The 288358-nt window shown below is 38.7% G+C and overlaps 2 protein-coding genes across 3 annotated transcripts; one reads left to right on the top strand and one right to left on the bottom strand.

Annotated features, from left to right (window-relative positions):
- The first annotated feature begins 426 nt into the window (after positions 1-426).
- MUSK (muscle associated receptor tyrosine kinase) lies at positions 427-208912 on the top strand. Of its 2 annotated transcripts, XM_036739041.1 has the most exons (15): positions 427-505; positions 30729-30855; positions 75126-75277; positions 80524-80651; positions 91027-91168; positions 135667-135696; positions 140013-140137; positions 158209-158368; positions 168924-168930; positions 178822-178997; positions 185598-185600; positions 195874-196066; positions 197404-197595; positions 200470-200618; positions 208230-208912. In XM_036739041.1, the coding sequence occupies exons 1-15, from the start codon at positions 427-429 to the stop codon at positions 208910-208912; spliced, it is 2346 nt and encodes a 781-aa protein (XP_036594936.1). The 2 variants fall into 2 exon arrangements, with proteins under 2 accessions (XP_036594936.1, XP_036594937.1); XM_036739042.1 differs by lacking the exon at positions 135667-135696.
- A 74873-nt stretch (positions 208913-283785) lies between these two features.
- LOC118832090 (60S acidic ribosomal protein P1-like) lies at positions 283786-284127 on the bottom strand. Its single transcript, XM_036739536.1, has one exon. The coding sequence runs from the start codon at positions 284125-284127 to the stop codon at positions 283786-283788; it is 342 nt and encodes a 113-aa protein (XP_036595431.1).
- Between the last annotated feature and the right edge of the window lie 4231 nt (positions 284128-288358).

Below are 288358 nucleotides of genomic sequence, written 5' to 3' on the forward strand. Positions count from 1 at the left end.
CAAACTCCTCAGATAAAGAGTATTGCAATGTAGATATATTTGCATAAGCTAATTTGAAAGATCAGTTAAAAAAATGTACCACTCAGGTTAAGTTATTGTTTGGGAAAGGCATCTGGCATTGTATCCCCTGCCATTTCTTAAAAGGGATTCTGAAGGGATTTGCATTCTCTTGTTTCTCCAGACCCACGTTTGCATACTGACCTAAGTGGATGCCCACCAGCTGGCCGTGTCCATCATGCAGCCAAGTCTGAGAATTCCTGATTATACTTAGCCCCTGCGGAGCTTGGAGCACAGACAGTCCGTAGGAGGAGACCTTTGGTAACAAACCAAGCTTTAAAATGTAACCTGGGGGGGGGGGCATTTTCCTATCTTTGCTTGAACAGAGATTTCTTCTCCCCCCCTCCCCTTCCATATTGGATTATAATCATGAGAGAGCCAGTCAACATTCCACTTGTACACATCCTTGCCCTGGCTGCCTTCAGCTTGGCCGAAAAACTTCCAAAAGGTTGGTTTGAACAAACTCATCTTCTTGCATAGTCACTGTGTGTGTGTGTGTGTGTGTGTGTGTGTGTGTGTGTGTGTGTGTGTGTCACAGCTGCAGCTCACTCTGTGGGTGTTCAGTCATTCTTGGGGGTTGTGTAGGTGGGAGGGCAGGAGTAAAGGGAAGGGAGGGAAACTGTATAAATAAGCACACCTGGTCTCTTTGCATTTGGCTGGCTTGGTGCCTTTGTCCCCCCCACCAAAAAGTCTGCTCACAGAAAACCCACCTCTAGATTGCCAGGGAAAGCTGAAGCAGGTAGACAGACCCCCTGTTGTTGAAATCATTTTCCTGATTGTGTGAGCCAAACTTCAATGTGGTTGAAAATGGTAAAAGAAGAATTTTTGTGTGGTTAGTTGGTGTTTTTTTAATATATGGTTAACCACTGAATATGGATACAGTGCTGGCTGGGCTTAAAAGCCAGGAAGACCCTGGCTTGAATCCACCCACCCTTAAACACTTACTAGCTGTGAGACCCTAGACAAGTCATGTAATCCCTCTAAACTTCAGTTTGTTCATCTGTAAAAACAAGTGGTTGGATTCTTTTACTTCTAAGGCCCCTTCCAGGGAAGGGAACAAGCATTTATTATGTGCCTATCATGTACCAGGTACCATGTTAAGCGCTCTACAAATACCATCTTTGTCTTCTAAATCCTAAAAATCTGATGAGCCCTTTCCTTAAGCACTCATCTTTTGTAGTTTCTAATTAGACAATTATCTTCCCCCCCCCTCCAATTTGGTTGTGTTTTCACATAGGGCTGCAGTTTGTGAAACAGAAATAAGCCCTAATTAATATAAAACATTAAGAGCTTAAAAAAAAAAAACTTAGTTGAGAATACCTTTTGAGACAGGATTCGGCTGAGTGGGAGATGGCCCAAGTTTTTTCTGGGCCATTCATATACACCGGAAATAACACCACCTCGGGGGAGAGGAAAGCAACTTAAGAAACTGATGAGCACCTGTTACCCTAGCAGGAATGTCCACAGCCTGATCATTCCTGGCCAGAGATTTGTCAGGCTGGGGAAAGGGCTGGTTAGTATGCTGTGAAGTGCCAGAGGACCCTGGTAATAGCCTCTGGTTTACAAAAAAAAAAAAACCAGGGCATGCTAAAACCACTTAATTTAGTGACAGAAACACAGATTGGGCAGGAGTGAATGAATACTAGAAACCAGATGAAAGAGAAAATCACATAGTTACGGAGTTTGTGAGAAACACAAAGTAAAAGGAATCTGTTCTTTAGAAGATAGGCTTTCTCTATTTTTTTCTTTCTTAAAACCAAGAAAAAGATTGTATTTCTGATCTGGAATAGCCTATTTTATAGTACCCAAGTAACATGGAAAGTAAATTAGAAGTCAGAGGACCTCAGCTCAGATCCTGACTCTGCCACTTACTACCTTTGTGACCTTTGGGTAAGTCACTCATTGTCTCTGTGACTTGGTTTCCTCATCTAAAAAAGTGGTGTGGTTGCTTTGGATGACCACTGATGCAGGGGTTCTTAGCCTTTTTGTGTGTTGTCGACCCCTACAGCAGTCTCAGAATAGTTTTAAGTTTATAAAATGAATAAAATTGTAAAGGAAACTAATTATATTGAAATTCAGATACAATATCTTCCCCCCCCCATTCAAGTTCAGGAACTGTTTCAAATCTATCTACAATCCCACAGACCCCAAGTTAAGAACCCCTTCTCTGAGGCCTCTTCTGGCCATTAAACTATCGTTCTCTTGATCCTAATATCTCTATAGAAAAGGCAGAGCAGCCTGAGAAAATGTCTTTATTCTAGTGGCTGTGCAGAAATGTGGGAGCTTCAAGGTTAGGAATGTAAACTGGACATAATAGAGAAGCAACACTTAGAATTAGGTCCCTCTTCTCAACATAAGTCATATGTTCATCATACTACCTTTTAGAAAATCCCAAATTTTAAAATGCAAACTCCTCAGGTAGATACAAATTCAAATATGCTTCTGCTGTGGATAATAATAGGTAGAAAAAATTTGTATTGGCCTTGGTTCATTTTAACACTTCCTGAATGCACCACAGATGTCCAATACCCATGTGTATAGTTTGAAGATAGGCCTATGTCTTATTTGTGCTATTTTAAATCATGGAGTTATCTAAAAAACTTCCTGATTATATCTTAGTTTACATGTCACACACAGGATGTCCAGTTATAACATAGGTCAGGAGAGGCCATGTTCATTTCTTTTGACTTCATAGACCAGGATTTAGTTAAAGCTTTTTATGTGGACAATCAATAATTTTAGATTCCAGAAAGTTTGGATTTATGGTTTATGAATTTTAAAGATTGGCATCTTCCTATAAAAACAAATCACATTCCTTTGGGGACTTTCTAGAAGGATGGGAAGAAAATGGCGGCACAGCTGAATTGCTGATTGTGCCATTGTACATTATTCTGACTTAAATAATCAAAATATCTAAAGGATATCCTGTTTCTTTTGTTTTACTTAAATGACATTTTGAGATGAATTTTGGAAAGAGATTTCCAAAATATAATTACAAAAGTCTTTGTAAACCATAAAATACTATATAAATGTGTATAGATATTTTAAATCTAAATTTATCTGTATTTTTCATACTTTTCACATCAAGTTGTCCCTCTACTCAAAGCATAGATCTAATAAAAAAACAAACCAAATATCTATTTTCTACATGAATACAACATACAATTCTAAGCATACATATGGTGCAAACATTACCTCAATAGAGGTCCTTGAAAAATGTTTTATAGCTAGGCAAGATAAAAAGTTAGTACTGTTTTGCTATAATTGATAAAAATTCTAATGTATGACCCAAAACTTTCATAATTATTTTCTCTATCTGAAATGAAAACAAGGAGTGTTAAATTACTAGAAACAATACTTCTGGTGTGATTTTTGTCCTTTATCTAACACTATATAATTTAATGAGATTGGTAATAATGATTGAAAACATGGAGAAGAACATATTCAAATTGATCAAATTAAAATTCTGCAGTTATTAGAAGATTCTTTCCCAGTAATCTACTCATTTATCCAGTTGTCAACATGCACTTTTCACAATGGAATCATGACCTTATTTTGCAAAGGGAATCAATTATTACAATAAATAGCTCTTAATGTTTACTGATTTGGGGAGATATGTTCCATCCAAAATATTCAAAAGTATAAATCAATGCTAATTTCACTATGTACTTGATCCCAAATATCCAAGTGAAACTTTTTTTTACAAATGATATTAGTCGATCTTAATCACATTTGCCAGCATAGCATGTTTTTTTTAAATACAAGAATTTTGAAAAAATAGTAATCTAATTCATTTTCTAATACAGGATTCTTAATATGATGTCCATAAGCCTCCAAATCTGTCAATAGATTTCAGCAGTTTTAAGAACTTGGATGTGTTAAAAAAAAATCACAACATTTCAACATAAATGATTTCCTTTGTAATCTTATGAATTTTATGACATATATTTAAGGAAGTCTAAGAAGTGGTTCATACTCTTTACCAGATGGCTAAAAAGTTTTGTTCATGATATATACACACAAAAATTAAGACTTCTTGCTCTAATGCTTTAGAACGAATATATTAAATATATATTGAGCTCATGAATGGTCTAGGAAAAATGTAATCCAATATATAAGAGCAGGGATAATGACAACAAATGAATCTTGTGATCAATCTCGCACTTTAAAAAATTACCTCATTTACTCATAAAACTTGAATTTTGGATTCTTTTTATCTTGAATAAGCATTTTAGCACAAATTCTCATATAATTCATTCATGTACATCCCACTCCAGTTACTCAACATAAGACATCTGACTAAGTCTGTGTGGGCCCAGCTGTCGATGAAACCCAGTACACCAAGCACTTAATGGATGCTTTAAATCTGTGTCCATTGAAAGAGTTACTCATTGTGTGTTTGTGGAAACCCAGTTGCTATGAGCACCACAGACCTGAGGGAGACAGGAGAAAATAGATGAAGTGTGTCTTGATTTCTTTAAGTTACATCAGGTAGGCAGAAAATAGACTTAAAAACTGGAAAGTATGAGGATATGTAGTGCCAGAGATTGGAAAACAGGATCATGACAGGCCTAATAGAGACAAAATGGGGTCACTTTAGGAGATCACTCCATTTGTTATATGTTGGTGACTTGTTATCTGCAAACATAACACAAATTATTTAGTGAACTAAAAAATAAAAAGTAAAAGATATGTTGTCAAGGCCTATTCATTCACCCTCCCCAATAGCTCTCAAATTAATTTCTTCTTTACTATTCCACTGGCATGACCTTAGTTCACCCCTTATGACTTCCCTCTAGTCTACCCCAAACTTCCCACTTACCTCTAACTTTGCTTTCTCTCCAATCCATCCTTCACTCTAATGCCTGCATACACTTTAGGTCATCTGTTAATTGATATTTAAAATAATAATGACAGAGAACCAGTGCAAGGATTCTGTCAAAGTTTTGTTTAAACTGAAGTTTGAGAACTACTCCTTAGTGGAATGCCTCTGCCTTCTGAATACCAGATGGGTCATCTTTCCACCCCTCCCCTATTATCCTCTGCTATACTTAGGGTCTCAGGAGGTCTAAAGCCCCCGTGGATAGTGTTCCCAATTTTGCTAGCGGGCCTAGTGTTGTGGTTTCAACTCCGCCCACCCAGGGACGCCAAAAACTGTTGTGGTTTCAGATGCCTTGTCTCAAAGAATTCAGTCAGACCACCTCTAATCCAAGCATAGGCATTTAATGAGATTCGATGCCTCTCATGAAGCAGGCTAAATTCCAAGAGGAACCAGCAATGTCGGAGAAAGCAAGATGGATTTTTATAAGGCAAAGATGCAATTACATAACAGAAATTATGAATATTAAAAAAGCAGGAGGGGTTTGGTAAGGGATTGGGTAATAGGGGAGGGGTCCCAGCCACTATGGAACTGTGCATGTGATTACTCACCATGCATACAGGAAAACCCATTTGGGAGCATGTGTCTATGATAATGATAGTATAACAAGCCTCTTTACATCCTAAGTTCACCTCAAGTACAGCTTTTGTTATTATTGAGCAGGTGCCTACTTAGGGAAAGTTTTGGGGTCCACATCCTGCTCGGGCATCCTGGTGGTGCTGCTTTCTGATCGGCTGAGTATTGTGGTCCTGTCTGAGACTAGATGGACATGGTTGCAATTGAGTGCATGGCCATACCTGCTGTTTCTGTGGGAAATATGAGGAATGGGTCTGGGGCCAGTGGCTAGCTAGAGGCAGTGGCTGGGATCCCATCACATGGACATGCCTGCTGTTCTGTGAGAAATATGAGTTCATGGACATACCTGTTGTTTTAGTGAGCAGTGAGGCATAAATGAAGAAGTTAGGATATTGAGGGGCGGGGTGAATGGCTAGGTAGGTGCAATGGGCCTGCTGTTCAGTGGGGCCTATAAAGAAGTTAGAATATTGGGGCTGCGGACAGCTTTGTTATGATTCCATCACTAGCACTGCAATTCCATTTAACCATTCAACAGTCAGATTAGGTTTTACAAGACAGCGTTTACTTCAAAAGTGTAGCAAGAACAAATGTCCACCAATTTTCTGCCCCCTCTCGAATCTGGGTGACATTATGCCCCTTTTATACCTTGGTTCCTGGGGAGGGGAGGAGAACTAGGTTCACAGTCTAGTTCCATCCCTACATAGTCTTGGTACCTTAATCACACCACATTCTGAATCCAGTGCCCTCCTCGGGCTTGTGTCTTATCCCCCTACTCTCTTCTCAGGGGTTCCCTCTTGGACTGGTTTAATCATCAGACCCAGAATCCTGGGCTCCAGTGTCCCTATGGCTTGAGCTCTCAGGTTTGGGGACTCCATTCCCTCTAATGAAAAGGACAAACCAAATAAGACCAACATCCCAACCCATTTCTTGGGACCACGGGCTCTAAAGGAAAATGGCCCTCTGGGCCTTCCTTCCATTCCCATCAAGCTTACTGCATGTCTCCCTTGCTATGAGTGAATGAGTCCTTCACCCCTGAATGCCACCAGAAGGAGATCTCAACTGCGCCTTAGTCAGGTAGATTTAAAGATGAAGGAAGTCCTGGCTCTAATAAAGATGCTTCCAACCACATTAAGCCAATGCCCAATGTATTCTCCCAAAAGCAGATCCCTGAGTGGATGCTTCTATCTTGGGTAATCTGGGCATGCATCAAAACCCATTACATTAGTTTGACTGGTGTACAGCCCCAAGCAAATTACTCAGCTGAAGTTATCACCTGAATTAATGGATGAAGAATCCACTATTTGAGGAACTCTCCTTCTCAGTGATAGGAAGAACAAAGAATCAATTAAAACAAACAACAACAACAATAACAAAAAACAAGGTCTTAGCTGAATACTTGGTGACCACTAGCCAATTATTCCTATGGCGACTTTTCTGATGCCCTTACTTAAAACCCCAAAGGCCAGGTAAATGAGGATCAACACAGAATGAGGGTGGATTGCTATAATAACAGTGTCAGGAATGCTAATGCTCAAAATATGCAACTATGGAGAATTGTAAAAGGCTTTTTCATTATGTTGGGCAAGAGAAAGAGCAAAGAAGGTGTAGACTACAGGCTCAAGTTGAGTGAGATAAACATAGCTGATAGAATGGAGGCAGACACAGCAAAAGTGGTCATCGTAGACATTTTCAAATATTTGAAAGACTGTCATATGAAAGTATAATCAGACTGTCCTCTCATCCATATAATGACTGCTTGAATGACTAAATGATTTCTTGGATTTCTTGATCTCTGATTAAGAACCCTTAGTTTAAATGGATTCTAAGTTTCCTTCCAATTCCAAGATTCTGTGACTGAGTGGTCTCAAATCAATCAATCCTGTATAGAAAAGCTCACCAGATACTGTGATACAAGAAACCCTTTTGTCACTATTTCAGTATTTTCATAGTAAGAAGTCAACCTTTGATCTAGGACTTCTGTGCGGTTGTTTTAGGACTCCTCTTGGTTTAGTCTGTAACGAATATGGACAAAAATTGAGCAAATATTAAATTTAAGATAATGTTTTAGACTCTTAAGGGAATATAAGTATTTCAATATTTTCAAGTGTAGCTGAGGGGAGGGGTACTACTTTCCAGCTATGGTAGCTGAGTGAGTCCCCACAGTGATGGGAGTGAGCCCTACTAAAAAAGGGGAGAAGGAGCTCAATAACCATGCTTGTCCTAAGTTAACAAAATGCTCTAAAACTATTAAATGACCAAAGAAACACAATAGTTCACCCTTGTGCTACATGTGTATTTAATGTAATTGGTGTTAAAAGTTTTTCCTGAAGTCCTTCAACTTTAGGGTGTATAATTATAGAGTTTTCTTGTCAGCTAGATTGTATAGAAGACAGGGCCCTGGATCTGGTATAAGGAAGATGAGTTCAAATCTGGCCTCAGACACTTACTGTGTGACCATGGGCAAATTACTTAACCTCTGCCTCAGTTTTCTCATCTGTAAAACTGGTGTTAATAAGAGTGCCTACCTCCCAGGGTTGTTTTGAGAATAACGTGAGGTAACATTAGCAAAGTGCTTTGTAAACCTTCAAGTGACATATAAATACTGTAATCATTGATAATCGTGATAATGGCCTGCTATACCATTAACTGATTTACCAACAGATTGTATCCAGGTTGTCTAAATGTAGGTGGCAAAGTACTAGTACCTCCTCCACAGTAATTTTTAATTGGGAGAAATTCAACAAATATTTATTAAGTGCCTACTTAGTAGAAGGCATTGTGCCATGGATGTAAAGACAAAAACAGAAACAGTTCCTGCCCTCAAAGCACTTAAACTCTCCTTAAAACATATTGTCGTTGAGTCATTTCAGTAGTGTCAGACTCTTCGTGACCCCATTTGGGGTTTTCTTAGCAAAGATACTGGAGCAGTTTGCCATTTCCTTCTTTAATTCACTTTACAGGCATGGAAACTGAGGCAGGCAGGATTAAGGGACTTGCTAGTAAGTGTCTGAGGTCAGATTTGAACTCAGGAAGAGGAATCTTCCTGACCTCAGGACCGGCACTCTATCCACTCTCTCCTGGCTGCAAGCATAAAGCGCACATAAAAAAAATATAAAGTAATTTCCAAAAGGAAAGTACCGGGGGGCACCTGAACTTCTTCTTGGAAGGAAGGTGGGGATTAGAAGACTCAGAGATAATTCTAATAGTTCACATTTAGACCCGATTAGAGCTGGACCTGTGATTACATTATTATAAGCAATTCCCTTCGGTGAGGGAAACACTCTTTACCTCTCCTTACCTTAGGTTAGCACCTTCTAAACTGTTTATAATTCTAGTCCCCCAGAGTATTAGAAGGGTAAGTGGCTTATTTAGAGTCACACAGACAGCATGGGTCAGGCAAGATTTAGATTCCGGTCTTTCTGGCTTTGAGGTTCTCCCTCCATGAATACCATGACTATTTATTCACAAAATTTTTCAAAATAATTATATAGATATAGATATAGATATAGATATAGATATCTTGCTCATGAGGTAAGGAAGGAGAACTCGCCTAGGGCCTAGACAGATGTATGGTGATAGAATGGAACATGTCAAGTGTGAAAGCAAGTTATTAGTTAATTTGACTAGAATTTAGCATGTGGGAAGAAGAACAATGTGCCATAAGATTAAATATTATTAGGTGCTTTAAAAGTTAACTTTTATATAACTTTTAAATACAATAGAATATTATGCTATAGGATAGTATGTATGCTAGACTATTTAGTATATATCCTATGGACGTGCCCAGCATGTAAGGAATTCATTTCAATTGCAACATGATAATTATCATTAGTTTTTCTGAGATGAACTGAGATAGGCAGAGGTAAAGGATCAAATTTAAAAAAAGACTTAATTCCAACAAACATTTATTAAGCTATTACTCAATTCTTCAGAAAGATGTAATGTGATATAATTGATAGAATGCTAGACTTGGAGTCAGGAAGACCTAGGTGCAAATCTTTCCTCAGAAAAGAGAGCACAATGATTAGAATGCTGGATTTGGAGCTGGGAAATCCTGAGTTCAAATCCTGTCTAGTCCCTTAATCATCATCTGACAGTCTCCTCAGCTGTAAAGTGGGGATATTAATAGCACCTACCTCCCAGGGTTGCTGTGAGGATCAAATGAGATAATATTTGTAGAATACTTTACAAACCTTAAAACTCTATTAATTCTTATCATCATCATCATCATCAGTGTGACCATGGGCAAGTCACTTAACTTTTCTGAGGCTCAGCAAATCCCTAAGACTTATCTACTAAAGTAGAGATAGGTCATGATCTATCTGACTAGACAGAGAGAGTTCCCATATTGAGCAAGTCATATATCCCCAAACCAGGGTCAACCTTGGCAGTATTATGAGAATGGCAAAGATTATTGTTGGCACCCTTCTCCTTTATCTTTGCGTACTCTAGCACTGCTAGTCCCTCTCTGCTAGCTAGCTAGCTCTCTCCACTTCCCCAAACCCTACTCTTCACAATGCCTTCTCTGGTCCTTCCCTACTTACTAAGCAGCCCATGTTATAGACCTTTTCCACACTACAAGAGCCCATCAAAATTTGTCTCACTTTCTTTTCCTTCACAATCCTGCTGAGTAATCGATCTAAAAATGAGTCCTCACTAATACATTAATAGATGCTAAATATGTTACCCATTAATGGAATTCATTTGAACAATTATCAGTTGGATACCTACTATAAGCGGTGTATGCAAAGGTGATCTGGAGGCTCTATGGGAAGGTAACCTGCACTGATTGTTTATCGACTGATGACTACAAAGTCAGTCAACAATCAACAAACATTTATTAAGCACCTACTATGTGCCAGGCACTTTGCTAAGGGCTAAGGATGCAAAGAAAGGCAAAAGACTCTCGCCTTTTTCCCCCTGCTCTCAAGAAACACAAGATTCTTACCTTTAAAGAGCTATTGTATAGAAGAGACAAGTACATAAATAACCATGGTCCAAGACAGGATATAAACACCACAATCAAAGTACAAGGGAAGTACTTTAGATGAAAATTCCATTTGAGCTTGGACCTTACAGAAATAGCATCTTGACCTTGAAAGAGTGACTTTAATGGTAGAAATTCCAGTCATCACAGCCAGCTGGTAGATGAGGTATTCTAGGGCTTACCTATCTTATAATGTATTCACTTGGAAAACCACCTATTGTTTCCCTTTTGTGTCCTGGTTTTAATTACATCTCAGATGTCAGCAGCATTAGAATCTATAGGAAAGAATTGGGCACAATTGTTAAGGAAAATTGCTCAGTTTTTAATGCAATAATCATACAACATTCTTGGCATGAAAGAGGCTTCAGATAATAAGAAAAGACCAAAAGTGAATAAGAACTTTTCTTATAATATTAAAACCATTGTCCCATGCCACTGCTCTTAATTTACAAAATACTTGAGCCAAACTGTCATTTGTCATCCTGTGTCCATATCCAGTACTTTCCATCTCTATGTCTTTGGTCATGCTGTTCCCTATGTCTGGAATGTCCTCTCCCTCATTTCTGCCTTTTGAAACCCTACCCATCTCAGCTCAGACGCCACCTCCTTTATCGTACCTTCATTGATTCCCCCAACAAGAAATTTTAGCTTCTTTCCAACCTTCCCTAATATTCTAGAGTGCTAATGTTTATTTTTGATCATATTCAGCACTTCAGCTGTGATATGGTTGTCATATAATTGTAACACAGTATTGCATATTTTTTGTATCAAATCTTCCCCCCTAAATTGTAAACTCCGTAAGTGTGAGTGTCCTACTTTAATTAGCTTTGTGTTGCCCTATGCACCTATCACAGCACATAGTAGGGATAGAGATTGGACTTGTGATTCTTTTTGTATAGGAACTCCCAGGTGAGAAAACTCCCTCTACCAATGCACATTGGTACTTTGTCTATAATTTATCACCTTAGAAAATTGTACAAAGCAGAGATGTCAAACACTTGGCACACTCTGAAGTAGGCTAAAACCAGAGTAAAATGTAATTGGTCAATATTTAAATAAAATAAATAAATATAAATAAAATAAAAATAATTAAAATAGAAAATATATAGAATAAAAATAGATAAAAACAAACAAAAATTAAATAAAACATAGATAATGTTAATATGTGGCTATCTAAGTCAACATGGGACCACAGGGATCTTTACTTACACAGGATTTAGTGGCTCCTGTTTCTTTTGGAGTTTGACACCCCTGGCCCCAAGCACCTGGAAGTTAAATGACTTGCTCTTGGTCACTCAGCCAGAGGCAGGCCTTCAATTCTGGTCTTCCTTATTTCAAGATCAGTTCTCTATTGACTGTGCCACAACTACTTGTCCTTGTACACAGCGTCACCGAACTGACTGTCAAATGATAATAGTCATAACAATAAAAGCTAGCATCATCATCATAGTATATAATCATATATAATATTAATATGATAAAAATAATAGCTAGCCTATAGTTCCTATTCTGTGCCAGTCGTTGTGCTAAGCACTTCACAAATAAACCCAAGAGATAGATGCTCTTATCATCCTGATTTTGCAGTTAGATGCAAAAGGTTAAGTTGGAGGCAAAGGGTTAAATGACTTGCCTAAAGTCACACAGTTATTAAATATCTGAAGTCAAATTTGAACTCATGTCTTCTTGACTCCAGGCCCAATGATTTATTCATTGTACTACCTAGTTGCCTTATGAATGAATGAATGAATGGTTGTTATAATATAAACTGGATCATAGGCAATACTGAAAATTCCCTTGAGCATTTAAAAATTTTTAAGAATGCTTAAGGCATCTCCCACTGTAGGGGACTATATCAATTATTCAAGCTCTCTTATGTTCAAGCCCTGGGATTACTGAATGAAAGAAGTATTCTTGGTTATGTAATATGTAATTAATCAAGAAAATTTAGAAGGAATTTGGTGCATGCTAAGCACTATGGTGATACAAAACTGGAACTTACTTTTCTTTGCATCTCTTTTAGCATCCAACAGTTAATGCAGATGGTAGGCCCTCTATTACAAGGATCTGTTATGTTAGCATGAGTACTCCCTCTCCTGAGAGACAGACTGTAATCCCTGCTATTTCAATAGACAGTCTTCTTGATTTGCTGCAGCCAAAAAAATGATTATCTCTAGCCAACTTTGTGTTGAGCTTCTCTGAACTTAGCATTTCCTCATCTCTAAAATGAGCTGGAGAAGGAAAGAGCAAACCATTCCAGTGTCTTTGCCAAGAAAACCCCAAATGGGGTCATGAAGAGTCAGATGTGACTGAAACAACTGAACAACGACAAAATAATAATACTTAGAGATGTCCAAAAATGATTACCTTGGGAAATGCTGAGCTCCCTTTATTTTGAGGTCTTCAGGCAGTGTCTATGGATTAACCCCTTGAGTATATTATGATGGAGATTCTTTTCATGTATCATTCGGACTACATGTCTGCCACAGAATCCCTTTTAAAACCTTAGATTCTGTGATTCTCTAATATTATAAATATTATCACTCACAAGTTTCATAGATGAACAAGGGTAGGCTTTGTGGTGTTAATGTGATTAAAGAACTTCTGCTCCCATTCAATAGGGCCTTTACTTACACCCTTTACTTACTAGGCATGAAGCTCCAGACCCACACCTTTTCACTAACTAGGCATAAGGCCCTAGGCCTTTTGCTAATTAGGTCATGAGAGGTGTTAAGACCAGAGCCAATTGTATGTGCACTGAGTTCTAGCCAATCAGATGTGCATGAATTCAGCCAATCAGGGACCTGAGTTCTAGCCAATCAAATGCCGGCTAGAACTATATATAAGGAGAGCCCAGAGTGTGAGAGAAGTAGAATTGAGAAGCAGACATTAAGAGGGCATTGAAGAGCAGACATTGAGAGAGAGCCAGCGTCAAGAGAGACTGCAGAGTGGAGAGTGCCGACCAGAGAGTTGCAGAGATCAAAGAGCTGAGAATCTACAGTATCGAGAGATTTGGAGAACTGAGAATCCAGAGAATCCAGAGGATCCAGGACACTGCAAGGACTCTGAGAACTGCAAGGGCTTTCAGAACTGCAAGAGAGCGTGAAGGCAAGCAGAGAGTTAGGATTAGCGAGTGATTGTTTATGGGAAGGCCCTAGTCAGGGGAAGGTTACAGGATGACTTGATTCCTTGCTATAATGCTGTGTTATAATTTCCTTGTTGCTACATTGAGGTGGGCTTATTGGTGTTGGAATATAATTACTGCTATATCGAATTGGAGTTATTGGTCCTGAGATTTGATACTTCGGTGTCTAAATAAATGTCATACTTCTGCCTTCTATGTAGAGAGTTTTTCATACTTTGCAATTCTGAACCATACAGGCATGTTCATGGTCATCCTCAAGGTCATGAATCTTGCCTTACTGATACAGGCTTAGAAAGGCTAAGTGACTTATTTACATGGCTAGAGTGGGGACTGAATTTAGGTCTTCTAAGACTAAGTCTGATATCTGTTCTGCTGTACCACTCTCTATAATATATTTATTGAATTAATGAATGACTCATAACCCAATTTCAAACAATTTGTGTTAGTCCGTGAAAAATGAAATATTCAAGATTTTTAAAAGATATTGAATAGTTCAAAATGTAGAGCACAGTCTATTTTATTTTCAAAATTCATAGAAAAAATTTAGAATTGGTTATGACACACATAGTATTTTGGATGACAGGTTGGCCATCCTTTTGCATGACTTATCATGAAGCATTGAAGCAAGTGGCACAGTGCATCAAGTATGGAACTTGGAGTCAGGAAGACCAGAATCCTGTCTCAGCCATCATAGCCCCTTCCTCCCAGGATTGTTGTAAGCATCAAATAAGATAACATATATAAAGTGTTCTGCAAACTTTAAAACACTCTATAAATGTTAACAATTTATCATTATGTTGTACATGATAGCCACATGAGCATTGTTCAATCATTCAGTCGTATCCAACTCTTCGTGACCCCATGGAGCATCACACACTAGGCCCTTCTATCCTCCACCATCTCTTGAAGTCTGTCCAAGTTCATGTTCGTTGTTTCCATGACGCTATCCATCCATCTCATCTGCTGCCATCTCCCTTTCCTTTTGCTTTCAATTTTTCTCAACATCGGAGTCTTTCCTAATGAGTCCCATCTTCTTATTATGTTGCCAAAGTATTTAAGCTCCAGATTCAGTATTTGACTTTCCAGTAAATAGTCGACTGATAAATAAATGAATAAAGTGTCGACTGATTTGATCTCCTTACTGCTCAAGGTATTCTGAAAAGTCTCTTCTAGCACTACAGTTTGGTAGCATTGATTCTGTAGTGCTCAACTTTCCTTATAATCCAACTCTCACAGCCAGACATTACTACTGGAAAAACCATAGCCTTGACTATATGGACCTTTGTTGGCAAGGTAATGTCTCTGCTTTTTAGTATGTCTGTCCAGATTTGCCATGGCTTTCTTTCCAAAGAACAAGCATCTTTTAATTTCATGGCTGTAAGCACTTTCTGTAGTGATCCTTAAGCCCAAGAATATAAAATCTCACACTGCTTCCATTTCTTCCCCATTTGCCAGGAAGTGATGGGACCATTTGCCAAGATCTTAGTTTGTTTTTTTTCTTTGATGTTAAGCTTCAGGCCAGCTTTTACACTCTCCTCTTTTACCCTCATCAAGAGGTTTGTTTATTCCTTTTCACTTTCCGCCATCAGAATGGTATCAACTGCATATCTGAGATTGTTGATACTTCTCCTGGCAACCTTAATTCCAGCTTTGGATTCATCCAGCCTGGCATTTCACATGATGTACTCTGCATATAAGTTAAATAAAGTGGCAATATACAGCCTTGTATTCCAGTCACTTGTTCCATATTTGGTTCTAACTGTTGCATCTTGGCCTGCATACAGGTAAGATGATCTCATCCTCCTGATGCTCCCTTCTCTTTGAGGACTTGCCACATTTTGTTGTGATCCAGCCAATCGAAGGCTTTAGTATAATCAATGAAGCATCATATTTTCTAGTTTAATCACTGAGATACAGTTTTAATGGGCTAGATAACTTTTTCCCATTTCGATGTTTAAAATATAAAGAAATATAAACAAGTTATATAATTATGAATCCAGATGTTGGCTTCTCCTATAATCTAATTGTCCATTTCTATGATATATTATCCATTTAGAGCAATCATCTATAACCTTGTGTCAGAGGCTCTTTCCTAACATGAAGGTATCTGAGTACTCTTTGGGAGATTCTCAGTTTTCTGGCCCATTGCTCCCACCAATGCATCTAGGAACTTCCATATGTAATACATATACTCAATATGTAATTAATAATTCTCCCTTATAAACACACAGATTCACAAGGTTCTGTGCACAAAAGCAAGTTTATTTCTAGGTTGAGGGAAACAAATAGACCTTATCTCAGAGCCCATGGAAATAACAATTCCTGTGAGTAAGCATCTCCTCCCAAGAGGTTTGTATGTGCCTGATCAATTACAGTATTGCCTTGGGTAGGTTTTCAGCAGGAGACTCTTGGAGAGTTGTTTCCTCAGATTGGTGTTTCTCTACCGTGGCTTCATGTCTAGCTTGCACCTCCAGTAGCCTTGCAAGATGGCATCTGTAGCTGCCTCCTCCTGCAGTTTTCTCTACTACTTACCAGCATACCATTGCAAGAGGAAAGAGACTAGATCTCTTATTTGATTGGAATAGGGAATACCTTCCCTCTTTCTACCACTGAAGGTCAGCACCACAAATAAGGAATAGATAGTATGCTCTTCCAAGACTCCAGATTTATGGTAGGCTTTAAGAGCATGCCAATCTCTTCTTTATTGTTACTTAGTCTATCATGATTTCCTCTGGGACAGCCAGTGGAACTAGGAGGGTGTAATGGCAAGCAAAATGGGATGTGTTGTGAATGTTATGCTTTAGTTCTGAGATGGGATCACAAAGTGTAATGCCTCTGTGGTTCCAAGATCCATGGCTATTTAGATTATTAGTTAAAGCCAAGGATCCTGGAGGGGTGAAAATGTTAAGGCAATCAGACTTTTCCCTGTTCTTCCCTTTTGGGATGCTAAGACTATCAAGTCTCCCCTTTGAATTGGTGAGAAACCTTGTGCTGTTTTTGTTCTGGAGTATTTCTCAGCACTGAGGCAATCAGGAGTCATTGACTTGTATATGATGTGATGCAAGGGGTGGGGAACTTCCACACACCCAGCCTGGGTGAGGTCAGAGCCCTCAGGGCTCCAAACTGGATATAATTGAGGGAAGATTGGTGTTTGACTTTTGGGGCTCACTAATGGAAGGAGTGTTGAGACTCTGGGCAAGCCGTTGTAACTGCCCCCCAGCTTTGCTAACGCAGAAGCATTAGTTCTTCTCTGGTAACTATGTATTGTGATTTGATCAGACAAGGTTTGTCTGTTGTTGCTTGTAATTTCTGTTTGTATTTGCCTTTAAGTTCAGGGGGGCTGATCTTTTCCCTCTGAACTAAGTGAATGATATATGTATGTTTGATTAAACTGACATTGTTAATCCCTTAAAGTTGCTTTCCTTAGAAAAGCGGATCAAAGAACCTGTGTTCGCAACCCTCTGTGTCCTGGTGGTTGTTGGTCTTACACAGCCACAGTAGCTGCTAGCAAGATTGTTGCTACAGAGGGGAGGAGTGTGATTTTTTAATTCCCCATCACTGTTTTCTGAAGCATGTAGGGTAGAGTGTCAAACTATATATACTTTCCCAGCCTTACTGTTTTCTGGGGAAAGAAATACGTGTAGTTCTTGTACTTGAAAAAACCTTTCCTCTACTAGAGGCAGTTTAGAGTAGTAGATAGCCAACCTAAAAGCTGTGAAGACCTCAGTTCAAATCATGCCTCTGACGCATCTGGAGTGGGTAACCCTGGTCAAGTCCCTTAGCTTCTCGGAGCCTTAGCTCCCTAAGAAGGTGTGCTGGTAAATATTTAACAACCAGGTACTTAGATGACGTACTTGTAAGTTTATTCTGCATATTAGCATTTTCTCCATCACTTTTTAAAAGCTAAATCAAGAAAACAATGATTTATAGTTTGCTGATTTCCAAGGTATGAATGTTCACACTGAAATTTAACAATTGGGCTGGTGGTGCTGACTCCAGCACACTCCTCCTTGAGTACTGCCACATGGTTTAGTAATATTGACAAGATGAATAGAAAGGAATGCTGAAAAGAATTATTTTACTACATATTTATTGGTACGATGCAAGTTCCGTGAGAACCAACTTTCATTTTTGTCTTTGTAGTCCTAGTGTTTAGTATAGTGCCTAGAATATAGTAGGTGCTCAATAATGTGTTAAATAAATGTAAGTAAGAAACGATGATCAAAATAAAATCTTTTTGCTTGGTAAATTTTTGACATTTACTAGGTTGACTTAAGGAGTACAATAGTTCCTTAAATAAGGACAAAATGGCTTGCCGTGGAGTTTTAGTATTTAGCAGGTATTCTCAGGTAGGACCTTTAGAGCAGTGGTTCTTAAATTTTTGGGTCTCAGGATCCTTTTACATTCTTTAAACTTAAGTTTTTATTACTATTTTCTATTTTTATATCATCATAGTATTCCCTCTACCCTTCTCCTTCCCTTCCCAGAAAGCCATATGATATGACAAATAGATTTTTTTAGAGAGAGGGAAAAAGTCAGCACAACTTATTGATACACTGAGAAAGTCTGAACACATGTGCAAAGTGTAGAATCTCCCCCCTCCACGAAGTGGTAGGTTTGGGGTGTCTTCTCATAGCTCTTCATTTGAGTCCCCTTTGAGCTTTATAATTCCGTTACATTTACTTTTGATTTTTTGGTGTGTCATTGTTCTTTCCATTTGCATTGTTGTAGTTACTGTGTATAATATTTTTGTGGCTTTGCTTCACTCCACATCAGTTCATGCAGATTTTTCCATGCTTCTCTGTATTCATTATACACATAATTTATTACAGCACAGTAGTGTTTCATTACATTCATGTACCACAATTTGTTTAGCCATTCTCCAATTGGCCATTTACTTTGTTTCCAATGCTTAGGTTTCATGAAAAGGTATTGCTACAAATATTTTGGTGTATATGGGGACTTTTTTCTTATGAATGGCTTCCTTGGAATGTAAGCCCAGCAATGGCATCTCTGGTTCAAAGGTTCTTCAATCATCTTTTCTTAATCGGTTGTCCAAGACAGTTGTTTTTCCAATTAGATATTTCACATTTTCTTCTATTTTTTAATTCTTCTGATTTTTGTTTTATTGTTTCTTGATGTCTCACAGAGTCATTGTATTCCACTTGCCCAATTCTAATTTTTAAGAAATTGTTTTCCTCAGTAAGCTTTTGTACCTTCTTTTCCATTTGGCCAATTCTGCTTTTTAAGTTCTCTTCAGTGAATTTTTGTACATCTCTTTTTTTCCATTGGCCAATTCTGCTTTTTAGGGAGTTCTTCTCTTCAGTGGATTTTTGTGCCTCTTCTACTGTTTGAACTATTCTGTTGTGTAAAGTGTTTTCTTCAATTTTTTTGTGTCTCCTTCAGCAAGCTCCTGACTCTTTGTTTTTCTTGCACCACTCTCATTTCTTTTCTCAATTTTTCTTCTACCTTTCTTATTTGATTTTTTAAATCCTTTTAAAGATCTTCTAAAAATTCTTTTGGGGCCTGAGACCAAGTCGCATTTTTCTTTGAGGCCTTTCATATGGTATTTTGATTTCATTGTCTTCTTCTGAGTTCGTGTTTTGACCTTCCCTGTCTCCATAGTAACTTTCTGTGGTCAAGTTGTTTTTTGTTGTTTGCTCATTTTCTAGTCTTTTTCTTGACTTTTAACTTCATGTTAAAGTTATGCTCCACTCCCAGGGTTGAAGGGGCTCTGTCTTAAGCTTTAGGTTTTTTATGCTGTTGCTTTCAGAGCTAGTGCTAGAGAATCTGTATATTTTTAGTTCTTCCATGGTGGCATGATCTAAGGACAGTTGTGGTCACCACTCTCTTGGACTGTTTTCTTGTCTGTAAGTGACCAAAAGCCTCTTTTCCATAGTTCCTAGAACTATCCATATCCATATCCATACGTATATACATATATATATATATACATATATATATATGCCATTCTATACACACTCCTATTTATCATTTCTTTCTCTGGATACAGATACCATCTTCTTTCCTATGTCCTTTGTAGTTAATATGAGTATTTATAATAGTTAAAATGGTTTATTTGCTCAAAGTTCTTAAAATGATATCACTATGTATATGTATATAAGATAATGTATACGACACTTTCTTAGTTCTGCTCATATCACTCTTTATTATTTCACGCAAGTCTATCCATGTTGTTCTAAGATCATCAAGCTCATTATTTCTTACAGCACAATAGTATTTATTTATCACAATCATTTTAACTTCTGAGTATTTGCATACCCAAACTAATGTTCTCTTTTGTTTCTTTGGTGAGTCTTGCCATTGCAAATTTAAGTTTTTCTGTTCTGCTCCTTATTTTGCCTTGCAGGACATAAGTTTTGGCTCATAATTCTCATTTCTCTTTTAAACCACTGAGGAACAGCATGTTTTGGTTCAACGTTCTCCTTAAATTCCACAGGGTCCTTTGTCTTATCAAATGTTAAACCATTTCCCTTGGTTTTGTAGTATTTTTTCATAGATGTGTTTTGATATAAGCTTGTGACATGTCCCTGGGTCTCTTAACACAGCTTTGCTGCTGGTAGCAAGGGAGGTAGGTAGGAGTGCAGAGTTAAGCCAGGGACAGTGAGCTCCAGTTTTTGATATTTTTTTTTTAACCCTCTATAGTATCCTATACCAGAGCTGTCCAAAATATGGGCCTCGGTCCACGTGCCACCTGCAGTGAGATTTATGTGGCTGCCTACAAGCATAGAAAATTACATAAATGCTTTAGTAACTGCAGCCCAGCTACCAAGAGCTCTTACTGAAATGGCAAATCAAAATACATTGTGTATTGTTCCAATAAAAATCTACGGTTGGACAGCCCTATCCTATACCATGGAGACAGCTAAAGTTGCTTCATCTTTGGCATATAATTTCTGTTTAGGAGAGGTTCTGTGGATCAGAGAAAAATGTTTAGTCCATGACCTTGTTGCTCAAATTACCCAGAAGTCCCTCCTCCCTTTACATTCTCAAAAATGATTGAGGAACCCACATAAGGTTTTGTTTTATGTGAGTGAGTTACACGTATCTATATTTACTTTTTTGGAAGTTAAAACATTTTAGTATTATAAAAATAGTTTTTACCTTGCAGACTTTCCCTAAAAGGATCTCAGGAACCTTCAAATGTCCCCAGACTAGTGGACAGCAACTGATATAGAGGATAGCTTCATTCTGCTGGGCTTATACCAATATCTTTCTAGAATAAATTGCTGTGTAGTCTGGCTTTCCATTCTGTTCTCTGCTCAGAACTCCTCCCAAATGCAGATGGCATGATCTAATAAATTAGGGAAAAGCAACAACTTAAGAATAAGGCACTATAAGCGAATTTATTTTTGTCGTATATGATTTCATATCTCCTCTGGGTAGAGGAGACAAATTAAATATTTAGGTTTAAAAGGCCTTCTGTTGAGGAGAAAACTGGGATGTAAGAGAAAAATAAAAGTAGGGGAAAAAAAAAGTAATCCAGTGTTTCAACAAATGATATAAATTTGGTCAGCCAGAACTTGTAAGCAGATTTCTGAATGCTCTTGAGAAGGCAAGGAAAAGTAATGAAAAGGGAAAAAATCACTGGATTTGGAATCAGGAAGCCTGAGTTCAAACCCCACCTCTGTCATTTTCTATCTATGTGACTATATCACTTCATCTCTCTGAGCCTCAGTTTCCTCATTTGTAAAATGAGGGAGTTGGATTAGAAATTTCTAATGTGCCTTTAAACTCTAAATATGATAATCCAATAAATAGGATAGAGTCAATTGTGTTAACTGCCTTCTCTTCTTCAGAGACCTTGGCTTCAATTATCACTCTATGCCTCTGTCTTCCAAATCTACATCTTTAGCCCCACATTTTCTCTTAAATTCTAGTTTTGAATTTCCAATTAATTGAATTACCAATGTTTGGTAGCTCTACCTAGATCCCTTCCTATAAGCTTGTAAAACCAATCAGTAAGTGAAAAGATCTTTCCCTTAACCATTGAATAGGCTTCGGGTGGGGCCAACAAAGGGAAGTCTGATTAGAGACAGGCCCACACCCTTTCACTAAATAGATGTAAGGCCCCAGGCTAGTTAGCAAACTAGTTTGCTAATTTGAGAGAGGTGTGATGCCCTCAGGGCCCTAAGGGGAGTTGCTAAGACCAGAACCAATGATATGTGCCTGAGTTCTAGTCGATCAAGTCAATCAGATGACTAAGGACTATATAAAAAGAGAGAACAGAAAGCAGAAATAGCATTAATTGAAAACTGAGAACTAGGAGGAGGAGAAACTGAGGACTGAGAGTGGAACTGGACACAGTGGAGCAGAAGCAGGATTCAGAAGCCAAGGACCAGCTTCCGGAGTGTGCAGAGGAGAGAGTGCTGAACACAAGAGGGAGTTGTGTAACTTGGAGTCAGCGGAGCTGCAGGAGAATGTTAAGCAGAGAGTTAGGATTCATGAGTGATCTTCTTATAGCAGGGCCCTAGCATTGAGGGGAAGCACAAGTAAGGTTTGGTTTGGTGCTATAATATTTTGTTATAGTCTCCTTGTTACTATAGTGAGGTGAGTTTATCCGTTTTGGAATGTTATTGCCACAATATCGAATTAGGGGCATTGATCCTTGAGTCTGATCCTTTGGAGTCTACATAGATGTTATACTTCCTCTGCCTTCTACCTAGAGAATTCATTATGCTTTGTGATTCCAAACCATTCAGGCATGCCCATTGTCCCCTCCAAGATCATGAATTTTGCCTTACTGATATTATATAGGTCAAGCTCAACACCCCCCAAAATGAACTCCTCTCTTCCTTTCCCCTCCTTAAGATGTCCTACCACCACTATCATCTTAACCATTTCTGTGAACTTTAGTCATCTAGGCAATTGAAACCTTAAAGACATCTTTGGCCCCTTTCCTTTTATCCAGTCTCTCTCCAAATTCTGTTAATTGTTCCTTCACAAAATCTCTTAAAACACATGGTCAGTCATCTAGCTTGAGGGTTCTTCAATGAGAGAGAACCTACAATTTCCTTATATAACCCATGTCAGGGGTAGCTAGGTTGCACAGTGGATAGAGCACCAGGCCTTGACTCAGGAAGACCTGAGTTCAAATCCAGACAGCTATGTGTCCCCGGGCAAATCATTTAACCCTGTTTGCCTCAGTTTCATCATCTATAAAATAAGCTGGAGAAGGAAATGACAAACCCCTTCAGTATCTTTGCTAAGAAAACCCCAAACGGGGTGATGAAGAGTTGGACATAACTGAAATGACTGAACAACAAAAACCCATGTTATTTTGGAATAGCTTTTATTGTTAGGAAATTTTTCCTGACACCAAACAAATTTACATTCTCGTAACTTCCGCTCATTTTATCTAGTTCTACTCTTTGGGATAAAACAGAACAAGGCTAATCTTCCACATGACAGGTCTTCAAATACTTACAGACATCTATCATGACATTTTCCCAAGCTAAGCATCCCTAGTTCTGTATTATGGAATCAAGGACCTTCATCATCCTGGTTGTCTTCCTCTGGACACACTGCATCTTATCTTTGACTTTCCTCAATTGTGGTGACTAGAACTAGACACAGTATGCCAGATGTCTGGTCAGGGCAGATTGCAGAGGTATTATCACCTTATTCTTGGAGCCTATGCATCTTTAATAAGGCCCAAGACGGCATTAAAGTTTTTGGCTGCTACACCACACTGATGACTCAGTATGGAGCTGAGAATCTACTTAAGCCTCAACCTTTTTCAGGCACACCCTTGTTCTTTTCTCCATTCCCGTTACTTTTCCCCTAACATGTGACACTACAAGTACATATCTGAATTACTAAAATAATCTCTTAACTGTTCTTATAGCCTACAGGGCATTTCTTCTCTAATCCTACTCACATATTGAGATTGCCAGATACAATCCTTTGCACCTAACAAACTGCACAGTTTTTAGCTTCCTAATACTTTGAGAATAAAATTCAGACTCTTCTTTGGCCTTGAGCTAATTTTCCTTTATTAAACATCCTTTCCCCCGCCCCATTTAATAGTATTTTATTTTTCCCAATTATACGTGAAGATAGATTTCAACATTCACGTTTTTAGATTTTGAGTTCCAAATTTTTTTCTCCCTCCCCCAGAGAGCAAGCAATCTGACATAGGCTATTTAAACATATAGGCTATATTAAACATATTTCCACATTAGTTATGTTGTGAAAGAAGAATCAGAACAACATTGCTGGTGGAGTTGTGAGATGATCCAGCCATTTTGGAGAGTAATTTGGAACTACGCCCAAAGGGCCATAAAAATGTTCATACCCTTTGACCCAGCAATACCACTTCTAGGGTTGTATCCCAAAGAAATCACACAAGCGGGAAAAGGACCCATATGTACAAAAATATTTATAGCGGCTCTTTTTGTGGTAGCCAAGAATTAGAAATCAAAGGGATGCCCATCAATTGGGGAATGGCTGAACAAGCTGTGGTATATGAAAGTATTGTGCCATAAGAAATGGGGATGATACAGACTTCATAACAACCTGGAAAAACCTACACGACATAATGCTGAGTGAGCGGAGCAGAGCCAGGAGAACATTATACACAACCACAGATATACGGATTCCGTGAGGACCAACCCTGACAGACTTCGCTCTTCTCAGCAACACAAGGTACAAAGACAACTCCAAAGGACTCACGATGGAGAATGCTATCTACATTCAGAGAAAGAACTATGAAGTTTGAATGCAGATTGAGGCACACTTCATGCTCGCCTTTTTTCCCCCTTTTTTCTTCTCTTTTGTTTTTGTTTTTGGGTTGTTTTTTTTTTTTTTTGGTTCTGCTTCTTCTTTCTCATGATTCATTCCATTGGTCATAATTCTTCTCCACAGCTGGACTAGTGTATAAATTAATTCAATGCGAAGTTATACGTGGTAGTTATATGAGATTCCATGCCATCTTGGGGAGGGAGAGGGTAGGGAGGGAAGAAAATCTGGAACTCAAAATTATGTAGAACCATGTGTTGCAAACTAAAAATAAAAATTTAAAAAAAAAAACAGAAATGAAAAAAAAAAAAAGAATCAGACCAAAAGGGAAAAACCAGAAAAAAAGAGAAAGTAGTAAGCTTCAATCTGCATTTAAATTCCATGATTCTTTCTCTGGGTGTGGTTAGCATTTTCCATCATGAGTCCTTTGGAATTGTCTTAGATCATTGCATTGCTGAGAAGAGCTAATTCTATCATGGTTGATCATCGCAAATTTTGCTATCGCTGTGTACAATGCTCTCCTGGTTCTGCTCATTTCACTCAGCATCAGTTCATGTAAGTCTTCACAGGTTTTTCTTAAATCCACCTGCTCATCATCTCTTCTAGCACAATAGTATTCCATTACATTCATATACCACAACTTGTTCAGCTATTCTCTAATTGATGGGAAACCCCTCAATTTCCAATTCTTGGTCACCACAAAAATTGCTGTCAAGCTGATTTTCTAACTTCAACTTCTCCTAATGCACTAATAAGAAAGAACCCTGGACCCTCATATATGTGCCCTTTTCTCTCAATGTACCCTAGGCCTACTTCTAGGGGTGGCCCATGTCCTACTTCAACTATAATAACCAACCCTAACAATTCCAATTTTTAAAAAATGATTTTACTGCTGCGCAGCTCACCATGACGTCTCCTGCCAGTGACTAGCCTTAATGTTTCTTGGTGGTACAATTCATTTACCACTTAGTTGTATGACACCCTTTATTTCACAGCTATATTGTGTTTTCCCCATTCAACTGTAAATTTGATGAAGGCAAGGACTCTGCCTTACACTTCTTTGTTATCACTAGATCTTGGCACACAGTTGAAATGTCTGTTGATAATAAATATTTTATTTTTTAACTGTTTTATTTTCATATAGACTTAGACCAAACATACCTATAAACAAATCATCTGCAAAGTATAATCCCCACCCCAGACAGCTAAATAAAGTAACATAAAAGAGAGGTTGCTGTTAAGAGTTGGCAACATTATATTTGGTAGTGTGATACTTTTTATTTTTTTATAAGAAAGGATTATGTACTTTGATTTTGATAATTACTTCAGTACCAACATTGGTCATTGTCTTTTAACTGAGATTTGTTGCTGTTTGGTGCTGAGATGCAGTGTGGCATAGTGGAGGTATCTCAAAAGTCTTAATGAATTTCACACTTTAATAGCTTAAAAATGAACTAAGACTTTTAGGATACCGTGCATGGATGTGTTTGGAGTCAGAAAGGTCTGATTCAAGTCCTTTTTCTAACTCATTTGTTGAGTGAACCTGGATGTTACATAGCTTTCCAGTGCTGTAGGCCAGAGCTTCTTAAACTTTTCCCACTGGCAACCCCTTTTTTTGGTTTTGGCAGCATTTGTGGTGCTGTGTGCGAGTGACAGTATGGGAGGTGCAAAATATGCGTGTTTTGTGTTCAGAACCCAGGCTACAGAGAAGTTGCTCATAGACACGTACCACCAGAAACACCTCGGATTCATTACGTGTTTGATTTTTAATTGATTTTTGGTCGTTATGTGTTCAGAAACCTCTCACTGTTGCCAAATTTTTCTCAACCCTATCGGGGGGTCATGATTCACAGTTTAAGAAGTGCTGCATTCTAGGCAATTTGTAATGACTCTAAAATTGAGGTAGTTTGGTGGTTCCATGGATAAAGTTCTGGGCCTAGAGCAAGGAAGACTGGAGTTCAAATATGGGCTCAGATATTTACTAGCTTTGTGACCTTGGTCAAGTCACTTAACTGCTATTTGCCTCAGTTTCCTCATTTGTAAAATGGGAATAATCATGGCATCTACTTCCCAGGATCATTGCAAGGCTCAAGCCAGATAATAATTGTAAAGCACTTAGCAAAATGTCTGGCACATAGTAAGTGCCATATAAATATTCTTATTATTAGTGTTATTATTAAATTGCAAAACAGTTGTTGACTTCTATTTGGTAGAAGAAATTTCTTCACTAAGGTAGAGGGAGTTATCTTCATATCATAACTACTGTCAATGCTGCTCTCTCATTTAAATAGCTTTAAATCATGTCATACAATGTTTTCCATGTTTCTTTAAATTTTTCATATTTGTTATTCTTTATGACACAGTTATTGACTTAATTAACACAATTTGTTCAGCCATTTCCAGTGAGGCACAGAGTTCTCCCTACCCCCTACTTTTTTATTTGTTATTGCAAATAATGCTCCTGTGAATATTTTTGAATGAATAGGTATTTTCTTACTACCCCTTATTACTCTGACAATGGGGATTATTGCCTACTTCCATCAGTCATAAACTCAATAGTGGGACTATTTCAAGGGTTAGAAAAATGTTACTAACTTTTCTTGCATAATTCCAAATTGTTCTTCAAAATAGTTGTCCTAACTATGCCCAAAGGGCCTTAAAACTTTGCATGTTTTTTAACCCAGCAACACCAGTATTGGATCTACATCCCAAAGAGATCAAAGGAAAGGGGCCTATACATACGAAAATATTTATAGCAGGGGCGGAGCCAAGATGGCGGCTGGTAAGCAGGGAATAGTGTGAGCTCCTTACGGAGACCCTCCAAAAACTTATAAAAAATGGCTCTGAACCAATTCTAGAATGGCAGAACCCACAAAACAGCAGAGGGAAGCAGGGCTCCAGCCCAGGACAGCCTGGATGGTCTCTGGGTGAGGTCTATCCCACACGGAGCTGGGAGCTGGGAGCTGGGAGCTGGGAGCTGGGATTGGAGTGGAGCAGAGCCCAGCCTGAGCGGCGTGGACCATCCAGACCAGAAGCCGGGCGGAGAGGGCCCTAGCGCCCTGATTCAGTGAGCTGTGGCAGTTACGAGACTTCTCAACCCACAAACACCAAAGACTGCTGAGAAGGTTAGTGGGAAAAGCTGCGGGAGTGGAAGGAGTTCGAGGTTCGGCTTCCAGCCCCGGGGGCAGCGGAGGTGGGGCAGCTACAGCTGTTGTTACTTCTGGCTCCAGGCCCACCTGGTGGGAGGAATTAAGTGGCGGATCAGAGCAGGGGAGCACAGCCTGCCGAAGATCTAAGCCCAGTTCGGGCTGGGGGTTCTTGGGGAAGGAGCAGTGCTGGGGTGGCAGACCTGGCACCTCCCCCCCAAACGTGGAACATAGAACTCGTTAGTCTACAAGCAGTCATACCCCACTGAAAAACTCAAGGGTCAAGTTAGTTGGTTGGGAATATGGCCAGGCAGTGAAAACACACCCAGATTCAGTCTCAGACTTTGCATTCTTTCTTTGCTGACAAAGAAGACCAAAACATACAGACAGAAGAAATTAATAAAGTCAAAGAGCCTACAATAGAAACCTCCAAGAAAAACAGGAATTGGTCCCAGGCCATGGAAGAGCTCAAAAAGGAGTTGGAAAAGCAAGTTAGAGAAGTAGAGGAAAAATTGGGAAGAGAAATGAGAAGGATGCGAGAAAACCATGAAAAACAAGTCAATGACTTGCTAAAGGAGACCCAAAAAAATACTGAAAAATACACTGAAGAAAACAACACCTTAAAAAACAGACTAACTCAAATGGCAAAAGAGCTCCAAAAAGCCAATGAGGAGAAGAATGCCTTGAAAGGCAGAATTAGTCAAATGGAAAAGGAGGTCCAAAAGACCACTGAAGAAAATACTACTTTAAAAATTAGATTGGAGCAAGTGGAAGCTAGTGACTTTATGAGAAATCAGGATATTATAAAACAGAACCAAAGGAATGAAAAAATGGAAGAAAATCTCCTTGGAAAAACCACGGACCTGGAAAATAGATCCAGGAGAGATAATTTAAAAATTATTGGACTACCTGAAAGCCATGATCAAAAAAAGAGCCTAGATACCATCTTTCAAGAAATTATCAAGGAGAACTGCCCTGATATTCTAGAGCCACAGGGCAAAACAGAAATTGAAAGAATCCATCGATCACCTCCTCAAATAGATCCCAAAAAGAAATCTCCTAGGAATATTGTCGCCAAATTCCAGAGCTCCCAGATCAAGGAGAAAATACTGCAAGCAGCCAGAAAGAAACAGTTTGAGTATTGTGGAAACCCAATCAGAATAATACAAGATCTGGCAGCTTCTACACTGAGAGATCAAAGGGCTTGGAATGCGATATTCCGGAGGTCAATGGAGCTAGGATTAAAACCTAGAATCACCTACCCAGCAAAACTGAGTATCATGCTCCAAGGCAAAATATGGATTTTCAATAAAATAGAGGACTTTCAAGCTTTCTGAGTGAAAAGACCAGAACTGAATAGAAAATTTGACTTTCAAACACAAGAATCAAGAGAAGCATGAAAAGGTAATCAAGAAACGGAAATTGCAAGGGACTTACTAAAGTTGAACTGTTTTGTTTACATTCCTACATGGAAAGATGATGTGTGTGAATCATGAGACGTCAGTGTTGGGGTGGTTGAAGGGAATATGCACATATATATGTTTATGTGTATATATATATATATATATATATATATATATGTGAATGTGTATGTATGTATGTATCTATGTGTATATGCATGCATGTGTATGTATGTATATATATGTGTGTGTGTTCATATATATATATATACATATATATATATATACAAACATATATATATATATGTAAAAGAGAGAGAGCAGACACAGGGTGAGTTGAAGATGATGGGAAGATATCTAAAAGAAATGAAATTAAGGGATGAGAGAGCAACATACTGAGAGAGGGAGATAGGGAGAGATAGAATGGGGTGGATTATCTCACATAAAGGTGGGAAGAGGAAGCAGTTCTGTGGGAGGAGGGGAGAGGGCAGGTGAGGGGGGAATGAGTGAACCTTGCTCTCATCAGATTTGGCCTGAGGAGGGAATACCATACATACTCAGTTGGGTATCTTACCCCACAGGAAAGAAGAGGGAGGAAGATAAAAAAAAAATAAAAGGGGGGGACGGTGATGGAGGAGAGGGCAGATGGGGGTGGAGGTAATCAAAACAAACACTTTGGAAAGGGGACAGGGTCAAGGGAGAAAATTCTATAAAGCGGGATGGTTTGGGAAGGAGCAAAATGTAGTTAGCCTTTCACAACATGAGTATTGTGGAAGGGGTATACATAATGATACATGCGTGGCCTAGGTTGAAGTGCTCGACTTCTTAGGGAGGGTGGGTGGGAAGGGAAGAGGGGAGAGAATTTGGAACTCAAAGTTTTAAAAACAGATGTTCAAAAACAAAAAAAAAAAGTTTTTACATGCAACTAAAAAATAAGATACACAGGCAATGGGGCGTAGAAATTTATCTTGCCCTACGGGAAAGGAAGGGAAAAGGGGATGAGAGGGGAGGGGGGTGATAGAGGGGAGGGCTGACTGGGGAACAGGGCAACCAGAATATATGCCATCTTGGAGTGGGGGGGAGGGTAGAAATGGGGAGAAAATTTGTAATTCAAACTGTTGTGAAAATCAATGCTGAAAACCAAATATGTTAAATAAATAAATTTAAATTAAAAAAAATATTTATAGCAGCTCTTTTTGTGGTGGCAAAGAATTGGAAACTGAGGGGATGCCCATCAATTGAGGGATGACTAAACAAGTGGTATATGTTTGTGATGGAATACTATTGTGCTATAAGAAATGACAAGCAGGATGTTTTCAGAAAAACCTGGAAAGACTTACATGAACTGATGCGAAGTGAAGTGAGCAGAACCAGGAAAACATTGTACACAGTAGTAACAATATTGTAAGGATGATCAACTGTGAAAGACTTAGCTACTCTGATCAAGACAATGATCCAAGACACAAAGGACCCATGATAAAAAATGCTATCCACCTCCAGAGAAAGAACTAATGAACTCTGAGGAGCAGATTGAAGAATACTTTTTTAAACTTTATTTTCCCTAGAGATTTTTGTATTTTTTTTTCCTTTCACAGCATGGCTAAATATGAAACTATGTGTTGCATGATTTCACGTGAATTATTGGAAATGTTTGTTGACTGAAAAAAAAAAATGTTGTCCTAGTTCATAGCTCTACCAGTAGTGAATTTTCACAGAATAGGATTTCAAATGTGGAATATAATTTAAATTTTTTCATTTTTGTTTTCTTTACTTTCTATAGCTCCTATCATCACCACTCCTCTTGAAACAGTAGATGCATTAGTTGAAGAGGTGGCCACCTTCATGTGCGCAGTAGAGTCTTATCCTCAGCCTGAGATTGCCTGGACTCGTAATAAAATTCTCATTAAGTAAGTATGTCAACTCAAAATATGGTTCTCTAATGAGAATGCAGTTCACTGTTGTATACTGTCTCTATGAGGAAGTTAGCAAAGTGGGCTAGCCTTAGGCAAAATTGTGGTGTAGGTAAAATTTGGTTTTGATGACCACACCTCAAGAATATAATTTTTGATAAGAAAGAGACCTAATGGAGTGTTTAGATTAAAGGATCTCAGGTTTTAGAGCTGGGAGTGACCTTAGAGACCATCTGCTATAATAACCACTTTAGTGATAAGAAATCTGACTCCCAGCAAAGTGAAGTAATTGATCAAAAGTCCTAGAGATTTGAACCTAGATCTTCTGACTCCAAATAAAGTCCTCTTCCCGTTAGTCACAGAATCACAGGTTTAGAGTGGTACTCTAGCCCCTTCATTTGCTGATTGTAACTAATTTCATTTGCTAATAGTAGCCCATACGTATGCTCTTTATAGTGTAGAGAGTACCTTTGAGATAATTAGGGTAAGCCTTATTACCCTACTTGTAAAAATGAGAAAACTGAGGCTCATAGAGATTAAATGACTTACACTTGGTCTCAAACTTTGGTTTTCAGTTTCAAGTCCAGCGTTCTTTTCGCTGAACCCTAATCTCTCTCATTAAATATTTTTACTCTAACAAAAGTGAGGCCCAGAGACTAAATGATTTATCCAAAGTAAAACAGCCAGTTAGTGGCAGACTTAGTCTAATATTCAGGTTGTCTGACTCCTGGCCTAGTAACGCTTCTAAAACACTGTGTGCCTTCGCATTCCATAATGCCACCCTCTTTCTTATGAAATACCAGTTGTCCTCACCTTCAAGTTAGATGGCTGTAAAGATGAGAACTGATAGCATTCTTAGGCTTTAGAGTTAGGTCTATGTGAATCCCTTTGTCCGAGGTATTTGCATTTTAAGTGTTATGGTCAGTTGTGGAAGGAAAAGTTTATTCCCAGTTGTTTTTTTTTTTTTAAGCATCAGGGAGCAGTGAGATAGATGCTTTTTTGTATAGGAGATGGGGTATCTAGACTGAGAAAAGATCTTTAAGGCTTCCCATGCCTCTAAAATTGCACCTTATAAGTCAATATCCGTCCTATCTACATGTAAAATCAGCATTATAAATATGACACACTTTATAGGTAATAGTTAATTTATCTTTCCTATAAAACCGTGGCCCACAAAAATATGTTGAAAAATTTGAATGTAGCATAAAATGATATTAAAACAGATATCTCGCACCACATACTACAATAATTCCCAACTATATCAGGAACCTATTTTACAAATCAACATAAAACTTTTTTTTAAAAAATGGAATTACTTATTTATAGCATTTATCTAGTCACTAAATAGAAGAAATTATAAGTGAGAAAATAGATGAGCAGCATTCTGGTACTATGCAAAAAGCATTAGTTTCAGAGTCAGACCTGGGTTTAATTTCCAGCTCTCCTCCTTACTACATGCGTTGTTACCATGGGCCAGTTGTTTTGTCCTCTGGGCCTCATTTTTTTCATTTACAAAATGAGGGGATTGGACTAGATGATCTCTGATATTTTTTCCAACTGAAAAATCTCTGGTGTTACCATTATGTAAAAATAGAGAGCTTTTTTACAACCAAAAGCAACAATCCTGAATAATTTTTGAAAAGGGAATACAACAGTTGGGAAGAAATCTGACATAAAATTTAGAAGGAATAAGGACAAATTTAAGAATAAGTTCCATTCTAAACCAATAAACATTTAGTAGGTAGCTACTACCTGCTAGGAATAGTTACTTCTTTAAAAAAGGAACAAAAATGGTCAATAACCAACTGGTGAAAATGGGTTAAACTTTCTACCAAACAGAAAAATGAAATTAAAACAACTCTGTGATACTACCTTACACTTATTAAATTGACAAAGAAAGTTACACGTGATTAAATTCAACATTTTCTCAGGCTATTAAGAAGCCAGCACTTTATTGCATTTCTGAAGGAACTGTGAGTTGATGAAATCTTTCTGGAAAGGTATTTAGTAAATGCCATTTAAACCCACCATGGATTAGAAAATATAAAAGACAGATTTGCTGAGAGAGACTGTAAAACACCTAATTGAAATTCAGGGTATATGATCCCTAGATTGACTTACTGAGAAATATTTTGAACCTCTTTGAATCTCAGTTTACTTAAGTAAGTACTTAAGTAAAGGACTTAAAATACTTGCTCCCTTTTGTGGTTTCTAATCATTTCTGCTATCTGCTTCTGTTTTATGCGTGAGTTCATCTCATCCACAGTTATGATTTAACTTTGAATTTCTCTCCATTCTATTTTTTCCCTGTGTTTCCTTCTCTTTCTCGTTCATTCTATTTTTTCCCTGTGTTTCCTTCTTTTTCTCATTTTACCCTTTCCTTCCTCAAAACTCCATTTTGTTTCTGACCACTGCCACCCTTAATCCATCATCCCTGTTATCCCTCCCCCAATCTTCTCCCCTTCTTTTCCTGCTTCCCCATTTGTTAAGATAGATTATACCCAACTAAGTGTGTATGTTATTCTCTCTCAACAAATTCCAGTGAGAGTAAGGTTCAAGCATTGCCTGCCACCCTGTCTATTTTCTTCTCCACTGTAAAAACTCTTCCTTGTATGCCCTTTTTTTTTGGCAGGGCAATTGGGGTTAAGTGACTTGCCCAAGGTCACACAGCTAGTACATGTGTCAAGTGTCTGAGGCCGGATTTGAACTCAGGTCCTCCTGACTCCAGGGCTGGTGCTCTACTCACTGCGCCACCTAGCTGCCCCCTTGCATGCCTCTTCTACGTGATATGATTTTCCCCATTCTTTCTCTCCCATCCCTCCTTCTCCCACTGCATCCCTCTTACCCATGCCTTAATTTTTTTTGAGATCATCCTATCATATTCAACTCACACCAGCTCCCTATATCTATGTATACTCCTAATTGCCATAATAATGACAAAGTTCTTAGGAGTTGCAAGTCTCATCTTCCTATATTGGAATGCAAGCAGTTTAACCATCTTAAGTCCCTTATGATTTCTCTTTCATGTTTACCTTTTTTGCTTCTCTTGACTCTTGTGTTTTCTATTCATTTCAGGTTTTTCATCAGGAATTCTTGAAAGTCTTCTATTTTATTAAATATTCATTTTTCACTTGAAGTTGTAATCCTAACTCCTTGGCTTTCCAAATATTATATTCTAAGCCCACCACTCCTTTATTGTGGAAGCCGCTAAATTTTCTGTGATCCTGACTGTGGCACTATGATATTTGAATTGTTTTTTTTTTTTCCCTGACTGCTTGTAATATTTTCTCCTTTACCTGGTGGCAATTCTGGAATTTTGTTTTGATATTCCTGGGAGTTTTAATTTTGGGATCTCTTTCAGGAAGTTATTGGTGGATTCTTTCTAATTCTATTTTACCCTCTGGTTCTAAGATATCAAGGCAGTTTTCTTTGTTAATTTCTTGAAATAGGATGTCTAGGTTATTTTTTTTTAATCATGGCTTTTAGGTAGTCCAATAAGTCTTCAATTATCTCTTCTCAATTATTTTCTAGGTCAATTGCCGCATTCACTTTGTTTTTCATTCTTTTAACTTTGTTTTATTGCTTTTCAATGTTTTATGAAGTCATTAGCTTCCACTTGCCCAAATCTAATTTTTAAGGAATTACTTTCTTCAGTGAGCTATGTACCCCTTTTCCCATTTGGCCAATTTTGTTTTTTAAGGAGTTTTTCTCTTCATTGAATTTTTGTACCTCTTTTAACATTTGGAAAATTCTGGTTTTTATGATTTTACTTTCTTTAGTATTTTTTGTACCTCTTTTCCTGAGCTGTTAACTTTTTTTTTTTACAATTTTCTTACATCACTATCATCCCCCCCCCCATTTTTTCCTCTGTCTTATTTTAGTTTTAAAATCCTTTTTAAGCTCCTCTAGGAATTCTTGTCGGGCTTTTGTCCAAGTTACATATTTCTTTGAGGCTTTGCTTGTAGCTGTTGTTTTCATCTGAGTTTATGTCTTGGTTTTCCCTGCCACTGTAATCACTTTTTATGGTCAAGCTCTTTTTTTGTTGTTGTTATTTGCTTATTTTCCTACACTATTTCTTGAACTTTCTGTTAACAATGGAATCTGCTCACCTTGGGGTGAAGAGGCAGCGTCCCAAGCTTCAGACTTCTAAGTGCCATTTTTTTCAGAGCTAGTTCTGGGAGACTGTAAATGTTCAGTACTTCCAAGGTAGTGTGATGTGGGGAACAATGTGGTCATTGCTCTCCTGGTTTGCCCTCTAGTCTTTACCCAGGAAAGAAACTTGTTTCCCTGAAGTCACAAATGCTAGTGTTCCACTTGATCCTAGAATTGTGAGTAGGCTCCTTGCTCTCCTGCAGCTGTAATTTCTATTGTTGTTTTATGTCATGGGATTGAGATGAGGGCCTCAGCTTCCTTATGAGTAACCACCTGCATTCTTCACCATGGAACTGTGACTAGGATCCCTGCTTTCCTATGGCTGCAGGCACTAGTTGTTCTCTCTGCCTTGGAACTGGGACTTGGAACTCATTGCTATAGAACCCTACTCCCCTGCATCTACAAGCACTAGTTAGCAAGTGCTCCTCTTTGCCCTGTACTCAGAACTGTGTATGGGCAATGCACCAGGGTCCTGTACCCAATGCCAGCAAAACGTCCCCTATAATCTCTTTCTGACCAGTTCTCTGACACCCTTCCCATCACCACAGATAGTTCTATACTATGGAATTGCATTATCATATTGTCCTGAGAATACTTACTTATATAGTTTCCTCTTTATTTCATCTCACGATACTTTTGCTGATTTCATTAATTCCTTTGATGTTTTTATTAACAATTTTCTTGTGTTTTAAGAAAATTCTAGCTTTATTTTTGATGTTTCTGTTAGTATTGTTTCAGTATATTTTACTCTTGAATTTTGGTTTAGACTTTTCTAAAAGTAACTATTTAATTTAATTTAATATTTTTAACTATTTAAGAGAATATACATTTATTTTGAAACTATTGCTTGCTCAGTTCTTTCAAAAGTATTTTATTTTGGAGGGTTCCTGATAGTTTTAACTCTTTTCAATGCCAATTTTGGTATTTTCTTTTCTTCTTTTTTTTTTCCGAGGCAAACAGGGTTAAGTGACTTGCCTAGGGTCACACAGCTAATAAGTGTCAAGTGTCTGAGGTCACGTTTGAACTCAGGTCCTCTTGGTGGCAGGACCGGTGCTCTCTCCATTGTACCACCTAGCTGCCTCCAATTTTGATATTTTCAAAAGAGAATCTTGAGGAGGTAGGCTTTGTTCTGATTCAGTCTAATGCTTCCACCTTTCTGGAAGTCCCCAAACTTTATTTTCTAAAATAGAGTGAACTCAGGAATCAAAATAGAGAGAAAGAGGGAGGAATGACTAGAAAATTCATGAAAAGTGTGGGACTATTAACAATACTAAGCCTAAAAATTATTCAATACACATGTGATAGATGTGCATACCTACTAACAGCATGCATCAGAATAAAACAAAACATTTCAGTTGAAATCTCCAGAGGTTTCCATGGTTTTAAAAAAATCCCCCAAGGGGAAAGAAACAAGCATTTGTAGGGTGCCTACTATGTGCTAGGCACTGTGCTAAGTACTTTTACAAATATTCTCTCATTTGATCTTCCAAACAACCCTGCAAGGTACAAGCTATTGTCATGTCCATTTTATCATTGAGGAAACTGAGGCAAACAGTAATTAACTGACTTCTCCAGGATCACTCAGTATGTTTCTGAGGCCAGACTTGAACTTATGTCTTCCTCATAGTATCAGCTGCCTGTAGTTTCCTCGAGGGAAGTAAGAGAGATGATTAAATATAGAGTCTGTGGAATTAGATAGGGAGTAGCAGAATTTAGCACCCTATCTTTGTAGTGGTTGGGTTAGGGAGGGGTTTGATTTGGGAAGTGGGGGTGGACGAAGGAGAAATATTCATTTCATGCACAAAAAAAAGTCATTCATTTTATTGGAATCATACTCAGAAAACAGCCCCCTATTGTAAATTTAAATGGGATTCAATACAAAAATATTTTTATATGAAATCATCTTTGCCTAAGCCGAACTACAAATAAGGCAAACTTTAAAGGTTCTGCCAACTCTCAAATTCTACTATTCTGACATTTAGGAAGAGGAAATTTCCAAAAGGACTGGGTGGTCAATCTTGTGAAATACTATAGAGATACTATATTATTTTTAACATTCTTGGGAAATACTCAAAGCCAATAATGCCTAAATTCAGAGGGAAGAAAATTAAAGCTTCCAGAATGGGTTAAAACATGGCCCCAAAACAAGTTAGGAAATCCCCTGGATGTGAGGCCATTAAGCAAGGCTGTCAATGTTCCTCCCTGGTCCCTACAGAAAAGTTAAGATTAGAATTGCCTGAAACATTCAAATCTAGCTTTCAGACTAAGATCTCTGTTTATTCTTGTGCAAAATTTTTCCAATTTCATTCATCCAAATGTGTACGCTACATATTTTACCACAGGGGTGTGGTGCTACCAAACACTTGGCCATAGTCAGTGGTAAGTTCTAGGTGCTGTCAGGTATCTTTTCAACCCAACAGTTAAGTGATCCACTAAACACCAAAGGCCTTTTGGGGGGAGCTCTCCATGGCACTCAGAGAGCTAGCTACCTCTATCTTTGAGCTTTACCCCTTTGTGGGCATGGTGCTCACTTTGTTAGTCTAAGGGGTTGGTGTATCTGTGTAGTTCCCTCATTAAATCCTTGGCTTGGCATTCACCCACCAGAAAACTCTGCCCTCTTTCCTTTGCTTCAGTTTTTCAATGCAATCAATCCTACAAGCACGGCATAACTATAGTCAGTATTTTATTCTTATGCATAAGAGAATGAAATAAAATACATTAAATGACCACTGTTGGGGCTAGGAATCCATACCTCCTTCCATACAAACCAGCTCAAACCTTGTTTAGTCTATAGACAAACCCAAACCCCGAAGGGAGGGTGTCAAAGTATACAGTTTAGGGGTTCACATTCAAACCTCCCAACTCTGCTGTGGTACAAAAGGAAAAGAATTAGCCACTCACGACACTGAGCTGTCCCTGCCAGTTCCTGATATTTCTGATTTTCATTCACAGATCTCTTCTATACCGGGGAGTTCAGGGGTTGTGAGTCTCTACAGAGTATGATTGGTTAAATTCTCTCAGTGACTGGAGGGGAAAACCCCAAGGGTCTCAGTGTCATGACCCATTGCCTCTCCACTTTCTATCTCTGTCATTTCTCCTTGGAAAGTTTTAAACCCCATTCTGGTTTATATCCTACTTAATTTCTGCCTCCAACTGATCTTCAACCCCCACCCCCCACCACCTTGCCTTTTTCTATATTGTGTTATAGAAACTTTGTGGGCACCCTCCACAGACTCTCAATCCTTGACAGGTATTTCTTTAGATATAAATTTTAATATGGTAAAACATGATTCTAAGTGTAATGAAGATTATGGAAGTCATGTAAATAATTTATGACTTATAAAAAATTTTCGAATGGAGGAAAACAGCACAAATCCATAGAGAATGTATTAGGTCACTACTTGTGGGTAGTCCAACATCTAGGAATGAAAAAATGCCTTCCATGGAGTTGGGGTTATTTCAGGACTGGCTTAGATTAAGGATTAGGTCAATTATATTGCTCTCCCAACCAAAATGACTCACTGTCAAACAAACTCAGATCTCAAGAACTAACCCCTAAACCAATTAGTTGCTCCAGGATCATCTTTATTGGGCTATTTGAAACAGTGTGATAGTCAGTTTGAACCAGCTGGAAAGAACCAATAGCTAAATTTTCAATGTACATATTTATACAACTTTGGAAATCAACAATCACAAATCAGGTCTTGATTTATTAATTTAGTTTCTTATTATTTGACTTAAGAAAATGATAGAAAATATGTTGATAATTTAGATTAAACTTTAAATGTGCCAAGTATGCTTTTTTTCTTTTTTTGAGAAATGATTATTAAAGGTTTACCAGCACAGCCTTGACCACTCTTTAAAAGTCTTTCAGTGCCTTCCTTCTCCCAAACCTATTTACATATCCTGAATTCATCAATAAACAACCTATGCAGTCACATTCACCTCTTTCGACATCTTTGAATTCTCATCAAGGTCATTTGTTCCAAATAACATTAAATTTTTGAAAACATACCACCCTCCTTGAGCTGATATTCCTTTTAAGGTCTCAGATCCTGAGAGTCCACTTTTGATTTCTCTGAGGTCTTTAAAATTTGCTCCCAATATCTATGGAATATGCCCACTGTTCTCCTTATCTGTCAAGAACTGCCGCAGGATATGGTCATTTCCTTCCAAGGTTACCTTCATTTCTATTTCAGCAACACTTCCTCCTTATTGTTAGAACCTGGATGAGGTTCTACTCACTACCCCCTCGTTTACCTTCTGAGACAAGAAATTATCGACAGGACAAGGTAAAAATTTATTATCAGACACAATTTTAGCTACAGAACACATCAGACTGATTTTTAAAGAGCTGGAATTCCCCCTCACTATTTCTTTTCTCTCTTTTGGTGTTCAGTTCTGCATTAAGAATCTATCCTCTTTTTCCTCCATTTGGTCTAGTGACTGGAAATGCCTTCTATGTTCTTGATGTTCACTGACCATATTTGAGAGACATATAGAAACACCTTCTTGGTGTAATTGTTCATTTATATCCATATTTGCAGTTAGAGATCATGTGTCCCATAAATCACTTTAGACCATTCCTACCTTAGCTTTGTTTTTGTTTCTCCCTTAAATCCTCTCACCCGTGCTTTCTGCCTCCTTTGTATGGATATTCATATAGCTATCCTTTCCCCCTTCCCTCTTTCCCCTTACCCCTTCATTTGTCTAACTCCACATAGGGTATAATACCCTTACCTGGGGAGCTCTGCTCAGAGGAATGTAAATTTTGATTTCTGAAACCAATCAAGATATCTTGAGGTTTACTGGAGAGAATTCTTTCCTAAGGACAAGGCCTTAAATCTAAATCACTCTGGCTCTTGTTGATTGGCCAACAATAAGTCCCAGCTCAAGCCTACCTGGCTCTGATGGCTCAGAATGAATGTAAATAGTAACTATTTCTGTTTTGTCCAGAAACTTTGAGAGTCTTCCCCTCTCAGATTGATTGATTTTTTTTTTTTGGACTAGGTAGAAGAGGCCATTCTTTTTCTCATTTCTTACCTAGCCTTAATCACTGAATGGGTGTTGCCTCAATCAAACTGAGACTGGGGAAAGTCCTTAGCTCAAAAAGGCCAAGGTCTCCCACTGCATCCAGTCATCCTTAATCTATATCTTGCCACTGGACCCAGATGGCTCCAGAGGAGAAAGTGAGGCTGGTGACTTTATAGAGCCCTGCTTCACTTAAATCTAATTCATTTTCAAGTTTGGCATCACCTTCCTTATGTCATGGTTCTCTTTGAGAATGAAAGATAAATGACAACCTGTGAGTTGTACTAGCTATCCCCCTGGGGACCCAACTGGCCATTTCTAGTTGGGCAGCACAACTCCCTCTGCCCCCTCTCCTCTCCCTTCTCCTCTCTCTCCTCTTCCTTCTTTCTTCTCCCCTTTCTTTTCTTTGGGTGCTATATCTAGCTATATATTTTCTTGATATTCAAATATGCTAATATACCACAACTATTTAGGTCACTTCTTTTCCACTGACTTCAAATAATCGAACATGATTCAGCTTCTGTTGTTTGTGTGACACTTATGAGGTATTTGTTTTTTCAGACTATATCTGTCACCATTCTAGGAAAATATTTTGGTTAAACAGTTAAATTATGATTTGTTATCATACATTACTGTTGTATCTAAAGTATCCATGTATTTAATAGAGTTCTTATGCTTGCATTGAGAAAAACTATATGATAAAATCAGTCATGATTATTTTATAGGATCATGCCTAGAATGTATTCTCTTCCCTCCTCTGCCTTCAAGAATCCCCAGTTTCCTTTAAGACTTAGCTCAAGTACTGTCTTCTTCGTGAAAGATTTCCCAGTCCCCCCTCTGCTAGGGCCTTTCTTTCAAAAAAAAAAAACCCTACCTTATCTACTGTGTGTATATACACAAATTGTCTCCTTCATTTAGATTGTAAACCCTTTGAGGGCAGGGACTTTTTCACTTTTGTCTTCATTTCCTGGTCACCTAGGATAATGCCTGACATGGTAAGTATTTAACAAATATTTGTTGAATGATTGAACTCTGGCTTCACTAATAAGGATTTTAAACATGAGATATTAAACATTGAGGAATTTCACAGAAGTTTAGGAATAACCCTTCTCTCTGAAATGCCCAAGAATATTATGTCCCTTGTGTTGTCAAGAAGGGATTAATACATGGGAGACAACTACTAGATTAGATAGGAGATATAGGCTTCTTGATAGATGCCTCCAGATCTTTAAGTGGCTTTAATCATCTTAGTTCAGTAACATTAGTTTTACCCAAACCCTTGCGTTAATTATAAGCTTGCTATTCCTTGTTGTAATCTATGGTGCCTATAACAACTCTTAAGCATATGTTAATGTCTGAAAAATACCTTAAAAAGCTGAATAATCAGAGCTAGTAATTGACTTTCCAACTCACGTTGAAATATTATGTCTTCCGCAAATGAGTTACCAAAAATACACTGGAATCTACCCCCTAGAAAGCAAAGTGAGGATAAAGTGGGCCTACGTTGGATATCATCCAAGGGGTTTATTACTGGCAGTACCAGAGGGACCTCATTATAACAATTTCACCTCTAACACCATCCTGGGGCATGAACTCTGAGAACAATGACAGAATTGGGCCTATCTTTATTTCTCAAAAGCCACCATAAGTTCAAATACTCTTGTTTCATTTGTAGATCTTGAGTTCTAAGATATCAGTACACAGGGAGGTCCATTATGATGAGATGATGTTTGGAGAAATTGATTCTAACTGGTCCAAACTGGTAACTAAACTCTTATTTATGTTGGTGAATTACTCTGCTGCGGAGCCTGAGCCAAATTATATGCAATTAATCCCAAACCCAAATGGAACAGAAATGCTTATCTGGCTCCACTCTCTTGGCAACAATACAGCTCATAACAACATTTGCAGATACTTAACATTCTCTCACTGTCCAGAGATCCAGTCAGAGGGAACAATGCCGCTTTCTGTTGCCCAGAGTCAGTCTCCTGACTTTCAGAATGTCAGATAGCCCTCCTTACTGGTGGTTTTCTGGGTATCTAATGAGTATTAGGGTATGTTTCTGCTGATGTAAAAATGAAAATAAATAACTTTTTTTTTTTTTGGTGAGGAGGAAGGACAGAAATTGTGTATGTGGGCAGGGGGTTGGGTTGGGGAGGGAATCTGCTTACCTTATTATATGGTTGGTTCAGGACAGAGATCATAGGACTTAAAGTTCAATAATTTGGGTTCAAGGTATATTCTTTCAGAGACTAGTTGCCTGAATCTGGGCAAGTCTCTTTACCTCTTTGCCTTCAGTTTCCTCATCTGTCTAATGAGAATGAGGTATATTTACCTCCATTTGCTTTGCATGGTTATTGTGAGGACCAAATGTTATAAAGTGTATGGCAGTTCTTTGTAAGGTGTGAAACATTATGCATTGATAAGGTTTTATGATGTTTATGAACAAGTTTGTGATTCTTTTTTTACGTCTTTTTTTTTCCAGTCAAGTCTGACACTTTGTGACCCTATTCAGAGTTTTCTTGGCAAAGATAATGGAGTGGTTTGCTATTTCCTTCTCTAACTCATTTTACAGATAAGGAAACTGAGGCAAACAGGGTAAAGTGACTTACCCAGGGAGACACGGATAGTAAGTATCTGAGGCCAGATTCGAACTCATAAAAATGAATCTTCCTTCAGACATGGCACTCTAACCACTGTACCACCTAGCTGTCCTATTAAGTTACAAAAATGTAAATATTATGGTCTTCCATCAGAATCACCTAAGTAAGACTGAATTTGAATTACTCTGCCATGGTTTGGTTGAGTCAAGAAGAGGTAGCATATAGCATAACTTATAACCCTATATTCCAATAAATTTGTTTACTAAAGGATGTCAAAGGTGACAAAGGCACCATTTAGGAAGAAATCATATGGATTTAGATATTGCTGTGGGTCTGAGTAGAGGATTTTCATTGGTGTGTTTGAACACACACAAAGTGATCATTTATTTCTCTTAAAACCAATTTAGATTTATTTTTTCTTAAACTAATTTTTTAACCTGCTTTAGAGCAAGGGTTCATAACTTGGGATTCATGAAGCTGTTTTTAAAAAATATTTTGAGAAGTTCTCTTTAATATAATTGATTTCATTTGTAATTCTATGTATCTTATACATTTAAAAATATTATTCTGAGATGGAGTCCAAGGGCTTCACCAGACTGCCAGTGGGTTCTAGGACAAAAAAAAGGTTATGAACTTATCATTTAAAGTCTCTCAATTCTTCCTAGTAAAACTGTTGACCTCAAAGCTATTGCCATTACAGTGAATGTAATTAGGAATCTGGAAATGATGAGGAGGAAATATTTAGGCTGAATGTCAAGAAGGATTTCCCAATGATGGGGAATGTTAGTTTGACAAGTTTTTGACTTGGAAAATAGTATATGGACCATGACTACCATAACTTACATGAGTAACAATTCAAAGAGACAATAGAAGAAATGACACAAACAGTATCTGGTTAATTTCTTAAAAAAAAAAAGTTCTGTTAATGCATTGTCCTTAAGGCATTGTAAGCTCCCCAATATCTTCCCTCCTTCAGTTAGAACCCTACCTTGTAACAAAGATTTATAGTTAAGCAAAACAAATATACTGACTGTCTAATAATGCATGCCTCAGTCTACATCAACAATCCACTAAATGCAAAAAAGCAGAAATATTAAATGCATCCTTTTCAGATCATAATGAAATTATATTTACATTTAACAAAGGCCTATGGGAGCACAGATTAAAAATTAATTGGATGCTAAATAACAATATTAAAGAAGTAGTGGGTTAAATGGCAAGTCATAAAAACAATAAATTTATTAAAGAGAATGATAATAAGGCAATATAAAACATATGGGATTCAGCAAAAGCAGTAATCAGAGGAAAATTTCTATCTCTAAATGCTTACATCAATAAAATAGAGAAAGAGCAGATCAATGAATTGGGTATACAATTTTTTAAAATAGGAAAAGAACAAATTAAAAATCCCCAATTGAATACCAAATTGGAAATCCTGAAAATTAAAGGTAAGCTTAATAAAATTGATTAAATTAATAAATAAAACTAGGAGTTGTTTTTATGAAAAAATAGATAAACCATTGTTTAATATGATTTTTTTAAACAAAAGAAAACCAAATCACTAGTATCAAAAATGAAAATGGTGAATATAAAACTAATGAAGATGAAAACTAATGAAGATAAAGCAATTTTAGGAGTTATTTTATCTGATCATTTGCCAATAAATTAAAAAATTTAAGTGAAATGGAAGAATACTTGCAAAAATATAAACTGCCCAGATGAACAGAAGAGAAAATAGAATGTCTAAATAAACTTGAACAGGCCATAAATGAGCTTCCTAAGAAAAAAGCATCAAGATCAATTTACAAATGAATTCTAATAAACATTTAAAGATCAACCAATTCCAATATTAAATAAATTATTTGGAGTAATAGGCAAAGAAGGAGTTTTACCAAATTCTGTTTATGAAACAAATATGGTACCAAAGTCTAAACCAGGAAGAGCAGAAACAGAAAAAAATTATAGTTCAATTTCACTAATGAATATTGATGCATAAATCATAAATAAAATACTAGCTAGGAGACTACAACAATACATCACAAAGATTGTGATTTATAGTCACATTGTCACCAAGCGGGATTTATACCAAGAATACGGGACTGTTTCAATATAAGGAAAATTGTTAACATAACTGATTATATCATAACAAAAGTAACAAAAATCAAATGATTATATCAATAGATGCAGAAAATGCTTTTGACAAAACATAACATTTATTCCTATTAAAAACACTTGAAAGCATAGGTATAAATGCATTTTTCCCTTAAAAGCATAAGAAGCATCTACCCAAAACCATCAGCAAGCTGTTATTTGTAACAGGGATAAGCTAGAAGCCTTCTCAATAAGATCAGGAATGAAACAAGGATGTCTTTTTATCACCACTATTATTCAATATTGTACTAGAAATGCTAACAGTAGCAATAAGAGAAGAAAAAGAAATTGAAGGAATCAGAATGGGCACTAAGGTAATAAAACTGTTTTTATAGATGATATGATGGTGTACTTAGAAAATCCTAGAGAGTCAACTAAGAAGTTATTGAAACAATAATTTTAGCAAAGTATTAGGATATTAAATAAACCCACATAAATGATTGGCATTTCTATATATCACCAACAAATTCCTGCAAGAAGGCATAGTAAGAGATATTTTATTTAAAATAACCATGGACATTATAAAATGCCTGAGAATACTCCTACCAGGAAAAACTCAGGAATAATAAGATAATTAAAGATATATTGTATTAATATTATGTAATAAAATATTATGAATATAAAATAAAAAATAAAATTTAAACAAATGAAGTTAGATTAATAATTCTAGAAATATTAGTTGTTAATGGATGGACTGAGCCAACATAATAAATGTCACAATTCTACCTAAATTAATCTACTTATTCAGTGCTATCCTAATCAAATTATCCCCAAAAAGACTTTATTGAGCTGGAAGAAAATAATAACAGAATTCATTTGATCAAGAATATCAAAGGAATTAATAGAAAAAAAATGTAGAGAAAGGAGGTCTAGGAGTACCAGATCTTAAACTGTATTATAAGGTGTTAATTATTAAAACTTTCTGGTACTGGCTAAGAAATAGAAAGTCGGATCAGTAGAATAGAGTAGATATACAATACACAGTAGTAAATGATTACAGTAACCTTGAGTTTGATAAATGTAAAGATATAAGCTTTGGGGTTAAGAATCCCTGTTACAAATAACAGCTTGCTGATAGTTTTTGGGTAGATGCTTCTTATGCTTTTAAGGGGAAAATGCATTTATACCTATGCTTTCAAGTGTTTTTAATAGGAATAAATATTTTGGGAAAAGTGGAAAACAATCTGGCAGAAACTAGGTATAGACCAATCTCTAACACTATTTACCAAGATTATGTCAACATGGATATATGGCCTAGACATAAAGGGACATATCATAAGTAAGTTAAAAGAACATGAAACATGTTACCTATCAGCTTATGGATAGGAGAAGAATTTATGAATAAACAAGAGATAGAGGGTATTTTAAGAGGTAAAATGGATAATTTTGATTACATTAAATTTTAAAAGTTTTATACAATAAAACCAATATAGTCAAATTAAAAGGAAAGCAGAAAATTGGAAAAATGTTTACAGACAGTTTCTTAGATAAAGGCTTCATATCTCCAATATATACAGGATTTTATGAAATTTATCAGAATGAGTCATTCCCCAATTGATAAATGCAAAGGAAATGAAGAGGTGGTTTTTGGAAGAAGAAATCAAAGCTATCTCTAGTCACATTCATTATTGATTAGTAAAATGCAAATTAAAACAACTCTGAGATGCCATATCACACCTATCAGATTGGCTAAAATGATAGAAAGGGAAAATGACAAATGTTGGAGGGGATATGGAAAAATTGGGACACTGATACACTGTTAGTGGAACTGTGAACTGATCCAAGCACTTTGGGGAGAAATCTGGAATTATTCCTGAAGAGTTATAAAACTGTATATGCCATTTGACTCAGCAATACCAGTATTAGATCTGATTCCCAGATCAGGGAAAAAGGAAAATAACCTATATATTCTAAAATATTTATGGCAGCTCTCTTTATGGTGGCAAAGAACTAGAAAGTGAGAGGATGCCCATCAATTGGGGAATGGCTGAAGAAGTTGTGATACATAGCTGTGATGGAATACTACTGTGCTGTAAGAAATGACAAGCAGGTTGATTTTAGAAAAACATGGAAAGACTTTCATGAAATATTGAAGAGTGAAATGAGCAGAACCAAAAGAATGTTGTATACAGTAACAGCAATATTGTTTGAAGAGTAACTGAATGACTGAGCTGTTTTGAGTAATATGAATATTCAAATCAATCTCAAAAAACCTATGAAGGAAGATGCTATCCACCTCCAAAAAAATGAACTTATATATGGAAGTATGTAGTGTGTGTGTGTGTGTCTGTGTATCGTGTGTCAAATGTTGGCCTTCTCTAGTGTGGGGTTGGAAGGGAGGGAGGAAGAGAGCTCAGAACTCAAAATGTAAGGGAAAAAAAGATGGTACCTTTTCTTTTATTTCTGGAATCCTAAAGGTATGTACCCTTGGTTGATTTCCAAATGAATGTTACAGAAAATAATTCATATAGAAACTCTAAGGATAGAGCAATGACGTCAGTCTGGGGTGATCAAAGAAGACTCTTTGTTCGAAGGTGTGCTGAGCATAAAATGACTTAACTGAAAATGTCCATGCTGGCCAATTTTTCATTGCTTTAAGCTTCTAGAATCCCAAAAATAGTATGCCAAAACGACCAGTGCAGAAAGAATGAATGAAAGCAGGAAAAGGGAGGGGAGCATAGAAAGAACAAAAAAGAAATAAAATTATTCTCTCTCTTTCTTTTGCTATCAGATTTTCTAACTTTATTTCCTGCCTCTCATTGAGCATAATCTCAAATTCAGTCTTTGATGCTAATTCTTTCTGTGTCTTCTAGGACTTTTGCTCCATTTACCATAGCTGTTTCTGCAATCTCAGAATTGCCCTCTTCTTAGTGTTTCTTTTCCACCTGCCTCAATGATACTCATTTCTCAAGAATTCTTTTTAAAAAGGCTTCCCCTGACACTCTTCTACTTTAGTTAGCTATAATTATCAATTTTCCACTCCTTCACTGCTAACCCCCTTGAAAAGTATAAATTTGGTGTCTCCAGTTAGCCATCCCTTATTCTTTCCTTTTGTTCCATCATTTTCAATCATGTCCAACTCTTCATGACTCCATTTGGGGTTTTCTTGGCAAAGATACTGGAGTGGCTTACCATTTCCTTCTTTAACTCATTTTACAGATGAGGAAACTGAGGCAAACAGGGTTAAGTGACTTGCCCAGGGTCACACAGCTAATAAGTATCTGAGGCCAGATTTGAACTCAGATAGATGAGTCTTTTTGACTCCAGGTCCAGCACTCTATCTACTGAACTACCTAGCTGCCTTTAACTCTCTCTATTCCTTGTAATTTGGAATTTTTGCCCTTCAATGTGACTGAAAATTCTCTCTCAAATTTTAGTGATGGTATAGTTGCTAAGGACCTTTTTCATGCTTTTTCTTTAATCATCTTGCATCAGTGCGCATTTTTGCCCCTCTTTTTTAGCAGAGACTTGACTTTCCTTTACCTTGGTGGGAAAAAATAATCCTTTCTGGTTTTCCACCTATCTCTCTAATTGTTCCATCTCTGTTTCCTTTAATGGCTTTTCATAGGATTGCCAAGTTTAGAGATGGGGGTAGAGGGGCATTAGAAATCATCTAGTCCAGCCCCCTCATTTTATAGGTGTACAGTAAGATCTTTTCCTAGAAATTCGTGCTCTTGTTACTTCCTTGGTTTGTTGGTTTGTTTTTGTCTAATGACGCATGTCAATCATTTATTGACTCCACCCCTACCTACCAGCCACTCCCATTCCTTCCAGATCCAGTATTGCTTCTGTCATTCATACTTCTTTCATCGTGGTTAACAATTTAATTAATTCTTCACTCCTCTAGGTTGCAAGAGAAAGATCATGATGAAATTCATTTGCTTAGGAAAACTGTCTTTTCCACATACCAGAAGAATAGGAGAGTATAACAGTGAGTCATTCCACTTAGCTTGCAGTTATTTCAGTGTCCATTTTCTTTTACTGCACAGGGTAGTGCGTGCTGGTTGCCACCAATATGCCTTCAAGTTGCTCTCTTTTTCTCTGAACCAAGCCTTCCAGTTGTACTCTAGTTGCAGTTCACTCCAAAGTCTAGCTCACTCTGGAAATTAGTATACTGGGTGTTTCTCCAAATCATCACCACAGGTACATGGGTGGGGAGGAAAAGCTCTTTTGTTGCCATGGTTGTATCTCTGTTTCTGTCACTCCTTTTCAAGCTCCAAGCTCTCAGTGACATTTTATATTATCAAACATTTATTTTCTTTACCAATTACCAAATTAGCATATTGGCTATGTCCAAAAATGTGTGTCTCATTCTGCATCTTGAGTCTATCACTCTCTGTCAAAATATCTGTAGCTTTCTTCATAATCAGTCCTCTGAAATCATTGCATTGATCAGAGTTCTTGAGTCTTTCAAAATTGTTTATTTTTATGTAATTATATTATTTAATTTTAAATTATTCTCCAGGTTCTGCTGATTTCATTCTGTATCAGTTCATACAAGTCTTCCCAGGCTTCAAGGAAACACTCTCTTTCATCATTTCTTATAGCACAATAGTTTTCCATGACATTCATAGACCATAATTTCTTCAGTGATTCCCCAGCTTATGGGCTTCCCTTAGTTTCTAGATCTTTGCCTCTATAAAAACTTCTCCCATAAAAATGCTCTCTTTGGAGTATAGATTTGATAGTAATATTGGGTCAAAGGATATGTACAGTTTAATAACTTTAGAGGCATAGTTTCAAATTGTTTTCCAGCATGACTACATCAATTCACAGCTCCAACAACACACTAGTATACCTGTTTTCCCACAATCCCGCCAACGTTTGTCATTTTTGGTCAACTTTGCCAATCTGGTAGGTATGAAGTAGAACCTCATAATTATTTTAATTTATAGTTCTCTAATTATTAGGGATTGAGAGCATTCCTCACCCCCATGGCTATAGACAGCTTAGATTTCTTTCCTGTCTGTTTATATCCTTTGAGCGTTTATCAATTACTGAATGACTCTTTTTCTTATAAATATGAATTGGTCCTTACACAACTTGGAAATGAAACAAAGTCACTTTCAGTACTCACTGTTTGCTCACAACCATTTGGGAATGTAATCCGTGGGAATAGTGCTTGTGGTTTCCTACACTAGTAATGAAACCATGATCGATAGATGTTAAAAGACTTAGTCTAGATCATATAGGTAGTGATAGAGCAATGATTTGAACCCTAGCCCTTTAAAGCTCAATAATTTTACTTTTGCTCTAACCAGATTTATGAACTTTTCTGGCCTCACTCATCGCCTCTACCCATGTTGCCTACTGCTTCTGATCTCTTATTCTGACCTCTCAGCTCAGCTCCAAATCCACACCTCTAATTTTCTACAAGATATCTCTCCTTAGTTGACTTACTATCACCTAAAATTCAACATTCCCCAAGCCAAGTTTATAATCCTTCCTCCTAAATCTGTTTCTGGCTTATTATTTCTACCAGTGGCACCACTATTCTCCATGTTGAAACTGTTAGTGTTATAATAATTATTATAACTGACATTCATATAGTTATGATCTATAAAACCCTTTACCTACATTATCGCTTCAATAGGAGATAGTGCTGGATGCAGAGCTAAAGGTGAATTTAGTGACAACTGTGACTAGCCCAGGCTCCTTTTCTTGTTCTCTGCTATTTCAGAGGGAGCAGATTTTCATCTGATGTATCAATTACTTAAACAGTTTATGGGAGGGGACAGTTGGGTGTATGGTTGGGGGGGAGGGCATAGTATATTGTTTGACCACCAGATGGCAGACCAGCTACTCACTATTTGCATGCTCTCCCTTACACATTGTAGTTTAGGGGGTATGGCCTGGGAAATATTGTCAAAACATACACAAACTTTCTTGTCACCTAGCTTAAGTTTCCTTTTCAATGGTCTTATCTTATCCCCTCAATCATGCCACCGTCCAAACTAATAAGATCTGACAGTTCACTGTTAATGGCCATGTATTTATTAATAGTATCTGATAGTGTATGACTGCACTAATAAAAACAATACTTCAAATAGCAGATGAAAATAATGCTACAGACACAGTGGATTCTTTTTTCTGGTTATCTCATTCTTCCCCTAAGCTGGTTTGAGGGGTGCAGAAGGCAAAGGACTTGGGGCAGTTGTTTTTTTTTTTTTTTAATAGTGGGAATTTCCTTAGAAGAGGTCTAAGGAGAAGCAGGAAGATAAAGTAACTGTGGACTGAAAATCTGCTTTATCTCACCCTGATCTTATCTGTATTCTCCCCTTCCTCTGGTTGCTTCCAGTTTGTGCTGATTTGGTCTGCCCTTCATCCGCTTGAAGTCTGCCCACCTCCCTGAATGATTCCACAAAGAGATTTCAGTTCATGCTTTTCATCCTGTGCTTGGGATAACAGGGACTACACTCTGATCTTTCATTCCCTGCAAAGCAGCAGGAAAATTCTAGAGATCTGGGAGAGCTTCTATTCCTTCTTTTGAGCCCACAGTAAGATCCTGGGCAGAAGATTCTCCAAGAGCAAAGAAAATGGAAACCCAAGAACTCTGAGAAATGTATGGCAGAACACTTTTACCAGTTCAACAAGGTTTCTGTGATCCTATTTCACTCTGGGAAGTCTTTCAAGGAGGTCCTAGAACTGGACTCTAGCAAGAAGGTACCACAGGTATTGTTAATTGCATTTTACTAAGACTTAGAGTGGTTAAGTGGACTCCTTATAGTCATAGCTAATCAATTTCAGGATGAGGTTCAAATCCAGGTCTCTCTTGATTCCAAATCTAGTACCGTTAGCATCACTACATATTCCTCTTTCGAAAAGTTATCTTCGACTTTTCCCACTCCTTTGCCTCTCATTTCCAAAGTTTCAACAAATCATGTCTTTTTATCCCTCCATAATGTCTTTCACATCTATCCATTCCTTTCCATTACCCCAGCTTCTAACCCGAGGATAGGTTCTTATTGCCAGGGACTTGGACTATTTAAATTCCCTCTTAACAAGTCTCCCTCTCTTTATTCTTTTGCCTTCCTAATTCAGTCTTTATAGTATTGCCAGACTAATCTACTTTATGTGTGGATCTAACCATGGTCACTGCTCACTTCTTCAATGACTCACTAGTCTACACCAAGTTCAAAATTTTTCGCCTTGAATTCAAAGCCCTCTATGGTATGATGTGCCACTATATTTTTCTCAGTCTTATTTCATATTATTCACTTTGCTAAGATTAAGAAGCAGCTAGATGGCTTAGTGGATGACCTTGGGCAAGTTTGATTTTTTTTTTTTATTAAAGAAGCCATCCCTTGACTCACTTTTTAAAGAGACCTATTCAATGAATGGGTGTTGCCTCACTCAAAATGAGAACCTGAAAATACCTTAGCTTAAAAGGGCCAAAGTCTCCTATTGTGTCCTGTGCCACCTCCAGTTGTCCTGATGGATATCTGGCCACTGGACCCAGATGGCTCTGGAGTAGAAAATGAGGCTGGTGACTTTGCACAGCCCTCCCTCACTCAATTCAAAGTCAATTGAAAGTCATGTTATCATCTCCCTGATGTCATGGTTCTCCTCCAGAATAAAGGACAAAGCACAGCCTAGGAGGCAGCTAGGTGGCAAAGTGGATAGGATGCTGGGCCTAGATTCAGGAAGACCTGAGTTCAAATCCAGCCTCAGATGCTTAATAGCTATGTGACCCTGGGCAAGTCACTTAACCTTTGTTTGCCTCAATCCTATGTAGAAGGAAATGGCAAACCATTCTAGTATCTTTGCCAAGAAAACCCCATAGGCAATAGGATCTCTGGGGTTGTGTTGTGGTCTAGGGGTGCTGGGAACCCCAAAATTCTAAGGCAAAAGGCATAGGCCCTGCCGCAAAAGAATGCCTTCTTTCAGTCAGCAACAAGGTTTATTGTTTTGCCAGTAAAAGCTGGTGGGACTTTTAAAAGTAAATGAGACTGACCTCTTTTATAAAGGAAAAAGATTTTGTGGAAAGATCTGAATGGGATCTAGGAGTGGCCAATAGGCGGGGTGACTTGGAGGTAACAGAGAAGGGGTCTAGATGGAATTAAGGGATTGGGAGGTAACAGACAATGAAGGGCTGGGCTAGGATAGAGGTAACAGAGAATTGGAGATTGGGGCTGGGGCAGAGCCACAGTGAAAGAACACCAGGGCCATATGGGAGAAAGTTCTGGGGAAGTCGGGGTTTCTAGGAACTAAACAACAAGGTTGTCAAAGCACCTTATTACTTAATTAATCACCTTATTAATTAAATACTTTGTTAATTTAATAAACACTTTGTTAATCAGTGGGTGTATATCTAAACCCATTAACTCCATCAAAACTCAATGAGGATTGGAAGTTGTAAATATCATTGTTTTTACATGCAAATGTGAAATAAGATATACAGGCAATGGGGTATAGAAATCTATCTTGCCCTACAGGAAAATAGAAGGGAAGTGGATGGGGGTGGGGGTGATAGATGGGAGGGCAGACTGGGGAAAGGGGCAATCAGAATATATGCCATGTTAGGGTGGGGGAGAGGGTAGAAATGGGGAGAAAATTTGTAACTCAAAATCTCGTGGAAGTTGTAAATATCTGTGTTTCACATGCAAAGAAAATGAATGAATGTTAAAGGAAACATTAATCATTTGTTCAAAATCATATAGTAGGCAGGGTGTAAATTCCATCTTCAAAACATCTCTTGTTGCACTCCCTCCCTGTACAGGCCCCTATCACCTCATGCCTGGACTCTTGCAATAACCTCCTGGTTGGCCTCCCTGCCTCAAGTGTCTTCTCATTCTGGTCCATCCTCCATTCAGCTATCAAAGTGATCTTCCTAAAGTACAAATCTGACTGTGTTACTACCCCTTGCCATTTAACAACCTTCAGAAGCTTCTTATTGCCATCAGGATTAAATATAAAATGTAACCTGTCTGTATGCAGTTGTTTGCATGTTGTATTTCCCATCAGACTGAGCTCCTTGAGATCAGGGACTGTTACTTTACCTTTCTTTGTATTACCAGCACTTACCATGGTTCCTGGCACTGAGTAAGCACTGAATAAGAAGCTTCTTGACTTGATTTGATTTCTCTATGTAATCCTCACTGCAATCAAACTGGAATTACTCACTATTCCTTGGATAGATGCCCCTATGCCTTTACTTACTCTGTTCCATATGGTTGGAATGTCCTCATTTTCCCCTTACTGAGAATTAGCACTTTTTTAGAACTGTTATGAGACTAATATGAAGGTTTCTTGGCCATTTGTGTACTAGGAAAAATAACCTTACTCTTGTTTGGATTGAACATTTGCTAGGAGGTCATTCAAATGGAAAGTTTTATACCCAGCTGATCTATGTAAGCATAACTTGGCTAAACCTACCCAGTCATTGATGTAATAACAGCGACCAAAAATAAAAAAAGGTGGAATAATGTCAATCTCTTGCCTTACTTGTTCTCTTGGAGAAAAGTGGGAGTTTATGAAATTAAACAAATGGAAATTTTGAATATTGGCTTGACTCAGTGCTGTTGGATTTTTTTTTTTCACAGTGTTGTAGCTTTGTATTAAAACAGCTTGTCAACCCAAAGGTACTCATCTAGCAGGGTGTGAAAGGAAGAGTATAAACAAATTGGGATTAGTGGACACAGACTAGAACTAGACATATCTTTAGAGTCTAAAGATAATAAGAGACCATTTAGTTCAACCTTCTATTATTTTACAAAGAGGAAAATAGTCCCAAGGGAGATCAAGTGAATGGCCAGCTTCATGCAGCTTATATAGGATTAGAGTTCAGATCTTCTGGATTCCCAATTAGAGCTCTTTAGCTACTAGATGGTCCAAGTTAATGTAACTGAAACCCAAGGTGTAGACAGGGACCTGCTTCCATTCTAGGAAATCCACAAAGTATCCAGGTCAGCTTTGACATTCCAGAGGATCATAGAAAGAAATAAGTAAAGGGAAGGTTCATAATATAAAAAATCAAATAGAGAAAGCAAGTGTGTGTGTGTGTGTGTGTGTGTGTGTGTGCTCGCACGCGCACACGCATGGGGGTGGGGGGGGAGTGTATGTATTTATGTTTCTATCTCACTGTGTATGTAAAATACTTTAGATGAAAACTTAATATTGAGCATCAATGCAACCATATAAACCCTGCTTTGTAATTATTATATTTAAATTAATCAATTGAAATGTATAAAGTATCACCAAAAGTGTTCAGTCACTGCCTTTAAGTCCCTAATAGGATCCTTTGTACATTCATTTTCATTCACTTTTCATTTCATATAGTCATAGTTAAAGTGAACTCCATTCTTTTGGTTCTACTTTTTTTGTTTCGCATTTTTCCATGATAGTCTCTCCAAATGCCTTGATATTCCTCTGTATACTTGCTGATTCTAATTGCACATATACACAAAATTCTATCATGTTCCTGTATGAAATTTAAAAAAAAATTTATTTCCCTGTTGTTGGACATATAGGTTGATTCCTCTCAGTTTTGCTTATTCAATCCAGATGTTCTATAAATATCTCAAAATCAACACATACAAAAGAGAACTCACATCATCTCTCCCCCCAAACTTGCCTTATTTCTAAACTTCCCTATTATTATTGAGGGAATTACCATCCTAATCATCCATCCACCATTGCAATATCAGTGTCATCATCCCTGACTTCTCACTTTGACTAATCTTTCCAATAAGTCAGATGCCAATCTTGTCAGTTCTATCTTAGTAACATCTTTAATCTGTCTCCTCTTCTTCAACGAAACAGATACCATCCAAATGTGGGTGTTTCTCACCTCTTATCCACTATTTTTTGTTTTAGTTTTTTTAATTGAATAGTATTTTATTTTTTCTAATTACATGTAAAGACAATTTTAAACATTCATTTTTATAGGATTTGGGGCTTCAAATTTTTATCCTTCTCTCCTTTCCTTTCTGTCTCCCCAAGCCAGCAAGTAATCTGATATAGGTTAGACATGTGCAATCATGTAAAACATATCCCCACTTTAGTCATGTTGTGAAAGAAGAAACAGAACAAAAGGAAAAAAAACCATAAAAAAAAAAGAAAGTGAAAATAGTGTGACTTAATCTGCATTCAGACTCCCTCAGTTCTTTCTCTGGTCTCATCCGCTATTACAAGAGCCTTCTAATTCATCTTCTTGCCTTAAGTCGTTCAGCCCTTGGTAATCCTTCTATAGCTAGCAGAGTGATTGTCCTTAAACCTCAGTCTAATTATATCACTTTCCTACTCAATAAAATCCAATAAAATCCCTATTGCCTCTAGGCTCAAATATAAACTCATCCCTTTGGCATTTAAATCCAATCTTTCACAACCTGGACCAAATCTAAGTATCTTATTACTTATTAAATGCACTTATTATACAACATTCTCTTCCATGTACGTCTTGGTGTAGCCAAATTGGACTTTTTTACTATTCCTCATAAACAACATATATGTTACCTTTTCTACACAGATAAACTCCTTGTGAACAAGAAATATTTCACATTTGTTTTTAAATTCTCAGTAACTAATGAAGTATCTGGCACATAGAAGATAGGGCCCACAGACCTGTGATTTTTTGATAAGGGGAATTTCCAGATAAGGAAACTCCATCTACTAATTCAGATCAGCACCTTCTTTGCCACTTATAGTCTTAGAGGATTATTTTGAGAAGTTAAATGACTTGTTCAGGTTCATATTGCCAGTATGTTTCAGAGGTGAGACTGGAATCCAGGTTTTTTTTTCCCCCAGATCCAAGGCCAACTCTCTATCCACTTACCATACCAAGTGCCTATCATAATCTGGCGCAAAGTGGTGCTTAATAAATGTTCATTTGTCAGTTGGTTGATTCCCCTTGTTGTGAGTCATATCCCATTCTCAATAAGTTCTGAATTTTTAAAACTAATTGTTAGGAGACCTTTATTGAGATTCAGAATCAATTTATCTGCTCCATGATTTCTGGCTTCTTAGTAAAATCTTCTATAATGGTATCTTTGAGGACAACATTTTCAGAAGAAATGGAAAGACCTAAAGCATCAATGTAGAAAAAAAGGAAAACACTTCTGTAAGGTAAACCATGCTGGTGAAAGTTCTGTAGTCATGAGTTAATATCAGGAAGTCCATATGGTTTGTTCCTTAAAGGGGGCCTTTGGCATGATAATAGTTTTCTCCAAGTAAATTATCTTGGAATATATTGGTGTTATAAATTGGGGCCTAAGAACATGAAGCATGATTTCTCCCTCATTTAATGCAACTATGGCAGAGTAATTCACATTCTATTTTCATCCACCAACTCCTGAAGGCAACTGTTAGTAGAAGATAAAACATTTTCCATTTTTATAAAATCTTATAATTTACAAACTCCTTTCATATGCATACTAATAATTCCTTATATATGTAGAGTGATTCAGAGTTCACAAAGAACTTCCAATTACTTAATAATATTTGGTCCTTGCAATAACCATGTAAAGTACATAGTATTCTCATTTTTATAGATAGACAAGGACACCAAAGTCAGAGAGGTCAGTTGAGTTGCCCAGACTCACACGACTAGTAAGTAGAGGAATAAGATTTGAACTCAGGCTTGTCGCTGTTCAGTTATTGTTTTATCTCTTTTTTTCTTTTTTTAAGTCAACATGTCCAACTTCATGACCCCATTTGTGGGTTTTCTTGGCAAAGATATTGGAGTGGTTTGCCATTTCCTTCTCTAGCTCATTTTACAGGTGAGGAAATTGAGGTAAACAGGGTTAAGTGATTTGCCCAGGGTCGCATAGCTAGTAAGTATCTGAGGCCAGATTTGAACTCCGGAAGAGTAGTCTTCCTGACTCCAAGCCTTGTAGGACCACTGACTGCAAGTCCTATGATATCTTCATTAAATCACACAAGGTAAGGGTGTTTCCCTGTCTCAGCCACTGCACACATACAACTATTGATCTTCCACCTCACCGAAAAGAAAAGGGCTACTTAATTATTTTTATTTTATCAGTAAAAGAAGCTTCTCCCAACACTATTTAGACATTCACAAAACTACAGTAAATGAGCTTTACTCCAAGGCTGTCTCTGATATTCTGAAAGGCAGGAGATTCACTCCAGGTAACAGAAAGTAGCATTGTTCACTTTGACTAGATCTCTGGACAGTGAGAGAATGTTAAGCATCTGCAAATATTGTTATATTGTTATATATTGTTATATTGCATATAATTTGGCTCAGATTCTGAACCAGAACAAGCCACCAAAACAAATAAAAATCTGGTTACCACTTTGGACCAGTTAGAATCAATTCCTCTAAACACTAGCTAATCATGTGGGCCTCCATGTTCTATAACTCAAAATCAGCAAATAAAAACATATGGGTATTAAAGCTAATGGTGCCTTCTGAGAAACGATTTTAAGACAAGCCTGATTCTAATGTTATCCTCAGAGTTCATGCCCCAGGATGGAATAAGAGGTAAAACTGTTATAATGAGGTCCCTCTGGTACTTCCAATAATGAACCCATTGGATGATATCCAAAGTAGGCTCACCTTGTCCTCAATCATCTTTTCAAAAGGTGGTTTCCGGTAGAAAAAAGGACTTAACACGTGATCGACAGTAATCAGGCCGTGTTACAGGCAACAAGGGGTATCACAAGGAATAGCAGATTGTTAATTTAAGGATTTGTTTATCTGAACTTGTGATTTTATTTGGCAGGGTAGGGAACTCCCAGTGAGGAAACTCTCTCTGTTTAGGCAGTCCTACAGCTGTTCTGCAATTTCTAATTTTAGGGAGTTTTGGGGGAGGGGTGTATGGTAAGAGGCAATGTTAAGTGATTTGACTGGGATCACAGTGAGCACATGTTAGAGCAGAACTTGAACCCAGATCCTGACTCTGAGGATGTCTCCTTCCCCACTTTAGCTGAGCTAAATGGTTATATATAATAAAATGGTTAACCTCACTTATGTGGCTGAAGCATCAGTTAAGAAGAGATTAGCTAGCTTCTCTAGATAGCAATTAATTCCCTCTTCTATTTATTAATTTGCTTTAGGCAAGATAAGGCCAATCAGTATGTGAAAGATCTTTGAATAAGCCTCAGGTGGGGCTAACAAAGGGAAGCCTTATTAGAGGCAGGCCCATACCCTTTCACTAACCAGGGCCCTCACACCCTTTTGCTAGTTAAGCTGATATGGGTGTGAAGTGCTCAGGGTCCTAAGGAGAGCTGCTAATACCAGAGCCCATGGTATGTGCGCTGAGTTCTAGCCAGTCAGATGCCAGGTAGGACTGTATAAAAAGAGAGCCCAGAACTGAGAACAGCACAGCAGCAGAACTGAGAGTGGCAGGATTCAGAAGCAGACATCAAGAAGACATTGAGGCAGCGAGAATCAGGAATTCAGCCCAAGGAGGAGGAGCAGGAATTCAGAGTCTACAGAGCTGCAGAAGAGAGTGCTAAGTGGAGAGTTAGGATTACTGAGTGATTATTTACAGAAAGGCCCTAGCAGAGGGGAAGGTTCCAGGATGACTTGGCCCCTTGCTAAAATATTGTGTTATATTTTCCTTGTTGCTACATTGAGGTGGACTTACTGGCTTTGGAATATTATTGCTACTATATGGAATTGGAATTACTGGTCCTGGGATTGGATTCTCTCGTTACTTGGCCTTCCACCTAGAGAATTTCTGAACCATTCTGAACCATTCAGGCATGTTCATGGTCATCCTTGAGGTCATGAATCTTGCCTTATTGATATAGGCAACAAATGGAAAAATCATCCTCAAGAAACTCTATTCACGTAGCTGGTACTTATATTTTCAAAAGTTGAATTCTCTAGGAAATCTATGATTTTCCGTATTTCATTAGTCCTTCCAGCAAGGCGCATTGCAGCCCCTCTCCACTTTATTAGATGGTCTTTAAGAGTCGCTAAAAAAACAAAAACAAAATAGTCACTCAAGGTCCACAGATTTTTGAACGTCTCAAAGTCTTAGTTTTTCTGTTCCTCGTATAACAGGCACAGAGTCTGTCACTAGGCCTGTACTTGGCTCCTTTTCCACTTTTATATTTGTATATTAGCATCTAGCACAGAACCTGGCACATAGTAGGTGCTTCAAAAATGTTTGTTGATTCATACTGCTTGGTCCTACTAGAGAATCCATTCCTTTGGCTAAGTCTCCAAAAACCCAAGGTGTCCTTTATACCACAATAAGGAATTACCAAATATAACTAATAGGCAAAGAAATAATCTCTTTTTGGAAAGATTTGGCCAAGATGATTGTGTCCTTTAATAATATTATGATTTATGTGAGGCTATAAGTTTTCTCTACACATGCATATACAAACTATTCCAGAGGTAAAGATACGATAATAATACGTTATAGTAAGGTGTAATTTGAATTTAGACTTTTAACCAAAAAGGTTCTTTATGTGTTTTTGTTTCTTGCTTTGGTAACAGAATGACTTTGACAAAGCAGGTGCTTCATCGATGTCCCTGAGCCTTGGTGAGATGGGTATCATGACCAGAATTATAGGATGTAAGGGGAGATTCAAAAGGAATAACAAATAAAAGGAGAAAGAAAGCCCTCAACTTTCACTATTGAGTCTAGTGTGCCCCAAATCCATTGTGATACTTGCACTCACTCTTGTGATGATTAGGTCTAAGTCGCCAGAGATCTACTGAGATGAACGCTAATGAAAGTTTTGAGAGAATGTGAATGCATCAGTGGGAAATCAACCGACATCAAATGTCTAGTTCAGTGATAAACATGCCAGCCTATCAAAAGTAATTTCTGTTGTATATGATGAAAAATGGATCCTTAGCAGTCATCCTAAACATATAGCATACGTCTAGAGGCAACTCTGTGGCACAGAGGAGAGAATGCTGTGCCTGGAGTCAGCAAGAACTGAGTTGAAATTCTGCCTCAGACACTGTGTCCCTTCAACACTTTCAGCCTTGGTTTCCTCATCTGTAAAACAGGGATCAAAATAGTTCCTACTTCACAAGATTGTTGTGAAGATTAAATGAAATGATATGTAAAGTCCTTTTCAAACCTTAAAGTTCTACTGAACTATTTATTGTTGTTTTAAAATGCACAGCTATTAATAGATAATTACCTTTCCTTAGCCTAGCAAGGCCTACCCTATTTTGTCATGAAAGAGAAAGATAGATAGAAAGACAGATGCCTAGCAGAAAGAGAAAAGGGAAAATGGGAAGAACAAGAGGAAGTTTCTAGTTCTTGTTTAGCTCTAAGACTGCTATTACTCTGTGGTCAACTGGAAAGGCAACAGTCTGCCTAAAGGGATGCTACTCTCTTAGGCCCCCAGAAGGGAAGGGGAAGGGCAGCAGCAGGATGAGGCAGCTGTTTGCATAGCCGTTTGAGACCCAGTAAGGAAGGTAGGAGTGAAGCTGCCAAGATCCTATGCCTTCACAGTTGAGAGAGATCAGTAGGGCTAGGTCCTATTTTCTTCTTCCTCCATACTTCTAGTCAAGTGTTCTTCTGTGAGGTCTTCTGATCATATATCAACTCCACCTCAAAGCATAATATAATCAATTGTAGGTTTGGCCAATAGGCTTCAATTTATAATGAAGAGAGGCTGGCCCCCATTAAATCAACAGAAAATCACTTCTCTCACAGCCCAGTCAAGAGAATCCTACTCCACTTGATAATGGAAAATCTCTCTCTTGATCCTGGGACCCACTGGAAAACACTGCTGCATTAGAGTGAGATTGGAGAATAAAGTACTGTTCTATACCTTATTCAAACAACTATGAAATATCAGGTGTTCACTATGGCATTTCACGGGATAGCAGAGCTGGGGATACAGTTATAAGTTATCAGTTATAATATCAACAAAGGAAGGGGTACTGAGGATATCCCCTAACAAACACACAAATAGTAAAACGCAATTGTCCTTGTAAAAATATGTTTAATTGTTAACTCTTTTAAGTAGAACTATATATAACATATATTACATATGTATGTGTGTGTGAAAATCTATGCCACTTAAAAGGAAACATGATGGATGAATATAAAGCGAAGCTAGAAATAAGCATTGCTATGCTGGGAATATTTCAGGCAAGTTATTTGTAGAAGACATAACGACAGAGTGAATATAAATTGGTAAATTATGTGCCTCTCAAACACAGTCAGCAAACATTGAAAACACTACAGATATCAAACATACAACTGTAGTCTGTATAGAACAGGAGGAAGAATGCTGGACTGAGTATCAGTAGTTTTCTGGTTTCAAATCCTGCCTCAGACATTGTGAGAAAATCACTTAAGTCCTCTGATTTCCTGCTTCCTTCTCTGTTGCATGGGGATCATATAATCTGTAGTACCTATATCACAGGAAAGTTGTCAGGATCAAATGACATGCTATGCCTAAAGTGCATTGCAAATATGTCTATGCAATATAAATTTCAGGTATTATTATTACTAACCACCAGACCAGATGGAGGAAATGGATGATGAATTCCTGATGCAGAATTCAAAGCTGACAAAGAGGAAGGATATAGTTGAGTTGAGGAACTTTAACTATTTTGACATCTGCTAGAGTTTGGTCTCATAAAACAGAGCAGTCACTATTTTTAAAGGTTTTGTTGTTGCCTTTTGTTTTTATGCCAGTAATTTCCTCTTGACCCCTCTTGCCCCCTTTCATTGAACTCTTCCTGGTAACAAAGGAAAACATTTAAGTGAAACCAGCCATTAGAGTGGCCACATCTGATGGTGTATATTGCATTCCCCTTATATGATTTCTGTCTCTATACTGAAAGATAATTTCCTTATCAGTTCTCTAACGACTGAGTGCATTATAGGCAATGAGAGAAATTCACACAATGAGAGAGAAGTTCCACTATCTCTTACTGTTATGGCTAATAAATCCTTTAAAAAATTTATTTCAATTAAGAAGTATTTCTTTTCTCTCCTTTCCCCCCTACTGAGAAAAAAATGGAAACCCAAAACCTTGTAGTAGTCAAGCAAAATAAATTCCTATTTTGGCTATGTCCAAAACTGTATGTCTCATTCTCTATCTTGAGTCTATACTCTCTCTCTCTCAGGAGAGAGTATAGCATGCTGCCTCATCCGTCCTCTGGATCATGGTTAGTCATTCCATCAATCACAGTTTTTAGGTATTTGAAAGTTGTTTACCTTAGCAGTGTTTTTCTTATAAAAATATTCTGGCTTGGCTTGCTTGACTCTGCATATAAGTTCATGAAGTCTTGCAAGATTTTTCTGAAACTTTCCCTTTCCTATGGAATTTCCTATGGAATAATAGTATCTCATTGCATTTATTATCTGTTCAGGCATCTCCCAATCAATAGGTACCCTTTTAATTTCTAGTATTTTGCCACTACGAGAAGAACATAGCCGGATACATTCTTGACTCACTATGCTGAAAATTTCATCTTTCCAAAGGTAGAAAAATAAATGAGGGAAATTATTATTTTGACCCTTATTCTGACCAATGAGAAGGAACTGTTGAAAGTAACAAGACCTAAAAAAATTAAATGAAATGGATTAATATTTATAGAAATTCAAAAATATCCAGGTAAACAATAAAAGAAATAGAGAATCTAAACACAATCTGAGAAGCAGAAACTGTGTAAGCCATAAATAAACTCTCAAAGAAAAGATAGTGGACCCTGGTAAATATTAGAAGTGAATCCTATCAAGCACAAACAGGATCAAGTCCTCTTACCATATAAATCATTTGCAAAAATAGAGATACAGAGCACAATATTAAATTCCCTCTGTGAGTTAAGTATAGTTCTGTTATCTAAACTAAAAAGAGATAAAACAGAAAGAAAACTATGATAGGCTTTTTAGGCTTTTTTTCAAGTTTAATCATTGTCACTATTCTTATCCTGGGTCTACTAGCTTTACATCATTGTATTCATATCTTCTCTAATTCCTTAATATTCATCATTTCTTGCCACATAATATTACATTACACTCATATATCACCTTTTATTCAGCTACTCCCCACTTTATGGGCACCCACTTTGCTTTCAGAATTTTGATGCCACAGAAATGCTTCAATTAATATCCTCATTCTATGAGACATATCTCTCTGTCTTTGCCCTGCTTAGTCAAATGCCAGGCAGTGAGATCACTGGGCTAAAGATTATAAATCTCTGTATAGTGACTTTTGTCACATGATTCCAAATTGTTTTCTGGAGTTATTGAGTTAATTCACAACTCTGGTATTGTGTTTGTCTGCCTGGCCTCCTTTCTAGCATCAACACCCCTTCTAACATCATTTATTTCCTTTTTTTAAACATCTTTGTCAATTTCAAAGGTAGAAGGTGAACTGTGTCATTTTCATTTTTATCTCTCTTATCACTGATTTCAAGCAATCTTTTTATATTAGTTGATAGTTTGGAAACATTATTTTGAAAACTGTTCACATTAATAGACAACTTATCTACATAGACATGAATCTTACTCATATATTTGAGTAAGTCCCTAAATATGTCTTGGATATTAGACTCTTATCAAGAAATTAAAATATTTTCCCCCCTCATCAATAGTTTCCTTTCTTACTGGCACTGATTCTATTCTGGAAAAAAGCTTTATTAATGTGACATGACCCTTTATATTTAGATTATGTCTACATTGGCAGTTTATTGTGGCATATGGTTGTAGGTTACTGTCTAAATCTATTTGCTGTCAAACTACCATCTAATTTTCCAAGTAATTATTGTCATATTAAAAGTTCCTCGTTGAGTAATTTATGTTCTTTTGTTCTACTATATTCTGTATTCTCACTTACCTAGTCTAGTCTAGTCATTGTGGTTGTTTTTAGGAATAGGGACCACACTGTGATTTCATTGATATAGGGAACTATTGGATGAGAAAACTTGATCTACCAATTCAGATCAGCACCTTCTCTTCAACTTAATAGTCTTATAGAGTTACTTAGAACATGGAGACATCAAGTAATTTGTACATCATAGAACTATTATGTGTCAGAGATGGGATATGAGCCCAGTTCTTCTTGACTCTGAAGCCAGTTCTTTTTCCTTATGCTAGGGTTAGATCCCTTCTACTTTTTTTAAATAGCACCAAATAGTTTTGATGAGAGCCATATTATAATTTATTTGAGATCTGGTAATTCTATGCTGCCACCACTCCTACTTTTTTTTTCATTATTTTCCTTGGCATACCAAACTTTTTGTTCCTCCAAAGGACTCTTATTACTTTTGTCTTTAAAGCAGACATTTGACATTTATTGTGTATAACCCCTTGGCTAATTTTTATACCTTTTCTGGGATGTATGCATTCAGGTTGCTTCCATATTCCTGTTTACTATAGGAGAAGGGGGGGGGAGGTTGGTGGGGGAGAGGAGGGGCGGGGGCGGAGAAGAAGATCTTTACTTGAATGACAGTGAGAAGTCACTGAAGGTTTTTTGTTTTCCTTTTTTTTTTTTTGTGGTGGTGGTTGTTGTTTCAGGTTTTTTTGTAAAGAAGTGCCATGGTTATAAAAATCCAGTGAGATTAGTCAAACAGCAAGCAATATGAGGGATGGATAAGAAAGGGGACAGAATGAAAAGAGGAAAACTATTTAGGAAACCATTACAATAATGTACATGAGAAGAGATAAGGATCTGAATGAATGAAGTTGCAGTGGGAATGGAGAGGATGGGCATGGATAAGAAACATTACAAAGCTAGAAGCAATAGGATTTCACAGCTGATTTAGTATGTTGTGTATGGGAGAATTGGAATCAAAGATGACTAAAGATACTAACATGAGTTATAGGAAGCTCAATGATGCCAGCAACAGAAACAGAGAAGACAGCCTTGGTTTAGGACAGGTTTGGGAAGGGGGCAATGCAATCAATTCAATTTTGGACATATTGATTGAGGCAACATTAGGACATTCAGGTGGAGGCATTCAATGAGTAGTATCTAGAAATATGAAGCTGTGGGAAGTGAAGGATAAAGATATGGTTTGGGAGATACCCGCTCAGGTGAAAATTAATTTTGGAGAGTCAATGAGACCATATAATGGTTTAGAGGAAGGGAAGAAGAGGGCCATGGACAAAACTTTAGAGAACACCCACATTTAAGGGAAGAGAAGCCAGGAAAAGAAATAGAAAAGTTGTGGTCAGAGACAGGAGAAATTTGAGGGTTCATATCAGAGAAATAAAAGTACCAACAAGAAAGGGACTTTCTATTGCCTCTTCTACAGGTAGGTAGGTAGCACAATGGTTAGAGTGATGGGCCTACACTCAGGAAGACCTGAGTTCAAATCTCACCTCGGGTATCTTCTAACTGTGTAATGCTGGGCAAGTCATTTAACCTCTGTATGTCTGTCTCCTCAACTGAGAAATGGAGAAATAGCACCTACCTGCCAAGGTTGTAGTAAGATCTCAGATACGATGATAATTAAAAAATGCTTAGCCCAGTGTACCTGGTACATAGTAGATGCTAAATAAATGCTTATTTCCTTTTTCCTTTTTCCTACAGTGTCAAATGTCAAGAGATTCATACAGGATAAATCCAGGGGAAAAGTGATAGTATTTAAGGAGAGGACATAAGGGCCCACAGAGAGAGGAGTTTCAGTAGAGTGGTTGGAATGGAAACTATATTACAAGAATTTGAGCAGGAAGAAGGTTGTGAGAACCTACTCTTTTGAGAAGTTTGAAAGTGAAATGAAAGGGAGAGATAGGAGGGCAGTTGGAGAGAATCGTGAATTGAAGGCAAGAAGTTTTATTTGGTTTTAAGTATAACAGAAATGAGAAGCCCCATGGTTTGTGGATAAAGTGGTAGACGCAGAGTCAGGAATACCTGGGTTTGAATCCTGCCCACCATATTTACTAGCTGTGTGACCCTAGATTTAAACTTCTTGGGCCTCAGTTTCCTCATCTATAAAAGGAAGAAAACTTGATTGCTTCAAGGATCCCCCCATGCTTATGGTTCCTTAATGAGGATTTTTTGTAACCTGAGGTTCAGCTGCAGGTAGAGGGAGATATTTAAAATACATGAGAGGGGATGAGAACATGGCATCGAAGGTACAAGTGGATGAGTCACTTCACATTATACTCCGAGACAGGAGGGAATGATGTGAATATGGCTTAAGACATTGAGATGTTTTGGGAAAAGGAGGGAAAGGGGGTTATTCAGGTTACATATGCCCTTTTGAAAACTGTTAGCTTCATTTTTTGTGCCAAACTGGCAGACTAAACTGTAAATAGACCATATTGGCATTCTTCTAGATCACTTTAGGGTTTACCTATTTGAATTCCTTTGAAAGTGATCATAAAGCAGATATGTGAAATTTCAATTGATCAATTTAAAACAATGACTTCATTTCATATGGCTAAATATTCTTGAGAATTATCGCTCCAGAATCCTACTTAATGCCATTGGGAAGAGTCAATATATTAATTAACCCAAAGGGCAATAGGAAGATAAACATGTTGGATATAGCTGGCAACATTGGATTACCTATGATGACTTGAGCGCTTGCTTACAACTTGCAACTCATAACTGCCCTCTTTGACTTTGTGATCCTTTGTGATACTTCATGATCGTCTGGCCTCTTTCCTGTTCCCACATAACACACTTCATCTCTTGACTCTGGGTATTTTCACCAGCTAGCTCCCATGCCTGAACTCTTTCCTTCCTCTTCTCAGCCTTCTGGTTTCCTTTAAGTCTCAGCTAAAGTCTCACCTTCTACAAGAAGCTTTTTCCAGTCTTCCTCAATCTTCAATCTTCCTCAGGCTATGAGGTTCATCTCCAACTTATCATGTACACACCGTGTTTGTACGCAGTCGTTTGCATTTTATCTTTCCCATTAGAATGTGAGCTCCTTGAGAGCAGGGACTCTTCTTTGCATTTTTTTTTGTATCCTCAGTGCTTAGCACAGTGCCTGGAACATAGTAGGTGCTTAATAAAAGCTAGATAGGTGGAGGATAAAGTGCTGGACTTGGGGTTAGGAAGAAATGAATTCAAATATGGCCTTAGACACTTACCAGCAGTGTGACCCTGGGCAAGTCATTTAACCTCTATATACCTCAGTTTCCTGTAATAACATCAAGGAGGATAACACGAGAGACAATAAGAGCACTGCCCTTCCAGGGTTCTTGTGAGGAACAAATGAGATATTATTTGTAAAGTGTCTTTCAGACCTTAAAGCACAATATTCTATAAGTACTAGGTATTATAGTAAAAGAATAAAAAGAAGACCCTAAAGGGCATTGGGTGGAATATTTATGGAAGGACATAGACAAGGATTGTAGAGGATGAGATGATATCATGGAGTTGAGATCTATATTTTGCATAGGAAATATATATACACTGATAAAAATTGTAGCTCTGTGATAGCACTAGAAAAACTGGGATATATGGAGAAAGAAATGTTTCATTCAAATTTACACAAGGATTACCACAATTCCTGTTTTTCTATCATGCTTTAGGAGACTATCTACTTAAAAAGACCCATGCCTTGGGTTTGGAAGCCTATCCCTAAAATCCTTACCAATGAATTCAGACTTAACTCTTTACATGTCAGATATTTCAAAAGCCAGTGAGAAATAGGAAGCTTGTTTTGTGGGTTTGAAATGTGATAGGGTGTCAGTAAAAGGGGAAGAAAAGGAATAGAAAAGCCTACTTTGGCTACTATAATTCTGCGTCTGCCACAATCCCAAAGCAATTTTTACTAATATGGCAGCAACGATGCAAATGATTGTAAATTTCCAAACTTGTGTGAATTGTTCAATGAATGAGGAGAAAACCTCATACCACAAAGACATCTGCAAAATATTCAAATCCTTTGTATTTGGCCATGAAAACTGTATATGCAAACCACCATGAATTACATAAGCTCAGATAAATCTGCAACCAGCCTGTCTTCTCCTCCAACAATACATTCTTTGCCATTTTGTGGTGGTCATAGAATGTCAGTGTTAACAGAAAGGAGAAAACTTTACCCTTTTTTAAACACAACCCCCAGCACTCTCCCCTCCCCCCAAAAAATCTTTAAGAAAGTATGTTTTAGGCTTTTGCCCATGGAATATTTGAGAACAAAGTTTATTTTATCCAGGGAATAATAATTTAATACAATTATACAGATACATTTTATACATATATAAAGTATATGGTTATATTTTTATATCTCATACATAACGTGTGCAACATGTTATACATACATATTTATACTCACATATATATATACATACATATATATTCTCTGATACTGTCCTGTCTATGTATCCAGCCAAAGTACAATCATGATGAGAAAAGGAAATATATATTTTTCCTTATCTAAAATGACATTTCTGTATATTTCAAATGGTGCACAGTGTAATTTGACTAATTTGTCTCAATGGACACCCAGATGGAGTATCCAGTATTCTGTTACAGATATTAGTTGTTGGCCTCTCTCCACATTTATATTTCTAATTCATATATCCTTGCGGAGTTTATTCAGTATCCATATGACAGCTTCATACAACGATAAGAATTTTTTTTCCCTATTTTACACAATGCACTTACTGATGGTTTGGTTTCTTTTTTGTTTTTGTTTTACTATGGATAAGCCATTTAATTGCTCTGGGTTTTAGTTTACTTATATATAAAATCAGGATATTAATACACTTTGTATCCCACAGGATTATAATGAGAAAAGCACCTGGTAAACCACATGAGGTTGTAGAAGAGTGCTTTGCAAATAGTATCTCAGTTGATTCTCTCCACAACCCTGAGAAAAAGATGCTATTATTATCTCTAAGTTACAGTTAAAGAAGCCAAGGCAAAAAGAGGTTAAGTGATTTGCCCGGGGTCACACAGCTAGTAAGTATCTCAGCTGGATTTGAACTCAGGTCTTCCTGACTCCAGATCCAAAGCTCTATTTACTGTACCCCTTAATTGCTTTATGGGGTAGAGAAACTATGAATTCAAGTCAATACCTTCTCTGGAACTTTTAGTTTCAAAGAATTGCCTAAGGCACTGAGAGGTTATGTGATTAGCCCGGGGTCACACAGCCAGTATGTCTCAGAGGTCAAACTTGAACACAGGTCTTCTTGATTCCAAGACTGGCTCACTACTATATCACATTACCTCTCAAGATTTTATAGTCTTAAGGTTTACAAGGTATTTTCCTCATAACAACCTTGTGAGATTGGATTTTGATTAGAGCTAGAAAGAAACAGTATGAATTAATTAAAAAAGCATTGGGAAGGGGAAAGGGAGAAGGGGGGAAGCACAAGAGAGAATAGGAGTAGGAGAGCAAAAAAAAGGGGGGGGGGAGAGAAAATAAAAATAAAAGAGGGTCATTGAGACATCCTTTCTAATGTAGACAAAAAAAGCAGAAAAAAAGTAAGAAACAAACACAGACCATCAGGACAGTTTTGAAAGCTACAGGATGAACTCATAGAGTATTTAAAAAAAAAGCAAACTGAACATAACATAGATCTGCAGTTTCATGGACAATACTGTGTTTCTGTTCTACTACGTATGTGCAAATGTCAATTTTATTTAATTTTTGTTAAATTTAAAAGAAAAATAAAGTTTAAAAATATGTGGGTGCATTATACATACATACTATCCGGTGAGTTTCTGCAGTGAAACCTCTTTGTACCAAGGAAGTGACAGACCTAAACCACAGATATCTGTAGCTACACGTCTCTAGCTAGCTGGCTGTCTTTTCCTTTAGAGTTTTGCTCCCATGCTTCATCATGACCTGGATTCTTATGACCTAGGTTCTTATAGAGTCACTCAGGGAGTGTCAGCTCATACTCCGCCTCCTACTCAATTGAATAGGCCCTGAATGCAGACCCATTGCTAGATTGGCGGTGTGTCTTCTATCCAAGGACCAGCCTTACAAAGTTTGGAAAACTAACCAAAAGGTGGGTCCTCTTAGAAGTGATGGAGGTGAGGGGCAGTTAACACCAGGGACAAGGAATAGCAATTCACTAAACTGTACTAATGTGTGGAACAGTTGCAGTCCACATCAATAGGGGGAGAAACAACATGGGTGAAACCATTGATACCTGATGTATGCTATGTGTGTGTATATATTTATTAAATTATGGAATAAACAAACTTTGAAAAATTATTTAAATCAGCATTTTTAAAAATTCTATCCTGAACTTAAGAAATAAAACAAGCATTTTTAAAACATAGTATAACAAAAGGAAAAAAAAAGATTGCATGCAAAACTGAAAATCTATTATTTACAACTTGCTATTCCTCTTAAATACATAATAAAGTTATATAGCTTTCTTTTTTCCCTTTTTTTCTTCCCCCCACTCTAGAGATGGCTACCAATAGATAGAAATATGTATGTGTATGTACATATGTATATGTGTACATATATATATATAATATATATGTAAACCATTATCGTGGAAATAAACATAAACATAAAAATAGTATATTTAAGGACAGATATTTGAATATCATGCAAAATAAGCATATTACTTTGTGAGGAGTAGGGTGTCTAGAGCTGTGACCTCCATGATACAGAAAACTCCATGTAAGGAAATTCCTTCTACTCATGAAAATCAGCAACTGGTCTGTATATTATAATCTTGCAGGTTTCTAAGACTTAGAGAATTGCCTGGGGGCAGAGAGTAATTGAATGACTTGTCCAAGGTCATGAAGCCAATATATGTGTCAGTGGCAGGACTTGAACCCCTCCTCTTGACTCAAAGGCTCACACTGTTTACTAAGACATGCTATCTCTAATTTAAAATATCTATATCTATATCTATATCTATATCTATATCTATATATAGATATATATCATACAAATGGAGGGTAATCAGTATTATTAGTTTTGTTTCTTCCTCAAAGTGAGAAGAGAAGGAGGAATGGAGCTAGAAATGTGATTATGGCAGGGCCAGGTACTAAATGATACTTTTTTCCCCATTTTATTATTGTCAATTCTGAATGTATTGGTTCAGATAATTGTTGAAAATGTTTTAAGAAATGCTCTTTTATTTTTACCTATTTGGAGGGATCTGCGAAATCTGTCTTTCCTTTTGTCTTCAAGCTGGATAAATACTCAGGGGTGTGTTGGAGTAAGCTTGACACGGGCTCCAAAAGCCAATTGCTAAGTTTTCAGGATGAGCATACATACCTCAGAAATAGACAGTGTTACAGATCAGATTTTGCCTTATAGTTTCATTGATTGTCTAAACAAGAAAATAGTGGAGAAAATGTTAATAATGCAGATTAAATTTATAAGTGTGTTTTGCACACAATTTTTTCTCCCTGGAAATGCAATTGCTAAACATTTACCACCATATCTAGTAATATTCATTGAATTAAATATTTCTGGGGGCAGCTAGGTGGCACAGTGAGTAGATCACTGGCCCTGGAGTCAGGAGGACCTGAGTTCAAATCCAACCTCAGACACTTGACACATGTACTAGCTGTGTGACCTTGGGCAAGTCACTTAACCCCAATTGCCCTGCCAAAAAAAGAAAAAGAATTAAATATTTCTTGTGATCTAGAATCTGAACATAATTCTATCACTTTTCTTCTCCAATATCAATGATTTGAAGATTTATAGGTTATAATCCACAAATGTCCTCATTCAATAAAGTGTTTCCAAAGATTTGCAGTAATTCATGCATAGTTTTTCATATTTAACTCTGATGATTCAGCAAATTTAGGAAATAGAGGGAACATTTTATGATTTTATAAAAATCTCAACCAAATTGTTAAACTTTTTCCTATATGAGTTGAGTTTATTAGAAGTACTGAAGATAGTATACAGTTCATGTGTAGGTAAAAATGTATCAAAAAATTAATAAACTTTGCTATAAATCTTGATCTTTAAAAATTGTCAAATTCGATGTTTTTAACTTTAAAATATTTCAGGTTTATGTTATAAACTAAATAATTTTATAAAGTCTTCCCCTTTACAATCAATGAATGAGGAAGGTAGAAAAAAAGCATGGTACAGTAGAAAGGGTCTGGGATTTGGAGTTAGACAGTCTGAGTTCAAGTATGAGTGTGGGTGAGCCATTTCCTCTATTTGAGCCTCAGTTTCCTCAAGTGGCTGTAAAATGAGGAGGTTGGAATATATGGCCCTGAAGGCTCCTTTCATCTCCAAGTCTATCATTCTAAATTGTACCATCTGATAATGTCTCTTCACACAGAATTGCAAATATTTCTGAATTCAATCTTTATTATTAAAATACTTTTAATTAACAATTGTAATTGAATTTCATTTAAGCCCAGAGACAATTTTTTGGCTGCTCTGGGCTCCTGGCAAATACAGAAGTGGCTGTGTGCTCTATTTCCTGTGGTCACTTCTATAATTTTCTCTCTTACATCAGGGTCATAGAACATGATTAGTCATGGTGAGTCATCTCTCCCTCTGTGGTATGTGGTCACCATGACCTCTCAACCCTCTCTAATTAATTGAAAGTTAGGGTATGTTCATATTGACCTCAGTGAATGAGGGTGTAGTTTAGCCTATTTGTCAAAAACAAGGGTTTTTCATTTGTTTGCTTTTTTGCTTACTTTTATTTTTAATGGTTGTAAGAAATAACTTTTGAAAGTAAAAGTTCATGGACTAGTAAAAATTTGCCAGAGACCATATTGACAATTGGAAAATGGTTTCCCAGATGACAGTTTTCTCAATGAGGTTTCTTTAAAAGCAGGCAAAGGAAGAATCCCCTTCTTTAAAGTTTTAGTGAGGCCTTACCATAAGTCTTTTGGACTTCTTCCAGTCTTGCAGTAAACTTATTAGGTTCTGGTTAGAACCTTAGAATTTCAGAGCTGGAAGAGACCTCAGAAGTCACTGAGTCCAATCCCTTCCTACAATATCAATCCCACATAACATCCCTCACAGAAAATGGTCATCCAGCTTCTTTGCTCTCCAGTGATGATGAAACGGCTACCTAGTAAGGCAGTTTATTCTACTTTTAAGCAGCTCTCACTATTAGGAATTTATATATTTTTTCTTTTTTTCATAATCCAAGATTTTGAAAATTTTTTAGCAGTCATTTATGCCATGAATTCGCAGGGGATTGGTTCCAACAGCTCAGGTTCCTTGCCATTGGTTTTCACAAAGTGTCTTCTCTGGGTGGAGCGGGCTGGCGTTTCAGTTGAACCCAAGTGCCTTTTTCTTTGGCTTCCTTCTTCTTCTGATCATTTTCCTTTACATGCTTCAGGAAGCTATCTCTGCTCTTAGAAGCCTAATATGCTCAATACGCACATTAATTCTCTTGGCTAGAATCTTGCCCTTAACCTGTTTGTTTACAACAATGCCTACCACATGTTGAGTAACATTATAGAGTTGTCCAGTATTGCCATGGTAATATTTGTGGGGCATTCCTTGCTGAACTGTGGCCATACCCTTGATACCTACAATATCACCTTTCTTGTATATTTGCATATATGTAGCCAAAGGGACAACACCATGTTTTCGAAAGGGCCTAGAAAACATGTAGCATGTCCCTCTCCTTTTTCCTTTTGTGTTCGCCATTTTGGCAACTCACTGGAATATGGCAGAGCCAGTGGAAAGGACATATTATTTCTTTATATTTAAATTTTACTTCCTGAAATTTCAACCCATTATTCCTAGCTCTGTCATTTAGGATCAATTGAAATGAATCCGATCTTTCCTATACCATGATCTCAGCCCCTGAATCTTCTGTCAAGTATAAGTTATAGTTTATTCTGTATTATTTATGTATATGTCACAGCCTTTCTGTTGTCCGTCAGTTGTTTCAGTCCTGTCCATCTCTTTGTGTGACCCCATTTGGGGTTTTCTTGGCAAAGATACTGGAGTGGTTTGCCATTTCCTTCTCCAGCTCATTTTATGGATGAGGAAACTGAGGCACACAGGATGATGTAACATGTCCAGGATCACACAGCTTAGTAGGTATCTCAGTCTGGATTTAAACTAGGTCTTCCTGATTCCAGGCCCAGCACTCAACCCACTGGCCCATCTAGTTGCCCTAAGCCTTTCTATAAGATCATAAGCTGTGAGAGCAGGATTAATTTTGGATTTCTCTAAGCACCAAAATACAGTGTTCTTGCACACAATACTTAGGGACAGCATATTGGTACAAGGGATGAAGCACCAGTCCTGGAGTCAGGAACACCAGAGTTCAAATTTGGCCTCAGACGCTTACTAGCTCCATGATCCTGGCCAAGTCACAACCTCTGCCTCAGTTTCCTTATCTGTAAAATGTGTATAATAACAACACCTACCTCCAAAGGAGAATCAAATAAGACAGTAATATAAGCTTGGCACACAGTAAGCACTATGTAAGTGTTAGCCATTATCATTACCATCATTATTATTTTTATTATTATTATAGCAGGCACTTAATAACCTTGGTTGAGTTTAGTTGAATACAAAAGAATATAGTCTTCTTAACCAACCTGCCTGTTTTTCAGACTCTTTGATACTCGATACAGTATTCGAGAGAATGGGCAGCTTCTAACCATTCTGAGTGTGGAAGACAGTGATGATGGTGTGTACTGCTGCACTGCCAACAATGGAGTAGGAGTTGCAGCTGAGAGTTGTGGGGCCTTGCAAGTGAAAATGAGTAAGTACCATTAATTAAAATATTGATAAATTAATCAATTTGATTAATTAATGAAAATTAATTAATTAATGAAATTAAGTAATAGGAAGACCATTAGACCAAAATAGTTCTAACCTTCCTTGATTTTTTTTTAAAAAGGTCTACTATACTGTTAACTATTCAGCTTCAAAAACTTTTCTAATCTATGCTTGCCTGGTAATTTAGTCTCCATAGTACTTTTAATAGAAAATCGACCCATTGTAAAACATTCTCATAAAGGTATCTTACAGTGACAACTAGAAGTAGATGAACTAAGTGTGATTCATGCTTTAAAATGATGGTGATCTCTAAGCTCCCTTCCAGCCCAAACAGTCTAAGATTCCGTGATAAGTAAAATCACAACCTCTGGAATCCAGGAAGTTTCCAAGTTATTTTGGGTTTTGCTCACCAGACAAAACCTTAAAATATAATTTGGCACACTTGTGACAAACGATATTCATTCCTGTTCAAAGCTGATGCTTTCATTTGCCCACAGCTTTGGAGTTCCTTTATTTCACTAAACAAGTTAATAGTAGTATATATTTGTATAGTTCGTTTCCTAAAATACATACACATAGTATGTCTGATTTGATCATTGTAGTAACTCTGAGGAGTCAATGCTGGCAAATACTATCTTCATTTTATAGATGATGAAGCTGAGATAGAGGTAGGTAAAAATGACTTAAAAGCTCTTGATGCCAAATCTAATTCCTTTAGGGCAGCTAGGTGGCACAGTGGATAAAGTGCCCAGCCCAGGGTCAGGAAGACTCATCTTCATAAGTTCAAATCTGGCCTCAATTTCCTCTTTTGTAAAATGAGCTGGAGAAGGAAGTGACAAACTACGCCAACATCTTTGCCAAGTAACCCCAAAAGGGGTCACGGAGAGTCAGACACGACAACAACAATTAATTATTTTTTCATTACACAACACCATATGTTTTACTGTACAGCACTGAATCATGGGACATGGGTGAAAGGAAAATACTAGTCCAAGTTGAATGGTATAGCCCCAAAAGAAGTTGTCCTTGGAGATAGAATTTAGTTTTGATAGATACAATCCACTGATGAAAATCCACTAGGCTATGCTGCATGTTCAAACATAAAAGCACCTCATTCAGTCATCTTTGAGTGAAAGAAAAAGTCCTTAGTTTTGTCCCATTTCTGTGATAATAGCAGGTAGATAAGGGTGTAGTCTATGAAAGAAACGACATGCATCCCCCATCACAATAGCCCACTTTCAAAGACAGTCTTTCATTATGTTTTAGTAATGTAAGATAGTCCAGAGTGAAATAAAAGAATTACAACGCAGTTCCCACAAAGATTTTCTTGTGAATGTTATTGTAACCAGCATTCGTAACTGGGCAATCTCTTTATCATTCTACAGCTCTGGTTACATGATCATTGCTAGAAAATTTCCTTTGAGAGGTTGATAGCCAGTGTATTTTGTTTTCATGCGGCTATCTTGGCTCTACCCCCATAGCCAGTGTATTTTGGAGCCACTTCTTAATACAGTGCCTGTGCCAAATTAATTTCATTAATTAACTAGTTAATTGATTTCTCCAAATGGTTTCATTGGCAACTATGTGGCACAATGGATGGAGCACTGGGCTTGGAGTCAGGAAGTTGTTTTTCAGTCTTTTTCAGTCATGTCCAACTCTTTGTGACCCCATCTGGGGTTTTCTTGGCAAAGATACTGGAGTGCTTTACCATTTCCTTCTCCGCCTCATTTTATAGATGAGCAAACTGAGGCAGACAGGGTTAAGTGACTTGCCCAGGGTCACACAGTGTATGAGGCCCCATTTGAACTTAAGATGAGTCCTCCTGACACCAGGCCCAGCACTCTACCCTCTGCGCCACCTCACTGCCCCTTCCTGGAGTCAGTAAGACCTGAGTTTAAATTCAGCCAGAGAGCTTACTAGCTGTGTGACCCTGGGCAAGTCACTTAAGCTCCATTTGCCCGTTTCCAAGTTTCCTCGACTGTAAGATGGAGACAATGGTGGTATTTGCCTCCAAGGGTTATTGTGAGAATCAGATGATACAATAATTTGTAAAAGACATAGCACAGTGACTGGCACATCATAGGCACCTCGTATAGTTATTTTTCAGTCATGTTCAACTCTTCAGCAAACCATTTGGAGTTTTCTTGGCAGGGATACTGGAGTGCTTTGCCATTTCCTTCTCCAGTTCATTTTACAGATGAGAAAACTGAGGCAAACAGGGTTAAGTGACTTGTCCAGGATCACATAGCTAATAAGTTTCTGAGGCCAGATTTGAACTTGGGTCTTCCTGAATCCAAGCCCAGTGCTCTATTCATTGTACCATGTAGCTGCCGCATTAGGTAGGTACTTAATAACTGCTTTTTCCTCCCCTCCCGCCATTTAAAGAAAAACATGAATTGAATCCATAGAACTAAGAATCATGTTGCACAACCTCCCCCTTCCTATATGAAATTTTATTCTAATTATATTATACTTGAAAAGACTCTGGATAAGATATCAGAAGAAATGGGTTGACGTACAGATGCTGTCAATAGCTAAAGTTGAACAAATTCTTTAACTTTACTGAGTTTTGCCTTGAGAAGCTATATACCTGGGTACACTGCCTGCCCAACCTCACAAGAATATGTTAAAAGATCAGATGAGCTTCTGTGGCATCCTGGAGCATGCTCTGGGGTATGTGTCAGGAGACCTGGCTTCTCATCCTAGTTCTACTACTAATAACCATATAATTTAGGGCAAATCCCTTCTCTCTGGGTCTCAGGTTGTTTATCTATAAAATAGGATGCTAGGAGTGGTATGATGTGATGAACAATGACAAATTTGGGCTCAAAGGGTCCAGCTCTGTGCCTCATGAGTTGTCTAGTTGTAGTTTGAACAAGTTGCTTTATTTTACTAAGCTTCAGATTCTTCATCATGTTAAAATTATTTTAAAAGGAAGGGATTAGACTGCATAACCTCTAATAATAATAAGCATAGTAATAGGGACTGGATCTATGATTTCCACGTGGAAACTTTCATAGGAAACCTCCATGTGAAGAAATCCCCTGTATCAAAACATATTTACAGTGTTTTAAGGCTTTTGAAGTGCTTTCTTGATGTCAGTCTTGTGTTATAATTCATATACAGTTATCCTTTCCACATCATGGGGGTTAGGGGTTTGGTGCCTGCCAATCTGGAAAATCCACATAAAAAAATTAGCCCTCCCTTCATACCAGAGAAGAAGTCTAAATTATTATGGTATTAAAAGATAAAAGATGTTCTGAGTTTCTAAATGTTTTCTGTGTCATCTGCTGGCCTTTGCGTGTTGTCTGCAGCTTCCACAAAACTCTCCAAAAAATTCTCATTTGATTTCTAATGCTGACCCCTGATACATCAAAATTGCAATTGGAAAGTTGTGATGTGGAAGGAATAACTGTAAATATTATCCATACTTGACAGATTAAGGTTAATTTGCTTACCCATGACCACACAGCTAATAACTTTTTGTTGGTGGTGGTCAGTTGTTTCAGTTGTGTCTGACTCTTCATGACCCCATTTGGGGTTTTCTTGGCAAAGATGCTGGAGTGGTTTGCCATTTCCTTTTCCAGCTCATTTTGTAGATGAGGAAACTGAGGCAAACTGGGTTAAGTGACTTGCCCAGGGTCACAAAGTTAGTAAGTGTCTGAGACCAGATTTGAACTCAAGTCCTCCAGATTCCAGGCCAGTATCTACTACTCTTCCACCATTAATAACTTTGTGCAATATGATTGGAACCTGTCTCCTGCCTTCAAGTCCAGTATTCATTACACTAGACCATGCTGCCTCTAAGGTACATTCTAACTCCAAGTTTATGATCCTATGTGTATATGACATGCAGCTGCCAAATATTCTAAAACTCTATGATAATATTTGTGAAAATGAAAAGTACAAAATGCTGTCCAAAAAGTGTTATTAGCCAGTCAGCTAGCATTTATTAAGTGCCAACTCAGTGCCAAGAACTGTGTTAAGCACTGTCCCCAGAGCGGAAAAAATTCTTACTCTCAAGCAGCTCACAGTCTAGTTTATCATCCAACATAAAATCATATCAGTATTTTTTAAGTAAATTAGTTTTATTGTGATTTTTAAAAATCATCCCACTATATACCTAATGTTCTTATTTGGCTCTACGGGAGTAAATAATACTTTACACTGTAAGTGTATCCTGGTGCAAATTGTATGTAGATTGTGTATTTCAAAATTAATAATTTAGCATACATTAGGACAAAGATATTGACAAGCCATGAAATTCAACGCTTGCACAGTTGTGGGGAAATGCTCTTTCATTGCTGATTTGAACGCAAACTCTCAGAATTTTGCTGGAGAACAAGCTGATCGTACAGAGTAAAGGTTCCAAAAGTAATCTTCAATTCAGTAATTCCATTGTTTCAAATGTATCCTGAAGTGTCATAGGATGTAAAAGAGGGATGAGAAGAGAGAGGGAGGAGAAAGAGAGATAGCTATTTACAGATTTTTACAACATTATAAAATATAATTTTAGAAACCCAGAAATAATCTAAACACCCAACAATGGGAGATAGTTAAATAAAATGAGGCTTATATAATTGAATGCTGTAAAGCTATTAAGTCCAACAAGTGTGAAAAAGAAAAGAGGATTATTTGGCCATGAAAAAAGAAAAGTGAATGGGAATAAGTAAACAAACAAAAATCCCTAATGGATGCCCAGGGAGAGTGACTAAAAAATTTCATTGTGATATTTATTGAAGTTTATTAAGCTAAAGCTATATACTTGTTAAAGCAATTTTAATTGTATTTATGTTCAACATTAATTTCAATCAATAATTTAGATAAAAATAAAACACATAAGGAAGCTGCTTTCTCAGTGAGTCCTTTGACAAAGTAAAAAAAATTGCAAAGTATCTAATCACTAATTTATAATTAAATTTTTTGCTCAGTTTTGCTTAGCCCAACAACCACTTAATAACATTTTAAAATAATTTACTACTCTAATAACACTAACTTCTTAGGTTAAATTAACATTTAACTTTGGAAATTTACTACCTCCAGAGTGTCTCAGAATTACTTGTGAAAGTGTGATTATGTGACCACTAATAAAAGCATTTAGACCTTTTAAATTATCCCACCTGCACTGTAAATGTAAATGAACTCTAAATTTAATGTTTTGTCAACATTTATCCTATTTTGATATCTATAAAATATTCAACTCTTGTTTTGGGCTTTTTTTCCTTTTAGAGCCTAAAATAACACGTCCTCCTATCAATGTAAAAATAATAGAGGGATTAAAGGCAGTCTTGCCATGTACTACAATGGGCAATCCCAAGCCTTCAGTATCATGGATCAAAGGAGACACCATACTCAGGGTAAGTTTCTGAAACAGTGTATTTAACATAAAATATTCATTTTCAAAGACTTATTATAATTTTATTAGTTATTCATATCAGTCATATAATTCCATGTTTATATCTTCTGGACTGCTGCCATAGCTTCCTAATTGGTCTCTCGGTGTCTAGTCTTTTCTTGTCATCCAAGTATTGGTGCTAACTTCTTTTACCAACCTGTCTCTCATAGTGAGAGACATAGAAAAATTAATATTTTTCTTGTTAAAATTATTTATTTTTAACATTCCTTTTGTTTAAAACTTTTGAGTTCTAAATTCTTTTTCTCCCTCCCACTTCCTCCCCATCTACTGAGAAGGCAAGCAATACAATGTCAATTACACATGTGAAACCCTGCAAAACATATTTCCATATTAGCCACGGTTTTTTTTTAAAAAGGAAAAAAAATATGAAAGTGAGAAAGTTATACTTAGTTTGCACTCTGAGTTCATCGATTCTCTCTCTAGAGGTGGATAATAATTTTTTCATCATGATTCCTTTGGAATTGTCTTGGATCATTGTCTTGTTCAGAGTAGCCAAATCTTTGACAATTGATCATTATTAAAATATTTCTGTTAGCATGCACAATGATCTCCTGGTTCTTCTCACTTGGCTTTGCATCAGTTCATATAGGCCTTGACATGTTTTTTTCTGAAACCACCCCCACCTCATCATTTCTCATAGCACAATAGTGTTCAATCATACTCATGCCACAACTTGTTCAGCCATTGCCCAACTGATGAGCATCTCCTCAATTCCCAATTCTTTGCCACCCCAAAAAGAGCTGAAATAAACTTTTTTGTACATATAGGTCTTTTATCTTTTTCTTTGATCTCTTCGGGATACACACCTAGTACTGCTATTGCTGGGTCAAAAGATATGCACAGTTTTATAGGCTCCTGGACATAGTTCTAAATTGCTCTCCAGAATGGTTGAGTTCACTACTCCACCAAGCATTCATTAGTGTACCTCACATGAAGTTATCCATGGTATGTGGTAGATTGATCAAAGTGTTTTGAGATCATTATAGATTGAGAACTGGAAAAAGAACTTCAGGGTTATCTCATCCAACCGTCTCATGTCTCTGATGAGGAAACTTGGGCTGAGGAAAAGGGAAGTGATTTGTCTGTGATTGTATAAATAGTAAATAGTAGAGTTTGGACTCGAACTTAGGTCCTTTGACTCCAGACCCATGTTTCCTCTTCTATTATTAAGAGGGAAGGGGCAATGAGCAGAGCAGTAGTACCTAGAAAGAAAAGGAAGACTTGAGATTTTGCCCTCATATTGCACAGAGGAAATCATATTGAAAGACTGGTAAATCTTAAAAGAATTTCTTTGCTCGAGAGGAAGTGAAGTATAGTAGGAAAAGCACTGCAACTGGGTCCAAATTTTTGCCTTGTTATTTACTTTGTGTTCTTGCATAAATTTTTTATCCAGCCTGTGTTTTAGACCACTAATTTGTAAAATCAGGATGTTGGACTAGGCAAGGTTTCAGATCTCCCCTGGCATTAAATCCTATGATATAAGCCAGTGAGAAATCTAATGAATTACTGAGCTTGAAGTAGTTTTAAGGAAGGGCACAAAGTCACGTAGGGAGAGAGAAAAATAATGCCACCTCCCTTTCTATTGCTAGAGATCAGAAGATTGATAAAGAAAAGGGTGTGTGTGTGTGTGTGTGTGTGTGTTGTCTGTGTAGGTTCCAACAGAAGATATCATTAATATGGGGCCTTACATTTGTGACTTTTGGATTAATTGCTCATTTAAGGGCTTCTGTTTGGTTTTCTCTGACTTTCAATAAAATTTTCTCCTACATTATGTTAAATCATATACCTGGAAGTAGGGAGGTAGCTGCCTCTTAATGGGCAATACCATGCATATGTTTGTTTAGCTACAAGCCAAGATAAATAAGGAAATCCTTCCAAGGAGAATTTGGTTCTTCATGGCATGAGAGGCTCTGTCAAAATGATTCCATTTTAGAGAAAAAGGACTCATCTGAGACTATCCATGTAAGCACATGTAGGAAGGTACACTCTCCTTCCTCCTCTCTGCCTACTAACCTCCCTAGCTTCCTTTAGGTCCCAACCAAAATCCTTCTTTAACTGGAAGATTTCACCAACTCCTCTTAATTCTAATGCCTCCCCTCTTATTTTTTATCTATTTATTCCATATATCTTGCTTTGTATGTATTTGTTTGCATGTTATTTCTCCCATTCAATTATGAGCCTTTTCATGGCAGGGTCTGTCTTTTCCTTCTTCTTATATCCCCAGTACTTAGCATAGTGCCTGGCACACAGTAGTCACTTAATAAATGTTTATTGATTGATTCAGGGGACTCCATGATAAAAATGGGGAATTTAAGAATTTCTTAAACAATCTGATAACATAATAGAGTATCAGGCATTGAATAAATCCAGTTGATGGTACTCAGTGAACTCAAATTCTATGTCTGAAGATCAGTCACACCTTTTGGCATTATAAAAAGCAAGACAATGGAGTCTGAATGCAGATTGAGGCAAACTATTTTCTGTCTTCTTTTTTCTTTTTTTTCTCTTTTTTTTTTGGTTTTGCTTCTTCTTTCTCATGATTCCTTCCATTGGTCATGATTCTTCTTTACAACTTGACTATTGTATAAATAATTTAATGCCAAGGTATATGTAGAAGATATATCAGATTCCATGCCATCTTGTGGAGGAGAGGGAAGGGGAGGGAGGGGAAGAAAATCTGGAACTCAAAAACATGCAGAGCTGAGTGTTGTAAACTAAAAATAAAAAATTTTAATTAAAAAAAAGAGCAAGACAGCCTGACTGTGGAAAGCAACCTTGAGTCTGCTCTAGAGGAAAGACTGAGCCCTTGAGGACTCCCTCTTCATCTCTCTACCTGTATCTCTAGCAATGTGGAACAAAGAAAGAAAGTATTTTTCCTTCTCCCTCTGTCCCCCACCAGCAGTAACATCCTGTATTAGAAACACAAGACAGTAAGAGGAACATGCTTCCACAAACCCTGAGAGGAGAAATTAGGACATAGCTTCCTGAACCCCAGCCCTTTGTGACAAGAGAGGCAAGAAGAGGGAGGCTTGGTACCTGGAGATAGAATCCTGATACGTGGGAGAAAGCAAGGTTCAGAGCCAAGATTCCGAGAGAACAGAATTGGGGGAACTTCCTGATGGTCCCAGGATAAAGATCCCTACAGAACCTAACTGAGAGTTTCAGCTGAACCAGAAGATGGAGGAGGTGAAGGTTACATGTATGAAGTGTCCAGAAATGTCCAGTGGAACAGCATCTGGCAGTGTTTAAAGGCCAAGGTCATTGAGAAGGATGTGAAGACATTGGCAGCCCTACTCCATCAGAGACATGATTTTCTGATCCTTGCAAAAAAGTCCTGAGCACGCATGTTCTCTGATGATATTGGGTATATTTGTGAGAGAATATATCCCATGTTTGTGGAGAAGATGTTTTGTTGCCACTATTGTTAATAAGAGCCTTTGCTTTGAGCTAATTGTATTATCTGGCTGATTATTGAATGAAACCCACCAGTAGGGACTCAGGAGAGTGATCCCACAGAATACTTTGAACCTGGTATAGTCATCTTCAGGGGGAACCTGGAAGTTGGAGGAAAGACCCAGGTATTACCTACATACCCTCTGCATCTGCAATAGCTGAGTCATGATCACACCCCTTGCACGTATTAAGGAATTCTTGAGGCTTCAGGGCCTAAACTGTGGTTCACTCTAGTTTGAGGGTGAACTATGGAATAGCTTCTCCATTGTTTGAGAAATGGTGGGCTTAAATGATTGCAAAACTACACAAAGTACGATTGATTTGGGGAATACCCATGAATTGTTATGAAGATACCACTAAAGAGGTCTTATATAGTATTTTGGTATTTCTGGGCCTGTGTAAAATGCTAGATAAGAGCATTTATGGGGGGGGGGGAGGATAATGTAAATTCTGCTCTATGTGAGTTTCCTAAGGTAGCAGAACTTCCCAAATTCCTTAGAGAGATACTTGAAGAGGAAGTTGCCTAGAAAATAATCATAAAATCACCTACCTTTGCCATGAGGTCATGAGAAAAAAAAATTGAACTATCTAGGACAACATAGAGAGCTACCCAAAATGGCGAAACCCTTAAAGTAGGGTTCTTCTAGTCTTAAACCTCCTGTTTCATCAAAAATATAGGCCCAGGTGTTGGAACAAGTTCTGAGATAGAGACAGCAACTGTATCCTTAATGAATTGTCCACAGGAAGTGGCCCTTAGTTCCTGGACACACTCTTACCCCAAAAGGAAAGGAGAAATTTGAGCCCTTGACGGTAAACATGTTACTGGGTTCTACAGAAGTGGCAGGTGTCAGACACACTTCCTAGACAGCTGCTAGAGCATCAGGGTCCCTGCATTTGACATGTTCCATGAGTTAGAAAATGGGAAAACCTGCTTAATGAAGTACATTAATGCTTGAGGACATGGGATCATCAAATTTGGGAGTAGGGAGCGTGCCAAGGATCTTCACACTTTACTAACTGCAGTATGAGGGGGAAGTGGGGGCTGAAACTATTTCCAACATGTGTTACAAATGACACAGTAGGAAGTGGTAATTGAAGGGAGTGACTTCATAGTGCATGAACCATGGAACCATGAACCAGAGAGTCCTGAGGTAGTGAACTATTATTGTGATAACTTTGGTTATCTTAGAAGCAGGACCAGTTTCCCTGTTCCATCTGAAAAAAATTGTTCAGAAGAAATGAGAGTTGACTAAGAATGCCCCCATGCAACCATCCCAAGGGAAGATTTGACCAAACATGGATCACAGATTTAGGCAACTATGTGGCACAGTAGGACTCATCTTCCTGAGTTCGGATGTGGCCTCAGACACTTACTAGCTATGTGACCCTGGGCAAGTCACTTAACTCTGCCCCAGTTTCCTCACTGTGTATAAGGGCAAGCAAAGTGGGACTTTTGTTGTCTTTTGTTTTGGAGTGCTTCTCAGCACTAAGGCAATCAAATGCCTTTGATTGAGTCTTGCCTTTGTTTGTAGGAAGGCCTACACTCTTTTGTTAATTAGGTCATGAGAGGTATGAAACCCTCAAGAGGTGTGAAGCACTTTGACCCTGAAGAAGAAGAATTTACTCTCAGGTTAGCATTTTGTTTTGGGGCTCACTCATTGGAAGAGTGTTGGTGTGGAGACTCTGGGTAGCCATTAAGGAGCCCCCCAGTCTTTGAAAACCCAGATGTTGGAGCTTCTCTCTCTAGTAACTATGCATGCATAGCTTTGGTCAGAAAGCTAGAAGCCTGTCTGTTGATATTTTCTCTGTTTGTATTTGCTCTGAAGTTCAGGGTGCTGACTTTTTCCCCTGAACTAAGTGAATGATAGATGTCTGTTTGATTAAAGTGAGATTATAAACCCCTTAAAGTTTCTTTCCTTAGAAAAGCAGATCAAAGAACCTGTGCTGGCAGCCCTCCTGTGTGTTGGTATTAATGGTCTTACACAGCCACAGTAGCAGCAAGTAACATCGTTTGGGAAATGAGCTGGAGAAGGAAATGGCAAACCACTCTAGTATCTTTGCCAACTCCCCGCAAAAAGGTGTCACAAAAAGTCAAACACAACTGAAAAATGACTAAACGACACAAACTATACATAAGGATCCCTGCTAGCTGCATATTGACTGAAAAAACCATATATTAAGAATGTTCCATTGTATTTTTATTTATTTTGTTATATATTGACCAATTACATTTTAATCTGGTTCTGGCTACATTGGAAAGCATGGGGGTGGGGAGGTGCAATGTGGCCACCCCAGCAGCAGGCAGCATATCATATGGCCTTGATGCCTGGGTACCCTTGAGAAATCATTGGAATGAAAGATATGACTGAGGCCTTAAGAGCCTTAATTAGATTTCCATATCTACATCATTTGTCGACTTTTGCCAACGAAGGTAAATGATTTATATTACATACAAATGCCAGCCTAGATAGCCTGAAAGGTGTCTTGTACCAGGAAAACAAAAGTTTGTAGAAGCCTATTGCATTTGTCAACTTGGAACTTGGCAGTTAGACCCATTCTCCTATTCATAAATGATACTTTGGACCCCTAATACCCACAATCATCAGAGAGTTTCAAGATAGAGTTCATGAAAATCCACAGAATCACGTTTAAAAATTGGAAGGATTGTCGTGTAGAAAGAAGATAAGATTTGTTTTGCTTGACCCCAAGGATACAATAGAACAAAGTTGCAAAGGGACAAATTTTGCATTAGTTCAATGTAATGAAAAACTTGCAAAATAACTGGGGTTTTGCAGTGAGCTGCTCACTAGCATTCCCCTTCACCAGTTTTTTCAAGTGAAGGCTGAATGACCACTTAAGCTACTGTAGTGGAGGCTGTTGGCTATGTAGAGGTTGAACTAAATGACCTTGGAGATCCCTTCCACCTCTGAGATGTTGTGATTCCAGAAATACGGGCATGCAGAACAGTTCTATTTAAGTGTGGTTGTTCAGTAGTTTCACTCGTGTCTTCATGACCCCATTCGGGGTTTCTTGGCAAAGACACTAGAGCTACAGGCAGCTAGGTGGCACAGAGAGTAGAACACCGGCCCTGGAGTCAGGAGGACCTGAGTTCCAATCCGGCCTCAGACCCTTGACACGTGTACCAGCTGTGTGACCTTGGGCAAGTCACTTAACCCCAATTGCCCTGCCCAAAAACCAAAACAAAACCAAAAAAAAGATGCTAGATCTGTTTGCCATTTCCTTCTCCAGCTCATTTTACAGGAAACTGAGGTAAATGGGGATTAAGTGACTTGCCCAGGGTCACACAGCTTTAGTAAGTGCTTGAGGCTGGATTTGAACACAGATCATCCAGACTCCAGGCCTGGCACTCTATACATTGTGTCACTCAACTGCCCCTCTATTTCTAGAAACCTATAGTGTCAAATTGGATGACACCAACAGAGATGGTCAGATGCCCTGGCAAGTTATGGGTACAATGGATAGTATAGGCATAGGCCAGGGAGAAGCAATGTAGAAGCAGTCTCCATATCCCATAGACCCTAAGCTTGGACTCAGTTCTCTAAGGAGTACATAGTAGGGCTCTTACACCCTGTGCAGTGATCTACAGGGGATGGTTCTGTCCCTAGTCTGCTCTAACAGATCAGGATTCAGAAGTGACTCCCCCAATGAACAGTTTTCCATTTAAGATAATCAATTTTGATGCTTTCGATGCTGTTTGTAGCACTCAACATACTCAGTGTTTTCTGACTCTTCTCGAAGGAAGTATTTGTGCTATATCAGCATGAGGATTCCAAGGAACCAGCAAGCCCTAAGCATCTCTAGTTTCTCGACCTCAAAGCATTTTAAACTTATTTTTCATCACCATTCCTTGTGGCCAATGTTAAACTGAAGTCACGAAAATTCGATGTATGTTTACTTTGTTTGGAAGAGCTTGTCGAATTCCTCAAAGAATGTCTCTGCTTCATTCTTAGCAACAGCCATTGGGGCATAAATAGCCACCATCTTCGTTGGGATCTGTTTGTTTATATTCATCATGAGTATTGCAAAGCAAGATGACCACGTGGTTCATGAAGTGATATTTCTTACTGCCTTTGGGTACCTGATGAAACCAATTCTGCCAGCTCCTTTATTTGCCTTTCTGAGGAGAACCTACAAGCTATGTTTTAATTTAGCTATAATTCCTTTATATCTTTTCACTTAGCTTGTATAGAGGGTACCAATGTAAATGTAGGACAGTTCTAACCACACCAAAACCAGATCATTGCTGGCTGTCATTTTGAGAACAGCAAAACTAATGTCATTGAAAAACTCTGTGATTCTTAACACACTTTTCATTTACTCACTGTCAATCTCGATAGAGAAGGATAGACCATTTTGTATTTTCTTTGCTTCATGGCCTGCATTTTGCTCCTCCTTCCCCCCCAAAAAATATAGAACTAGAGGATCTAAGATTCAAAGCTGAAAGGCACCCCTGAGGCAATCTCCAATGACCCCCTCATTTTGCTGAGACTGAAATCTGGGAAGGTTAAGGCCGACTTGTCCAAAGTCCCATTATCTGTAGGATGTTATCAATGTGAAGCCAAAAATAGCCTTGGAACAGCATAGCCCAAACAGGTCATGTGGGAAGTAGTGAAGTGGCTTGTTCAAGGCCGCCCAAGTACTAAATATCATAGGTAGGGATTTAAACTAAGATCCTTGGACTCTGGCACCAATGCTCTTTGCCCTGTAGCATAACCATCACCTAAAGGCCAACCTGCTGCTGCTGAGTCTCTTTGTAATTAGGTAGGCTAGACACAGCCTGTTTCTGAGTCCATACTCAAAGCCTTTTCTACCTCAGAGCGATGTCCTACTATACTCACTGGGAGAGCATTTGAGAACCCAGGCTCACCCCCATGCCATAATGTGGCATCAGTGTAGGATTTTGTTGGAGAGGGCTAAGTGATACGAATGAAAAAATGAAAGAGTTGAATTAAATTATTTATTTCCATGTAGTTTCTAATAAAAAATTTGGGTAGAAAACAAATGGTTTTAAAAAATTACTATCTTATGAGAATAATTAGCAGAAAAATAGGCATTTCATAGGATCTTTCATGTCTCTAGTCTTTATCATAACTTTGGAATGTAATACCACAGCAATTGTGCTAAATCATGCCTTCATTATAAGAAGTCAATTTCATTGGTACTTCGACCCGAATAAGATCATTTAAAATTATGTAATCTTCTGAGTTCACGTTACTAGCTGTTTGAAACTGGGAAACTCCCTTAACCACTACCTGCCTTAGGCTTCTCATCTGTAAAATGGAAATAATAGTAACCCCTGACTGCCGGAGTTGTGAGGATAAAATGAGAAAATATTCATAAAGCACATGGCAAGCTTTAATGCACAATAGATATGCTAACTAATACTATCATGGATCTGTTTCTGCCTCACAGTCGATGATTTCCACCAGCATGGCTGTTGTTTGTTGGTTTTTAAATGATGAGGACTTACCTCTTAATACTATTTTAATTGAAATTTAGTGTCACGATGCTTTGTTTTAGTCATATTGCCTTCCCATTTTCATTACTGTAGACCCACCCAATAAGCCCCTTGAAAAACTATCCCAGCTTTAAGTGTGACACGGCGACCATTCAAAACAATAATACACAAGTCCCCATGGATGCTTACTGTTATGAGCCAACCAGACGACCCATTAGTTCAAAGCAAAACCTATTTGATCAGACAGCATAGCAAATAAAATAATTAGTTTCCTCCACTGACAGTCATGTCTAGCCTCCCTAAGGTTACCAAACCGCCAATGGGGTTTAGAAAATAAATGCGGCCACAGGACAAACTTGGAGGCCATACCCAGAGGGAACATGTGCACTAGAGAATGCAGAAGGGGCATATTCCAGTGCTGCATGTCCAGAACACAGGCTTGTGGTGCATACAACTGTGTCTGAGGCAACTTCCATCTCCAATACTGCAAAAGCTATCAGTGTTCTCAGATGTTGTCCTTCTGCAGTCCTTTTCCTTTCTTTGTTGGTTGTGTCATCTCTGCGGAGCACTGCCTCTCTGCTCTTCAATGCATCATCTCTGCTTGGTGTCTTCACCAGCTTCATGGTCACTGAGTTGCTCTCTGCTACAATCTACTAAAGCTATTTGTCATCTCCAGAGCCATCTGCTTCTCTCTATTACCACATGGTAGGGGGCAATAGCTAGTGAGTTTTTTTGTTAGGGAAAACTGCAGTTCTTTTAATCACCAGTCAATGGCAAAGTGCAATCATACCCAGTCAGACATCTAGCAAAAAGTGGGCAAAACGTTCTAGGCTATGATTAAGTTTATTCTTCTTTATTTCCTGGATCTGGTAATGATTGAAGTACATTGTCCTGGACAACCATCTGACTTGTAAATACTGTTTCTCTATTTTTTTTTCCTATTGTGAGACTATTTCCTCAAAGCTTATCTCAGGAACCCCTGAGTAGCTTTCTGTAGCCTTTCTGTAGCCTACTCCCAAGTTCCTCTTTGGTTATCATACAAATAAAATTAGATCAAGGGCAAATGTTCAAGTAAAGCATCCTTTTGGCCTTCCCTACCCAACAAAAAAGTGTTGCTCTCTGTTACTTCTCATAATGTTACTGTGTACAACCAACTCTCTGGGGGGGAAAAGTACATACTTTTAAGTTTAATCTGCATTATTAACATTCTTTACCACTTCAAGTCCAGACAATGAACAAAAGAATAAATCAAACCCTACTTTGTAACATTTGTAGATTTCTGAGATATAAATGCTCAAACAGAAAATTTAACGTTCCGCTCTCATAAGCCAGTACATCCTGACTTTTAATCATATAACACAGAATCCTTTTCTGTTTCTCATAGGAAAATGCCCGAATTGCGATTCTTGAATCTGGGAGTTTAAGGATTCACAATGTTCAAAGGGAAGATGCAGGACATTACAGATGTGTGGCCAAGAATAGCCTCGGAACAGCATATTCCAAACTGGTCATGCTGGAAGTAGAAGGTGAGTTCTACCTGTCCTTGACAGATCAGAACATAAGGTTTTTAAATTCCATCATGGAAGACATATACCTGAACCAATTCAGAACAGAGATCAGGGTAAGAACACCAAACCAAGAAAAATCCCAACCATGAGACTACTATGATGGGAATGAGGATGCCAAATTAAAAGACAACAGAATAATTAACCACATTCTATCAAAGTCCAAGTTCAGTAGTCACTCATTGCATTTATTAAGCATGTAAAAAATGTACAAGGCACTCTGGTTGGTGTTGAGAAAATAAAGATAAAAGTAAAATGGTCCCTACCCTCAAAGAACTAACTTTCTGCTGAAACCAAAGAGAGACTAATTTCAGCGGTTTAGTGGAAAGAGCTCTGGACTTGAGGTTAAGAGAGAACTGGTTTTGAATCCTGTCTCCAAAACTGACTAGTTCTGTAATCATGAACAAATCATTTCATTTCTCTGACTTTCAGTTTTTAAAATTAGGTGCAACAAGACCAGTAGTACGTATATCACAAGATGTCGTGGTAAATCAAATGAGATGATGGATGCAAAACATAAATTTTATAAATCTTCTACAACATACATAAATCTTATAAAACATAAACCTCATAAATCTTAATGTGCTATATAAATTGCAACTATTATAAAAATTTCAGTGGAACTGAATAGAAACTAGGACATAATTTTGCTGGTTTGTGGTTTCCCTGGTTCTCCATAGTTTGACCTCATCCTTCCTTTCCAGGCTTATATTCCACTACTCCCTTTCATCTACATGTTGCTTTCCAGTCAAAATGGATTACTTACTATTCTTTAGAAAAATGTTTCATTATTTCTTGCCTATGTACCTTTTTTCACACAACTACCTATTCCCAGAAGCTTTTAATCACCCACATCTATCTGTCTGAATCTTGCTTATACTTCAAAAAAAATCCAAATCAAATGTCACTTTCTCCATAAAGATTTTTCTGATCCTACTGCTAGAAATAATCTTTTCCTCCTTTGAACTGTCTGGACATTTTGTTTGTACCTCTCTTTGTTTGTTCTGTTCATGCACACAAATCCTGTTCATGGATGTGTGCTGAGGGGGTAAAGTGAGTAGTATAATTTTCCCTACCTGACCACAAACTCTTTTAAGTTATAGATTATTTTCTTTATCCTTGAATCTCTCTCAGCATTAAGCACAGCATTCTGCATGAAATCTTTTTAAATGTCTATTGAATGTTAGTTTTAGTACTTGTAATGCTTACTCTTATGAACTGTACAGTTCTAATAATTCATTTTTTAAATGAACCTTTGATGGAAATGTGAGCTCATCATTATGTAGCTGCCATTTGCTAATGACATTCCCACTGAGCTTACTTAGGAAAAGAGTACAATTGGTAGATAGGGATCATATATCTGGAGCTGGAAGAATACCCAGGAGCCATCTAGTCCAATACACTCATTTTATACTTCAGGACACTGAAGTACAGGGAAATTAGGTGACTTGTACAAGGTGATAAGTGGAACAGATATCTGAGCTCAGATTCTGTGATGCAGAGGCAGCATCTGAACTCAGATCTTGTGAGGCTGAGTTTACTGCTCTTCCCACACTGCACCATACTACTTCTCAATTGTCTAGCATTCAAATCCACAAGGTTGTATCTGTGATACTTAAACAATTGATTGGGTTGGCTGATTCAAAGGGACAACAGTAACAAAAAATCTCCAGTGACTAGTCTGGTTAGTAGACTAATTTTTACAGCATTAAGTGGTACATAGATAATACTAATAACATTCACTGGTTTGTGCATAATTTACAAAGCCTTTTCACATCTATTTGATTCTTATAGGAAAGCTATGAGTTTATAAAAACCAGTTCTCTTTACAAATGATGAAGACTTGGAGCTGTTAAGGACCTTAGAGGTCATCCAGTCCAACACACCTCATTATACAGATGAAAAAACTGAGAGCCAGAGAGTTTAAGTGAGTTGCCCAGTCACATAGGTTGTCTCTAGCAGAGACAGAATTTGAACTCAGGTCCTTTGAACCAAAATGAGAATTAACAAGGGCTTGAACTAGTGTTGTAGCAGTGAGAATGATACAGAGGGAAATTTAAAACTTATGGAAGTGAATGTCGAAAACTAAAAATAAATAAACTTAAAAAAAGAGAATGATAAAGAGGGGCTGGAGGTAAGCAGTATTGCAGAGATGAATTAACAGGACTAGACTGATAGGATGACCACATCTTGCTCTTCCTTTCCCATTTTGCTGCTTTTTGTCAATTTGCTCATGCATAATTGCTAATGTTATAGTTGGGAAGGAGGGGGAAAGATGGGGAAGAGGATCCTCTAAAGCACTCCCTCTGTCATAGGCTCTGGCCTTTTGCTAAGGGATGGGTACTTTATTTTTCTTAGATAATAGAGCAGCTCTTGATTGGCTCTCATACATCACCATTATCATAATCACACGTGGGTGGCCAAGAATTATAGACACAAGACATGGAACTAGAACTGAAAAAAAACTGAAGGAAGATGTCAGGGGACAGACCTGTAATGCCAAGCATAAGGTTATGAGTTGGGTAGACGAGTCAGGGACAAAGCAAATGTGAAAGTTGGGCAAAAGCCAGGTGGGTTGAAAAGAAGGAATAGGGCACAAAACTTAGGGGACAGACCAAGGTTGAGCCTCATATTCTAAGCAAACAAGAACTGGGATGTCTGCAGAAGCTGAAGGGAAAAACAAGGCCTGGGGTCAAAGATCCTGATAAACATAAGAAAGATATCTGGAGGAAGGAAAGGTACGGGGTAAAGCAAGCAAGAGAACAGCTTTGAGGCACTAGAGATGAAGAAGGAATTTAGCAACAGTGGCCAAAACTTCCACGTCAGGGACACTGAAATAATAATAATGATATTTACCTACTCAGATTCAAATAGCACTTTGTTATCATGCATTATTGAATTAGGGCTCTTGTTTTGTTTCCCTCTGATAAATCTCTACTCTGTATCTCATTGTGGTATCCAGGTGACCCTAAGTGACCAAAGCTTATACAAGGGAAGTTCAAGATCAGAGAAGTCTTATTAGGATGAAAAGGCAGGGATCATGGGTCTGGTGATAGATTCCGTATCTGTCGTCTAAGGTCAGAAAGGCTTATCATGAAGGACAACTGTTTTGTTTTTTGGCCATAACAACTCATCAACTATCTCCTTATAGGGAGACCTGGAGAAGTTGCAGTTTGAACTTGGAAAATTGCAGGGAAAACCTTATACTGATGTCAAGAAGTCAGTAAACATTTATTAAGCACCTACTGTGTGAAAGGCACCGTGCTAAGCTTTGAAGATACAAAGAAAGGCAGGTGGTCCCTGCTCTCGAGGAGCTCATAGTCTAGTCAGACAACTATGTACAAATATGCTATATATAGGATACATGGAAATAACCAACAGAAAGAAGACATTAGAATTAAGAGAGATGAAAAGGCTTCTTGTAGAAGTTAAGATTTTAGCTGGAACTTGAAGGAAATCTTAGATCACTGACGTATAAGTATCACATAGTCCTATTGGACTAAGACCTCCATGAAAACAGGTCTGTAGCACCTCTAAATTTTATATCTCCCCCAGCATCTAGCATAATTCTTGGTACAGCCATAGGATAAAAAATATAGTTGTTGAAATGAATATATACTCCCTATTAGTAGATGAACCCTAAGCTAGCTGCCCACCTGACTCATGCACTTAGGAGGGTGAAGTATCTAGAAAGTTGAGTAGAGGAGATAATGAGGAAAAAGAGAAAAGGTCAGCTACTCAATGGCAGATCCTGAATTTAAGCCACTTCTATGCCTCCCCTTTTGTTAAAAGTTCCTCTTTGTATTAAAAAATAGAATTATGTTTTATGCAGGAAGACTCTTTAAAAAAGAATCAATGCCACCAAAGTCATCTCTTCAATTATCTTGTATTGATTCTGGTTTCATAATGAAGAGGCTTTTTCCTTACTTAGTTTGAAAAACAATTTATTGATTTGAAAAGGCAAAAAACAAAATTAAACTATGTACTTACCTAATAATACTTTTCTGTAACCTCTCTTTATAAATATATTTCTTCAGGGGAAGTAGAATAGTAGATAGGAAACTTCATCCAGGCATAACTTTACCACTATTTTAAAAGCTTCTCTTTTTTCAGACTAACTGCAGTTGTAGCATTTCTAATGTTTCTTAACAATGTTAGTATGCATAATAACAATAGCTAATATTTATATAGTGCTTTGAGGTTTGCAAAGCACTTTGTAAATATTATCTCATTTTATTGTTATAACAACCATAGGTGCTTTTATCCCTATTTTACAGATAAGGAAACTGAGGCAGAGAGGTTAAGTGACTTGTCCAGGGTCACACAGCTAGTAAGTGTCTGAGAATAGGTTTGAACCTGGGTCTTCCTGGCTCCATTTGCAGTGCTCTATCCGTAGGAGAGGAGTTGGAATAATTTCCTACTGAAATTGTAGCCTTTTTTGGGTCATATAGAAAGAATGGAAATAGAACCCAAGGAGTCCTAGTTCTTTGACTTGCCTTCTTCATGCCTTAACACAGTGCCTGGCACACAGTAAGTGCTTAATAAATTTCTTATTTTCATTCGTTAATGGTACCTCACTCTCTAGCACAATAAATGCTAAAGCAGTTATTTCATATACCTTCAACCTCACATGTCTTTCCTACATTACAAAATTTCTTGGTCTCAACCCAAGGAATGCCACCGAGCTAGAAGGGATTTTTCTACCTTTTCACCCTAGTGACAAAAAAGTTGTTCAGTGAGCATTAACGCACAAATATGAAATCTTTCTTGTCTAAACTTGTAACATACTATGACTCAGATGTTTGGAGAGTCTTTCATAAGCCTTCTCTTTAATTTTAAAAAAAAGAAGAATTTAAAAGATAACCACCAACTTCATTCATCTTTTCTCAATGATGCTTTCAAAACTTAAATGGTGCATCAGTTGGGGGTTAGACACTACCTTTTATTACTTCTCCTTATTTTCTAACTGTATCTCATATCAGCATACTGCTCTGGAAACAAATGAGTATTTTTTTAAAAATTCATTTTACAAAGTAAAACTGATAGGAAGTGACTAGAATGCCAAAGGGAATAAACAGCATAAAAATAGGTTGTCCTACCTGGACCATACCTCTGGATTTTAAAAACTGTACCTCAGTTTCCTCATTTGTCAAATAAGAAGTTGACTAGGCAACCTCTAAGACCCTTGTAGCTCTGAATCTATTATGAGATTTGTATAGGGTCATAGATTTTTTTTTCTGGAGGGGGGAAGGCAGAGCAATTGGGGTTAAATGACTTGCCCAAAGTCACGCAGCTAGTAAGTGTGTCAAGTGTCTGAAATCGGATTGGAACTCAGGGCCTCCTGACTCCAGGGCCAGTGCTCTACTCACTGCACCACCTAGCTGCCCCTGGGGTCATAGATTTTGGTGCTAGAAGGGATGTTAAAGGTTTCTAAGTTTAAACTCCAGTTTTAAAGATGACGATGCTGAGACTCAGAGAGTTTAAGTGACTTGTCTACAGTTACATAGCTAGTAAGCTTCTGAGATGAGATTCAAGCCTAGGTTCCCCAATCAAATGTATCATGCTATCGGGTAGAACCTTATTGCCTCTGATTTGGTATTGGAGCTAAGGGAAGGGGTTTGAGATCCAGTGCTAAGAGGTGGACTGGATAAAACACATAACGGGAAAGGTCAGCAGGTTGGGAATAAGCAGGGAAGCAGGTCTGGGAGCAGAACAATCTTGGGTAGATGCCATAAGCACAGGGGACCACAAAATCTGGGGAAGTGTGTGTGTAGAAATCCATGAGGGAGGTAAAGGTTTTCCTGAGGATCACAGTCTCCTCATGTACAAAAGAGGGAGTTGGACTAGATAAGTTCTGGAAATCTTTCTATTCTAAAATTCTCTATGACCGTGAGCTAGAAAAGGATCTTTTGGCTAAGTTTTTCTTAGGCTTAAATGTTACATCCTCATTAGTGCTAGAGGAGCTTGGAGATCCAGAGTTGGATCTGCTTGACAATACAAAGGGACTTGGATGTGTTGGCCAAGGCTGGGACCTCTGTTCTGTCTGATCAGCTGTCTATGTCTGTTCCTCCTTGAAAGATACTATGTAGAATCAATAAAACCCACTTTGAAAATTCTACATGATGTGCTCCAGAGGTTATCAGAGGTAGTTTTCAAGATCTTTGAAAATACAAAATCTTTTAAAAATTTTTTAGATTTATTTTTTCTCCATTACAAACAATTGTCCATTAAAAACAATTTTAACATTCATTTTTTAAAATGTTGAATTCCCAATTCTCTCCCTCCCTCCCATCACCCCTCCTTGAGAAGGCAAGCAATTTGGTATGGATCATAGATGTGCCGTCATGCAAAACATATTTCTGTATTAGCCATGTAACAAAAGAAAACAGAGAAAAGACAAACAAGAAAAATAAAGAAGATTTTTAAAAAGTATGCTTCAGTTTGCCTTCAGATTCCATCAGTTCTTTAGTAGTGGATAGTGAGAAAATCAAATTTTCTCAAAGGTCTATGCTTCTTTAACTTAGTATTTGTCTTTTTTTTCTTTTGGAACACCAGTGGGAAGTACTTGCTTTTTGAGGAATCAAATAAAAAGTCTTTCTTTTCGTCTTTATTGCATTTAATGGTAGATATTAAGAGGTTAAATGTTCACAAGATACTTCACCTGCTTTTCCCTTTGTTTGTCGTGCAGCTCTTAATATGACAAATGCAACAGAGAGAGGTATTAAAAATGAGCCCTGTGTGTGCTGTGTGCTTAATTATTGTGCCATTAATATTTGCTGTGGTCCTGTTCTGGGCATCCACCTTGCTTGTTGCGTGCTACTAATAAGTTTGACTGTGCAAAAATGTGAGCAAAGAATGTTGCAGATAAATGTTTCCTCTTTTGGAAGAATGGGCAAGCCTTCCCTGGTCCCAAACACTACTGTTAGAAAGAGGCAATTTGCATGGATTTCTAGAGTGCATGCTGTAAGGGAAAAGTCTAACAAGATTGGAGTGAGGCAAGTCTGTTGAGCATCTGAGTGGGACTTTCTTAAAGGCTTCTAAGGGTTGGAGAGAAGAAGAAAAAAAAGAATTATCTTAGAGCATATCTTTGATTCTTTCGTGAGAAAATATCTTTCAATATTTGTTTGTGCTATTTGCATTATTCACAGTTTACCCTTGAGGCAATATGACCCAGTAGATACAGAGTCAGCCTCAGAGCAAGAGAAAGTAGGTCCAAGTCTCTGACACATACTGGCTGTATGACCCTGGGCAAGTCACTTAACCTCTTAGTGTTCTAAGGCAACCCTCTAAGACTATGTATTGTAGAAGAGTATTTCCTCACCTGGGAGTTCTCTATACCAACAGAATCACAGGTCTAGGCTCAACCCATCTCCCTTATTACCACATAATGTCTTCTCAGGCAAAGTTTCTGCCAAAGGTATGTACAGCACTTCCACCTCTGACCTTGTCAGTCCTTGACTTTGGTCCTACAGAGATATCTGAATCTCTAACCTTCCAGTTCTCTGGGAGCAAAGCACTCAGTGCCAAGCCTTTTAGAAGCCAAGATCTTGAGAGGTCAGCATGTGAAACCTGACAAGCGAGGAAGAGTTCACTTTGATTCAGTGAAAGGTGGGAACAACAGCATATTTTTAGAGAAATTGCATTACTCAGGTTTTCCAGTCAACAGAAGTTCTGCTAACAGAAGAGGGGGAGCAGAGTTATAGAAGGTACAGATTCAGGCAAGTGTTTCCACAGAGAGAGAAACTGGTAATTAGAAGAGGGATCTGAAGGCAGGTCTTTGCAGTTTCCCTCCTGGGAATCCTGGAATGAAGCCAACTGTGTTGCTCTTTTATCCTCAAGCTTCTTTCCATTACTGTAGCAGCCTCCCTGGCAAGTAAAGAAATAAGGACCCTGCTGTTTCTTGACTTTTTGACTCCAAAGCAGGCATTCCAAAGCAGGCAGTCAAGTCAATAAGCATTTATTAAGTGCCTACCATGTACCAGGGACTACGCTAAGCACTAGGGATATAAAAAAAGGGAAAAACAAAACAAAGTAAAATTTAAAAAAATAGTCCAAGCTCGCAAGGAGATTACAGGAGGAGGAGACAACATGCAACCAAATATGTACAAACAATATACATCCATGTGCATGCACACACATACATACATGATAAATTGGAGATCATTTCTGAGGGAAGTTACTAAGATTAAGGAAAGGAAAGACTTCTCACCAAAGGTAGGACCTTAGCTGAGACCCTAAGGAAGCAAAGGAAAAAGGCAGAGAGGAGAAGCTGAGAGTTCCAGGTACAGGAAGATAGCCAGTAAGAATGCAGGGAGTCAGATGATGGAATGTCTTGCGTATAGAACAACAAAGTGAGTGTCACTGGGACACAGAGTATGTGGAGGGGAACAAGACCTAAGAAGACTGGAAAACCAGGAAGAAAAGTATTAAAAGCTAAACAGAGGATTTTATATTTGATCCTAGAGGTGATAGGGAGCCAGTAAAGTTCATTGAACGGAGAGGGGCATAACATGATGAGACCTATGCTTTAGGGAGGTGAATTTGAGAGCTGAGTGGAGGAAAGACTGGAGTGGGACTTGAGAAAAGAAGAAAAAAAGAATTAACCTAGGGTAGACCTTTGATTCTTTCATGAGAAAATATCCTTTAATATTTGTTTGTGCTGTTTGCATTATTCAAAGACCACCTTAGAGGCAATACGACCTAGTGGATACAGATTTGATGCAGGGAGATCCACCAGGTAGCTGGCACCATAGTCCAGACTTCCACTACGTCATTGCTGTACTGCTGTGCAGTTTCTCCATCACAAGGAAACGAAGGCCATTTGATCCATCCCTTCTTGCTGAGAGAGGATGATGAAGAAAAGCAGAGATTGCCTGGTTTGTTTTTATGAGATTGCCTTAGAACAAATGTCATTACGGTTAGAGTAAAAGATTTGCCCCAAAAAGAAATGCGTAAAAATGAATGGCCAAGTAAGCATGTTCACTTTGCAGCCTTAGGCCAATATAATCTTTCCATGTAGAACTTTATTGGATGCAAATTGCTTTAATTTTTTTTAGGTTTTATTGATTTTTCTGGTTTCCTTATCACAGACATTTCCAGATATTTCCTTTCAAATACACTGCCACCACCATCACCATCATCTTATGATACTTTCTCATGAGATACTGACTTCTTCAAACTAGAGTGCTACTACTTTAAATTGTCTCCACAGTAACATTTTTTTCTTCCCAAAGTTAATATTTGACATTAAATACAAGCAGAGGCCCTTAATACATTTTACTTATTAAAATGATATTCACATGTGCAAACAAGATGCTTGTTAAAACAACAGTTGTTTCACTTGCTATTCTCAACCCTAACAAGGTCACTACTAATGACCCACCCAACTACTCCCAGGAATTGTTATTGCTAACTTAACTTAGGGGCACACTTGGCCACTTGACATTCACCTGGTCCCATGGAATAGAGTTAGTAGTTAATACCAGAGACTGTGTAGTGGCAAAACGTAGGCAGTGTCCATTTCTGAAGATCCTGAAAATGTTAGGCAAAGGAAACAGTGCTTTTAATATAAGAGAAGTGAATTCTACCAGGGTTCTGGACACCATTTCTCAATTTAATCTACAAAGTAAAAGGCTGTGTAAAACAAAAAACAAACCAGCCAATGATTAAAGGCATTTTGCAAAGACCTCCACAAAAATTCTCCTCTGATGCTGCAATAGAATAGAGGTGAGCCTGGGTTCTCCAGTGCTATGGTTCTGATGAGGAGGAGTCCTGGCAGACTGTGCTGAAACTAGAAAGGCTTCAAGTATAAGTCCTGTGACAACTGCTTTGTTTTCAGAGCACAATCCTGGCAAAGCTTGGGCGAGCTCATTACCAGAAAGCTGGCCAGTGGGTAATAAATCTGTGGGTCACAGTAACTCACAAAGCTCACCTACCAAAGCAAAAAGGATGGGATTAGTGTCCATAGGGGGAGGCCCCTCGGTCTTGAAATCACAAATCCTTGTAGTGAAGTACAATCACTTCAGAGGCTCTTGTTCATGTTGTCTGTATGCAAAGATACTTCATAGAATTGTTCTTTATATATGTGTGTGTGTATCTATACCCACATATACACATGCATATATATACACACATATACAAACACACACATATACATATATATATATATATATATACATATATACACACATATATACACACATCACATGAATTACTACCTAACATGTTAGTTTTAAAAATTGTATTACACCATTAGGTAGTGGTTAAAGAGCCAACATCAGAGCTACATTCAGTCATTTTATAGTCACGTCTAACTATATGTGACCCCATTTTGGTTTTTCTTGGCACAGATACTGGAGTGGTTGGCCATGTCCTTCTCTAGCTCATCTTACAGACGAGGAAACTGAGGCCAACAGGGTTAAGTGATTTGCCCAGGGTCACACAATGAGTAAGTGTCTGAGGGGAGATTTGAACTCAGGAAGATGAGTTTTCCTGACTCCAGACCAAACAGTCTATTCACTGCACTACCTAACTGCCCATCAGAGCTGCACCTTGGTTCAAACCCAGCCCCTGAGACAAAATCATTTTGTGACCCTAAGTCAGTTATTCAACCTCTTAGTGCTCTAGTCCACTCTCTAAGATGCCAAGTTGCAGAGGAGGTTCTAACTTGATTTGGTAGAGGAAGTTCCTCACCAGCAGCTCCTGATACTAAGAAAATTCCAGGTGCAATCTCTTTCTATTGTGAATGAATGAGAGGTGACTGAATGGAGTGCTTAGAGGGTTGGCCTTAGAGTCAGGAAGCTCTGCATTCAGCAAAACCTAGGACACACCTTAGCTGAGGAATCCCAGGCAAACTAATTAACCTTTCAGTATCCCAGTCAACTCTCAGAGACTGAGTTTTCTCAGCTCTTAAATCAAAGAGGAGCTGTTGATCTGGACCGAAAAAGTGAAGCTGAAACTTACTTGTGAATTGTACTTCAGCTAGTATTAATTATTGTTCATTATTTATTATTATTTATTTTAATATAACAATTATTAATTAAGAGTTAGCATTATAGGTCCAGGAAAAAACAATCAATACTGATTTTTTTTTCCATGTTGCAATGTACCTAACATTTTACCCAGAGCCTGGGTCAAAAAAACCCCTATTTTCTCTCTTGAAGGAAATATATTGAATAAACATTGATAGCCACTTCCTCTATGAAGCCTATCCTAACCAGGAGCTTAGGTCACAGGAGAGAGAGAGAGAGAGAGAGAGAGAATATCTACTTGATGAAATACCTCAATCAATTAATCAACAACAAGCATTTATTAAGGGCCTGCTATATCTCTGACACTGTGGGAAGTGCTAGGGATAGAAGTATTAAAAATAATAATAATTATTATAACACATATACTTAAAGATAGAACTATTATTATTATCTGTAAAATAACAATAATTCTTTTCTAAATCATTATTTATTTATTTAATATTTTTAGTTTTCAGCATTAATTTTCACAAGAGTTTGAATTAAAAATTTTCTCCCCATTTCTACCCTCCCCCCAACTCCAAGATGGTACATATTCTGATTGCCCATTCCCCAGTCAACCCTCCCTTCTGTCACCCCAATTCCCCCCCAACCCCTTTTCCCTTACTGTCTTGTAGGGCAAGATACATTTTTATGCCCTGTTGCCTGTGTATCTTATTTCCTAGTTGCATACAAAAACTTTATTTTTGAACATCAGCTTTTAAAACTTTGAGTTCCAAATTCTCTCCCCTCTTCCCTCCCCACTCACCCTCCCTAAGAAGGTAAGCAATTCAACATAGGCCACATGTGTATCATTATGCAAAACCCTTCCACAATACTCATATTGTAAAAGACTAACTATATTTTTTTTCCTTACTATCCTATCCCCCTTTATCCAGTTTTCTCCCTTGATTCTGTCCCTTTTCAAAAGTGTTTGCTTTTGATTACCTCCTCCCCATATCTGCCCTCCCTTCTACCGTCCCCCCCTTTTTATCTCCTCCCTTCTTCTTTCCTGTGGGGTAAGATACCCAATTGAGTGTGTATGTTATTCCCTCCTCAGGTCAAATCCAATGAGAGCAAGATTCACTCATTCCCCCTTACCTGGCCTCCCAACAGAACTGCTTTTTCTTGCCACTTTTATGTGAGATAATTTGCCACATTCTATCTCTCCCTTCCTCCCTCTCTAAATATATTCCTCTCTCATCCCTTAATTTGATTTTTTTAGATATCATCCCTTCATATTCAACTCACCCTGTGCCCTCTGTCTATATGTATATATATATATATATATATATAGATATATATATATGTGTGTGTGTGTGTGTATGCATGTGTGTATGTATATTCCCTTCAGTTACCCTAATACTGAGGTCTCATGAATTATACACATCATCTTTCCATGGAGGAATGTAGACAAAACAGTTCAACTTTAGTAAGTCCCTTATGATTTCTCTTTCTTGATTACCTTTTCATGCTCCTCTTGATTCTTGTGTTTGAACGTCAAATTTTTTATTCTGCTCTGGTCTTTTCACTGAGAAAGCTTGAAAATCCTCTATTTTATTGAAAGTGCATATTTTGCCTAGGAACATGATACTCAGTTTTGCTGGTAGGTGATTCTTGGTTTTAATCCTAGCTCCATTGACCTCCGGAATGTCATATTGCAAGCCCTTCAATCCCTTAATGTAGAAGCTTTCCACAATATTGAAATTGTTTCTTTCTGGCAGCTTGCAGTATTTTCTCCTTGATGTGGGAGCTCTGGAATTTGGCGACAATATTCCTAGGAGATTTCTTTTGGGGATCTTTTTTGGGAGGCAATTGGTGGATTCTTTCAATTTATATTTTGCCCTGTGGCTCTAGAATATCAGGGCAGTTCTCCTTGATAATTTTTTGAAAGATGATATCTAGGCTCTTTTTCTGATCATGGCTTTCAGGTAGTCCAATAATTTTTAAATTATCTCTCCTGAATCTATTTTCCAGGTCAATGGTTTTTCCAATGAGATATTTCACATTGTCTTCCATTTTTTCATTCCTTTGGTTCTGTTTTATAATGTCTTGATTTCTCATAAAGTCACTAGCTTCCACTTGCTCCATTCTAATTTTTAAGGTAGTATTTTCTTCAGTGGTCTTTTGGACCTCCTTTTCCATTTGGCTAATTCTGCCTTTCAAGGTATTCTTCTCCTCATTGGCTTTTTGGAGATCTTTTGCCATTTGAGTTAGTCTATTTTTTAAGGTGTTATTTTCTTCAGTATCCTTCCCAATTTTTCCTCTACTTCTCTAACTTGCTTTTCCAAATCCTTTTTGAGCTCTTCCATGGCCTGAGACCAGTTCATGTTTTTCTTGGAGGTTTTGATGTAGGCACTTTGACTTTGTTGACTTCTTCTGTCTGTGTGTTTTGGTCCTCTTTGTCACCAAAGAAAGATTCCAAACTCTGAGTCTGAATCTGAATCTGTTTTTGCTGCCTGGCCATGTTCCCAACCAACTACTTGACCCTTGAGTTTTTTGTCGAGGTATGACTGCTTGTAGAGTAGAGAGTACTTTGTCCCAAGCTTGAGGGGTTGCGCTGTTGTTTTCAGAACTATTTCTACACAGCAAGCTCTGCCACACCAGCACTTTTCCTCCCCCAAGAACCACCAATCTGGACCTGACTCAGATCTTAAGCAGGCTCTGCACTCCTGCTCTGATCCGCCACTTAATTCCTCCCACCAGGTGGGCCTGGGGCCAGAAGCAACTGCAGCTGGAGTTCTGTCCTCAGCACTGCACCACCTCCGCTGCTCCTGGGGCGGTGGCTGAACCTCGAACTCCTTTCACATCGTCCCCACAGCTTTTCCCACTAACCTTCTCTGTTGTCTTTGGTGTTTGTGGGTTGAGAAGTCTGGTAACTGCCACAGCTCACTGATTCAGGGTGCTAGGGCCTGTTCCATGCAGCTCCCAGTCTGGTTGGTCTGGGTGCAGACCACACTGGGCTCTGCTCCACTCTGCTCCCAGCAGAGTGCAATAGACCTTACCCAGTGACCATCCAGGCTGTCCTGAGCTGGAGCCCTGCTTCCCTCTGCTGTTCCATGGGTTCTGCAGCTCTAGAATTTGTTCAGAACCATTTTTATAGGTTTTTGGAGGGACCTGGGGGGGAGCTCACACAAGTCCCTGCTTTCCAGCTGCCATCTTGGCTCTGCTCCCCAATAACAATAATTCTTATCTTGTCATAGGGTTGTTATTTTTTTGAGGATCAAATAAAATAATAATAATAATTTATATTGTGCTTTAAAGTTTATAAAACACTTTACAAATATTATGTTATTTTATTCTCACAACAACCCTGGGAGGTAGGTGCCATTGTTATCCCCATTTTACAGATGAGGACACTTAGGCAGATAGCTACTTGCCCAGGGTTACACAGCTGGTAAGTATCTGAGGCAGAATTTGAACTCAGGTTCAGGTCCAGTTCTCCATCTATTGTACCACTTAGCTGCTGGTGCATTAATAATATGCATAAAGCTCTTTGTGACTTTAAAGCAGTACATTAATGGGGATTACTTTAACATCTCTAGACTTGTTTCATTATCTATAAAATGAGGGGGTTGATCTTCTAGATAATATTGAAGGTCCCTTCCAAATCCCAAATCTATGATTTTATATTCTATTCAGTAAACATTTATTAAGTGCCTTCTTTGTGCTGGGCTCTGTACTAAGTCTTAAGCTATATCCTTTTACTATTCCAGCTGTGCCTATAAAAGGCCACTGGTCTCGAATGTTTCTGTATGAGTACCAGGTCCATCAGGATATAGTGACTTTTGACATAACACTAAAAAACAGTCAGACTTATCTCGAATTTGATTTAAAATCCAACCACAATATTACATTTATGTTCCTATATTTCTGATTCACTGCCACTTAATTCATCAGAATATCAGTTTAGGATTGATTTGAGCTTCAAGAAACAAGTATGATTTGTAAAAACCGCTTTTGGGGAAAGTATCTCATTTCTAAAACTGGGAAATCCTATTTTGCCTATGTATACATAATACATACATACATATATATGTGTGTATGTACATGTATATGTGTCTATATATTTATCTTTGTGTATGTATATATGTATGTGTGTGTGTATATATATGAAATTATAAAGAAACAAATGCCAATGTTCAGCTCAGTATTACCAAGGCATGACTTTTAAGCATTGTCTTAATTTTGTTAAGATACAATAATTTTGTTATGAGATTAGAGCCCTGTTCATACCTGCTCCTCAAACATAAGGAAAGGTTGAAGGTCAACAGCGAGGTCTTTGCTTCACTTCCCGCTGTGCATCGTATCGTAGTAGGACTGAAAGAACTCTCTCTCCAAGTTCTCACTTTGCACAGTCTATCCCTTGATGAAATAAACTAACTGGAAGGAGATAGATTCAGTTTGCCTGTCATAAATAGCAGAACTTAGAAGTTAAGCTAGCCTCATAAATAATTCTGATTCAGTCACAATAGGCTAAGGGGCAAAGATAATGGGAGGAAAATAGAAGAGGCAACAACGTGTGAACACAGAAGGCTTGAAATTTCAATCCAATCCCATTCAGCAAACATTAACTCCGTGCAAACAGTTACAGGAGCTCTGGGGACGCAAAGGGAAAAAGAAAACCAGCCACTGCCCTCAAAGGGCTTACATTCTACTAGGGAGACACAGGCTAGAATTAACTAGTAACTGGAACAAGGAATAGAGAGTAAATGTGATGACATATAAGGGGTAGCCCCTATGCCTATTAGATACATTGGTATAATGTAGCACATAGGGACACTTCTCCCACTTGTACATAGGTGTACCTAAATAAGACATCCCAAGGTTAAAATTCTCTGTGGGTACATATCTACTCAATATAATAGCTGACAAGACTCCCTGATTTCTAGTAAAAGTAAACATATTTGGCTCAAAGCAAAAGCATTTAATGACAATGTAATGATTAAAAATAGAACATTTCCCCCACATAAACTTGGAGCATAATCTATATCCAATTAGTAGAAAACCTAGGGAACACAGATGGAAGAACATACTTGGAGGCAAATTGTAGTGCCACGACACACAAAGAGAAGCAACTCATACTTCTAAAACTATAAGGTTTTCAAAGTATGAACATCTCATCTATCTTCCGCCTTAGACTTTTGCTGTAAATTTCTGCCATTAAATGTATATGTGGCAAGCAATCAGTCCCTCTGCTTTGAAGCATTCAATACCAGCAGTTCTCAAACTTTTTAGTCTTGGGGCTCCTTCACACTCTTAAAATTTATTTAGGACCCCAAAAAGATTTTGTTTGTGTGGTTATATCTATTAATATTTACTGTATTAAAAATTAAAACTTTAAAAACATTTACTCAATTCATTTAAAAATAACATAATAAACCTATTATATGCTAATCTAAATAAGATACTTTATAAAAGATAACTATATTTTCAAAAAATAGCTGGATGGTATTTACATGTTTGTGTAAATTTGTTTAACATCTTACTTAATAAAAGACAGATGGATTCTTATATCTGCTTCTGCATTCAGTCTGTTGTGTTATATAGTTTTGGTTGAAGTACATGAAGAAAATTCTGCCTCATACAGATATGTACTTGAAAAAGAAAGGAATATTTTAGTAGGCTATTAACATTCAGTATTATTATAAGTATAGCTTTGACCTCAGAGACCCCTCTTCCCCCCAAAAATAAAGGTCTCAGAGACCTTTAGGAGTCCTCAGATCACACTTTGAGAACTTCTGCCCTATAAAAATTATTTATAAACTCTGGATAACTTGGGCAGAAAAATATCAGGAAACTACAATATGAGAACATTTTATATATTCTCATGCTCCATGGACTATTTCTAACCCACCTTTCTTTTAGTACCTTCAGTGGAATTAGCACAAGTAATAGCATTTTGAAGATCTCAGTATGTTTGTCTGGAGATCCAGGGAATAAAGGAAGTCATCATAAAGAGAAGCATTGTGGGATAGTGGGATGAATATTGGCCTTGGAGTCAGAAGACCATTGAGTTGGAATGAACTTCAGCCATTGGCTGTGTTACCTTGAGCAGGCCACTTTCTCTGAATTTCATGTTCCTTATCTGGGAAATGAGGATAATTCCTGAACTACCAACCTTTCAGGGGGATTGTAAAAAAAAATTTTGTAAACTTTTAAGCACTACACAGATATGAGCTGCTAGTACTATAGCCGTTGGGATCATAGTCACATTATCCATTCCTTAATTTCTCTGTCATTTACTCTGTAATACATCAGCCTCTAAGAGTTCTTTGTCTGACATGCATTAACATAGGCATGTTGGTCCTACTCAATTATTAACATATGCCAATACACCTGCATTGCATAATCTAAGCATAAACAAACAAAAAAACTCTCTCCTGGTAATTCAGCAGTTCACCATGCCTTCCTATTAAAATCAGGAAAGGAAATGCAAAAGTAGATGAAAAGAATAGGGGGGAAATGAATGCACCATTTCTGAAGTCCAACTTTCCATTGGCTTAATGCCAAACATTTAACTTTATTAGAAGCAGGTTAGCTTAAAGGCTCTTAATTGCCCTACATCTTGTGATTTGAACAGCAAACAAGAAATTGGACTTACCTCTCCTCTTGTCTGGATAACTTAGTGAAATCTACTCCTGCTGACAGAAGTTACTCAATGCTCACAGTCTATGAATTCTTACTGGCCTTGAGCACATATTTCTTTTGGGCAGGTGGGTGGCACAGCAGATAGATTGCTGGGCTTAGAGTCAGGAAGACCCATCTTCTTACATTCAAATCTGGCTTAAGACACAGTACCTATGTGAACCTAAGCAAGTCATTTAACCTGCTTGTCTCAGTTTTTTCATCTGTAAAATGAGCTGGAGAAGGAAATGGCAAATCAGTCTGCTAAGAAAACTCCAAACAAGGTCATGAAGATTCAGACATGACTGAAAAACAACGAATAACTGGCTTAAACAACAACACTGACCAAAAATGCTGTTCTCTTAGAAAACACCAAAAATTATTATGAGAAAACTCAGAGGAGAGAATCCTTTGCTGTTATGAATTGAATGTGTCTTTAAAAAAAAACGTTGATCTCTAAACCATTTCCTAGGGAAAAAAAACCACCAATCTATTGCAAACTATCCCATTCAGAAACTCTACTGTTTCAAAAGTGGTGAAAATTTAAATAATTGCTATGTCAAAATGGGGTAAAATCGGTTACTTGGCCTCTTGGCCTTCCTAAAACTGACTTAAAGTCAAGGGAACTAGTTAATTTCCTAATTATTTTTAGCATATAAAAGAAAGAAGGATTCTATATGGACCATTCAAAAAGTAAGAACTGAAAATAGGATTAATTTAATGCATATTACCTGGTCTACTTCTCAGTATGAGTGATTTCTCAACCCACGGTATGAGTGATTTCTCAACCCATTTAAAGTTAATTTTTGAAAAGGACAAATTAAAAATTGAAATAGAAATCATAATTCTTGCACAATGGTGAGAAATGGAGATCAGTAAGATGAGTCTTAATTATTCCACCTAAAACAGTTTATATTTTTAATGGCACTTACTAAAAATGGCCATCCTGTGCATCATAATTTCTCTCCCCAGCCCCCAGAGAAAAACTCAAACATAATTCTCTGCAGTGCCAAGTAAATATTTGATAGACTCTTTTACTCAATACAGGCCAAAAGTGTCTTTTCTTTAAATGAATGATGAGTATTTTCTTTAATCAAACATCTGCTCCATTAGTTTTCCTCTGGGATTTAGTAAGAAACCCTGGGGAAAAGTATTAGAATTATATGGTTATTTTTTTGTTCCAAAAAATAAATATATGAGGAAGGCCTATTTTCTAGACCAGGGGTGGAGAACCTGTAGTGTCGAGGCCACATGTGCTCGTTTAGGTCTTCTAGTGTGGCCCTTTGAATCCAAATTTCACAAAACGTTCTGTGAATATATATTTATTGTACATTTTTACATGTACTACCATAATAATATATCAGGAGAATAATAAAACATACACAAAAATAGAAATTATAAAGGATATGATAATGATGAAATAAAAATTTTAAATATCTTATCTTACTTATTAATGGTACTAACCGATTCTCTCATTAAGCATCAACAATATTTTTGTGAAATCAATGTTGTTAAATGTGTTTTACCATTTATGAGAGATCCCTGTGTATGTCCAGTGAATAATTATGTACTCATAACTAATAACTGTTTTCTAGTAATAAGTATGCTCAGTTCATTTGATAAACAGCTAGCCAAGTAGGTCAATTTCTTTTTAAAAATACCTTTCCATTGAAAGATACACAATACAAAATTAAATGACAAGTCATAACTATCAGAGAACCTGACAGCTTTTCACCAAGTCATATTTCTTTGTGTGTAGATATTTACCATACATGATGCAAAAGCAATTTTTTTTCTGATTTTGACTCAAAAAAGTTTCCAATAGCACTCCATTCCCCCCTTTACATGGTTGCTGCTGTGAGTACCCTGTCCTCAGTCAGATTAAAACTGGTCCATTTCTGAAAGTATGCGCAGTGGAAGGGTGAGTGAGAGTATAAGGCTATCATATTAAATTGAATGAAAAGGAAGCATGACTGTGTTGGAGACAAGCCCCAAATTAATTATCATAGAAAGGGGTGGGCCGCAACCCATTTTCTCCCCTTCCCATTGGTTGATCACATCCCCCTTAACATTATGACATTACCACTTGAAGGGAATTGTGGTTACCATTTTGGAGGCCACTGGTCAAAAAAAAAATGTGAATGGCTTGCAGTTGAAAATCCAGTGCATTTAATTGTGTAGCCTCAGTGACTGTCTCTGGGATGGACAATCACTTGGACTAAGAATGGAATTGGAGAGACAGCATAGCAAGAACAATCTATACAGTAACAGCATTTTTGAGAAAAACAGCTCTGAAAATCTGAGAAGTCTGATTTATGTAATGATAAACTGAGTTCAAAATAATGAAGATAAAACACACTACTAACCTCCTGACCAAGAAGTGATAAACTTAAAGAACAAGTCATACATTTTTAGACACGTCCAACATGATAATTTGGGGGTTTTGGATGAGTCTTGTTCAGGGTTTTTTTGTTTGGGGTTTTTTTAATTGCTCGGTGTAGTTGTGAAGGTAATGGAAGGGCAGATTAATAGAAATTACTTTTTTTACTTGAAAATGTACATAAAATGATAAATAAAATAAACAATAACTAATATAATATTAAGTAATATTTAAGTAAATGATAAACACTTTTTTAAACTTGGGAAGCAATGACCACAAGGTTAGAAGTTTAGAACTGAAGCATCATTAAAAGTCATTAGGTTCAATTCCCCAATTTTATAGATGAGGTAACTGAGAGACTCAAAGAGATAAAGAGACTTGCTCAAGGTCACAGAGGGATTCAGTGGCAGAGCTGGGCTTTAATATCAGGTCCTCGAATGCCAAACTCAGTTTTCTTTCTACTAAACCATGCTGCTTCCCTCAAGAATCAAAATGAACCAGGAAGACAAATAGGGAGCATACATAGGCTGCAGCATATTTCTACATGAACTGTAAGTAAGAACTGGCATAAGGGATGTTATTAAGGAAATATATGACTGGAAAAGGAAGTAAATTCAGTCATGTAGCAAGGACAAAGGGCAGCAGATGGACACATTCTTAGTACTCATGTTGTGAAATGTAAAAAGTCCTAGAGGAAGGCATTCATCACCTTGGATAGCTCCTAGGGTGGGGAGTAGGGAGGCACAGCAGGGGAGGAACCACAGAAAACATAGATCACATAAGGCAGAAGATGGGCTGCAATTGGCCCCACAGGATGAGTCAGCCACATTGATGAAATCATACTTGACTTTATACTTTTTTTAGTTATATTCTTCAGGCTTCTAGAGAAAATGTTTGAGACATTGATTCTGGGGTGAGTGGGTGGAAGGGAGACTAAATCAAAGGGGGACAAAATGTGACACAGAAGAGGAAGAAAAGTTTGCAGCATTGTAACATAAATGGCCAAACTAGAACAATTCATGTTCTATTCATGAATCTTGTACTTCAATAGCTTTTAAAATAACTTAACTTCACTTTATAAAATATCAGCACACCTTGGTCTTATAAAGTAACAAATATTCAGTATTCTTAGACAGATTCAATGATCTAAGACAAATGATACCTTTGAAAAAAAAAGGGCTAACTTGACAATGAAAAGATTTTATTTTTATTTCCCTTGAGACATAGACTTCCTGGTTCTTTGTCTCAATAAATTGAATCACCATTTATCTGAAAAGAAGGAAACTTGTGACAACATTCCCAAGACTCAATTGCTTCTCCTTTATCAAATAAGCAGAATTGCATGTTTGCTGTTCTTATGTTGCATTTGTAACTAGTCGATGCATCTATGCTCCTCTGTCAGGTCTGTCTATTGCAATGTTCTCTTATTAGGACTATCTTTGATAAAAATCAGCAAGTAGAAAAAAGTAGTAACTTGCTCCCTCAAATGTCATAGGAAATGAGGCATGAAGAGTTGCATTTCTTCTTAGGTCTTAGTTCCTTCCCCCCCACCCAACCCCTTTTTTTCTGGCTATACTTCAAGTGAGAAACATTTTGCCTATAAAACCCTGTGTAGTTTTTAGTCCTGACTATTTCTGAGACAAACTTTTTGTTATATAATTTCTTTTTCCCCTTGAGTATTTGGGGACAGGGTTCCCCTGTGCTCTTAAATTTGATTGGAAGAGGGCCAGAAGCCACATTTAGAATTAAATTAGTAAGTGTTATTTCCTTCCTTCCCTCTCCCTTCCTTCCTCCCTCCTTTCTGTCTCACCTGCTACTCTCTCCTCTAGAAGAAGAGAATTTACTTGCAGGTTTATTAATACATGCCTACAAGTACAACTCTTATTATGGATACATAATCCAGTTTTTTTCCCACAAAGGCTGATTAGCAGGTGTATCCATTTTGTTTAAGATCTCATTGGTATTCACTATTTTGTCTCCTTGAATTAACTGAAGAATGCTTTTGCTTAAATTGAGTCAACTGTCTGATAACTACACACCAAGTCTGTGAAGCTGATAGAGTTTCTGGTTTATGGGTACTGCCAGAGTCAATGAGTTATATGACATTTGTAGCAAATGACTTTAATTTTATATGCAAAAAAATAGAGAGCCTTTAAAAAAAAACAACAAAGTTGGAATACTTTTCCTGCATAAAATATTTTATCATGGACTCTTATTTTACTTGTTGCTAATAAGGTTTGTTTGTTTTGGTAAGGCTTGGCTTTCTGCAGTTCTCCTTTTCAATTCACCCCCTTCTTTGCTGGAGCACAAGCCTTTGTTTTTATGATCTGTCACTTTATGCAAATTGGCCCTAGTAGAATTGCTTCCATCTTTAATCAATTCGCTGAAGAGAAGAATACATAGCATCTGAAAGCCATTTCATGCACACATTAAGGATCTTTGAGGATCTCAAATAAAATACATTCAAGAAGCACAAAGAATTCTCTTTGGCTAGGAGCATCTCTGAAAAACTGTATCACAACACGATGGTCCATAGTTCAATGATGTACCCATAAATCAATAGGGTCATAAGAACCAATTCTGATATGCAGAACAATAGAGTGCTATTGTGCATAGATAGGTACACAAGAGGGGCCACCTCCCTCTCCCCCATATTGCTCCGCACAAAGTTAATGGTTCGTGTCTTAATTGGTTTCCATCCTACTCTTTTAGAGAGAGAGGCAGTATAGAGAAACGGATAGACAAATGGTCTTGGAAGCAGAAAGATCTGGTTTCAAGTTCTGTCTCTGACACATACTGGCTATGTAACCCTGGAGAAGTCAATTAACCTCTCAGAGTTCTAAGCAGCTCTCTAAAAATATGTTTTGGAGAAAGTGTTATCCTGTACTGGTAGAGGGAGTTTGCTCACCTGGTAGTTCTCCATACATTTGAAAGTACAAGTACAATCCCTTTACTTATCTGTTGGATTACTGAAGCAAAGCATGATAGGCAAAGCACTGAACTCAAAGACAGAAGACCTAGGCTTTAGCTCTAGCTTTGACTTTTGTTGCCTATATCACTTAATCTTTTTAAAGCTCTATTTGATTATCCACAAAATGCAATAATAATACAGGCTCTATCTAACATTAAGGGATGAAAATAAAGTTCTTTGTAAACCCTAAATCCCAGTAAAATGTGAGCATAAGACATAACCACTTAAAAAAAAAAGGTCACCAATACATATGTGGAAGTGTTCTTTCCAGCATTTAAATTCAACCAACATTTATTAGCTAACCAACAATGGGCAAGGCACAGCGTAGGACTTGGTGATACAAAGATAAAAAACTACACAATCCTAGCCCTCAGGGACCTCACCAATGTACCAGGGCAGGGATAGAACATATACACGAATAAGAATAAAACAAGAGAGAATGTGAGAGAGGCCAAGAAGGAATGCAGACAGACTGCCTTAGGAACATTTGAACAAGGACAGTTAATTTTCAGCTGGGATGGATTTAAGGAGAGCGGCATCTGCTCTGGGTCTTGAAGGAAATGAAAAATGTCAACAGATAGTGAGAGATAAGGATGTTCTAGGTGTGGGGGCTTACCAGCATGGAGGAAGAACAGTGCATCCTTAGTCTGAGGAGCAGCTAATAGTCAACTTGGGCTAGAATGTGTATATATAAGGGGGGAGTTTTGTGAAATAAAGCTGTTAGCATAGTTTGCAGCCTCGGTGGGAAAGGCCTTAAATGCCTAGTTGAAGAGTTTTTATTTTATCCTAGAGGCAAAGAGAATTCACTAAATGTTTCTGAGTAAGGCAGAGACATGGTCAGATTTGGGCTTTAAGATTATTTTTACAGTTGTGAAGAAAGGAGATACTGCTATCAGGGGCAAAAGTTAGAAAATAGTTATACTAGCCCAGGGCTGCAGGGTGGAGCAATGGATAGAGCACCGGGCCTGGAGTCAGGAAGACTTCCTGAGTGCAAATCTGGCCTCAGGTACTTATTAACAGTGTGACCCTGGGCAAGTCACTTAACTCTGTTGGCCTCAGTTTCCTCATCTGTAAAAAAATGAGCTAGAGAAAGAAATGGTAAATCTCTCTAGTATCTTTCCAAGAAATCTTTTGCCAAATAGGGTCAAGAAGAATCAGACATGACTGAACAGCAACAACAAATACAATAGTCTAACTGAGAAGAGTGATGAGGCTCTAAAGTAGGGAGGAAGCATGGTATGGTAGAAATAGCACTGAATCTGGAGTCATAGGATCTGAGATCGAATCCTGCCTCGAATGCTTACCTGTGTTGACCTGGGCAAGTCAGTTACCCCATCCCTCCCAATCCCTGGGCCTCAGTTTTCATGGATAAAAATGAGTGGTTTGGACTAGATCACTTCTGAGGTACCTACTGTGATCCTAGGGCGGTGGCATTGTTAGTGTGTAGCTGTTATGAGTGCAAGAGAGATTGTGGAGATGGAATTGAGAAAACCTAGCAATGGATATTGGGGAGTGAAGAAAAAGGAAGAGTTGGAGTTCACTCTATGGATTCAAACCTGTATGATTACAAGGATGATTGCACCATCTACATTATGAAGCTAGGGAAGGAGAAAGAAAAGGGAATAAACATTTATATAGTGCCAGGCTCTGTTAAGTGCTTTACATATATTAATTCATTTAAGTTAGGAGGGTATCAGAACAAAGCAGTATCACAAAAAAATCATAGGACCCCTACACTAGCGAGGCAGAAAGGATGACCAGACAGTGAAGGAGATCAAGAAGGCACAGTTTAGGCAGGTAGGAAGAGTACCAGGAGGGATCTATGAGAAAAGAAAAAACAACTCACTTGACCTTCAGGAACAAGTATCTCTTTCCTACATTATTAATGATTTTTGTTTATTAAAAAAAAGATTGGAATCTCAAAACAGATTGAACACACCACATTCACTTGTGGAATCCACCTGTGCACATTGGACGGCATATCCTTTCAAGATATCAGAAGTGCTCACATAACTTAGAAAATAACAGAAGAGCTCATATCTTGTTTTCACATTAGAAGCTGGCTAATCTCCAGAGATTAGTATAATAGCTGAATACCATATGTTCTAAAAGTGAGCCCCAGTAAGCACATGGGAATGATGAGACAAGACAGAAAATAAAACAGTGAAATCCTTAGGAAAAGAATTATTGTAACACAGAAAAGGGATAGGCAAGAGACTTTCTTTTCCCTTGGGTACTCGGTCTAGCATCATTAATTCCTGCAAATTTTAGAGGAAGGATACAGTGTAATTTGTGGAAAGTCTGAATGGCAAAAATTTAATCTTTGAAGAATAACTTTTTGCTTTTGTTTTTAGAATACATTTATTTTTAAATCCTTATCCCTCCTTCAATTGAAAAAAATTGAAAATTTAAAAACTTCTCATCTCAGCAAAACCAATTCCCACTTTGGTCATGCTTATAATGTTTTTCTCAACATTTTAAGTTTGTCAACTCACTGGCAAAAGGTGAATGGCTTGTTTCATCTTCTATCTTATGGACTCATGGTTTATCATTGATCAAAATTCAAAAGGTTTTTTCCATAATGTTGTTTTCATCTTAAAAATTGTTCTAATTCTTTTCATTATGTTCTGAATGCATTCATAGAGGTCTTTCAAGATTCTGAAAATGTCCATTTCATCATTTCCTATGAGACAATAATTTTCCATTCCATTTATATATCACAATTTGTAACCATCGTTTGCCAGTAGGTACCCCCTTAGTTTCTGGGTTTTGGTTACTAGGAAAAGAGATGCTGAAATATTTTTATACATTTGAGCCCTTTACGTCTTTATCTGATTTCTTTGGAAAACACATCTAGTAATGGTATTTCTGGGTCAAAATTTGTGGACAGTTTCGTGACTTTGGGGGCATGGTTTCAAATGGTTTTCCATAATGACTGGACCAATTCACAGTTCCACCAACATTGCTCAAGCGTGCCTATTTTCCTCCAACCCCTTCAACATTTGTCTCCATTGACACAATTTCTCAGTTGTCATCTTCACCAGCTTGATAAGTGTGAGAACCTCAAAGTTGATTTAATTTGCATTTCTCTAATTATTAGTGAATTAGAGCATTTTTTTCATATGGTTGATAGCTTGGATTTCCTTCTCTGAAATTTGCCTGTTCAAATTCATTGATCATTTAGCAATTGGCAAATGGCTCTTACTAATAGAGATTTGAATCAATTCCTTATACATTTTGGGTATGAGATCTCAATCTGAGAAACTTTACAGAATATATTATAACATTTATATAGTGCTTTAAGGTTTGCAAAGTGTTTTACAAATATTTGTTTCATTTTATCTTCCCAACAACCTTGATAGATAGTTGCTTTTATTATCCCTGTTTTGCAAATGGGGAAACTGAGGAAGACAGATTAAGTGACTCTCCCAGGGAGATCCAATTTGTAAATGTCTGTGATGTGAACTCAGGTTTTTCTGATTGCAATCTAGCACTCTATTTACTGCTCCACTTAGCTGGTATTTACAAAAATGCTGTTTGTTTGGTCTTTTGTTTGTTTTTTTACAGAAGAAAATGTTGTTTAGGGGATAAAACATTGGACTTAGAGTCTGAAGATTGAGTTCACCGGTGTATAGTATAGTCCTACTAGACTTAGCCAGGACTGGTCTTCAGACACAGACACCAAATCTGTCAGCAACTACATGCTCTTTAAGTACCACTTGCTCCTGTTTGGTAGGACTCACCAGTCTGCCTTAGGCTCACTTAGCTTTTGAGAACCAGAGGCAATGACCAGGCCAAGAATAAAGTGTAGAAGTGTTGAACTTTAATAAAAGAGGCAAATTAGGATAATTAAACTAATGTAAATACATCCACACTTGATAATTTTGAATGACCATATTCACTTCAACAAACATTTATGGAGTGCCTACTATGAGCAAGTTTCTGTACTTGGCACTCAGAAAAACGGGCATTCAAAGAGCTTACAATGTATTATGGAAAATAAGACTGTTCACTAATAAATATAAGATAAATGAGTATGAAAGTCTCCAAAAAACGTGAGTTTAAATCCAATAAATATTTCCTAATTACCTACTACTACTACTACGCTAGGTCCTAAGGATGCAAAAATGAAAGGAGGCAGGATCTTTGCTCTTTAGGAGCTTATAATCTAATTAAGTATGGATAATACAAATGAGATAACCAGCATGGGTAATGTATAGAGGGCTGGTCTTGGATATCAGGAAGACCTGGGTTTGATTCCTGTCCCTGGTACATATTAGATATTTGACCATGGGTAAGCTATTATGTTGTCATTGCCTGGGTTAACTCCATAGAAAGTTAGGTTATAAATGAGTTGCCTATCTGAATTGTTAGGTTTTTTTATTGTTGTTTTCTGGAAATTCATTAAACTAATGAAGTCACAGATCTGACCAAAACAAATGAAAAAACAAAAGAAGTCAAATGTACAAATAATTATGATTTGTTCTACATGCTAAGGAAATGTCCAGAGTGGTATGGCAGATTCAGAACATGAGTGTTTACTTATAGCTAGAGGAAGGGGTCAGTAAGGAAAGGAGGGAAGGAAGAAATCAAGGAAGTCTTTATAGAGGAGGTAGGGTCTTGAAAGAAGGGAAGAATTTCAGTCAGGGAGATGTGAGGGCAGACAATTTCAGGACTGAGGGATAACATTCACAAAGAGAGGGAAAGGGAAAAATAAGCTGACAGTGAGTAACAGGGAGGAGTTCAATATTTATTAAAACATTGAATGTGAAGAAAAGAACCATTCAATATTAGATCTGCCTGAAATCAGCTGATGCTTATTCAGAGGGTGAAAACCATAAGCAGCCTGATGCAGATCATAAGAAAGTCTCTTACTATGTGATTGACAACAATCTAATGAATTTTAAGGACAAGGGAAAATGGAGCTGTGTCCTAGGTATTGCAGTAACAAGTGGTAACTGGAGCTCTCTTTTTATCGGAAGCACCAAGGCAATCAGTGGCAAAAGGAAATCAGACAATCAGTTCACCCATCTTCAGCCCCTAGAAGTTAATGACATATCTAAAATACTGGTGGTGACATGTGGGCAATAGGAATAGCCAGCCACTCTTCAGACCATCCTAGGGTTTCTGAGGATCTGATTGGATTCATTTTCATACATACTATGAAAAAGTCATTGCTGAGAAGAGTTCTTTATTGTAGGAGCCTGCTATATTCAGATCTGACTTCACTGGCAGAGAGACCAAAGCCACATTCTGTAACCTCCATGCCTTCTCCATAAACATAAATTCAGGACTACTGTTGGCATGAGAAGGATTTCCTTATTCACTTCTGCAGAAAGGAAATTTGGGCTCATTATTAATATGTCCTTTGATCTGGTTACTCATTCTGTATACAGAAATGAGCATTTGTAATACATAGGCTTTATGTAGTCACACAGGATACAAGCTATCTATTTTCATTTTATTCTTGGTTAGTATAGTCTTATTTGTGCCATCTATTTTTAGGGTCCCAAAGGAGTGCATGTGTGATATGAAATCTCTTCACAGTTGAGAAACAGCTTTGTTTGATGTATTAGACAGTCAGTATACTGACAAAAATGGTAGTTAATGGTGGTTCTCAATCATTTCTAAATGTCTTATGATATTCTCCATTGTTGCATTTTGAATCCATACTCCTAATCCTCTCCCAAATTTTGTGTAATAAGCATTATAATTAATTTTGTTTTAAAGATTGTTTTAAGTATTTTTATAATATCCTATGGTGCTATAGCCTGTAGCCCTATTTTTTCCTATCAGATAGCTCTGGCCTTAGTTCATTGGTGATCCTTTCAAGTTTCACGTTGATACCTTATCTAAATTTTACTGAAGTCCCCAAAACCCAGGTACTGTGTGGAGAGCAAACCACAGGCAGCCTACCCCCTTCTCTGATTAATCAAAGCAGAAATGTCATATATTGGAGTGATATTTACTATGAAGTTCTACAGGGAATTAATAGTGAGGGCAGGCAGCCAAATAGTACACCATTCATAAAGATTTTTATAGTTTATTCTTGGTCCTCACCAATCAATTAATCAGGTGGTGCATCAGGCCTGAAATCAGGAAGACTCATCTTTCTGAGTTCAAATCTAGACTCAGACACTTACTAGCTCTGTGACCCTGGGCAAGTCGCTTAACCCTGTTTGGCTCAGTTTCCTCATCTGTAAAATGAGCTGGAGAGGGGAATGGCAAAGTACTCAAGAATCTTTGCCAAGAAAACCCCAAAAGGGGTCATGAAGAGTAAGACATGACTGAAAAATGGCTGAATAACAACAGCTAGACATTCAATTTGAGATATCTGAAAGGCAGTTGGAGATGCAAGATTGGAGGGCAGCAGAGAAACTGGGGCAGGACAGACAGACTTGAGATGCATCAGAATAGAGATGCTAATGAAGTCCATAGAAGCTGATGAAATCACCAAGTGAAATACTGTAGAAGAAGAAGAGAATAGAGCCCAGGACAGAACCTTGAGGAACACTTATGGTTAGGGACATGATCTGGAAGAAGACCCAGAAAAGGAGACAAAGAAGGAGCAGCCAGACAGGAGGAGAACCAGGAGAGAACAGTGTCCAAAAAACCTAGAGAGTATCAGGGAAAAGAGAGTGATCAATCATGTCAGAGGCTACAGAAAAACCAAGGATAATTAGGATTGAGAAAAGGCAACAGAGATCATTGTCAAGTTTGGAGAGAGTAGTTTTGGTTGGTGATAAGGTAAGATGCTGGATCATTAGGGGTTAAGGAGAGAGTGGAAGGAGAGAAATAAATGCAGACAACCTTTATGAGAAGTTTGGCTACAAAGGGCAGAAGAGATATAGGATATTTAGCAGGGATGGAGGGATCAAGTGAAGATTTTTCCATGATGAGGGTCACATGGACATGTTTGTAGGCAGGCAGAAATGAACCTGTATACAGGGAGAGATTGAAAATGAGGGAAATGGTGGAGATTACAAGGCAGAGTGATCTGTTAGAGGAGATAGGATGGAATGAGATCACTTGAACAAGTAGAGAAGCCTTGGTCTTGGTTAGGAGTAAGGCCATTTCATCATGTGAGACAAGGGTGGGGGAGGAAAAAGTGGCAGAAGACATCTGAGTGACAGGAGATGATGAAGAGGGGAGAAAAGGGAGCTCATGGCTAATGGCCTCAATTTTTTTCTGTAAAATGTGAGATAAGATTCTCAGCTGAGAGAATGGGAAGTTTAAGGAGGGATGGAAAAGTTGCCTTGGTGAATGGGATGGTGCTTAATAAGAGAGGCATAATAGGATTGTCTAGCAGCAGTGAAGGTCCACTTCAGATTTTTTAACAGAAATTAGTAGCGGACTCAGCCAGAATGGTTACGTAAATTTCTCCATCTTTGTTCAGCCATATGTGTAAAGGAGTGAAGGTATCAAAGAGTAGGAGTGATTGGAGGCTGAGGCTTGGCAGCAGGTAATTAATGATATGATAAAGAAGCTATGGATTCAAGAGAGGAGGGCAGCATAGAGTTGAATCGTTTCACCAAAGGGTCAAGATGGAGAGAAGAGGAAAGAGGCTAGTTCAGGGAAGATGGCCTGGGAAAGAATTGAAGGATCAAGAAATTGGAGGTTATGGTGCAGACAGAGTGGGGTTTGTAAGGAAGGCAGAAAGAGAGATGAAAAGCCAATAGGTTATGATCAGACAAGGGGATGATTTCGAAAATCTTGAATATAGAGTTGTACATTTGTGGATGATAGCAAGATCAATTGTGTGTGGCTGACATGGGGTGGAAGGAAGTGAGTAGGTTGAGGAATTGAGTGGTTAGGCTATGTGCTGAAAGTCCTCTAGTTTGAGGATAGCCATAAGACTTCTTTCTTCACCTTCCACCTACCATTACATTTTTATTAGTATTGTAGTGTATTAGGAGGGCAGAGTTTATAATTTCAAAAAGAACCATATATATGTCTGAAAGGTTCGGAACCGCCAGATATAAGAAACTCTCAAAGTAGGAGACAGAAGAATCAAAGCATATATTTAGGCTCCACAGTAACCAACCCATGAACCAGCATCCCCATTTTGATATATTGATCAAAAGCTTCCAGGCCCAATAAGTCCGCCTCACAAGAGTAACCAGGAGGCCACAGAGAAGCATCATGGTATAAAGCAAAATCATATACATGCTTCTCCTCTATGGTAAAAAGATTACCCACTGGCCTCAAGTCCTTGTTCAGCTTCCTCCCATAGGTCAGCTCTGCTACCGGCAGCTTCAGCTTCAGCTTCGGCTGTGGCTGTAGCTGTAACTGTAGCAGCCTCTGGCTCCAATGGAAGCTGTTTTTAACCATCCGGCTTCTGCGGGGGTGTAAGGTACTCCAGGGAAAGCACAGGTTCTTTCGATCAGCTTAAGCAAGGGAAGCAAGGTGAAGGGGCCGACAAGCTTACTCCAATCCAACATACAAACAGCATTCAGTTCAGGGGAAAAAAAGCCAAACTATTCAAGGGCACTTGTTGACTAAGTGCTAAGGAGCCCATTTTTGGTTACCAACACGTGTAGCTAGAATTTCTTTCACTCAAAAATAATCAAGCTGAGAAGAGAGGCCAGAGTTGTGGCAAAGAATTGGATTTTAGATACAATTTGTTAAAAATAGGACCAAAGGGCCATTGTGCCCATACAGCATGGGAGAAAGTATATTCCATCCCCCAAAACTGGCACTGTGGGGCAAGGCCCAATTCACCTTATGCTAGTTAAAACCGTGATCCTAGGGCTTATAGATCTAAATCTGGAAGGAACCTCAGAGGCCATCTAGTCTAACCTTGTATTTTTACAGATGAGGAAACTGAGGCCAAGGAGGGCTTAAGTGACCTGCCCAAGGTCATATAGATAGCAAGAATCAGAGGCAGAGATAGTACTAAGTCTTAGAATGTGTTGGCCACATTTCCATGTACCAGGCATATATAACATATCATATACCAGATTTATTCCATATACCATCCCTCAAAACTGCAGTAATGAACATCTTCCAACCCATGATGAAAAAAGAAAAACATTATTCTTTTGATCACATTTCTAAGTATCGACAGATTTAGAACAGTATTTATGTCCATGTATTCTATGCCCATTTTTCAAAAATGATGTGATCATTAACAAAAGAAAAAGTCCAGAACCATGGGAAAATATGATTCCTAACTAGCCTCAAAAGCTTTCTCACAATTCACTACAAATGGAAGCCAATTGAAGACCAGCAAGTGAGAAAGCTTACCAGTAGACAAATCCCCTTTTCCAAAAGGGTGTGTGGAAGTGCTTCTGCTATATAGTTAGAGCCTTCCTACATTTTTTAAACTTTGAATGAAGAATTCCATTTTGCCCTAATTAGCAATATTCACACAATCCAAAAAAGAAATTCTCAAATTTGCTATCTTGTTGTAAAGTTGTATTTTATATAATGTCATTCCTCAGAAACCTGTTACATGGATTTGGATCTATGTATTCTTTTATGAAATTAAATTGGGGGGAGAGGTGTAGAAATAATTTGTAAGGTAAATCATCTTCTGGAATAAAAGGACACTATGTTTGCTTTTCCTGCCCCCAACCAACTCTCATTGAGAAACTATTCTTCCCTATCTGGCAATCAAAGTTACCTCCCCAATGTTTCAGACTTTTTTTTTTGCCTTGCTCTTCATTCCTTAGAAGTCTGTGTGCTGTGGCCCAACCACTCACTCTCACATCCAGCCCCTTATTCTGGTTCACCCCTCGGAGCACTTTCTAGATATTGGATTTTTTAATCCAGTTTAGGCCTTGATGAAGAAGTCACCCCTCATCTCTGTGCTGTGCAGGCCACCTATCTGGTAGCATAAGACAATAAAACCTTCCTCAGTGTATACGTTCATTTTCTTACATCATGTTATCTTTCCCCCAGTTTCACTCAGTTTTGTCATTCTGAACTTATGGTCCCAGGTGGACCCATGCAGGGTAGACCCCTACTAATGGCTATTTTACTCTGACTCTCACACTTGACCCCTTTCCCTAACTCTCAGCTAGTGATCCAATCGCTTCTTTATAGCCAGGTCATAAGTTATTGTCCCAATATATTTAAACTCCTCCTACCCCCAACCCAAAGAGGGGAACCTAAAAACTGTGATAATAATTATGTGTCACTTAATGTCTCTGGGCCTCAGTTTCCTTACCTGTAAAATGAGAGGGCTATCCTAGATGGCTTCATAGGTAGGTCCCTTCCAGTTCTAGATTTCTATTCCTATGAACAAAGATCCAGCACTAACGTCATATTCTTGGCCTTGTCCTCTCTAAACATTGCCTACCTCCACCCCCACTTCCATAACGCTTCCAAAGGCAACACAAAACATCATTTCATGGGATGCTCATAATTGGACAGGAACATTCACATAGAGGTCATCTAGTCCAACCTTCATATTTTTTAGGAGAAAACTGAGATCAAGGAGATTAAATGATTGCTCCAAGGTTACACAGGCAGTAAATAGTATCGCTGCACTTTGAACCCAGGTCCTCTCATTAGAAATCCATTCTTTCTGCCATACCATGGTGCTTCTGTTAGTATATCTTCCACCGAAATACCACCTTGATACCTTAACATACAATGGAGGTTCCTGAGGATTATAAAATCAGAACACGAGATATTTGGTCTTATTTGGCCCAGCAGTTCATTGTGTGTTTATTGTCCATGGATAGCCTAAATTGTAAATCATTTATCACTGGGTGATAAATGTTTTGGCTATAATGACTTACAAAATAGGGAGGTGGGGTGAGGGTCTGCACCAATGGAAGGAGTTTCCCATTAAATTGTAAACTTTTCAAGGAGTCATGGTAAAATACATCAGCATGTACTCAGACATTATGCTCACCTGAAGGTATATACAATATTCTTTAGTTTCTCTGCAGGATTTGTGAAATGTGCCCCCCCAAAAGAATTTTATAAATATTGTATAGTTCTTGAGTGCAGTAGAGTGGTTTCTTTCCAATTTTTCCATGGCATAGTTCTATTAATACATCTCATAATTTTATGAATAACAACCCTTCATTACTGACTTCCAGATCTATTTCTAAATTATTTCTGCCAAGCCAGATCTTTTCCCACTGGGTCACCTTACTGATAAAATATCACCAGAGTATCCTACTACCTCTTATATGATCTCACCACATAATAAATAGGTACTAGATGTTAAGATTTGTGTCACTCTCAGTACAGAGATTTAAATTATTCTTATGAGGTCAACACCAATTGGTTTATTTTTATTTATCATATTTCCCTACACACTTCCTATATTTTTTTCTACACCTTGAGCTTTCCTAAAAATTCTCTTCACTGGAATCTGAACATATCAGAGACATTCGCTTGTGATGAGATTTATAATAGGGATAAGTAGGCAACGTAGCTTGAAGAAAATATCCTAAATTAATTCATTCATTCAAAAACAGTGAAGTAAGTCAGCCCTAATTCTTGTAGGAAAAACACCATAGAAAGAAGGAGAAAGAGCGGAAGTAGGGAGTTGTCATCTCTTCTCATATTTTTTAGGATTTATTTATCTCAGAGTGTCTTGATGCACATTGTGGTGATTATGGTAGGATGTACCCATATGACACAATCACATGACATAATCATATGACAAATGCTTTCTGCTGTCAGGGTCTAGTGAGTTCTGGCTGTCATTGTTCCTCACTTTCTGACAAAATGAACAGGGAAGAGAATAGGAAAAGGGCTCGGGAGAATAATGGAAAGTATCAAAAATGAAAAGGGTGAATTCACCTCCAATGAAGAAGAAATTAAAACAATAGTTAGGAATTATTTTGTCCAATTGTATGCCCATAAATTTGATAATATTAGGGAAAGGGATGAATATTTACAAAAATATAAATTGGGTAGATTAACAGAAGAGGAAATAAAATACTTAAATAATCCCATCTCAGAAAAAGAAATTGAGCAAGCCATCAATGAACTCGCTAGGAAAAAATCTCCAGGACCAGATGGATTTACAAGCGAATTCTATCAAACATTTAAAGAACAATTAATTCCCATGCTTTATAGACTATTTTGGAAAATAGACAAAGAAGGAGTCCTACCAAATTCTTTTTATGACACCAAATATGGTACGAATACCTAAACCAGGAAGAGTCAAAACAGAGAAAGAAAATTATAGAACAATTTCCCTAATGAATATTGATGCAAAAAGTTTAAATAAAATATTAGCAAAAAGATTACAGCTACTTTCACGTGAATAATACACTATGACCAGGTAGGATTTATTCCAGAAATGCAAGGCTGGCTCAATATTAGGAAAACTATAAGCATAATTGATCATATCAACAACAAAACTAGCAGAAACCATATGATTATCTCAATAAATGCAGAAAAAGCTTTGGACAAAATACAATACCCCTTCCTATTGAAAACACTAAAAAGCATAGGAATAAACAGAGTCTTCCTTAAAATCATAAGTAGCATCTTCCTAAAACCATCAGTAAGCATTATATGTAATGGGGATAAGCTAGATGCATTTCCAATAAGATCAGGAGTGAAACAAGGATGTCCATTATCACCCCTATTATTCAATTTGGTACTAGAAATGTTAGCTTTAGAAATAAGAGAAGAAAAAGAAATTGAAGGAATTAGAATAGGCAAAGAAGAAACTAAGTTATCACTCTTTGCAGAAGATATGATGATGTACTTAGAGAATCCTAGAGAATCAAGTAAAAAATTACTTGAAATAATAAATAACTTTAGCAAATTTGTAGGATATAAAATAAACCCACATAAATCCTCAGCATTCCTATATATTACTAACAAAGCCCAACAGCAAGAGATAGAAAGAAAAATTCCATTCAAAGTTACTGTAGACAGAATAAAATATTTGGGAGTCTACCTACCAAGACAAACCCAGCATCTGTATGAGCACAATTGCAAAACACTTTTCACACAAATAAAACCAGATCTAAATAAACAGAATAAACATCAGTTGCTCATGGTTAGGCTGAAAAGGGTATGAAGTGGAGGTGAAGTGGAATCACCTGAAAAAGGTATACCCTTTGACCCAGCAATTCCACTTCTAGGGCTGTCTCCCGAAGAGATCACACAAGTGGGAAATGGACTAGTATGTACAAAAATATTTATAGCAGCTCTTTTTGTGGTGGCAAAAAAACTGGAAATCAATTCTCCATCAATTGGGAATGGCTAAACAAGTTGTGATATATGAATGTAATGGAATACTATTGTGCTATAAGAAATGACTTCATAATAACATGGAAAGACTTACATGATCTGATGCTGAATGAGGGGAGCAGAACCAGGAGAACATTATACACGATTACAGACACACAATATCTGTGATGACTACCTTTGATAGACTTGGCTCTTCTCAGCAATACAACGTTCAAAGACAGCTCCAAAAGACTCATGATGGAAAAAGCTATGCACATCCAGAGAAAGAATTATGGAGTCTGAATGCAGACTGAGGCAAACTATTTACTCTCCTTTTTTTCCTTCTTTTTTGGTTTTGTTTCTTCTTTCTCATGATTCGTTCCATTGGTTATAATTCTTCACAACTTGATTATTGTGTAAATAGGTTTAATGGGAAGGTATATGTAGAACCTATATTGGATTACATGCTGTCTCGGGTGGGCGGGGAGAGGAGAGGAAGGGAGAGAAAATTTGGAACTCACAAACTTGGGGAACTGAGTGTTGTAAACTAAAAATAAATAAATTTAAGAAAAAAAAGTCAAATCATGGAAACAGATTTAGAGCTAGGAGGGACCTTAGAAGATCATCTAGTCTAATCCCCTTCTTTTAACAGATGAGGAAACTGAGGCTCAGAGAGGTTAAGTGACTTGCCAAAGGTAAGGACACACAAGTAGTGGCAGAGCCAGGATTTCAAACACTTACACTGTATGTCTATACAGTTCAAACATTATAATCAAACAAAATCACCATATCACCATTGCATCTGAAAATTATATGTTTAGAAACAACTCTATTGTTCCACTCAACATTTGGTGACTTTGCTCAAATCAGATCAGGATTTCCTTCCCTGGCTACCATCCTCTATGAGTCTTGTTTTCTCATTTGATTGTAAACTCCTTGAAGGCAAAAACTGTACATTTTGCAGTTGTATCCCTAGTGCTTAGTTCATAATAAATGCTTTTCATTCATTAATTCAAAACAGAAAGAGGACAAAATAATTTAACTGTTCAAGCTAAGACCATTGATTATGCATTTTGTTCCAGCATAGTAGCTGGCATCTGTACTAGCTATTCAAGGGCTGGGCTGCATTATGAGAAATGGTGTTCATACTAAGTTATGCATCAATATGGTCACCCTCTGGGAACAAGGGACTATGATGTTGTCTGAGGGTGAACTAGCCCAGGATAATTGTGCATTTTGTATGTGCTAACCTAACCAGATGGGGAAAAATTGTTCAAATAGATTTTGAATTAAATAACTACTGCAATAACTAAGAGAGTTACTCCCATGCATGACCACATATTAAGTTTGGGCCTAGGGTGGTCATGACACCTTTAAAATGATGTATGATTCATGTAGATGCCTGATTAATCATCTTTATGCACACATCTGGTGGTACCATTCCTTTGTTCAAAATTCTCTAAAGGCTCTTTATTCCCTGCAGAATAAAGTACGAATTCGTTAGCCTACCATTCCAGGCCATTTTTAACCTGGGGTGTTTTCTATCCTATCTGGCACTACATTCCAGGCAAACTATTGGTTGTTTCTAGCACCTTTCAACCTTTACTCTCACCATTCCCCATTCCTGGTATGGCCCTGCACACACTCATACCTTTGGAAAAACTGCAAACCCTCCCAGGCCTGATTCACTTCCCTGGCTCCCTTTTGTCAGAAATCATCTTCCATTCCTCTGAACTATTCTAACATTTTGTATTTCACTCAAGCAATGATTATATTATATTCTGCATGATAGTTACTTAAATATTTAAATGAATCTATGATTTCATGAATGTGGGAGTTTCCAGTAGTACCGAAGACTGCAACTTTCTCACCCTATTCAATTCCTCCTATGTCTTTACATAAATCAGTCCTCTATAATGGATCCACTTAGATCGATGGAAGTTTTCCTCTGATTTCTTTTAATATGTCAAGCGTTCCAGTTTGGCACTTGGGCAAACCACCTATTCTCTCTCTCATTCTTGTTTTAGGTCTAGCCAACCTCTTTTTATGATTATGGTTATCCGCGATGATGTCTTTCACAATACTTCTCAAGTGAAAATCATCATTCACAATATGCTGCTGCTTATTTAAATTCACCTTGTATTTTTCCATTGCCCTTTGGGGAATTTGCGATTTTAATTTCTTTTGAGATGGTGATAACCCATGACAGGAGCTATACTATAACTATTAAACATTAAAACGGGTTTTTCTAACAGGTAGCAGCTTGGGACCATTGAAATCATTACAGTTTCCCTAATGTGGTATGGCACAATCTCTTCCTCTTGCTCAGTTCTGGGTTTCGCTCATTGTCAAACTGTAGAACCTATTTAAAGGGTGTGCGGTGCGTGGCATGGTGTGGCATGGTGTGGCGTGGTGTGGCATGGTGTGGCATGGCATGATATGATGTGTGTGAGTGTGAAAGAGAGAGAGAGAATGGATGGAATAACTCAGTGGGCTTTTTCCAGCTAAATTTCATAATTTGAACAAAATTAATTCTACTACTTCATTTTCCTAATTGAAGGTACTAAATTTCTTAAAAATACATGTAGATCTCACTGAAGAGGCCTTATAGTGTAGTACAGACCAAATGTGGTAGTTATAATCACCAACAAGAATAGATAAATATCAAAATGCCCAGACCGATTCTCATTTACATCTCTTTATTGTTCTTAGAGTATTTTCATGATTTGGGTTTTTTAATTGATACTGATGTTTTCGACATTGATATCATTTTCTAGAATTACAAATAATATTCTGTTTTACAAATAAGCTTGTGCGCTAAACCAGGGTTGCCTATGGCTACCTGCTCTTCATTAGGCAAGGATATTCTTGCCTGGCTAAGGTAGCTTCTGGGTTCTTTTAGTCTAATAACTATGGCAACTGTTTTACACAGGTTAAACTTTCCAAATAAATGTTTAATGCCAGAGTCAATAGCCTTATTTTAATCTATTTTCAACTTTTCAGACTTGGTTGCTTATTTAAATTTATCTGATTGTAGCTGTTGTAATTACATACACTTTGCTCCAATCTTTATTCTTTTTCTTATTTCCCTTTATTCCTGCCTTAAGCAGTTATTCTAACTACTTACAACCAGCCAATTATGAAATAACCTCTGTCTACATGTAACCAATGATTTCTTCTCTGTTGTCATATCCTTTTTTATTAGTGACATCATTAAGTATTAACCATGTCCAATACCTTCCAGATCTCTCTGTATGAAAGTATTCATAAAATATAGGTGTGAGAAGTGTCCTAAAAATATTTAGCAATTGCCTCTCAAAAAAAGTATGCACAAGACACTTAAAAGGTTTATCTATTAACAGTTTCTCCATCATTTCTACTCATTCAGCAAAAGAAAAAACCAAGCCTTGATTTGTGGCATTTGCTTATTTCTAAGGTATAAATGCTCACCCTGAAAATTAACAGTCAGCTATTGTGAGCCAGTCTGAGCTGGCTCTAGCACATCCCTGCCATGTGAGGATTTGGAGCACTCCACACACCTTTAGCCTTTTTTATTTCCTTATTGTGAGCCATATTTTCCAATTTGATTTTTCATCTTTTTACCAGGTGCCTACCCTTACACTGAAGACAGCAACTATCAAGATATATCAAGATATATAATGCCTTAGTTCCCAGGACAGAATTATTCTGTTTCAACATCTTTTGCTTAATTCTGGTACACAAGCTGCAATTATCTTCATGGTGGTCTCTTTATACAAGCATCCCATGAAATGATGTTTTGTGTTGCCTTTGGATGCATTATGAAAACACATCTGCCAACTTCTGTAGTCATCTCTCAGAGGAACACTGGTGAGCTATCCTATTTTGTATCATTTATAGTGAAAAATCAATATAGATGTGGTTTGGTTCTTCCAGGAATGTGTCAGATGGTTGGTTACTGGACAAAGGTCATATATCAAGTATAGCAACAGTTAAATTAATGTTTCCATGTTTATCTAACAGTGATTCTTAGCAAATTTTTGCACCTTTTCTGCCGTTGGAGGAGACTGCACAAAATCAAAAGCACATTCTGTATTTTTACCCATTTCAAGGCCAAAAGAATTAACCAAAAAATCCTTGGTGGCCAAATCTCTGCTAATGGACCTCTCTGTGCTTAACTACACTAATGCTCAAAGAGCAAACATAGCAAGCTGCCAGGACCATGCTCAGAGATTTTTCCAGGTGTATAGACCCTGTCAAACTTTCCTTTCCACTGGCATAGACACTCATGATCACTGCGCCAATGGAATGGAATCACCTCCACATAACCAAGAACCGCCTCTATGCAACACAAGCCATATCCTGCTTGGGACATGAAAAGTGGCACTATAGGTTTTGTAGGGCCTTCCATATTTGTGTCTGTGTTGGATCCTTCTTGCTATATTTCAAGATCTTTATAACAATTAGACCTTTCCAAACAAGGAATGGACTACCTTTATAATCAGCAAGTAAGATCCCCATCACTAGGAGTGTTCAGAAAGATCTGAATGAGAGAGAGACATTAAGTGACTTACCCAGTGGGAAAGCCATAGTCATACTTGAGTCTACTGACTCCCCATTCAGCATCCATTAGGGAATAATTAAGACTTTTTTCTGATATAAAAGTTTTCACCTCCAGCAAAATCCTATTCCTGTGCCTTATCCTAATGTGGACATGAGATAGGGTTCCTGAAGGCAATGCCAACAGAACAAGAATTCTGAAAGATTCAATTAAAGATGAAAAGGCTTTGAATATTGTACTGGGGCAAATCATCTGCTACACAGTTTCCAGCCTAAAAACATTAATGTAACTGTTGCTGCTCTAAATACAAGAATTTTGTCCATTGTCCAATTGGTTAGTGGATTATTGAAAAACTGAACCATTCTGTATTGAAATTCTCATTGTAAATGAAACCAGAAGACAAAGAGAAGTTTCACGTAAATAGAAAAATGGCAGATAAATTAGGAAGTTTGAAGGATTGTTTTTATCACATGCTTAAATACTACAAGAAATATTTCATGGGACACTGGTCATTTCATCTCATGGTGTTCATGAATAGCAGAGACAAAAGATCACCATGTTGATAATTACAGTTTATATGCCATCTGTTGCAAAGGATGAATGAATTCTCCTAAACCTGTATATCTTGGTATTTAGTGACTTGAATGCAAAAGTAGGTAACAGGAAAGAAAGCAAAAACAAAGTGATTTGGAATTAAGCATGAAAGAGACCAAGGGCTTGGAGATTACCAAAAGCCTAATATGTAGATAATTTATATAACATAATAATATATAATTTATAACATGTATATATGTTATATGTATATATGTCTTTTAAAAAGACAATTTAAATATTAAAGAATATCCCCCTGAAATGAAATTGAGTATATCTTAACAGAGAAGAAACAACTAATTATTAAGCAGAATTTCAGAATTAACAAACCATGTGCAGTCAGATATTCACCTTCACCTTTGGAGCAAACATTAAATCCAATGCCAAGTTAGAAGAAAGGCTAAAAACAAAAAGAATTTATTGTGTGCAATTATTATAACTCCTGACCAAGTTATTTTAATTAATTGTTGAGTCTGAAAAATGAGAAATGGATAAAATCCATGGCTGTGATTGTAAGAAATTCTTAACAAAATCTGCTGATCCTTACTACAATGACAAAACCACAAGAACTCAGAAAAAACCTCAGCTACTATACATTTGAGCTTCTTGCCATGGGGAGATATGGTAGACAGGGACAACACCCTTAGAAATTACAAACAAATTTACAGAACATTAGGGATCACAAATTATGTAGAGCATTGCCTCAAAAACATTTTATTATGGAGAGAGAAAAGCCTACAAAGAGCCAAACTAAGGCAGATTGTACCAAGAGCATATGCAGGCCAACTTATTATTTCTGAAGTCATCAATTTTCATCATTGGTTCTAGTGGAACAACCACAACGGAACTTTAATATCTTAGTATCTGCTCTGCTTCATGAAGAAATAGAAGTGACACTGAACAAAATTAACTTAGGAAACACTACACATAACATAGTTCATGCTGAAGAAACCTTTGTTGGATGTGAATAAACACAGAGGCAAAAAAAAAAATTCTGTGCCGAAGGCTCTAATTTTAATTCAAGATCAATTTTTAAGATCTCAAATAAGATACTCATGATATTAAGTAAATACCAAAGAGTGGAAAAGATACCAATTGAGATGATTGCCCCTCCCCCACAATGGCAATCAAAGAAATTAGGAACTAATACATCTACCTCCTTTCCCTATCTCTATATAATCTAAATGAGAATAGCCATGGCAGACTTTGATGGTATCCTCAATGATAATATTAGAAGGAATCAAACAAGCTTTCATTAAAAAAACTTTTTACAACAGACCATGTTTTCAAATCATACAAATAATTGAGAAAATTAGAGAATACAAGATTCCACTTGAAAAAATTTTCTTCAAAAAAGCATTTGATTCTATAGTGCAAAAAACCATTTCTAAAGGCTTCCCTCCAACAAGATATCTAATTTATGTGTAAGATCATATGAAATTCCTTGATGGATGCCACTGCAGAGATATACAATCCATCAATGGCTAAATAGGAAAATGTATACGTATATATGTATATGCATATATGAGTGACACCCATATATACACATACATATATACATTATATATACATACACACATATTACATATCTATGTATATATAGTATCAATTTTGACCTGCAATTGAATGAAAAACCCACTGTTAGTCCATCAGATATATATATTATATGAGAACTACAAATGGAAGATGAATTGGACCCAGCATTGATGAGGAAGAAAAAGTGGTCTGGATCACTTTGGGGTAGTACTACTCCCAAAGCTCTCTCTGTTTTTTTCAAATGCCAATGATCTTCCCACAATGCTGTACAAGTGTAAATTGTAAAATATTATGATTTTACAAAAATAAAAATTTCTGGGGATTCAAAGTGCAACAGAAGGTTGTATCAGGGGTCTGAATGAGTTGCTCCATGTTATCAGTGATGACTTCTGCACCAGAAGTGGTGTAAAAATATCAACTATCTGTATGACCATAAAGAGAGGTAGAAGAATTATGGAAGAAGAGAAAAGGATTGCAGATGGACTGCCAAGTGTTGCCCTGGAAACCAAAAAGATTTTTTGAATCTAGAAAAATGGCCATTAGCCTTATAGATAGAACTTCTGTGGTTGCTTTATGGAGGGTTACAAACAAGAATCAAAAAGGAAAGAAGGTACAAATAAATTGCCATTTGCACTGACTAAGAGAGTTCCCAAAAAGATGAGTTCTCAGATCCCTTGAAGTTTCCAAGTAAAACCTTATTATTTCATCTGGTGTTCCCAGAAATGAAAGTGGATACTTTGACTATCAATGACTTCAGGCAAGGCCTAGGTTTACAAGCTTTCAGACTAAAGACATTTGTTGGGACTAGAACTGATCCTCCAATTTATATAAAGGATCCATAAAGTCAATAATTTGGTTTTGGTATAAGGGGTTTTTTAAAAATTTCATTACATTCTCAACTTACTACACACAGCTGCTAATTTTGTTCTTTGTCATTTTCCCCCCTTAGGGACTTTCCCAATGAGGTATTGATTTGCGGGGCGGGGCGCAGATTGGGGGGAGAATGTTTTTTTTTTGATGGAGAGCTGAGAATTGGTATTAGTTATTTGTGCTTTATTCTACAGAAACCCTCTAACAATGTGTTTATCATAACATAAACCTATTGCCATAGAAATGATCTTTGAGAGCACAAATTCAGCATTGCTGACTCTATGGAGAGGTCATGTAAGAGGAGAAGCTGAGCTAAGAAATGAAGAAAACTATCAAAATGGGAGTGAGATCATTGTCACCTTTGAGAGGAAGGATAACGATGAAATAATTACTATAAGGAACTTAATGAAATGGGTAAAAAGACTATATATATGGTCAGTGTTGGACAAGGCACCTCCAGCAAAAGGCAGTGCCATTCAGAATTACAATTGATTAAATGGTTTAATTTGGAAAGGGGTAGAATTTCTCTCTGACCACATTAGTTTCCCTTTTGAAAAAGGGAAGGAAGCATGCTTTAATCAACCTCATAGGAGCAGGTTTTCAGACAAAGGTTTCCTTGTTCCAAGATGATTTCTCTGGCTCTTCCCCGTTATATAGTTTATCAAAACAGTAAAATAAGAGTGATCATTTCTTGCAGTAAATTTGGGCTTTTTCCCCCTACAAAAGACCTGAATTGGTTTTTTTTTATAACTTGCTTTTTGTTTATTTTCTTTTTAATAATAGAAGCAAGCGAACCTGAGCAAGATACTAAAGGTATTTGTTCTTTCTACCCTACTTTTTATTTAATTCATAATCCTTCTGAATTATTTTGCATCTGCTGTTCTGATGAACTACTCTGAAAGGCATATTTTGATAGGAAACTTATTCCTGAGGGGTATTTCCTTTGTTCCTGGCACTAAGCACTTTACTGTTTATGGGAAAATACAGAGTGCCAATGATTTAACATGGTGTTATCCGATTGGCTGCTTGCTGAAATAATTTGCTACTTGGAAGTTAAAAGTTCTCAAGAAAAAGCCATGTCAGCAGAAATACTGTTTGGTGCCAGGAACTCTGGAAATGCAAGGTAATGTAAAAATTGAATCAGTATGTGTGTATAAATCCCACACAAGTTGGAAGGGAAATTTCAAGTTTGGCTAAAGGTACTTGGTAGGCTAACTTCCCTAGGGAGAAATATTACATGGTAATTCCCAACACTGGTTTTGAAACATCCCAGAGTGTCTTTAATTATTTCAAGAGAGCCTTTCATGAAATTCTTAAAGAATAACTAAATCCCCAAATATTTATTTTAATTAATGCAACAAAATTAAATAGAGGGCAAACCAATTTCATGATTTATACACATACATATGGATGGATGGAGAGTAACTGCTTCAGAATGACAGTTGTCCTTGCCAGTCACCTTGCAAAGAATGACCCGGAACTGTTTTTTTCACTCAGCTTTTACCTGAATGAGACAAAAATATGGAAATAAGTTTCGTATGCATTGATTATGCAACTTTTGTCGCTTAAAAATATGTTCATTAAGGGTCTCTCTTGCAGTTTCATATAATGTGGGAAAAAAAACAAAAAAGGGAGGGATAGACCATTTAAAAACCAATATTTCCTCATCACCATAATGCCAAAGTCAAAAGTTCCAGGGTCATGGTCTCCCCAGTTTTAAATAGACATTCACATATATCTCCTTGGAGCTATGCATTATGGGAAATATTTACAGCTTTGCCCATTGAATATCATGTAGATTTAAATGGAGTCATTTCTGAAAGGTATAAATATTGAATCTTTTACACGATTGTTACTACAGGATTATCAGATTATAACTTAAGACATTGGGCAAGGGAATGGAAATAAGAAGTTGAGAAAGAAAAATCTCCAGATTTACATAGTAAATAGGGATTATCAGACCTGAAATAGAATTTAGAGATACTCTACTCCAACTCCCTCTTTCTACAGATGAGAAAAGACCAAGAGAAAGTTGAATTCACATGAGCTTTGTTTTTCTATTTAGAAAAAAGAATTACTAAATTATTGCTCAGGGAAAAATTTTGGCTTTCTATTTCCACTCCTCAGTCAAGCCATAGTTACTCTATAAATGAGATGCACAAAGTTACCAGGATACTAAACAATCCTGAGATGCCAGCTGCTCAAGGATTATTTTGAATTTCATTTATGTGAACTACCATTGGCAGCCTGAGCCTATTGGCTCCCCCCCCCAAAAAAAAGACCCTTCCCAAACTACAAAGCCCAGTACTTACAAAAGGATTTTGTAAAGGAAAATGAAACAGTATTTCAAAGCAATATCTATCTATCTATCTATCTATCTATCTATCTATCTATCTATCTATCCATCTATCCATCTATCCATCCATCTATCTATCTATCCTACTATGTATAACCTACATGTTGCTTCTTATATCCCAGACCAAAAGTCACTCATTTATCAGCTGAGAAGAACCATGCTATAGTGACTAGCTGAGATCTTTAACAAAACAAGGCTTGGGGGGGGGAAATGTTATTATTTTTAAAAATGGGAATGACGGTAACACCTACCTTGCAGGGTTGTTGTGAGATCCAAATGAAGCAATCATTGTAAAGAACTTAACTTAGTGCCTGGCACACAGTAATGCTACGCAAATGTTAGCTGTTATTATCTATTTTTACTGGCATATTATATTTTTATCAAGATAAAGTATATCATTTATATACATATGTCTCTATAATTGGGATAGGAACTGGGCATATGATTTCACTTATTTGGTGGGAACTCTCAGAGAAGAAATTCCCTCCAACAGTGGAGGTTTGTACCATCTTTGCAATTTACTCAACATCATACAGCCCATAGGTGACACAGGTGAGATTGAATCCACATCATTCTGATTTGGGAGCCAGCTCTCTGCTCATTATGCCAGCCTGTTGCTGCCACCTCATATCATGCATATATATGTATGTAGATGTATAATGTATATGTATTCATATGTATGTATACATACATACATAACAATAGATTTTAACATATAATGATATCAATAATAATAATAATAGTGGCTAACATTTACACAGTACCTACTATGTGCTTTACAATCATTATCTCATTTGATCCTCACAACAACCCTGGGATCCTCTTATCCCAGTTTTACAGATAAAGAAACTAAGACAGCCTTAGACTTGTCCAAGGTCACACAACTAAGAAGTGGTTTGAGGCTGGATTTAAACTCAGGTCTTGAGTTAAAATTACCAGCACTCTATATACCTAGTTGTTGAGAGAGCGCAAAAGAGAGAAAAAGTGAGCGAGCTCTTTTTACATATATCTTTTTTTTTTTTTACAAAGGATAGTAGTGATTTAGATATCACAAGAGTCATACTTATTGTTGTGTGGAGGTGACCTTATATTCTGGAAGGCTAGGCCAGGGGAACATGATCTCTGGAAAGTTATACCAAGCTGGAAAGACTTTAGAAATGACCCCCACAAAGGGGTATTTGCTGTCCTAAGACAAACGTAGCTAAGTACAGAGATTACCAGAATATTGGCTGCTAAAGAATGAACTGTGTGGCTGGGGTGACACAATGCAACCAAATTTTTAAAAGTTGAAATGGTTGTAAGTCCTACATCCCTCTTTTCTGTATCTACTAATGCCGATGACAAGGTACTAGAAAATTGTGCAAATAATGCCCACCAAAGAGCACAAATCAGCTTAAAAGTATTATGGTATTTTGACCAGATGACACAATGGAGGAAATAGCTTATGATTGGCCAAAAGACTCAGACACAAGTGGGCCAGTGTATAAAATTCATAGTCCAGGGATGAGCTCAGTCCTACATTGGTCAGTCCAGGTTTGGGAGCTAACAATTCCAGTTCAATGGGGAAGAACCACTCATGGATGAATAAAAGGATTTTTCTCTTCTATTCCCCTCCCACCAGTGACCATGTCATCAAAGAAACTGGACCAGTATTGGAAAGTGCATCCAGTTACAATCAAAGAAACTAGGCCAAAAGGACATAATACATCCATACAAGAGAAGAGTCACACAGAGGTCAGATAGATGCAGAAATATAGTAACCTGAAGAGAGAGGCAGCTTTGAGAAGTTTGACTGGATAAGAATTTCAGCTCTGGACTGAAGAAAAGACATTCAGACCAGAAAATACCAAGAGTTATGTTATCTTTTGGCCACACATGAATCTTACCTAAGTGCATCACAACCTAAATTTAATTCCACTCTGCACATGGATCTATATGTGTTTTGGGGGCAATATATCCCAGGCTTTTGAGGGGGCATGATTTGTCCCAATGCTTCCTGCTATACCATCTTTTTAATACTTTTGGGAAAAACTAATTAAACTTTTAGCTTATTTACTTACCCATACAAAAAATATGAGAAGGATATGAGTAATAGCAATGGAAGTCCAGTCCCATATGGTCACCCTTAGGCTCCCGATAGAATCATAGCAGCCACTTTCTGGAGATCTCCAACTCAGAATGGGAGTTTGGGTTGGGCTGGTGGTCTCAGAGGAAGTACTGCCAAAACATTAATGAATAGTTTAGAAGCATAAAGATAGCACTGAACTAGGAATCGGTAGACCTCAATTCTAGTCCCAGCTTCACTATGAAGTAGTTCTATGACCTTGGGCAAGTCATTTCATCTCCATGGGCCTCAGTTTTTCTGTCTGGAAAATGCCTGGGCTAGGTAAGATGATCACTAAGGTGTCTTCCAGCTCTACTAATTCTACCATCTGAGACTGATATATTACATACTGAACTTGAGTCATACTGCTCAGTTAGAGGTAACATTACTACTGACATCATGGAAGAAATCTCCATGAAGCCAAAAGGAGTTCAGCTGGGACAAGGAATAGGAGTTATTTTCTCCTGTTTTCCCCCATCCTCAATTCTGGGTTGTTTGTATTTGTTCTTTCCTCAACAGTCATCATCTCATTCTTTTGTTATCTTCCTTCCTGTTGTGACCTGTGAATGTTGGGATTATATTTTTTAGAAGCATGCAGCTAATTCCTTGGAGCTTTGGTTGAAGATGCACTTTCAGAATAGTCATGTGGCTTCTCTATCTCCTTAACAGTGTTTGCCAGAATTCTGCGGGCTCCCGAATCCCACAATGTCACCTTTGGCTCCGTAGTGACCCTACGCTGTACTGCAACAGGCATTCCAGTTCCTACTATCACATGGCTTGAAAATGGAAATGCTGTGAGTGCCATTTCTATGTCTCCCTGGCTAGGGAAGCTTGGCTGTTGGCTTTCAGGATGCATTGTGTGTTGGTAGCAAGCAATCATACAACACTCTGTGGTTATTCAAAGGCTAACATTCATTCCTTGATTCTTTGTCTTCACCAAGCCTTGAATAGTCTACATCATTGAAATCATGGTTTGGCATAATATGGTAGAGGACTGATAGTTTTGTAATAATAAGCAGTAGAAATAATACTGGCTATCTTTTATGTAATGTTCCAGAGCCCCAACCACTGCTAAAGGAGCCTGGAAGCCCTGGGTTCTCTTCTTTTCCTGCTACTGTTCTCTGTATTGCCACTGTACAAGTTAAATTCTTACCTACCTCCCGGGGTTGTTGTGAGGATCAGATAATTGTAAAGGGCTTACCACAGTGCCTGGCACACAATAAGTGCTCTGTAAATGTTAACTATTACTACTATTTGTGTATTATATAATTTAATCCTTTAAAAACCCATTAAGCAGTGAGGATAGTATTATTCCCATGTTACATATGAGGAAACTGAGGCTCTTGAAGATTAGGTCAGTGAGTCTGATTATAAAGATCATGTCTCGGTGGTGGAGCTATCATTAGGTCTTAGGTCTTCTACCTCCTAGTCCAGCATTTTTTTTTCCACTACAGAAGGCCATTTCTGTCCTTATGGTCATAAGATTAGAGATTTCAAAGCTTGAAGAGACCTTAGCAGCCATCAAGTCATCCTCCTCATTTTATAGGTGAGGAAACTAAGGCATAAACTGGATAAGTTCAAGGTCATACAGCCAGTAAGTGTCTAGTGTGGGATTTGAACTAGGTTCTTGCTAATTCCAAATTCAGAGGTCTGAGGAATCAAAAGAAGCAGTAAATATACTCAGATTTCCATTACAATTTAAGATGTGAACACAGGGCTTGCTATGGATTAAGGGCCATGGCAAGCCCTAGCTACTGGTTCTGTACCATTCTTACCATGTTAAACTTGGTTCTGCTTCTAAGCCCTTGGGGTTAAAAAAAAGTCTATCTCCCTCCTCACAAAGAAAATGGCAGGTTGGCAATTTTGTGTCCATGGAGAAGGCAGACTGATTTTTCCCAGGCCTTAATGTCTGATAGACCCATTACTGCAGACACTATCATTCTCCCATCTTTATGTATTTTGCACATTTGATGAACCATTCTGTCATTCTTTTTCTATCCCATATTTGGTCTACAACATTTGGTCTGGACTACATATCTTATCAGTACTCCCTTCTCTTTTTTTCACTTAAGGTGCCAGAAGTACCCATTACCTCAAGGTAGGCCAGACAGGAAGAGAGACCAAGAAGTGGGAATAGAAGCTTTACAGGTTCCAAGATCAGCTTAATTATATCTATAAGGAGTTTGTAACCCAAACTGAAGGAAAGGTTTGGTCAGGTAGCCCTTGTAATGCATACAGAGGAGAAAGAAAAAAAACCATAATGTCCCCTCAAAATCCTGCTTATGAAAACATGTTTAGAAGTATAAAATACAATGTAGATATCACTTGTTAGTACTGATTACAAATGCCCATTCTTATCCATGAACAAGGTAACACATTTGTGTTTTAAGTTGAAAAAAGAAGTGACTATCAGTTCAGTGAGCCAACTCATCTTTTAGGGGTAGGGTTACCTGGGGAAGAAGCAGGACAGAGAGGATAGGGCATTGAACTTGGACTCAGGAAGACCTTTGTTCATATTCAGCCTCAGACACTTAGTGACTACATCATTCTAGGCAGGTCATTTAACCTATCTATGCCTCAGTTTCTTCATCCATAAAACAAGGTGGTTGGATTTGATGGTCACTAAGAGACCTGAAAACTCTAAATCTATGATCCTACAATAATGGAAATAAAGACTTCTTAAAGTTCCTTCTAATTCTGTAACTATAAGATGATTAAAAGTAATAAGACCTGTTATGGAAACTAGTAGTTCTAAAATATGACCTCATGATTCTATATTAAAAAGCAGGAGTTCAGAGAAGTAAGCAGATAGAATGAAGCAACATAGAGTGGGGAGGGGTAAAGGGTGAGGGAGGGGAGAGAGGGAGAATGAGTACAGTCTCGTGAAAAGAGGGAGTTTGAAGTTGGTATTCAATGGAGATAAACATTCGAATCATGAGCTGTAGTAGTAACTGGTGGCCACAAGATGTCATTATTACGGATAGTAATTAAATGTTCGTATTTCCAGATACAGACAATATTACAGGTTGTTAGAATGGGTCTTTATGAAATGCTTAGTATTGAAATTGAATTAGAAGGCTTGAATGGGGCCTCAAGATGGATCTTTTCATCATTCAGCTTTAAGACAAATTGCAGGTAAAACATTTCATTCTCAAAATCTCTAGAGATTTCCCATGGAAATTTATTTCTGTATCTCATGGTTCTTTCAGTTATAAAGTTTTCTCTAATGTCCTATCTAAATCCCCTGACTTTTCTCTTTCTTCTCATTTCGTGCTTAGGGGGTAATCTTGGAATCATAGAATCTTAAAGGCAGAAGAGGTTTAGAGATATTTAATCTAAACCTATGCTTTCAGAGATGGGGAAAGAGGCCGAGAAAACAATTTCATCCCTGATTTGGATAAGGGCATAGATGGTATGTTCATCAAATCTGCAAAACACATAAAGCTGGGAAAGATAGCTAACACATTGGATGACAGTCAGGATCCAGAAGGATCCTTAACAGAGAAGAGTATTGAGCTAAATCTAATAAAATGATATTCAAAAGGGATAAATGTAAAGTCTTACATTTGGGTGCAAAAAATTAACTTCATAAGTATGATGTGGTAAGGGAGGCATAGATAGATAGCTGCTAATCATTTTTTAAAATCTAGGGGTTTAATGTACTGCATTAAGTTCAATATGAATAAGCAGTATGATGTGGCAACCAAAAAAACTAATGCAGTATGAGATTGTTTGAATAGGGGGCCAAGCTTTCATCAGAACAAATCCAGAACATTAAGTTCAGTTTTGTATGGTTTAAATAGGACATAGATAAGTTAAAAAGAGCCCAGAGCAGGGGAACCAAATTGGTGAAGAGCCTTGAGGCCAGGAAATAAGAGGACCTGTTGAAGAAACTGAGCATAGTTAGCCTGGAGAAGAGAAAAGACAGGGGAAAGGTGATAGCTATCTCCAGGAACCTGAAGACTGTCCTGTGGAGGATGGATTAGATTTTTTTCCCCTGTTTGGTCCTAGAGAGGAGAATTGGAAGAAATGGGTGGAAGTAACAAAGAGACCAATTTAAGTTAATGTCAGGAAAACTTGAGAACAATTTTAGTTGTCCAAGAGGAGAATGGGCTGCCTAGAGTTAGTGGCGGGTTTCTGTTGGAGATTTATAAGCAGAGGCTAAATGACCACTTGATGTATATTTTATTGTGAGGTTTCCTTTCATGTTTCGATTGGACTAGATGGCAAATGAAGTCCCTACCCTCTCTCAAATCGTAATTCTGTGAATAAGAGTAATTTACAACCATCCAAACCTTGAGCCTACCCTGGACACAATTGTGAAGTAAAAAACACTTATTTTCAGAAACCCTATGTCCTCATGCTTTGAGGACCCATGTTGTTTCAGACTCTTCATGACCACATTTGGGATTTTCTTGGCAAAAATCCTGAAGTGGTTTGTCATTTCCTTCTCCAGATCATTTTACAGATGAGGAAACTGAGGCAAACAGGGGGAAGTGACTTGCCCAGGGTCACATAGCTAGTATGTATCTTAGGTTAAATTTGAACTCAAGTCTTCCTAATTCCAGGCCTGGTGCTCTATTCACTGTGCCACCTAGCTGCCTAGAGGGTCTGTAGAATAATAGATTTAAAGCTGGAAGAGACCTTCATCTAGTCCAATCCTTTCCCCCTTTTTTTTATTTTACATATGAGGTAAGTCTAGGCTAGAGATGTTTAGTGACATGATCATAAAGGTAGCCAATAGTAGAGCAGGGACTCAAATCCACGTGCTCTTAATTCAAAGCTGGAGCTCCTTTCACTATCCAGAGCATACCTACCTCTGTGTTTGTCCTTCATTCTTGAAGAGGACCTTGACATCAGGGAAATGATGACTTACAGTTGACTTTGATTTGAGTGAGGGAGGGCTGTGCAAGGTCACCAGCCTCACTTTCTCCTCCAGAGCCATCTGGGTCCAGTGGCCTGATATTCACCAGGAAGACTGAAGATGGCCCAGGATGCATTGGGAGACCCTGGCCCTTTCAGGCTAAGGTCTTTCCAGGTTCTCACTTTGAGTGAGGTAATGCCCAGTCAGTGAATAGGCCTCTTTAAGAAGTCAATCAAGGGATGACCCCTTTAATCAAAACTCAAAAAAAAAAATCAAACTAGGAAGGGAAGATCCCCAGGGTTTCTGGACAAAAGAGAAACAGTTACTATTTAGTGTTTACATTCACTCTGTGCTAGGAGGCCAGGGACCTATTGTCCAATCTATGAATTCCAAAGCGAGTTAGGTTTAAGGCTTGGCTTTTGAGAAAGAAATCTAGCCAGGAAACCTGAAGTTAAGGAGACAGCCTTCAGTCGTCAAAATGATGGTCTATGTACTCTTGTTCTCCCTGGGCCCTGGCTCATGCTCCAGGCCTTTTAAAACTCCACTTCCATATCAAAACTCACCGGTGTCCTTTTCTCTCAGTTTCCCACTTTTCATTTATTACATTTCAAGGTGTCGGCCAAACCAAAAACTAATTCATGCTGAAGTGTTAATGGAGGAATGTGTCCTGACCCCCTCTCTTTTTAAGTAACACATTTCCATTTCTCTTCCACTCAGTCTTTTCTTCACTCTGCAGTCTGGCTCTTGACCTTATTATTCAACTGAAACTTTTTCTCCAAAGTGACCTATCATTTCTTAGTTGCCAAATCCAATAGCCTTTTCTCAATCTTCATCATTCTTAACCTCTCAGGAGCCTTTGACACTATCAGTCACCCTCTTCTCCTTGGTACTCTCTTCTTTCTAGGTTTCGGTGATCCTACCCTCTCCTGATTCTCCTATTTCTTCTCTGCATCCTTCGCTGGTTCTTCATCCAGGGCTTTGATATAGCCCAGAATTCTGTCCTGGCCCCTCTTCTCTTTTCCCTGTATACTGTTTGTTTGGTGATCTCATCAGAAGGAGTGGGTTTGTGCAAGGGTAGGATTAAAAATGGGGACTGGAAGAAGGTCATATTCAAGAGGTAAATAAGCAAAGTGGAGTTGCTATTGAAATGATGTGACCAGAAGTCCTTCATTAGACAGGCCTGTTCCAGAATTTGATTTCCTGTCCTGGCAGGAAAAAACATCTCAGAAAGTCCTGCATTGACAATTTTGTTAACCCATGGGCCTTTCTCTATTCCAAGTGAATTCAGCTAGCATCTCTATGCAGATGGCTCTCAGATTTTCTTGCCCAGCTTAAGCACTCTCCCAGCCTCCAGTCTCACGTCTCCAACTATCCTTGGACATTTTGAACTAGACATATTATAGACATCTTAAATTCATTAAGTCCCACACTGAACTCATTATTTTTCTCCTCTCCTCTTCCTAACTTCTTTATTATTATCAAGGGTACTGCTATCCTAGTCACCTGGGCTCACAGTGTAGAGGTCATCCTCAACTCATCTCTCTTCCCCTGCTCCCCATATCCAATCAGTTGTCGAGTCTTGTCGTTTCTACCTTCATAACACATATCATATACACCCCCTCCTCTCCTCTCCTCCATCATCCTATTTCAGACCTTCATCACCTCATGCCCACACTATTGCAATAGTCTACAGGTTGGTCTCCCTGCCACAAGTCTTTCCCCACTTCAATCCATCCTTCACTTAGCTATCAAATTGATCTTCCTAAATCATAAGTGTAATCATATCATTTTCCTATTTAATCAACTCAGGTGGCTCCCAAATGCCTCCAAGATCACATATAATAACCTCTCTATGGCTTCAAAAGCCTTCCATAACCTAGCCCTTTCCTATCTTTTAAATTTTCTGACACCTTGTTCCACCATCCAACACATACTTCTTACCCAAAACACATAAACTCTGCAATCCAGTGACACTGGCCTCCTTGCTCTTCTTGGAACTTGATACCAACTCTGGGCATTTTCTCTTGCTGTCTCCTGGGCCTGGAATTCTCTCCTTCCTCATCTATACTTCCTAGCTTCTGTGGCTTAAGTTTAGCTTCTCCCAGTTCCCTTTAATGCTAGTGCCTTCCCTCTGTTGCCTACCTTCAATGGATCCCAACATATCTTGTTTATACAGTTGTTCACCTGTTGTCTCCCATATTAGACTGTGAACTCCCTTGAGAAAAGGGACTATCTTTTGTCTTTTTTTGTATCTCCAACTCTTGGCACAATACCTGGCACATAGTAGTAGACCCTCAACTAATGCTTATTGACAAACTAGTGGAATCAGAGCTACTAAGGAGCAACTGTGTTAGTGGAAATTTCAGGCACTGTAGCATGCAAAGAATGTGTTTGAGGTCTTATGGTATCATTCAGATTTGATGCAACATAACTGTTAATTCTCTGTGTGGGAGTGCTTTCCCTTCACCTTCTTGAAAATTTATTCCCATGGTTCTCTCTTTTCTATGCTGAACAATCAATCAATCGACATGCATTTATTAAATATCTCCTATGTGCCAGGTGCTGGAGATACAAAAATTGAAATCATACCATACCTACCTGTAAGGAGTATGGATTCTATACAGGATGCAACATGTACACATACAGGTATATACAAAAAAAATACTAAGAAATGCAAGGCGATTTAGAGAGGCAGGGCAATTGCTGATGGGAAATCACAGACGGCTTCATGTGCAAGGTGGCATTAAAGGGAACAAAAGATCCTAAGAGGTAGAGGCGGGGAGAAAATACATTCCACGTATAGTGAAAAGACAATACAAAGTCATGGAGAAAGGAGATGCATTATCATATGTTAAGAAACAACTGCCATTGCCGTAATATTTTCTCACAGGACCTATGACCTATCCTCTTCATCATCTTGTAACTCTCTCTGGACCCTTTATAAGCTTTTCTTTTCTCAAAAGTCTCAAGTCTTACAAATCAATTCCATGCTCTAATAAAAAGCCAACGAATGCTGAAAAATCAGGGTGGGAGGAGGACTGCCTCCTGGCTCCTACATGTTGTAATTCTGTTTACTCATCCCAGCGTGGCTTTTTCTTCAACACACAGTGTCCAGATCTCAGCCCAGCCAAAGCAGCTGGGACAGAGCAGGGGAGGGAGTGGAAGGATTGTGAAGGAGGCTGCCCAGCAGGGTGTGCCCCTCAGAAGGCTTTCCAGGAAGGACAATCTCCACTCTGGCTGCAGTCATAGCCCTGATGAAAGCACCCACACTTTCCATAATAACATAGAGTTTCATAAAGGGGACCAAGCAAACTAAACTCACTAGGTCCCAAAAGGAGGAAGAAGAAGAATAGGAATAAGAAGAGGAAGAATGGAAGACTGAATGAAGAAAAAGAGAAAGCGGGGATGAAGTAAGTAAGGGCCATGGGTTAAGAAAAAATGTCAATGCAGGACTTTCTGGGAGATGTTTTTTCCAGCCAGGACAGGAAATCAAATTCTGGAATGGCCCCATCTAATGAAGGACTTCTGGTCACGTCATTTCAATAACACCTCCGCTTCACTTTTTCATCTCTTGAATATAATCTTCCAGTTTCCATTTTTTCTCCTACACTTGCACAAACCCACTCCCCTTCTTCATCTTATATTTGCAAAGTTCCTCTCCCCTTTCTTAGGTGAACTGCCATCCCTGTGCACTATGGCATGGCACTATATAAACAAATATCTACTCTCAAAGCAAATAACTACTATACCAGTAAGTAACTTAGAGTCTAGTAGGAGTGGAGCCTGAGAGTCTGAGTCTGTGATGCTATTTTCTTCAAATTATCGAGGTCATTTGCAGTTCTAATGCTCTTTGCCAAGGGGTTATATAAAGTCTTTCATAGGAAGGAAGGAAGGGTTGCAGTTACAAAGTGTTCCACCATACTTTAGGGAAGTGAACGCTAGGGTACATGTCAGAAGACCTGGGTTCTATTTCTGGTGCAACCACTTAACTAGTTGAGCTGCCTTGAGTATGTCCCTTTCCTTCTTTCAACCAATCAATAAAAATTTATTAAATGTCCACCTCACTATGTGCCAGGCACTCTTGTAGGCAGTGGAAATATGAATACAAAAGTGAGATAATCTCTACCCTAAATGAGTTTATTACCTACTCCAGTGGAAAAATGGCTGCTTTCAGAGTCAAAGATCCTCTGGTCAAATCCTAGCTTCTGTCCCTGACTACCTATGTACCTTAGGGCAAGCCAGTTAACCAGCCTCTCTAGGCTTCAGTTTTGTCATCTGTAAAATAGGGAGAGGAGAACAAACTAGATGGCCTCTAAAGTTCCTTCCAGCTCCTATGTTCACAAATAAGGAACTACAAAATCGGTACAAGCTAAATATCCATTGATCGGGGGAGATAATTGCAGGATTCAAGAAAGACTTCTTGAAGAAGGTGGTACTTGAGTTGAGCCTTGAAGGGTGCTAAGTCTTCCAAGAGGCAGAGCTGAGGAAGAAGAGCATTCTGGGAATAAGGATAGCCTGTGCAAAGACTTGGGAGATGGTATAAATTCGTAGGATGGTATATCATTCATAGGATGCTCCATTTTGGCTGGAGCAGAGAGTACATGAGATAACATAATATATAACAACCTGAGAGATAGACTGAGCTAAATTTTTCAAGAGCTTTAAAGTGCCAAACATAGGAGATTATACTTAATCCTAAAGGCAATGGGGACCCACTGAGGCTTCCTGAACAGATCAAAGGTATGTTCAGACCTGCATTTTAGGAATATCAGTTTGGCAACTATGTTGTATGGTTTGTCCTTCGTTCATGAAGAGGACCATGACATCAGGGAGATGATGACATGACTTGCAATTGATTTTGATTTCAGTGAGGGAGGGCTGTGCAAGGTCACCAGCCTCATTTTCTCCTCTGGAGCCATCTGGGTCCAGTGGCAAGATATTGATCAGGATGACTGGAGATGACCCAGGATGAAGTGGGAGACCTTGGCCCTTTTACGCTAAAGTCTTTTCAAGTTCTCACTTGAAGTGAGTGACGACCATTCAGTGAATAGCCCTTTTTAAGAAGTGAATCAAAGGATGGCCCCTTTAATAAAAAAAAACTGGGAGAGGAAGACCCTCAGGGTTGCTGGCTAAAAGAGAAACAATTACTATTTACATTTACGCTGAGCCTCCAGGGCCCAAAAATAACCATTAAGTGGTATTTGGGCAGGGACCTATTGTGGTCCAATCCAGGAGATCCTGAGTGAATTGGGTTTAAGGTTTGGTCTTTGAGAAAGAAATCTAGCCAGCAAACCCCAAGTTAACTAGGTAACTTTTGAACATCAAAACTAACCTTCCTTTGGGCAGAACACCCTCAGGTAAGGGGAGAAAAGAAGAGAGGAGAGAAGAGGAGAGGAGGAGCTGAGTTTCCCAATTGAAGGCAGCTCGGACTACTCACAGGTTGTGGTTTGTCCTTTGTTCTTGAAGAGGACCGTGACATCAGGGAGATGATACAACTATAAGGAGAATAGAGTAAAGAAGGGAGAGACTGAATGCAGAACAATTAGTAGGTATTTGAGGTTCTCTGAGCCTCACATTCCACATCTATAGAACAAGGGGGTTACACAAATAATCTCAAGATTTTAAGTAGTCAACCCTCCTGCTTCTTGTAACTCACCAAATTTCATCCTTTTTTTCCCAGATTACTATGCAATCAGTGAAAAGAAACAAAGATCACATAGTAATGGTACAAAAATGATGAGTAATAAAAATATAAAATAGAATGCAGTACAAATTAGAGACTACTGGAATAGATTATCCCTAAGGTTTTCTGTCTCTGAAATTCTATGATTATTTCCTAGAATAGAGGGATGTTATATTTAATCATGGTTTGGACTTCTTTGGGTTGCTAATTAAAGCCAATACCTAATAAGCCAAGGTGCTGCTAAGGAAATGGACAGGCCAGCCTCAGGACTCCAAACGCTAAAATAGGAATTAGGCAGACAAACAGTAAATCTCCTCCAGGAAAGAAGTCGAGAGTACATCCAAAGTCCTTCTGGTCAGAGAGAGTTAGCTACTATTACAGCCAAGTTTTACACTGGGTAAAGCTACCTAGGATCAAAAGAAAACTGAGCTGTATGAGCCAATATTACCTTAAAGTACAAGAAATTAAACTCATTGCAAATATCTATTGGTAAGGAAGGAGCCACAGATGTTGCGTACCCCAGTTCCCACTGGGAAGCACATAGTAGCGTTCACAGATCTGAAACTGCCTGGTGGGAGTACAAAAGGGAGAAAGAGAGAACTCAGGCAAGGAGCAACCAATGAATCAGCCTAGGCCTGAATTGAAGCTGGTCACTGGTAGCTTTATCTCCTAGAGTCACAGAGACTCCAAAAGACATAAACACCTCTTTTCTCACCTATGTTGATCATACTGTGAAACCAACCCATAAACTTAACCTTTGGACATTTGTGACCAACATACAAACCTATGTATATGCCAGAGACTATAGGAATACCAGATGGCAGACCCTGATGGAATTTAACAAACCCTGCACCTCCTGTCCATTGAGTTTTCTTTAATCTTTCATAAACAGTTGTGTGTATGGATCAGCTCTGAGTGGGAGATAATCTTGTTTTCACAATATGGAGGAAAATGGATTATAATATTCTCATAGATTTAAAGATTTAAGGGATCGGGGCGGGGGGGGGGGGTCATCAAGTCCAGTCCCTTTATTTTAAAGATGATGAAACTGAGGCTACAAAAGAATGGCATGAAGTACAAAGAGCAGGTTTTGAACCTGAACTCATGTCCTCTTCCTCTGAATCCAGAGTTCTTTCCCATTGTCCCACCCTACTTCTTGTGACCAACCTAGCTTGAGACTGAGTCTTAGGTTCATATTTTTTAAAGCAAAATAATAATATTTATTGACATATTTCACATCTTCACAAATGTCCGTCTTTGATTTAGCATTGAGTTCACAATGTTTTAACACATTCTGTAATTCATCATCAAATTACGTTTATTACATTAGATACTAAGCATACTTTTATATATAAAGAGGCCATTTTTTTTCTAATTCTAGCCCTGATTAAACAAATAAGTCATTAATAGGGTCTAAATTAGGCCAATTTCCAGGCCACTGAAACTTGTTTCTCTCCACCTCTTACGTAAATTTCTCAGGCTTTCATAGAAGGCACGTTCCATGGTTGTTTTGTGATAGCCTGAGCTAAATCGACGAACGTTTATTAAGCATTTACAGTATGCTAGGCACTGTACTAGGAGCTGCAAATACAAAGAAAGGGGGAAAACATATAGATTCACATGGATAGAAAACCACAGAACAAGCTACTTCTCTCTCAAGAAGCTCAAAGTGTTACAATCACCATATCTAAAATATCTGAACCATTCCAGTGAATGGAATGGGAAAAATACCAATGTTTCTTGTTTTATTAGTAGATGAAAGCACAGTACCTTGCCCATAGTTAGTGTTTAATCAATGTGTATTGTTCTTCCCCACTTTATAGGTTCTTTAAAAGTTTGTTTAAACAGATCTTTAAATAAATTCACTTATGTCTTAAATATCCCCGAGAAGCTATTTGCAAGAAGCTTTTTATAAAGGAAATGGCTACTCTCTTTAACTGTATTGTTCGCTCAGATTTTTGTTCACACAAACCTTTTTTAAAGTTCACTAGTAATGGCTGCATATTTTAAAATTATGGTCAAACAGTGGGATTATGACAATGGTTTTCTTGGAAGAGTGAAGCCTGCTTAACCCAAGATCCAGAATGAAGATAATATGAAACACCTTCTGTTCATTCAGTCATTCAATAACCATTTATGAAAGTATTTATATATAAAGTATAATGTTAGGATCCAAAGAGGCAGCTAGGTGGCACAGTAATTATCAGCAAACATTTATTAAGCATCTACTATGTACCAGGCACTGTGCTGGAGATACAAAAAGAGGCAAAAGATGGTCCCTGCCCTCAAGGAGCATACAGCCAAAAAGGGGAAAGAAGCATGCAAAAGAAAGTACAGGGCCTGAAGTCAGGAAGGCCTGAATTCAAATCTAGTCGCAGATACTGGGTAGCTTTGTGGCTTTGGGCATCACTTAACTTCAATCTGCCTCAGTTTCTTCAATTCTGCAATAGGTCCAAGAATAGCACCTATCCCTGCCCCCCACCCCCGGTTTGTTGTGAGGATCAGATGAAATAATATTTAAGTGCTTAGCACAATACCTAACACATAGTAAGTGCTTAATAAATGTCCTCTTTCCTTTCCCCCACCCATGAGAGGCAAAAAAAAAAAAAAAAGATAAGTGATAGTCTTTGCCTTGAGGGAGTTTACAATCTATAGGAGATCTAAGGCAAAGACAGTACAAAATAGATGGTGATAAATTTACAAGAGAGGTACAAAGTGTTATGAAAGTTCTATGGGAATCTTTAAAAAAAAAAGATTTTTTTTAAAACAAAAAGTGAATCTCAAACTATACATTGAATAGGACCTCTAATGGCTGCAGTACTAAATATTAAAGGTCCATCCCAGTATAGGCCAGCAAGCAACTCTTCTAAAAACTCAAATTGGAATTCTCCATTTTTCCCACACTGCTTTATCTCTTTCCTTTCTAGAGAACCCTCTCATTCTACAGATGAAGATATTGTAGCTAGAAAGGTGAAGGGATTTACCCAAGGTCACACAGCTAGCGTCAATCAGCCGTGTAAATTGGGTTTCTGGACTCAGGCTAGAAAAAGAGCTTTACTCCTTTTAATGTGTGTTTAAATTCAAGGGATACTTAAGTAGCTGCTGTGAGCAGAGCTTTCTAATGGGTCGTGGGGGAGATGCAAAGTCTGACTAAGGTATCACCGTCACCCTGTTGTAGAAACTGGATAGATGAGAAGAAGCATGGGGGATTTTCTCCTGTAGAAGCTTTGATGCCACCATCACCGGGTCTAAGTTCATCACCCTAAGAATAATGAATTGAAACTTTTTCAGTTGCCCTGGAGACAAAAGTTCAACTTCCTCTAAAGGGGTGGCTAAATCCCCTTGAACAAAAAGCACCCCTATCTCTTCTTCCTTTTCCTTCTGTCAGTCATTACTGGACACTCAGGGAGGAAACTGTAGTTGAAAAGAACAAAGAAATTGAGATCTCAGCATTTAAAACAAGAAACGGGATTTCCTTTGAAAGGGCATCTCCTCCAAAAGAAAGGATTTACATTTTTTTTCCTGAAATTTACTAAACACTCAAGTGGGAAGAAAATCTCATGTACACGTATGGGGTGGAGGGACAGTTCCGCCAACAAGCAGATCAAGCCAGGTAAAGGTCAGCAAACAGATAAGAGAAAACTAGGTTTGTTTTTTTTCTGTTGTTATTGTTCATGACCCCGTTTGGAGTTTTCTTGGCAAAGACATTGGAGTGGTTTGTCATTTCCTTCTCCAACTCATTTTACAGATAAAGAAACTGAGGCAAACAGGGTTAAGTGACTGTCCAGGGTCACACAACTAGAGAGTGTCTGAGGCCAGATTTGAATTCAGATCTTTTTTACTTGGCATTCTATCAACTGTGCCACCTCGCTACCCTAAAAAGGGTCTTGTTTAGTTATGTCTGATTCTACATGACCTTGTGGATCAACATGGTCCATAGGGTTTTCTTGGCAGAGATAGTGGAATGGTGTGCCATTTCCTTCTCCAGTGGATTAGGCAAACAGAGGTTAAGGGACCAGCCCAGGGTCACATAGCTAGTAAGTGTCTGAGGCTATATTTGAACTCAAATCTTTCTGACTCCGGGCCCAGTACTCTATCCACTGAGCCACCTAGCTGCCTATAGCTAGTTTAGGCAATGCTAAATAATTTGCAAAAGCATTCTTGAGATATTTTCTGGTGTTTTCCTGTTGTGTGAGAGCCCCCACACAAATACCTTAGATGTTCCTTATGATAGCTTTAGTAGGCCTGATGGACTTTGGGGGTTGGGGTGGGGAAGAAAAGTTCTGTGGTATCTCGGTTCATTCTAGGGACCTTCCCAGATGAAGTTGCTGCAGCTGCCAATCACCCACTGAATACTTGCCCCACTCTGCTATAGCAAGGAAATTACTTTTTGTACACTGAGCTTTCTATTCTGACATCTCCTCACCAATCATGAAGTGAGGCCCCTGAGAGTGAATCAGAGAGCAGAGCATCCAATTATTCCAGGCCAACCTCCCTGGGTCAGCCTGTGGGGTAAACTTGGTTGCTTTAAGAAAAAACAGGGGTTTTGCTGTACTACCCAGACATAATAATATCCTCAATTCACTACTTTACTTTGCCTGGAGAGATCTAGCCTAAACACATCCCTTTGATGGTTCCCTCCTGATATGACAGGAGACCAATATGGAAGGGAGAGGAAAGGGTTGGGCTTTTTTTTTTTTTTAGGTCATTTAAAATGTTAAGCAGTTGGTCAGGATGAACATTGGAGAAAGAAAAACAAACTCTAACCATAACTAACAGTCTTCAGTGCATGAGTCATTCACAGAATAGACCCAGGACCATTTGAAACATAAGGAAAAAGCATTTAGAATTCTTAGCAGGCTGTGGGCCTCTGCAACCCTTGCACTTAGAATGGGGGCTTAACTGTTTCAGCAACTGGATGGGGTCCAGGAGATTATGGGTCTGAGCAAGGAGGAAATTGCTTCTTCTTCCTATAAGTCATGGTTTCAGGGCTCTTAGGGAAGACACAAGGGAAAGATTGAGTTAAGTGTGAGCTGTGAGTGAGCTTAGGAAAAGATCGGGGGATTCCTCTCAATTTGTTGTGAAAGGTGGCTGGACTTTGCCAAAGGGTAAATGCCCATTTCAAGCATTCCAGTAGTGCAAGACTAAGAGTATATTGTTCATATAATATTATTAGGCATTTGCTTCCAATTTAAAGGCTAGCATAAAAGATTTGGAGCTGGATTGAACGTGGAGATTTTTTCTTTTCTGTGATATCACCCCCAAAGAATCTACCAATTTCTATCATTCAAAAAAAAAGACATTGGCGTAATGAGGGGGAAAGCTATATTTGGGGTCTAGAAGACTTGGGTTCAAGTCTTGCTCTGAATGCTTATTATCTGAGTGACTCTGAGCAAGTAATTTAATCTCTTTGCCTGTTTTTCCACCTAAAAAATGGAAAAATACCAATTCTGCTGCTTATCTTATGGAATTGTAGTGAAAAATCGTTATAACATTATAGACCTAGGGCTGAAAAGGATCTCAGGGGCCATCTAATTTGCCTCTCCCCCATTTAACTAGATGTCCTCTGAGATTTTTTTCAGCACATGTGAAAATTCTTCCTGGAGGTTAAATAACATGTCTAAGATCACACAGGTTTTTGTTGTTCTTTAGTTGTATCCAATTCTGTCACCCCATGTGTGGTTCTGCTGGCAATGATACTGGAGCGGTTTGCCATTTCTTTCTTCAGTTCATTTTATAGATGAGAAAACTGAGGTAAAAACAGAGTTAAGTGACCTGCCCAGGGTCACCCAGCTATTAAATGTCTGAGGCTGATTTTGAACTTATGAAGATGAGTCTTCCTGATTCCAAGCCTAGCGTTCTACCCACTGCACCACCTGGCAACCTCTAGCAGTCAGCATCAAATACAATTTGCATAGGGCAAAGTTCTTAATGATTAAAGATAGTCACTGTAGGTATGAGCTGTTATAATTCTTTTCATAGCTCATACTGTGGATGCCAGAATGGGTAAAAATTGGAGTCCTGATAAACAGAATAACCTAAGTTCAACCCATCTTTATAACTCTGTCAAAGAAGCTTTTCTCTCAGCATTGCTAATCCCACACAGAGACAGGAGAAAATGACCACATATTCAACCTGGTATTAGAAATCTTCCCCAGATAACAGTGAACCCACACCCGTTCTTTAAAGCAAAAGCAGAGTTTTGTGATTAGTATTAAGGGCAGTTGTGAAATCAAGAATTAGAAACTAAAAAAAAAATTAAAATTCCAAAGATAATGAAAGCCACCTGGACGAAATCCTGTCACCTACTTATTACAGATAGAACTTGCTGCTGGCCCACATGGTGGCTTTGACCAAAGCCTCCAGAGAGGGAAGAAAGGATGCCAGACTTAGTGTAGGGTCTCAGAGCCATTATCCTGATTCTTCTTCCTTGACCAATATTTTCAGCATTGCCAGATTTCTGCTTCTCCTCAGGCCAACCTTCCAAACCTTCCCCAGTGACCAGGAAAAAAAAGGAAGAAAAACTTTTTAAAAAAAGGTTTGGAAGAAATGAGGAGGAATAGGGCAGAGAACACAAGGGAGAGAGAAGAGGAGTAGGAGAAAAAAATGTGGAGATCAAGATAAAAGGAGAAAAGGTAAAACCAGGGATATCTATAAAAATGTGATGACTAGGAAGCTCAGAATAACCACAAAGGACCAAGCAAATTTTTATGTCAATTGAGTTACCTGGTCCTTCTTAAAAAGGACCACGTTAAACTGAGCAAACAGACTGCATAGCTCTAACTTGATTACACAGATAGAGTTTGCCGCCTGAGATCTCTGGACAAATAAGCGCTCACCCCAAAGGGCTAACTAAATGTGTGCTATACAGGTAAAAGGCACTGGATCACAGCGACATCCCTGTAGCTTAGAAGAGAAGACATTTTTCATATTCTTCACTTTGGGGGCCTGTCTTTTCATGGGAGCAAAGGTTGATGGGTAGTTATTATCATCAAGGCAGCATGGGATAGTGGAAAAGCCCTGGACTTGGAGCCAGAAGACCTGGGTTCAAATCCTACCTTTCTCATTGTCTCTGTGACCTCAGGAAAAGTCACTTCATTCTCTTGGCCCTTACTTTTCACATCTGTAAAATGAGTGTGTTGGACTAGATGACCTCTAAGGTCCCTTCCAGCTTGAAATCTTTGATCCAATGGAAATGGTCAATGACTGCCCTCCCAGACTTTCCTGCTGTTAGGGTAAGGGAGCCCACTGCCTCAGAAAAGAGTGCTGTGCCCAGGAATCAGGACACCTGAATTGTCCTTAACTTTTGCAGCTGTTTCATTTCCCTCAGTTTCCTCATCTGAAAAGCTAGGGCTTTGGTCTAGAACTTTTGGTCTCACTTATATTACATATTTAAGTTTATGCTACGTGCCCTTCTGTAGGACTATTATCTATGTTTTTGTTACTCTTTACAAAGACTCCTCTTATTAGCTATACCCTGAATAAAAAGATGCAAAGCACCTGTATCTACAGCTGGGAATCATGGCTGGGCTACAAGCCAGCCCAAACAGCCTTTGTGGAAAGGGTTTGAGACAAAAAATATATATTTGTATGGTTCTTTGAGAGATATTGATGTTAAATCTCACCTCTGACACATACTAGCTGAATAGCCCCTGGGCAAGTCACTTTAACATCCTAGTATCCCAGACAACTAAGGCTACAAGTCCCAGAGGCTTTGTAGGCCTGTGTGTATGAGGGCGTTTCCATACCTGGAGTTCCCACTCATGAAATTGCTAGTCTCCTAAAAATAAATAAATTAGTAAAACAAGGTGAGTTAAAGCTCCTTCTTTACAAGGACTCTGTGAGGGTCATTGAAGAATTTGTTTAAAGGTACAGAAGAGAACTGAAGGAAATTCAGGAGACACAGACAGGCAGGACAGCTTTGAAATTAAAGTGTTGAATTTATTATATGTTCTTAAAAATAAGCTATATCTAATAGAAATTCACAGCTTTATATGTAGTCTTCTGTTTCTGTCCTTTTATTAGCAACTGCTCATATTTATTAATGCTGGTCAAATTCAGAATAACAAAAAATATAAACTACTTTTTAAAAAGTTTAAAATTTCAAGAATACAAGAATTCTGTTTGGTCAGTAGTATCAGCATCATTCTCCCTATTTTACAGATAAAGAAAATGTGTTAGTCTAAATAATTTGCCCAGAGACCCATAGCTAGGCTAGACCCTGGTCTTCTAGCTCCAAAGGCCAGTTCAGTTCAGTGATGCAGTATATTTTTAATTTATTGACCTACTTCTTTTTCCTTGTCTGCTTTCCTTGCCAGGTGTCTGCTGGGTCCATTCTAGAAAGTGTGAAAGACCGAGTGATTGATTCTCAGCTGCAGCTGTTGATCACCAAGCCAGGCCTGTTCACTTGCATAGCTACTAACAAACATGGGGAGAAATTCAGTACCGTGAAGGCTGCAGCCACCATCAGCATATCAGGTATGCCTGGCAGCTCAAGCTTGCACATTCACATTTTGCAGTCATCCAGTGGTGTAAGAGGAGGGAAGGGATGGCTGTGTTTTGCAACCTCTTGCACTGGGATGAATTCCCTTTCCCTCCTCCCCCCGTCCCATTTCTTCCTCTTTGGTTACACTTCAGAGGTTGATACACCTGTCACTGGGGGCCTATGTGTGGCTCCCTTGACGGATAAGTCCTGGGGGAATCTGTGTAAAGCCTTCCACGAAAAAGGAAACTTCTTTAATGACTTCCATTCCACCTCAAAGTCATCTGAAAATAGCTAGAACCAGATCCTCTTACCTTGCTCAGTGTTATGGAAACCATCCAGGGATCCATGTTGTTGTTCAGTCATGCCCTACTCTTCATGACCCCATTTGGAGTTTTCTTGGCAGAGATACTGCAGTATTTTTCCATTTCCTTCTCCAGCTCATTTTATAGATGAAGAAACTGAGGCAAACAGAGTTAAATGACCTGACAGGGGTCACACAGCTAGGAAGTGTCTAAGGCTGGATTTGAACTCAGGAAAAGTCATCTTCCTGACTCCAGACCCAGCAGTCTAGCCATAGTCAATTGTCAGGTGTTCACTGTAGTGTTGCATTGTTAGGCATCAGGAGACCTTTAGCTTATGAACAAATCCACCTTGGGCCAGAGCTTTAAGAGATCATTGAATCCAGAGGTTCTCAACCTTTTTTGTCAGTCATGGATCCCTTTAGCAGTCTTGCCTTCTCAGAACAATATTTTTCAATGCATAAAATAAAAATACCTAGGGTTACAAAGAAATCAATTGCATTGAAATATTTATCAAATTATTTATAAAAATTAAGTTCACATACCTCAGGTTAAGAAACCCTGATCTAATCCAACCACCTCCTTTTGTCAGATCAGGAATCCAAGGCCCAGATAGGCTAAGAGGATTGCCCAGGGTGGCACAGCCAGGAAGTAACAGAATGAGGATTTGAACCCAAATCTTCTGTCTCCAAATTCAGAGTTCTTTCTATTATACCAAGGTGCCTTAAGACGGCAGAATCAATGCACCACTGTGGGGAAAAGTGGAATTAGCCTAGCAAAGGTATCACAAAGAGGGATATGTATGATATTTGTTTTATTTTAAGGTTAATAAAAACTACCATGAGGCAGTGGGGCATACCAGCTAGGGAGTCAACCCCAAAGTCAAGAAGAATTAGGTTAGAGTCATACTCACCGGGTGACTCTGGGCAAGTGATATCTTTTCTCAGGGTTCTAGGCAAGTCTCTAAAATAATAATTGCAGGGAAGATGCCAAGTTGTATTGGTAGGGAGGTCTTCCTCACCAGGAAGATCCCCATAGCAGTGAAATCACAGGCCCAGTCTCTATGCCTATCCCAATAAGTCAACGGTTACGCATGAAACCTTTATTATGTGCAAGGCACTATGGGGGAAAAGTGCTTAGCACAGTACCTGGCATATAATAGGTGCTTAATAAATGTTTATTGACTGACTGACTGACAAAAAAAAGTTAACCTAGCCTACTATTGGATAGAGAGTCATCCTCAGAACTAGGAATACCAGGAATCAAGTCTCACTTCAGTCAAGCAGCTTAACTTCTCTGTGTTTTCTAGGCAACCCTCTAAAACTATAAATTGCTTAAGGTGCCATCTTGTATTTGTAGAAGGAATTTCCTCATCCAGGCATTTCCTGTACCAAATAAATCCCAGGTCCATTCCCTATTTAAAAAAAAAACAAATAAAAAAACCACCTCAGAATGGCAATGAGTATGGTGAATAGTAAGTTGGCCTCCTTTGAGTGAGAAAGACTCGGATTCAAGTCCTGCCTCTGACAAACTGCTCTGTCACCATGGGAAAGATATTTAATCTCAGTGCCCAAGGCAACTCTCTAGAGTTCTAAATTACAGAGAAGGTATGGCCTCGTTGGTAGAGGACACAATGGATAGAGGTCTGGGCCTGGAGTCATGGTACTAGTTGTGTAATCCTGGGCAATTCATTTAACCTCTGTTTATGTCAATTTCCTCAACTCTAAAATGGGGTTAATGATAGCATCTACCTCTCAGGATTGATGTGGGAATAAAAGGAAATGATATTTGGAAAACGCTTAGCACCGTACCTGGCACATTTTTGTTCGGTCGTTTTTCAGTCGTGTCCAACAGTTTGTGATCCCATTTGAGGTTTTCTTGACAGAGATACCGGAGTGGTTTGCCCTTTCCTTCTCCAGCTCATTTTACAGATGAGGAAACTGAGGCAAACAGGGTTAAGGGTCACTCAGAGTGTCTGAGGTCAGATTTACACTCAGGAAGAGAAGTCTTCCTGATTCCAGGCCTGGCACTCTATCCACTGCCTATCCATTCTATCCACCACCTGGCTGCCCTATCTGGCATATAATAGGCACTTTAAAAATGCTTGTTTCCTCCCTCCCTGTATCTACTGTCCGAGGCTCTAAATTGAAGTATAGTTGCTTCTTCCCATGCACATTGGGAATAGGAGTTTCCTCACCTAGTCAGAATTAATGAAATCACAGACCTAGGCCAAACTAAAAATGCAGTGATGTAGTAGGAAAAGCAGGACTTTGAGGGCCCACTTCTCTCATATCCTTCCCCTAATGCTTTCTAGCTGTGTGACATTGCTTAGGTAACATCTTTTCCTTGGCTTCAGCTGCCTCATTAAAAAAAGGGAGAGCAATGAAGTTCTTACTTTCCTAAAGGCAGGGATCTGGGACAGATTATTTCTCAAGTTTCCTTAAAACCCCAGCTTCTGTGAATCTGTGATATGTCTCACCCAAGAAGTCTCTCAAAGTATGCATGGGATTACCAAATATGTAAAGTGTTTATGTAACAGGAAGTGTCAGGCTTAGGAAAACTCACCTGGTGCTCAGAGCATGTCTCCAAAAGCGCTGCAGGCCAGAGTTCTGCCCAATATGAACCCTGAGAATGCTGACTTCACGCCCAGGACCCTGGATGGTGCTATCTGTTGTTGCAATGATAAGGCAGCCATTGGCTTCTCCACTCTGCACAGAGGATGAGAGAGAGAGTTCTCTTTAGACCTCCTGGCTCTTCTGTGATCACTGGGCCGCCCATCAGTGTTGGGGTCTCAGGATGGAGCTCTTCCAGCTAATTTTGTCCCTTGAGATATGGGGTATAGTGATAGTCCAGTATGGACTAAGGAACATTGGAAGATAAATGGATGGAAAAATCATTTATGTAGCACTTACTATGTGCATTATGCTTTATAAATATCTCTTCTGATCCTTATAACAAACCTGCTAGGTAGGTCCCGTTCAGTTAAGGAAATAGGCAAACAGAGGTTAAGTGACTTGCCCAAAGTCACACAGCTAATACGTGCCTGAGGCTAGATTTTAACTTAGGTCTTTCTGACTCCAGGCCCAGAATTCTATTCATTGTGCAACAAGCCTTCAAGTATGTGCAGCCTTAAAGTGCCTTTTGGATCCCCAAAGCTTTCATCTCAAACAAACAGTTTAACGTTCATTCAGTAAACTATTCTTTATGTTCGTCACACAGTAAAAAGGCTTTCCTCCCATTTAGGTAAAGTATGTCAGTCTCTGTCTTCTCCAGGCATCCCCTGAGCTATCACAGAACTTCATTCAGGGATACTAATTCAAGTCTCTCTAAACAGAGAGGATTATGGGAAAACAATGACGCACCTTTCCTCCATCCATCCTCCATGTGTCTTACTTCACACAGAAGCAGATCAGATGTAGTGGAAAGACCACTGACTGGAGTTACAGAACCTGGATTCAAATCTGGTCTTGGAAGCTTACTACTTCTGTGACCTTGGACAAGTCACTTAACTTCCTTGGGACTCAGTTTCCTTATTTTTAAGAGGAGAGGGTTGGACTAGATGGCCTCTGAGTCCCCTTCCTTCTAGATCTATGAAACCTAATGCAATATAATGCAAAAACAATACCCCCAAACCAACATATAAAGATGATGATATATCACCAGATTCACTTGGGAAAAACAAGATTTACATGTGTGTGTATATATGTATGCACATACACACATGTATGTATATGGAGACCTATGTACATATAAATGTGTATTTATGTGTATTGTGCATGTATGTATGTACATATGTATTTTTAACCAGGCCCCTCCTAAGAAATGAGAATCTCATTTAAGAAGATGGCCCTATACAAGTATTGAATGAGATAGCATGGTGAAGTGGATAGAAGGTCCCAAATTTGAATCCTGCCCCTGATATTTACTAGCTCTGTGACTTTGGGGAAATCCCTTGCCCTTGCTGAGCTTCCTCCTCTCTAAAATCGGAAGGTTCATTCCAGTAGTAGCCACCTCACAGAACGGTTGCTTCTCTTTTCTTTGCTCATTCAGCTTCCTCTGGTGACATTTTTGACATAAAAGAACTTATTTAGAACCCCAAAGTTCTACAATGAGAAAAGGGAAGCGTAGCCAAGGAAGTTGCTCAGAAAACAAGAGGGAACATGAACTTTTGAGAATGGTGACTTCTCATTCTCAGGGAAGCATTGAACATTTTTGAATTCAAGCCATTTGGAACTCATTGAGGGGTAACTTCTCACTCCATAGTCAAGCAGCAGGAAAACCTTCCTTTCCTGTTCACGTAGTCCAATGAGAGCAAATCTGTAAAATGTTTTGCAAAATTCTAAAAAAAAAAACGGTATCATCAATCCATGTAATAATATTCAATTTGTCAAATTTCCCTGTGGAAAGGGCAATGACTCAGTGTGTGCCCCGGGGTAGATTCAGAAATGCCTTTAATCTGATTCTATCAAATGAACAAAATGGCAGGCCCATCAGAAATATAGGCTTCTATTAGGAAACGACCCCTGTACCTAACATCATTTTCCCAAAGTGATGATGCATGCAAGGCAATGTTGAAAAAAGCCAAAGGAAGATCTTATACAACCTTCCGTCTCGGGATATTTTTGTTCATTTTTCATCTTCACTCTAGTAAGGAAACTGGAGATGAGAAAAGCTGGAAGCAAGAAGTGCCTGAGAAGACATTTCTGACTGGGCTTTTTTTTCTTGAGGGTTTGGATGCCAACAACAATAATAAAAATAAAACAACTCACATCTCACTAGGCATTTTCCTCCTGGTTTCCCAAATCCCGGTGTATTGCCTGAGGGAAATTAGAGCCACATGTTCCTGACACATTCCCATTTGCTGTAACTCATCAAAAGGCTCTTTCATAAGCATGGCTTGAAGTGTGAGAACCTGGAGGAGCAGCGTCTTGAATCCCTTTGAACCAGGAAGTTACTTTCCTCACCCTTACCCCCTCTTCCCTAAATCCTAGCTCCCAAAGGCTCAAGTTGCATCCTAAATTTGGAACCAGGTCAATGTGAAGGGGATATTTGGCAAAAAATGTTCTCCTTGTCCTCAGGAGAACCACTTGGCAGTCTGACGGAAATATGGTGGGTTCCGGGAGGGAGATAGCATAATATAGGAGAAAGGGTACTAGACCAAGGGTCAGTGGACCCAACTTCTAACCTACTTCTACTGTGTATTAACTATGGGACTCCCTGTGCCTCTCCTAATCTATAAAATGAGAGGATTGGTTTAGGTTAAAGGCTGTTAATGTGGATCCATGCATAGATTTCAGGGTATCCATGAACTTGAACAGGGGGAAAAATTACATTTATTTTCACTAACCTCTAACTGAAAACTAGCATTTCCTTCAATTATTTAAAAACATTATTCTGAGAAGGGGTCCATAACACGAAATAAGTAAAACCCTGGTTTAAATACTATTTGCTGTCCCAGCCAATGCTAAAATGTTGTGATTTTATGAGGACATTCCAAGGTCTTTGTACTGGGGATAGTCTTGGAATAGGGGGCATCAGAATAAATAGACTCAGTGATAGGGGAGAGAATTACTTTCCTATTATTAAGTCTTCCTCAGGGATGACCATAGACCCTGCCCAAGATAATGAAACTCAGTATTTTTCCCTTATTGATCTGATCTCTGGAACACAAAGCAGTTTTTATGGTTATATTCCACCTCTCTCTCTCTCTCTATAGATATAGATATAGATATAGATATAGATATAGATATAGATATAGATATAGACACACACGCACATTATATATATCATATCTATCATATATATGTGTGCATATACATATGTACACGGACATACATATATACGTATCCATATATGCACACACAATGTGTGTGTCAGTACAGTGAATAAAGTGCTAGATCAGGAAGACCTGAGATCAAATCCAGCCTTAGACACTTACTAGCTATGTGACCCTGGAAAGTCATTTAATCTCTCTCTGCTTTAGTTTCCTCAACTATAAATTGTGGGATAATAGCATCTACCTTCCAGGGTTGTTGAGAGGATCAAATGAGAAAATATTTGAAAATTGCTTAGTATGGTGCCTAGCAAAATTTAGTCACCTAATAAGCATGCTTGCTTGTCTCTTTCCTTCCTCCCATCCCCTACTCCCATCTCCTCCCCCTCATCCCCCACATCAACCTTCCAGTCTTACAGTGTTCACATTTTTTGATAGGCTCAATGGATTTGAAATTTATATAAATAAATTTAATTATTAATAATTAGAATTAAAATTAATTATTAATTATTAAATCTACCTTCAAGGTAGAGTTTTTTTCCCCTTTATAAAAGGGTTCTTAACCCGGGGCCTATGAACTTAATTTGTTTTTTGGTAACTGTAGTTCAATTTAATTGGTTTCCTTTTTAACCACATGTACTTTATTATATGCATTTAAAACCATCATGCTGAGATGAGGTCCATTGGTTTTGCCAGATTGCCAAAGGGATCCATGACATACAAAGGTTAATGGCCACAAAATCTATCTCCAATATCTTATTTGGAGGTTCCCCAGAAACAGACTAGTTTATACGGGCAACCAAAAAATGTGCTGGATTTGAATAAAGAACAAATGACTTTTTCTAGCTCTTTCACTATGTGACTTTGGGCAAGTCACTTAGAGTCTCTGGGGCTGAGAGACACTGCTTAGGTCTCCTTCCAGTTGCCACATTTTGCCTATGTCACGTGTTCCTCCGTGGCCACTGCCCCAGCACCATTCTTTGCTTACCAGGTACCCTTCAGAGCAAGACTCATGGGTGAGGTTGTCATCGATCTGCCCCTTTCTGTCTAAAGGCCAGGCCTCCCCAAGCCTAGGGAGAAGGCATCTGTATCACTCCTGCAGAGTGATCCCAATCCTCTGCATCAGCAACCTGCAAGTCCAGAAGTCAAACTGAATTGGCCAAACTAATACAAAAAATTGGAGACAAGCTGTATTTTGAATACCTTGTCCACATTTTCCAACACACACAACCTAAAACTGGCTTGAACGCTGAACACTGAAGACCCTCAGTATGTCCACATTTCATCAATAAGAGATTGTAAAAGGGTTAAGTAAAGAAACCCTCTTAAGAAGTTTCAATGAATGAATGTTCTTAAACAAGAAAGATCCATATCAGAAAAAAATTGCCTTGGAGGTTTGTCAGAAGCCAATCTTGTCAACCACAGAAGATCAAGAGCAAAATCCACTAAAAACCACAGGGATGCTAGGAACGGGATTTTTTTTGCTCCATTTCAACATTTTTCACTAAGGTTCAGTATGTAAAATTAATGTGAACATGAGTGAATGTTACTTGTCACTAAAGCACAAAGTATCTTTACTTTGTGAACAGTCTCAGTTCTAAAACAAGATTTCTACATCTGCTTTATATGACCCCTGAATGTCTGTCTATCCCTTCCTTCCTTCCTCCTTCTTCCTTCCTTCCTTCCTTCCTTCCTTCCTTCCTTCCTTCCTTCCTTCCTTCCTTCCTTCCTTCCTTCCTTCCTTCCTTCCTTCCTTCCTTCCTTCTTTCTTTCTTTCTTTGTTTCTTTCTTTCTTTCTTTCTTTCTTGGCATTTGTGGTTAAGTGACTTGCTAGTGATATCTAATAAGTGTCTGAGGTCAAATTTGAACTCAAGTCCTCCTCACTCCAGGGCCAATGCTCTATCCACTGTGCCACCTAGTTGTTCCTAAATGTATTTCAAAATGCTTTGATTTGTTGCTTATATTGAAAAACCGGTGATTTCCAACTGCATGTGTACATAAAGAACTTGTTTCTTAACCAACAACATTTTAGACCTCACCTGAACTCTGCATGAAAGTATATTATGAATTGGACTAGCTTAGTTTCTTTTAGATGTAATTAGTACATGAATTAGAAAGAAAATGGTTTTTGCAAGAAACGTGATTGTGGGTTTAAGAAACAGGCAAAAGGTAAAATTTAATAAATTGGTATTGCAGGCAGGAATTGTTTCTTCCTTCACCAAGCTTCTCATGAAATCTCTGTATTGGAGTTGCTTGCTGAACAATTATGCAATTGTAACATGCCTTTCACTTTAGTTGAGCCTGGCACTGAATTTTCAGAGGGGCCCACTTGTTTATTTAATTTATGGTAAAGAGTTCTGTGATAGCGAACTAATTTTTGTATTTATAAGGTTAAGTGAATTTTTCGAAGCTATTTGAATGTATCGACTCTATGAACAACATTTATTTCTTCAGCATTTAAGGCTGCTTAGTTAATGCTTATGATGGCTAGGCAAAGTTGTGCTAGATGTGTTTTTACATTAATTAAAGTTATTACTTGTTTAAAAAAAAACAAACCTCTGAGTCTCAGCTTCCCATCTGTAAAAAGAGGTGGGATTGAGCCTCCAAGTTTTTTTCCAACTCCAAATTCAACCATGACCTAAGCTCCAGAAAAGAAATAGTATGTGTACACACACACACACACACACACACACACACACACACACACACACACGGTTATGTTTAGAATCTGAAATATTAAGAAAGATGTTAATGGCCAACTTTCAAAGTTAGGTACTAAAGACAAACTTCCTTTTAAAAAAAAATCATTAAATAGTTTTCTTCCAGTGACATAACAAGGCTAAGCCTATTTTACTGACTTTTCTAGATAAGCTCAAAGAAATTCCAAATCGTAGCTCTGTTTATTTGTTGGTAAGAATGCTTATTTTCACATGAAAGAACTTCATTAAACTCCCAAGGTTCTAGTAGAGGGAAATGTGACTGAAGAAACAGCTCTGAAAATCGTGGGGGAACATTAATTTGCAATGGTGGTGACTTCTGAACAGCTTTCCATTCTGAGGGAAGTATTGGACATCTTTAAATTGAGGCCTTTTGCAACTCGCTGAGGGGCAACTTCTCATCATTCCATAGTAAAGCAACAGGGCAATGGACTAAGACCCAAAGCAAGGCAGAAAAAAGAAACTAAACCACAGCTCTGAGGTATAAAGAATTTCCTCACCCTGCACCCAACTACTCTCTATGATTCTGAGGAGAAAATGGGAGTTATTTTTTCTTTATATAATTTCCTCTACTTCTTAGACAGTCCTGAACTTCCTCTATGCTTGGTGAAAAGGAAATGAAGAAGAATCAATAGGGAAGCAACATGGTATCGTGAATAGAAAGCTGGCCTCACAGTCAGGAAGACTACCTCTGACTCATAGTGGTTGGATGAGCCTAGGCAAGTTACTTAACCTCTCATTGTGCCAAGCAATGTTTTAGGACTCTAAGATTCATGGAAGGTGCTAATCTGTTTTGATAAAGGAAGTTCCTAACTAGGAGTTCTCTATGTGGATGATGAAAATACAGGTCTGTAAAAGAGGCAAGGAGAAGGGTAAGGGGGGGGGGGGGGAGAGGAGAGAGAGAGAGAGAGAGAGAGAGAGAGAGAGAGAGAGAGAGAGAGAGAGAGAGAGTTGATAAGTAGATAGACAAGGGAAGGAAGAGGCATGTTTGTGGGAAATAAATAGAGGTTGGTAGCAACAGATCTACACCTGCTTGAGCCAGTAATGCACCTGAAGTCTTCAGAAGGTCTGAAAGGGACTGTGGCAGTTCATGCTAGACAACGTAATGCCCACAGGGAGGAAGAATGCCGTGGGCTACAGTGCTGCCAATGTTCACAACTGTGGGCACAACAATTATATTACTTCTCCTTGTTTTTCCTCTCCTTCCAGTGATCACCCCATCTTTATTGGTGAAAAATACCTGGTGGTGCGGAGAATAGGTGGAAATTAATTCCACCTACAAAATCAGTATATACTGATGACACTAAAGGTTAACTCTACCTACTGATAATCATCAGATCATCAAGAATTCGGGTGGCCAAGACCCTCTCATTGCTCCTTTTCTCCCAAACTCATGTGTCAACCTAGGGACAAGCCTTAAATGGATCTGTGATTATAGGAGACCTCAGAGGCCATCTAGTATAACTTCTCACCTTACAGATGAGGAAACTGAGACCCAGGAAAGTCAAATGACTTGCCTGAGAGCATAAAGGATGTAAGCAACAAAGGCAAGATTTGAATCCAGGTCCTTTGACTCCAGAGGCACTACAATTTCCACTGTGACCCACATCTTCCAGTAACTTAGAGCCAAAATTTCTCAAAAGGTTAAAAATTATCTAGTGGTAATAGAACAAAGAAAGCAAGAACTCACTAATTCTTTTTCTCTTTTCCTCCTTCATCTGGTGGCTGCCTGTGGGGCCTTCCTTTCCTGTTCACATAGCGTGGAGGTAAGAAAATTGCTCAATGAGAACATTATTCTTTGGGTGAAAATGCATTTTAAAATGCTTTTTCTCGTTCTTCTCTCTGCCACAATTTCATCCCTGAAGATGAATAAAGACAACTTCACATTGAATACAGCAGGATCATTCCTAGTTTCTACTCACAGAGCTCCCCTTCATTCACTGGTGCCTACAGTGTGCATAGCACTGTGTTAGGTGCAGTCAAAACTTTACACAATGGTTTTTATATTCCATGAACTTATAATCAAATCTGGTAGCTAAGGAGGTTAAATTCTATTGTACTTACTTTAATACATCCATGATCTCTGTGTGATTTAGTAGAGGCCTCAGAATTGGGAAGACTTGGGTTGGACTCCCACCTCTAACTCTCAAGAGTATGACTCTGGGAAAGTCCCCCAGCTTCCCAACCTTGGCTGTCCTATCTATAAAATGGGAATAATAACATTTTCATTGCCTACCTCACAGAATTGTTATGAAAAGGAAAAAAATGCTTTGTAAAAATGTTTTTAATTAAAGAACCAAATACAATTTTATTCCCCAGGATATAAATGTCACCAAAAAGTTATTATAAAATATTGATTTGATATATTTTGGCCCAACGAAGCCATTCTGACATGCATATCCTTTTCTTTAAAATTCACATCCAATATAGCTTCTTCCTCAAAATGTCTATCTCTTTTTATTCATTCCTCTAAAACCCTCTTCCTGATTTTTCTCCTTCATGTCTCATAATCTTTTTTAAAAATTAAAGCTTTTCCCCCTTATCATCACTATGACTTTCCAATGTCTTCTCAGCCCCCAAAAGAATTCTCCCTCAGAAACTTTAAGGCTAATTTCCAATAAAGGTCTTTTTGTCTTGTTAGTATGGCTAGTCTTGTAACCCTGCCATGCTTTCTCATCCTGTTTACATTTTCCCATATTTTCTCATATTAGAGCCATCTGAAATTAGCATTTCAGAGGTACCGAGGTAGTACTTGGGCTATCCATCTGTGAATAACAAAATGAATTTAATGACAAGGTGACAATACCAGGGCTGTCAAAAAAGGCAGTATCAGATTTAAGGCCAAATGAGTGTCAGCAGCAATAAATTCCCTCAGCTCTTGTCTCTTCCAGTTGTGAAGCTAAATGTAAAGTGTTGGGTGTTCTACAGGCATACGAAAAGGATTTCAGGGAGAGAAGCAAGGACAGAAAGCATTGTTTTATGCGATGTAAAAACAAGAAGTAATACACTATAACAGAAAGATGAAGAGACAGTCAAAGACCCCTGGGTACCTCTGAAAATACCAGGAATGTTCATTCAGCAAAGTCAGCACTGGTTTGTTGTTCCCTACTATGCAACCACTAGATTTGGGGGATGGGAAAAGAAAGCAGTGAAGTAAAAGATAATGGTAGGTAGAAAGCCCTGAGAGGGCTGGTGAGCAACATTTAGAGCATGAGGAAAGCAAAGCTAACAAATAGTGCCACTGACCATTCCAAAATAGCAAGCATGTTGTGAACTGATCTCTGTGACCTCCGTTCAACTGGTGGAATGAGCAACACGGACAGCTGCTGTGATTACTGCTGCTCCCCAGCTCCCTGGCAGAGACACTGAGTTCCACATAGAAGATCCATTTTGATTGGGCAAGGATTCGGCTTCTTCTCACTTTGCAAATGACAACTGTGGAAATCAATGGGAATGCTTTGCATTCATTTTCTGTCCAAATCCTGGCTAAGAGCTATGAGAATATTAACCTTGGAGTGAAGGGGTAGGGATGGGAGAGGGACAGGAGCTAGGGAATTACACTGAGTGACCCTTCAAGGAAACTGATTGTTGAGTTTCCCCCAGTGAGCTGGGAGACTGAAGGCTTAAAGAATATACCTTTCATATAGAAAGGTAGAGGGAAGGTAAACCTCTTATTGGGAGTGGCAGGGGGAGGCTCAGGCAACTAGGAAGGACATCCGAGATTGTGGCCTTGTAACAAGAGGCCTGCTTCCTGACCCCTTTCACAAGCCCTGTGGAACTGAACCAAGCACACAGTGTTGCAAGAAGTTCCACAGAGCAAAGGAACCAGATAGTGGTTTGGCCAGGTGCCGTGGGGTTGTATAGCCAGCCACTAGAACTAAAAGAAACCAAAGCACCCCAAGTCATTTTTGGAAAGTTGTCACAGAGATTTCCTTCTGATTAAGGAGAGACAACACATTGCATGGAATGTGGATGAAGGGTAACTTGATTCTCAGCAGTAGAGCTGGCCCACTGTGGTACCCTGAACAAATCTCCCTCATTTCTTTCTGACTCAGCATCTTTACTTTAAAATGAAGATGGCAATACTCATTCTTTTGTCCCTTGTTATATCCTTTCCTGGGATGTGCCATCATGGTTGGAGAGATCCATTTTTTACAGGGAGAGAACAGTCTAAGTCATTTACATTAAAGTCACTTTCTGAATATTTAGCATTAGTAAGATTGTACTAACCAAATTTCCTGCTCTGGAACTCTACTATTTGCAATAGTGAGGCACAGAATCAGAAGGGAGATTATAGACTGCCTAGTCAAAGCAAAATAAGAATCCCTTCTACCAAATCCCATCATGGTGTTGTCCAGCCCCAGTCTGAGGATCATTCCACTTCAGTACAAATAGCTATAATTGCTTAAAACAAACAAGAAAGACTAGCCATGCCTGAAATAAATCTGCTTTTCTACAGCTTTCATATGGTGCTCCTAATTCTGCCCTCTAGGATCAGACACAATAAATACAGTCCCTTGCCCACATGACAGTCCGGGTCATGATGTTGACCCATGACTCTGGCTGTCTCTCAGGCCTGGAATGCCTTCCCTCCTCCACTCCAACTACTGACTGCCCTGGCTTCCTTTAAGTCCTAACTCAAATCCCACTTCTTTCAGAAAACCTTCTCCAATTCCTCTTAATTCCAGTGCCTTCCCTCTGTTAATTATATCCTATTTCTCCTGTATATAGCTTGCTTTGTATTCGTTTGCATGTTGTCTCCCCCATTAGAATGTAAGCTCCAGGAGGGTAGGGACTGTCTTTTGTCTCTTTTTGTATCCCCAGAGCTTAGCACAGTGCCTGGCACATAGTAAGTACTTAATAATTTTTTTAAATGGAATGTTGAATCTATAGTCCACAAAAAACCCTAAATATTTTTTCAAAGCAACTACTGTCTGGCCATGTTTCCCTATCCTCTATTTGTGAAGTCGTTTTTTTTTTAAAACCAGGAACAGAACTTTACTTTTCTCTCTATTAAATCACATCTTATTTGATTCAGCCCATTATTCCAAACTGTATATTTTTGGACCCTGGTTCTGCCATACAGTATGTTAGTTCAGCTTCTCAGTTCCCTGTCCTCTGCAAATTTTACCAGTATACATATATGCCTGCATTCAAGTCAATGATAAAAATGTTGAACAGAGTAGGGCCAAGGGCAGATTCCTGGATCCGTGACATTTGTCCAATTAGACCTCAACCCATTAATGACTTTTCTTTGAATGGTCTGGCCATTCAAATAATATCAAATCCACTTAACTGTAATATAATTTGTCCTTATATGAATAATAATTTATAATAATAATAAATAATTATTTCTTCACCTTACTCAAAATATACCATGAGAAATTATTAAAAGTTTTGCTGATATATAAGTATATTTTTTATTAACAGCATTCCCCTTATCTGGTAATGTAGTAACCCTAACAAGAAGGAAATGAGGTTAGCCTGGCATCACTGTTCGTTGAGTAAACCAAGTCGACTTTTAGTGCTCATTGCTTCCCTTTCTAAGTGCTTAGCTATGACTCTCTTAATAATGTTTCCTCGAAATCTTGCCAGCTATAGAAGTAAGTTCATTGCTCAGTAATTTGCAGATTTCTCTTCCTTTTTTTTTTTAAATTGGGAAAACATTTTTCCCTTCTCCAGTTCTGCGGCTCCTCTGCTTTTTCCCAAAATTTGTCGAAGATCATCAACAGCTGCTCAGAATAGCATCTGCCAGTTCTTTCAATACTTTAGGATACAAATCATCTGGATCTGTTGACTGGAACTCCTTGAGAGCAGCAAGATGTCATCTGACTGTCTCCTAATTTATCTTTAGGGAACTCAATGAATATAGCAATACACTGTCTCAATGGGTTATGTTAAATTATGTTCAATTCAAATCTTTAGCTTGGTATGCAAAAACTTTCACAATCCGGCACCACCCTTTCTTTCAAACCTATCTCATATACAGACTGTCCCCTGTGGCCAATCTGTACCATTTACCATTCACATACATTCCTTGCTTTTTTTTTTTTTTGTCTCTGTAATCTTTTCTGTCCCTGGAATGTCTTCTTTCTTCTCCCCCATACTATTTTGTATGATAACCATTTTTACATGTATTATATCCCGCCTACTGGATGGTAAAGTCTAGGAGGGCAGGAGCTTTGTTTCTACTCCTTATCTCCTCTATGTCCTATGATGGTACTCTGCACACAACAGAGGGACTGGATCTATATCAGGAGTTCTGAATAAGGAATTTCCTTTACCAACACAAGTCCGCACCTTCTTGGTAACTTACAGTCTTAGAGAGTTTCATAAAGTAACTGAGCATTTAAGTGACTTGTTGGGGCCATGCAACTGGGATGTGTCAAAGTTAGGTCTTGAACCTAGGTCTTCCTGGATCTCAGGTCAACTCTCTGTGGAAACCAATTATATTGAAATAGTTATCAATATAGAAAAACTCGAGTTTATGGACCCTAGGTAGGAAATGCTGTCATGTAACAAATACTGAGTTGAAACAAATTCCAATCTTATATGTAAAGTGATGACTGCAGTAAGTAGATATTGGCACGGCTCTTTTTTTTGGCTCTCTGGTTTTTCTCCTGCCTCTAGGATACATATTTGTAACAAAATAGTCCGAATGTCAAGTAGCTGCATGTGCTTGGAAACTTTGTTCATTACTTTTTCAGTAAACTGCACCAAGAGGATCCAGGCTACTGCAGTACCTATAGAGGGGAAGTTTGCAGGGCTGTCTTGGCAAAGGATGACCTTGTTTTCTACAACTCCACCTATGGGGACCCAGAGGACACCCAAGAGCTTCTTGTCCAAACCATCTGGAATGACTTGAAGGAACTGAGTTCGCTCTGTCGGCCAGCTATGGAGTCTCTACTCTGTAACCACGTCTTTCAGGGGTGCAACCACGTTGGATTTATACCAGCTCCTAAGCCTGTATGCAGGTAAGAGATTTTCCACTGGTTGGTATGTGCATATACATGTTTACTAGAAGAAACCAGGGATGATATTTCATAAAAGCAGAAGTTGTGAGCCAGAGAGAACCAAATGACAAGCTTTTGTATGTTTGGAACAAAGTATATTTGGCCCATCAATACTATTCCAAATTAGGTTTATTAAGCCTTCTGTGTTAATGACAGGTGGTGCTGACTGGTCATGGAAGAAAAAGAATAAAAGAGTTTTCCTGTACTGTTAAATATGAAAAATAATGTTATGGTGATTCTTTTGGACAGGGGTGGGGAATAAGGTTGTACATCTGTAATTTCATCAGGGTAGTGAATTCCCAGTGTGGAGACTCCCTTCACTGCAGCAGATCATCCACCACTCATCTGCAACTTAAAGTCTTAGAGAGCTTTCTGCGGACAGTGTGAGGTTAAGTGACTTTCCTCAGTTTGATGTCAGAGGTGAGAAAGAAGGAGGGAGGAAAAGAAAGAAGGAAGGAGAGAGGGGGGTGGAAGAAGGGAGGAGCACGTACTATGTGCCAGGCACTGAGCTAAGCAAATATTATCTCATTTGATCTTCACAACAGCCCTGGGAGGTAGGGACTATTATTATCCCCATTTTATGGCTGAGGAAACTAAAACAAGCAGGGATTAGGTGACATGTCCAGGGTCACACAACTAGAAAGTGTCTGAGGTTGAATTTGAACTCGGGTCTTCCTGATTTAATGCCCCGTGATCTATGTACTGAACTACCTAGATGCCACTGAAACAGGACTGGAACCATCCCAGGGCTTCCTGACACCAAGGCAGCCTTTAATCCAATACGCCTTGCTGCCTCGCCATGTTACTCATTCCATTTATCACGGATCATCAAGAAAACTCTAGGACCCTCCTTCTAAGTCCACTTTGGGGCAGTGGGTAAAGCACCAAATTTGAAGCTAAGAGAGCTAGATTTGAATCCTAGATCTAACACTTACTAGTTATGTTACCTCTAAGCCCATTTCATCATCTGTAAAGTAACCCCTAAATGTATATAGTGCTTTGGCGCAGGGAGCAGAGCACCAGCCCTGAAGTCAGGAGGACCTGAGTTCAAATCTGGCCTCAGCCACTTGACACACCTACTAGTTGTGTGACCTTGGGCAAGTCACTTAACCCTAATTGCCCTGCCTTCCCCCCTCCAATAAATAAATATATAATTTTTAAAAATAAAAGATTTGGTGCAGTGGATAGAGCGCTGGCCCTGGAGTCTGAAAGACTTGGGTTCAACTCTGGCTTCATATACTTACTAGCTATGTGACCCTGGGCAAGTCACTTCACCCTGATTGCCACCACCATCTCTCCCCGCCTTCCATCCAAAAAAAGAAAAACTCTTTGCATAAATGATCTCGCTAATGGAGAAAAAACATGGTATAATGGATAGAGAGTCAGGATGACCTCAATTCAAGACCCATCTCAGAGATCTCAGAGATCCCCACTTGGTCTAAGACTATAAGCTGCAAAACAATCATTGATCTATCTGCACTGGGAGATGGAGTTAGCTCAAGAAGAGCCTCCTATTCCAATGAAACCATAGGATCAGACAAAAAAAATTATGATGGAGATAATCACATTTGCTCTACCTGCCCTAATACATGGTTATGAGGAAAGCACATTATGAATGTGAACTGCTCCAGGCAAAATATATTCTTGCTCAGGCCTGCAAGCGATAGAGTACAGAGTACTGTGGGCACATACTTCTCCTCCATCCCCTACCACCACTTTCTCTGTGACCTGACTGGCAAGAGGCAGAACCTGTCCGTTAATGTCCCACATTTGCCAGAAGTTTTGGATTTCCCCCATCTAGGGCTTATTTCCTATCTTCCAATCAGTTCATGTGAGGTCCTGCAGCCCTATAGTCATCTGTAACCAGAGGATTCCCTGCCTATAATAAATAAAAGGTGTAACCTAGTAAAGGAAGGTGAAGACAGCTACTCCCCAACCTTGTCAACAGCACCCCATCGTAACCCACAATCACCATTGCTGTGGATGCTGGGATAGTTATCATGCTTATAAAGTGACTCAAGGGCTTTTAACCAATTACACTGTCCTCGGATCAGATTGCCACAGCACTCAACAATACTGACACCTGTTTGATGCAAATAATTCATTAGGTTATAAAGAGGTTTTAAAAACAATCATTTATATGGGCTTGAAACAAAGCCAATCAGGCATACTTTAAAACTATTGACGTTTTAAAACAAACATCCACAAACTATTATCCAATAACAACTTTCTCTGGTGTTCCCTTTCCATTTTCTTTATATCTGTCTACTTATTCCATACACACACACACACACACACACACACACACACACACACACTCTTTTAGAAAGGCATGTGAAGCACCATGGCATGTATAATGGATAAAGTCAGGAAGACCTGAGTTCAAGACATGCTTTTGACACATAGTAGCTGTGTGACCCTGGGCAAACATTTAATCTTTTAGTACCTCAGGCAACTTTCTTTTTCTTTTCTTTCTTTTTTTAAATATTAATTTAATTATTTTTAGTTTTCATCATTCACTTCCATTAGTTTTAAATTTTCTCTACCTCCTTCCTCTCTCCCCTCCCCAAATCAGTATGCAATCCAATATAGGCTATACATATACATTCTTCTTAAATATATTTCCACATTAGTCATGTGGTATAGAAGAATTAGAATGAATGGGAAGAACTATGAGAAAGAAAAAAAACAAAACAAAAAAGAGAGCCAATAATATGCTTCAATTTGCATTCAGACTCCATAGTTCTTTCTCTAGATGTGGATGGCATTTTCCCTCATGAGTCCTTTGGAATTGTTTTAGGTCCTTGCATTGCTGAGAAGGGCTAAGTCAATCTAAGTCACACACTGCGGCTGTTACTGTGTACAGTGTTCTCCTGGTTCTCTTCCCTTCACTCAGCATCAGTTCATACAAGTCTTTCCATTTCCACGTTGTTCTCAAGTCTGCCTGCTCGTCACTTCTTATAGCACAATAGTATTCCATTACATTCATATGCTAAAGCTTGTTCAGCCATTCCCCAGTTGATGGGCATCCCCTCAATTTCCAGTTCTTGGCCACCAAAAAAAGAGCTGCTATAAATACTTTTGTACATTTGGGTCTTTTTCACATTTTTATGATCTGTTTGGGATACAGCCCTAGAAACTGTATTGCTGGGTCACTCAGGCACCTTCTAGGACTTTAGGACAGTGGATAGAGTGCCAGGCCTGGAGCCAGGAAGACTCATCTTCCTAAGATCAAATGCGACCTTGGGCAAGTCATTTAACCCTGTCAGTCTCAGTTTCCTCATCTGTAAAATGAGCTGGAGAAGGAAATGGCAAACCACTCCAGCACTTTTCCAAGGAAACCCCAAATACGGTCATGAAGAGTCAGACATGACTGAAAATGACAGAAGAGTTGCTGATCTGTCTTAGTGGAAGGAGTTTCCATATCAGGCGTTCCCTATTTTAATAAAATCACTGATCCAGACCTACACAAATCCAGACCTACACAAAAAATAAGTAGGCATTATTTATGTACAAACTCTTTTTCTGATGTTGCTTTCTTAATTTTGCACTATGACATTTTTATATTCCTCATATTTGTCAGTCTCATTGGAACCATAAGCACTCTGTTAGGGTACCCAAAGGTCTTGGTGCAATTTTGTTTCACACTTTTAAAACTGCACTAAAATTTTTGGGACATTGTGTCTATCACAGTTTGTGCAGCCAGCCCTCTACTGTGGACATTTAAGCAGTTTGCAGCTTTTTACTGTCACAAATATTTCAATATGAGGGCAAAATGGAGTTGTAGAGATAAGAGGGCATATGATGTAGAAGAAAGAGAATTAGATTCAGAAAACCTAGGGTTAGGGTCAGAGCTGGAAAGAACCTGAGAGGCCATCTAATCCAATCTCACTTTACAGACAAGGTCACTGAGGTCCAGAGATCTGAAGGGACTCACTCAAAGTCACAGGAGAGGGTTAGGGATCAGATTCGAACCCTGATCATCAGACTCCAGAGTTAGAGTTCTTGCCACTGTACTGTGCTCTTTTGAGAGACCTAACCTTTGGATATTGGTCAAAATCCTGAAGGGAGAATCAAAAATGCAGCTAGCAAAAATTAAGAACCCAGGAACTGCTGTCCCAGATTAAAGCTTGGCAATATGGAGACACAGAGTAGGTCAGCAGAATGAATGCTGGAACTAGATTCAAATCCTGCATCTGGCACTTACTAGGACCATGACATTAGTCATAATTTATAACCTCTCTAAATTTCAGATGGCCTCTGAGATTTGTGATCCTAATTCTAAAAGAATCTATTTACTGAAGCTAATTATTTCTCAACATTCTTCTAAAATGATTGACCTTGGCGCTTCCATGCAAACATATAGCCTTGTTTTATACCATATTTATAGATACTCCCTGCTTTGTAATTCTGGGCTGTAGAATTACTTGTGTTGAAAAACCAAGCTATGCCACTGGAATACCCAGGATGGAAGACTGTGTGTTCCCAATAAAGCTTCCTATAACTTAGAATAAAAGAATGAATTCAAAACCCTTTTTGGAATGAGAATCAGCTACACTGCCCTGTTGTTTTGAAAACACAGTATATAAATTATACCTTAAATGCTAAACAGTCCCTCTCACTGTTCTCCATAAAATGTTTTAGAGAGCACTGCCTGGCTGTAAAGGATCTATTCTGCACAAAGGAATGGTTGACACTGGAAGAAAAATCCCACAAAGGCCTGTACAAATCTGGATTGCATCTGTTGACTTTGCCTGAATGCACCAAGCTTCCCAGCATGCACAGGGAGCCCATGGCTTGTACATCAGTGCCACATTTAGGTAATGCAGAATCCTCTTGTCTCAGGGGTTCTTAAGCTGCAGTCCATGAATTTTTTTTAAATATTTTGATAACTGTATCAATATAATTGGTTTCCTGTTTATTCTTATGCATTTTATTTCATGTATTTAAAAATATTATTCTAAGAAGGGATCCACAGGCTTTACCAGATACTAAAAGGATCCATGACTCCTCCAGAAAAAGATTAAGAACCCCTGCTTTACTTAATATTTAGAAGAGACTAAGAGGGGTGTGTTTCGAGAGCCAGGTTACAGGTTAACTCTTTCTTCCCTCAAGATAAAAGGAAAATTTGAATACCTAGTTTCAAAGGTCATTGTAAAAAATGAATGAATTCAGTCAAAACCTGTTGGAGGCTTCATCCTTACCTGGAGTCCGGCCTTACGTCAGAGTGGCTCTTTACAAGATCTGAGTAACTTTCTTTGGAACTTTGAGAGAAAGAGCTAAGACTTGCCCTGGGTTGACCTAGTCAGGGGAGGGAAGGACTAAGATCCCCTTTAAAAAAAAAAAACAAAAACAAACCAAAAAAACCCTCTCCAGAGCAGCTTGAAGCAGATATTTAAGCAAAAATCCCCATTGCCATGTGCTTCAAACTGCTGACCTCATCAAACAAAGCTGATCACCTCCAAGTTGCCATAACGAACCTTATAAGTGATCATGTGGCCATCCCAAACATCTGGGGTGATTTCGGGAAATCTGTGCTTTCCCACTACATACTGTAAAGCTGAGAAATGATTTATATTTCTTAATGAGTTCTCACAGAATAATTGGAAAACAAACTCTTCGCTTTTTTTTAATGTTCACCCTTCTCCCCCTTCAGATTTAAAAAAAGATAACACAACAAGTAAGTAGATTTGTGTGTGTTCTTGAATCCTTGTGTGCATTTCATTGGTGACCTGCATGCTTCTTTGCAACTGTTTCTTCACCTTAATCAAAGAAAAAAAATGGAGCTCCAAAGGCCTTGGAGCATTTATACATAGTATAGAACTTGTATCCGATCATTTGATGGTATAAGTGGCTTAAGCTGAAATGTACAATGTGATTAATATAGCCCCCCACCCAGGACTGAACCTAGGATTCCATTCCCCAGGTGAGGAAACTCCCTCCACTAATACAAGCTGGCACCTTCTCTGCAACCTTTCAACTAAGAGTGCCTCCCAGAGTAGTGGTAACAAACTCAATAGAAATGGAGACCACTAAAGGGCACTGGGGAGTATTGTGGGCTACATGTGTCTGAAGCTGAGCACCTAGAGCACTAATAGGTTAAATGACTTGACCAGGGTCACAAAGGCAATATGTATCAGAGGCAAAAATTGAATCCAGGTTTTCTTGGCTTTGAGGCTAACTTTGTATTCACTACTCTATGACTACTTCCCAGTTGTTAGGGAGACCAGATGGTAGAGTGGATCGAGAACTGTCCGTGGAATCAAGAAGATCCGGGCTCATGTCCTACCCCTGGCATTTAATGGGTGTGTGACTCTGGACATATCTCAGACTAGAATTTTCTGGTCTGTGCACCAATAGAGGAAGTTTGTCACTGGGAGTTCCCCACAATGATGAAATCGTGGAACAAGGAGAAGGAAGAAAAGAAGGAAGAGGGGGGAAAAATAAACTGGACTTGACCGTAACTGCTATCTGAAGTATCTCTGTGACCTTACAAGGTGACAACCTTCTCTTAGTCTAAGTTTCTGCTTATGTGAAATAAGGGTGTTGAGCCTTCAAAGCCATTTGGTACATGGCTCCTAAAGGTCCTTTCCAGTGCTGGGGTTCTCTGAATTTGCATTAAGGCTTTAACGATCTGATAAAAGTGCCCTTCTCATTTTCAGTGCATGATTTTTGCTTATACAGAGAAAGTGAAGGATAACTGGTTAATCCAGCCTCTGTGCTGGATTTCTCTACACTCAATGTCAAAGGAAAGACCTGAAAACATTGGATGAACCCCCTGTGGAGGCTTTATGGGAGGACATGAGAGTTGCAGAGGAGGAGAGTGCATGAAGAAATTTTTGAACTTCCTTCTCTGAAACATCTGTATCAGTGAGACCTAATCAGATCTCACTGAAAAGACTCATAGATCCACTGAAGCAGATTTAGGTTCCCCCAGTGCTAATTGCAGATATATAAAATTATTCCTATAGTAAGCTGTGCCCATGATTCCTTCATTATAACTGTGGGTATTTCTCTAATTCTTTCATTGTTAGAGGCATCTACTTCTCCAAAAGTACAACTGATACCTCATGTTGTGGAGGTGACCTTAGCTTTCCCAAGATTGTGCCAGCAGAGCACAAATATTGGCTGATTGTATGCAGCTGGAAAGACTCCAGATATAGTGCCAACAACAGATTCTGCCTGCTGTACAAGGACAAGCCTAGCTAAATGCCAAGAGGCTCATCACCTGCTTACTGGCTGGATAATAGATGGTGAATTATCTGACCTTTGATGTCCATGAAACAAAGAAAAATACATAATGGCCTATGTGGCCTCTTCTGCTTTTGCAGTGATAGTGGAAGAGTGACAATTTTTGTACCACTTACAAACATTAATTTAGCTGTTTGTATTCTTAATGTAAGATCCTTGTTCCATTACATTACTGGATTATACTGATACATTACTAGAGAAATTGGGCCATATCCATATTGATATTAATCCTATAAATTAAACCATAAAACATAAAGAAGTTGTAGTTTAATGCAAAGATGACTCTTAGGTTCTGTTTGGAAGAAAGGACAAAAAAAGGCGTCAACCAAATCTATTAGGCTATGCACCAAAGGCAACAAGAAATATTTAATGGGACACGGAGTCATCTCATATTGTAGTATTCAAGACAAATATAATAAAAAGACTAATAATTAATACAATTATACCTATGAGTCAACCTATTGTACCTTTGAGTTTCAAAGAATAAAGAAGGCAGTGAAATACTCTGAAGAACCTGACAAATACTCCTAAGCAAATCAGCTTATATGTTGATATCTGGGGACCAGAATGAGAAAATATATGGGCACAGAAGAGAATGGTGAAAAATATGTAGGGAAAATATATAGGTTTAAGAAATGGAAAGGGTTAATGGCTCGTAGACCATTCAAAAGCCTCCTTCTTATTTAAATATTATGAATACCATACTCAAAAAGAGAATTAGAATACATCAGACATAGTAAGCACTGAAGAATAGCACAAAACAAATGAAATTTAAAATATCTTAATAGACAAGAAATAACTGGAGGCAGATAAGTCATTTACCAATCAGACATGTAGTCACGCTATTAACTAGTAAGAATAAAAATCAGAATGAACAATAAACTATATAAAAATATATATTTATGCATATATTTATTTACAACTCCTCAAAGTTCAAATAAGTTCAAATAAGAATCAGTCACTAAAAAGTAGGAAATTATAAAAGAGAGCCTGATTCTAATTAACTGATATAAAGCAACCACTAGAGGCCCAAAGAGTGTATAAATTTCCTTAACAAACAAGTACTTGATCTTTCTACCTTGAAGAAAAATAGCAGCCAAGGGCAATGTGAATTTAGAAAATTCATATGCAAAACTTTGGGAAAAGGGGATGGTGGGAGATTATAAGCGGTCTTGCTCACAAGACAGTGAAAAGCAGTAAAGGGAATAAAAAGCTTACAGAAGACTGGATGTGGAACCCAACTAAGTCAAGTCATTTCAGAAGTACTTAATAACGAAACTAGAAGAAAACAACAACAAAGATATAAAATGAAACCTGTGCACCAGCATTTCTAGTGAGTCTGTTTTCTTTCACCAATGACATGACATTTGGGTTTGAACCCTTCAGTTTCTGAGGCCCTTAAGAAAATGAAATTGAGAAAAGCAATTAGACTAGGCTGAATCCACACAGAAAAAGGTCCATGCTGGACACAAAAGAATTTTGAAAGTATCACGTGATCAGTTTTCAAAATATCTGAAAGACCAGAAACCAAACGATGTGATTGGAAATCTTATATGGTATTATAACCCCTCCCCGCCAAAAAAGAGGCAGAAAAAAATCAATAACAAAAAATGCTGGTGTTTTCACCTCTAGATTTTTTTAAAAAATAACTTACATATTAAGAACACCCTTGATGAAGATATAAGAAGGAAATGGATGGACTTTGACAACTGCAGACCACACTTTCATAATCACCTACCTGGCCAAAAGATATAGAGAATGTTAGGTGCCACTATTTTAAATGGCTTTTGGTAATAAAACAGTGGCAAGTAGGTTGTTCAGTGGCAGGAGTGGGGAACCTGCAGCCTCAAGGCCACATGTGGCCCTCTAGGTCCTCAAGTGCAGCCCTTTCACTGAATCCAAACTTCACAGAACAAATCCCTTTAATAAAAGGATTTGTTCTGTAAAACTTGGACTCAGTCAAAAGGCCGCACCCAAGGACCTAGAAGACCATGTGTCAAGGCCGCAGGTTCTCCACCCCTGAATAGACTGTTAGACCTGGAGTCAGGAATACTCAAGTTCAAATCTGGCCTCAGACACTAGATGTGTAATCCTGGGCAAACCACTTAAACTCTGTTTGCCTTATCCCATTGGAGAAGAAAATGGCAAACCACTCTAGTAGTTTTGCCAAGAAAATCCCATGGATAGTATGGTCTGTGAGATCACAAAGGGTCAGACACTACTAAACAACCGAACAACAAATAGTATTGGACATACTAACAACAAGAAGCAGATAGAATCATCAAGATTCCCTGATAGACAAAACCATAGCAATAACTTGGGGCAGGACCCTTCTTGGAACTTAACAGCACACTTAGAACATCAAGATATATTCTTACCAACTCTGTATTTTAAGAGATTAAGTGATTTGCCCTCCATCAAACAGAATCCGAAACAGGATTCGAATTCGAGTCATCCTGACACCGAGTCTAGCACTCTCACTAGCTAAAACCAAAAACAAGACTATGTCTTACAGTTAGAAGGGTAACATTGCATTAATACAGAAATCTAGCACAGGCCCTGAGGATTAATGAGGAAGAAAGTGGAACAGATTGCACTTGAGACTGTTTATAATAATCGCCTTCTAACTAGCCTTCTTCTAGTCTATCCCTTCTCTGATCCATCTTTCACACTGCGTACTATCTCGATAATCTCAACACTCTTCTATAATCACACCATTCCCATGCTCAGAAACTTTACGTGGCTTCCCACTGTCAGTCACATAAAAGCATTGAATCTGAGATTTTTCTTCCCTCCCTATTCCTTCTTGACTGACGTAGGAGTATGGTAGCAAGTAACCTAAAGACACATCTCAGAGGAGCTATGAAACATAGCCGAGGAGGAATAGACTTAATGCTGTCAAACTGCCAGTGTGCTACCCTGCAGAAGCAGGTGAACTAATCACAAAATTCATTCAAAAGAACAAAAGCTCTAGAATGCCAAGGAAAGCAACAGGGAGAAAAGTAGGAGTAATAGGAGAATAGGGTTACTAGATTTTAAACTAGATCAGTTAATATTATCAATATTATCACTGATATTGATTATTAATGCTATTAACATAATATGTTAATATATTAATATATTGTGTTATATGATTCTGTTATTTTATTTTATGTTATAATGTATACATTAATATGATATATAATAATATATTAGAAATAGTAATATATAGCTACACATAACATTTATATTATATTAATTATCAACAAAATATAATAATGGTATACAAGTATATTAAAAGATATTGATATAATAATATAATATAGAAATATTATAATGATGTTATAAGAAAATACAGATATATTATCATGTTGTAATATAAATATATATCATAACAAAATATTTCTATATCATATTGATATTATTATTAATTTTTCTCATCAAAACAAATTGGTGCTCACTAAAAAATAGAAAAGAAGTTGCTTAGGTTGCTTAGAGAGAAAGCAGGTCTCATAACCATGAAAACCTAGACTCAAGTTCTATCTCCAGCCCATATTCACTGACTTAATCTCTGTTTTCTAGCCAATACTTTAAGACCATAAGTTGCAGAGAAGGAGCTAACTTTCTTCGTTAAAGGGAGTTTACACATCTGGGAGTTCCTTATACTAACAAAATCATAAGTACCTTTTTTTTTTTCAGCCATTCCCCAATCAAAGGGCATCCACTTTGCTACTTAATTTTTTTCTGCTACAAAAGTGATACTTTGCATATTTTGGTATATATATGTTGTCATCTTCTCCCCCTTTCTTTGACTTCCTTAGTAGGATCTCTAGGTCAAAGAATATGAACAGTTCGGTCATTTTTTTAAATAAAAATTCTAAATTATTTTCCCAAGTGGTTGAACCAATTTATAGCTCTACCAATGGTATATTAGTTAAGTTACTGAATCCTGTTTTAATCCTGTTTCTGTCACTATATGTAGAAAATAAATACCTGTCCCATGCTTGATTCATATTGTACACTGATGACTTTTCTAATTCCCTCCATTCTGAAGAGGGTCTAAGCATGAATTAATAACTAAGCTTTAAATAATTTGACCCTAGAGTGCCACTGTAGAGATTTAATGAGCCGAAGAGTATGAGAAAAATGAACCTAGTACCACTACTACCTTCTCCCCATGCCATTAGAAGCCTGTCTATGCTAGGATTGAACCCATATGGTCAGGGACCAGAATAAATATCCAACTTCCAACCTCCAAACCTCAGACTTACTCTTCTTCTTTCAGTCCTGAGCCTTTTAAGCAAGCAGGGCAGTAAATTTGTTTCTACTGTCTTGCAGAAATAAAGCTGACCTCATGCCTCTCTTAGTCATTTAAGGCTCAGAAAAGAGGGAAGATAGAAACCTTTCCAGTGAATTCTCTACCAAAACTCATATAACAGAAGTCATCAAGCAAAATAAAGCACTGAATTTTTCTGCTTTCTTTTGTGAAAATCAGTCATTCAAAGGCTTTAGAAAAATGATAATACATACTGATCCTTATTAGTGAAAAAGAATTTGAGTGAAACTATTTGGAGGAAATAAAAGCTAGGTTCATACCTTAAGTATCTTATTCATATTTTGATATGTTCAGAATTCTGGTCCAGTTCTGGACATTAGCTTTGCATGTCCCTATTTGTTACCTGTGTGATGTTGAGCCTCTCCAGGCCTCAATCTTTTCATCTGTTACCTGTGTGATGCTGAGCCTCTCTGGGCCTCAATCTTTTCATCTGTAAATTTTGAAATGACCTCTGTCTGCTTTTCCAGAATGTATACTGCTGTATCCTGCAAAAACAGGAATGGGAAAATGGGGGTAAATTAATTCAATGTAGTATCAACTATAACTCATATGTTTTATGTGTTTAGCCATATCATTGATATATACAACCAGTTAATTCTGACCATAAAAATAATTATTCTAGTATTAATTACAAATAGTGAAAAATTGAAAATGGACATCATAATATTGTTTATTTTCCATTGGCTGAAACATACGCATTGGCAGTAGCAGAATCGACTAGAATTTCCACTGACTAACACAAAGTAAAACACTTCCCCTCCCTAGCCCTCAGTTTCCACATGTGTAAAATAAGAGAATTGGATGATATCAGTGTTTCCCAACCCAAACTAGACAGAAGACCAGCAAATTCATGACATTTTCTACCATAGACTTCTCCTCCCTGGGCAGCTTCAGGCAGCTTGTCCTTGGCAGCCCATGGACAAAAGGAAAAGAAGGAAGGAAGGAAGGAGGGGGTGGAAGAGGGGCAGGATGCTGGGAGAAAGAACAGAAGTCAGTTTTTATAATTTAGAGATTTTAAGAATTAACTACTTTTGGCAGGAAAAGTCTTGTGGACCGGTGAAAATCTGCCATGGCACCTCCCCCTGCCCCCATTTCTTTGCAGTGGTAAGGAGGGGGACTATGGGTGTGGAACACTGCGTACAATATCAGACTTCTTTTATATGCCGAGTAGTTTTGTTAAGTTGTTTTAGGGTCTTAAGCCAAGAAGTCGAAGGAATCTCAGAGACCATCCAGCCCTTGAGATTCTTTATTTTACAGATGAGGAAACTAAAACTCACGGAAGCTGTTACTCGCCCAAGATCACATATTCCCCCACTCACCCCCCCACCCCCACCCCCACACACTTTCTCTTATTGTTCTAAGAGATGGTTCTCAGGGAGTAGGAAGAAAGCCATACTGAGAAACGAAGTAATCGGGTTTTTTTAAACTCCTGCCACAGACAGACTTTTGGAACGATCTCTAAGTGTTCTTCTTGTCCTAACGTTTGACCGCTCTATAATTCACTGTTGCCCAATGCCTCCATAAAACTTTACCCCTGGTTCAGCAATATCTATGTAAATGTAATATATGCCATGCAATATTTAATAGAAACAATATTATTTACATATGTGTTCTGTGTGTGTCTATTTGTTGTTGTTCGGTTGTTTCAATAGTGTGACTCTTTGTGACCTCATTTGGGGTTTTCTTGGCAAAGATACTGGAGTTTGCCATTTTCTTCTCCAGCTCATTTTACAGATGAGGAAACTGAGTCAAACAGGGTTAAGTGACTTGCCCATGATCACAAAGTAAGTGTCTAAGGTCTGATTTGAACTCAGGAAGATGAACCTTCCTGACTCCAGGCCCAGTGCTCTATCCACTGTAGAGCTCTCCCCCCACCCACCCCAAACACACATACACATATATTTGGCTTTTAAAACCCTTAATAACTTGACCCCTTCTTATCCTTCCAATCTTTTTAGTCTTTACTTCTCCCCCACCCCAAACTCTACAATCCAATGACACCGGTTTCCTTGCTGTTCGTCATACAAAACATTCCATCTCCCAACTTTTCATTGACTGCCCCACATTCTTGGAATGCTCTCACAGTCCTGAGCTGGCATACTCTTTGAGAACCCAGTACCACCTCTGGGCTAGAATGAGGCATCAGACTAGAGCTTTAGTGGAGCCCAAATAGGTTATATTACCACAATGCATTCATTAAGGCAGTTTGGAACTCAGAACGTATTTTTCCATAGCAACAACATTTTTAAAGGGTGGTTAGGTTCCCAGGCTGGCTCATAATTGGGTATTTAATCCATGGAGTAGCATAAATGCTGTACATTTGTTTGTGGGTTGCAATAAACGTAATTTAACAAAAGTGAAATAACGGCAAACCTAAGTGAGAAAGAGTTTCCCTTCAATGATGATGCTTGAAAGTATTCTCCCCTTCCTTCCAGGCTCAAGTCTCTTCAACATTTATGTCTGCCCACAGCAAACACAAATTGGGTAACATTGTCTTAGTTCCTCTTCTAAGAGGTTGCTACGTCTTAAACTTGGCTGAACTGTTGGATTTTGCTGAACTCCTTTTTCCCTCCTCTTTAGTTTTTATTATTTTATTCTTTGTTGCAAGGTATAACTTTCCACGGAGGGCAAAGATTTCTTTGGAAAAAAAGGTGATATAAAAATGAGGTAAAGACAGAAGATGAGGGAGAAGGGGGAGAAAAGAGAAAGAGAGAGAGAGGGGGAGAGAGAGAGAGAGAGAGAAAGAGAGAGAGAAAGAGAGAGAGAGAGAGAGAGAGAGAGAGAGAGAGAGAGAGAGAGCATGACATGGGGGAGGAGGGAAGACAGGGATAAAGACTGAGGCAGAGACAATACCATATATGTGTATACATATGTATATATTTGTATATGTATTTTATATATGTATAGGCATGAATATATGTGTTGGTCCTCTTCAAGAATGAAGGACAAACAATATATGTGCGTATGTATTTATGTATTTGTGTGTGTATGCATTTGTAATGCGTGTGTGTATGTGTGTATGAATCACTGACTTCTTGAATAAGACATCAGGAGAGATGACACAGGTATCTAGGCCTAGGCACAGTAAACACATCAGGTCAGAAAAAATTTTTCATCCCCCTAGGAGACAGATCTTCTAAGACAGAACCATAGATTACAAGTGAAGTCTAAAATGAATAGGCTAGGATGAACCCAAGAAGTTTTTAACCTGACTATTCTGGCAACATCTATCCGATATAGGTGCTAGTGAGAGGAGGAATCCTCAGGAGAAGAATGAAAGGCTCTATCAAGCCTTCCTATTAGTCAGCTTTGTGCCTTTCTACTTGGGGGCAAAAATGCATACCACTAGCACAAGGTGGGAAAGGAGGAAGATCAATCATTTATGAAGCACCTACTATGTGACACATGCTGTACTTAGGCACTTGGGGTATAAAGACAAAAATGAGAGTCCTCATACTCAAAGATCTTACATTCTGTAAAAGAAAACGATATATGCATAGATAGAAGTAAAAAATATACACAAAGCAATTGGGGAGAGGGGTTGCTGGGGAGATCAATAGGTGGGGGAGTAGGGAAGGCTTTGTGTAGGAGGTTGCACTGAAGCTGAACTTTTAAGAAAGCTAGGGATTCTAATAGGCAGAGATGAGGAGGTAGTGCATTCCAGGCATCAGGGACAGCCTGGGAAAAGGCACAGAGTTGGGAGATGATGAATGCCTATGAAGAACAACAGCAAGTAGGCCAGAATAACCCATCCCTGAAAATACACTTCTCCCCAAAGCACAGCACTCTCTAAAAGGGAACACACTATTTACCCGTAAGAAGAGACAACAACCTTACGTGACTAAGAGGCAAAACAAGATTGTCAGAGGAAGTTAGAATCACGACATTCTGGGTACCCACATACAAAGGAGGATAGGCTCATGCTAAGCCAAATTCCATGAGTTATTCATTTGGGTTCTATATGCATGAGGACCACATTTGACCCAGTAAGTTAGCACTAGAATACCTGAGTATCCTAATATCTAATATCATTACCTAATGCACTAGCAAATCTATAGGGCCAATGAAATCACTGTCAGATTATTCTTTGTGGTTCATTGCTTATTGAAGCAGAAATATATTTCCTAATATTTTAGTTGTGGAAGATTTTTCTTTTCTTTTAAAAAAATAAGAGAAAAAAACCCTTCAAATTGAATTCATGCCCCAAATTTGGAAATAGAATTCTATATAGTTGATGCTAAAATGAACAGAACAAGACGATTATCTTTCAAAAGAGATCTACTGTGTACAAAGTCAGAACCTGTAACATCAGAGGTATAGGGAAGTCCCATAAGAGGAAAATGACCCTTCCGCAGCAGGTTGGTTCCCCCTCTGTAACTTACAGTCTCATCTTGCCCAACATCGAGGTGTTGAATACACAGCCACATGTGCCCTCACACTACTCTGAGATGATGGAACCAGATTAAAATGTAACTAGGAAATATTTAACAGGATAAAATACAACAGAACATAGATAATGTTAACAGATGGTTTTCTAAATAAGTATGCAGCCTGTAGGGATCCTCATGTATGATTTACTGGGCCCCATTTCCATTTCAGTTTGACATCATTTGCTGAGAACACTGAAAGGTTAAATTTCTTACCTAGGGTCACATAAACCAATATTGATCACAGATGGGATTTAAACCCAGGTTTTCCTGGCCCCATGGGCAGCTTTCTATGCATTATTCCACACTGGATCTCCTACTTTATACAACTATCCAACTTAAACTCATCTTGTGTAGTAGAAAAGCATGAGATGAAGAATTAGTAAATCTGGGCTCTGGTCCCAGGCTAGCTCACAATAGGACATTTAACCCATGAAGCAGCATAAATGCTTTGTTTGTTTGTGGGTTACAATAATAGCAATTTAACAAAAGCGAAATTATACCAAACCTAAGTAAGAAATAGTTTCCCTTCAATGCTGATGCTTCAAAGGGTTGTCCCCTTCCTACCAACCTCAAGTCTTTTCAACATTTGCCTAAAGCAGACGCAAATTTGGTTAACATTTGCGTAGTCCCCATCCTCATTCCTAAGAGGTAACAACGTACACCTTGGCTAGTCCCATCTCTGCCAATGAACTAACTCTATAATATCTGGCATCGGCCTTCCAAAAATGGGAGGCAGCATTATATAGGGTATAGAGAACCAGTCTCAGACCCAGGAAGGGCTCTGATACGTGCTAGTAGTGCCAACTAGGGCAAATCAAATGACCTGGCAGAGTTTTAGATAAAATCAAAGAGGGGAATGCTCTGCATTGAAAGAAGGAGTTTCTTCCACCAAAGAAGTCATGTATCCCCTCTCCTTTGTAAGAATGTCATGATTCCTACATGGAAAGATGATGTGTATGATTCATGAGACCTCAGTATTAGGGTAGCTGAAGGGAATATGCATATATATATGTATATGTTTATGTATATATATATATAGGTGAATGTGTATGTATGTATATGTGTATGTGTGTATATATGGAGAGAGAGTGGGCACAGGGTGAGTTGAAGATGAAGGGAAGATATCTAAAAGAAATAAAATCAAATTAAGGGATGAGAGAGGAATATATTGAGAGAGGGAGATAGGGAGAGATAGAATGGGGTGGATTATCTTGCATAAAGGTGGCAAGAGGAAGGAGTTCTGTGGGAGGAGGGGAGAGGGCAGGTGAGGGGGGAATGAGTGAATCTTGCTCTCATCAAATTTGGCCTGAGGAGGGAATACCATACATACTCAATTGGGTATCTTACCCCACAGGAAAGAAAAGGGAAGAAGATAAAAAAAAGCAGGGGATGATGGAGGGGAGGGCAGATGGGGTTGGAGGTAATCAAAAACAAACACTTTTGAAAGGGGACAGGGTCAAGGGAGAAAATTCAATAAAGGGGGCTAGGTTAGGAAGGAGCAAAATATAGTTAGTCTTTCACAGCATGAGTATTGTGGAAGGGTTATACATAATGATACACATGTGGCCTATGTTGAATTTCTTGTCTTCTTAGGGAGCGTGGGTGGGGAGGGAAGAGGGGAGAGAATTTGGAACTCAAAGTTTTAAAAACAGATGTTCAAAAAAAAAAGTTTTTGCATGCAACTAGAAAATAAGATACACAGGCAATGGGGTGTAGAAATTTATCTTGCCCTACAAGACAGGAAGGGAAAAGGGGATGGGAGGGGAGTGGGGTGACAGAAGGGAGGGCTGACTGGGGAACAGGGCAACCAGAATATATGCCATCTTGGAGTGGGGGGGAGGGTAGAAATGGGGAGAAAATTTGTAATTCAAAGTCTTGTGAAAATCAATGCTGAAAACTAAATATATTAAATAAAAAATGCGCATTAGTAAGAATGTCATGAACATTCATGAGATCATGTTAAGAAAATTCATGTTTTTCTATTCCTACTGTTTTCTTTAACCTTCATTGTTTTAATTCTGACATGCCAATTGTTCCTTTGACACTACAAGTTTACTCTGTATGTGGTTTCTTTTTGCTTTTTTTTCTGTTTTAGCAACTTGCTATCAGGACAAGGGAAGATTGTACCAAGGTACCGTCAATGTCACCGTATCAGGCATTCCTTGTCAGAAGTGGAGTGAACAGGTGAGCTTTTAAAAGTCTCCTGGCACTCAGAAAGAAAACTGTTTGTTGCTTAGCTATTTCACCTCTATTTTTTCCATAGAGTTTCTCCATCAATATGTTTCTGCTCAGTGTGAGAGTTCTCACCAGTAGATTCCTATCTACAGGCAGACAGAGATGCCCTCTCTAGGAGATTTCCTAGTCAATTGCTGCAAATCCTGTCTCTTCACCCTCTACCTCAATTCATATGGCTTTTGAGGATTCCATTTAGGAGATACATTCAGAGATATACTTGTCAGTGTCTAATCCTCTGATCGATCTGATTAGGGGAAGGGGAAGGAGAAAGGAAAGAATCATCAGATTGATCTAATGAAAATTATAGCAAATCAAAGCTCCTGATGTCTGGATTTCATTTGGAAACAATCAGCTGTATAGACTAAGGATCACTGACGTCGCTATTTTTTTTCACCAGACCCCGCAAGTACACAGAAGAACACCTCAGATGTTCCCCGAGCTATCAAATGCAGAGAATTATTGCCGAAATCCAGGAGGAGACAGGGAACGGCCATGGTGCTTCACAAAGGACCGAGCTGTAAGATGGGAATACTGCGCCGTACCTCTCTGCACCAGTGGTAAGCAGGATCAGGGCATCAGTTAGTTCAGGTGCTAAATAGCAGGTATCGATCACGATGACCTGGAAAGTAGCCGACAACAAAAAACTGTCCTGATGTCTGGCAGAACTCTTTGTCCAACTCTTTGTCTAACACTCATTTTTAACTCTTTTGATGTCTGGCAGAACTTTTGTCTAACTCTTTATCTAACACTCATTTTCGTCTAATATTCCTAGAAGTGTTTCCTCTTGCACTGAATTTTTTTAAACATTTTAAACTAGAAGTTCTGAGTTCCAAATTATATGCTTCCCTTCCTCACTTTCTTCCCTCCCCCTGCCAGATGGCAAGCAATCAGATATAGGTCACACATGTATTGCACTCAATTCTGAGGTTAACAACACTTCCCTATTCTAGAACTGGTAAGTAGAATCTCCAGTTTGGAAGAGTCCTGAGAGATTAAGTAGTCCAAATTCTACCCATTAGTCAAGTCAATTTTATTTTATTAAGCACTTACTATCTTCTAGGCACTCAGTTAAGTGTTGGGAATGCAAATATAAACAGAAAGAAAGACAGCCCCTGCCCTCAAGGAGTTGACATTCTAATGCGGGAAGACAGCACACAAAAGGGATTTAATGGGTAAGGATGGAGAAGGTACCTGAGCAAGGGCATGAGAGAGAAAGTCAGGGATACAGCCTGGAGATGCATGAAGATGTGATTGGCCTGGGCCTCCTCATTAAGCTGGAGGTTCTGGGAGGAACCAGCCAATAAGAGGAAGAGATTTGGGCAAGTGCAGGGAATAGAGCACCGGCCCTAGAGTCAGGAAGGACCTGAGTTCAAATCCGGTCTCAGACATTTGACACTTACTACCTGTGTGACCTTGGGCAAGTCACTTAACCCCAATTGCCCTGCCTTTCCCCTCCAAAAAAAAAAAAAGAAGAAGAAGAGGTTGCAGTTAGGGAAGGTACTTCCAATGTGGAAAGTAATCCAAGGTAGCTTCCAGGGTGAAGAGGTTTCTATGGCATGGAAGAGAAAGTCTCATGGAGATGAGTCAACCTCTGTGACAAGCCTAGCTTCTGAGGGAAATCCTACTGACCATTTTATGGGGTTGCCCTGCTCAAGTTGTTAGGCAACTTTTTTTTTATTCAGTAAAAATTTGCCGATCTATAACTTTTGCTCAGTGGTTCTCATGAAAGCAAATCTGTTTGTTATGCCCTTTGATAGGATGGTATGGTAGAAAAAGTACTGAACTTGTAGTCACAGGACCCGAGTTTGAATCTAACATTATTTCGTGCTTGTGTGACCATGGGCTAATCACTTAACCCCCCTAGGCCTTAGTTTTCTTATCTGTAAATTGGGGGTATTGGACTAAGTAATGTCTGAGGTCCATTTCCGATTTAAATCTGTGACCCTAAACTTTATTTTTGTTTCTTAAACAGACCTGTGATTTCATTGGTGTAGGTTGCTGTTGACTAGGATATGCCTACATCAAAGCAGACCAGCATCTACCTTGTAACTTAGCTTTAGAGTTTCCTGGGGTACTGTGGAATGGAAGTGACTTGCCCAAGGTAACACAGCCAGTATGTGACAAAGCCAGGTCTTCCTAACCCCACTGCACTATACCACCTCTTCATACTAAGATAGTAACCTGAAAATGAAGAATTACATTATTTTCTATAAGAGAAGCCTAGATATTCATGAGAGAAAGATAAGCCCTAGACATAAAATTACGCAGAGTGAAAAAATCAGAAATCGGTATTAAATTATGTATGTCAGATTACCTGGTTGATGTCATTCAGTCATTTAGTTGTGTCTGACTCTGTGACCCCCTGGACCATAGCACACCACGCCCTTGGATCTTCCACTGTGTTCCAAAGCCTGTCCAAGTTCACATTCATTGTTTCTACGACTTTATCTGTGCATCTCATCCTCTGCCGTCCCCTTCACCTTTTGCCTTCAGTCTTTCCCAACATCACGGTCTTTTCCAATGAGTCTTGTCTTCTCATTCTGTGGTCAAATATTTAAGCTTCAACTTCAGGATTTGTCCTTCCAATGAACAGTCTGAATTAATTTCTTTAAGATTACACTGCAGCTTCCATGATTAGCACTGAAATTATTTCTTCACAAATTAAAACCCAAATCCTCAATAATTCCTTTTCACCCATGCCTGAGCAAGCCATCATACCTCTGAACAACACGCTCTCACCTTTGAGTTACCTTTTTTCAGTCTCTAGAGCTACGTTTCATAGGATGAAACAGAAAACAAAATAAATTAAAATTATGTACAGTGCTTAGCAATGTACATAATAAACAATTAAGAAATACTTTTGGGGCAGCTACGTGGCATAGTGAGTAGAGCACCAGCCCTGTAGTCAGGAGGACCTGAGTTCAAATTTGACCTTGACATGCTTGACACACTACTTAACCTAGGTCTGTCTCAGTTTCCCATCCACAAAATTAGGATAATAGCACTTCCCTCCCAGGGTTGTTGTGAGGAGAAAATGAGATATTTGTGAAGTGCTTTGTAAACCTTGGGGCAGCTAGGTGGTGGAGTCAGGAAGACCTGAGTTCAAATTTGATTTCAGATATTCACTAGCTGTGTGACCCTGGGCAAGTGACTTAGCCCTGTTTGCCTCAGTTTTCTCATCTGTAAAATGAGCTGGAGAAGGAAACGGCAAACCACTCCAGTATCCCTGCCAAGAAAATCCCAAATGGGGTCATAAAGAGTCAGACATAACTGAAAAATTGTAACCCTTACAGATTGGTGTCAGTGTTTAGCTTAATGGATGACTCAGTTGGGTAATCAGGAAGACCCCAGCTCCTAGGCACTTGACTCAGAATGTATAATTTCTTTCCCAGCTGACTTTCAGTTCAGAACCTCCTTTCACATTTTCCGCTGAACCAAAACCCATCATTTTTTGTTTTCTCACAGTCTCCCCATTGGTTACAGTCAAGCCAAGTGCGGACATTCCAGATCGGCCTTCCTCCTCATCTGCGTTTTCACCCACCTACTCGATGACTGTCATCATCGCCATCATCTCCAGCTTTGCAGTGATTGGCTTTCTCACCATGACTGCTCTCTTTTGCTGCCGCCGAAGGCGAAGACAGTGGAAAAATAAGAAGAGGTAAAATTATGCTTTTCTTGAGTCCATCCCCTCAAGTAAGGAGAGAAGTCCTGCTTTAGACAGCACAGCCAAGTGTAAGATGTGACTCCAGTTATTTTCCTCAGTCCGCCTCTGTCATTAGTCATCCTGCTTTGCAAGTAATTATCAAAAATAATTTGGCCTCTCTTGGTCCTAGAAGACAGATGGGGAAGTGTATAATTCCCTCCTCTCCTTAGACAGGTGGAAGACCATAGGGACATGCTGTCAAACATAATTTTGTTGGTCAGTTTTACTTAAACTATTTTTCCTTGTTACAAGGGAATACAATTAAGGATGAGGGCACTGGGTATCAAAAGATATCATTTTTTTTTAAAAAAGCCATCAATTAAACTTTAAAAAAAGTAGTAATGTCTTTTAAGACAAAGGCCCATAGGATCATCTTTTATTTTCATCAAAATAGTTGTTTGACAAATGTTTAAAAATTGCTTTTGTACGCAACTGGGAAATCAGTTATACAGGCAATGAGTATAGAAATATATCTTGCACTATAGAAAAATAGAAGGGAAGGGAATGAAAGAAAGGGGGGGTTGATAGAAGGGAAGGCAGATTGGGGGAAGGGGTATTCAAAATGCACAGTCATGGGGTGGGGGCAGGGGAGAGATGGGGAGAAAATCTGGAACTCAAAATCTTGTGGAAGTCAATGTCAAAAGCTAAAAATAAATTAATTAATGAAAAACAAAATATAGTTGTTTGAGAGAATTAAAGAAAATTTAGACGGTTTTTTTTTGCCTACTTGGCAGGGTAGATAGTTCCAAACATGCTGGGTAATTGTGTAACAATTTTAGTGGTATTATGGGTAGTCATTATGGAATGTGACAGATGATTGGAATACCAATCAGTCAACAAGCACTTATTAACCACCTGTTCCTACTAGGCATTGTTTGAGATGTTGTGCACACAAGTACAAGGAATGAAACAATCCCAACTGAACAATTGAAAAGACTTCTGCATTTCTTTGGAATCAGTCTAATGTTAAATCTGGAGAATGGCCAATAAAATGAAAACTTCTTGAGGGAAAGGAATCTTTCGTTTGTTTGTTTGTTTGTTTGTTTCGTCTTTCTAGACTCAGCACCTAGCACAGAGCTGGGCACACAGGCACTTTTTAATGGCTTATTGAGTTGCATCATATTCACACTTAGATCTCACTAGTGCAAGATATGACCATCCAGAAGGACTCCTTGGGTCCTTCCAACGTTTTTGACCAATAAACTAGGTGTCCTTTGAAGATATTATTGTAAGAGCAAAAGAAGTCCTTGCTTTAACCAAACCTGAGATTTATATATTGCTCTTCTCTACAGGGAATCTGCAACCCCCACACTCACAACTCTCCCTTCTGAGCTCTTGCTGGACAGACTTCACCCCAACCCTATGTACCAGCGCATGCCGCTCCTTCTGAACCCCAAACTCCTCAGCCTGGAGTATCCACGAAATAATATTGAATATGTGAGAGATATTGGAGAAGGAGCATTTGGAAGGGTCTTTCAAGCAAGGTAAAGTTTCTAAAGAAAAAAATGTTTCTGTTGTTGGAAGATGTGAACCTTTCCCTTTGGAAGTGGTTTTGGTGGCTTTTGTGAGGGTGTTATAGGACATGAAAAAGAATCACACTGAATTTGATGTGTATAAAATTTTGTATGACAGGTTTTTTTTTACCAAATTATTAGATTTCTTGATAAAAATTATTTACCCATTTAATTTGGCATCCAGTATGTAACACACAGTGGCTGCTAGGTGGCACAGGGGAGATAGTTCAGGGGTGTAAAGTCAGGAAGATTCATCTTCCTGAGTTCAAATTTGACCTGAGACACTTACTAGCTGTGTGACCCCAGGCAAGTCAGTGAACCCTGTTTGCCTTAGTTTCCTCATTTGTAAAATGAGCTGGAGAAGGAAATATAAACAACTCCAGTATGTTTGCCAAGAAAACCCCAAATGGGGTCACAAAGAGTTGGACAGGGCTGAAAAATGACTGAACTATCATACACACACACACACACACACACACACACACACACACACACTTAAGGATCATGGTGTGTGGGAAAGAAAATAAGTGATGAAGGACAAGTATAAACACAATCACACAGAATTGTGGGTACTTAAGAGTCAGTTAAACCCAATCAATCATTTAATGCAGAGAATGGGAACTGAACCTAAAGACATAGGACCTGAGATCAAACTGTGGCTCTGCCACTTACTACCCATTCATTCGTCCTTAGATAAGCCTCTTCACCTCTTTGAGTCTCAGTTTCCTCACCTGTAAAATGAGGTTGTTGGACTAGATGGCATCTAAGACCCTTCCCAGTTCTAAAGCTGGGCTCCCATTATTCTTGTATATTCATACAATGACTTCTTAATATAGTGCGTTATTTTCTATGAACAATTTCCAAATTTACTTACCTGTTTTCTATTGTTATATTTTTTTCATTTCATTTAAAGATCACTTTAAATTACTGTTTTAAAAAATTATTCTCAATTTTTTCTTCCCTTACAGACAATAATCCTCCTGATTAGGGTGTAGGAATAAGAACACAATTTTAGGAGCCAGAAGACTTTAGTGGTGGTCTTGGCTCTGCCAGTAACTTGTCACTTAGGTTGGGCCAAGTAACTTCCCTTCTCTCAGCCCCAGGTTCCTCATCTCTTGGGTAAAGATTACTATAGAGTAATCTTAGAGATTAGATCATCTTCAATGGCCATTAAACTCTAACATTTTATGGTTCTATGTAGATTAATGGATTAATTATATTAAAAAGGAAGAGATAAAATGAAATGTATGTTAAAAAAATGAAAAAGTATGTTAGGATGAAAGGATCCCTTTGGATCTCAACATGTCTTTTCATTCTCTAAAGCTGATAACCGTTATTTTCATTTTCACAACAACTTTTCTTTAACAGGTGGTTAGGTCTTAAATATTCAATTAGACCTGAAAAAACATGATCCCACCCACATTTACCAAGGACATTGGACACCCTCCATTAAGCTCCCAAAGCAGTATGGATAGCAGCAGAGGCTGGTGATGCTAAGATCTTCACTAGCTCATAAATTCTATCACACCAAACAGTCTATTTTTCCAAGTTGTACCTAAAAGGAAAGTGTTACCAATAATCTCCAAGTCGCAGTTGTCATGATTCAGGGTTGAGGAGTTCTAAGACAGACCTGTTATTTGGAGGCGTAGTAGAAACGTTGGTCCTAGGGCAGCAAAGTGGATAGAGCACCCTGGAGTCAGGAGGACCTGAGTTCAAATCCAGTCTCAGACACTTACTAGCTGTGTGACCTTGGGCAAGTCACTTAACCTCAGTTGCCACCCCTCTCCCTCCCTCCAAAAAAAAAAAACCAACAAATTTTAGTCCTGGAGTCAGATTTTCTCATATTACGTTGCTTAATAAATCGAGTTAAAATGTTAAATTTATCTTAACTTCTCTCTTGTGGAATTTGGTCTCTTCTAGTAAGAGACAGTACTCCTCATATCATCTTAGAGCTGGGGTTCTTAACCTGAGCTCCACAGGCAGATTTCAGGGGTTCCACAAAAGTGGAAAATACATCTTTATTTTTAATACTCTCCAACTGAAATTTAGCATTTCCTTCAATCATTTAAAAAGATTATTTTGAAAAGGGGTCCAGAGATTTTGCCAGACTGCCAAATGCATCCATGACATACACAAAAAGATTAAGAGTAGGGGCAGCTAGGTGGCCGCAGTGAGTAGAGAACCGGCCCTGAAGTCAGGAGGACCCGAGTTCAAATTTGGCCTCAGTCACTTGACACACTTACTAGCTGTGTGATCTTGGGCAAGTCACTTAACCCCAAATGCCCTGTCTTCCCCCCTCCAAATTAAAAAAAAAAGATTAGGAATGCCAAATGGAGGTGGGCAGGAGGGCCTAGTGGGTGAAGTTCTCTGCACAGAGTCAGGAAGATCTGGCTTCACATTTCTTGCCTAGCCACTCTCCGATGGTATGACTCTGGGTATGTCACTTAAACTCTGATTCCCTCAGTTTCCTTGTCTGTAAAATGGGGATGATAATAGCAATTACTTCATAGAATTTCTAGGACCAAATGGGATAATATATGCAAATTACTTTGCAAACCTTAACATCATCAACTCCAGAGGCATTCATATGGGTCTGAGTATAGACCACATCCCTAAAATAAAATCTCTCTGAAAAGGAAAAATAATCACTGCAATAATACCAATTTTCAGCTATCTTAATGTTAAAACCAGAATTGGGGAGAAATCACACCTAGCATTGCTGCTGTCACCTCTACTTGGACCAGCGTAACAGCTGTATGTTGGTTAGACACTCGGTCTTTCAGTACGGAAGATGGGGGTGGGCTACCGCATACATAAACATTGATCTCCATTTTTGATCCTCAGAGCTCCCGGCCTACGACCTTATGAGCCTTTTACCATGGTGGCAGTGAAGATGCTGAAAGAAGAAGCCTCGGCAGACATGCAGGCGGATTTCCAGAGGGAGGCGGCCCTCATGGCAGAGTTTGATCATCCAAACATTGTTAGGCTGCTAGGTATGAAAGGAAAATGCATGATCAGGATTACCTTGGGAAGCTATGGATTATTCCTGAAGCTGCCCCTCCTGAAACTCAGATCAGAGATGGTGACTTTAAGAGCAGCACTCCCCTCACCCACTTACGGAGGTTCGGATAATTTGAAATGAAAAAGATTACGGTGGTGAGGCATTGCTGGGGAGGGCGCAATGAATTAGTAATTGCAGGATCAGGGGATTTAAAGCCAAAGTGGTTTTCAGAGATCTTTGAGTCTAAGTTCCAGGGGTGGGGAACCTGCAGCCTTGAAACCACAAAGGGCCGCACTTGAGGACCTAGATGGCCACATGTGGCCTTGATGCCGCAGGTTCCCCATCCCTGGCAAGCTCTTCATTTTGAACGTAGTACCTGTGGCCTTCCCCACTTATGTGTGTAGGGTTCTCAGAAGCCTGAAGACTTTGGTGAAGACTTCGATTTTGGCCAGTGAAACCCTCATTCCCCTCCATTTGCTGCTGACAGGGATGCATAGTAAAGCTATTCAGGCCAGGCAGATGGAGAACCCTCTATCTTATAACTTCTCTGACTCAAATTCTTTTACATTGAAGCCTGAGTGCTATTGCAAAATCTTCTGTCTCCCTACAAACAAATGAGGATGTCCTGAGATGTGGAAGACAGGAAATGACTTATACCTAAGGTCACAGGTTAAATAGCATAGCGAGGAATTGAGCGCTGGGGTTCCATGACACTATTTCCAATGCTCTTAACACTATACCATGCTGTCTCTCACACAAGAGCAATATTGCAGGGATAGGTAATTTATTACACTGGTTCCAATGAATATCACCAGCATTAATTTCTGGCGGCCTTCAAGGCATCATGGTTACCTCTTTCTTTTTTTTTCTCTCCATTTTCTCCCTTTCTTGCTTCCTTTCTGAATGATCAGCTATCAGATAATATTATGATGGGCTGATCTCTGAAGGTATATACCTTCTGGCTCTAAAATTCCATGATTCTCTCTCTCTTGCTTCTGTATTTTCTTCACATGGCACATGTGGGCATTCTTTAGACCCTGTAGGGGTACTCATAAGCCAAAAAATAGCAAAATGTGCCCAGTGATTCGATGCATGCACTAGAAGTCATGTGATCTGCTACTCTATGACATTACTCCCAATAATAAGTCACATCATTGCTCATGCAACTCAGTTTCTCCATTCATAAACACCTTTGTTTGGCTGGTGTCAGGAAGAGCAAGATGTCTGGAAAACACTTCTCATTTCTCAGGGGGAAAAAGAAGCTATAGCTAAGCAAAAGGTGGGGGGTTTGTATAATTCCAAGAAGAAGCTAGCTACCCTGTTATAAAACTTCCCCATGGCCTCAATTTTTTTCTTTTTTGATTTGGTTCTTAAGGCACATTTAATATCCATAATGCTGCCTGATGTTTTATATGTATATAATAGAAAACATTTATATCATCCATTACATATATTGTCTGATATGACCCTTGAAACAACCATGTCAGGCAATGATAATAATGATAATTATTATAATTATTACAGCTAATGTTTATATAGCACATTAAGGTTCACAGAGTTACATAGATATTATATATGGGGCACCTAGGAGGACACAGTGAATAGTGTTGGGCCTGGAGTCAGGAAATCATGAGCTCAGATCCATCCTCGGGTGCTGACTAGCCATATGCCCTTGGGCAAATTACTTAACTTCTGTTTGCCTCCACTTTCTCATCTGTAAAATGGGGATAATAATATAGAGCCTACCTTCCATGGTTTGTTGTAAGAACTAAATAAGATAATAATTGTAAAGCACTAAGCACAGGGCTGGGCACATAGTAAGCACTATATGAATGTTAGCTAGTGTATATATATATATATATATATATATATATGCATCTATATAGATATGCATATGCACACATGATATGTGCAAATACATATACACATTATACATACATATACATATACATACGTGAGTGTGTGGGGGTGTGTGGGGGTGTGGGTGTGTAGAGGATTTTATTCTCACAACGACCCTGTGAGTAGGTGCTATATAATTATCCCCAGTTTGCAGATGAAGGAACTAAGGTAGGCAAGGGTTGTGACTTTCCTAGAAAGGTTCCTGAGGCAGTATTTGAACTCAGGACTTCCCGATTCCAAGTACAGCTATCTATCCGCTACTCCACCTAGCTGCCAGTCAAATGTAATACAACTAGACAGATGAAAACATTGAAACTCGAAGGGTTAGGTGACTTGTTCGACAATTGGTAAGTAGCAGAACTAGAGTCACACCTTATATCCCCTAACTCTGGGGCCTTCTCACTCCACCATGTTTCCCTCCTATAGAGAGCTATGCACGACTTTCACATATATTCAACTCTATCCTCACAGCTCTTTGATTTTTAAGAGTTTTATGGAAATAAAGGTTTACAAATGATTTTTTAAAATCTTACACAATTGTGTATTGGGAGCATCTACAAAACACTTTTTACAACCTTTACATAAGCTTATTAGTCATTTGACACTAGACATCTCTGCTTTCCCAGATTCCAACATAAAGAATCAACTTGAAAGTACAGAAAAGGCAACTAAATGTATGAATCCACTGGCCCTTCTTTTCCCTTATTCTGTGTTACTTCCTATTTCCCCTATGTGATGCCTCTTTAAAAGAAAAAAAAATAATCTCACAGTTCCACTGTGAAACTTTTGGTTCTATCCATTACTGTCTCTGGTTTATTTCTAACATATACCATATTCCTGGGACAGTATGGGACAGTGTTGGGGTCAGGAAGATCTGGTTCAAATCCATACTCACTGGGCAAGCCACTTTACCCCTATGGGCCTCGGTTTCCTCATCTGTAAAATGAAGGAGTTGGATTCCATGACCTCTATGATCCCATGTTCCTGAAATACCTGCAGGGCATTGTTTACTATATAACAAAGGTTGGCTACTTGGAGAAGGGGTGGAGCATCAGACCTAGTGTTAGGAAGATTTGAGTTCAAGTTCTACCTCAAATACTTACTAGCCATGTGACCCTGGGCAAGTCATTTTACCTCCTTCCATGGGGATCAGTAATAGCATCTGGTTCCCAGGGTTGTTGTGAGGACCAAATATGATAATATTTGGAAAGAGCTTTGAAAACCTTCAAGTGTTATTATATGAACATTACCTGTTATTATCATTGTTCCTCTTCCTCCAAACTGTTGTCGCAGCCTGGACCCTAAGAACAGGATAATAGGGAGGTCCTATTGTAACTCGCTCTTTTAAAGTGTGAAAGGAAAACCACTAGACTGGAACCCCAGGGGACTTAGAAGCCTCCTCTAGATGGTTTTCAAGCTCCAATCTCAGGTCCTGGTTACGGTCTCTCCAAACACTGCGTACTTGGCTCTGTTGAAGCATTTGGGATTTCACAATAACCCAGACCACCAGCAGTAATGAAGCATTGTCTTCCAATCACAGACTTTGCATGGTTTGGGGAGAAGCCCTACAGTATGCACGGCAAAGTATCCCCTAGCAACAGGATTGTCTATATTGCCCAACAGAGAGCTCAGAATGAGGCTGATGTACGTGGAGGAATGCATAGAAATGCCACTGGCCGTGTCTTGTAAACACTCAGTCTGGTTTTCCTGATACTCATTCTTTGCAGTAGTATTCTCAACCACATTTCATGAAAAGTTCCTATTTCTTGGAAGGAAATAGCATTGAGAAGAAAAAGAGCCGGACAAGCATTAAGGAACACTCAGCCTAGGATAACATTTCTTTTTTTAAAAAAATTATGTATTTTATTTTTAATTTATGGAATAAAACACTTCCATAATGTGGCATAATAAAAAAAGATGATTGCGCATGAAACAGCAAAGCTATTATATACAACTTGCTATTCCTTTTAACTATATAGTAAAGGATAACATTTCCTATGAAAGGAGCCTAGGCAGATTCCTAGAGCAGGGTCTTCAGGTCCTTAGGTCAAACATCAGTCCTTTCTAAGTGCAATGAATGTGTCCCAGTCTGGACATTCCAACACGCTTCAGTTTCTCAATCCATGTTAGAAAAAGGCATAAGTGCCTGAGATATTCATAGAATTCTGGGATGTAAGAGAACCTTAAGTCATCCGATCCCACCTCATCACTTCACAGATAAGGAAACGACAGCCAGCTGCAGAGACTTGTTCTGAGATCAATTAATGACAGAGCTATAGCCAGAATTTGGGGTTTCTGATTCCCAGATTATGGGTTTTTTTTCTGCTTGACCTTAAGATGACCAGGAATATAGGAATCCAGGAATATAGTGAGAACTGTTAGGGGAAAAAAACTTGCTACTCTTAAGAGAGTGTGATGTAAAAAACACAATCGGTTATAATCATTGTGTGTCAGACAGCAAAGAATAGCGCCTAGCACAGTGCCTTGTGCATAGTAGATAATAACTGTTAGTCATTCAATAGCAATTAAAGTTGACGAAATTATTTACATATATTATCTTATTTGATCTTAACAACCCTGGGAAGTGCTATTATTAATCCCCACTTTACAGATGAGAAAACTGAGGCTCAGAGAGATATCTTGATTAAAAGTCTAATGGGGAATTTATATACCTAGGGTTTATTCACACCAAGTCCCATTCTTTCTCCTCAGATCCATCTCATGAGACATGCACGATCAATAACTTAGGAAACCACAGGCAGGATCTTATTAAGTACCTTCACAGGTAGAATAGTATCTTATTTCTAGAGAAATTTCTAGAAGCAACATCCAATTACCCAGAGTAATAAGGTGTAGTTATTTATTAATTTCTAATTGTGTCTATAGGGATATGCTGATTGATGAAGCCCCTAGAATGAGAAATCATAGTAAAATCTCAAGATCGGGTTTGATGTTAAGGCTGGGAGGGTGGTGTCAGACAGAAAGGGAAAGATTTGATATTCAAATTTTTACCTGCCTAAACCACATATTCTTAACATGGTTCAGAGTAAGAATTTCAAAAATTCTGTCTTCTTTAGCGCCTCCAAAAATCTTGGGGTATTTTAGAATGTTACCTATTAATCCCTAAACATCTTCATTCATATGCCATCTTTTCTATTATCATCACTGATAGAAAAGAACTGCAATAATGCTTTTACATTTCTATAGCACCCTGCACACCCATTATCACACTTGAGTGTTTCACTACCCTGTGAGATTAACGGGGCAGGTACTAATATTCCCGTTTTATTGAGCAACACTCAAGACTAAAGAGTAAAGTGCTACCGTTAGTTACCAGTTAGTTGACCATTAAATGACTGGGGTGGGACTTGGCTCCTGGTCCAATGCTGTTTCCACCATCCTGCCTCAGATTGAAACAGCAATGAAGCAAAAATGTAATTTTTCCAGTTCTCGACCCTTAAGAATTGAAAGGAACCTCAGAGGTCATCTCATCAAAATGTCACTTGAGGAGGGAAAGAAAGAAGGAGGGAAGGAAGGAAGGAAGGAAGGAAGGAAGGAAGGAAGGAAGGAAGGGAGAAAGGGAGGAAGGGAGGAAGGGAGGGAGGGAGGGAGGGAGGAGGGAAGAAAGGAAGGAAGGAAGGAAGGAAGGAAGGAAGGAAGCAAGGAAGGAAGGAAGGAAGGGAGGGAGGAAGGGAGGAAGGGAGGGAGGGAGGGAGGAAGGGAGGAAGGGAGGGAGGGAGGGAGGAGGAGGGAAGAAAGGAAGCAAGGAAGGAAGGAAGCAAGGAAGGAAGGAAGGAAGGAAGGAAGGGTGGAAGGAAATCCCCTATAGCATTCTCAACAAGTGAACATCTAACTTACAGAGAATTCATTACCTGCTGAGGCAATTTAGTAATTAGGTCATGGATCATAAATAGACAACAAGAAACGATCTCATGAGTCCAATCTCTCGTTTTACAGATGAGTAAATTGAAGTCCAGAGAGGTTAAATGATTTCTATAACTATCACCTTTAATTTTTTATGTCCCTAGGGCAGCTAAGCAGCACAGTATATAGAGCATTGGACGTGAGTTCAAATCTGGCCTCAGATACTTACTAGCTGTGTGACCCTGGCAAGTCACTTAACCCTGTTTGTATCAGTTTCCTCATCTACAAAATGAGCTGGAGAAGAAAAGGGCAAAGCCCTCCAGAATCTTTGCCAAGAAAACCCCACATAGGATCACCAAGAGTCAGACATGACTAATCAACCAAAAAAAAAAAAAAGTCTTAATGAGGCCTAAGATCTCATTACCTTTTTTACTTTGCATGTCACTTTTAACTTACATAGAGCTTGCAGTCCACTAAGATCCTCAGATCTTTTTTACATAATAAATTTTCTTAATCTTACTGCAACTAATGTCAAGTGAAAAGATCAAGAGGAAATAGTTATTGCCTTTGGACACAAGATGAAACCTTCTCTGCTAGCTCCTTTGCGTTCCTCACAGAAGACACTTTCAGCTGAAAACCTACTAATGAGATGTTATACTATCACTTCAAAGGTCTTTCTTCTTCCTTCCCTTTTCTACATCATGTTTCCACAGTCTAAGTTCTTATCATAGATAAAGATATGTATCTCCTTTCTCAGAATCTTTTTTCCTTCTTCTTTCTTTATGGTCCCCCTTGGTCATTTCCTCGACCTCTGTCACGACAGAGAATAATACATACCTCCTGTTCTTTTGCCTTCTCTTCTACCTCAAAAGACCAATTTGTACTCAGTATGTATTCTCAGAATCCTGCTATGACAACTGGAGCTTTTCCTAGGCTGGAGGGGGAAAGGCTATAGATGATCAAGATGAGATATCTACAATAATAGGGAATATGATTGGGGGCGGTATTGGAGGATGGGGAGAAGGGGAATATCTAAGCACTTGGATATTGGAATAGTTAGAGACAGGAAGGCGGGTGGCATTGGCAGGTCTGGCTAGAGACAGAGCTTCAAACAGAAGAGTAAATCATGTATTAAGAGATTCCAACAGTAGGCAGCATATGGAAGTCCAGATAGGCAGGTAGTCTACTAACATCAGGAAAATTTTGGTAGCAAAACTTAGTTATATGGCCTGGCATTTAGGGATAGGATGGATGCTGGTACCTAGAAACACTGATGGTAAGGCAAAGGAATAGTTGCAGAAGAACAAGGCAAGAATTCAGTTATTGGAAAGGCTCTAAAGATCAACAGTAAAGGTGGCTGACACTGAACTATGGGCCTAGGGTTCCTTATATTCCCCATAATCCAAGGTAGAGTTGAGGCCAGAATTGGGAATTAAATTGCCCCAATTATAAAAGTTAGAGGGCTATGGAATGGTGAAGCAGGGAGATCTTGTCAAATCTGTTGTTAGAAACTCCATTTTGGATATGGATTGGATAGCTGGTGATGACACTACAATTCTGTGATTATTACACTTCAACTCCCAACCACCAAGGCATGGTGAGATAATAGAAAGAACACAGCCTCCAGAATCAAAGGACCTGTGAGCCAATCCCATCTCTGACACTGTGATAACCATATAACCTCCACGGGCCTCAGCTTCCCCATCTGTAAAATAATGCACTTACATGACTGCTGAGGTCCCTTCTAGCACTAGATCTGTGACCCTAGGATCCTGTGACCACTTTTCCTGCCCTCTCTGTCATCTAGCAAACATAACTGACCATACTGTTTCGGTTCTAGGAGTGTGTGCTGTCGGTAAGCCGATGTGCTTGCTGTTCGAGTATATGGCCTATGGGGACCTCAACGAGTACCTCCGAAACATGTCGCCTCGGACAGTGTGCAACCTCAGCCACACTAACTTGGCTACCAGGGTCCGACTGTCCAGCCCAGGACCCCCTCCCCTATGTTGTGCTGAGCAGCTCTGCATTGCCAGGCAGGTAGCAGCTGGCATGGCTTACCTCTCAGAACGCAAGTTTGTCCACCGGGACTTAGCCACCAGGAACTGTCTGGTGGGTAATAATATGGTGGTGAAGATTGCTGACTTTGGCCTCTCCAGGAACATCTACTCAGCAGACTACTACAAAGCCAATGAGAATGATGCCATCCCCATCCGCTGGATGCCCCCAGAGTCCATTTTCTACAACCGCTACACAACAGAGTCTGATGTCTGGGCCTATGGGGTGGTCCTCTGGGAGATATTCTCCTATGGCCTGCAGCCCTACTATGGGATGGCACATGAGGAGGTGATTTTCTATGTGAGGGATGGCAACATCCTCTCCTGCCCCGAGAACTGCCCTCTAGAGCTGTACAACCTGATGCGTCTCTGTTGGAGCAAGCTGCCTGCCGACAGGCCCAGCTTCACCAGTATTCACCGCATTCTACAACGCATGTGTGAGAGGGCAGAGGCAGCAGTGGGTGTCTGAGATGGGCTGAAGTCCAACAAGATGCCTCATACCCCCGGTGTCCCCCCACTAGTAGGAGGGATCCAAAGCCAGAAGCTTGCCAAGGCAAGGGAAGGGCAGAGTGATGGCAGACATGAGAAAAACGGTTCCTTGAGGTTTTGGGGAGAGGGACTAAATGAGCCGGTGACAAAATTCACATGGTAAAGAGACCACTTGTGAGCAGTGGTCCATTATCTAGAGGATACATAACAGAACCTACTTACTCCTCCCACCTAGGGAAAGTTATCATCCATATTTTACCAAAGATGATTTCATTCTCTCACTTTCTCAATAGCTAACAGCGGCATCTGGTTTCTCTGTGTTAAGTTTCAGTATGAAATGGGGGTTAGTGCTTTGATGAAATAAAACAGCCAATCAGCCAAATTCTGACAGCTACTTTTGCCTTCCTCTTCTAACTGTTTCAGGTTCTTTAACAATGTTTTTTCTTTGGTTGGTATGTACTCTCTCTTTACATCTTTTATTTTATATTCCCTTTTAACCATTTTAAAAGTCATTCAAAAAATAAATGTGTCTCTATTGTGTTTGGACTTCTGATTTCCTTCTACGTTAACACTTCATTCTTCTTTACTGTTTCTTATTCCTTTGATCCTTATCTAATAACTTCCTCCCTTTCCTCACGAGAGCTCTCTTCTAACCTTTCTTAGAAAATGTCTTCATATCCTAAGCTCTTCCCTTTTCTTAGGTTTTTTTTTTTTGTTTTTGAGGTTTTCTTTTTATCTCAACTCTTAAGTGTTCAGCTTCTACTTCTCATTTGCCAGAATGTTGTCTCTGCCTTGATTTCTAGCATATAACTATGTCTGTGTGTGTGTATATATATATATATATATAAATGTATATATACATATATATGCACATATCTATATATGCACACACACATGTATGCGAATGTATGTATATATACATATATGTGTATATATATGCCCCATTGAATTTTCCTTTCCCTTTTTTTTTCTAGTCCTCTATCTTCTTTTCACCCCCTCTTCAGCGTATAAAGTGAATTGGGGAATAAGGAGGACTAAGGAAGGGTTAAAAAAGTTAGCATATTGCTATGTAAATACTCTGTGGAACCAAGTTCAATAGTTGTCTTCTGGATTGGCCTATGTACAGATCTGAGATGGAGCCTCACCAGGAACACTGGAGACAACATTTTTTCCCAAGGCTGCTAATTTTCTTCTCTTTTCCCTTTTATAATCTGATGGGGATAGTTGTTTTCCCTCAGTTATATTATCAGATCCTAGTAAACATTTCAGAAATACCTTCCAGATGGAAAATTGTAGAGACATGCACATGTGGACATGAATTTGTTTCAAAACTGAATCTTTTCTTGTGCACTATACTTTTGACCATTGCAGAAAAACACAAAATATCATGATGTTAGCAATTTGGTTGTGATTTACAAACATATTGCGTATCAGCAGACAGTGTTGTGCTCTCAAGCACCTGGGGTCTCAAAAAGGCAGCTGTCCAGAACCTCACATGATTTCTCATCTATGGAATAAATATGAACACCATGGATTTATTCTTGGAGGAGAATAGACATAACTTCCTCTGGAAACTCAATTAAAGCGAAGAAAAAGGCTATCCCAAGTGAATAGGGGAGTTGAATCAATATGAATTAAAAATCTGAGTTAGAGAATATTTTGTAAAAGAATTACTTAAAATATTTTCAGCAACTTAAAATTAGTCTAATAAAGTTTTGTGAAATGGAAATTTTAGAGGGAATTCTGTAGTGAATAAACAGTTGGACATTACCTATCAGTTGCATGTCAGTGATGCTTCTAAAGTATTTGAAACTCTGATTTTCTCTCAGGGGTGAGGAACCTGTGGCCTCAAGGCCACATATGGCTCTCTAGGTCCTCAAGTGCAGCCCTTCGACTGAATCCAAATTTCACAAAGGGCAATACTTGAAGACCTAGAGATCCACATGTGGCCTCAAGGCCGCAGGTTCCCCACTCTTATTCAGACATTCCTGTTACAAGCTTTTCATACTCTCAGTTTGCTTAATGGGGCCTCTCTTTACAGGCACTTTTAAGGACCAAATTTCAGCCAACACCTAATGCAATTAAAACCAGTTCAAATTAGTGAGACATAGAAGTCTACTGCATATTCCTTGTTTTAGGCCCATTCCCATAAGTAGCTACCTCGGTATACACTAATGCTTATTTTCACTGATGCTATCTAAGATCAATCGCTATATTAAAAGGAAATAACTTTGGCAAGCTTATGCATGTTTTATCTAATATAAATATATGCCCGTTTATGTATACAATAAAATCCATTAAACTCCACATTGGAGCCCAAAACACTTAAGTCATCCACCAGTCATTTAAGACCAACCTAAGATTTCAAATTTCAAATGCTTGCCAGGAACAATCCATAAGCCTTTCTCCTAAATCCTGAAATTTCTCTTTATCCTAATCCTAAAAGCCTGTAACAAATGTGTCACCGTGTACTGCCTAATGTTGCCCTGATGATAAGGATGATAACTGATAATTCATACAGTGATTTATGATTTGCAAAGCTCTTGATATATCTTATAATTTAATCCCCAAAACAATACTGTGGGGGTGCCAGATATTTTTATCCCCATTTTCCTCAGGAGGAAACCAAAGCTGAAAAGGTTAGAGTGACTTGCCCAGCATCGCACAGCCAGTGAGTATTTGAGGCGAGGCTCAAACTTAATCCTTCCTATTTCTAAGCCCAGAAATCAATCCACATGTATTCTGATCATTTGTTTCACAATAATCCCCTTACTGCATTATAGACAAACACAACTCCAATTCTTCAGTCCCTTTAGAACACTATTTGGCCAATGAGCCAAAATAACTTTTAGCATATTGTTCCCATGGAAATATCACACACATACTCCCTACAATGTTCTTTCACATAACACTGTTTTGTTCCTCTTTTTGTTATCCTACAACAAAATTAGATGCTAGTTGAAATGTGTCTGAAGGGGGTATTCCTCAAAAACTATGACTTGGGGCTACTTTTTACTTTCTGGTCACCTAGTTCCCAATTTTCTTTCCCCCATCCCAACTTTCTTTGGGGAAAGAAAGTACAAATAAGCTGGTAAAAAAAGGAGATCTTAATGTCGTTTCAAAGGTATGCATAGCATAACTGTCATGCACAAAATCAAACAGTGTCCCTCTGGAGTCTTTGAGACCCTAGAAATGCCTGAAAATGTCCTCTAGTGAGCTCCCAGACAAAGGCCTCCCCCTTTTCTCTCTTAGTATCAGCAGAACTATGTTCCTAAATCAATATTTGACCAAAAATACAGCCATTTATGGACATAGACATCTGGCTTGTGAAAGACAGCAGAGTATAGTGGAAAACACAGATTGTTGAAGTCCAAGGATTGGAATTAGAACCCAGATAGATTAGAATTAGATTCAGGTTCCCCACCCATGGAGTCATTTAATTTCTCTGGACATTTGTTTCCTAATCTATGAAAGAGTTGGATTAGATGGCTTCTCAAGTATCTTCTAGCCCTAATGGTAAAAACCTACAAAGGTAAGTTCTTCAGATAGAAAAATAATATTAGTGTTCAAATGAGTCACAGAACTATAAATCTGGGCCTAGAAGGGACCTCAAAGGCCATCTAGTCCAAACCCATCCTTTTACAGATGAAAAAACTAAGACCCAAAAAGATAAGGTGACTTGCCCAGGGTCACCCATGCAGCCTAGGTCTGAGGTAGGACTTGAACCCAGGTCCTTCGGACTTCACTCCACTCCACTCTGTCTGTTCAGTATACCATCCTAACCCTCACTGTATCATACTACTGCATCATAACATACAAATAACATTAAAACTAAAAGAGATTCAGGAGACCACTTGGTCCAATTCCCTCGTTTTGTAGATAAGGGAGCTGATATCTAGACAAGGTAAGAGACTTGCCCAAGGTAACACAGCTCATTAGTAGCCAAGTCACCTGACTTTCAGTTCAAGGCTCATTTCAAACCATCTCCCTGAGTTGGCTGGCCCAGATTCTCATCCTGCCTCCAATTTCACCCAGGCTTTCTTAATGCTCCTTCACTGATAACACTGGCTTCACATTCACAGCTCTGGAGAGTGGAGACTAGTTTGCTTTATTTTTCTGCCACATTGGCTACAACAGATTAAGAGAAACACATGATACACCACTTCAAGTAAAAAATAAAATAAAATTCAGGCTGTTACAGATGGCCACTCTCTTTCCCCTCTCTCTCTCTCAATCCCAACCTATCATTTGCCACCACCACCACCACCCTCCCCTCCCCCTACGACCAGCTAAAGAGCTGTTCTCTGAAGGATAACAGTGTGTCCCAGTAATCCACATTTCATCATGCTCTCTTTGTCCATCATTCCAGCCTTGGTGATAAAAAGCAGACCTGAAATAGAGGGGAGGACTAGCCTCTGCAACAAACACAAGCATGAGCCATGAAACATTAAATTAAATGACTTTAGAGATTATGGAATCCCAGCCACTAATTTTACACTTTCCACATCACTATGTCTTATAAAAGAGCCTTTGATGGAAATATTTGGAACTATATAGAAGTTCTCTTAATGCTAAGGATCAAGGGAAAAGATCCTTTCGACTGTCAAGTTTATTAGGTTTCAATATTTTTTTTATTGAATACGTAAATGTAGAATCAGGAAGACCTGAGTTTAAAGCCTGCCTCAAGATGTTAGCTGGGTGACCCTCAGCAAAGTCTCTGCCTCAGTTTCCTCATCTGTAAAATGAGGTGAGGAGTGGTTTTGATGCCTCTAACATCCCTTCCATCTCTAAATCTATGACTCTTTCACCTGATATTACAATTTGCTATACAGGGTTTATTCAGAGTCGCCTTGATGTTTATAGGGTTCTGCCCTGTCCTCAAGAATTAAAAACACTATATTCCTAGAATACCAACATTAGGCATCCCTTCCCTCGCTTTTGTCAAGAAGATGTAAATGGTACATTTCTGGGACATGGGGACGAAGTGTACTCATGGAATGTATCATTAAGTGATACCAAATTAAATATGATTTTACAAATCCTAGTAGTTATGGGAAAGGGCAGAATCTACAGTTTCATTAACTTAGTCTATCACACAGTTTCTTAGGAATGCACCCCTAGCCAAGGTGAAGCATGGGAGTGTGGGACATTGCTTCTTCTAATAGTTTGAAAAATATAAGAAGGATCTAAGAAGCAGAAAAAATCCACAGTATAAATTCCTTATACATGCAGCCAAGTGGTACAGTGGATAGAGTGCCAAGCCCGGAGTCAGAAAGACTCCTCTTCATGAGTTCTGATCCTGTCTCAGACACTTACTAGCTGTGTGACCCTGGGGCAAGTCACTTTGCCTGGTTTGCCTCAGTTTCCTCATTTGAAAAATGAGCTGGAGAAGGAAATGACAAACTACTCTTGTATATTTGCCAAGAAAACCCCAAATGGAGTCATGAAGAGTTGGACATGACTGAATAACAACAACAAATCATTTTCATGTTTTCCCCTTATGGTTAAATATGCTTGAACTCACCTAAAAATCTTGTAGTGTCTTCTGGTTTAAATCGCAGTGGGAAAGATCAAAGAGGAATCCAATTCTTCCAAATATACTCCAGCAATAAAAATTTTAAAAGGTACCAGATCAAGTAACGATTGAGAAATCCAACGAAACATAAGTAAGCATCCTGATCTAGCCAAGGGCTACACAAAACAATAGCCTAAGAGTTGGAAGAGCCACACTAGTGGGAAAGCCTTAAGAGCTCAGGTGAACAGGATGAAAGCCCAAAACAGCACTCCAAATGGCGGGTGTGGGGGCAGGGTGGGAATGGAAGCCTGCAGCAGTGCCTGGCATGGGGATAGCCAACCACAGAGCTCTCATTAGGGACACTGAAGTCTTTCAATGATGAGACCCCACACATGAGAGGAGGTGGAAGACAGCAATAGGAACCTTAGGAAATTGAGGTTAAAACCAACAAGGCCTGACCATCCCAACTAACAAAATAAAGTATCTGTTTCTGTTAAGAAAACATACATCCACACACATTATAAAGCTTAGAAAAATTGGACCTTTCTTTATTATGACAAATAGCAGCTATTTCAATCCAAGGGCTAGAAGGTACTTTATAGAGTGAAGAAAAATAATAAAATTAATTTGGAGGAAGAAAAGATCAATAATCTCCCTGGAAATAATGAAAAATAAAGTATGAAAAATAAACTGCAGGGGGCAGTACCAGAGCTCAAACTATGTTACAAAGCAGTAATCATCAAAATTATTTAGTTAGAAAGTAGAAAGTAGAAAAGTTGATTTATAGGATAAATTAAAACACAAAATCCAGGAGCAAATGAACATAGCAGTATAGTATTTGATAAATGCAATGACCTCAACTACTGTGGTAAGGATTCACTGCTTGGCAGATTTGGTGGGAAAACCAGAAAGTAGTCTCACAAAAATTAGGATCAGATCAACATTTCATATAACATAAGCTCCAAGTAAATGTAAGACGCATACATAAAGGTTTTACCATAAACAAATTAGAAGAATAGAATAGAAGAATAACTTTTTCAGTTATAGATAGGGAACAATTTTTGATCCAACAAAGGTTGGAGAGGGCCAAAAGAGATAAAGCTTTTGTACAAACAAAACCAATGCAGCTAACGTTAGAAGGGAATGAGTTGAAAAAAATCTTTGCAGCAGGTTTCCCTGATAAAGATATGAAACGGTTTCAAATGTATGAGGGCAAAAGACATTCCTCAGTAGATAAATGGTCATATGGTATGACAGACAGTTCTCAAAAAAAGAAAAATAAACTATCAACAACCATATGAAAAAATCCCTAATCATAGAGAAACATATTTTAAAACCACTCTGAGGATCCACCTTAAACCCATCAAATTGGCAACAAGGATAAAAATGGAGAATGACAATTGCTGGGTGAATCATGAGAGGACAAGTACTCTATTGTACTTTTGTTGAACCTATGATTTGGTCTAGCCATTCTTAAAAACAATTTGGAACTATACCCCCAAAACTCAGCAAACTATGCATACCCTTCAATCCAGGGGTACTATTCCTAGTCTTATGTTCCAAAGAGATCAAAGAAATTGGGAAGGACAGATATGTACAAAAATATTTATAGGGACACTTTTTGTAACAGCAGAGAGCTGGAAACTAAGGCAGTTCCCAGCAGTGGGAAAGGGGAAGCTTTTCCTGGGTCAGTCTCCAATTATCTTTAACACTGTCCACATCCCCAAGAACAACGAGAGACCCAATAATAGCCAGTGGTGGCTCACGATCTTTAGCAAAGGGATATGAAATGTAAGCTCAGACTTTGACTCTTGCAGGAAAAGTGACTTATTCAAGGTGCCTTTGAGAGTTAGTGGAAGAGGTGGGATTTAAACCCAGATTCTCTAACCCCAAGTCTAGCACATTTTCCACTGCCCAATGCTGCTTGTCATCTCTGGGACTCAATTTCTTCATCTACAAAATGAGAGGGATTCTGTGGTCCCTTCCTGCTTGTGATCCCGTAATCATATATGTCCTGCCTGATGCCTGACTCACAATCGTGTGCTTCATAAGGATATGGTGAGGACAGTTATTCTCATAAACTTAGTCATGTCTGTAATTATCTGTTGTGCAGTCATGACCACCTGATCTTTAGAATGATGCCTCCTGCAACTGTCTGTATCATTTAAAATTACACAAACACACACAAAGAGAAACCACCTGGTATCATGTGGGACTGTGCCCATGTTCATTTATAAACCACAGAAAGAGCTGACCCAAAAATGCACTGTCCTTTTCTGTGTGTGCTCCCTTGCTTTGGAGCAGTGAGTCAAATATACCAACGTGCTCACAAAGCTCTCTTTGATCCTGACACAGTGAATGACCAACCATGTTCTGCAATCCTGAAGGTCAGGAGAAGTTTTTGTCAGAATATGTGACCTATCAGCCTGCATTTTTAAAACCCTGTTTTAAAATAAAAGTTTAAAAAATAAGTACATAGTATATTTGAGGGATAAGGAAGCCCAATTAGGCCACTCTCTCTGTTTATTTTATATCCCACTCACATGGGAGGCTTCTAGACAAAGACATCTGGTTTGCGTGAGAGTCCCAAAGGAACAGTTAATGACAGGCCGCTTCAGGCCAACACCAACCATAAAAGGCAGAGCACTCCAGTCTAGAGAATCTTGCAAAAAAGGATCAGTCCTGACCTCAGTCAATTCCCTGATGCCCATGTCAGGCAGCCTGGCATCAGAGAAGAAAGTGCCCCAGAGAAAGAACCAAGTGTGATCCAGGATTGATGTGGAGTAGGGTTGTGAGCAGGGGTGAAATGGAATGTCTGAAAAGTGGTCAAAAAAACCCCATGCCTGGCCTTGGAGGAGAGTTTAGGAAATGAACTACAGCTAATTTGTACAAACCTAAGCTAACCTTATTTTACATACCCAGTTTAGAAATAAAATCCAACTGCAAGCAAATAAGCAACATTTTTAAATTATAAAACTATGTTCTAACGGCAATTAAAGTGCTTTTATTTGAGATTCTGTCAACCAGAACCTCCTGTTAATGGGAGCATCATGTATAGTAGAGAGGGCAATGACTCTGAAATCTGAGGACCTGAATTCAAATATTGCCACTGACACATATGCCCTCTGTGATCTAAGGCAAGTCAGTTGATGATGACGATGATGATGAAGAACAACAGTAGCCAACATTTATATATTGTTTACTGTGTGACAGGCACTATGCTAAGTGGGTTATAATTATCCTACTTTATCCTTACAACAAACCAGCAAGGTCGGTGCTATGGTTATCCCCATTTTACAGATGAGGTACTTAGGCAAACTGAGGTTAAAGATTTGCCCCCAAACAAACTGCTAATATATATCTGAAGCCAAATTGGAACTCAAGTCTTCCTGACTCCAGGCCCAGCCAACTAACTACCTGACCCTCAATTTTCTCATCTGTAAAATGAGGGGTTTGGACTAGGTGACTTCTGAGATGCTGTCTGGCTGATCATACGCAATACAACAGAAACTGGTATTAATAAAGATGCCCCTAAAATACAATACTACAAAAAATTACTAACTGTCTTTGAATAAGCCAAGAAAAATTCAATACTTATAACCTAGGTCTCTGAGAATTGGCATCCTAGTGTTTTGTTTCCCTAATCCCTTTTATGTACCATTGAACCACTGGACATAAATGCCACCTTCCTCTTCAACGCTTATGGCTAACCAGCTCAGGCTTAACTCTCCAGAGTTTACTCCCACTTTGTGTGTCCAATTATAAGCTCCTTCCCTTTCATTGGGCTCTTTAGGGCTCCTCTATTACTGGGAATAAACTCCTACACTCTACAACTTTTGTTCCAATGGTCGTTCCACTTTGTATTCACTGAAACCCAAGAATTTTCCCTTAATGAGGTCAAATTTTTTGCAGTCCTCTCCAAAGGAAACCACTCCAATAGGAAACGTATTCATTTCGGTCAGGTCAATCAATCAGTTCATTCGAAAAAGAATATTATACCAGGGTTCAACAGCCTTTCAAAAGTGAGGTATAAAGCTTCTAATCCCTATTGTACTGTACCAGGGGAGCAGTGAGAAGGAGAAATGTGAGAGTGGAAGCAATGGGAAAATACATAAAAGGGGAGAGCAAGAACACATCAACTTGTACCAACAGGGTGTCATGCTGTAGAGTTAGAAGGTGGTGTGAAAGCAGACACCCATATGTTATTGAAAATCAGTTCACATATACCCCGCAGCATGCCAAAGTTACCTGGAGAATAAATAGCTCTGATTTATAGAAATAGAAGCTCAGAGCAAAACTTGTTGTTGTTGTTGGTGGTGGTGGTGGTTGTGGCTGTTTCATGTTTGACTCTTTGTGACCCCATTTGGAGTTTTCTTGGAACAGATACTGGAGTGGTTCGCTATTTCCTATTCCAGCTCATTTTACAGATGAGGAAACTGAGGCAAACAGGGTTCAGTGACTTGCCCATGGTCACACAGCTAGTAAGTATCTGAGGCCATACTTGAACTCAGGAAAAGAGTCTTTCTGACTCCAGGTCTGGTGCTCTATCTACTGTGCCACCTACATGCCCTGCCCTGACTGTCTTAGTGTACTACTCTAAGACTTTTCAAACACCCTGTAGAAAAGTGACATCAATAAAACTTCTTTTCCCAGAAATTCTAAGGAAAAACACAGAATCTCTTGGAGTTTCATTCATTATACAATCCAGCTAAGCATCTCGAAAACATCTGTTATCTGTCTATTTCATTTGCCATCTATGAAAGCATTTATAAGAGACAAACCCTGGGGTCATAAATCTACTTCAGCCCTCTTTTTTCTCCTCAAAGACATAAACTTCTGATTGTTACAATCCTTTAGAAAGTTCTTTGAGGGTCAGAGGTCAAAGGAAGTATAATAGTACAATGTTCTCTTGCACTGATTATGAATATTTGCAGATGGATACATTTTCGATTAGTCATATCTTATCGAAATGATCAACATGTAATATCGGCTGGACAGTCTGACATTATCACTGAAGAGTTTACCCATTCAGCCACTCATTTGGCATGAGAAAGCATGTGGGGATTGTTGGAACTCACATTTTATTCATAAAGTGCGACTCCTCCTTTGTCCTCACAACCCTGAACTGTTCCTACCTTTATGAGCTCTCTGAAGTCCCCACTCTCTTGGTGGGAGAGAGTTTCTCATTTCTGGAGATAATAATAAGAGATCGTTCTCTGGTGTTTTAAGGTTTACAAAACAATTCACAAGGTCATGTGTCATTTGAGCCTCATGACAGTCCTGAGAGGGAGGTATCACAAGTAACTAAGTAATACGGAGGATAGGGTTAGATATGGAGGAAGGAAGAACAGAGTTCAAATCTGGCCTCAGATACTTACTTTGCCATGTGATCCTGGGTAGGTAGTGTAGTCTCTCTCTGCCTCAGTTTTGTTATCTGTAAAATAGGGATCATAACAGCACCTGCTTCCCAGAATTGCGAGAATAAAATGAGATTTTGCAAGGCACTTTGAAAACCTGATAGCACTATAGAAATGCTAGTTAGCATTAGTATTATTGTGGGCAGCTAGGTGGCACAGTGGATAGAATGCCGGGCCTAAAGTCAGGAAGACTCAGCTTCATGAGTTCAAATCTGGTCTCAGATACTTACTAGCTATGTCACCCTGGGCAAGTCACTTAACCCTGTTTGCCTCAGTTTCCTCGTCTATGAAATGAATTGAAGAAAGAAATGGGCAGTATCTTTGCCAAGAAAACTCCAAATGGGGTCACGAAGAGTCAGACACAACTGAAAAACAACTCAATAATAACAATATTATTATTAACCCCGTTTTACAATGAGGATTTAAGTGACTTGGCCATGGCCAAATATCCAATAAGTATCAGAGACAAAATGTGAACCCTGGCATTTTAAATGGGTTTAATGCTTCAAGTGGCATTTGGGTTAGATCTCAGGCAAATCTCTTAGCCTCCTGGAGCTTTAATTTCCTCATGTGCAAAATGATGGAGTTAGATTAGATGATTTCTGATGCCTCTTCCCGCTTTCAGTCTATGATCTTATGATGTCTATAAACCCTCTCAGATTGGAGATTCAATGATGTTAACTACCCTGGGAGAATATCCTGCCATGGAGCTTACTCATCTACAGATGGTAACTTGGAAGGGGGCATCGTTTCTTCCTTGGACTGGTATAAAGGCCAAAGAATTGCTCTCAAATTCCCCTACTCCTCAGATGCACGTATCACATGTCCTGAGAAAAGTACCTAGAAATTGGCCCATATACTTAGCAGGATCCTGTTTGTTTGCATTCTTATTCATCTGATTAGCAACTGAGTAACTAGCAACAATCATTTCCCACTGCTGTGAGTGAGGTCCCCATTTGTTCAAGCCACACTGGACTTGCCAAATGTCAAATACCGGACAGTAGAAGCATATTAAGGGAAAGTGAGCCAAGGCTTCAGCCATGACCACAACATGTCTATAGTTGACTCACTCACTACACATGAGCGCCTCGCCAGGTTTCCCTCACTTCAGATTTCCTGCACCAATGTGTTTCTTGTTACTCAAAAACATGTTCTTTGGAGCCTGCTGGCCCAGGGTTCTTCTAAGCAATCTCACCCTCATAAATTTTCACTGTCTTTCCATTCAAATGAGCCTAAAAGATGAGGACGTTGCAGCTAAAAACTAGCAAAGGCTCCTCCCTCTGCCCCTTGTTAAAAGAAGGTAAAAAGTCAGCAAAGGTAACACCATCAAGTGTCCTTGATTTGAAGAGCTCAATTTGGGAAGGAGAGGACTGAGTATGAATCCCAGGTTTGCTGTTTACTGTTCGCATGAGCTGGAGCAAGTCACTTAACAAAATCACACAAGGGATGGACCCTTAGCAGCTACCAGTTTAATCCATCCCGGAAGAATGACCTCTACAAAGTACTTGACACAAATAGTCCTCAAGCCTTCCTTTACTTTAAGCCTTCCAATTAATAATGAACTCATTATCCCTTGAGGCTATCTATCCCCCTTTGGTTAGCTCCAATTGCTGAGAGGCTCTTCCTCATTTCCAACTGAAGTTTGACTGCAATTTCCACTCATAATCTCTGGTTCTGGTTCCTAATCTATAAAATGAAGGGGTCAAATCAAATGGCCTGTTATACCCATTTCATCCCATAAGTCTATGATGCCCATGATCCATTCGTCTAAATTTGGAATTTGAGACAGATGGGTTAAAACTTAGAGCTTCGTAGGAGGGGAAAAGAGCTTTCTAAGCAAATAACTAAGTAGAATGTCAAGTTTGGTAAATAAATGAGTTTCTAAATAATGATGTTTCGTTTTGTCAATAATTATTAAAAGCTCACTCTCTGGAAGGATGAGGCCCATGTATGGCAATGATTAAGACCAATTAGCAAGGCCCTAGGGAGAGAACACTTGTGGCGAAGGAGGATGTAGTCCAAACTATGATAAAAGAGAATCATCGAGACATCATGCTAGTCGAGTCAGAGTTCATGGTGAAACTAGACCCAGAGACTTGGACAAGAGGCAGAAAGGGAGTTTGTAGTAGTGATCCAACATCTGGAAAATCAAGCAGTCAACCAGGATTTATTAAGCATCCACTATGTGCCAGGCACTGCACTAGGCATAGAAGATGTAAAAATAAAATTGTTCCTTCCCTCAAGGAGGTTACATTCTATTAGTGAGGGAAATGACTCACAAACCAGCACAGCTTGGGAAAAAACAGAAAATTTATGGGGGGGTGCGGGGGGAGATGGGAGATAGAAAGGTACCAATGAAGTGACAACTTGTTTCCTGCCTAGAGCACCTACTTGGAAAGGGAAGGGAAAAATCATAGTGGGGTAGTATTAGGAAACAATGCTGAGGGCTGACTTCTCAAGGTATCTGATATCAAATGCTTGGGGAAATATCGAGGATATTATTATTAATGGGAGAGGAGTAAAAGTGTCAAGAACTACCAATATATATGACTACTTTCCCATTACTACAAAATCTTTATGAAAATAATCTACACAGACTTTAATGTCATCCCTGGTAGATGTATGAGAATTCAGCAGGCAGGTTATCACACTCTATACCACACTATATTTTAACAGTCCTCCAATTGACTGAAAGGTGAAGAGAATATAAAATTTTGTTGAGCTTAGTTTTTCTTGCTTGTAAAAAACGTCTTTACTCAATAAAACAAAATGCTATCTTAAAGGCTCTTCTCCAATGAAGTGTTTTCCTACACATAAAATCACATGATGTTCTTTGAAAAATGTGACAGCAGAGAACTCTGATATGCCTCAGATCATTAATAACAAGGCAAAAAAACAAGGAGATGTATACTTGCCAAGAGTATCATGAAGGATGTCTAGCTTTTGTTGAATATTAGACACTACTATTCGAAATAGAAGCGGGGTTCCATCTAAATTGAAGGTTCTTAACCTAGCATCCATGCACTCTCCTCCAAGGGAGTCTTTGGAGAAATTTTAGGCAGTTGGTCAATTTGAATGGGGAAAAAATACATTGTTATTTTAATTAACCTCTAACTGAAATTTAGTATTTCCTTCTACTTTAAATGTAGGATTGCCAAAAGGGTTCACAAAACAAAAATGGTTAAGGACCCTTGCTATGGATGGTGAGGTCCTCAAGATGCTGCTATTTACAAATGATGTGCTCATGGCATTGACATTGCAAAGTCTCCCAAATGAGATTCATAGTCACTCAAAAGAGTTTGCTCTAACCATCCACCTTGGAAAAATCAAGAAGATAAAGAATGTCATTTGTCTAGACTATAATAAACAGCTGGAAGGCCAGGCTATGGAATTAATTGTGTGTGTGTGTGTATGTGTGTGTTTAATATACCTATATCTATCTGGGTGTGTGTATGGAGAGGGAGAGGGAGAGAGTTTTTATTTTACTCAGGAAGCTGAAGCCTGGTGAGGTTAAGTTACTTGACCAGCATCATACCATTTGAAAAAAACCCAAGGGAAAATTCAAACCCAAAGTCCAAGGCTCTATCCACTACACCTCCCTGTCACCTCTTAGTGTGTGATGACTGATTTTTGCTATGACAGCACAACTGGGAAGAGGTGGTTCCATTTGAGCAAATACCTTACACCACTTCTTCATTCAGAACCACAGGAGCATCACTGGGTCACTGATTAGAATCATAGTGGGCAGTTATTCTGATAACTGCTAACATGTCAAAGAGTACTGTCCAGTATCCTGGACCAGCATCACAAAGTTATACATATCTCTAATTTCATCCCTAGCTTGGATTATTATAATTACTAAGAGCTTCAGAGTTCAATTTTAAAGGAAAATGAACGGTGGAGTAAGAGGTGGGTCAGTCTAGGGATAGAAGGTGACAGTAGATCTCACTGACCTCTTGCCTGTGGTGGAAGGTAAGCCTTCCTCCAGTGACTAGGTGATAAGAGTGGGTTGGACATAGCCACTCCCCTCACCTCCATATTGTGAAGCTACCTCCTAGGAGAGAGGCTGTGGGAGAGCTAGAAGTTCTAGCACAAGGCTGGCTGTGACCAAGAGAAGAATTTAATGTATAAACATTGCCAGGTAAGACAAGGCACAAATAGATGTATAGATAAGAACACCCAGGTGAAGTTAATCTAATTGGGCACTGTCAAACAGGCAAAAAATGCAGCCACCCGTATACCGAGAAGCTGGTTAGTGTAGTGAATAGAACATTGGAGTGGGAGCAAGAAAGCCCCAAGTTCTAATCCCACCTCAGATAGACATTAATTGTGAGAACATGGCCAAGTCAATTAACCTTAGTTTCTTTAGCTGCAAAATGGGTAACATAACAATATCTATCTCATTGTTGTGAGGATAAAGTGAGATAATATTTGTAAAGTATCTTAAAAAACCTCTAAGTTTGTGTGTGTGTGTGTGTGTGTGTGTGTGTGTGTGTTTTAGATACCAATATTATTAGCTTTTCCTTAAGCACCTATGTGCTGGGCTCTGTGTGAGGTGAGCATTCCATGCTAAATCCTGAACTGAGGTCTCACATAATCCAACATAACCCCTTTCCTCTGCTAGGAAAACCATAAACAGCTATGTCAATGTGAGTTCTTATTCTTATCCTCTATGAAACTCTACCTGCTGTGATGCATGGCCTATGACGCTTTGGTCTATGCAGCCCACCACAGGGCTAGAACTCTGCTTTACAGAAAGCATGGACATCAACCTTTACTGTAAATTGAATTTCCTGTCTTGCACATAAAGAGCTAGTTTTTGGAATGAGACAGCTACTGTCTCCTTTTTGATGCTACTGAAGGGTAGAATTGGGAGTAAAGGACCCTGCTCCCCCAGCCTCTAGAGATGTTTGTTTTTCAGGAATTAAAAAAAACAGCATCAAAAGAATTAAAATGCCCCAAGTTTGTACTGCTTAAAATCTTGAACAATGCAGTATTCTGTCTCTGAGACAATATGGAATACCTTGGCTTCCTTCTAAAATGATGGAAGACCTCCAAAAACAAACAGATGCAAATCCCTCAGAGATCAAGGACTTAGTTTTGAACAAATACAAATAGTTCAAGTAATTAACAGAAATGAATTCTCTCTTTTCAGGTCCCCGATTATCACAAGCTAGGTCTAAATATTTCAAACCTATATGGTGGCTGCATTTCTACCTGCCATGTGTCAGCAATAACACTTCAAATTTCTTGTCCTAAGAGTGTTGTCTTAAAATGCATTGGAAAGGAGTCTCTGCTGGCAGGCACATTTTAGGGCTGTTTAGTGTCCAAACTGGCTAAGGGGGAGAGTCTCAATTGCTCCTCTGCCTATACAAACAGATGGAAGGGGTCAGAGTGGGTTATAATGTTACCTCATCCCTGTTCACATTAGTAATAAGGTGCCAATGGGAAGAACTATATCGCTTCCAATTCTGTTTTTCTCTATAGCTTTTCCTTCCCCTTTGTCTCATCTTCACTTAACAAAATGAAAAGAAAGAGAAAGAGAGACAGAGAGAGAGAGAGAGAGAGAGAGAGAGAGTCCCCATGTATACAGAGGGGAAACAGATGTTTGACAGCCCCATCTCTCTCCCACCAATACCTGATCCTCTAACTTATAAAATTAGACAGTCATTTTGGGTGAAAAAAAAAATGAAACTTTTGGGGGGTGTATGACCCAATGTGTGAACTTGTTTTGTTTGATTATGCATATTTGTTACATGAGTTTTTTTTTTTCCATTTCTTGCTGCCTGTTTCCAAACTGTCTATGATCTCTCTTTCAGAGAAGGGAGAAACACCATGGAAACCATGAGGAAAAGTTCCAAGAAACCTTTGTGTAGTCTTACACCTTATTCCTCACAGCATACTCCATGATCCAGCAACACTGGCCTCCTGGATATTCCAAGAACAAGACACTCTATCTCTCTGTTCTGGGCATTTTCTCTGGATATCCCTCATGCCCAGAATTCTCTCTCTTCAACTCTGCCTACTGGCATCTCTAGCTTCCTTTAAGTGCCAACTAAAATTCCATCTTTTACAGGGAGTCTTCCCCAATCTAGCTTAATTCTAGTGCCTTCCCTCTCTTATTTATTTCCTATATACAGCTTATTTGTATATATTTGCTTGCATGCAGTGTTCTCCACTAGATTGTGAGCCCCTTGAGGGCAGGGAGTGTCTTTTTCCCCTTTTTGTCATTAAGCACTTGGCACAGTAGTTGGCACATATCAGACACTTAATAAATGTTTTTTGATTAATTGGTTGATTTTTCCCCCACTGGGGAAAGGGGAGCATTGAAAAGACAAAATTAATTTTCATTCACTTAAAAAAAGTAGAATTTCCCCAACATTTTTAAAAATAAGATAGTATTGTCCTACAACTGGAAAGGACCTTAAAAGCCATCTACTCCATCTTCCCCACCAGATTCGTGTATATACTTTCAAGCACATGAGAAATATTGGGCAATTAAATATATAATTTTTGAAACATTCCAAAAGTAATAGTGTTAGTTGGGGCAGGGGACAGGGGAAAGTGAATTGTAGATAGAATAAAGAGGAGGTGGAGGTGGGGATAGGAAAAAGAGGGAGCTTTATAGTACTTCTGAAAAAAACTGAAAGAGATAATGGAACAAATAATTCCTGTTGACCAAAAATCCAAATGAATGTTTCATGTGAAACTCGTTTCATATTAAACTAGAAAAAAATTATTGACAGTAATCCAGTGAAAAACAAGTTAATTGATTTCTACAATAACCAGAAACTCTGAATTGATTTTGGTGATTAGAAAATGTTTGGTGTACCCTTGGAGAAACATTGCATTCTTACGAAACATGCTCACAAAATTCTAATTCCATCCATAACAACTTATCTCTGTGAATCAGAATTCTCAGTCCTATTCTCAATCAAATTCAAAGCTATTTGGAACTGGAAGATGAATATGATATGTGAGCATCTCTTTCAAATACTTTACCAAGATTAAAAATGTTGTTTGACAAGAAACAGAATCAAAGATCTGGCTAATTCTTCTGACTGTTCTAATAAGCAGTTAGCAACTATGATACGAAAAATGTTATGTACTAAATAAAATATTTGTGAAAAATTAATCTTATAAGTATATTTCTTATGTGGATATGTGTGATAAATTCTAAAATATAATTTCCTTTCATGCTAAATAAGTGGTATGGGAAGGTTTATAGAAATCAAAGAGACTGGAAAAGCTTGTCAATCATTGCTCTGCACAAAGCGTGCATCCTATCAACAAGTTTGTGGATCCTCAAATCAATAAGCATTAAGTACCTACTATGTGCTATGCACTGGAGATACAAAGGCCAAAATGAAATGCTTTCTACTGTCAAGTAGCCTATATTATTTGGGGGTAGAGATAATATGTAAATATTTATGTATATCTAGAATAAAATATGAAATAAATACAAGATCATGTAGAGAGGGAGGGTAGTAGCTATTGGGAGGGGAAAGCTCAATTATGTAGAATTTGGCACTTTAGCTGAGTCTCGAAGGGAGCAGAGATCTTTATAAGATGGAGTTTTTGAGGTAATTTACCATAGGCGTAGGGGGTGAAAGTGGGGGATGGCCAGTACAAAGACATGAAGATTGGAGACTGGGAATTCAGTGAGGAACAACAAGAAGGCAAGACTGTAAAGATGGGTTGGGGTCAGGCAGGGATGAGCTTGAAAAATTTTACAAAAAGGAATTAACATTTTGTCCTGGGGGCAAGAAGGAGCTACTGGAGTTTACTAAGTAGAAAAATGATGCAGTCAGGTTAAAAACTAAAGAAAATCAATTTGGTACTTGCATGGAGAACAGACCAGAATAAGGAGAGACTTGAAGTAAAGGGACTAATTAGGAGAGTAGAGCAAGACCTACTGAGGAGTTGAATTAAGGTGGTAACTGAATGAGGATGAGAAGAGGGTGGATGCAAGAGCTGTTGTGGAGATCAAAACAGCAATATTGACCAACTGATTGGATATACCGAAAGAGGAACTGAGCATAATTCCACCTGACCCAAAGTCTATAATTCAAGTTCTCCCTATTTTTATTCAGGAGTTTCAAAGTCTTAGTGCAATTTTAAGCTATTTAATAACTTTTAAGCTAAAATAAGGGGAGGAACCAAGATTGTGGAATGAAGCCAGCATTTTTGCTGCGTTTTCCCAATACATCCCTTATACAATAACTAAAATGTGTCAAACCAAATGCTGAGCTAGAAATGCAACAAAAAGTCATGGTAAATCAGTTTTTTCCAGTCCATGACAGCTTATAAAGACAGAAAAAGAGGACTGCTGACACTGGGCTGGGGAGTGGGGGTGGGAAGTTGGCCCAGGGCTCAGGATCACACAAGAATTAAGAGCTACCACTATAAAATAGCAGAAAGCTTGGAATATGATATTCCAGAAGACAAAAGAGCTAGGATCACAACCAAGAATAATATGCTCTGCAAAACTGAGTATAACATTCCAGGGGAAGAAATAAACATTTAATGAAACAGAGGACTTTCAAACATTGCTGATGAAAAGACCAAAGACGAATAGAAAATATGATACTGAAACACAAGACTTAAGAGAAGCATAAAAAAGATAAAGATGAGTAGGAAATCATAAGGGATATAACACAGTTAAACTGTTTACATTCTTATGTGGGAAGATTATATGTGTAACCCCTGAGAAGTTTATCATCATTACGGCACTTAGAAGGAGTCTACATAAAAAGAGGGCACCAGTGTGAGTAAGTTATATAGGGGTAATCTCAAAAGAAAAATGGAAGGGTCATAAACAGGCATGCACTGGGAAAAGGGGAATAAACGAGGGAAATTATCTCATGTAAAAGAGGGGCACAAGGAAGAATTTTTAAATTAGAGGGGAAAATAGTAGGGGGGCAGAGAATAGGCAATGTTTGAACCTCACTCTCATCTGAAATAATTTAAGGAAGAAGAAGGAGGAGGAAGAAGAGGAAGAGAGAGAGAGAGAGAGAGAGAGAGAGAGAGAGAGAGAGAGAGAGAGAGAGAGAGAGAAAATTGGGTATAGAAATTCATCTTACCCAAAAAAGATGGGGAATGGACTAAGAAAAAGTAACAGGGGGCAGGGGGTTAGGAGTGATGAGAGAGAGAGAGGCAGTCATCCAAAGCAAAACAGACTTTTGAAGAAGGGATAAGGCTAAAAAAGAGAGAACAATAAATAGAAGAGAATAGCATGGAGGAAAATGCATAGTTAGCTGTCATAACTGTGAATTTGAACGGGATGAACTTAATCATAAAACAGAAGAGCACAGCAGAATGGGTTAGAAACCAGAATCCAACAATATGAGATTTATGATAGACGCACTTGAAACAGAAAGACACAAAGACAGAATTAAAATAAGAGGTATGAGCAAAATACATCCTGTTTCAGATGAAGTAAAAGGCAGGGGTAGTAATTCAGATTTAAAGAGACAATCAGCCAAACTACATTTTGCTAAAGGGCACCACAGACAATGAATTATATCAGTACTGAACATATATGCACCAAATGGCATAGCATCAAATTCTTGAAGGAAAAGTTAAATGAGTTACAGAAGGAAATAAACAGTAAAGCTATACTGATGAGGCAACTCAATTTACCCTTCTCAGACCCAGATTAATCTAGCCATAAAATAAATAAGAAAGAAGTTAAACAGATAATAGAATTTTAAAACTTGGGAAATGAAAACCTCTTTCTCATCTGTGCATGGCACCTTAAAAAATTCAGTCCATATTAGTACAGAAAAATCTCACAATAAATTATAGATAAGCTTAAATGATGGCTTAAATTTATATCATTAAATAGTAACTTAGCTTGAAATCTATTTAATGGTTAAAACTACACTAAGATGTTTGGGAACACCCTATATAAGGCCATTTTGGAGTGTTTGGGTTATTGGCTTTGTGGGGTTATGGTGGAATTCAAGTTCAGTAATGTGCTGTGAAGACCAAAAGAACTAATACAATCTTGGGCTGCATTAAGAGGGTCATTGCCTCCAGGATTAAAGAGAGGACAGTCCCACTATATTTTGCCCAACCCAGAACTCTGAATTATTGTGTACAGTTCTAGGAATAATGGTTTACAAAGGATGGGAATATGCTGGAAAAGTGGACAGAGGAGGATAAGCAGGATGGTGAAGGACATTAAGTATAGGTCATATGAGGAATGGTTGAAGTCCATAGGGATGCTCAGACTGGAGAAGAGAAGACTAGAGGAAGAGGATGGAGATAGGATAGACATATTTAAAAATGTAAAGGTCTTCCCTGTGGAAGAGTGATCAACCAGTCTTCTATTGTTAGACTCAAAAGGGCAGGACCAGGAGCAATGGATGGAACTTGTAAAGAAGCAGGTTTAAGCTTGGTATCAGAAAAACTTCTTAACAATTAGAGCTATCCAAAGGTGAAACGAGCTGCAGAGAGGAATGGTGAGTTTCCCCTCTTTGGGGAAACTCTTCTAAAAGAAGCTGGATGACCACTTGTCAAGCACAATGACTTCAAAGGGCTATTATTTTTGTCTATTTTAAATTGACAAAAAATTTGACACTAGGAAGAAATAACATGCAAGGAAACTGGGATAGGGAGGGGGTGTTTGGTATTTGTTAAGCATAAAGCCAACATTTCCAGGGTCATAACAGAATATCACATCAAAAGAATTCTCTTAGACTATTTTCATTTTAGCTATGAAAGCTTTCACCCAACTCAACCTCACAAAAGGTTATTTCAGGGGACTTGAATGGATCTAAACATCTATTCTGTCATTTAGCTAAAAATGCTACATAATATTCCCAATTACCTCATAAAAGGCCACAAGAATTATGTCATCCAAAGGGTCGCTGTTCAATTTTGTGTCCATCTAGGATGTTTTACTCATTAACCTGGAAGAAATTCAAGAGCTGAGTCCTTCCTTATACAACTAGGGAAGTTTTCAAGCCTCTGACACAGACATGTTTCATGGGAAAAGAAATGACTCAGACAGTGCTATCAGGGATGTCATGTTTGCTGAGCTTGTGACCTGGATTCCTCACAGCCAAGTCCCTGCGGGGTTCTCCATGTTCTAGACCTCAGGCAGTTTGTTGACCCAGCCAGGCAAATGAGCAATCACAGGACAGGGGAAATAGAAACAAAGACACAAAGGGCAAGGCACTCAGAAGCACTTTTAAGCCTGCAAGAGTGAAGATGTGGGTCGGAATGGGCCTACCTGATACCTTCTTTCTGTTTCCCTGAAGTGCAAGAAGTTTCAGAACAAACTGTATGATGAGGGCTAGTTCTCAAACATAGCGGTGAATTCCCTTTGTCTGTTTTAATATGTGCTTCCATAACTAGCCTGGGGCAACCAGAGCATTGTTCCAGGGCACTGACATGAGTCAGGGAAAGCATATTGTATCACCCAGGTGACCAACCACCTGATTTCCCTGCCTCACTTCAAAGTCCTTTGCCAGTCTATGCCAAGCATACATGCATCATCCCTGAGGCAAAACCATCAGCCTTCCATCACCATAGCCTTTTGCTGAAGCCTACCACACCCCCCTCCCGAAGTCCTTAAGATTGAAGGCTACAGTCTCTGGGGGACAAGTTATCCTCTCTAGCAAATTGACTGCAGGTAGAATCAGATTATCAGATTGTTCTATATACTGACTCCATACTTCATCTGAGTCCCCCACCCCCACCCCAACAAAGAACAATTAAATTCAAATTAATATTCACTTAGCATGAACTAAGCACTAGAACTCCAGTAAAGTTAAGGAAACAATAACAAAGCAGAATAGAAATGTAAAGCAAAAGTAAAGCAATTTCAACGAGTTTACGTTCTTGAGAAACAACATGGCACAGTGGGAAAGCACTCTGGATTTAGAATCAAAAGACCTGGCTTCAAAAACCAACACTGCCAGCTACTTATTTAACCCCTCTGGGTCTCAGTTGCCTCATGCATAAAATGAGGAGTTGGACTAAATGACCTCTGAGGTCTGCTCATCTAGGACCCTTCTGGAGAGAAAAAAAAATAGATACATAGACAATTAAATACAAAATACAAAGTAACTTGCAGAAGGAAAACATTAGCAACTAGGTTTATCAGAGGGGGTTTTCAATCAGAGGTCATAATTAAGATTAGTCTTAAAACCACATAGGGGTTCTAGGATTTTCATCATTTCCCAGCCAGCTGCACTCATCTGGACTTCTCAATCATGACTCAGGAACCTCTTCATCCAGCCCTATCATGGCAGCCCTGGAACTCATATCCCATTAATAGTCACTGCCCCTGGGATCTCTCCAATCAGAAGACGGAGAGCTGCTCTCAGAACCTCCATCCACTTAAGGAGGGGTCCAGGGCATCCTTCTCATTTTCCCCCAGCTGCCCTCCTCAGGGATTATTACTCCAACCCTCCTCCACCTTTTAGTATCCTTTTGTATGTTGTCTTCCCCCATTCGGTGGGAAGCTCTTTCAGGGCAAGGACTGACTTTCTTTTTTGTATTGTTATCCCCTGCACTTTGCATAGTGCTCTTTGCACCTAGTAGGAACTTAAATAAATGCTTATTCATTCACCGACTGGGAGGCAGACAGGAGAAAGTATATTCTAGGCATGGGGACCGCATGTGCAAAGATGTGAAAACAGGAGATATTATGGCACATATTGGCAAGAGCAAATGGGCTGATTTGTCTAGAAAGTAGAGAGTGTCTAGTGATGTTCAAGAAGCCTGGAAATGTAGGTTGGAGCTCTATTGTGTGGGACTTTAAATTCCTAGTAATAGCTGTGCATATTGGTATACTCCTCAGGGTTATTATCTGTGGCTGCTGCCTTCTGTTTCCATAGTCAAGCTACACAAGCTTCCTTACTATGCTAACAGAAGTGGATTTTTAATTTGGATGCAAGTAGGTTTCCTTATTTCCTACAGTTACAGACATACCTCTAATGGCCACAAATTTTAATTGCCAAGTTTATGAGCAGGGAAAAAAATATTTATAGACCCAGGGCTACCGAGCAACATTCAGTAGGCTATAAATAATCAGTCAATAGATGAGTGCCAAGCATTTAAATATCTAGGTGTTTATTTTAACAAAATGCTTTCCTGGAAATCACACATCAAGATAGTAAAGACCACAGTCACTTAAACCATAAGAGCCAAGCTGAAAATTTATTGCATTAAGAAGTGGCTACCTCCTTCATTCATTCATTCAACGAATATTTATAATATTTGTTAATGCTTCCACAGTAAATCCATGGCTCAGATTCTTTAGGGAGCCAAGGTATGGGCCTGGGAACATGCAAACAATACCAAGCCAGAACCCTTGCCAAACAGTTTTCCAAGCAAACTCTAGTAATGCTCTTTTCTCTCTTTCTCCCATCCCGGCCCTTCATGTCCCATAAAGGCTGCTTGAACTTGATAAAAAGTTGAATTCCTGGCAATTAGTACCAATATTCCTCTAGCCATAATCAAACACAGAGATTTACTATTCCGTATGAGACTCGTTGTTAAAGAGTAATATGCTCATTTGTACAACTGTAAGGATGGTTATAATCAAATGCAGGCATTTACTATTCCATATGAGACTCATTGTTAGAGTAAGATGCTCATTTGCAGAACCGTAAGGATGGAGTTTATAAAAATCCTTGATAGTTTCCTCTTTTCATCTCTGTATTTCCAGTTCCTTATCAAGAAGGCATTAACCTACAGGACAATCTTCACTCAAGACATAAACTAAAATTTTAGACAGAAAATTTTCCAGGTAGTCCTAATATCAGATTTAATTAGGTAAAAATGGTATCATGATTACAGGGCTGGCCTTGGAGGTAGGAAGAGCTGGGTTCAAATTTTGCATCAGACACTTATTAGCTATGTGACTCCAAGTAAGTCACTTAACTTTTATCAGCCTGTTTTTTCAAATATTAAATGGGGACACCTGCCTCACAACGTGATTTTGAGGACCATCGGTACATATGCAGAAAGCTTAGCAAATCTTTAAGCACTATGTCAATGCTAGCTGTGTTAGAAAACAATAACAGAGGTGTCCTATATGCTGCTAACTGTAAGCAAACAGCTGGCAGAATTCCAGAGTGCAGACCGAATCAGATTAAAATGTAATTGGGAAATACTTAATAAAATAAATAAAAATGCAATAGAACATAGATAATGTTAACATGAGGTTTTCTAAGTCAATATGAGGCTCTGAGGGATCCTTTGTATGGATAATAATGGCCCTGGTTCTATTTGAGCTTGATGTCACTGGTGGAGTGGATAGGGGGCTAGCCTTGGAGTTAGGAAGTCCTGTCCCTGACACATGCTAGCTAAATGATCGTGGATGAATAAAGAAATTTCTCAGTTGCTGCTCGGTTGTATCCAACTCTTCATGACCCCATTTGGGATTTTGTTGGCAAAGATACCAGAGTGGTTTGTCATTTCCTTCTCCAGCTTATTTTACAGATGAAGAAACTGAGGCTGACAGAGGTTAAGTAACTTGCCCAGAGTCGCACAGCAAGTAAGTGTCTAAGGCCAGATTTGAACTCAGGAAGACAAGTCTTCCTAACCTCAGGCCTGGCCCTATCCACTGTGCCACCCCAGCTGCCTTAGTTTTCTAGGCAAGTCTTTAAGGCTATCAGGTACATTTAAGAGGAAAGAATTAACACAACACTAGTTCTCTACACTAGAAAAATCCCAGTTCCATACATACACCACTAAAGTTAGAATTTAAAGTGATCTTAATTCCTCATTCGACCTACGATCATAGGAACATAGATCTGAAGGTAGATGAGACCTCGGAGACCAACTAATCCAACTGCCTCATTTTAAAGATGAGATAACTGAGGCCCAGGAAGGTTAAATGTCTTGCCCAACATGACAAAAGGTAGAAAGTGTCAGAGGAACGATCTGAACCTAGATCTTCTGACTTTGGGGCCAGCCATCTTTCATCTCCTAAACTCAAACAAGCCTTTATGGCAATCTGCTTCTATATTGTGCTCACTGCAGTAATGGAATGCAAACACCTCTGCATGTCTTTAGCATCATGACCTTTCCAATCTGTGAAACTCCTAAAGCAGAACTTCCTACATTCCTTTTTAATCTTTTCCATGAAGCTGGCATCATGCCAGAAGATGGAAAAGACAGAGAAATGTTAACTAGAGGATAATGCAATTATATGGATTTGGAAGTAAGTGAATGGTCATACTCAAAGATTATCTATTAATGATTCTATGTTAACTTGCAAGAGGTCTGCAACAGAGGGTCCCAAGGTTCTGTGCTTTGCCTTGGGCAGTTGAATATCTTTAGCAATGACCTCCCAAAAAGCATAGGTAACATACTAATTAAATTTCCTGATGACACAAAGCAGGTAGGGATAGCTAACACACTGAACACGAGTCAGGATCCAAAAAGATCTTCACAGATGAGATTGAGCAATTAGGCTAAATCTAATAAAACAAAATTTAATAGATATAAATGTAAATTTGTATACTTGGGTTCAAGAAGTCAATTTCACAAGTACAAATTGGAGGAGTCATCAAGTGGGGATATTAAGTGTACTAGAAGCTCAATGTTAATCTATGATGTGATGGGCCAGCCAAAAAACCCCAAAGCTGCCTTGGGTTCTATCAACAGAGGTATAACTTGCAGGAATAAAGAGAGTTTAGTCTGATTGGACTCCATATTGGTCAAGCCATATCTGGAAAATGGTGTTGAGTTCTGAGTGGAACAGTTTAGGAAAGACATTAATAAGCTGGCAAGTGTTAAAGAGAAGGCTAATAGGCTAGTGAAAGGTCTTCCACCTATACCATAGAAGGAATGTTTGAAGGAGTTGAGATTAACTGGGAGAAAAGAAAACTTGGTGGGGGGAGGAGAAAGGGGAGTTGAGAATATAACTGTCGCGTATTTATATGTGTGTCACATGTAAGAAGGATTAGACTTGTTTTATTGGTTGCCAGAGGGCAGAGCAATGAGTAGAAGATGCAAAGGGTCAACTTTGGGCTCAGTATTCCTAACAATATTCATAATTGATTACAATTAGATCTATCCATAAGTGGAATAGACTGCTTTAGAAAGTAGTAGCTTTCTCCTTACTAGACATCTTCAGGACAAAGGCAGGATGACCATAATCAGTAAACCAACCAATCAATAAACATTTATTAAGCACCTATTATGTGCCAAGGACTGAGGATACAAAAAGAGGCAAAAGACAGACAGTCCCTTCCCTCAAAGCCCTCAATGAGGGAGATGACAAATAAAAAATACAAACAAACTATATGCAGGATAAAAAGGAAATAACTAACAAAGGGAAGACATTAAAATTAAGAAGGATTAAGAAAGGCTTCCTGTAAAAGATTGGATTTTAGTTGGGACTTAATGTCATGGAAGTCAATAGGTGGAGTCGAGTAGACAAGCCAGAGAAAATGCTTGGAGCTGAGAAACATCATGTTGGTGGAACTGTGGAGACCAGTCTCACTGGATCGAAAAGGACATGTTGAAGAGCAAAATGTATGAAAACTGGAAAGGGGCTCAGCTATGAAGGATTTTGAATGACAAAGGATTTTATGTTTGACTCTGGAGGCAATAGGGAACTATTGGAGTTTATTGAATGGGGGAGGGTGTGACATGATAGGACCTACACTTTCACTTTAGTGGCTGAATGAAGAATGGATTGTACTGGTAAGAGGCCTGAGGCAGACAGATCCACGAGCAGGCTATTGTATTAATCGAGATGTGAGGTGAGGAGGGCCTGCAATAGGATGATGGCAGTGTCGGAGGAGAGGACATTCAAGAAATGTTGCAAAGGTGAAATCAGCAGGCCTTGGCAATAGCTTGCATATGGTAGAGTAAGAGATCTTGATGAATCAAGGAAGATTCTAAGGTTGAAAGCCTGAGGGATTGGGATGATGATAGCACACTGTACAGTAATAGAGAAGGTAAGAAGGGTTGGCTTAGGGGGAAAGGTCTCTGTAACACCAATTTAGATTTGAAGATCTTTCCCACCCTTTAATAGGTCATGTGACCTGCTTACATCGCAGAAAGCCTAAGTCACATTTGGTGGGAGGAGCTTGCTGAGAGGAAAACGAAATTGTGTTACAGGAAATGCTGAGAGAGCAGTTACAACAGTTAGAGTTGAGGGAAAGAGAGCAGACATGTGGTGAATGTGAGTAAATTTTTGGGAAAGGCCCCAGCAGGGGGCAGATGGTTTTGAGATGGCAAGGCTCCATGCTGTGATGTTGTGTATCAAATTCTGTGCTGCTGTGATGGATTGGGCTTATTGGTTTTGGGATCTGGTTCTCTGGTGTCTGAATAAATGGTTTACTTATTCTACCTTCTATGTGGAGAGTCCCATATATTTTGCGATACAGAACCACATAGGCATTTTGACAATTATCATCTATATTGTGATTTTTGCCTTGCTGATACAGTATTGAGTTCTATTTTGGATGTATTGGTTTTAAGATATTTCTTGCACATCTAATTCAAGATGTCCAAAAGGCAATAGGGGCAGCTAGAACAGGGGGACTGAAGTCAGGAAGACACGAATTCAAATGTGCCCTCGGACATTTACTTAGTTGTGTCACCCTGACCACTTAGCACAGTGCCTGGTGCATAGTAAGCACTATACAAATCTTAGCTATTATTATCATCATCAAATTGAGATTGGAGATCGGCAGAGAGTTTGGGGAAGAAGTTGGGATCATCAGTTTAGATATGGTAATTAAATTTATAGGAGCTGATGAGAACACCAAGTGAAATAGGAGGGAGGGATAGAGGGAAGCGAGAAGAAGGCCCAGGACAGAACCCTGTAGGACATCTACCATTAAAGGGAGTGATCTGGATGAGGGTCCAGAAAAGGAGACTCAGTAGGAGTGGTCAGATGGTTAGATAGAGAAGCAAGAGAGAGTATTATCTAAAAAATCTAAGAGGACAAGGTAATTTCAAATAGTATCCTCTTTAAAATAAAAATTAACTTACTGTCTATCTTAGAGCACATAAACTATTAGACTTTGTATATATGTGGATGGATAGATAGGCACTCTGTATAGTCTCTCTATATACAGTGGTTATGTAATAAAACAGAGCCAAAATTATTTTAGACACTGTAAGAAATGTCTTTGGCCTATGATTCCTGCAGAGATGATCACAAGTCAACTCAAACAGGTGGCTGGTGAGAGCCACCTGTTACATTTTCAGTGTGAGCATTTCATCTAGGTATAATGGTAATCAGGGAAGGACTTTTTGCTATTCTTCTCTTTTGGGATGCTAAGGCTATCAACTATCATTAATGAGTCTAGCCTTTGTTTGAATGGGGCAAGTAAAGTGGGATCTTTTGGCTTGGAGTGCTTCTCAGCACTGAGGCAATCAGGAGTCACTAATATGAATATGATATGGTGCTAGTGATTGAAGAACTTTCCCACACCCTAAATGCTAAGTTGGCCTCAGTCCTCAGGATCCTGAACAGGGTATAAGAGCTCTGAGGTTGGCATTTTGTCTTTGGGGATCTAACTCACTGGAAGAATGTCCTGTGATTTGACCAGATGAGACTCTGGGTAGCCACTGGAACCCTGCCTCCCCAGCTTTGAAAACTCAGATGTTGGTGCCTCTTTTGTTGGTAACTATGCAATTCTTTGGCCAGACAGCTAGAGGCCTGTCTGTTGATAACTGCATGTGTTTGTTCTGTTTATATTGTTTCTGTTTGTAATTTCTGTTTGTATTTGCTCTGAAGTTCAGAGTGCTGTGGCTTTTCCCCCTGAACTAAGTGAATGATATATGCATGTTTGATTAAAGTGAGATTGTTAACCCCTTAAACTTGCTTTCTTTAGAAAAGCAGGTCAAAGAACCTGTGCTAGCAGTCCTCCTGTGGGCTGGTGCTGTTGGTCTTACACAGTCACAATAAGCAGCAAGCAACACTGTTGTTACACTGGGAAATCCACAAATGCTACAAATCAGGGCTTCATTTATGGTTTTGTTGATTGTCTAGACTTGAGTGATGGACTTAAGACAGATTTAAGAAAGATAATGCATATTAAACATAGCAATATGTCCTGTATATATTTTCCCCCAGTGAGCTAGTTGTTAAACATTTACCAGGACACCTCTGCTTCTATTAAAACAACTAAAATATCACATATTCTTATGCTCATACTATTTGTTCTGCCTTTTAATCTTTATAAACCAATGATTTTTAGTGTTAAAAGGCACCTTGGGTAAGAAATAATCTTTTATAATCCCCTAGATTTGCAGATGAAGAAATTGAGGCCTATACTTGTAAAGTGACTCACTCAAGGTCATACAGTAAATGGTGGGTCTCCCAATTCCCAGTACATTGCTTTTTGAACTACCCCACAGCTGTCTCAATTAATTTTTCAAGAATACACTGTCGCTATTCTTCTTGTCTGTAAGTCTTACAATGACCTTTGGCCCCAAAGCAGCTAAATCTTGGTCTGTTTTGTAGAACTATAGTACTACTGTGGCTAAAGCAGCTAATTGAGAGTCAGAGTTTGTGAATAGAAAAGGAGGAGGAGGGAGACAGAAGGAGTCAGAGGAGTGGAGAATAAGGGAATCTATTTTCTGGCTCAAAACTGGCTTTGTTGTATGAGAGAACAAATCATTTTATCTCTCAGAGCTGTTCTTTCTCTATCTACAAAAATTGACAATTGACTCATTTTGCATCCACAACTTGTACTCTTAATGGGAGCATTCCATCTTCAGCAAATCCCTTCATCAAACAAGATCACTTCATCTCTCAGTCTCAATTTCCTTGTCTGTAAAATGAGAGGTTCCGACCAGATCTCTAAAATTCACACCCTAACATTCTTGGATTCTAAGGCCAGTTCAGAAGTTATTCCGCTAACAACGTCAAGTCCAGAAGTATTAATTATTTGTATACTCTAGACCCACAACTGTGATGGGTGCTGTGGGAGGATATGAAAGTAACCAAAGATCTTGGCCAACCTTTAATCTTGTATGATAAATAAGAAGAAAACAAAAAAGAACCCCCAAAACTAGATAACAGTGCAAGGTCATATGTAATTAGCTATGAAACTGGGTGGTATACACTGGTTCCCAATCTTTTTGAGGCTGAAAGACCCTCTTTTGAAGATAAGAAAAATAACTCAATTAGTTGAGTATAATATTATAGTATATACAAGTACTACTACTGTTATCTGTTAACAGAGAAAAGAGATGACCAAAAAAAAAAAACTACGAACTCAATAATGCTTTTAAATGATTTTGTACTTAATCACAATGGAATTTACATATATTTGGTAAATTGAAATAGCTCTAAGAGAGGCAGTATGAAATATTATATGGAGGGCTGGCCTTGGAATTAAGAACGGGGTTCGAGGTCCATACCTAACATATAAGACAAGTCACCTAAACTCTCAGCTTCCTAGACTAATGGTCAAACCCAGATAGAAATGGGGGCCACCAAACTGTACAATATGGGCCACATATTGACTTAGAAAACTAAACATTATGCATTTATTTATTTAATTAACACATCAACACACTAAATTCAGATAGGAACTAGATTTTAATGTGGTCAGCCACACTCAGGAGTTCTGTGGGCTACATGAAGCCCTGGGGGTTAATACCGCTTCCCTAGACAACTGTTCACAAATGAGATGTTCTGCAACACAGAAATCATCAGTTGCAACCCCTCTTAACAAAGGTACATAAATACATGGACAAGTTTTTGTTTTGTTTTAAAAGCTAAAGATATCTATTTCAATGCTTGGTATATACATACATATTCTCTGATGCTTTGAATAACTCATCGGCGCCTTCCAGGAATTTGAAGCCAAAGGTGGGGAACCTCTGGTCTGGATTTTATACTCATTGACTCATTCAGCAAATATTTATTAAGCAACTACCATGTGCCAGACACTGTGCTAGGCACAGGGGATATAAAGAGGCATATGACACTCTTTGCCCTCAGTGAGGTTTCCCTGGAGAAGGGCAATAGCACAATATTAGATTTTGATAAATAAATACAAAATGGTAAATGCAAAGTAATTTCCAGAGGGAGGAAAAGGATACTGATGTCAGTAAGGAAGTGGCCCTCAAAGAGAGCCTTGAAAGAATGTGTCCATGGATACAAATGTGCTATTATGGGCTGTATCTTGTATTATGCATCATCTCAGATTTAACAGCAACATACACTGAAGACAAGCTGGAGTGAGCCCACAGTAGCAATTTTAATCCCATTCTCCTTAAGTTCTACTGTTTTGGATTGGTCCTTAGTACTTTGGTACTCCACATAGACGAAAGTTTACATGATGTATTTTAGAGGCAAAGGACAAAAACATAAAGATTAGATATTAATACTTATCACAGAAAGCCATCTAAATGAAAGTTCTTCCATTAATCCATAGTAGTAAAACAAAATGGGTGTGGGAGTGGAAGTTCTCCACTTCTGTATATAAGGAGTCAGGTAGACCTTGGTTCAGATCCCATCCTTGAGACATAATAGCTGTGGGACCATGTACAACTCATTTGGTCTCTCTCTACTCCCCCTTCCCCACCCCAGGAAACTCAAACATTATTAATTGCAAGTTGCCAGTTTGCATTGCTGAAGGGAGTTTCCCTACTGGGATTTCCCTGCACTGATGAGATCACAGGTCACTACCTCTCCTATCTCAGGGGGGAAGCAAAACCATAAGAGACAAACAAAACCATAAGTCTGTAAAATAGGTATGACTGTATAGGACAAGGGTTAAACAAGATATAGGGTACATTGGTCTTAAAATTGAAACACCTAGATTTTAATCCTGGTTCTGTTTAGAAACGCAAGCTCCTTGAGGGCAGGGACTGTTCTTTTTTTGTCTTTGTATTCCCAGAGCCTAGCACAAGGCTTGGGACTTGATGATTGTTAATTTATTGAAGAAGGGCTAGATAATTACATAATATTGGCAAGTCCCAATCTTTCTGGAATTTAGTATCTTCATTTGTAAAATGATGGGGTTGAATTAATTTCCAAGGTCTCTCTCATATCTAAATTCTATGATCCTATAATTCATTTAAATAACTATCAAAGATCTGAGGAATATGGTGCCAGTGAACTCTGGGTTTAGCCCAAAGGAGGGAGACCTATCGATGCAGTGAGCCAGAGAAAAAAGGAAGTCCTCATTCTTCAGCACTCAGGGAGATCACTAGTCTAAGAAAGGCCACAAGCTGAAGACCCTGCATTGCCTGAGCTCCCAGCAGCCATGGTAGCTTCTGAGGCTTGTCTCTGACCCTGTCGAAAGATATTCCTGGATACTGGCTCCTGTGAAAAGTTTATGCATGCAGAACAAATAGTTGGCTTGACTCCTTTGGCCTTTAAATCAGAATCCTTCTTACTGTCAACACCCTGAATTGTTGACCATCCCCGGGCTCAGCTTGTGTAATGTTCTCACAGCAGGCCTGACGTGACTTCCCAAATCCCCCAAATGCATTAACATTGCACGCAAAGTAATAAGCGTTCAACTGAATGAGTCTCTCTACCTATCAACCAACTTGGAATGGGGAGAGAAAAAATATATCTTTGTTTCAATATATTTGAAACTGTATGTATTTTATTTTATGCAGGTCAAGATATTATTCAAAGAAGGGGTCCATAGGCTTCATCAGACTTTCAAAGAGATCAAGGAAGGTTAAAAACCTCTGCTCTGTGGACTCCCACTCGCCTCACCTCTACAGAAATACTTTCCAGTGTAGTCATACACGTATCATGACACAATACACACTAAGATTCATTCAGCCTTAGAACACTTTGAGGTACATGGTATTATTTTCAGAATCCATAAATATTCCCAGACTTCCCAAGATCAATATCACATTAGGAAGGATAGTACAGCTCTGGAGAGAATGCCAGACTTGGAATCAAGCAACCCTATATTCAAATGACGACCCCTGATACTTAATAGCAGTGTAACGAGAGGCAAATCACTTAGCCTTTCAGGAATTCAGCTTCCTCACCTATAAAATGGGGTTAATAATTTTGATAGGGTCTATCTCACAGAGTTGGTATAGGGCTCAACTGAGATGGTGTATACAAAGCAGTCTCCAACTAAAAAGCTCTGAATTATTACATAAAGTGTATTACATAAAATAAAGGAAGTTGGGAATTTTGGAGCAAATCAGAAAACTCAGTTCATTTCAATTTTGAAATTTTGTCACACAAATTATTTTTGGTAGTTTCATTATTTTATTGTTAGCAGTAAAATTTTCTCACATTACTCCTCCCCTGTTCATTTCACACTGCATAAGGAAAAAAGGGGAACAGGACAAACATTTATCATTATTAACTTATTGTTAATAAGGTCCTACTATGTGCCAGGCACTGTGCTAAGCGTTTTAGAAATGTTATCTCATTTGATCCTTACAACAATCCTGGGAGGGAGGTGCTATTATTATCTTCAATTCTACAATTGAGGAAACTGAGGCATGGAGCTGTTAAGTGACTTTCCCAGGGTTACACAGGCAGATTGAAACTCAGGTTTTCCTGACTCAGGTTATCCATTGCTCTACCCAGCAACCTCAACACTGAGGTTCCATGGACCATAACTTGGGAAGTGTTACCATGTCTCAGTTCAGATGTAGAATAGTCATCTACATACCTGGGTTTTCAAAACTTTCTTCTCAATATACTTCAAAAATCCAAGATACGAAGTATGTTAGGAAGAACATTAAATTTGGGATACTAGGACCATAGCCTCTTGCTGCCAAGTGACCTTGAGCAGATCACTCCAACATCCCTGGGCTTCTCTGGGCTCAGCTGTAAAATGAAAGGGCTTAACTAGATATTCCCCAAGGGCCCTTCCAGCTCTAAATCTATGTAGGAACTGTAGGAACTTATGAGAACATAATGAGCAGCTTCTACCAGCTAAGTAAAATAACCAATTTGTTAATGATCTCCAATGAGATGGGTTAAAAATAATAATCCAGTGCCCTACTACTACCAAGAAATATTAGAATTGAAGGCTACTATTAAAAGGAGATGGGGGAGAACTATGGCAAACAACCATTTAGGGTCTTAAATTTAGAGCTGGGAGGGACCTGAGCAGTGACCTCTGTTCTGATACTACCACCACCCTGATATGGGCCTACATCACCTCATATGGACTGTTGTAGTAGCCTGCTGCTTGGTCTCCCCACCTCAGGTCACTCCATGCTACAACCCATCCTCTACTTGGCTTATCAATTTGATCTTCATAAAGCACAAGTCTGACCAGGTTCTGTCCTCTATTCCCACCATTTAACAAATTCCAGTGGCTCCCTCTTACCTCCAGGATCAAGCATAAAATCCTCATTTGGGCCTTCAAAACCCTTCATAGCCTGGTCCCTTCCTACCTTCCCAATCTTCTTTCAATTTATTTACTCCCGTGTGTTCTATGATGCAGTGACACTGGTCTCCTTACTGTTTCTTGTGCAAGATACCCATCTCGCAACAGTATTTTCATTTGCTGTTCCTTTATGACTGGAATACTCTCCCTCTGGTTAATTGCTTAAGTTTTGATGGCCATCAGAGAGTGTTCCAGTCATGAAGGAACAGCAAATGAGTGCAAATAGCAATTATTTTCTGTTTTGGCCAGAAACTCCAAGGGACTTCCTCTCCCAGATCAATACTTTTGTGATGGCAAACTAGGCCATCTTTTGTCTCAGATCTCACTTAGCCCTTAGTCATTGAATAGTCTCAGACAGGGGGGAGCAGCTAGGTGGCACAGTGAGTAGAGCATCGGCCATGGAGTCAGGAGTACCTGAGTTCAAATCTGGCCTCAGACACTTGACAGATTTACTAGCTGTGTGACCTTGGGCAAGTCACTTAACCCCAATTGCCCTGCCTTCCCCCCTGCAAAAAATAAATAAAGAATAGTCTCAGACAAACTGAGACCTGGGAAAGACCCTAATTTTAAAAGGCCAAGGAAGCCCATTGCATCCTGGGCCATCACCAGCCATCTTGATTTGTGTCTTGCCCACTGGACTTGGATGGCTCTGGAGGAAAGAGTGGTACTGATGACTTTGCTCAGCTCTGCCTCACTTTAATCCAATTCACTTGCAAGTCAAGATGTCACCCTCCTGATGTCATTGGTCCTCTTCGAGAACAAGGGACAATCTACTCTCACTTCTTATTGCCACTTCCTGGCTTCCTGGAAGCTAAATTCCTGCTTTCTAGGACAAAGCCTTTCCTAACCCCCCATGATAGTGCTTCCTTTGTGGATCATCTTCAATTTATCCTATTTATATCTTGTTTGTACCCAGTTGTTTGTGTGTCCTCTCCCTCAATAGACGGAGCTCCACGAGAGTGGGGACTCTCTATCTCCAGTGCTTAGAAAGTATCTGGCACATGGTAGACATTTAATAAATTTTTGTTTGACTAGATCAACTGACCTTAGTCCAGACTCTTCAATTTGCAGATAAGGAAACTGAGACCTAGTAATGTGCCCAAGGCACATAGTATTAGAAGTGGAATTTGAACCCAAATGATTTGATTATAGAGCCAGCATTATTTACATTACTACGTACCATTTGGTGGTTGTTTGGTAGTTTCAGTGTGTTCTGACTCTTCATGACCCCATTTAGGGTTCCCTTGCCAGACATTTTCCTTCTCCAGCCCATTTTTACAGATGAGTGAACTGAGGCAAACAGGATTAAATGATTTGCTCAGGGTCACATAGCTAGTAAGTGTCTTAGGCCAGATTTGAACTCAGGAAGATGAGTCTTTCTGACTCTAGGACCCCAGTGCTCTAATTTGCTGTGCCACTTAGCTACCTTAACACACAATGCTAGTTTCTAAAAGCAGAGAAGATGGAGGTTGAACATAAGAATAGTACAGAAACTGGCTTTGGTCATAAAGTTAAAGGGCAATGTCCCCACCCAGGAGAGTACAGCATTGTCTACTCACCATCCCCTAAGGTCTTATGATTGAAGTTGATTCATAATAGTCTGCTTCAAATGCTGTCACTGCAGGATGTCAAGGGAGGTCCTGCCAAGTTGTTGTCAGCCAAAAAACTCAAAGAAATGAGTAAATATTACCCTGCTCCTTCATGCAAAAAAAAAAATTGATATATTCCTCTGGTTTCCCAATAGGCAAAGATGTTATCCAGGAGGGGAAGCAGAAGAAAGAAATAGTATCTTCCATTCTAAGAAATATAGGTTCCCAGCTGGATGGAATAGGGCCAGCTTTTTTCAGAGCAAAGAACCTTAAGTTCAAGACAAAGGCAGGGCTTCAGTTCCATCATGGACTAAGCAGTATTCTAGGAGTATCTAACCTGAGACCCACAGATCCCAAAAGGGTCTGGGAATTGATTACAAGGCATCAATGAACTTGGATGGAAAAAAGAACATTGCCTTTTTTTTTCCCACTAACTTTCAACTGAAATTTGTCATTTCCTTCAATTATTAAAAAATATAACTCTGAAAAGTATCTTTGAACTTTGCCATACTTCCAGAGGAATACAAGGTTAACAATTTAATTGTAGAAGGCTGAAGCATGTGCTACTCAAAAAGGTTTGAGAGATAATTTCAAGCGCTTTAATCATTTTATTAACAATTTCAGCATGTTTATTAACAGAAGAATGGTCATTTGGCCATCTGTCCCTTAGACCAAAGACAATCATGGCAGCAGGCTCACTGCTTATATGCCCTTTTGGAAGAAGAATGCTCCTGAGGGTGGCAATCAACTTTGATGGGCTGACAATTAATGAGAAGTAGACTTTACAAAGAGAAGTGAGCTCATTCTAATGAGGAGCTGAGAGTGACGCCATGTCACTCTTGGACAGAAACCACCCCTTTACCCCCAGCTTTGGGCAATCTAGACACACACACACACACACACACACACACACACACAAAAGATCTATCTCCACCCAAACTTGAATTGAATGGAATTCACCTTAGACTAGAGATTCCTAGTAAGGTTGGGTGGGGTCAGATAGAGGAGAAGATTAGTTCAACCTTTAGAGACTGAGGTCTTGAAATGAAGATAATAGAAAAAGAGGGAAATCCGAATCTCCGGAAATCATTGGCTACTAATAATCTTTTGTCTCAAGCAGAACACAGCCTCAAGCATATAAAATCACAGTCACATGAGACAGTCGGCCCTTGCCACCTTCACAGGGTCTTCAACAAACCCTAGAGTAGTAGAAACATAGAATGTTAGAAATAAATCTCCAAAGTCATCTAAATCCAACCTCTCACACAGGTTTGAAAAAAACTTCTGCAGTATGTATGCTCTGCCCCCAGAGGTATTACCATGGAAACTTGGTAAGTCAGGAATGTGCCAGCTGCCCAAGTGTCTAACTACCTACTAACTAGGCTAACTTCAAAGAGTTACCCAGTTTCCAGTGGTTTTGTCTCTTAAAGCAGGGCAAGTTATATCTCCATTGATAATCCAAGCAGGTATTAAGCATGTGCTACTTGTAAGTGAGTGACCCTGGGGCAGGTCACTTAACCCTGTTTGCATCACATTATCACCTATTTGTAAAATGGGCTGGAGAAGGAAATGGCAAACTATTCTATTATCTTTGCCAAGAAAACTCCAAACAGGGTGATGAAGAGTCAGACATGACTGTAAACAACTGAATTATATGTGAAAGGCTCTGTGCAAGGTGATAGTGACACGGAGATCTCAAAGACCTTACATTCTGCTTCTGGGGGGGTCCTCAAGAACAGGAGCCATCTTCTCTTACTGCTTTTCTATTTCCAGTCCTCACTTCTGTCTCTTGGACTCCTGAGTTTCCTTCAAAGCACAGCTCAAATATTCCTCCTGAATAAGGCCTTTCTCATCCCCCCTTCCTCCAGTTCCTCTCCCTCACAATTACCTCATTTTTTTTTACATATATTACCTATGTATTGTCTTATCCTATAGAATATAAGCCCTTTGCAGCCAAGGAATAGTTCATTTTTATCTTCAATCTCCAGCACCAAACAAAGCCCCTACAGAGTACCTGCATAGACAACACTTCTTGGTTAATTGCTGTATGAATGAATGGATTAACTAATTGACCATAATTAATGTGAAATATGCCTGGAAAAGATAAGTTGAACCAAGCAATGAAGGGTTTTAAATGCTAACCTAAAGAGTTTGTACTTTATCCTAGGGATCTTCCTCTAATTATCTTCACAGGCCATGGGGCCTACGGACGTCCATTGCTCATCCTTCATTCTCCCTACTTAACAGCCCACCTCTCTTTCCAGTCATACATTTCTTTGAAGATATCCTTTATACTGCTTCTCCTTCTCAGTTCATTGTTAGCAATATACAACAGGCTGTTCATGACTACCATATGTCTCTCCATTGCCCTTTGGGTGACCTATATATAATTTTAAGCCCTCAAAGACAGTGATATTCAATACTTCTCAGACATATCACATCGTAAGAATTAATGTTTGAAAAATAGTTTGTTTCCAAAAGAACTTAAGGTCAACAAAAATACTATATGATTTTCTAATGGAATCCTGGCTGCTCTTTATCTTCTATTCAAGGCTGGACCTAAATTTTCCATCTATAGTATCTGTTCTGGGACCATCTAGGTGCCACAGTGGATAGAGGCCTGGAGTCAGAGAGACAAATAGTCCAAATCTATGAGCGATGAGATGCAGAGAGGAGAAGGTGGAGCTCATGGAGAATGACTTCAATTCATTCTGTACAATACAAAGCACAATTCTCCACTGAGAGGGTAGGGGGAAAGGGAGTTATGGGAGGCTGAGGAGGGACAAAAATGTTTGCAAGAGGCTCTGTGGAGAGTGGGATAGTAAGTTCACAGGGGAGGTATAGAAAGATTGCTTAGCAGCAGAACCACCATACCTTGAGGAACCTCAGCCACACTGTTCACTTCACTTCCAGGTTTGTTTGGTTCCCCCCACCCCCCACCTCTCTCTGATCTGCTCCATCTCTCCACCAGTTTTCTTATCTTTTTTTCATGAGCAAATACTCTCCCTCAGCCACCTTTCAAGTACCCCCTCTTTCCTTAATAGAACATAATCTCCTTGAGAGTAGGGACTGTCTTCTCATCTCTAGCACTTGAAATCCTACCCATTCTTCAAGATCCAACTCCAATGCCTCCTCTTTCATGCAGATTTCCTGATCCCTCATCCAGCTGTGATTCGTAAGCTTCACATTTTGTACTTCTCACATACATTCACACCCTACCTTTTGTTGCCTTGATCTGTACCCATGGATTATTTCCCATCTACTGGATTGGTTCTTTGATGGAGGAAACTGTGTTATTCATCTTTTTTCAAAATCAGCAGCTAATTTTATACTTTCAACACTCCTACTGTCCTATCATCTAGCCCACATTTCACCATTCCATCCACAAGAATATCATGAGACATCATCCAATGCCTTGCTGATATCCAGGCATACTATAGATACTATGGGTTATTCTAATTTACCAGTCTAATAATCCTATCAAAAAAAAAGGGAAATGGCATTGGTTTGTTATGACTCATTCTTAGTTGAACCATCTTGGCCCCCTCACAATGATCATTCCTCTTCAAAGTTCAAAATTCATTAAAATACATTCTAGAATTTCTCTAAGGATTTTTTTTTTTGTATTAAAGTGGGTATTTTCCAGAAAATTGTAATGTTTTGCATCCATCCAGTTTTATGGCACCTCAAACTTTTCTTCACAACTTCACTAAAAGTATCAGCAATAGAATTAAGATACATCTGTAAGTTCTTGCAACACCCTGGGATGTTATTTGTGGGAAGGAAGAGCTTGGATACCTGGATTCATTCTAAGTGTCTAGAACAGGATTGCCTCTCATGAGTCATTTAACTTTGTTTGCCTCAGTTCTGCTAGGCGGTGCAGTGGATAGAGTGCTGGGCCTGGAGTCAGGATGAGTCTTTCTGAGTTCAAATCTGGCCTCAGACACTTACTAGCTGTGGGACCCAGGGCAAGTCACTTAATCTCATTTGCCTCAGTTTCCACATCTGTAAAATGAGCTGGAGAAGGAAATGGAAAACCACTTTGACATCTTTGCCAAGAAAACGCCAAATGGGGTCATGAAAGTTGGACATGACTGAAAACAACTGAACAACAAAATGTTATTTTACCTTACCTATCTTGGATCCCATTGTTGCTTACCTATGTATATTCTACTCTTTCAATTGTGAAGGCAATTCTCCTTGATATGGAAGCAATAAAGGATCTGAATAGATCTACTTTCTCATGGCACTACATCATCTGTCCCAAGTAGTGAATCTAATGCCATTTTGTTCTTCTCCATGCCGTGAATTTACCTTTAAAAGTCATTATTTTAGTCCTTAGCATTAATCATAAGTCACAGCTCGTTCCTAGTTAAGCTCTCCTGACACTCAGTGTCTCTACACCTCTATCATTCATTCATTCTTGGCTAGGTGCTCCTACCTTCTCTACTTTGCATTTGTCTTTTTAAGTTCTGAAATCATCCAATACATTTTTGCACAGTCCAGATACAAAGAAAGACAAATGCATTCTTCTCCCCTATTTTGTCCCACCTAGATCATGTGTATCATATTATCAGAATTTCTTTTTTGAGATCATCTCACTTTTCTTAAGTCATTTCTTCTTTTGGACCCAAGATAATGAATCTTTTTTTCGAAGTCTTCTTTTTCAGAGTCTATGGTATATGTCTAACTCTTGTTCCCTTGCTTGTCTATCATAAATCCTAAAGACAACATGCAAACAAGTTCCTATGATTTCCACGCTTGGTAAATCTTTCCTTCTTTGGTCAGAATTAGGGTCAAAGAAACTGTTACATCAAATCAAGCCAACAAGCGTTTATTAAGCACTTACAGTGTGCCAGGCTAAGTACTGGGGATAGAAAAAAAGGAAATACATGTATGCCAGTTATGATGGTTGCTTCTTCTATGTTCAGAGAATGGAAATTGTCATCAATCCAGTGTTTATAAGATGCCATATTCTTCCTGAAACTTCAAGCAGACTTCATGGAAGTTTAAGTCACTTCTGACTCTTAGCTTCCCTGGCTTTCTTAAAGACTTGGCTCAGGGGGGTGGAGCCAAGATAGCAGGAAAAAAGTAGGGATGTGCTGGAGCTCTCCCCCAAACTTCTCCAAATACCTTCAAATAATGCCTCAAAACAAATTCTAGAGTGGCAGAATCCACACAAGGACACAGTGAAACAATTTCCCAGCCTAAGACAGCTTAGAAGGTTGGCAGCAAAGATCTGTTGCACCAGGGTAAGAGTGGAGCACAGTCCAGCACAGGCCATGCCAGCATAGACCAGGCCCCAGCAAACCAGGAACAGGTCTTGGGGGTGACTGAATCATTTTGACAGTGACAGTGTCCAGACTTCTCAGCACACAGACTATAAGGGAGTCAGAGAAGTAATCAGAAGATTAGGAATCCTTTTGCTGGCATCAGGGGAAGGACTCTGTTTCTTTGCCCATACTTGAATCTGAGTTGCAGTCCTGGTTCTTGGTTCCAGGGCAAAGAGGACCACTAGCACACAAGAGCTTGCAGCTACAGGGGAGTAGGGACACTGGTCATAGTTCCAGAGATCACTTACAAACCAGTGCACCATACAGGGGGGCAGTAAACTCATCTCTCCCTAGATCGTACCACCTTGGAAGAACCAAAAATTTACAGGTCCCCAGAATTATCTCTGAAAATATTTGCACAACAAAGCCTGAACCTTAGGATGATAATCCCTCCACCCTGGAAGCAGAGACCTACTTTAGCATAGAGTTAAAAGTCAAGAAGTAGGCTAGAAAAAGAGAAAACAGCAGAAAAAAGATCCTGACGATAGAAAGTTACTATAGTGATAGGGAAGATCAAAACACAAACTCAGAAGAAGAGACAACAAAGTCAAAACTCCAACATCCAAAGCCTCAAAGAAAAATATGAATTGGCCCCAAGCCATGGAAGAGCTCAAAAAGGATTTTAAAAATCAAGTAAGGCTTTGAAAAAAACTGAGGATTTTTTTAATCACGATGATAATAGGGAATCACTAAAATTTGAAAATGAGTGGGGGTAACATGGTCAGATCCGTGTTTTAGGAAGGTCAATTTGACAGGTGAGAGGAGGAGGGACTGGAGGTGGGGAGAGACAGGAGGCAGTGAAATTAACCACTATTTCAATAGTACTGTGATGAGAGTCTGCACCGGAGTGGTGGCAGTTACAGAAGAGAGAAGTGGGCATATATAAGAGGTTATAGAGGCAAAATTGGCAGGACTTGGCAACAGATTGGATGTGGGGAGGGGGGTGGCAAGAGAGAGTGTGAAAATGAGGATGTCAGCTAGGTTGTGAGCCTGAGTGACCGAGAAGATAATCGTACTCTTTCCATAATAGAGAGGAAAAATAGGGGAAGGTTTATAAAAACGATGGCCTTGCTAAGGGGAGAGCTTGGTGGAAATTATGTAACTAAATTTATATTTTACCTAATCAGCATAGTCAATATATCTTGCCTCTGTGTCTAGTTTTTCTTTCAGGAGAGCATCATCCATATTTTCCCTCAGCCTCTACAATCTATAGGATATAGTGACAGCATTTCCACCTCCCCTTTTACTCATCCACGTGCTTTACTTTCTCCTGCTCCCATCTTGATGTCTGTCTACACAGGTGCAAAATCTCTGTGCCATACAGAACTACTCCAATGCTTCCTTTCTTTGATCTGTTTCTTTTGAACAACATTCAAAATTCATTTGGGGGAGTTAAAGCATTACCCTCTTCAGATATTTTCTTTGATGCAAATACCCTTAAAAGGAACAACACTTTCAGCTGGTATCAGACATAAATGTAATTAATTTCAATTAGATCACTTTCCTCTGAGTCAGCTAGCTGAGATCAAGGACCTGAGGGAATGAAAGTTTTAATGGGGGTGAATAAAGAGAGGTCATCCAACCCAATCCAATCGGCATTTTAGAGTAGAGGTATATGGTTCAAGTGAGATGAGTTTGTGCAGGTGGGGGAAAGGACTTGGGAAGCCTGCAAGCAATATGAGGGCACTGTGGGTGAGGAAGAGAGAGACACCGGTACCGGAACTGCAAAGAGGGAATCTGAAAGAGTGATCTGAAAGGGTCAAAAATAGGTGTTGCCAATTTCAAAACATTTCCTGTAGCTGGTCATACCCATGGCTAGAAAACTAGAAAATCCAATTTAAATCCCTAACTTAACTGTAAAAAGAGAAAAGAAAATGTGAATTGATTCTATTTGAAAACCATCTATGGAGCCTTGATTTTCTTTGGTTCAAAATGACTTATATTCTTGAGGTTGTAGTCTATGAAAGAAAAGCTGATTTCGATTTTTAAAATTCAGGTGATAAAGCAGAAGCAATAGATTTTTTTAAAATAATCTCATCACTTCGACTCCCAGACTCTTTTCAAACCGAGTGATTATTTCTTAGAAAAACCCTGCTAAGCTTCCCATCCCTCCCCCTCACATTTCTCTAAAGCTAACTAGGCTATGCCCCAACTTGGCTGCAAGGAAATTCCACTCCCCCATTTCCCAACTTCCTCCTTCTCCTGCCAGTCTGATATTTCCCAGATGGGTTATGATGGTAAGGGTGTTTTGTGGGAGGGAGGGAGAGATGGAAAGGGCAAAGGTTTCTAGAAATTAAAGGGGAAAATCACATAGAAAAGACCCTGGCACTGCCTCCTCCTAAGGTTTTTGTCTCTTGGATAGTGATCAGATCCTGACATATTAAAATGGAAGGACTGTGAGAATGTGTACACAGGATAAAATGACTGAAGGCTTTCTTTAAGCAAAACTAATTTCTAAAAAAAAAAAAATTCTTCATGCTGTCGAGAAGAAAGCTAGGGTGAAAGGACACATAATGAATTTTCCATACAGTATACACGTGGCCGTATCTGGCAAGGCATTACTGAAAGAAACCAAGATGATTAGGAGAGTAAAACCTCACTAACTTGGACTAATTGGGTGGAAAGCCAGACAGCATTAGAGCCAATTTTCAAAGGACTTTGTTTCATTGCTTTCAAGTCCACCCAATAGCTGCAAGGTGATGAGGTGAGACAAAGCCACTTTCAGACTTTGATTGCCATCTTCTGCATTGGAAGGGGCTGGGAGTTCAGCCAAGCAGGTAGAAAAGACAACCTTGCACTCTGGGCTTAGCTCAAGACTATACCTTTTCTCTGCCCATTCAGTTATTTGAGAGAAACTCAGGGATTCAGGATTGGAAAAACTGTAGGACTCCAGAGAAGCTTGGAAATCAAGGAGCAGATACGATGAAAAAGATATTACCAAGATGGAAATAACAAAACTTGGAAAGTGATCAGCTATAGGTAGTGAGAAGAGGAGAAGAGTGAAATATAACTATGAGACTTTCATTACCTTGAATCTGTTCTCTCACCAACATCTTCTCCCTTTAATTCATCCCATATTGACAGATTACTAATTTAATTAAATGCATTCTATTCTACAAATATTTATTATATATGCAATGTCTTATGCAGAGCAAGGGGGATATGAAGAAAAAAGAGTACTTGCCTTAATGATGATGATGATATTACATCATAAGAACATTTGTGACACACTTTGCGAATGTTAAAACACTATGTAAATCATATATTATTTTATTATTATTGCCAACATTTATAGAATGTTGTAATATTTGCGAAGTGTCTCACAAATGTTATTTCATTATCACAACAAACCTGGGGAAGTAGGCACTATTAGTATCCACATCTTACATTGAGGAAACTAAGGCAGACGGAAATTTAAGTGACTTACCCTGGGTCCCATAACTATTAGGTGTCTGAAACTAGATTTGAACTCAAGTCTTCCTGACTCTAAGTCCAGCATTCTATCCATTGTTCTGCATAGCTGCTTTCAAAGAAGCTTAGGATCTAAGAGGGCATGCAATATGATTACAGATAAATATGCCAAATGGTAGGAAATGAAGGGATTAAAGAGAAGGGAAAAAAATCTAGGAAAGTTCCTTGCTCTTGAATTCCCTAACCCCTTGTTCAGTCAAGCTCTGAACCTCACGTCAACTCCAGCATACACCTTTTTGTCTCCACCTCCCAAGTTGCTGGGCACTGCTGGAGTAAGTCATGAAACTGTACAGATTAGGTCCACTATAACTTTACAATATCTAATCTTAACTGGGTTCTCCCTTGGCACAATACTTCTCTTCTTCCCTAAATGATTCACTCTCATTATTCCAGATGTAGCTATTCCAACTTCCCTGTCCTCAGGGTATCAACATTTCCATGGTAAACTCACTTGTGGTTTTATTGTGAAAATGAAGACTACCCCTCATTTCTCCAAATCAATATCTCAAAAACCCCTCTAAAGCAAAGTAAGAAAAATAATCTAGTTTCTGAGAAAGAAGTATTCCTTCTTGCCAAGTCTGACCCCTTTACTCATGACCTTCATTCTTCCCCATATGACTCCTTTGGGAGCTTGCTCCATTAAATATTTCCCCTCCATATCCACAGCATCTCCCTGTTGACTTCCTCTTTCCCTTGCTGCCTACAAATATGCCCAGGACTTAGTTACCTTCAAAAAAAGCTTTTGGTTGGCATATCCACCCTTTTAGGCTACCATTCTATATTTCTCCTCCATTTTGTTGCCAAACTCTTAGAAGGAAAATTCTATACACTTGCTTCTTAATGACTTTACATTTGGCTTCTGAACCTACTCTCTCAAAAGATGCCAATAATCTAGTAACTAGTAAATATGATTGCCCTTTTTTCTTTCCTAATTCCCAACCCCTCTTGACTCTAGTTCCTTTTCTCTCTTGCTTAATTCTCATTTATCACATATATAACATATTTGTATATGTTTGTTTGCTCATTATCTCCTAACATAAAAGATTTAAAAAATGCCAAGAGCTAAGCAGTACTAATTAGAAAAACTTAAGGAAAGAACAAACAATTTGGATCTGGTTTAGAAGGGACGTACAAAGAGATAAGACTGAAATTTGATGGTTCTAAGCAATACCAACTATAGCCATGTAGTGCCGATTCCTTCCTTAAAAAGAAATATTGTAAGACAGCTCCAAAGGACTCATGCTGGAAAAAGCTAGCTACATCCAGAGAAAGAACTGTGGAATCTGAATGCAGATTGAGACAAACTATTTGCTCTCTCTTCCCTCCCCCCTTCTTTTTGTTTGGTTTTGTTTCTTCTCTCTCATGATTCATTCCATTGGTCATAAATCTTCTTTGCAACTTGACTATTGTGTAAATAAGTTTAATGCGAAGGTTTATGTAGAATCTATATGGGACTGCATGCCATCTTGGGGGGAAGGGGGGAGGGGAAGGAAGGGAAGAAAATTTGAACATGTAAAACTAAGTGTTGTAAACTAAAACTAAAAAAACTAATTAAAAAAGAAATATTGTAACTAGTTTTGATAGAGGAAAAAAGACTTAACAATCTTATCTGTGAATGCTAATGGGCTGAACTCACCCATGAAAAAGGAAGGGAATTAGGGGGAAAACCAAAGAATTTTCTATATACAAGAAACATATTTAAATCTTAAAGATTCATACAGAGTTCCAAATTTGGGAAATAATACAGAACTTATTATGATTCAACCAAGTATAATGAAAGCAGAAATGGAAATCATGATTTCAGACAAGGCAAGAGTAAGAACAGGTGCCATCAAGAACAGGTGCCAACAAGCAACGACGTTATAAAAAAAATGCAAAAGTCCTCAGCTTCTCTATGTATTACCAATGAAACCTAAGAGAAAGACCTAGGAAAAGAAACTACATTAAAGATAATAAGAAACATAACAAGAAAATGTATTAAATATAACTGGGAATTGATTTCATACATAGGAAGTCACACCGGAATTGCATAAGCAGAACTACAAAATTATTTTTATAGAAATAAAAAGTAACATTCATAATTGGGAATATAGTCAATGTTCATGGATGAACCAAGCCAATATCATCCAAATGGTTCTGAGCAAATACAGTGGTCCATTATCATATGATCAAAATTAAAGGAAACATAACTCCTTTCTGTGAGCACTTCATAAGCTTTTAAGGACATAATTGGTAATAGGGGTTACTGAGATGATTACTGGAAGCTTCTGCTGGGTCAAAACAAAATATGTCCAAGGCACTTTAGTGAATGATTAAAACGAATCTTTCCATGAGATCCAGCTAAGCCATATCATCCCAAGCACCTTTGTAGATAAAGCTGTGATAATAACAAATAGACGAAAATTGATAACAAATCCGCTAGTTTTTATAGCAACCAATTTTCTTCATTGATGACAGAGGATCCACCACATTTGAACTCAAATGCTTTGAATCCCAATGTGCTATAAACGGAAACAGAAATTGGACTTAAGAAAAAGAAGTGGGGAAAGAACAACTGAACCAGACCAAATATACACAGGAGAAATTCAGTTTGAAGGAAATACAGTTTTGAAAGCATTTAGAACAATTTTAAATGTGTTTATAAAAGGCAGAGATATAATGAAAAAAGGAAAGAACAATACCCTCCCCTGCCAAGGCAAAGTAATCTTTTTATCTACCAATCACTACACTTACTTCCTCGTTTCTATAAAATATTTGGCAAAACAACCAAGACAATCCTGGAAATGCAAGAAAGGAATTGGTAAATTTTTGCAAATGAATTTCTATAGCATATCATGTTCCTATTCTCACAAGCCAAAAGAAAAAAAAAGTGTAGAGAATACAGGAACCAGCTGTTTATTGTTTGTTGTTTATAAAAGGTATTTGAGGTGGTAGAACAAAATGTAGCTCTAGACGATCTCTCCCAATAATATGTTTCTCATGTAAATATTAAGCTCTTAGGAAGCACAAAACAGAAAACTGTATACTTATCAAAGGTGTTCACCTTTGTTATGGATGATATTCAAGTTCAGAAGCTAAATTTATGAGAGTACTAGATGATCCTTTCTATGCAAAAATTCCCCCTTAATGGGAGGATCTGAGGAGTTTGTGCTAAAACTTAAATTAAAAAACAGCAAATGATTTCCTGATTTCATTGTACATACATTTTTCTCTGTAACAATAAGGACGAGTATGTTGGATACATTTTTGTTATTGTTAAAAAGGAACAAAAATATTGGGAACCACTGGTTTTAGAGAGTGGTCACCTAGCTTCCCTTCTGTTCTTCAAGTGATCTTAATACTTAAACTGGAAGAGACCTTAGACATCACAGGATTATAGTTCTAGAGGCCATCTAGTCCAACCCTCTCATTTTAAAAATGAGGAAACTAAGGGAGATGAAGAAGTGACTTGCAAAAACATCATACTTTTGTTAAGAGTCAAAGGTGGTTTTAAACTAGGTCTTCTGGCTCTAGGACCATGCTTTTATCTAGTCTGACACCCTTATTTGACAGATGAGGAACCTGAGATTCTGAAAGTATTATCTCTTTTTTACTTTGTTAGTATCCAAATGGAACTGGAATTAACAGACTAGAAGCACGGAAAGGGCACTGGTTCTGGAGTTGGAGGGCTTTGAATCAAATACCACCATGACAATATCTGGATAACATTGAGCAAGTTATTTCAACTGAGACTCAGTTTCCTTATTTATAAAATGAAGGTTTTGGACTAGATGACCTTTCTAGCTCTAATTTAGGATCCTATAAACCAACTATACGTGGTGGGTAGAGGGAAAGGAAAGAATTTTCAAGGAAGATCTATTGAACTGACACTAGCCTGAAGCCACAATTCTCATCTTTTTTTCAGATAGCATCTAGTAGTGCCTATCTAAGGCCAGGGAGAGATTGATTGAACATTGTCAGCTCTATAGGTAACAGATGCAGTTATATATTCCAGAGGCAAGTAACTAGAAAAGAACGCGAAAGAAAAAGGTAACAGATTGGAGTTGTGCATATGATAATTGGGATCTACCAGAAAGGATGCTCAACCTAGGCTATAAATTTTGCTGACCACATCATTTGAGGAATCAATGAGCATTTATGAGACAGCTTTTATGTTCCAGCTACTGTGAAGAGTGCTGGATACACCAATCTGAAGAATGAAGCAATCCCTTCTCTTAAGGACACACATCTTCCTTTGTTATGCTTTACTTTAGATCAATAGTCCAGGTTTCTTGAAAAGAGGTAAGGCCACGTTAAGCTTTTATCAAGGAATTTTGTGAGATTTTTTTTAAAAATTAATTTGTAATCCCTTTTGTTGGTTTAGTTTTCCAAGTATTCTGCTCCTCAGAATCGATCCAAGGAAACTTTAGGTTTTCCTTTTTACTCTATCCTCAACCTAACTGAACTCTAAGGTTCATCTCTAGTCATTGAGACCCACTGGCTTTCTTGGTCCTTGGGGTTCAAAAATCTGCCTGATATTTGAATAGGGAACAGGATAACAGAGAATCATCTGCCATGCTTCCCTATTACCTTCCCCTTTTCTTCTTTCACTGCCAATATTTAGATCCTTTCTTATGCCCACTAAGCACCTCTTTCACATGTTAGTCCTACCACCCACTTCACACTCCAGACCACAAATGCATTAGCTAGCATTTGTTCACAAGCAGAACTCCTTGACTTTATTGTTTTTAATTACACAAAAGCATTTGGTGGAGAACAAAATGCAACTTGAGAGGCTCTGATCCAACAAGGAGTCTCTCATGTTAAGAGAATACAAGATATAGGTACCCATTGATTAGGGAAGCATTGAGCAAGTTGCAGTATGTGAACATAATACAATATTATTTTGCTACAAGAAATGAAAAATTCACTTGACTATATTATTCAGTAGCCAAGATTTAGACCAAGCACCATATACTCACATGCGATCTCCTTATCTGTAATTATGTAAAGAAAGTCACTAAAATGTCTATACCCTTTGATCCTATTGCTAGGCATACAACCTTAAAAGGTCAGTGATAAAAGAAAATATAAAATGGATATTCACAGCCACACTTTTTATATTATGCTTTTTGATACTTTTTGTAGTATCAAAAAACTGGAAACAAAGCAGATACCTACCAATTGGGAAACAGTGAACAAAGTGTGGTATGTGAATGTAATATTATTCTGTTTAAAAAAACAGAATATATATCAATAAAAATGAAAAAAAATAAATAGAAGCTTGGAAAGAATTAGATAAATGGATGCAAAGTGATGTAATTAGAACCAGAATGACTACGACAATGTAGATGGAAAGAAAAGTAACAAACTAGCCAAAACTGAATGGCACGAAATCATAATAACCAAGCTTAGCCCCAAAGAGTAAATGCAAGGAGGCACCTTCCCCACATTCGCCGCAGAGGTGAGAGATTATGCGTATGGAACACTCAATGTAATATCAGACTTATTTGAAATGTTTGTTAGTTTGGTTGAATTCTTTTGTTTCTTTGCATAAAGGATGGTTCTCTCAGATGTGGACAGGGTAGTATTACACTGGGAAATATAGATAATGTAAAACAAAAGCACTCATACCAATTTGTTTGTTTTAAAGATGTGACATCAGAGTCTTTGATAAATACTAACATAGAGATAAATGTTTGCAACATCTCCTTGACAATGGCTGTCAAGTAAGGCATAAAACAGGGAAAGGTATGTTAATATTTACCGCTGTCGTGGACAGCATTCCAGGCTTGTCCCAATGAGACAAGGATTCCTTAGAGATGGTGTCATCTTCCAGTTGCTCTTGTTTGCAGATGATACTGTGTTGATTATATCAGGCTATAGAATAAGGTTGGTCTAATAGTCCACAGAAGAAAAATGAAACAGATGAAAAGTTCTATCGTCCAAACTCTGACATTCAGCTCAATGTCTGGTTGTTAAGTTAGCACATGAGTTCATAGATTTGATATATGCACTATATTTCACACAGAGGAGAAGATATGGGGCACTGTGATCTGCACTGATGATGAGAATACTCACACAGGACTTGCCGTGAATGATGGCCTAGAGGCTGATATAGATATAGATCTGGGAGTTATTGGCAGAGACGAGATCATCAGCCCATTTAAATACTGAAATGTTCATGTGGGAAGGATCACTTACAGAAATATCAGGAATCCCAAATAAAACTACTCTATACAGATTGGATAATACCCAAATTTAGTAATCTGTTCCCTCAAGAAAGTTCTCTAGGCCTAGGTTGGCTCATATGATTACCTTGGCCTGGAGCCCACACCCCAGTGTGTTGCACCCATTATGGCCTACCAGTGAATGACATATTTACAACTACTTGGTTTCTTTTTTTTTCTCCCATTTGGGCTCTCTGAATTGAGGCCATTCATCTTCCTTACACTTCCAGTTTCACTCTCAGCCAAATGGGGAGTCTCCATGATTGGTAGCAAGCTTTTGGTGCTCCATTCACATTTTTTGCTTAATCTCTAACTAACTAGGTAACTTTCTTCCTGTCACTCGAATCAAGGAGGGAAAAATAACTCTTAAAAATACCACTACAGTTGTATTTAGTTACCTAGAACAAATAATAATTCAGCCGAACAACTAATTCCCAAATTTTATAAAATGCATATCTCTTTTCCTCACACTCAGAGAAGAGGGAATCAGATCATCTCCCTCTTTTGTCCCTCATTACCTGAAAGTTGGGACTCAGATTTATCACCTTATGCTCTTTTTTGTATTGTTCTCTCCTGCCCTGGCCAGGACGAGAAGTGTATCACAAGATCATAGATTTAGCTCTTAGATGCCATCTAATCCATCTCACTCGTGTTGTAGATAAGGAAGCTAAGGTTTTGAAAGGGGCAAAGTGACTTATTGTCCAATAAATCTTCAATAAATCCAACTTCCATTTGGCTACCTCATTTGTTAGTCAAGGGCAGCTAGGTGGCTCAGTGGGTAGGGTGCCAAGCCTGGAGTCAGGAAGATAAATCTCCCTGAGTTCAAATATGAGCTCAGACACTTAATAGCTATGGGACTCTAAGCAAGTCACTTAACCCTGTTTACCTCAGTTTCCTCATCTGTCAAATGAGCTGGAGAAGGAAATGGCAAACCACTCCAGTATCTCTGCCAAGAAAACCCCAAATGGGGTCAGGAAGAGTCAGATATGACTGAAAATTACTCAACAACAATATCGTTAGCCAAATATACTTTAAGATTCCTTCCAGATCAAAAACTCCTTTCATAATCCAGGAATGGTCTTTGACTCTTCTCGCTCCTTTGATTCAATCAATTGCCAATTTCACAGGTTTAGAGCTAGAAGAGACCTTCAACGTCATTTCATCCAACCCTCTCATTTTACATTTGAGAAATTGAGAACCAGAGAGGCAAGTGACTGACCTAAACTTACAAAGGTGGCAAGGGAAGATCTGGGATTTGAACCCAAGTCCTCGAACTCCAACCCTGACACACTTTCCATGGCATGATGCTGCCTCACCTTCTAAAATCTCTTTTGTATCAGTCCTTCCATTTACTCTTTTCTAAAACCACTCCCATTGAAGCCCTCATCTCTTCTCACTTAAAAGAGAAGGAAAAAAGAAAGGACAGAAGGCCAGGAGAAAGAAGGAAGGGACAGAGAGGAAGAAAAGTGGAAAAAAGGAAGGGAACAATGGAGAGAGGAAGGGAGGGAGAGAAGAAAGGAGGGACAAAGGGAGGAAGGGAAGAAAATAAGAAGGAAGGAAAAGAGGGAGAGGGAGGAGGGAAGAGGGAGGGGAAGAGGGAAGGAGGAGGGAAGGAGGGAGGTTCATTAAGCGCCTACTATGTTCCAGTCACCTAAGTGTTTTATAAACATTATTTCATTTAATCCTCAAAACAACCCTGTGAAGTAGGTGTGATAATTGCCTCCATTTTACAGCTGAGAAATCTGAGGCAAGAAGAAGTTAGAGTGAATTGTCCAGGGTCATACAGCTAGAGGCCTGATTTCAACTCAGGCCTTCCCGACTCCAGGCCCAGCTCTCTACCAGCTGAGCCACCTAGCTGCCTCTAGCCTCCTAAAATTGATCTATTTTCTCCATAAGCCAGGTCTCACACTGCGGCTCAAGTAGTCTTAATGAACTACTCATCTATTCCCAAACCGTCAGTATCTTGCCTTTGTCTAAACATGAGCACCGCAGCTCCATCTCTCCCCACCACACTTGGGTCCAACCTACTTTTCCAGAATGATCTCAGTGTAATCCCCTAATTTCAGCCAAATTAATTTTTTTCCTCCACTCCGTGCTTTTGTCCTATTTGTTCCAGCTTTTAAGCCTTTGTTTGCACCATCGCCCCCCTTCCTGGAATATTCTTCCTCTGTCTCTTTCTGTGAATTTCTGCCCCTTCCTTTAAGACCTAACTCAGGTGCTAACTTCGCTAAAGCCTTTGCTGACACCTGTCCTCCCCAGGTGGAAGAGATTTCTCCCTCTTCAAATTGTTCCTAGAATTTTGTGCAGTTGTGAGTATCTCATACTCCTATTTGTGTAGCTATCTCCTTCCCCTACCTCGAAAGCTCCTTGAGAAAAAAAAGTCTGTTTTATATTTATCTTCCTACCCCCATGCACCTGATTGGGTGTCTTTCACCCACTAGGTGCTTAATAAATGTTTGTTAAGTGAATGGTTTTGTATTTATCATACACTGTCTTTTTAAATTTAATTTTCCACATGGGTGTTTTGTCTCCACAACCAAATTGCAAGCTGAGGATATAAAGATATAATTACATTGGCAGATGGGGCTAGAGTGGAAAGAGGCCTAGTCTTAAAGTCAGGAGACACGGGCTCCAGGCCCAGCTCTGACACTAAATTGGAGGCCATGAGCAAGCCAACTCCTTTTTAGGATGCTCAGTTTCCTCGCCTCTATAACAGGATAATAATCCTTGCATCATCTACCCCACAGCATTGTAGTGAGAAGCATGCTTTGGGGACTTTAAGTCACTACAGAAACACAAATTATTCTTAAAGTTCTTCATAATCTCAGGGCCTGGCTCCCCTGTGATAAGTATAATAATTTTCCAATAAATGTCTGTTGGATGAATATATGATTGACACATATAGGATTTGAAATATATACTTATGGCCTTCCTCAAGTCTTTTTTAGTCCTTTCCATTTTCCCTTTTACTTTCTAAATTTTGTGGTTAGATTAGACTTAATAGGTTGAGCTGACTGCACCTGGAATGGATGGGAGAGAAAAGGGGAATATGGCAGGTGGGAATACATACATCTCTTGGGTATCAAATCAACCTTTCTACTTCTGGAACTATCCCAAAGTACTTATTGCATAACTCCATGTCCCTCTAATTCAGAACGGGGGGGGTTGGGGGGAGGGGAAGCAGTCCCTTTAATTCAGAATGGGGGAGAAAGGCATCAAGTGAGCCAATTTGTCTATCTATTAAAATTAAACCTAAATTTCCATGGGAAATTAATCAAAGATGGGGTTATAAATTAGGAAATAAATTGCCCTCCTGTTTTTTTAAAGCATTTTTACTCATAATTCTTCATTATAGGAAATATCAGACTCAGCAGCACATTCACCCCCTGGGAAAGCTTGAGTTCAATTGACCTCATACCTTAGACTTGCAAATAGTCAGGGAGCTTTAAAAAGAGAAAAGAAAAGTGGAACTTTGCTGCCGATGAACTCGGAGTGAATGAAAGTGATTAACCCTTGCCCTGCCAGCTGTAATCAAGTGAGTGCAGCTTTTCCAGGAGCAAGCCCACCAATACCTTTTAAGGTAACATTTCCATCACACAGGTCAGTGACGGAAGAATCTTCAATGCCTGCCTCTAGTCAACAAAGGCTATACTTCCATTATTACATCAGTCATGGGGGGCGGGGATCAATTGTGGGATTAACACATACAGCATAGCAACATAACATCAGTATTGATGGAATAATTTTAAGGCAAGACCTTTTAAAATAATCTCTGCTCCTCTTCCAGTGCAGGAATTTCAGCTTTGTGACCATCTGAGCATCATGTCAGCCATGGAGCAACTTCCTAGTCCCTTGGGAATATTTTCTGCTTCCCTCCAATCACAGCCCTTGGAGAGTGAAGAAAACAGACCCAAGAAAGAATGATATAAATACCGATTATGACTATGGAAGTAGAGACAGGCTTATACTGCTACAGAACTCAGTTTTCATTCACTTGCTAAGCAACTGGCAAGTGAATTAATAGTTAATATGGATCAGGCACTGTATTAGGAACTGGGAATCCAGAAATAATACAGTGTCTTCCCTCAAGAAGTTCACATTCTATTGGGTGGGTGGGTGGGTGGGGGGGAATCCAACATGTGCTCAAAAAATTAAATGAAACGTAGATAAATGGAAATGGTAGTAGAATAGAGAGTGCCAGCAGTTAGGAGAGGGGCAATTGATCAGCATAGCCTTCTTAATATGAATTAGATAGGTTAAATACAATGATCTATGCTGCTTCTTCCTTATTAGAGAAACACAGGCTTCCTTTCTCTTTCTTTCCAACCCTTCTCTCCACATAATTTTAACAACATTTTAATTCCACCCTTCACCAATGCACATCAGCAACTCATCAGCAGCTTTTTATCTTATAAAATTACCTGGAAGCAATGAGAGGTTAAGCAATTTGCCTTTGATCACACAGCCAAAATGCGTAGCCTGAATCCAGACCTTCTTGATTCTAAATCCATCCTTTTTACTCACTATATCATGTTTCCTATCCTCCCCCTTCTTTTTATTTTTTTTTCAACAACTGGTAAATGCCAAAGTGTACAGTGGGATGCATTTAGAGTTGTAAATGCAGGTGAGGCAACTAGGCGGTCCAGTGGATAGGGGGCTGGGACTGGAGTCAGAAAGACCTAAATTCAAATCCAGCCTCAGGCACTCACTAGATTTTCCTTTAATCAAATGGTCAGACTTTCCCCAGAGCCATTAGGCCTACTGTAACTTCAAGTTAACATTCCCATCATATTGGACTCTGGGCAAATTAATCTCTGCCTGCCTTGATTTTCTCACCTGTAAAATGGGATAATAACAACTACTTCCCAAGTTTGTGACAATGTGAATGTTTCTGGCAATGATTAAGTGTGAATAAAAATAGCAAGGTGCTTTTTTTTCAAGCTAGGGAAAAGACTAAAATGCAGCAATAGTGATTATCAATGGATGCCTGCATTAACTTCTGGTTACATGGGTACAGTGGGTGCTGTCAGGATTTTAGTCTGAAGGGAAGAACTTAATACTTTGTGGAAAACAGACAATCCATAGATTTTGAACCAGAAGGACTAACTTAGAGGCCATTTATTTAGTTCCTTTCTAAAGCACTTAGCATAGAGCAGGCACATAACGAATGTTGATTTCCATATTTCCTTCCCTGTAAACACTCTTTTTTGTCATTTTTCTTAATGATTTTTATTGGATTGTATAATTTTAAAATCCTAAATGCGGATCTCGAAAGGATCTCATTTATCGAACCCCTTCTTTTAATAGATAAGGAAAGTGAGTCCTAGAAGGTTAAGTGAGTTGTCCAAGGTTCTGCATGTTGTAGGGGGCAGGCTGTGAACCTGTATCTTCCAACTTGAGGAACAGATTTTATTGGCTTATATGTTTTTCTTTAGCAGCTGTGCTAAAGCAACATTTAAGAAGTAAATTTTAAAATCACAAAACATCAGTCAACTGCTCTGCCATTGAGACCATCTAAAGTCACTGAAAACAGGTAATCGTATAAAAATGTACCCCTTGGTCCCTGTTCAAAGAAAGAAACTGAAATGGGCCATGGGAGCATTGATTTAGCTTCTCTTTGGAATTTAAAATGTTTTAGTTTTCAAGAGCAACCAAACAGAGATCACTAAGTAGCAACCTAAGTTATATTTTAGCTTATAGATTCTTGAAGGAAAGATGGTGCAGTGGAAAGAAAGTTGGATTTGGATCCACAGGACCAGGGTTTAATCCAGAATCTCCTACTAATCCAGGATCTCCTAATTGTCTATGAATTACTTGTTAAATAAAAAACTAAATGGCCTCTAAAATAGTCCTTCTGGTTCAAAATCTATGGATTGTCTGTTTTCCACAAAGGTATCAAGTTCTTCCCTTCAAACTAAAATCCGGACAGCATCCGTAGTAACCATGTAACCGAAAGTTAATTCAGGTATCTACTGATAATTATTGCTTCATTTTAGTCTTTTCCCTAGCTTTTAAAAAAACACCTTGCTATTTTTATTCACACCTAATCATTGCCAGAAACATTCATTTTGTTCCACAAGGACTCAACACTGCATTTTGTTCCTGGGAAAGTTGAAGCTTCATTCACCTCACAGCTTGGCTAATTAGGAACCTTGCAGATGTTCATGGTAACAAGACCACCTCACATTGTTATAGTACTTTACAGGCAGTATGCTTTCAGAAATATTTGGAGTCAGGAAAGACCTGTGTTGAATGCTGCCTTGGATATTTACTGTTTGTGTTGCAATGGACAACTTTTTAGTGCCTCAGGACATACCTAATAAGTCAGATTGGTTTGGTTTATGGAAGTAGTTTCTTACACTGAGAAAATCTGATTTCTAATCATTTTCAAAAGGTTACCTCATTTGACCTTGGCAATAACTCTGGGAGGAAAACTCGATCTTACCCATTTCAAAAAAATTGCCCTACATTTAACAAGAGTTGTCTTGCCAATATCAGATGGCTAATAGAAGGCAACATGGGCAAGTGCAGAACACAAATTTGGGGTCAGAGATCTGAGTTTAAATCCTGCCTCTGAGGCTTATGAGGAAAAGTCACTTAACCTCTTTGGGTCTCAGTGAGCCCTAATCACTGAATGTGTGTTGCCAGTCAAAGCAAGACCTGTTAAAGACCCTAGCTTAAAAAGGCCAAGGTCTTGCACTGCATTCTGGGCCATCTCCAGTTGTCCTAATCTATATCTTTTTTTTTATTTTGTTTTGTTTTTTCGGGGGGGAAGGCAGGGCAATTGGGGTTAAGTGACTTGCCCAAGGTCACACAGCTAGTGTGTATCAAGTGTCTGAGGCCAGATTTGAACTCAGGTCGTCCTGACTCCAGGGCCAGTGCTCTACTCACTACACCACCTAGCTACCCCCTTTAACAATCTTTTATCTATCTCTCTATTTTCCAGCTCTAAAGCTATGATATTATGATTAAAAAAAACAAGAACAAAAATTTTTATGATCTATCATCTTAGAGAAGTTATTCTTAGAGTTTTTTTAAAGTATAGGTAACACAGAAAAAACTGGTTATATGTTGTAGACATGACCACTCATAGCAAGTTTCCACATTACCACCTCCCCCTCTGCAAAAGGTCACCGTAATACAATCTTCTGTTGGGATCACAGCCAGAGAGAAAGTAACATTTACTAAGAGTTCTAATGAAAATGCAAGAGATTCTTCTCCCAACCAATCCTCATGGCCTCTAGAGAAGAAGAAGAAGAGGGGCTGATATTAGCATCTACCTAAGCTCTCTGGACTTTGTATCAATGAAGAAGTTACTTTAAAATGTCAATTTTCAGTAACATAAGGAAACATTTGAATCTAACAGGTATGATTTCTTTTTCCTCTTGACTTCATTTATGTGGCCCAGAACCTTCTGAGGGCCTCAGAATTCCTATTTGTTAAACATCATTTTCTAACACAACAGCTTTTAGGACATTGGTGGTCAGTAAGTCAATCGATTCTGACAGTCTTATAAATGAGGATTCCCAAATAACAGACCCAAAGAGGCTGCTAGAAGACATAACTGTATGACTCAGAAGTTAGTTTCCCACTCCTCCTTTTATTTTGAGGTCTTCAAGCAAAAACTGCACAATCATCTGTCAGCAATGTGCTATCAGGGAATCTTATTCAGGTATGAGTTGGACTAAATGGCCACCAAGGCCCCTTCTCACTCTGAAATTCTGTGATTCTATAATTCTGCCTACACAAATTAGAGCTCATCAGGCTAGGAAGTTGGAATTATGTCATGTATATATTATTTTAATTATTGGACCTCTCAGAGTCCTAGCTACAACCAATTAACAAAACACATTTTATCTCAGGGCTTATATGTTGCAATGCAAGGTATGTGAACAGTGATTTAGATGGGAGACATGGTCTAAAATGTGCCTGTTCTATGGCTCAGCCCACAGGAGTTGTTGTGCAGCAAGACCTGCCTCAGGTGCTTCAAGGAACCTAGTCCTTCACATTTTTGGCATTCGTTTTACTAGCCTATTTGCCTGAAATAAAACCACACACTGAAAACCACAACTTTGGCCAGTATGAGTCTTCTGTGAGCCAGTGGTTAAAATGGAAGCATGAAGAGGAAGAGGTTCTTTTATGAGTCTTTAAGATTATGGAGATGGGACCTTCTACAAGCTGCAGGGCTTTATCATCTGGATGGAAAGGGAAGGAGCCATGTGCCAAGTGGAGTAGAAATGATGAGAAGTCAGCTTAAATATCAACTTCTAACCCTAAAGGAGGAAAACACAAGTACCAATATCGGACACACACACACAAATATCCCAACATTCCATTTAGAGACAGGTTAGCTTTCAAACTCTGGCAAGGAATGTCTAGGCTTATCATTGTAGCATCCTAAATCTTCAAAAAAGGGAACTGAATGTCTCCCCCTAAATAGTCAGTGTGATCTTGAGGAATGGCTTCCTAATTCACATGGAACCTAGGACTAATATCCCCATCTCTCCAACCCCACCCCGGCCAGATTTCTTGTGGCAGCATGTGCTCCTGTACGTATACAAGTCATTTTATTGTTGTTGTCGAGTTGTTTCAGTTGTGTCCAACTCTTTGTGACCCCATTTGGGATTTTCTTGGCAAAGATACTGGACCGGTGCGCCATTTCCTTCTCTAGCTCATTTGACAGATGAGGAAACTGAGGTAAACAGAGTTAAGTGATTTACCCAGAGTCATATAGCTAGTAAGTGTCTGAGGGCAGATTTGAACTGAGAAAGGTGAGTCTTCCTGCATCCAGGCCCAGTGCTTTATCCACTGGGCCACCTAATTGTCCCGTACAGCTCATAGTTGCCTCATTTAAAATTATACTGATAACCACCACCCCACCCCCAATTTACTTTTTTTCAATTTCAGCTGTTAAGAAGTCATCTGGGTTAAGAGTCTGGTCTGAAAAGAAGAGCCCCTCAAAACACATGTCCTATTTCTAGTGAGTCAGTATTAAAGGTAGCATGTAATTAAAAAAGAGAACCCAGAAAGTGAAATTCGACTTTTCCAAATGACCTGTTGAAGCTGTGGAAGTATGCACAAAATTGCTCATATATATCAATCAGGGATTTATTATTGGAGCACATTAACTCACCATCAAAAGGAATTGAATGCCTCTGATATGAGTTATATAAATACATGGTGCCACAAGAATGGCTGGGAGGTAACAGGAGCTCTAGGTTCCATTTCTGTCTTTAGTGAAGTAGAAGTTATTTCTCAAGATCACATTAACCATTTAGGGAGAGACATGTGATTCCCTTTATGGAAGATTTGGGGTGCTACAATAACAAATCCGTTAATGATACACAGCAATTTTGTGCATGCTTCCACAGCATCAATATGTAATTAGGAAAATCCTCCCACTTTGGGGGATCTCCTTTTTAATTATGTACTATCTTTCAATACTGAGCCACTGGAAGTAGGATATATGCTTTGAGGGGCTATTCCAGTAGTGTGAATTAATTGGTGCAGATCTTACATATTCCCTTTCCCAGCCAACTTGGAGAACACATCTTCATAATTGTTGGCTGGGTTAAGGGTACAACCTAGAGTCATAAAATAGAATAAAGTTATCAGACAATATATCTTATGATTGTAACTTTTACTATCCTGTTTTGCTTTCAAATCATGTTGTGGGATACACAAGCTTAGAACTGCTAGGTCTGAAATAGACTTGTTTTATTGCTAGAGATCACTTAGTGGTAGCTCATAACTCAAAGCTTCCCTTCAGAATGGGGCATTTAAGAAATCTATGTATGTATGTATGTATGTATGTATCTATCTATCTATCTATCTATCTATCTATCTATCTATCCATCTATCTATCTATCTACCTATCTATCTAAGCTAAGTGGCATAGTGGATAGAGATCACTTAGTGGTAGCTTGTAACCCAAAACTTCGCTTCAGAATGGGGCATTTAAGAAATGTATGTATGTATGTATGTATGTATGTATCTATCTATCTATCTATCTAAGCTAGGTGGCACAGTGGATAGAGTGCTAGACATGGAGTCAGGAAGACTCATCTTTCTGATTTCAAATCTGGCCACAGACACTATTTAACAAATAGCTGTGGGATCCTGGGCAAGTCACTTAACCCTGTTTGCCTCAGTTTCCTCATCTGTCAAATGAGCTAGAGAAGGAAATGGTAAACTACTCCAGTATCACTGTCAAGAAAACCTCAAATGGGGTCACAAAGAGTCAGACACCATTGAAACAACTTAATATATATTATACACACATATATGTGGGTGTATGTGTATTTATGTATATTCATATACACATGTGCCCATATATATATATATATAAAGAAGACTATCTATATTTATACATACCTATATATGCATATATTTTTTCTTTAAAAAACTCAAGCTTTTTACCAGCAACAGTACTTTTCACACCATTATTAAAACTCTAGGATACCTTTTACAGCAAATGTAAAAATTTCCTTTCACAGCTACAATTGAAAACAAACAAAATGTGTTTTTACTGCTCAAAGAGGAGTCTTGTCTCTTTTAATAATCTTAAACCAAATGTTGTAGTGTTAACCCAGAAAAATATAGAAACAAGTACGCTCCCATCTAACATCATTAATTGACTCTACAAAAACATGTTAGATGAAACAAGGTTACAAGGAGCAATCAGTATCCTAGGGACAACGTTATAAATAAGAAGTAAGTTATTGGGGAAAAGTGGTATAATATTGACATTCATGTAGTTGGAACTGCTGAGGCAATGCTGGGAAAAGCCAGAGGAGAGCCAGTGACTGAGCCTAGGAACGTGGCCCATGCAGCCATCCTGGGGCTAGACTGAGTTGGGTGGAGCTGTCCTAGGTACAAGGGTTTCTTGGCATGGAAGCTGAGCTAAACAAAATTAAGCTAAATCAGAGAGAATTGTAGATGAGAAGAATGGGACTGAGGAAGAAATACTAGGTTGTGAGACATGGTAGACGTGGTCTTAAGGCAGAGAAGCTTAGGTATAGGTTGTCATAAAAATGTTCACTGTTGAATAATTTCTTGAATTATTGCACACTGATGGAGGAACAGCTATCTAACTCTTACGACAAGTAATGTGTAATGCATCAAGATGTTGTGGATACCACTACTACCAAAAGGTGGGTATTGAGCCCAATCTTAGTGCTAATATATGATGCATTAGAACCAAAACTGGCTAAGTCTTTTCTCATAGTCATTAACCTGCAGTAGTGCATTCTTATTCAGAGCATCAGCACACCAGTCACTGCTAGACGGCACTTGAGAATTTTGCCATTATCTGTGATTCTTCTCTAACAGCAGCTGTACCAGACTGCAACACTTAATATATTATGCAAGGATGTACTAAGCTTTTGCAGAGTCAGAGAGAAAATATTCCACTCGTATGAAGATGGTCACGTAACCAAAGAAAAGAGGAAAATGTCATTAAATCTGGACCAAAGACTATGCATAAACTACAAAGATTTCCTGACAAAGAGGAGACATTTAATAAATGTTTTATCTACCTCCATCCCCTTTCTCCCACTCTCTATCCCTCTCATTTACTCCTTCTCATCATTCTTACTCTATCCCCCCCTTTTCCTCTCTCTGTTCTTTTGTTCATTAAAGTAGATAGAATCATAGATATGGAAGAGTCCTTGAGAGTGCTCTAACTCAGTATTTGTGGGCATAACTTGTCCATCTGGGACTTGATACATATATTAATGGAACTTATTCTGGTTCTAAATCATTGAGGTTTCTTCCAGTTAAGAAACTTCTTCTACCAACAAAGGTGGGCAAATGTTTTATGGCTTACAGTCTTAGAAAGTTGCCTGGTACAATGAGAAATTAAGTGACTTGCCCAAAGCAAGATATTTAGTTCTGAATTTAGTTCTGCCTAAATCTGAAGCTGACCTATCTGCTATGCCACACTGATATTTTCTTTTAGAACTTTAATTAACAATGCATGGAATACAAGGGTGCTATGAAACAGTTTGAGAAAGGCTGATTTAGTCAAGCCCCACTATTTTATGAATGATACAATTTCCCAAGTCCCCAAATGGAAGTATAATATTTCTTAAAATCAATCCTGGAACCTTGGTTTCTGTAAGCCCTCGCTCAGACCCACTGAGCTAACTAGTTGTAGACAAGCAGGATATGAAATGATTTTTAAGTGACTGCTCTACAGAAGAATTCCAAAGCACTTTTCATCTGTTCAGCCAGAATTGAATAAGTACTTGCTAAGTTCCAGGCTCAGTAGATATAGATGGACTAGCATGGGCTGGGTATCGCAGACATCCGGGGAAACCATTCTCATTCTCCTTACTCCTTACCTGGAAGGTAAGGATAAAACCATCCCCCAGAGTATGCTAGCATAACCAGTCCATGGACTATGCAAATGAAATAATATAGCAATTGTCATTCCCATTTCGCAGATGAGACTCTGAACTTGGGGACTGCTAATGTTCCATTCCAATATCCACTTCCAGTAAAGTTTTCTTGGGCTGATTGGTTTAATTTTGTCAGCATCTTGGAGAAAGAGCCACATCTGACTTTCTGTGTGTTTGTAAAGGTCTTTACAATGATCCCCAAATAAAAAGAAAAGAATCATTTTCTTTATAGAAGTCCTGGAATTAGAAATCGTAAACCAATAAAAATACCATGAGGTGATCTCTCTCTGTCATTGCATTATATTGATACATGAGGGGTGTGTGTGTGTGTGTGTGTGTGTGTGTGTGTGTCTGTCTGTCTGTCTGTGTTCTGTTAATACTCAGACTGTGTTTCTCATGTTTGCTTTAAAATTTTGTTGTTTTCTTCTGGGAAGGCATGAAAGGAAGAGGAAAAACTTTAATTGCCCAAGAAATAGAACTTCAGCAGTGAAATGCCCTTTTCCTTCTATTATTTGTGCTGCAATTTTCTGGGATGCCTCCCATTTAGGGAAGGAAACCCAGAGGGTATGTGTTGTGTGTATTTTTTCCTTGGGATGTCTTTTATAAAGCATTATTAGAACTTAATCCAATGTCTCATTAAGGTGTAGAAGTGACTGGCAGATGGCAGTGGTGAGCCATCCAGAGTTTCTGGCACACAGAACAGGGAACCGGGCAAAGATTTGAGAGTCTCAAGTTCAGTAGATGCTGCCATCCTCACACTGTCTTCTGGAGTTCTTTCCTATTGCTCAGCATATGTCTATGGAAGAAGTCAGTGAACCATTCTTTGAACCATTTAGACAGTGGAGCCCCTTTATACTTCTGGTGCTGGGAAACAGGATCTTGACACATTTGACTTTAAATGGTATAACAGACTTTTTTTACTTGGCCTTATTCTTACTGCTTTTATTCATTCTTTCTCATAGAAAAGGCAAGTAGAGGTACCTTTTGAGTCTTGGGCATTATCAAACTAAGGAGAAAGCAATACAACCAAAGCTTTTATTGAATTCAGTGAAAACATCAGGCAAGGACACCAGCACAGAGTAGCCTCCCAGAGTGGAGGATACAAAGCTCTTTGTCTGGAAGCAGCAAGATGAGAAGACTTCCCTAAGCAACACTCAGGGAGGGAACCTTGTAAACCCTGGGAAGCTGCAATGGGCAGTGACCAGTGAACAGTGGTGCCACAGTTTGAGTATAGATAGGAGCTCTGATGTCCTCAATATTTTGTCCTGAGATGTCAGCAAAGGCCCTACAGTTCAAGAACTCTGAACCTCAAAGACCAAGGCTGGGTGGACCTAAGCACTCAAAGTAGAGTTCAGCACAAGAGCACAAGGAACATAGAGTGAGATCAAGCAGGAGTGGTCACCCCACCAAAAGTTAAACAGAGGGTTTAGCCTGACACTGATACAAAACTCCAATTCAGGAACTAAAGATGGAGATATAAATGAATTAAAGAAAATACCAATCAGTATTGAAGATTATTGCAAATCTAAAGATCCCCCTCAAAGAAAGAGGGTAATTTCTTAACAGCAAGTAGAAAAACAAAGTTTTAAAATAATAGATTTTCCACAAGGACTAAATGAATACTAGAAGAAATAAAATGAGATAAAAAAAATCTGGAGAAAAGAAATAGGAGAATATAACTTAGAAGGAAAAGTGATAAACTTTACCAAGAATGGAATTCCTGAAAATTAGAATAGACTAACTAGGGGTGGGGAACCAGGAGCCTCAAGGCGATATGTGGCCCTCTAGGTCCTCAAGTGTGGCCCTTTGATTAAATATAAACTTCCTTAGATTTCTTCGGTAAAGTTTGGATTCAGTCCAAAGGCCATACTTGAGAACCTAGAGGGCCACATATGGCCTTGAGGCCACAGATTCCCCACCCCTAGACCAAACAGAAATCAGCTAGCTCCCTAAAAAAGCAATAAATATTGACACAAAACAAAACACTGAAAAACAGAAGAAAATATAGTATCTGAAATGCAAATGTCTAGATTTAATATTTGGATATAATATGTCAATAGATTTTAACTGAAAACTGCCAAGATCTAATAGAATCAGAAGACAAAGTAAAGATAGAAAGAATCAATTTATCACTACCTAAAAGAAATTCTGAAAAGTCCCAGAAATGTCATAGCCAAAATCCAGAACTCCTACCTGCAATAGAAACTACACACAGTATATATGAAAAAGTGATTCACTTGCCAAAGAACCAGTTACAAGATTCTACTATGAATGGGGCATACCCGTGTTCAAGGAGGACTAGCACCTCTAGTGTAAGGACTTGCTGCACCCTTTTCAGGGCTGCTTATCCACCTTTGGTGTCCACTTGGCACTCAATTCTTACCTGTGGCTCCAAGAGGCTGTAGCATCCTCAGCAACCACAACACAGTAAAATGGTCTCAGCAGATGGACTAAATCAGGTTGAGAGTAACTGATAGGCCACAAACCCAGCAATGACTTAGAAGGATGTCTATCCCAAGTGTGGTAAGATGTACCCTGCCCCTTCCCAGCAGAATGGGCAGATGAGAACAATTTGTTCTAACAGTCATGAAAGTGGCTGAAGCAGCCACTAAAAAGCACTTAGAGCTTGTTCAGACATAAAAGATGCCAAGAATATCCACTGCATCCTATGATATTGCCAGTCATCCTGACTTTTCTCTTGTCATTGGATTTAGTTGACTCTGGAAGAGAAAGTGAGGCTGATGATTTTACATAACTCTGCTTCACTTAAATCCAATTCACCCACAAGTCAAGACATCACTCTGTAATGTCATTAATTCTCTTTGAAAACAAAGGACAAACAAACAACAACTATGAATGATAAATGTTAGAATATAATAATCCAAAAGGCTAAGGACAAAGGCTTTCAAACAAGAATAACTTTTCCTGTGAAGCACAGCATAATCCTACAAAGGGGGAAAAGGATGTTTAATGGAATAGAGGACTAAAGCATTTATATTTGTTGGCTTGTTTGTTTTTTAAAAAGAGCTTAGTAGGTGCTTTTAAATGCAAACAGAAAGTCCTAAGGAACCTAGAAAGGTAAATTTATTTGAGGAATTGAAAGAAATTATATGATGATGTAGTGTTAATAATAGCAGAGGAAACAAGTGTCCCTTCAAAATATTAGTGTCTTCAAAAGGCACTGAGCAAGTTAAATTAAAAAAACAAAACTAACAAAAAAAAACCAGAAATCCTGGATGTGGATCAGTTCTATTCTGAAAATTTTAAGAGAAGGTTTTTAAGAAGGGAAAAAGAAGGAAGGGTAACAGAAGGAATACGCTAGCATAGGAAGGAGGAAGAAGAGGAAGGAATTTGCTATTTCCTATGAGTGGGGTACATGAGAAGAATAATATACAAACAGAGAGGGACATCAAATGAACCTCACTCTTATCTGAAGTGGACAAAGGAGGGTTAAACACACACCTTTCGATATAGAAATATATCCAACTCAAAAGAGAAATAATCAGGGATGGGAGGGTAAAGAAAGAGTATAATACCAGAGAAACAAGTCACAAATAAAACAAGCTTCCTAAAAATTTAAAAGGGACTAAAAAAGAAAAGAACTAAAAGTTAAAGGAGTGCCTTAAATTGCCCCTTAGCCAGTTGGGTAATGGCTGAGCAAATTGAGATATATAAATAACAACATTGTACCTTCAGAAATTACCAAGGAGATGATTTCAGAAAATTCCAGACACTATATACTGATGCAGAACAAAGTGAACAAAATTGGAAGAAAAAATCATACAAGGACAACAATGTTGTAAAGAACTGAATGACTTAGTAACTCTGATCAAAGTAATGATCAACCATGACTCTATCCGGAGGACCTTTTTACAAAGCATGATAACTCTGTTTTGTTGAACTATGCTTATATGTTACAAGGTTCTTTTTTTCCCCTTGTCTTTCTCTCGCTTGGATTTTGGGGGGTGGCGTTTCAGGGAGGAAATGCTAACCTAGCAATAGTATTGCCAAAAAAGAAGAAGAAGGCCCTTATAACATTTTTTTAAATGCACAGAAGACAACAGAAGGAAATTCAAAAGAATACATGGACTAGCAGGACATTTTTAAAGTAATGTGTAGGATCTATTTTTAAAGCAGTCAGTGTAAAATACAGATTGATAGGGGTGGAGCCAAGATGGCAGAGTAAAAGCAGGGATTTGCTTGAGCTCTCCCCCAAACCCCTCAAAATACCTGTAAAAATTACTCTAAGCAAATTCTAGAGCAGCAGAACCCACAAAATGACAGACTGAAACAAATTTCCAGCCTTAGACAACCTGGAAGGTTGACAGGAAAGGTCTGTTGCACCAGGCTGGGAGAGGAGTGTACTTTAGTGTGGGCCACACCAGAATGGACTGGCCCCCAGCAAACCTGGAGCAGGACTCAGAGCACTGAATCACTGGCAGTTTCAAGACTTTGCAACCCACTTCTTAACCCACAAACAGCAAAGATAACTTAGAAGGTCAGTAGGAAAGGTCTATCAGATCTGAACGAGAGAGGAACATAGTCCAGCCCCAGCCCAAGGGTGGCAGAGGTGGCAGCAGCTTCTTTTGGAGTTCTCAGCCCACAGACTGTGGGGGGATGGAGCAATTAATTGGAGTGGGATTGCAGGGATCTCTTTGCTGGCACTAAGGCAGGATTTTCTTGCCTTGCCCGTGCTTGTATCTGGGTCAGAATCCTGGGTGGTGGTCCTGGGGCAAGGAGGAGCACTGGCATTGCAGAGCTTATGGCAGCAGTGGAGAGGGAATCCTCCTCACAGTTCCAAGGCAGAAAAGAGTGCTTGTGGTTGCTCAAAAACCAGAGCACAGGCCAGGAGCAGAGTAAACACCTCTCCTTTGATCATATCACCCTGGAAGAACTGAAAATTTACAAGCCCCTAGAAATATCTCTGAAAACAGCTGCACAAAACCCCTGAAGCTTGAGACATTATACCTGCCACACTGTAAGGAGAGTCCTACCTTAAAAAGAGCTCAAAAGTCAAATAATTGACTGGGAAAATGAGCAAACAGTGGGAAAAAATCAGACTATAGAATTTTACTTTGGTGACAAGGAAGACCAAAACATACAACCAGAAGAAAACAAAGTCAAAACTCCTACATCGAAAGCCTCTAACAAAAATATGAATTGGTCACAGGTCACAGAAGAGCTCAAAAAGGATTTTGAAAATGAAGTAAGAGAAGGAGAGGAAAAAATGGGAAGAGAAATGAGAATTATGCAAGAAAAGCATGAAATATGAATCAATAGCTTGCTGAAGGAGACCCCAAAAATGCTGAAGAAAATAACACCTTAAAAAATAGACTAACCCAAATGGCAAAAGAGGTCCAAAAAGTCAATGAGGAAAAAAATGCTTTCTGGGGGAAGATGGACATTCAATGAAATAGAGGACTTACAAGCATTCTTGATGAAAAGACCAGAACTGATTAGAAAATTTGACTTTACATACAAGAATCAAGAGAAGCATGAAAAGGTAAACAGGAAAGAGAATCATAAGGGACTCATTAAAGTTGAACTATTTACATTCCTACATGGAAAGATGATACTTGTAACTTATGAGACCTTTCTCAGTATTAGGGTAGTTGGAGGGAAAATGTCTGTGAGTGCAGGTGTGTACACACACATATAGACAGAGGGCACTGGGTGAGTTGACTATGAAGGGATGATATCTAAAAAATAAAATTAAGGGGTGAGAGAGGAATCTACTGGGAGAAGGAGAAAGGGAGAGGTAGAATGGGGTAAATTACCTCACATAAAAGAGGCAAGAAAGATCTTTTACAATGCAGGGGAAGAGAGAGGAGGTGAGAGGGAATGAATGAACCTTATTCTCATCAAATTTGGCTTAAGGAGGGAATAACATTGTGTTGGTAAGCAAAATGGGCTCTTAGCACTTAGTTCAACAAGTGCCCTTGAAGAGTTTAGCTTTGTTTCTTTTGAGTAGTTCAGTGTATTTCACTGAGTCTTACTAAGTGCTAAGCCCCAGGCTCTAACCCCTATTAGGTGTTAACCCAACCTATGTGGATGTGAACCTTCCAGGGTCCTACAGGGAGGGGCTAACTCAAGAGCCAATCATAGCAGCCTAAGTTCTGGTCATTCAGATGACGTTTGATGACATCTGAAGCCCTATAAGAAGAGAGGACAGAGCCATTTGTGCAGGGCTCTCACTCGAGATGGTGTTGATGCAGAGACTCTGGGCAGCTGTAGCTAAGGGCCCTCCAGCTTGTAACCCGAATGCTCAGACTTTGTTGAACTCTGGTAACTATGTATTGGTATTTGAATCAGACAAGGTCTGTCTGTTGATGTGTGTAATTTGTTTGTATTTGTTCTGAAGTTCAGGGTGCTGGCTTTTTCCCCTGAACTAAGGGAATGATATTCGTATGCTGAATTAAAGTAACCTTGTCAACCCTTTCACGTTGTTTTCCTTAGTTAAGCAGATCAAAAGAACCTGTGCTTTTGCAGCGTGCTGGCAGCTTTCTGGGTGCTGGCTGTTGGTGGATCTTATACCCCCACAGAAGCTGCTGCCGGATTGTTGAAACAAACATCCACACTCAATTGAGTTCGGAAATCTATCTTACCCTACAGGAAAGTAGAGGAAAAGGGGATAAGAGAGGGGGGATGATAGAAGGGATGGCAGATTGGGTGAGGGGGTAATCAGAAGCAAACACTTTTAAGGAGGGACAGGTCAAAGGAGAGAACAGAATAGAGGGTGGGACAGGATAGAGGGAAATACAGTTAGTCTTTCACAACATGACCTTTATTGAAGTGTTTTGCATGACTACACATGTATAACCTATATCAAATTGCTTGCCTTCTCAATGAGTGTGGGTGGGGAGGGAAGAAGGGAGAGAATATGGAACCCAAAGTTTTAAAAACAAATGTTAGAAATTGTTTTTACATGCAACTGGGAAATATGATATACAGACAATGGAGTATAGAAATCTATCTCGCCCTACAGGAAAATAGAAGGGAAGTGGATGAGAAGGGGGGTGATAGATGGGAGGGCATATTGGGGGAATGGGTAATCAGAATGCATGCCCTCTTGAGGTGGGGGAGGGGAGAGATGGGGAGAAAATGTGGAACTCGAAATCTTGTGGAAGTGAATGTTGAAAACTAAAAATAAATTAATAGTAATGAAGATTAAAAATTAAAATAAAGACAAGAAAGAAAAAATCTAGTTTAATGAAATGTCAACTTTTTAAAAAAAAATGCAGATTTATAGTTTCAGATAGAATCTTTGTTTTTCTGAGTTTATGGAAATTCCCTCCTCCCTCCTCTTCTTCTCCTTCTTCTCCCCTGCTGTCTCTCTGTCTCTGTCCATCTGTCTCTCTCATCATTTATGTACATTTGATCTCATCTTCTATCTTCTCGAGCAGACTGCATCTTCAGTCATCAGGCCCTCTAATCTCGGAACTGAACTTCTGGTTACTTCTCTCCTATCCTCAAATGTGTCTCAGTCTATTCTATCTTTAAAAAACAAAAACAGGGGGTGGAGCCAAGATGGCGGCTGGAAAGCAGGGACTTGCGTGAGCTCCACCCCCCCAGGTCCCTCCAAAAACCTATAAAAAATGGCTCTGAACAAATTCTAGAACTGCAGAACACACAAAATAGCAGAGGGAAGCAGGGATCCAGCCCAGGACAGCCTGGATGGTCGCTGGATGAGGTCTATCATACACAGAGCAGAGGGGAGCAGAGCTCAATGTGGGCAGCGGTGGGACCAACCAGACCAGGAGCCGGGCAGAACAGGCCCTAACTCCCTGAATCAGTGAGCTGTGGCAGTTACCAGACTTCTCAACCCACAAACACCAAAGACACCAGAGAAGGTTAGTGGGAAAAGCTGCAGGGACAGGGTGAAAGGAGTTCGAGGTTTGGCCACCTCCCCAGGGGCAGTGGGCATGGTGCAGTTACAGAACTACAGCTGCAGTTACTTCTGGCCCCAGGTCCACCTGGAGGGAGGAAATAAGGGGCAGATCAGAGCAGGAGTGCAGAGCCTGCTTAAGATTTGTGTCAGATACGGGTTGGCGGGTCTTGGGAAACGAGGAGTGCTGGTGTAGCAGAGCTGGCTGTATAGAAATAGCTCTGAAGTCAACGGCGCATCCCCTCAAGCTTGGAACAAAGTACTCTTTGCTCTACAAGCAGTCATACCGCAACCAAAAACTCAAGGGTCAAGTAAGTTGGCTGGGAACATGGACAGGCAGCGAAAACACACTCAGATTCAGTCTCAGACATCGGAATCTTTCTTTGGTGACAAAGAAGACCAAAACATACAGCCAGAAGAAGTCGACAAAGTCAAAGAGCCTACATCAAAAGCCTCCAAGAAAAATATGAACTGGTCTCAGGCCATGGAAGAGCTCAAAAAGGATTTGGAAAACCAAGTTAGAGAAGTAGAGGAAAAATTAGGACAAGAAATGAGAATGATGCAAGAAAACCATGAAAAACAAGTCAACGACTTGTTAAAGGAGACCCAAAAAATACTGAAAAAATATTGAAGAAAACAACACGTTAAAAAATAGACTAACTCAAATGGCAAAAGAGCTCCAAAAAGCCAATGAGGAGAAGAATGCCTTCAAAGGCAGAATTAACCAAATGGAAAAGGAGGTCCAAAAGACCACTGAAGAAAATATTACCTTAAAAATTAGATTGGAGCAAGTGGAAGCTAGTGACTTGATGAGAAATCAAGATATTATAAAGCAGAACCAAAGGAGTGAAAAAGTGGAAGACAATGTGAAATATCTCATTGGAAAAACCACTGACCTGGAAAATAGATCCAGGAGAAATAATTTAAAAATTATTGGACTACCTGAAAGCCATGATCATAAAAAGAGCCTAGATATCATCTTTCAAGAAATTATCAAGAACTGCCCTGATATTGTAGAGCCAGAAGGTAAAATAGAAATTGAAATAATCCACAGATTGCCTCATCAAATAGATCCCAAAAAGAAAACTCCTAGGAACACTGTCGCCAAATTCCAGAGCTCCCAGGTCAAGGAGAAAATACTGCAAGCAGCCAGAAAGAAACAATTTGAGTATTGTGGAAAAACAATCAGGATAATACAGGATCTAGCAGCTTCCACATTAAGGGATCAAAGGGCTTGGAATACGATATTCCGGAGGTCCATGGAGCTAGGATTAAAACCAAGAATCACCTACCCAGCAAAACTGAGTATCATGCTCCAAGGCAAAATATGGATTTTCAATAAGATAGAGGACTTTCAAGCTTTCTCAGTGAAAAGACCAGAGCTGAATAGAAAATTTGACTTTCAAACACAAAAATCAAGAGAAGCATGAAAAGATTTATGTAGATTTATGTAGATGATGTGCCACTTCCATTTCCAGAAGAATTCTTATTGCCACTACAACAGCTGTAGTTGTGGGGGGAATCATTTTTGTGGCATTTGTGTTGGTAATGTATAATGTCAAAGTGTGGAAGCCATTTAAACATATGATAATAAGAAAGAGGAAAGCATCATTCTCATTTAGGCCTATTAGGGTAGCCACAGATAAAGCAACAGCATGAGAGGAATGGCTAATAGACATTGGCACAATTTCTCTTTTTAGTCCTTTAGTTTTATCTTACATAATATATGATAGAAGGATTCTTGATAAAATATGATAATCCTGAGGGACTATTATTTCCTGTAGAATTAAAGTCATTCTTTGAAAATATGACTTAAAATATTTGTTTTTATGAGTTTACCTGTCAAACTGTTTTGTGGGTATTGGACTGACAATTATTCATTTTTTTTCATTTTTCCTTAACACCAATTATGGAATGTCCTTATTTGTTTCATTCAATATTTTTAACTGAATTCCTTGGATATTGTCACTCTAGCTTATTTTCAACTGGAAGGTATATAGTATATTATAAATTAACCTCAAAATTTGCTTAAAAAAAAACAAAAACAAAAAAACCTTTCCATCTTCTCAGGCTATCCTCTTATATCTCTCTTACCTTTATAGACCAAGCTCATAGGAAAAAGCTTAGCTCAGATGGCCACTTCCATTTCCAATTTTTTCATTCACTCCTCAACACTTTGTAGTCTCCTGGCTTTCAGCCTCATTCAACCAAAACTATTTTTCCAAAGTTACCAATGATTTCTTAATTGTCCAATATAATGGTCCTTTATCAGTCCTCATCTTTCTTGACTTGCAGATGACACTACTAACCACCATCTCCTCTGGGATACTCTCTTCTCTCCAGATACTGCTTTCTCCAAGTTTTCTATCTCCTCCCCGTATTCTTTTGCTAACATCCATATCACAGTCCTTAACTATGAATATTCTCCAAAGCTCCCCAGGCCTCTTTTTTCCTTCTTCTTTGAATACTCTCTCTTGGTGACCTCTTCAGCAACCATGGGTCGGATTATCACCTTTTTCCAATTGATTGAGAAATTTACATATCAAGTCCCACACCACAAACTGGCTACAGGACTTTTCAAACTTCATATTTAAGAAATATTTCAAATTCAACATGTATACAACAATTCATGATCTTCCCCTTCCAGCTCACCCCTCTTCCAGGTTTTTTTTTAGTCCTTTTTATTTAATGTTACAAAAAATATTTAGTCAAACAGACCAAAGCCCATGTCATCATCGGACTCCTTGGATTCTTCTTTTTTTGCTTCCTCTTTCTTCTTCTTCTCAGCTCGGACAGCTTCGCTAGCAGGAGCAGCCCTTCCAGCAGGGGCAGCACCACCAGCTGCCGGGGCAGGTCCACTAACTCCTACATTGCAGATGACACTTGCAATGTTTACATGGGACAGGGCCTTTGCAAATAATACAGGCTGGAATGAATCAACATTTACACCTGCTGCTTTAACGAGGGCATTGATTTTATCCTCCGTGACCGTATCATCATGAAGGATGAGGGCAAAGCAGATGCAAGCAAGCTCGGAGACAGCCATTTCAGCAGATGGATGAGGAGAGACTTGTTTGTAGCGGTGCTAGTAGCTGACTGAAGTGAGGGTTCATTCACCCCAATGCAGCCTTAGCTTCCGGAGAAGAACCAAGCACCATATAGGTGACTGAAGAGCCAGATTTTCTTGTCTCTTTCAAAAGCAACATCATTTTTCCAATCTCTCAGGTTCATACTCAGTGCTATCTCCAATTCCTCCCTTTCTCTCACCCTGCATATTCAATTAGTTATTAAATCTTGACATTTCTACTTATAAGAGCCTATGCAATTGACACTTTTTTCTCTACTCGCATGTCAACCCACCTCCTTAGTTCATAACTTCTTGCCTAGACTACTGAAACAGTCTCTTAAGTATTCTGCCTGCCTGCAATCTTTCTCCAGGCCACTCCTTCCTCCACAAAGCTACCAAATTGATTTTCCTTAAGCTCATAACTTACCCTGTTACTTCCTTAATCAGTAAACACCAATGGCTTCTGACAACCTCTAGGATAAAATAGAAACTTTTCTGGTTAGATTTTTAGATATGTTAACAACCTGACCCCAAGCTATCTTTCCAACCTTAATGTACAATTGTTCCCCTCCCACACAGCAAACTGGCCTTTTCCCTGTTCTCCACACACAGCATTCTCTCTCCTATCTCTGTGCCTTTGAATTGGCCAACCTCTTATATCTGCAATTTACTCTCTCATCAAGTACACCCTCAGAGAGTCCTTCTCTTCAAGAGCCAGGTCAAAAACAGCCTTCTACATAAAAAAGCCTTTCCTGATTCCCACAACTCTTAGTACCCTCCTTCCCTAATGCTCTTATATTTAATGACTTGGATTTATTGATATTTCATTCTCTTATATTTATTCCTTTTATACTTATGTAACTATGTACTTGCCCCTGTTAGAATATAAGCTCCTACAAAGTATTTTTTTTCTTTTTATTTGTATCAACAATATCTATAGTACCTAGCACTTAGGCACTTAATAAATACTTAGAGATTAATTAATTTCAGTTGAATCAATTAGTGTTACTTTCTGATAAATTATTTTACATGTTGCTTTTTATTGAAGTCCACGAGGCAGTGTCAGGGAGTAATAACTGATATTTACATAGCAATTTAAAATTTGTAGATTTCTTCGCATACATTGTTTCACCTGACCCTGCCAACAATGTTTGTTATCACAATGAGGAGATTGAAGCTGAGATAAATTAAGTGACCACTCTAGCATCCCAGAGTTAATGAGTCTAACTCTAAGCAGTACTTGAATTTAGGTCCTCATGACCCCAAGTCTAGCACTCTATTCACTACCACTGCCAACGGAAACTTAAAGAGGGTGGGAAACTTGCAACCTCCAAGCCACATGTGGCCCCCTAGATCCTCAAGTGTGGCCCTTGGATTCAGTCAAAGGGCCGCACTTGAGGACCTGGAGGGCCACATGTGGTCCTGAGGCAAAGGCCACACTTGAGGACCTAGAGGGCCACATGTGGCCTTGAGGCCACAGGTTCCCTACCCCTGATCAAAGTATAACAGTATATAATATGGTTATTCTGCTTTTTGCTTTTTGAGTTGCTTCCTTGTAAAATCATTAAAATCCACCAGAGTAATGGCCAAATTTTAAGTGATATTCCAAAGTTTGGAGGAATGTAAAATTCCTGCCATTTGAAACTGCCCTCTTGGGAGCACCCCACTTCATCAATTCATTGCAATGTTTCCGTTTTCTTTTTTGAAAAAATCTTCTCTTGCCTTCTCTTTTTCACCACCACCCCTTTGCCCTGCTTCTCACTCTATCACCATCATCCTCATTTCTTTTTACTTGTGTTATTAATCTGTGACCTGCCTGAAGACAGAGTTTGTATAAAAAGGGAGGGGAGAAGGAAGAAAAATACTTATTCAATCAAATTATATTTACCTTATATCCTGTAACTGGATGAAAGTTCCCACATAGAGTGACTTTGACAGATACAATCTGTCAGTTTTATCAAGGCTAATCGAACACTGATACACAATGAGGGTAGTGATGTGCTCCTTATAAAAAACACTTCCAAATGTTTTCCAGATCATCTCGGGTGTCTCTCAGTGGCAGGTAAGTATTGCTCTTAGAATCTCAAGACTATTCACTAAATTTCCAGATTGTCTATTACATTCAAAGGATCTGCTTGGTTACTTAATCTTGGTTAAAACCAACTTTAAAAACTTTCCTCCAAAATCTGACCTCATCGTCAATAGCACCATCATTTATATAGTTTCTTACATTCAAAACCTTAGTGCTATCTTTCCTTCCCTCTTCCCCCCCACATAAATTAGTTGGTAGGTCCTGTCAATTCATTCTCTGCAATAGTCTAATGGTGTCTCTGTCTCAAATCTCTCCCTGCTCCAATCTCTCCTCTACAAAACTTCCAAAGAGATTTTCCTAAACAATAGGTCTAAACATTCCATCCTCCAACTAAATAATTCTAGTGTCTCCCTATTATCTACAGGATCAAGTATAAAATCCTCCATTTGGGGTTAAAAGCCCTTTGTAATGTGGCTCCTTTTTACCTGTCCAATCTTCTTATTCATCATACCCCTCCACTTATTCCAGAATCCAACAACACTGGCCTGCTCATCGGTCCTCCTACGTGAGGGTCCATCTCCTGACTCTATGCCTTCGAACTAACTGTCCTCCATGATTGCGATGCCCTCCCTCTTCAAATCTGTCCTTTAGCTTCCCTGCTTTCTCTCAAGACTCATTAACAATTAGAGAAACACAAATTAAAGCAACCATCCACCTCAGATTGGCAAAATAGACAAAAAAGAAAAATGACAAAATGTTGGGGAGGCTGTGGGGAAACAACCACATTAATTCACTGATTGTGGAGCAGTGAGTTGGTTCAGTCATTCTGGAAAGAAATTTGAAACTATTTCCCAAAATTTACTAAATTGTGCATACTCTTTGACCCAACAATACCACTACAAGGCCTATTCCCAAAGAAATCAAAGAAAAAGGAAAAAGATCTAAATATAAAAAAATATTCCTAAAGAGGTGCCATCAAGTGGGGAATTTCTTGTTCAGTTCATTTCAGTCATATCTGACTCTATGACCCCATTTGGAGTTTTCTTGGTAAAGATAATGGAGTGGTTTGCCATTTCCTTCTTCAGATACTGAAGGAAACAGGGTTAAGTGACTTGCCCAGGGTCACACAGCTAGTAAGTATCTGAGGCCAAATTTTAACTCAGGTCCTCCTGACTCCAGGACCGGTGTTCTATCTACTACACCACTTAGCTGCCCATCAATTGGAGAATAGATGAATAAAATATAATATATGAATGTAATAGAGTACTATTGTGGCAGAAATTATGAAGGGAATGATTTCGGAGAAATCAGGGAAGACTTGTATGAACTGATGCAGAATAAAGAGAACAGAACCAGGGGCCAGCTAGGTGGTGCAGTGAGTAGAGCACCAGCCCTGGAGTCAGGAGGACCTGAGTTCAAATTTGGCCTCAGACCCTTCACACACTTACTAGCTGTGTGACCTTGGGCAAGTCATTTAACCCCAGTTGCCCTACCTTCCCTCCTCAAAAAAAAAAAAAAGAGAACAGAACCAGGAGAACAATTTATTATGTAACAACAACATTGTAACTATAAACAACCTTGAACTCCGATCAATGACCAAATCCGATTCCAAAGAACCCATGATAAAATGTAATTCACTTCCTGACAGAGAGGTGACAGACTAAGGGTATAAATTGAAACATCTGATTTTTGGACTTGACAAATAAAGGGATTCGTTTTGCTTGACTATGCATATTTATTACAGTGATTTTTCGCTTTTTCCCCCCAACATGGGGCAGGAAGTTGAGGGAGAAAAAATAGATTTTTGTTCATTGAAAACAAAATGACATTTTAAAATTAAGGACCTCACATTTTGTACCTGCATAATCCTATACATTCTGTGCTCTGGAGAAATTGGACCCTTTTCCATCTTCAGTCTACACTTTCCCACCTCTGTACTCTTGTTCACATTTCCTTTGGCTAAAGAAGTGGTTTTTCTGTTTAAATCCTACCCATAGTTTAAAGAGCAAATCAAAAAGTACCCACCTCCTTGTGAAGCCTTCCCTGATCCTCCTGGTCAGTAATGGTCTTTCCTTGTTAGACCTCACATGATATTCTGCCCTTCTCTAATAATTTATATTCTTGACTAATTCTACTCAAGTATTATTTTAGATTGTTATTATTTGTGTATGCCATATC

Source organism: Trichosurus vulpecula, chromosome 9 (assembly GCF_011100635.1).
Source record: "Trichosurus vulpecula isolate mTriVul1 chromosome 9, mTriVul1.pri, whole genome shotgun sequence".
NCBI classification, from domain to species: domain Eukaryota; kingdom Metazoa; phylum Chordata; class Mammalia; order Diprotodontia; family Phalangeridae; genus Trichosurus; species Trichosurus vulpecula.

What these genes read in the sequence shown, in the direction of transcription:
- LOC118832090 (XM_036739536.1), bottom strand. Translation starts at nt 284,127, where the DNA reads ATGGCTGTCTCCGAGCTTGCTTGCATCTGCTTTGCCCTCATCCTTCAT.
- MUSK (XM_036739041.1), top strand. Translation starts at nt 427, where the DNA reads ATGAGAGAGCCAGTCAACATTCCACTTGTACACATCCTTGCCCTGGCT. An exon ending in GGCCGAAAAACTTCCAAAAG is followed by an intron (nt 506 to 30,728) that starts GTTGGTTTGAAC and finishes TACTTTCTATAG; the next exon opens with CTCCTATCATCACCACTCCT. An exon ending in GGTCATGCTGGAAGTAGAAG is followed by an intron (nt 91,169 to 135,666) that starts GTGAGTTCTACC and finishes TTTTAATAATAG; the next exon opens with AAGCAAGCGAACCTGAGCAA.